The sequence below is a fragment of the Nannobrachium achirus genome (genome assembly GCF_963921795.1).
Source record: "Nannobrachium achirus genome assembly, chromosome: 7".
NCBI lineage: Eukaryota > Metazoa > Chordata > Actinopteri > Myctophiformes > Myctophidae > Nannobrachium > Nannobrachium achirus.
The window spans coordinates 43,802,158-44,010,715 of NC_137816.1; the positions used below are offsets into that span (position 1 = coordinate 43,802,158).

At 42.0% G+C, this 208,558-nt stretch overlaps 7 protein-coding genes and 1 long non-coding RNA gene across 11 annotated transcripts; 4 read left to right on the plus strand and 4 right to left on the minus strand.

The window, feature by feature from the left end:
- Positions 1–6,103: 6,103 nt before the first annotated feature.
- LOC308288776 (polypyrimidine tract-binding protein 1-like) lies at positions 6,104–7,744 on the plus strand (the record flags this gene model as incomplete). The annotated part of the gene is made up of 1 exon (XM_080730246.1): positions 6,104–7,744. The coding sequence occupies one exon, from the start codon at positions 6,104–6,106 to the stop codon at positions 7,742–7,744; it is 1,641 nt and encodes a 546-aa protein (XP_080586372.1).
- A 7,705-nt stretch (positions 7,745–15,449) lies between these two features.
- On the minus strand, positions 15,450–26,464 carry LOC308288162 (lactase-like protein; the record flags this gene model as incomplete). Its single annotated transcript, XM_080729514.1, has 13 exons — positions 15,450–15,554; positions 16,187–16,386; positions 16,854–16,980; positions 17,798–17,995; positions 18,740–18,816; positions 20,013–20,174; positions 20,412–20,466; positions 20,778–20,873; positions 21,556–21,684; positions 23,399–23,508; positions 24,204–24,291; positions 25,284–25,444; positions 26,332–26,464. The coding sequence occupies 13 exons, from the start codon at positions 26,462–26,464 to the stop codon at positions 15,450–15,452; spliced, it is 1,641 nt and encodes a 546-aa protein (XP_080585640.1).
- A 6,974-nt stretch (positions 26,465–33,438) lies between these two features.
- crybgx (crystallin beta gamma X) lies at positions 33,439–41,104 on the plus strand (the record flags this gene model as incomplete). Its single annotated transcript, XM_080729655.1, has 6 exons — positions 33,439–33,482; positions 36,529–36,577; positions 37,510–37,631; positions 38,571–38,706; positions 39,761–39,900; positions 40,972–41,104. 6 exons carry the CDS (start codon positions 33,439–33,441, stop codon positions 41,102–41,104), a joined length of 624 nt encoding a protein of 207 aa, XP_080585781.1.
- Positions 41,105–42,552: 1,448 nt separating this feature from the next.
- LOC308287897 (cysteine--tRNA ligase, cytoplasmic-like) lies at positions 42,553–79,719 on the minus strand. 2 transcript variants are annotated; one of them, XM_080729226.1, is made up of 23 exons: positions 79,659–79,691; positions 74,939–75,166; positions 72,769–72,860; positions 71,911–71,999; positions 70,745–70,841; positions 68,822–68,920; positions 67,902–68,051; positions 66,854–66,994; positions 65,669–65,757; positions 65,255–65,376; positions 62,280–62,392; positions 60,981–61,109; positions 60,129–60,258; positions 59,533–59,636; positions 57,866–57,963; positions 56,599–56,788; positions 54,298–54,366; positions 53,163–53,244; positions 52,363–52,443; positions 46,826–46,893; positions 46,360–46,419; positions 45,527–45,610; positions 42,553–44,961 (listed from the first exon to the last, which is right to left on the minus strand). In XM_080729226.1, the coding sequence occupies exons 1-23, from the start codon at positions 79,678–79,680 to the stop codon at positions 44,833–44,835; spliced, it is 2,466 nt and encodes an 821-aa protein (XP_080585352.1). In that variant the 5' UTR covers positions 79,681–79,691; the 3' UTR covers positions 42,553–44,832. The 2 variants fall into 2 exon arrangements, with proteins under 2 accessions (XP_080585352.1, XP_080585353.1); XM_080729227.1 differs by lacking the exon at positions 74,939–75,166 and having other exon boundaries at positions 79,659–79,719.
- Positions 45,183–208,078, minus strand: whamm (WASP homolog associated with actin, golgi membranes and microtubules). 2 transcript variants are annotated; one of them, XR_013962163.1, is made up of 14 exons: positions 207,607–208,078; positions 206,890–207,110; positions 204,752–204,925; positions 203,066–203,216; positions 201,216–201,385; positions 197,110–197,317; positions 191,994–192,181; positions 190,658–190,744; positions 189,385–189,480; positions 187,969–188,344; positions 185,234–185,376; positions 182,508–184,495; positions 181,293–182,189; positions 45,183–45,225 (listed from the first exon to the last, which is right to left on the minus strand). XR_013962163.1 is itself a non-coding variant. In XM_080729228.1 (12 exons), the coding sequence occupies exons 1-12, from the start codon at positions 208,007–208,009 to the stop codon at positions 184,343–184,345; spliced, it is 2,370 nt and encodes a 789-aa protein (XP_080585354.1). In that variant the 5' UTR covers positions 208,010–208,078; the 3' UTR covers positions 182,455–184,342. The 2 variants fall into 2 exon arrangements, 1 of the variants encoding a protein (XP_080585354.1); XM_080729228.1 differs by lacking the exons at positions 45,183–45,225; positions 181,293–182,189 and having other exon boundaries at positions 182,455–184,495.
- LOC308289021 (BTB/POZ domain-containing protein 1-like) lies at positions 101,800–109,919 on the plus strand. 2 transcript variants are annotated; one of them, XM_080730530.1, is made up of 9 exons: positions 101,800–102,217; positions 103,523–103,758; positions 105,013–105,169; positions 106,500–106,605; positions 106,705–106,902; positions 107,125–107,317; positions 107,678–107,765; positions 107,855–108,001; positions 108,923–109,919. In XM_080730530.1, the coding sequence occupies exons 1-9, from the start codon at positions 101,981–101,983 to the stop codon at positions 109,079–109,081; spliced, it is 1,521 nt and encodes a 506-aa protein (XP_080586656.1). In that variant the 5' UTR covers positions 101,800–101,980; the 3' UTR covers positions 109,082–109,919. The 2 variants fall into 2 exon arrangements, with proteins under 2 accessions (XP_080586656.1, XP_080586657.1); XM_080730531.1 differs by having other exon boundaries at positions 107,188–107,317.
- LOC308288266 lies at positions 116,198–118,508 on the minus strand. Its single transcript, XR_013962181.1, has 3 exons — positions 118,419–118,508; positions 118,025–118,183; positions 116,198–116,249 (listed from the first exon to the last, which is right to left on the minus strand). It is a non-coding gene; the product is annotated as an uncharacterized lncRNA (long non-coding RNA).
- Positions 142,438–174,748, plus strand: homer2 (homer scaffold protein 2; the record flags this gene model as incomplete). The annotated part of the gene is made up of 8 exons (XM_080729451.1): positions 142,438–142,590; positions 154,224–154,355; positions 155,522–155,614; positions 159,421–159,560; positions 161,175–161,331; positions 163,825–163,935; positions 171,108–171,188; positions 174,560–174,748. The coding sequence occupies exons 2-8, from the start codon at positions 154,254–154,256 to the stop codon at positions 174,746–174,748; spliced, it is 873 nt and encodes a 290-aa protein (XP_080585577.1). The 5' UTR covers positions 142,438–142,590; positions 154,224–154,253.
- Positions 208,079–208,558: the final 480 nt, after the last annotated feature.

The following is a 208,558-nucleotide window of genomic DNA, read 5'->3' on the forward strand; positions in this document are numbered from 1 at the left end:
AGTCCAGTCAATACAATTGAAATGTAGTGTACAAGTACAGTTAAACACCCTGCCTAAAAGGAACATCCCAAATAAGACCTTTTACGGTCTTTTTTATGTTGAAAGCCCTCTGTATTTAATTCATGGACATAATAATAAATAGCAAGCAAAGAAAACATAATAATATCGCAATTATAAAAACACTGTAGGCCTATGTACAGGATGATCGGGGACAAGGGGTGCTCACTTCTATGTCTATGGGAGAAGCAATAACTCAGCACCTGGTTTAGTTTAGTTTTAGTTTTATCCAATCTTATTTTTATTTATGAATTTATTGCACACATGAATTTATACACACACTTTTAGTGTACCATCACGTGCATGCATACTCAAAATGGCATTGTATGAGTGCTCCAGAGTCCAGCTAAGTGTCTTCAATGCAGGGACGTGCTGGCCATTGGGAAAAGCGGGACAACTCCTGAACGGCCGGTTCATTCCCGGCCGGTCCAGGCCGGCCATTAGGAAAAAATTAAAAATAAAATGTCGGCCTTCGTTCCATTTTGGAGGCTGGGCGGCCAACAAAGTAAATCGTCACTGTCGGGCAGAAACCTTGTATCTCCAAGTTTCAAATTTGTAGACCTACATTTTTTCGCAAAGCAAAGCCCTGCTTCATCATACAAGGCCGTCACACAAAAGTAGTGAAAACAGCAGATCTACAAGCACAACGCCTGCTTGTAGATCGGCTGTTTTCACTAGTTTAAATCATTTTTAAAATGATAAATACAAAACAAACGGTTTTGGACCCGACAAGGTTTCCACCCGACAACAACAAAATATAACTCACGTAATTGGCCCACTGGCTTGTCACTTGTCATGATCTGAAATGGCAAATCTTTGAGTAGCAGCAGCGCTATAGAGAGATCTCTCTCTCTATAGCGCGCAATGAGGGCCTCTCCAACTCTTTTTCCCGGGCTAAATCAGGGGCCCAGCATTTATTCATTCATTTTTAAACAGGCCTAATGTTGAGCAACATTAATACTTTAAACACTTAATTGACCTATTAAATAAATACTGTGTGTGTGTGTTTAGCTATAACTAACAATACTATCTGCTTTAAACTATTTTCATAATACAAGTCCAGGATTATGATTATTTGTAATATTAGTATGCAGTCTCATAAGTGCATCTCTGACGTTTATAACAAAGCAAAACATTTGAGAATCGGTCAAGAATCTAGCATATGGTTATTTAAATACTACATGCACCATAGACCAGAGGTCTTCAACAGGGAGTCCACGACCCCTAGAGGGTCCGCGGAGGTACTGCAGGGGGTCCTTGAAATTATTGCTTGATTAATAAAAAAAAAAAGAATATAAAAATGTTCTCTTTTTTTCCCCAAAATGTCCATTTGTCTTTGTCTTTAAATATTTTTAAAAACATTTCCACTTTTATGTTAAAAATAAATCATGGTTCTGTCCATTTTGAATAGCTTGCATGATGATACTGTGAAATTGACATATTGATAATATTGACATTGGTCCTCTCAGTTAGTATGTTTAGAAATGGCAGTGGTACAGCCACCCTACTCGGTACCTTGTTTGAAATAAAAGTTTGAATATATAAAACACAATTTTATACATCAATACAATATTATGTTGTAGCTGGCCCACCCTACCCTATGAGGTGGTAGGGGGTCCGCTCCATGCCCCCATTATTGAGGGTCCCTGGCCTGAAAACATTGAAGACCCCTGTTCTAGACATTTCATTGTTCCTATCCCATTAGTCAGAATCTGGTGAATGTTAACCTGGTGAAAATACTATGCCTAAACCTAAACCTAACCCTAACCTCAGTAAAACTATGCCTAAACCTAACCCAAACCCTAACCCTAACCTCAGTAAAACTATTCCTAAACCTAACCCTAACCAGATGAGATGTAGCAGCTGTTTGCATTTCTTACTAAAGTATTCAATCAAAAATACTCATCAAACCAACATTCAGTGACCCCTTGTGTCCTGTAGAGGGGAATATTGTCATCCTGGAAGGAAGAGACCATGCACTTCCATCAGGAGATGGAAATGTGTAAAGGCAGTGGTTCTCAACCTTTTCAGGCTGTGAACCCAAAAATAATCATATTTTAACTGGGGACCCCCCACCCTGAAGAGCAATAAGAGTTGAAGAATTACAATTTGTATAACACAGTTCTATTGTGAAAATAGCAGATCTACACGCTCACAACGCCTCATGAGCATGTAGATTTCACAATTTCTGTCTCTAATATTTGTCATTTTAGAAGTATTAAAAAGCTCTTAAATTGTCACTTTAGAAAAATGCATAAACCCCTCTATACACTTAAACTTTGTTGGTTTGCTTACTGTTGAGTGAGAAAACAATGTTGCACAGTCATTAAGTTAATCATCTGGGGACCCCCCCAAAATAATGTGGGGACCCCCCTGGGGATCCCGACCCACAGGTTGAAAACCACTGGTGATCACGGTCTCCCATAAGTAGACTTGATTTGCCCTCTGAATGCACCTTGAGTGAGAGACCAACTCCTCATTTTGAATTCCACTGACACTGCACTACTTCTACCCTCCCTGCCAGACAGTCCAGATGCTTGTGTTCCTTGGTTGGTTGAGCCTAATTAAGTGTGCCTGCTATGCAATAGCAGAACACTTATTGTAATCCGCCATACTTAAGTCGGTAATGTTCTTGCAAATTTCGGCACGTAATAAGTGCCGCACGATTTACGCCACCGCCGCAATATATACATCAAAACGTGCGGCTCGGCCGGGAATGGTGTGCTATTACTTTTCTAAGAGAAAAGTTGTATCGTTTAATTGATATTAATTTATTAGTGAATTAATTTTACCCATTGACTTATAATGGGAATCGCAAAAACTCACATTCAATATTTTTTTCTCGCAAACCATAGGGGCTACAGTTTCAAAACTTGGAGAGGAGATTTATAATGATATCAAGGATTAAATAAAAAATAATTTCGTCAGTTGGCCTCATGGTGGCGCTATAACAGTCCACTTTACCTTTCGGCCTGTAACTCTTGAACCGTGGGTCGGAAAATAAAATCAAACCTTGGTTCGAAGTGGAGCCGTGAAATTGAGCACTTCCAGATCTATGTTTTTGATTCTATGTGTTCCCCCCTGTGTGTGTGTGTGCGTGTGTGTGCCTGGCCTGAAAACAGCGCCCCTCCCTTAACTCATACAGTGCCAGGCGACTTTTAGAGCAACTTTCTCACTATGGGCTTCCCTGCCAAGCGACTTTGGGCGACTTTTACTTAGAAAAAAAACAAAAAAAAATTGTTTTAAAAAAAAAATTTTTTTTCAAAAAAAATGTTTGGACCCCAAAAAATGTAGTAGGGATGATAGAAATCGCGAAATTGCATGTTTAACCACCATAGCAACCCCATCTATCAAACATGGCAGCCATCTTTGTTTACATCTTAGGAAAACATAATGGCTATTATCTCAAGAATGCCTGAACGGATTTCCAATCTTTTTTTTTGTTTGAAAGCTGTGAACAGCCTGCACAAACATGGTGCATGATCTGTGCATGGGTGTGCATGATCTGTGCACTACAAATTACATGGAAGTCTATGGAGAGGGCTGGCACTAATGCCACTCGAGGGCATTTTTAATTGGCAGTAAGTGAGTTAACATGTGTGGTCATAAAAGGTACTGTTCGAACTCAACGGGACAGTTCTCACTGGTGAGACAGGACACACATTGCCACTCAGAGGGAGACCATGGGCTCCGCCCACGGCTCCAAAAAATCCTTTTTCCCTGGATTCCTTGGGTCATGACGCATCTCCTCATATAGGCCACGCCCATTTGCGTCAGGATAGATTTTCAGCCATTTTGAATTTTCTTCAAAACACACTTTTTGCTCCTTTTCCTACATATTTTCTCCAAATGTCACAAAAATCGATACACACGATCTATGGACTCATGCGATAAACATATTTAAACGATATTTTGATAGTCCATACCGTTCTTCCGTAACAGGGTTCCAAAGTTAGCGGGAGGAGCCCGTTTTGTAAGAAGTAGCCATAAATCACAAACGAAACATCCAGTCAACACCAAATTTTAACCACAAGTGGGGGGGGGGCTATACTGAACATATACCCAAAAGCATTTCCACTTCAACCCATAGGGGGAACCACAAACGCGCAAAACGTAACCGCTAATGCTAATGCGAACAAATGCTAATGCTAACAAATGCTAATGCTAACACATGCTAATGCTAACAAATGCTAACAAATATGCTAATGTTAACACATACAAGGTTGCACACACTTAGCGAGCTGCAGGCACACTTATTACCCTAACGCTTAAAAATAAATGAAAAAAGTTATCGAAAAAGCACGGCCTGCTCACGTATTAGGAGGGTATTATGAGTCACCAGAAAAAATAATGGGCGATTTTAATGAATCTATCATGGTTAAAATAGAGTTTGAAGTTACAATGGTTGTGTATAGCCCGTATCCGTCTAGACCGGTTCAGGTCGACCAATCAGTGAACGGGGTGTAGAGCCTGTCTGTCTGATAGTAAAAACAGAGAGATGTGTTGGGACTCGAGGTGAAAAGCTCTCCACCGCGAGGAATGATGTAACGTTGTATAGTTTCATGACTCAAAAAGACTCGAAAAGACTACACCGCGGTGTAAAGCCTTCCACCGCGGACCCGACTATGATACGGGCTTTAGGGGAGAGGCCCTGGGCCTGGAGGGCCTGATAACATTTACATCAAATATCTAAATATTGATTCAAGCAACTTAAAAACTGTTCAGGGTGTACATAAAAGCCTGATTAGACGATAAAATGACCAAAAGTTTTTTTGAAAGTGAAATATCCCTTTAATATTCCTTATTTATCCCATCTGTGACTATTGTGGCCTATTTGAGTGATGGGGTACTACTGGCGACTGGGGAGAGTGCCGATAAACGATGCCCCCCAGAGTGAGTCTGATTTTTTTGGCCCTCACCATCTACAAAGTTGCCCATCCCTGTCATAACATGATAATGTAATATTGACATATTTTACATACATATTGCCATAACAGATGGCATTGAACATGAACTTGGATTTTAGACCAGCGATGCTTCCGAGAGGTCCATAGCCTAAAGGGAGTAACAACGGAACACTATGAATGAAATGCTGCAGCAGATGTAAATTGTTGGAAAAACAGCCCATAACACTCGTCATTTGCCCTGTAATTATTACATCTCAAATTACAGGCATGGTCGATTCGCACAGGATTAAAAAAACAGACATCCTCCGTGATTATTACAAATCACTCCAAGGTCCCTACATCATTTAATCCCAAGCGAATCGGGCTTTAGTCTTTTGAATAACACACCATTTAGCTTTAGTCCTATTTTAGTCATCTGAAATTGTTTAGTAGTCTAGTTTTAGTCGACTAAATATCCAAATCTTAGTCTTTCAGACTTTTAGTCTTAGTCTTAGTCATGTACAATAGCTGGTAGGTCTATAGCAGATCTATTGGAGACTTGCGTCATTGCAGGGACAGAAAATTTGGTTCATGCAACTCGAGTCCAGTGCATTCTTCCTGTTCGGTGCTTTGTCACTATTCGGCAATATAAGTCGTATGTACTGTAGAAGACCTGGCCTGATGAAGTGAACTCTGCACAACTGCACAGGACGTCATCAATATGACATCAGTCTTTTCCTATTATGGAGTCGTGTCCATATTTTGGCAAATATTTGGTGGACATGAATTATAAATGCAGGTGAAATTCCCGAAATACCATACATACGGATAAACGCTGTCGGTCAAAGTTTGAAGGCTCTTTTTGTAGTTTAGCGTCATAGACCTCTGGATCTATAATTCTGGACGCAGTACGTTTTTGTCCAACAAACTCCTGTACTCAGCTACCAAGCTACCAAAGCACAGTTATTGCGTAGGTGAGGCTGCTCAATACTTGCACTGCAACTCTGCACCATACAATCGCTGGATACAAGGCATTATTTCAGTTGTCTTATACAAATACAAGTCTGGAGACCTGCAGTTTGCATTGTGCAATGGACGGCAGCCTAGACGCTGATCCATACTCACTGGGCCCAGGCCATATGCCGACATCCCAAGATGGGATGTCGGTGTCAGCTGGCACCAAGAGGGGATCGCCCTACATCGCAAGCCCGGCCGGCGGCAGCGGAAGCAAGAAATTCAGGCGAAACTCGGGCGATGTCCGGAGCCCCTCCCGTGTTCCGTCGCGCGTCGTCCACATCCGCAGGCTGCCCGCCGACACCCACGAGTCTGAGGTCGTTGGGCTCGGCCTGCCCTTCGGCAAGGTCACCAACCTGCTGATGCTGAGGGGGAAGAACCAGGCCTTCCTGGAGCTGAGCAGCGAGGATTGTGCGCGGACCATGGTGAGCTACTTCTCCTCCGTCGCCCCCGTCATCCGGAACCAGCCTGTCTACGTGCAGCACTCCATTAACCACCGGCGGCTCCGGACTGACGACCACTCGCCTGGTCAGGCACGAGCCCAGGCGGCACTGCAGGCGGCCGACGCGCTGCAGGGCGGGGTTGGAGTGGGGGGAGTGGTTCCGGGGGAGTGGGGAGGCACGACGGCGTGGGGAGGCGGCTCAGGTGGCTCAGGTGGCTCAGGCGGCCAGAGCCCCGTGCTGAGAGTCGTGGTGGAGAACCTCCTCTACCCTGTCACCCTGGATGCACTGCATCAGATCCTGTCCCGGTTCGGCGCCGTGCTGAAGATCATCACCTTCACCAAGAACGGCCAGTTCCAGGTTCTGGTGCAGTACACCGACAGGACCACGGCCCAGAGCGCCAAGCTGTCCCTAGACGGCCAGAGCCTCTACAACGCCTGCTGCACCCTGAGGGTCAGCTTCTCCAAGCTCACCAGCCTCCACGTCAAGGACAACAACGACAAGAGCAGGGACTACACCAGGCCGGACCTGCCCACGCTGGAGTCCTCCCTGGACCACCACCACCAGGCCATGGCAGCTGCCGCCGCCTTTGCTTCTCCGGGGATCTTCTCTCTTCCCTCTCCTTACGGTGGCGCTCATGCCTTTCCCCCGAACTTCACCTTCCAGCAGGCGGCGGGTCTGCCCATGCCTTGCATGCCCAGCGCCTTGGTGTCGTCTCTGGCCGTCAGCCACGGCGGCATGGCCGGCGCCGGGGGTCACAACGTGCTGCTGGTCAGAAACCTAAACCCCGAGCATGTTACGCCACACTGCCTCTTCGTTCTGTTCGGCGTGTACGGCGACGTGACGAGGGTCAAGATCCTGTTCGGCAAAAAGGAGAACGCTCTGATCCAGATGTCCGATGACACGCAGGCTCAACTAGCTATGAGTCACCTGAACGCGCAGCCGCTCCACGGCAGGGCCATGCGTGTGACCTTGTCCAAGCACACCGCGGTTCAGCTGCCCAGGGAGGGCCACGATTACCAGGGCCTCACCAAGGACTACGGCAACTCGCCGTTGCACCGCTTCAAGAAGCCAGACTCCAAGAATTTCGCTAACATCTTCCCTCCCTCCGCCACTCTCCACCTCTCCAACATCCCGCCGTCAGTGGCTGAAGACGAACTCAGAGCGCTGTTCGCTAGCTCGGGAGCCACAGTCAGGGCCTTCAGGTTCTTCCCGAAGGACCGCAGGATGGCCCTGGTCCAGATGGGCTCGGTGGAGGAGGCCATCATGTCGCTGATCGAGTTTCACAACCACGACCTGGGAGAGAACCACTGCCTCCGAGTGTCCTTCTCCAAGTCCATCATTTAGTGGCCGTCCTCCAAAGCAGCAGCCCACAAAACAGGATGAAATTCAGCCTGGGTCTCCTTCCTTGCCCTCACTGAGACCTGGATTACCCCAGATACCACCTACTACTGCTGCGGCTGGACCTTAACCCATACTAGGCAGAGTTGGTTACTTATATCCCCAAAAGTAGTTTCTGTGTTTCTAATCTTTTTATCTTCTACTTCCACATTTGATTTAAATGCTCACGATTACACAACATATCCCTCTTTCCATCATTGTGCTAAATCGTCCACATGGGTAATTCTTGGGAGAGCTAGATTCTCTTGTCAGCTTCTTTCCGGAAGATGGCACCCGACGCATTCCACTGGATGACTTCAACCAACATGCAGAGACATGTCTCATGTCTTCATTCGACTTCTCCCTATCTCCTTCTGCTCCCAGAGCTGGCAATGTGTTGGACCTAGTGTTATCTAGGGCCTGCTCTCGGTTGGCCATGTTTGGCCCCTACACATCTCAGATTACCACTTAATATAACATTCACCTCCACCACTCTCGCACCTAAATCTGACAAACTTCAAACGGTCACCACTCAACGAAACCTGAGGTCGCTAAACCCCTCCTCTAAGTATCCTCTTCTCACTGAACCCCCTCATGTCTGCCAGTCCTTGCTTATCTGAAACCCTCTCAGAGCTGAGTGATCGGATGACCTCACTCCTCTCTCTGCCTTCTCCCTCTCATCCACTGCTGATCATTCCACTGCCTCCATGATTGCTCATTCATTACACCTTATCCTCCCTTCTTACCCCCCCCCCCAACTGCTGAGGCTTTCATCCCGTACTTTGATAAGGTTGACGTCATCAGAAGCTCTTTCTCATCTTCCCTTCTAATTTGTTGTCTAATAACTCACCCACTGCTAACCCTGATATGTCATACCTGCCTTTGTCCTCTCCTCTCTCTCGAGCTCAAGTGGGGCCCACACCAAGCTTGAAGAAGTTCTGAGTGAGCCCTCGCATTCCTCAGGCTCTTTTACAACTGCTCCATCAAAAGTGTCCTGTCAGGCTGTGTCACCACCTGGTACGGAAACTGCACTTCATTCAAATGGGGAAAAAACAAGCGAAGAACAGTGGGTGGTTTGCGAACGGTCCAGCGGATCGTGGGAACTGATGCTTCCCTGCCTCCGGGAATTGCACGGGGTGGGGTGGTGAAGGACATTCACCACAATCTGCTAACAACCGCTACTTCTACCACGGCCAGGCAAGCTCTGCCTCCTTTTAAAGAGCCAGACCACCAAAGCTACCACCGGGCTACCGTCAGACGTGAACATCGCCTATGTCCAGTCCTGCCAAATTGGACCACTTTAACTTATGTTGGATACCTTTCTTTTTGTGGACTTTTTTTTTACCTCATGGACGAAAATACTTATTTTTCTTGCAGGGAGGGCGGAGGCCTTACTGTTCTAATGCTGCACCTTAGATTGTTTTTTGTTTTACCTCACCTTATGTCTCACCTTGTAAATTCTATGTACAGTATACGTATGTACATATTGTAGCGTTTCGCACACCAGGCTGGAATTGACTACAGGGTCGCTACAATATTGTTTTCTGAAAACTAAGAACAATGAACTTTAGATCACCAACTGTGAGGTGACTGTTCTGATGAGGTCCTAAAACTGGTGACATCCACTAGACAGTGGTTTCCCAAACAGTGGGTCGGGACCCATTTGTGGACAGATTTGTATGGGTCCTTTACATTTTTTTGTTACCTACATTTAGTTTTTAAATTTTACCGCCAAACAAACACTTTTTTTGTTTTCATGCCGCTGTGCCTAGCATTCGTTCTTTCCCCGGCAGAGACTGTCTGAGCAGATATGGGGTGGCGCAGGTGTCTGCAGTAGCAGCAGCTCCAGTAACGCTAGTCTCAAATCCGGAGCACACTTAAACAACAATGGATCACTTTTCTGGTCGTTTTCTATGTCTACAACTGGTGCAACCGAGTCAAATTTCAGCCTCGTTCATTGGAACGGCGGCCCGGTCAATTTCTCTTTTTCTTTTCACAACTTTATGAGAAATACGCCTGTCTTTTGCAAAAGATTGCGGTTGGAAATATCGATGGATATTTTTATTTATAAAATCGCAAAGTTAAGCTACTTTGATAGCAGTATAAGACATCCTTAAATCCTTAATTAGGCAGTAAAAGAGTTAATATTCAAAATATTAAAAAAAAGAAAAGAAAGAAATCAAAGAAATTCCCAAATTAGAACACAAATTAAAGCAGTGAAGTGAAAACTAAGGTAGTGAAAATATCCAATCTACAACAGAGCCCTGCACGGGTCCAATTTTGACAACCCGCGCCCGCCCGTCCCGTCATTAATCAGATCCGTGGACCGCCCGCTACCCGTCACTATTAAAAAATCAAAACCAGACCCGTCCCGCCCGTCAAAAAATGGACCCGTCGCCCGCCCCGTTACCCGTGATTACATGCATTAAAGTAAATAGCCTACAGCCGTGCGTGCGTTCTTTCAATGGCATCGCACTCCATTTTCACTCCATAGTTGATCCCCCTGCAAGCCGTCGGAAAATGCTGTTATTAAGCCTATTATTAATAGGTCTATTATTATTTGGATAAAGTAGAACAACCTTTAAAACCAATCATACTAATTTAAAATTGTATCATGATCTGACACTGTCGTGACAGCTTGTTGCTGCTGCTGCTTTCTGCCTCCGCTGCTTTGTGCAGTTGTATTTGTCATACGACGGTGTCGCGCATTGAAAATATCAGAGCTAGAAGCTCACAACATGTCGGAACTTGCAGCTTTGTGAGCTTGCATGTCTGCTATGCTCGACACGCACCGTCATACGGCGAAGCACATATCCAGCTTTTCACAGCTGAAGGGAACGCCACTCGCTGTCTGTCTGTCTTGGTTCTCTCATGATAAACAGCCCGAGGTAATCTAAACCAAACCGGACCAATGATGTGACGATAATAAAGGAACTCCTAATAGTCGTGGAATCACGTGGATATTATACAATCATGGACCTTTCAACTACATCGCGCGCTAGGCAAGCAGATCACTCGCGGCCACTTTATTCAGTTGTGTGTCGGTGTCCTCCTCACTGTGAGTGTGTGCGCTCCAGCCGGCTGCCGCCGCTCCATGTGTGTGACTTGACGTTTAGGTGGAAACAGTGCTGTATGCATGCCGTGGTTCTGTCGTCCTGCTGCTCACTGCATGTGTGCGCTCTTGTGACGTTGTTTTAGGCAGAAACAGTTGTCTGATTTTCACAGTAAAATGTCATCCGCCCGTTACCCGCCCGTGTTTAGTCGCGCACCGCCCGTCCCCGTACCCGCACATTTATAGTTGAATATATTCCGCCCGTACCCGCCCGTCAAACACGGGTACCCGTCGGGTACCCACGGGTACCCCACGGGTACCCCACCCGTTGCAGGGCTCTGATCTACAAGCTCACAAAGCGGTGTGAGCTTTGTGACGCTCTGTGGTACAACCTTCCCTAAAAACGTCAGACAAATTGATGTGCTTTCCTCCTGTTTCCCGTCTTTAAACCTAGTCAATCTTTTTGCACTACACACTCCCTCAGCAAACTCCACAAATGCCTCTGGCTTCACGCGCAGAGGCACTCCACTTACTACTCCCTTACAGTATTGTCTGATTCCAAGCCGAAAGACCTCCACTGGGCACTCCCCAAACCCAAGGCTTTCTCCAACTGGGCGGCATGTGTACATTCAAATATAACTAGCCCGGTCCTGGTAACCCTCAATGACTTTATGCGTCCTACTTTCTTCACAAGGAACTTTCCTACTGCATGTTGGTCGCTGAAAATACCGTCAGCTTTAGCCTCTGCTTTCATTCCAAAGATGTACTTCTCTTCCTGCTCATCACTTTCAGAACTTGTTCTGTTTCCTTCTTTCTTCCTTTTCTTTTGATTTTTTGATCTATCCCCTTCACAATCTTCTTCTGCCGACTCCATCTCAGTCCCAAACATTTCGCCTTGGCTCGCTCGAAAACCGCGCACTCCGCTCATCTCCTGGTCTTGGTCCCGTTTTCTCTTTGTTTCTTTGTCCGAGAAAAGATACGACACGGAACGGCACCGAAGCATAGCACGGTGACGGAAGCCTTTCTCTGTTACTTCCTGTCTGTGGATTCCGTGTTATTGAGGTGAATAAAATATAGCCTACATTAAAAAGTTGTAAACATTAAAACCCTACAAAATACAATTTGACAATGCAGGCCTAATGAATAAATAAAATAGCAACAGCACAAGAATGAAAAAAAAATACATTTTCATTGGAATTGAATCAATATTATTACCGAAGCCATCTTGTTTTGTTTGAAACAGTAAATAACACCAATATAATAATATTGGCATAATAATGGCAATTTCTTTTTTTTACAAAAGTGCTGTACAATGAGAGAGAGAGAGAGAGAGAGAGAGAGAGAGAGAGAGAGAGAGAGAGACGAGACGAGACGAGACGAGACGAGATGAGAGAATTTCCTCAAGCTTATAAGCATGAGGAAATTCTCTCATCTCATCTCGTCTTGTTATTTTTTGTATGCGGAAGTATTCCAACGTTCTGTAGTTCTGAAGGCGGGAGCATTCCGACGAGGAAACGCAAGTCTCGGAGAAGTTTGAGTAAACATTAATTTATTAGAAACATCCCACTAAGCACGCCTTCTAAAAGTGGTCTAATAGTGGTATAGATTTGAAAGTTTTTTTGTCGTCTAAACTTAGACTAGACGACTAATAGACGTCTAATAGTCGTCTAAATATAGACGGTCTGCATTTAGATGACTATTAGACGTCTATTAGTCGTCTAGTTTAAGTTTAGACAACAAAAAAAAACGTTCAAATCTATACCACTATTAGACCACTTTTAGACGGCGTGCTTAGTGGGATATGGACTAACACATGCCAACGAGTGGGCTCATCGGTAGATATAAAGCTGTTTCGACGATGCGGTGAGCAACTTATTGATTTGTACATGTTTTGAGCCGAATATGGACGTTGGAGCTCAACCAGCGAGAGCCATATGACTCTGCCTTATAACTCCAAGGAGAGACGTAACGTCCGAATATTAGCGAGCTCTCCTGGTGTTATGATTTATGGCTAGTTTAAGGGATGCTGTCAGGGCATTCAGGCCTAGAATTATTGACTGCTTTAACTATTGAAAAATAGCAGATATACAAGATCTGCTATTTTTGAAAAATCGTGAAAATGTGTGCACATCTTTCAATATATATTTTTCTTTTTATAATTTTTCTCCCACAATTTTTTCACCCAGTGCTAATTGCCTATGTAATCCTGGGCTCTGCTCTCCCTCTGCCGCGCCTGGGAAGACAACGGACTGACCTCATGCTTCCTTCTATGCACGAGGAGTCCAAGTTGCTTCTTTTCACCTGACAGTGGAGATTTCCCTGGTTTGGACGTAGCGCGTGGAAGGAACACGTTATTCCAACCAGTTCCTTTCCCCTCCATCAGGCGCCCCGGCTGGCCAGGGGGAGGCATTATTGAGACCAGGATTACGTTCATGTTTTTGTGAGGGTATCAACCCTAGGAGACACGGGGAGAACATGCAAACTCCACACAGAAAGGCCCTATCGCCAACCCCACCTAGGGTGTGGGCGCTGATGACGCGGAGGAGGAACACGCCGCCAGCGCCCACAGCGTCCCCCGGCGGGAATCGAACCCAGGACCTTCTAGCTGTGAGGCGAAGCGCTAACCACTGTGCCACCGTGCCCCCTAATATATATTTTTCAAAGCAAACTTTTGTGACAAATCTCTGCTTCTGGGGGGTCTCTGGAACAACATATTTTGAGATGGGGGTCCGCGGCCAAATAAATGTAATTTTGGGGGTCCTTGACATGAAAAAGTTTGAGAACCACTGAGTTAGAGCATAAAATAATGGGTGGCTGGATAGACAGTGTGTTGACCAATCTGACCCCATGACATTACACACCATGGTAATGGATAAAGTTTTGGCAAGACGTTCAACCTTTTGCGTTATATGATGAAGTATAGACACAGCAGAAACACACTCACATTTATAACCTTTTTAAAATCTTTATTATATTGTTGTAACAACATACAGTAATATAGCAGCCCTTTATTGTCTGTACTCCTCTCTGTCATTCTTCGGCATATAAAAGTCGTGGGTGCTATTTTATTATCAAATATTTACTACTTATCAAAAAGCAAAGACAAAAAACGCCTGTTTAAAATCTCTCTACAAGTTGTCTGAAACCAAAGGCTGGATCGTTTCAAATCAAACGTCCCGCTTGAATTCGTACGTGAGGAAGAGCAGCGCTTTCTCCCAATGAAGACAGCAGGACATTGAAACTAACAAATGCCTTTCTGACATTTCTGACACTCTTTTGCAAGAAATAACTTTCTCCCTCTGGAGGTTTTGTGTGAGTGCTGCGCGCATGTGTGTATGCATGCACGCGTATGCGCGCACACCTCGCATCGCGAGGCGTTGTGTGCTTGTAGATCTACTATTTTCACTCGTTTTGTGCGACAGTCTTGTATGATGAAGCAGGGCTTTACGGAAAAACACATGTTTGAAACTCGGAGATACAAGGTTTCTGCCCAACAGTGACAACAATGTGCATGTATGTGTGCGTGTAAGTCTGCATGTCACAGTGGAATGACCGCGTTTGCCGACAGATAATAACAGACTACGTTTCTTCGCTAAAAAGACTAGCAGTGTCTTCGGCGTCTTGTGAGCTTGTAGATCTGCTGTTTCCCTCCCGAACAGGGAGGCTAAGCGGGGTGGAGGTGGGTCTTCAGAATCGCGCACGCAGCAGGAACATGAGGAAGACGGCACTGAGCAGGATGCAGAGTGTGCACACGGTGGGGACCACGATCTCTGACACCATCTCCATGTGGCTTATCAACGGATCTGAAAACACACAAACACACGCGCGCACGCATACATACATACACGCACACACGCACAGAGGGGAGGAAGATGTACAGATGTGCTGTTGTGTCAACTCTTCATTTTTTGCTGCTAATGCATTTGTTCCACAGGTTTCTTCCCCTGTTTTACCTTTCTAATTTCTATGGAGAATGGAGCGTATTTTTGCAGAAACTCGCAAATGGCAAGAAACCACCCCATTCCATTTCATAGGCAGATTTAAACTCAGAGAAAAATAGCTGATCTACAAGCTCAATGTTCTGCAAATCCCCTGAAAAGAAAATCCACTGTCTTGCAATGGCAGGACGTGTGAAGTTTTGAAATGGCACATCTGTACCTACAGAGATTGTTTATACTTCATTAACCCGCCCCCCCCCCCCCCCGGGTTGGATCGCCATACCAACCCATTCTTTCAAACATGGCAGCCATGTTTGTTTACATCTGAAGAAAACATAATGGCTGCTATATCATGAATGCCTGAACGGATTTCCAAGCAGATTTTTTTTAAAGCTGTGAACAGCGTGCACACACCTGGTGCATGATCTAGGCATGGGCGTGCACGATCCGTGCACTATGAATTACATGGAAGTCTATGGAGACCATGGCATCTTGGACCTTCAAAGACATTTAATTGATTGTGTGTACTTGTAAATATAGTGTATATTTGGTTTCCAATACTTTTGTACGTATTCTGATTTCCAGACTTTTGCTTGCAACGGAGTATTACTGCATTGCATTGTGATTGATACTTTTACTTTAGGTAAAGTATGTGAGTACTTTTTACACCACCTAAACCATGTCAGAGAACCATGATTGTAGCAGCAGTGTGTGCGCACTGACCTGCAGCTAGCAGCTGGTTGCTGGACGAACACAGCTCTCCTGCTTTCCTCTTCCAACTCTCCACCTGTGAACAGCACATACACTCTCAAAGCCATGCTTGGTGCACGCTTATACACAGATGAAGGCGTGCCATTTGATTCTGAAGGTGATATATATATATATATATATATATATATATAAGCAGGGCTAAATGGGTGGAGTTAGCTGCTTTAGTAGACATTTTCGGGATCCAATGGAGTAGCTGGTTTTGTCACTCAGAAGCGCTCCTATACAGTACATCCGGCTTTTCTGTTTGTCCCGTGTCTGTCCGGACTGTCATTGGTCAATTAGTGTCTGGCTGACTTAATGAAACTAGAAAAAGCAGTTCCTACACAAACTGCGTGGGCTTGCTGAAAACATGCACACATCCCTCTCCAACGGACTTTCGATTCAGCTCAAGCTGAAGCTAACCAGCACACAGACAGTAAAGGGTGTTGAATATCTGAGTTATGAACAAAAATCTAAAACCTGAAAAAATTGAGTTAGCTGGTTTCTGCCGGACAGCGACGAATATATTTAAATATATTATATACATATACATACGTATCTCTATTAAAGTTAGGGTAAGTGAAGGCGGCTGCCTGTCACCTACATAAAAACTGAAACTCAAGTGAAATCACTTACCCTACCTTTAAGTGCTATGACAAGACTCTATACCTCTCTCTGGTTGGGAAATCCATTGGAGCTGATGATGCGTTTGTAGTACTGGACCGATGCTTTTGGGTAACGCGGTTTGTTTTTGCTCATGAAGTCCACGTAGTACAGGCCGAACCTCTCCGAGTAGCCTTCGTCCCACTCAAACTTGTCGAGGAGGGACCAGGCCGTGTAGCCCTTCACGTTAACTCCGTCCTTTATCGCTGCAATGTGCACATAGGACACTGGACATTTTAAACCACATTACGCACCAGGTGGAAAAAGTACTCAAATGTTTTACTTAAGCAAAAGTATAAATTCTGCAATATAGAAGTGAAAGTCCGGAATTCAAAATGGGCGGGAGGGACTAGAGATCCAGTAGAAGTCATTTTGCTGTGAAAATAGCACTGCGAGCTTGTAGATCGGCTATTTTCAGAGCGCAGTACGTGTAATATTATATGCCATTATGACGCCATCAAGGCCTTCTAAAATACATATTTGTGACACAGAATCAACTGTAGATTTAGTCAACTAAAATGACTAGACCAAAACTAAAATTTTTCAGATGACAAAAAATAAGACAAAAACAAAATGGAATTTTATTCAAAAGACTGTGACTGAAATTAAATCTAAATGCTCCATCAAAGTGGACACTGGCGCACTGTAACGAAGTCATGTGTTCTTTCCTCACCCTTGAGCATCTCATTGATGTAGTCTCGGAAATAGAGCATCCTCCAGTCATCACAGAGGTCTGTGCACGTCATCTTCTCTGACACACCGTTCTCCGTCACATAGATCATGGGATTTCCATACTGGGTCTGTCAAGGATACATGAAGTATATGTAAGGGATAACGTCTGCCTCAGCGGTCATTATCGAGTGATAAGATCCCGACAGGCTGATATGGCACTGACGCGATATATATATGTCACGTTTTTTTGAGTTTCAGTGAAATTGAGAACAGGAGCACTCGTCGTGCGGCGTGGGGCCGAACAAGCGGTCACTTTAATCCACAACAAAGACAACGACATCGTAGCATCGGCAGGAATGATAGCGCCTCACCCTACGGAGGTTAGGGTTAGGGTTAGGGTTAGGCATAGTTTTACTGTGGTTAAGGTTAGGGTTAGGGTTAGAGTTAGGCATAGTAAGCTAATGGCTAAACACAGCCGAGCTAGGCTAGTAGAATAAACAACAAAAGAGATGTCGCAAACGAGTGACGTCAGCTCCTACACTAGTGATTGGCTGTTGTCGCCATCTCATGGTAAATACGCAGAACTACACAGGTGCGCTGATAAGAGACTATCAAAATGAATTGATCCAGGTGTTGCACATGGCAGATATAACACAAAATATAAAAAATAAATTAAAAAGAAATGACTGACATATTTGCCAACGTTATACTTAAAAACATTGATTGATAGTGGAAATCTATAAGCTAACAATGTGTTGCATCGCTATTTCCACTATTATATGAAAATGTTTCAACGCGTAAATGATTATGACAAAATAATTGCGATCAGGTCAAATAATTGCGATTAGACGATTATGTAATAATTGTGACAGGCCTAGTGATGCAAACCTGTGTGTGCGTGCGTGTGTGTGTGTGTGTGTGTGTGTGTGTGGCGTGCGCACCTACCTTGATAAAGTTCAGCAAGCGACGGAATCCCCACGGCACAGAGTAGAGCCATTCAGAGCCAGGGTCGGGCCAGCGCGGGTCGACCAGCTCCACCAGGTCCCTGTCCATGAAGTAGCTGCTCCCTCGGCCTGATGGGTAATTCTTCTGGGTGATGTACCGCGTGGTGAAGTGACCGATCCCCAGGAAGTCACAGGTGCCCTTAAAGGAGTAGTTCACCCAAGTTTCACATCATTGAATTCATGGATTACTTTTAAAATGTCCACATTCCTGAGCCAATAATTTGATGACCGGCTGTATTTCCGGACACAAAGAGTCTACTTTGTGTCTCCTAGCTCCTAGGTCTTCAACGTTTTCAGGCCAAGGACCCCTTAGTTGAGATACAGATGAAGCAGGGACCCCCACACCCTTGTCATAGATTCCATATAGTTTCATTGTTTGACAGCACAATTATCAGTGTATTTTGGATTCATGTTAATTTGTGTTTTCAGATATTTAACCACTTGAACAGATATTTAACAACTTGAACAGTCATTAGTTAATAAACCTGACCGTTCACGCTATACTTAGTCTGCTCTTTTTCCCCTCCACACTAAACCTCTTTGCCAAAAATAGAAGATCTACAAGCTCACATGTGAGCTTGTAGATCTTCTATTTTTGGCTACATTTCTCAGAATATCGACACTATGGTTCAAGTGGTTAATATAAAAAATATATATCACTCAAAAATTTGGAGGACCTCCTGTATAGTGACTCTGGAGACCCCCTAGGGGTCCCGGACCCCATGTTGAAGGCCCCTGTCCTACCAGATACATTAGCTGAGAGTGTTCGGAAATCCATTTTAGGTTGCCAATTCTGTCCAATCAGGGTGGGAGCCGATACATTTTTAGCACATAGCACACCTTGTGAATGGTATAAAGCTGCATATTACTGTATCACGGATACCTTGACGTAGCTCTTCTCCTGAGGTGAGAAGACAGGCAGCCGTGAAGCTCCCAGGCCCTGCTGGGCACTCTTCCTTCCTATTGAAAGAAATTGTACGCACATTACACATAATGTATAATAAGTAAGTAAGTAAGTAAGTAAGTACATTTTATTTATAAAGCACCTTTCGAAACAAAGTTACAAAGTGCTGTACAGTGGACAAAAGTATACACAATCAAGTTAAAATAAGGCATATAGGAGTAATAACATAACATAACATAATGTCATATAATGTGATGGTCGCTTCTCTCCCGATTAGGGAGTCTTACTGGTGTTATAGAAGGTGCAGAAGGTGTGTGGCAGTTTCTGGCGTCGCAGCCGAGAGTGATCTACAAGCTGACAACCGTTGCATTTGCGACACGATGTGAGCTTGTATGTGGCGGTTTAAAAAAATGTCAAGGTGACTTGCTCTTAATTGCTCCCTTTGAACTTCAAAGGGGTTGTAAACCGCAGTAATTGATTGAGCCATACAAGTGTCAATAGCTCGTTAGTGTTGATTGGCTAACCCTTTCTGGTGGCTGGTGGAAATGGATTCTCAATTGTGAGGCTCCAGACCACACTACACCACAGGGTGGTGTTGTGCGGTCTGGTTTATTAACCAGGCTAGCAGCAAATCATAACGGGCATAAACGGGCATACTGTATGTCTGAAAATCTTGTTGATTGGTGAGGCTCACATGACATTTTCAACCAACCAGACTATTATTTGTCAAGTTTCACATGCTATAATATAGTACTATAAAACGGGTGAAGTGAGCGCAAACCTCCATCCGTCTGAGTAACGGGTAAGGAAATAGTAGACCTCCAAGCTCACAGTGTGTCGCGCTATGACGCGTTGTGAGCTTGGAGACGCGTTGTGAGCTTGGAGGTCGGCTATTCTCGATGCTTGATACCACACATGAACTAAGCATAATCAAGTCAATACTGGAGATGTGGCGTAGAGTTTGGAAAAGGCAATTCTCTTGAATGCTGCCTTCAGGTATGGCATGGAAAGAGGGCATTTGCATTTCTTTCACCATAGTAAAAACTGCATTCGTGGTCTGGAGAGGGCTTTTTACAGACGGATAAAAGGGCAGGTGCTCAAGCCCCCTTTGATGTCTATGTGTGCACGTGCCTGTATGTAAGTAGGCTGCATTCATTTGTGAAAAGAACTGGAGAAAATGTATGTATAGAAAATATGGAGATAAAGGACAGTGACGTTCTACTCCATTTCGATTGCGGGTCGGGTCACTCACCGACATAATCTTTCATAACTTGAGGATAGTCTCCGTTGAAGATGGGCGTAGCAAACCATCCCATGTAGAACTGCACGTATCTCTCTGCTGCTTCTATGTCTCTTTGGTTGCTGATGTCCACCGGCTCCCCCCAGTCCGCTGACACTGAGATCCCCACAAACCCTGCACGCACACGCACGCACGCACACACACACACACACACACACACAAGGGCCACAAGGGCCACAAGGGAAACAAGTCCCCAGGACTTGTTTTGTGTCTTCCTTTTAGCCTAAATGTCTAACTGTACCACGTGCTAACTTGGTTAGCACGTGGTTAGCACATTTTAAAGTAAAAACTCTTGTAGGAGCAATGCATGTGGTGCAGACATTTATAATTTGGTCGTGTCATTTCTCCCACCTCTTTGTTTACTTCTCCACTGGGTGTCATACGTGTGCCAAACCTTAGCATGTGCCTGTCACAAAGGAAGGGTGGGAAGAAAAAAAAACATTACTATATTGCTGTGAAAACAAACACATATTTACTTAATTCTTATGCTCTGTACTATGACCAAAAATAGTAGATCTATAATATCACACGCGTCTCAGAGCTTTCTCAGAGTACCTAAAAGCAGATCCAATTAATTGCCAAATCATAATAAATAAATAGCTATTGAATATTTTATATTCAATACAAATATATTATCCTTAGTTATCATAAGTTGTCCTTTATCCATTCATGCGTCGTCCTGGCAGAACTGATATTTCCCCCAAATGGGACTTTCACCTTGATGATGTGGTGTGCAGCTTTGTAAGCACCCGTTCCTCTCATCTTCAGTCCAGGTGCGTGTTCTCCTGTCTCGTAACCTTCTACAGCTACAGACTATAAAGTATAAAAAGTTATGAAAGTATAAAAAGCGGGCATTGTTTTATGTAAAAAGAAGGGGAAAAAAACATTAAAATGAAACATAGAGATTATGGTTTCTGGCATCCTTGCTCTTCCTTGATTCTTGCAAGACACATTGCTCCTACAGATTTTGCCCTAAAATCACCCAAAGCGGTACACAGTATCTCTAAAGTCATGTCATCAACATGGATCTGTCCCATTTCCCATATTCCCTAATGATTGGTCAACATTGCCTTCTAAGGTTTGTGTATGCGACCTGATGGTCACTTATCTCCTGATTAGGGAGATTTACTGGTATCTAACCTTTATATTTTTTAACCATCACTTATTGCATTTCTATAATACATTATGATATTTGGTAGTATATTTCATTATTGGCCAGTTGTTGTGACTGTGAGTTAACCATTCATTAATGTGCAATACGTGTTAAATGGCTTTATATTAGGAATAGTACTGTAATAATGTCTTGATCGCCTCTTGTCCTGATTGTTTAAACATGATGTCATGGGACGCTATGCTCGATAAACAGGCTTGATAAGCCCAAAGCTTATTGATATCGGGTAGTCAATACATTTGTTATCGAGTATGTAACAGGCTTGTGTTTTGAGCTCCATCCCTACTCATGACTGATCCAGACGTGCACGACAAGGTGACGTACCCATGGGTTGTTGAACGTGATCCAGTACTTCACTCTGTTTCCGAATCTCTCGAAGCACAAGTTGGCATAGTCATTGAAATAGTTGACCATGCTGCTGTTCTGCCAGCCGCCGTATCTCTCCTCCAACAGCTGCACGGGGGGGGGGACAATCACACACAAACAGGTGGTGTAACAGTTAAATAGGTGGTGCCATAGTTTTTGTACTTCTGTTTTTTAATGTTCTAATTTTTCATCCCATGATTTTTCACCCAGTGCCAATTGCCTGTAATCCTGGGCTCTGCTCATTCTGCCAACCTGGGGAGAGCCCCGAACTGAGCTCATGCTTCCTTCAGTGCATGAGGAGTGAGCACGTCACTTCTTACCACCTGACAGGGGGGGAGCTTCCCTTGTTGGACGTAGCGCATGGAAGGAACACGTTATTCCAACCAGGGGGAGGCATTATAGAGAGACCAGGATTACTGCATGTTTTTGTGAGGGTATCTATCCTAGGAGACACGGGGAGAACATGCAAATTCCACACAGAAAGGCCCGTTCCCCAACCCCACCTAGGGTGTGGGCACAGATGACGGTGGAGATGGTGGTGGAGAGAACACGAGGTGGAGAGAACACTCCCTGCAGAGCCCACAGCGCCCCCCTGTGGGAATCGAATCCAGGACCTTCTAGCTGTGAGGAGACAATGCTACCGACTGCACCACCGCGCCCCCTTACTTTTTCGTACTTTTTCTGTTTTGTATGTGTCTTTGGAGTTAACATAACTATGATAGACCCCCAGGTGTGGTTATCCTATAAAACATGTCTTCACATAATTGGTCCTCACTCATAATGCCAAAAGATACACCTACACGATACACATATACCTTCCCGATTGGAGCCTCTAGAGGCGAAATCGTACACAAATCCTACCAATAGCCTCCTAACTTAAGTGGGTGCCGGCGTCTGATAGCAAATCACTCGAACATCCTAAGTTTACTGGTGCTAGATCCCACGAAGGTTTGTTGCTGGGACAGAGAAAGGTCGATAAGTAAGGGATAACGACTGGCTCAGTGGTGGTTCTCCATAAATAACAATCCCGACAGCCTGATTACTAAAGTTTATTATTACCCGGCTACTAAATAAAATGTATAATTTAACTTAAATGAATAATTTGATTTAAAAACTAACAACAAAACAAAGTATTTCCGCTGACGGCTGAAATTATTCCACAAGTGTTGCGCTTGGCGTCCCCCCCATCGCAACACGGTCGCATTGGAAAACAAGGAAGTGCTGATTAGATAAGAATACATTTTCTGATATGTCGTCTATTTCTCGCTTACAATATTTTAAAAAACATTCTTGAGAGTGACGTTTAGTTCTAAATGTCGCTGTGTGTTTGTTTACATGGCTGACATGTCGGTTACAGCACAAGATTCACACAGTGCAGCCTCAGTGCAGCAGGTGTTCTGAGCCTTTGATTGGGCAGCAGTCTGTTATAGAGCGGAGCGCTCTCTTATCCAGAAATATCAGACCTCTTCAGCGACTGACCAATCAGAATCAAGCATTCAAAGAAGCCGGGTACAGTACATTTCATCCTGATTTGTCTCTCTGAAGTATGAAAGTAGTATGTAGTAGTATGAAAATCTTGGGAATAGCCCACAAGCCAAACAGAAATGTAATTGTCAACAACAAAAACACAATGAAATCGTTAATCGCAATTATTTGAGTAACAATTAATCGTCATGTAAAATATGTCCTAATCGTGGTAGCCTAACCCCTGGGGGTCCCGACCCACAGGTTGAGAAGCACTGGCCTAGACAGAAATATAATGATTATTTGATTAGTTGTAATTATAAGCAGCACATCTCACCTGAGGCAGGTCCCAGTGGTAAAGAGTAACTATGGGTGTGATCTTATTTTCCAGCAGCACGTTAATGAGCTCATCGTAGTATTGCATTCCTTTCTCGTTGATGTGTTCGCCTGAAAAACAAATCACAACATGAGCATTGTGCTTCACTCCTTCGGTTACACCCCGCCACTCCGACATGTCTCCTTTCTGACATGTCTCCATTCCGACACTAACCCTATCTCTAACCCTAACCCTAAACCTCTATGGAAGTGTCGCCACTCCGACAATAAGAAGTACATTTCGGAGTGGCGACATGTCGGAATGGAGAGCGACACCCCACTCCTTCAATCACAACCACAGCAAACACAGTGGTGTTTCAATTGCATCTTTCTAGTTTTATTTATTTGTAATAATTATTTTGGAAAATGAAAAACACTTAATACATTTGCGTTTATAAAACACACGTTTGTAAATCGGCTATATTTGAAAGTGGTTCATTGATAATAATAGCCTATTTTCGTGAGTCCCTTCATAGAAATGTAGATTACTCTCTTTGAAATGTAGCGGAGTGAAAGTCATGTGCTTTTGCCCCACCCTAAGGGCGAATTTATTTCGGTTCGGCTCTATATATATATATATATATGATGTCATTCAGAGGTTTGGGGGGCGGGTTAGCTGTCATTAATTCGGCTGTTCGGTGGTGCTGAAATTTTGTGACTCCCTGAACCGAAACGAAATAAATTCGGCTCTAAAAGTGGAGTATAACCTTGACCTCAAAACCACGCCCTCTGAGGCAAAAGACCGGAAAATGAAAGAGTCTGCTTACTTTTTAGTCCAGTGGGTAGAATCCTTGGCCAGGAGATTGAGAAACGATAGTGATTCAGCTTCATGTCCTTCATCAGGTTGACGTCATCCTAAAAGTAGAGGCAAGTGTAGCAGAGTGATTCACTGCCTCAGCCTGATGGCCTCAAAAGTCTAGTATCTCCCTTGGTCCATAAAGTTAACCCTTTGGATCAATGGTTAAGCTATTGGACTTTCACGCGGGAGACCCGAGTTCGAATTCTGGGCATTACACAACGAAACATAGGTCATTATGCACTATGGGATGCGACAGTTAACCAAACTAGTCGATGTCAGATATGATCAAAAGGCATGAACTTAGTCGGTCACTGAGATCCCCTGGCACTGAACGATTTGACGTTCCAACTGTCAATGGTAAGAGACGTGGCGAGGAAGCTTTTAGTTTTTATTTTATGCCCCCCCACACACTCGAACTCCCTGCTATTCAATCTGAGAAAGGCAAAAATAAATCTCCCTTTTGAGAACAGTGAGAAAGCACAACTTTTTGTTGACTTTCTAACTGCGATTCATGATTAATTTGCATCTGGAGGATTTCCTTGGTAACACTATGAACTGTGTGTAATTCCTTTGCCAAAGGGTACAAATGTACAAACTTACGGAAAGTCAACAAAAAGCGGCGGTTCCGCACTCTCACTGATTTACCGATTTACATTGGAACAACCCTCAAGCCCTTAAGCCCCAACGTGAACGCGCACATTGACTTTGGCTAAATCAGTGAGTGTTAGTTGAGTTCAAGTCAATGGACTGGAATTGGGCCTAGGTCAGGTTTGTTAGTTGAGTTCATTTCCTGTTTTGGTGCACTTTATTTTCATTTAGAGTTATGTTTTGTTGACCTCTTAAAGGGCCCTATAACTTGCCTGTTCAAATCTTTTGTTAATTATTTGTTTGTTATTTTTTAGTTTGAAAACCTGTGTTCCTTTTGCATTTACTGTCCCTCACACTCTGAATTTGTAATCTGTAAAGCGCCTTGGATAAAGGCGCTATATAAATGTACCATTTACCACTACTCTAGTGTAGGCAGTTTGAATGTAGGATTGTACGTCACCTTGAATTTGTGGTATCCGTCGCAGGAGGAGTCACCGGTGTCGTTCAGGTAGATTTTGCCCTTGGTGTGGGCGAAGGCATCCCAGATACTCAGGCCTTTGCCATCCACGTTCCAAGCTCCTTCTGTTTGATACGCCGAGCTCCCAGCTCCCCAGGAGAAGCCTGCCATTTAGAGCAAGTCATTAGGAGATGTCAGTAGTTAAAGAGGTGGTGCCATAGACAGTTTTGTACTTTTTCTGTGTCGATGTGTCTATCTATGGAGTTAACATTACTCTAATAGACCCTCAGGTGTGGTGGTGTGGTTATAATATGTTTTGTATGTGTCTATGGAGTTAACATTTCTCTAATAGACCCCCAGGTGTGGTTATGATATGTTTTGTATGTGTCTATGGAGTTAACATTTCTCTAATAGACCCCCAGGTGTGGTTATAATATGTTTTGTATGTGTCTATGGAGTTAACATTTCTCTAATAGACCCCCAGGTTTGGTTATAATATGCAAATATGTCTCCATCCATCCATCCATCTTCAACCGCTTATCCGGAATTGGGTCGCGGGGATAACAGTTCCAACTGAGACTTCCAGAGTTCCTTATGCTGAGCAACTTCCTCCACTCCCTCTGTATACCGAGGCTTTCCCAGGCCATTTTGGAGATATAATCCTTCCATCTGTTCTTTGGTCTGCCACTGGGTCTCCTCCCAGTGGGAAGTGCATCGAGGACCTTCAAGGCGCTCGGGAGGAATCCGCACTAGATGCCCGAACCACCTAAGCTGCGCCTACACTTTACAAGTGTAGGCGCAGCGGTTCTACTCCAAGTCTCTCTCGGGTGACTGAACTTCTCACCCTATCTCTAAGGGAGATACCAGCCACCCGTCTGAGAAAACTCATTTCGGCCGATTGTACCCCGCGAACTTATACTTTCGGTCATGACCCACATGGCATAGGTGAGAGTACAGGATAGAATTGTGACAAAATATTATCCAACGATAACACAATATTCTAAAAGAATTGTTGAAAACCCCTCGCGCCCCCAGTCGCACATCACAGTACCTGTGGGAAAGGTTCCATAATGGAAGGAGACGCCCTCGTCCTTGGTCCAGTGGAAGTCCTCGTCACTGGCTGACACACACAGCACCAACACAAGCACATGAACCTGAACCCGCCTCGCAATGCACTGCAACATGCTGCTGATCGCCGTCTGTGATTACACCCACACACACACACACAGACAGACAGACACACACACACACACACACACAGACAGACAGACAGACAGACACACACAAACACACACACACATGCAGAGAATGTTGAGAGGCAGAGGTTGAAACTTCTAAAAGGGCCTTTTGGTGAAAATATTAAAAATAGCCGACCTCCAAGCTTACGCGACGTGTTGTGAGCTTGGAGGTCGGCTATTTTCGGTGCTTGATACCACACTGAACTAAGCATAATCAAGTGAATACTGGAGATGTGACGTACGGTATGGATTTCTACGCAGAGAGGGCAATTCTTTCAACATACAGTAAGATGCTACATTCAAGTTCAGGAGAGAATTCCGTTGAATGCTGCCTTCAGGTATGGCATGAAAAGAGGGCATTTTCATTTCTTTAACCATAGTAAAAACAGCATTCATGGTCTGGAGAGGGCACTTTTTATAGACGGATAAAAGGGCAGGGGCCCAAGCCCCCTTTGATGTCCATGTGTGTGTGCACACACACACACACACACACACACACAAATAATAGTATGCTAAAATTGAATTACACATCTTCTCTACTGTTTAATAAAAAGCCATTTTCCTGGATTTCTTTCGATATACTTTCAACTATTCGACCCCATCGGTTGGGAGTTGAAGGCACTGCATTAAAATAAATAACAATCCCGACAGCCTGATTACTAAAGTTTATTATTACCCGGCTACTAAATAAAATTTATAATTTCACTTAAATGAATAATTTGATTTAATAAAAAGCCATTTTCCTGGATTTCTTTCGATATACTTTCAACTATTCGACCCCATCGGTTGGGAGTTGAAGGCACTGCATTAAAACTTTTAATTTGTCTCCTAGGGTTGATACCCTCACAAAAACATGCACGTAATCCTGGTCTCAATAATGCCTCCCCCTGGCCAGCCGGGGCGCCTGATGGAGGGGAAAGGAACTGGTTGGAATAACGTGTTCCTTCCACGCGCTACGTCCAAACCAGGGAAATCTCCACTGTCAGGTGAAAAGAAGCAACTTGGACTCCTCATGCATAGAAGGAAGCATGAGGTCAGTCCGTTGTCTCCCCAGGCGCGGCAGAGGGAGAGCAGAGCCCAGGATTACATAGGCAATTAGCACTGGGTGAAAAAATGGGTTACAAAATTGTGGGATAAAAAAAAAAAAAAAAAAACTTTTAATTTTGTTTAGAAAATGGTGACCGATCAGATTAAAATGCTTCTTATTAAACAATACGGAAGATGCAGGTAATTCAGCTTGAGCGTACCATAGTGTGACACCTCCAGTAAGCACTTTATTCTTTAAATCTGAATGTTTGTGTAGACGCATGTGGCAATTGGCTAAATAAACTGCTCCACCAGGTCGAGGTCGATCCATGACGGTTGTGAAGTAAAAGCATCAACACCCAATTTTAGAAACATTCTGTTGCAAGTGCACGTTCCGGTATTCAAAATGTACTTGCATAAGTACATTTTACAAACATGTTGGCATCAATGTACTTAAAGGAGTAGTTCACCCACAAAATGACATATAGACCTAATTACACACCCCATCATTTGATTGCCATCAGAGTCTCAATGCTCAATGGAGACTCTGTGAGTCTCCTCCAGTCATCAAATTATTGGCTTAGCAATGCAAACTAAATAAATGTGTGTGTTGGAACAAGTAGGGCTGTCACGATGATGATATTTTGCATGACGATTAATTGTCACTCAAATAAGTGCGATTAACGATTTAATTGTGTTTTTACATTTCTGTTTGGCTTAAAGGCTTTGAAGTTGCACATGGCAGATATGGCACATAACCTAAATATAGAAAGAAAAGACTGACACATTTGACAACTTTATATACTTAAATAAGAACACTGATATAGTGGAAATAGCCAATCTACAAGCTCACAACGCGTCACATCGCAACGCGCTGAAACATGGAAGCGATTATGACGATTATGACACAACCCAGACAGCACAGCGACATAACGCCGATGCCTTCTCTCCCTCTGTAACAATGTAGGCGCTATGTAGCGTCGGGAGCGTTTGCTCATTGGGAAGATGCATTTGCGACGTCGCTGCGGCTGCGCGAACGAGGAGCTAAATTGGCAAGCAACGTCACAAATGCATCTTCCCAATGAGCAAACGCTCCCGACGCTACATAGCGCCTACATTTTTACAGAGGGGGCTACTAGGTCGCTGTGCTGTTAGGGAATAGTTGAGATGTCAAATAATTGTGATTAGACGATTATGTCATAATTTTGACAGGCCTAGCAACAAGCTTGGTAACCAACAAGGCCCAGTCTCTGATCCCTCTCACATCAGATCAGATGCATTCTTTTCCAGGTGAGAGATCAGTCACACAAATACAACATAGAGAAAGGCAGATATATTTGAAAGATTCTGCAACTTACACAAAGGCGTTAACTCTCCACTGGTGTTGAGCAAAACCATTCTAGTGCAAAAAAAAATGCTACATCTCAAATATCACGCGTCAAATCTCGGTTGCAAACACACTCTGCGTCATACTGAGGCCCGGCAGGTTTTTAAAAGGAACACACTTTCATTTCACCCAGCCGTACGAGACGCTGACACAAAAAGCGACGAGAGAGAGGAAATATGCCAGCTTGTCCAGCACGGTCAGAATGAGCGACATTGCAAGCTGCTAGTGGGTACGGTACGCTATGTTTAAGATAGACGTGGAAAAAAAACCTAGAAGTATATCTGTCCCTCAAACAAGTGACCAAATTGTAACAATCCTCCCACAAGTTCACGCTTTGCAAAAAAAAAAGTCCCGCTCCGTCTCTCTCTCTCTCTGTCTCTCTACCCCCACGGTGTCTGTCCTGTCCCTCTGGGGACCCGTCTGTCTCGCTCTGAGCGTTGCACAACCACCTACCCTCCGTGTCACGCGTCCCGCATTTGTCCCCCCGCTGGAAACCACTCCAAAATGCAGGAAACGTCCCCAAGCTTCTCCTTGCACCTGGGGGGGGGTTCAATTCTCCCAAATTCTCACTTAGTGGCGTTCAATACCGATTGCTGGAGGAGAAAACAAACAACAACAAAAAAGAAAACATTGGGGGAATCGTCCAGTAAATGTTGGTGCTATTCAGTGTTCCCATGTACAGAGGAAACAGAGCGGCGCGCCCCACAACCCCCCCCCACACCATTTGAAGTCAGTGGAGTGTGAACATAATGTGCTGCTGCAAACAGATCTTTTAGAGAAAGGAGGGATTTTGATGTTGTAAGCAGAGTTAATGTTAGTGAGCCCCATTTCGTTTCACAGCTTGGCCTAGTGTGACGTTTGTTTAAGGTCAAAGCCTTAAACAAATGCCACACGAACGCCAGTGGTGGGGGGAAAAAGTAGTGTAGAGACACAAGGCAAGAGCAGTTTAAACCAATAAGCATTTATTGGGGGGATAATTTAACACTTGGAGGGAGGGGGGAAATGGCAATAAATAATAGTGCTTTTCACAAATAAAGTTTAATGTAAATTCATCCCGAGCGGGGTTCCGCTCCGTCTCTGTTGTCTTCTTTCCTTCCCATTTGCTAGGTACCGCTCAAATATTACCACCCACGTTATGTGGAGGCTGTTCGTCAAGATCGCTTTAAGTTACCGTTTACAGGTAGGTCAAGGTGAGTATTGTTCTTTTCTTTTCACAGGTTCCTGGTAAGTATTCGTTTTAGGGCATTTCTCTTCCTTCCACAGGTCCCATTTAGGTGAGTACCGTCCTCTCTAGGTAAGGTAAGTGTAGTTCGTATTTGCCTAAAAGCGGAGCAGATACAGATAGTTACTATCGAGTTCAATGTCACATAAATGTACGGGGGGTTAGTAATAGTGGCATCACTTACTGTCCTTGCCCGCACACCCAGCACCCTGGAGGTCCTAGCACTGAATTGGCATTTGTGTGCCATGTATTAAACAATATTCCGCTATAGCCTACTGTATACTGGAATGTGAAGAAATGCCCAACCACTGCTATTAAAACACACTCTGGAATACATTTTGGAATACATGCCTTACCAAGACATTTCTTCACAATTTGTCTGTAATGGAGGACACTAAGCTGACTGTATTGGACACTTTGTTTGTTTCTACCTCCGTTACTGTCACTCTGTATTGTTGATAGCCTACTTCTTGTTTTCCTTTTTGCCTTGTATTGCTGTACAGTACACAACTGTATTTCTTTATTTTTCTTACTCTTTAGTCTTTTGCTTTGCTCTATTGATCAACACACGTCAAACAAGGTTGAAATTCAACACCCCTGGAGGAGAGCTGTTGAGAGTTGGGGTACCCGCAGGAAAGTCTAAAATGTTTTATTATGCTATAAGGGAGCGTGCAGCGTTATTACGACGTTCGATAGTTCAACATCACATTTGTCCGACGCTGGTGAATATGCCTAAAACTAACCCTAACAAATGTAGGACTGACGAGATGTCAGACTTGTGCAATGTCAGACTCCTGGGCAGTCCCCGAATGCTAACCTGGTGAAATGCTAACCTGCCGATGCCGGTGAATGCTGTGACTGTTAACCTGGTAAATGCTACTATGCCTAAGCCTAACCCTATACCCTAACCCTAACCCTAAAACCTAACCCTAACCCTTAGTCGGACTAATGGGACGTCAAAATATTGAGATTTCAACCTGCAATATGTAGCTAATAATACATATTACTGGGCACATGTAAATTGAAGCCTCCCTATGTACCCTTGAATTTGTGGTATCCGTAGCAGGAGGTGTCGTTCAGGTAGATTTTGCCCTTGGTGTGGGCAAAGGCATCCCAGATACTCAGTCCTTTGCCATCCACGTTCCAAGCTCCTTCTGTTCGATACGCCGAGCTCAGGAGAAGCCTGCCATTGAAGAGCAAGTCATTAGGAGAAGTTCATCATTTTCTCTAAAAGTACAATATAACTCTGAGGTCTATTTGATTGATTGATTGATTGATTGATTGATTGATTGATTGATTGATTGATTGGTTGGTTGATTGGTTGATTGATTGAAGAATTTATTAGAAGTGTGCATAAGAAAAGGTACAGTTTCATGACAGTACAGTTCACTGGTACAAGGTCAATTATAAAAGATACGCTCAGGAAAGGGTTAGGCGCTTGAAGGAGCAAAGCTTCTGTCCTGACAGTAGATATGTTGAGGACTGATCCCCTCTTGCTATGGGCGTGTTTTTTTCCATACTGCCATTCGCAGCAGGGTTGCTTATTTACATTGAGATCCTTTTTTAACTCATATAACATTGAATGACAGACAGAAAAAATAAGAAAAACACACAATGCAAAAAACAAATGGTATTTACAATAGAAGGGTCAGGGGGAGGTAAGGTTAGGCTAAATTGACTGTTAACAGTTTCGAGTAACAGCCTGTAAGTGGCTTTTCAAAGCGGTTTTAAAGGAAGGTCGGGATTAAGTGAAAGTTTTGAAATAATCCAACAAAGTAAAGAAAATACCTCAAAATGTTACTATGGCACGCAAGTAAAATATGCAAAGTTCATGATGAGTTCACAGTGTATTTTATTGAAAACGTACTATAGTTACTTTGTAGATGTATATTATTAAGCTCCTATACTCCTTGATAGATAACCTAAATAAATATGGATCTATAAATCCATAACCAAAATAAAAGACTCAGAGGCAGCCAAAAAAGGACAATATCTTAAATTGTTGTATTTTGAAGAGAGCAGACAAGGAGACAAACAGTGAGCATACCATAGTGGCAGCTTGCTAATTCTCTCTTTCTCAAATGGAGGTTGACTTACACTATAAGGGAGTACAGTATATGACAGTTAGATCGTGGGACTCATTGATTCGTTCCCATATCATAACAAGAATACAGAGACACGTAGTGTTGGTAACTTTCCACTAGCCAGGACTTACAGTACAACAGGGTAACAATGAAGTATACTGTAAGTTCAGACAGTAGTTCACAGAATGTAACCTTTATGGTCATATGAGCCTCATACACAAGTCATACATTTATGTATCATAAAAATATCCATCACTCCTATATTCTGGGCTGGCTAATTGAAAATAGACGATCTACAAGCTCACAGCGTTGTGATCCGTGACCAACAATTGGGTCCTTCCTGACCCACTGTTTGGGAAACAGTGGGCATAGCAGAGCTATACTGGTTCTATTCAGAGCCACACACGGAACAAAGCATCAATGCACTCCACATGGAAGGCAAGGCTTTGTTGCGAAAATGCTGAATTGTTCAAAAGCCAAAACTGTTGGCACTGCACTCCATTCACACTTAGCCCACGTACGTGCACGTGTGCACACAAGCGCAAATCCACAAACACTGTCATGACTCTAATGTTTGTGTGCACACGTCTTTTGAATGTGCTGTGTGTAAGCGAGCGTGTGCGTGTGTGTGAATGTGTGAATGTGTGTGTGCACGTGTACGGATATGAACTATTATGTAAGCAGGGGTCGCGTTTGTGGTGCATGTGCAGACATTTATGCACACATATCGTCGTTGTCGGTTGGAAACCTTGTATCTCCAAATTTCAAATTTGTACGTTCTTTTTCGCAAAGTAAAGCCCCGCTTCATTGTACAAGGCCGTCGCACAAAAGTAGTGAAAACAGCAGATCTACAAGCACACAACGCCTCGCACCGCGAGGCGTTGTGTGCTTGTAGATCGTCTGTTTTCACTAGTTCAAATCATTTTTAAAAGGAAAAATGCTAAACGAAAGGTTTTGGACATACAAGGTTTTCACCCGACAACGACGATATGTTGCATGTGTCTGCTTGTCCCTGCATCTGTGTGTGTGCACATGCACGCGCGTGTGTAGGCATTTGTGTTGTTGTGTGTCTGTGTTTAGCATATGAATGCCTGCTGTCCGTGGAGTGTTTTGGAAGCCTCTCTGAGGGTTCCAGCAGGTGACAGGGCCAACTGAAACAGGCTGTATTTAAGGCCTGTTGTTCTGGCCTCGCCAAGCTGACATGAACATCTTTACTAAGGTCTCAGGATTAGCCCAACAAACAAGGTATGTGTTGAAGAGTGCTTGTTGCGAGCCGGCTGTGGCCAACCGTAGAGCAGTGATTCTCAAACTTTTTGAGGCCGTGACCTCAAATTCTGGGCCCTGCACGGGTACAAGGATTCACTTCAATTATTTTGTGCTTTAACTATTGAAAAACAAAGTAGCTGCGAGCTTGTAGATCTGCTATTTCTTTTATTTTTTTATCGTAAACATTTTGTGCAAGTCTTTGAATGTTTCAAATCCTTCTCAGGTTTTTTTGAAAGAACCTACGTTTCTATGTCAGTGGTGCTAAAACTGTTTCATGTGAAGGATCCCCAAAATTATATGTATTTGGCCACGGACCCCCATCTCAAAATATTTAGTTCCAGGGAGCAAAATTTGAGTTACAAATGTTCGCTGAAAAAATAGATATATTCAAAGATTTCGCACACTTTCACTACTTTTCAAAAATAGCAGATCTACAAGCTCGCAGCACGGCACTCGGTGCTGCTCTGTGAGCTTGTATATCTGCTATTTTTCAATAGCTAAAGTATAAAATAATAAAGGCCCCATAAAGGCCCTAGTAACTCAGTCCCACTTTTTCCCCCCTTGTGACGCCCCTGGTGGTTAGTCTGCTCTTTTTCCCCTCTACACCAAAGCTCTTTGCCGAAAATAGCTGATCTACAAGCTCACAATGCCTCGAGGCGTTGTGAGCTTGAAGATCTGCTATTTTTGTCTAAAGTTCTCAGAATAAGGACACTAGGGTTCAAGTGGTTAATATAAAAAAAGAAGAAAAAAAGTTTATATCACACAAAGATTTGGAGGACCCCCTGTAGTAACTTTGAGGACCCCCTAGGGGTCCCGGACCCCCTGTTGAAGACCCCTGCCACAGATACATATTGTGACAATAGCAGATTTACAAGCTCACAACGGCTCACTGTGAACTTGTAGATCGGTTATTATCACAATATTTGCCTCTTTATTGTACATTATTTGACAATTTGGCCAATACCGTTTGTTGATACTTTTGATGCAGTAATGGTCTCACCCTCCATTTCTTTAGGTATTCAAATCAAATGTCTTAAAAGTCCTTAAATTGTCACTTTACTGTCACCTGAGACCCACCCAACATCATGCGGGGAACTCCCTGGGACTCCTGACCCTCAAAATAACCATATTTTAACTGTGGAGCCCCGCACCCTGACGAGCACAAAGAGTCGAGGCAGTACATTTTGTATAGCATGGTTCTATTGTGAAAATAGCAGATCTACATGCTCAAAACGCCTCACAGTTATTTGGAGGGGTCCCCAGATGATAAACTGAATGTGCAACATTGTTTTCTCACTCAACAGTAAACAAACCAACACATACGTTTTACGTGTATAGAGGGTCTCTGCACATTACTAAAGTGACAATTTAAGGACTTTTTAATACCTCTAAAATGACAAATTAAACCTTGGCCAAATTGTCAAATATTAGAGGCAGAAATTGTGAAAATCTACGGTGCCATCATAGTATTGGTCCGAAATCTCATTATTGTTCCTACATCCCATTAGTCAGAATCTGGTGATGTTAACTGAAAAATACTATGCCTGAACCCAAATCCAAACCTAACCATAACCTCAGTAAAACTATGGCTAAACCTAACCCAAACCCTAACCCTAACCTCAGTAAAACTATGCCTAAACCCAACCCTAAAACCTAACCCTAACTAAATTCGGACTAATGAGATGCCAAAATCTACACCCACCCACACACACACACACAACATCTTGCGTTGTGAGCATGTAGATCGTCTATTTTCACAATAGAACCGTGTTATTCACAATGTAATTTCTCAACCCTAGTGCTCGTCAGGGTGGGGGGTCCCCACCCCAGTTAAAATATGATTATTTTGGGCCACAGCCTGAAAAGTTTGAGAACCACTGCCATAGAGCACCCGTTAAAGGCAGTGATACCTCCTTACTGAAATGTTTTGCTGAAACCATTAATAAACACCTGAGGCCAGTTTTAAAAGTGCCTTCTATAAATCAGCAGTTTTCACACTTTTTTTTTCGTGCCAAGAATTGTATGTATTGGATTGCATGTACAGTATTTAGCCGCAGACCCCCATCTGAAAATGTTTTGTGCCAGGACCCCCAGAAGAGAAGATTTTATAAAAAATAAAATAAAATGTAGTTGCTCGCAGCGCTGTTGAGCTTGTTTTCTAAAAAAAGCTTTTGCTTTATTTATTAACAGGTTAAGTAAAAATATCAATACCACAATGTAAGCAACTTTTTTTTTTACCTTCCATGTAAAAGTCCAGTGATCAAAGTTTACGTCATTGAAGGTAGGCTTCAAAGGTATAACCAAAAGTAAAAGTGCTCATTATGCCATAATTTCCTGTTTCACAAGTTTTCAAAATGTATAAAATGTACATCTACAAGATTGTTTATTTTCAAATGGCCGAAATATATACTGTAGACAGTGATGGGCAAGCTTAAAACAAACTGGAAACAAGCCCTCTGTCTGGCTTTACATTATTCTATAGATTTTTCACTACTGTGAAGGGTAAGCTACTTGTAGAGTAACTTCTACATTACTATTGCCTGGTTAAGAAACCAGACCGAACAAAACAACATCCCCTGGCGGTAGTGGTGTTGTAGTACATTGCACCGATCCATTGAGATTCTATTTCCTCAACCAGCTTCAAGGGTTGGCCAATCAGGGTTGTATGCTTGGGGCACGTGGTTTATTTAGGCTTGGGGCACGTGGTTTGGGGCAAACCCCAGATATGAAAACTCTTCCTGAAATCCCAGACTCTCTTCCCAAAACGAAGTGTTTGATAGAGGCTGGCAACGCCAGGCAGACATTACTAGTTACTCTTGATTAAATATAGTTCAACTACACTACAAGCTATCCCCAGAGAAATGTAGCAAGTTTCCGTTACTTAGAAAGGTATTTAAGCTATGTAGCTAAGCTACTTGCAGATAGCTACTGCCCATCACTGACTGTAGATATGGTTATAGAGTGAGTGTTGGAGTTTCAACATAGATTGCAGACTTACTGTTGCTTTCCGTCCTTGTCTCCACAGCAAGCTGGGGTCTGTGCTCCAACGTGCCTTCTATGGGTCCAGTGGGAGGGTGAGTCACCTGTTCCAGTCAGACTGGCAACCATGGAAATATATAGGCTCTATGCACAGCCTGTCAAAACTATTACATAATAATCGTCTAATCGCAATTATTTGACATATTCACAATTATTTGACATAATCACAATTATTTTGTCATAATCGTTTCCATGTTGAAAAAAAAAATCGTATATTTTCAAACATTTTCTAAAATATTGGAAATCGCCGATTGACAAGCTCGCGTGTCACGATGCGACGCGTTGCAAGCTTGTAAATCGGCTATGTCCACTATCAATGTTATTTTTTTAAGTATAAAGTTGTCAAATATGACAGTAATTTCTTGCATAGAAGGTGTAGTTCCAGAGTCTATATAGCATTCAGAGCTTGTGGAATAGTTGTCTGGCTACGCAAGACAACATTCTGGTCAAACAGAGTAAGGGTGCTGGTATTGTGCATGTTGGCTCACTTTCAAGGTTGTTTGGCACTCGGCTTCGTCTCGTGCCACAACCCTGAAACAGAGGTAAATCAGCCCACTCCCTCTCATGGTAAATGGCCTACTTATTTTACATAATCGCAATTATTTTTTATTATGAAAACATAATCATTTTCATGTTGAAATATCTTCACATATGTTCAAAGATTTTCAAATATAGTGGAAATAGCCGATCTAATAAGCTCACATGTTGCAACGCTGTTCTTTTTTAAGTATAACATTGTCAAATATTTCAGTAATTTCTTTGTATATGTAGGTTAAGTGTCATATCTGCCATGTGCAACTTCAAAGCCTAAAAGCCAAACAGAAATGTAACTGCCAAAGACAAAAACACAATTAAATCATTAATCACAATTCTTTGAGAGACAATTAATCGTCATGTAAAATAAATGTCCTAATCGTGACAGCCCTAATCAGGGTAGGAAATATTCCTAACGAGTCACTGTTCTCAGGTGACCCTTTTCGAGCAGCGGAACTTCGCCGGCAGGCGACTGGACCTCAGTTCCGACTGTCAGAAACTCAGTGAGAAGAACTTCCCAGAGCGATGCAACTCCGTGCAGGTGGAGAGTGGAGCGTAAGTTCACCACAGTGCCGCCTTTCTGCAAAACACTGCAAAGCGCATCACTTAGGCCTACCTTACCTTTGATTCAGTGCAGTGGTTCTCAACCAGTGGTCCGGGGACCACCAGTGGTCCTTTAGGGGGTTCCAGGTGGTCTCCAGCTAAATGATGAAGTGTTGGTAAATAAATGGATCCTTATAGATCTTTAACTCTTGAAAGTGTCAAATTAAACCAAATGGACCCTTACGGGTTACCCTTATGACCCTTACGGGTCCATTTGGTTTCATTTTACGCTCTCAAGTAAAATTATTGATAAACATCTGCATGACTTTACAAGAAGTCCACACAATTAGAGAATGTAGAAGAATTGTTATACCAACGTTTGCCTGTTATCTCTCCTATGGAATCACACCAGTACAGCATAGAATTGTGGACAAAGGTTTTGGGTCTGAGAGGCAGAATCTCAATGAGTACCTGACACGAATAACAGTCCATATTTTTTTTAATATAGATATTTTTTGTTTTGATTTACCAGACTGTAAACCACAAACTAGTCATTTTTAATCTGTTAAATTGTTAATTCACTCCCCCCTCATTTTGTTCAATTGTCTGTTTTAATGTTATCTGCTCCCTTTGTCTGCTGACTATTGCTTGTATGGACTTATACTGTTGTTCCACAAACTGTTGGAGATATACTGTTTTTCCACTTTCCATAAATGGGGGGGTGCATTAAGAATTTAACAGATTAAAAACTTCTAATTTGTGGTTTACAGTCTGGTAAATCAAAAGAATGTCTATATTCAAAATGTTGGACTTGGACTGTTTTTAGTCTCAGGTAGGCTACTCTTAATGGTGGTCCGTGGCTCAAATAACAAATATAAAATGGACCTTGACATGAAAAGGATTGATTGATTGATTGATTGATTGATTGATGGCTTGTTTTTTTTTTTGCAGATGGGTGGGCTATGAACATGAGAACTTCCGGGGGCGTCAGTACCTGTGGGACATGTCTGAGCGGGGAGAGTACAACTGCTATGACAAGTGGTGTGCTCAGGTGGATCATATCTCCTCTGTCCGTGCTGTCAAGCAGGTGAGCCGTCACTAGGCCTGTCAAAATTATTGCATAACGTCACCTTATTTTTATTTTTTTAAATTTTTACCCCACGATTTCGTAACCCATTTTTCACCCAGGGTCAATTTCACCCGGGGGTCGCGGCCTGAAAAATTGCCTACTTTTGAATGTGAATCCTGAAAGGTTTCCATCCGACAGAAGTTAAAAAATATTGATATAGTAATGAAAGAAAAAAAAAGAAACGTACATATACATACAATGTCATACATAAGTATGTATGTGCAGTATATATATATATATATATATATATATATATATATATATATATATATATCGTGCAATAGAGCCTTGGTTTAAGCCAACATAAAGTGCATTACAGTAGCCGAGGCATGTGGAAATAAAAGCATGAATAACTCGCTCAAAGCCATGAAACAAAAGCACAGGCTTGATTTGAGCAAGCAGCCTCAGGTGGTAAAAAATGGATTCTGACCACAGAATTTATCTGTTTGTCCAGTTTGAGATCATTGTCCAATTTGATTTGGAAACAAGTGTTTTAACATAAGGCTGCATGAGAACCTACTGTAGGTCAACAGGTACAACAACACCAGGGCCATTGGGTCCAAACACTATGACCTCTGTTTTGCTCTCATTTATGCTTAACTAAGAAAATAAAAGCCATCCACACTTTTATGTCATTTAGAAAATCAAGAAGAGGAGTTTCAGGGGCATGTATATTTGAGTTGTCAGCATAAAGGTGATAGGAGATGCTATGTTTCTTAAATATTTGTCCCAAAGGGAGAAGGTACAGGGAGAACAGTATTGGCCCAATTGTCTCCACTACAATTATTTTAAAACTTTAGTTAGTTGCTTTGTAGATATTATTACAAAACATACATTATCCATTGCCTTCTACAATGTATCTAGCCAATCTACAAGCTCACAATGTGACGCGCTGAGACGCATTGTGAGCTTGTAGATCTTCTATTTTCAAAGCTTTTCCTATATTTGAAATCTGAGCACTTGATACTTTTACTTTAGTAAAACATGTGAGCACTTTCCTCCACCCCTGCAGGACAACAGCCCTGCCAAAGCCATGCTGTTTGAGAGAGCTGGATTCTCTGGCAAGAAGACAGAGATCCAGGACGACGTCCCCAACCTGATGAGCCGCCACAGCCTGAACAGAGCTGCATCCATCCGCGTCCAAGGGGGAGCGTGAGTCCACCAAGACACAATCTGTCACATTTCTCCTGTTCCATTCCATTCCAATTGGCTCACGATTGGCTTGATTGAACTTTATAGATAGATAGATACCTTTATTATCCCAAGGGGGAAAAACTTTGTGGGGCTGACCGCTTTGCTCAAAATGCCAGACTTCATGAACGCAACGGCCGATTGCTGGGAAACTTTGCACATTAATATTTATTTATTCATGAACACTTTTCAAAACATGAGTTTTTTCAAGCTGTGACGCATTGTGATCTTGTAGATCGGCTATTTCCACAATCAATGTTCTTTTTTAAGTATTGTCAAACATATCAGTAATTTCTTTGTATATTTAGGTAATATCTGCCATGTGCAACTTCAAAAAGCCTGCAAGCCATACAGAAATGTAATTGTCAGTGCACAAAAACACAATTAAATCGTCAATCACAATCGTTTGAGTGACAATGAATTGTCATGCAAAATGTCATAATCGTGACAGCCCTAGCATGCACTGCCTGCTGAACGAGAAGGTGATCTTTTTGTGTTTTGTGACGTGCTTGTTCAGGGGCTTCGCGCCAAATTCTGGGTCCTGGATTCACTTCATTTATTTTGTGCTTTAACTATTGAAAAATAGCAGATATACAAGCTCACAGCTTGCCGCGCTGCGAGCTTGTAGATCTGCTATTTTTGAACAATCATGAAAATTTGTCTTTGAATATTTCAAATCTTTTTTTTTTTTTTTAAACCTATGTTTCTATGTCAGTGGTGCTCAAACTTTTTCATGTGAAAGACCCCCTAAATGATATGTATTTGGCCATGGACCCCCATCTCAAAATATTTAGTTCCAGGGACCCCACAGAAGCAAAATTTGAGTTACAAATGTTCGCATAAAAAAATATATAGGCTACAGTATATATTCAAAGTTTGCACACATTTTCACGACTTTTCAAAAATGGCAGATCTACGAGTGCCACGCTGTGAGCTTGTAGATCTGCTAAAATATAAAATAATTCCAGGCCCCTCCACCTTGGGCCCTAGTAACTCAGTCCCCCCCCCCCCCCCCCCCCCTGTTCTTGTTAGATGGGTGATCTACCAGGAGCCCAACTACAGAGGTCATCATTACGTCCTGGAGAAACGCGACTACAACAACTCCTCTGACTGGGGCGGTCAGAGCAGCACGGTGGGCTCCATGCGCAGGGTCCGCTTCAGCTGAGAAACCCCTGCCACTTCCATCTGCCCATGGACTTCAACCAGCTATTCAGCCCAACACATTACACAACACGTCAACTTCACACACCAGAAGCCTATTTTTTATTAATAAACAGACTGAAAAGGGATGTGTATTTTGTCGTTTTAATGTGGGAGTGAAGTCTAAATAAAAAAGTGTTGGATGCATGGAGGTGGTACTATTTAGGGGGATGCATATACTGTTGACCGGTTGAAAGAGATGGTCCAATGCATTATTACCTTAACCATTATTTTATGCTTTAACTATGAAAAAAATATAGCAGCGCTGTGAGCTTGTGGATCTGCATTGTTTTAATCATTTGTGAACATTTTAGAACCCAAGAAGAAAAGGCTAAGGTATGGCAACATGACTGGTGTCTTCACCAGTCATGTTGCCATACCTTAGCAACAGGCATGATACATTTATTTTAAGAAGTAAATTTTTATTTTTTCCCCCGTTTCTGCGGTTTCTTGGGCAGGATATGAAGCCTGGAATGGTTGTTCAAGTGCAGCTAAACTTGGCATGTTAGTAAACGTGTCACAATTAACAATAATGCATTGCACCCGTGCAGCTGATCTGCGGAACCTGGGAATACAGGCTACCATTTTGTCTAGATGGGGAGAATATAATTATAATACCTTGTTAAAGTGACCATTTTGTTAAATTTTGCATTTGTAGTTATTTTACTGTAATTTAACAACATAATAACCAGCACAGATAGACAAAGAGACATTCATGGATTTATATTTAAAAGTAACTTTTATTTTCCCCTCCTGGACCCAGGGTATGGCAGCTGCATACCCCTGCCATACCCAATTGACGCACCTGGCAAGGACGCCAGAAGTCGGGGGCAGACACGCTGGCTAGTGGCTACAGCTACAGCCGATACCAGGGCAGGAATTCCATCAAGTTTGGTTTGATCATACTACAGTGTCACACAATCATATGAAAGAATAGCAGCTCCACAACCTCTAGCAAAGTGTAACCCTTTGCATCACTGGTTCTCAACCTGTTCAGGCTGAGACCCCCACAATAATCATATTTTAACTGGGGATATATATTTTTTAACCCCCAACCTTACGAGCACTAAGAGTTGAGACATTACATTTTGTATAACACGGTTTTAGTGTGTAGATCGTCTATTTTCACAATTTCTGCCTCTAATGTTTGACAATTTGGCCAATGTTTAATTTGTCATTTTAGAGATATTCAAAATTCCTTAAATTGTCACTTTAGAAATGTCCATTATGCCCTGTACACATTTAACTTTGTTGGTTTGTTTACTGTTTAGTGAGAACACATTATTACACATTAAATTAAGCTAATAATCTGGGGACCCCCCTAACTCATTTGGAGACCCCCTGGGGGTCCCGACCCACACTACAGTGTCACACAAACATATGAAAAAATAGCAGCTCCACAACCTCTACCAACGTGTTCTAACCCTTTACATTGGCATACTGTGCAGATCACTGCCTGTAGTGATGTGCAACATCCAGTTGACTTTTCAGTGAATGACATTGACATTACAATCACATAACAACAAATAGTTAACTGGTGCCTTTATTTGGACCCCCCTCTCCGTAAATCATACAATTGATAATTTAGCACAGCTTTCAGTACAACGTTCGCAATGATAACACTTTTCACTCAGTGGAACTAGTGTAAAGGAAACTTCTATGTACAGTACTTGCATACTATTGGGGTTGAATCATTATGCAATAAAGATCTATACAAAACCCACACACATCTCAACACATTGTTCTCCCTCGCTTGGTGAATGACCCTGACCCCCCACCTGCTAGTCAGTGGAAGCATGTGAGCCTGTGCTGTGGAGCAGCCTGGGAGCAGCTCATGAATAAACACCATTTCTGAACAATTGAAGGGCCATTTATAGTTACGTATGGTTGATTTTGTGTACGTATTGGGTGAGAAACTACGTACGGTAAATCCGTCGCCATGCATAGTAGACATGAACGTTATTTATGTGCCGACCCGCTCTCCGCTCCAATTCTGCTCCCGTTGGGGCCGCGCGCCACATGAAGGTGGTTCTCACACGTGTAAAAACCGAAGTATTTAGCCAAAATATGTAGAACCACAGATTTTGACCCGCCGTGATGTTTGGTATAAATACGTGGTAACAGTCTGGACTGGTTCTGCTGCCTGTCGGCAACATTATCGCGGTAAATGCAACTCCGCGAGGGTACACATTTAACCACATGGATGCGGACCCGGAGTAATTATAACAAAACACACGTACACACCCGCTCATATATTGAACATAATTCCCAAGTAATAAATTAACCGCATCATCACCTCTTCTTGTGACTTGTGCGCCTCGCTGTCTGTGCTGATGACTGTTGATGCGGTGAGTGAGTGAGTGTGAGTGTGTGTGTGTGTGTGTGTGTGTGTGTGTGTGTGTGTGTGTGTGTGTGTGTGTGTGTGTGTGTGTGTGTGAGAGAGAGTGAGGAGTCGAGGCGTCCTCTTCAAGTGGTTGTGTAACGACCTTTTTTCCGTTTCTTGATAAAATATATTTATTATTGGGACACACAGTTTGAGAACCGCTGTTAGAGCAGAGTTAAAGTAATTTTCATCACTACTGCGCCTATGTTTTATAACGGTGGCCGTGGGTACTTCTTGCTACGGATACATCTTGTACGTTGAGTCCGTCCAGTTGGGTGCTGTCCGTAAGGGTCCGTATACGGATCTAAATCATCCGGAGTACGGAGGCTTGGGATACAGACCGGATAAACCGGACGAAACTTCTCTCACCCTCCGTTGCTTATGTATTCCTGCGGTTCTTATGTACTACTATGCATGGTACTTGAGATCTTTATAACATACTCGGCTCAGGAAAATAAAAGAAGGCATGTCACACATCTTTTTCTGCGGTGTTGATTTTCGATGTGTGTCATTTTATAGCAGTATCTAATTAAAGAGCACGAAGTATGTTTCTAAACGTGCCAAGTATCGCAAGAGTATCCACCGTTTCCTGTCTGGGAACTAAATCTCACGATACTTCGGAGACAGAAACAATTATTATTTACTGTTATCATTATTATTATTTCATTATGTACTGTGCACATCGAAAAGCAAGTGATTGTAAAAATACCTGTGATACATTTTCTTTTTCCTGAACAGATTATATGACCAAGGTCTCAGTCGTTCATAAATAGTGTTTCTTCCAGGTTTGTTGAGCTGATCTAGCCGGCTCCATTCACTGTCACATATTTCATCGCACTTCCGGTGCGAGTTTTGGAACCCATGGGGAGCGTCATGGCCGGTCCCGGCGGTCATGTGGTTTCCCTTCCTTCTATTTTAACTTCATTGACTGGTCCTAAAGCAACTGGCCTTATTTTAGAGAAAACACAGCTGAATTCAGTTTTGTATTTTTTATTTACCATGTATTGTCAACTGGATAGAAATGTGTGTGATCCCTGGAAAATACAGAAATAAACAGAATTAGAATTAACAATCAACTTTACATGTGTCCAAACACATTTCTAACAATAACCATTAAAACCCACTAGGTGGCAGTGCAGGCTCAAAAAGAAAAGAAATCACAGGTGATTAAAAGCAGTCACACATACACTACAAAATCAGGAGTGTTGGTTCAACTGCAGAGTGATAAAATGCACCCGCGCTGGCCGCACAGGTCCACGTCGACACTCGCACGAGACAAACCAACAGGCAGGATTTTGCAGTGTACTCACTCAGCTGCCATTCTGGAGCGTGTGAAGGTAATCGTTGTGTAGTTTCTCTTGCGTGTCGTAGAGTTTTCGTAGCTTCTTGGCCTGCCCTTTGCTGATCTCCTTTCCTTCAACGTCATGAGTGGGAAGACCCTGGAAACGGTGACGACAACAAATAAATAGCCACACAAAGCCCTGGAAACAATCGCCCGTTTCCCCATTAACTTCCTATCCTCACTAAACCTCATTTTGACCCATTTAGACCGGTGGTTCTCAACCTGTTCAGGTGTTGCACTCAGAAAACAACTACAAGCGCTGTGAGCGGTGCCATGGCATTGGTCTGAAATCTCATTGTTCCTACATCCCATTAGTCAGAATCTGGTGATGTTAACCTGGTGATAAATACTATGCCCAAACCTAAACCTAACCCTAACCTCAGTAAAACTATGCCTAAACCTAACCCAAACCTTAGTAAAACTATGCCTTTAAACCTAACCCTAACTAAATTCTGACTAATGAGATGTAGGACTAATGAGATTTCAGACTTATGGGCAGTCCCCCTGTGAGCTTGACTAAAATCGTACACAAATTCCCCGTCAAAATCAACACTGGCTCAGACAATTACACAATAAAGCTCATCCTATAAATATAATTTAGAGACGATCTTGATAAACATTGAGTTTCACTTAAACCAAATACAGTAAAAAGGTGGGTTTACCATTTCGTCAAATTGTGAATATTTGTCGGTATCACCCCGGAACATTTCAGAGGGAGGGATCTTCATTTTTGCAAGTTTAGCCGTCTGAAAGACATGGAAACAATGAGTGAAAATGCAGCAAAAAACTATGACACCCTGAATAGCGTTGCTGTCAGGCAGAAACCTTGTATCTCCATGTATCAACATTTTATGTATGTTTTGTTTTGTGTAAATGAATTACCTACTTAGGTGGTTCTCAACCTTTTCAGGCCGTGACCCCAACATAATCATATTTTAACTGGGGACCCTCCACACCCTGACGAGCACTAAGAGTTAAATTTTGTATGACATGGTTCTATTGTGAAAATAGCAGATCTACATGTTCACAACGGCTAGCGTTGCAAGCCGTTGTGAGCATGTAGATCGGCTATTTTCACAATTTCTGCCTCTAATATTTGACAATTTGGCCAATGTTTAATTTGTCATTTTAGAGGTATTAAAAGTCCTTAAATTGTCACTTTAGAAATGTGCATACTGTATACCCTCTTTACACTTAAACGACATGTTGGTTTGTTTACTGTTGAGAGAGAAACTTAAACGTTATGTTGGTTTGTTTACTGTTGAGAGAAAACAATGTTGCACATTAAGTTAATCCCTGGGGGTCCCCCAAAAACCATTTGGGGACCCCCCAAATGGTTAAATGTGACTCACAATGTCTCGCAATGACAGCTTGAAGATCGTCTATTTTCACTATTTTAAAAGGTTTTGCAATAATATTTGTTGTTGAAAAGTGAGGGTTCTGGTAGCACACGCAGTTAGAGTTGATATATTGGTTTAGAACAGTAAGTCCTGACCTCTTGCTCCAGTTTCTTTTTGGCAGCTTCTTCTTTCTTCCTCTTCTTCTCTTCTTCCATCTGTCAAACAGGAAGTTGACGACACGTTTTAATGAGATTTTGGAAATAGCAGATGTACAAGATTGTATACATGCTATTTTTTTATAGCTAATGCATACATTGTATGCATACAAAATGATGTTTTTGTTTTGTTTTTGTTTTTTAGTTTTTTAGTTTTTTCCTTCAGAAATCAGCATCAGGTATGAATGGGTCAAATATGAGAGCGTGAAAATGCGATTTGTACGGATTTCTCTCAGATCCGCAATGCCTCACCCACAACAATCAAGCACAATAATAAGTCTGTGCCTTCTCAAATGTTGTGGCGCACCATGCCCATAAACAGGTATGTATGCATTTACATAAAATGATCTTTACATCTCAACTATGGATAGTGTGTTGCGAGTGGGACAGTGAGTCATTCTCCTACCTTTTTCTTTTCATCTCTTTCTCTCAGCAGCGTCTCCTTGTCCACTAGTTTCACCACCGTAGGAAGACCTGCAACAACACAGAAGAATCATTTCCATTGATGCACAACTCGTCTTACATATTTGGCTATGTTCACTGTTTATGTGCACCGCCATTGTACAAGTATAACACAGGGTTAAGTCTTGGTTAATCAGACTAAACCAATTTAATCGATAATATAAATAAACTTAAAGGGGAGAACCACCTATTTTCAACATTGAACTGTCATTAACACAGTCCCTGACAAAAATAACCCTCTCTATGTAGCTCCCTGCCAGGCCCGATAAATCAGAGAATTGAATAAGCTTTAATTGTGGGCTCGCCTATAAGGCGAGCACACTCTAGATATTGTCATTAAGTGTGCCTATGCATAGCATGGGCAACTTATTGTTATCGCTCATACTTATGTCAGACAGGCAGGAGGACAGACGAAAACTTTGGCACGCTACTCCTCCCACAGTTTTTGCACCACACACTCGCGCCATATGTCAAATCGACCGGCTTACTCGGGAATCGTGTGCTATTAACTTTCTAAGAGAAAGGTTCTATAGTTTAATTGATATTAATTTATTAGTGAATTAATTTTCCCCATTGACTTATAATGGGAATCGCATTCAATTATTTTTCTCTCGCAAACCATAGGGGCTACAGTTTCAAGACTTGGAGAGGAGGTTCATAATGATTTCAAGGATTAAATAAAAAATAATAGTGTAATTTGGCCTCATGGTGGCGCTATAACAGCCCACTTTACGTTTTGGCCTGTAACTCTTGAACCGTAGATCGGAAAATTAAAATTCTTTTTTCCCTGGATTCCTTGGGTCATGACGCATCTCCCCATATAGGCCCCGCCCATTTGCGTAGGGATAGATTTTCCGCCATCTTGAATTTTCTGCAAAACACACTTTTTGCTCCTTTTCCTACATATTTTCTTCAAATTGCACAAAAAACGGTACACATGATCTATGAACCCATGCAATGAACATACTCAAGGGATATTGCGATAGTCCATTACGTTCGTTCGTAACGTGCTTCCAAAGTTAGCGGGAGGGGCCCGTTTTGCAAACAATAGCCATAAATCACAAACAAAAGGTCCAGTCAACACTGAATTTCAACCACAGGTCGGGGGTGGCATACTCAACGAATCCCCAAAGCATTTCCACTTGGCCACATGGTGGCGCTATAACGGACCACTTGCCTCGTAACTCTTGAACCGTAGGTCGGAGAATTAAAATTCTTTTTTCCCTGGATTCCTTGGGTCACGACGCATCTCTCCATATAGGACACGCCAATTTGCACATGGGAAGATTTTTCACCATTTCGAATTTTCTCCAAAACACACTTTTTGCTCCTTTTCCTACATATTTTCTTCAAATCACACAAAAAGCGGTACACACGATCTAAGACCCCATGCGATGAACATAGTCAAGGGATATTTCGATTGTCCATATCGTTCGTTCGTAACGGGCTACCAAATTTAGCGGGAGGGGCCCCTTTGGCAAAAAACAGCCATAAATCACAAACAAAAGGTCGAGTCAACACTGAATTTTAACCACAGGTCGCGGGTGGCATACTCAACAGATCCCCCAAAGCATTTCCACTTCGACCCGTAGGGGGCGTCACAAACGCGCGAAACGTAACCGTTTCGTGCCAGAAGGCGTTTTTCAGGGGGAACGACCCTCTCAAAGCGAAACGCAGACGACTTGGCGGATGGTCTCACAGTCCAAACCGCTGCACATGATCGCGCATTTAGCGAGCTGCAGGCACACTTGTCAAAATTGACTCTGTCAATTCTAGTTATTTATCTATCAGACAACCAGAACATATCAAGTTCTCCTCAATACTTTGTCCGCTTTCAACTCCTACATACTTAGTGAGAAAATGAAAATAAAAACATCAATGTGTTCAGCTTACTGTGGCGACGTGTGCTATTACTTTTTACAGCAATCGGCCAAATGGTGGCGCTGTAGGAAGCCTTCGAAAGTGCGAACTTTGAACAGGTATAGCTCATGCTGTGTTTGAGGTCCAGCCATGAAACCTGTATACACGTATGCGTCTCCTCATGCCGAACAACTTTTACCCTCTGACTTTTGACCTCTGACCTTTAGATCCCCCAGAATTTGGAATTATATGAAAAACAGTAAAAATCTATCTCCTCCTGGGATTCTTGCATTACGCGCACGAAACTTTTTTTCACATGAACTTTGGACCAATACGGTCAGATTGATCAACCAGATTTTTTTTAAAGTGAAATATAATTTTTTAATAATTCAATCAATATTGCGGTTTTATGCAAATTATTCTTCGGCCTCTAAATCATACATGCAAAGTTACACGTTCATGGCATTTGGCAAAGATGTAGAGGGTTAGTCAAAGTATCACTGAAACCAATTTTATTCCAATCGGCCAAAGGGGGGCGCTATACGAAGCGTTTGAAAATTCAAACTTCAAACGGGCATAAGTCATGACTCGTTTCGTTTTAAGACATGCAACTTGCTTACACGCGTGCTTTGACTCGAGCGGAAGACATCTGTGTCTTTGTTAAGTAAGCTCCGCCCTTAGATTTTCCGCCATTTTGAGCAGTTTGTAAAACGCTTAAACCCGCTTTTATTCTGGAATTTTCGCGTCACGTCCACAAAACATTTTTTTACATGAACTTTGGACCAATATCTAAAGATCTGTCAGATCGGATTAAAAAAAATGAAAAACATGCTTTTTTTAATAATTCAATGAATATTGCAGTTTTATGCAAATTATTCTTCTGCCTCTAAATCATACATGCAAAGTAACATGTTCATGGCATTTGGCAAAGATGTAGAGTGTTAGTCCAAATATCACTAAAACCAATCTTACTCCAATTGGCCAAAGGGGGGCGCTATATCATTTTGAGCAGTTTGTGAAACGCTTAAACCCGTTAGGATTTTTTTAGCAATTTGCATGAAACATTCGACACACAATCTAAGGACCTTTATGTAATATGCCTATGAAGTGCACACACACAAAAAAATAAAAATAATAAATATAGCGCTGCAAGCAGCGATAAAGTGGCCAAAGCCAAAAACACCTCAAATCATGAACACAGCCTGCAATGTGCGTGAAATCTTGCAAGCACATTCCCAATAGGTCAAGGAGCAGATACCACCCTTCTTACATTGGCCTGTTATAGCGCCACCAGCGGGTCAACTTTTGCACAACACATTTTTGGAGCAAAATGGACCAATCTTTGACGTCAGTAACGTCAAAGAGAGCACTGCCTGCGATCTTGACATTTTGTACATTTATAGCCATTGTTTTCTGGCTTGAAGCGAGCCCACAATTGTTTCGAAGGAACAATATTTTCTAGTTCAAGTATATTGTTTTAATCGAAAACCGGAACTAAAAAAGCGTAACTAAACCTCTCGGAACGGTTTATTCACGGACCCATTTGATCGCTGCACTACAGTAGTACCATGGCAACCAGCAACCGGAAGCAGGTTTCGTCCGAGCCATGGGATGGTTCCATTCACTATTTATTTTGAAGCTGTGGACAACATAAACATGCACGATGCATGGTTGGGGTCTGATCGTGCACGATGGATATTCGCGCGACCACGTAAAAAGGTAAGAGAAGAAAGGCAGTGAGCTACGGAAGGACTTTCTCTGGACTATTGGACTTGCAGACAATGAGTTTAATATACCTTACAGTTGTTAAATGGAAAGTACACCACGATGATGTAATCTTTAAGAAATTAGAATTTCTTATTTGTTGATACTGCATACAAGAAAAAAAGGGGGGAAAACTCTTGATTAACACTCAATGAACCTACTGTACATGAGCTAAAATGCGTTGGGTTACTAGTGCTACACACATCGATACTTTTGGAAACTGTCCAGCCCTACCTACTTTTAAAGAACGATTTCACCTATTCATTTGTTTTTTGTCTACATGGTCTGAAAGTTTTGGACAGTTCAGACATCCGTGTACCACCAGTGTAGTCATCGTTAGGCCTAGCCTGGTTCCAGCCCATAGACCCCGCCCACTCTCAGAGTGGACTGTTTCTCTGGTCTGGAGTTGAGAAAATGAATTGTCCGTTTCCCGATCCAAAATTGCGGCTCCTCCAATGAGCGCGGGGGGTGGGGGTGGGACTAACGAATATCCAATCCGCGCAGCAGTTGAAACGATTACATGCCAGGAAGTTCACACACCAGGCAGGCACACACATGCGTGTGTGCGCACACTGATTTCACTAAGCTGTTAATGTTGATTACATGTTTCTGGTCGCAGTTCTGTGTGGAAGCAGTCACTGTCCCTCCCCCAGAAATCATTCAGACAGGGCACAATGTCAGACTCAATCGTCAGCTGAGTCTCAAATCAGGCTACGTTATGGCCGGTTTGGACGTTTTAAACAAGATTCCACATGTTTTTATTTCATTATTTTAGTACTGTGAGAACAATGGCTTCTCTTATAGCGTGCTAACCGTCCAGGGATAGGCCGTCTGTCCGCATGCTGACATCACTGATACTAAACAGTGTCGCCACCATGGTAACAGCCACATGCTATAACAATGGCTTTGACATCACTGACTGACATCACAGAACACCATGTATGGGCATAAACGGGTGAAACAGTCTGCAGGCTGACATCACTGATATTAAACAGTGTCGCCACCATGGTAACAGAAGAATGCTGAAACAATGCCCAAATATTGTCTGTCTGACATGATGAAACAATTGCCCAAATTTGGAGATGACATCACAGACTGGCCTGGACACAGAACACCATATATGGGCATAAAAGAGAGCCAGACAGACGGATACAAAGGGTATTGCACAACTGGACGTCAACGGTGACTATTCTGCCCGGTCTGGGTTCTCCAACATTACTTTTGAGACTCCTAAGGGACTCCTCAATCCATCATATACAGTGCTCTCATATACTGTGAACAACCCCGGGCACAGGACTAGTATTAACCATTGATATATATCGGACCAGTTACCCATATATGGAGATCCATGTACTGTATATAGTACATCCCTTTTATGCCCATACATGGAGATCCCCGACTGAACCAGCCAGACAGATATGGCTGTCTTCCTCCATATATGGGCATTCCCATACGAAGTCCTGTTAGATATGGGCTTAATATTGATGACATCAGGGATCTCCATATATGGGCATAAAAGTAAATCTGTTCCTATGTGGTTCCTATGACATCACAATATACAATATATTTTATGCCCATATATGGAGATCCCTATCTGAACCAGCCACACAGATATGGGCCATGTCTTGGCCATCTGGCCAGTGATATATATCAATGACATCAGGGATCTTCATATGGGCATAAAAGGGATTCTGGGGAATATCCGTGTATGGACTTTTACATAGGTGATACATAGGTACAAGGGAAACAACCCATAGACTGTAAAAAATGTGTACACACACGTCTACACGCGGACAAGCTGTGAATTTCTCATAGTAAACTGTGACCTTCGGTCGCAATAATAATTGATTCAGGTACCTTCATGGTCTTCCAGTCGCACTCCCAGTTCAGGTAAGACGTCATCACGAATCTTATCACACAGCGTTAGCAACTTTGTCTCTAAAACACAAGATTTACAAATCCCATTTAACAACACATGGATTCACTGGATTTATAAATCAGATAAATCAAGCACATGGGTTAGTGTATCCATGTGTTGTAACATTTGTGCAAGTCATTGAATATATTGACCTGATTCTATACTGTAAATGTCTTCCAAATCCTTCTAAGGTTTTTGAAAAAATGGTCCTCAAACTTCTTGTGGGGCGGCATAGCTCAGAGGTAGAGAAACCGTTATTAGAGCACGAAGGGTTCCCAGTTCGAATCCGGGCTCCCCCTGAGTTAATGTCGAAGGGTCCTTGGGCAAGACTCTGAACCCCACATTGCTCCCGGTGAGCTGGTTGGTGCCTTGCATGGTTTCCTCCACCACCGGTGTATGAATGTGTGCGTGAATGGGTGAATGTAATGAACAATCTCTGTAAAGCGCTTTGGATAAAAGCGCTATATAAATGCACAATTTTTTTTCTTTTTTTTCTCTTCATGTCAAGGAATTATATGTATTTGGCCACCGACCCTCATCTCAAAATATAATGTATCAGGGACCCCCCATAAGCAAATATTTGAGTTACAAATGTTCACTTTAACAAAGATATATTCAAAGATTTGCACAGATTTTCAAGACTTTTTAAAAAAAATCTTGAAAATGAATAGCAGATCTACAAGCTGTGAGCTTGTAGATCTGCTATTTTTCAATAGGGTTAAAAACAGAAACTCCTTACCCTTCAGGTCTATGGCAATCTTCCGGACATCATGTCTGAAATCTGACAACACTGTCAGGTATGGCATCACCGTGCTCTCCAGCTAGAGACAACATTGACAATATTCAAGTTAAAATCATGTCATCTCTTACAACATTTGCATTGCAAAAAGCACCCAGCTTGTGGCTGATAGAAGGTGCACTTCACCTCTTTTCACCCCATCTTCATATGACAGGCTCTATTGGAAATACATTGGGCCTCTTCCTTACTTCCGTCACAGGCAGGGACGTGCAGAGAATGTTAAAGAGGCAGGGGCTGACATTTCTAAAAAGGGCCTTTTGGTGAAAATATTGAAAATAGCAGACCTCCAAGCTCACAACGCGTTGCACTGCGACACGTTGGGAGCTTGGAGGTCGGCTATTTTCATACTTCATAACACACAAAACTAAGCATAAAAAAAGGCAATACTGGATATGTGGTGTGGAATTCTGGACAGTGAGGGCAATTCACCCTTTGTCAGACTTCTGATTGGTCCCTGACTGGCCAACCAGAAAAATAATTAACTTTTGCTACCTGGGGCGGAGTTATGCAGTGGGACAAAGTCCTTCCATTCTTCACCGCGGTGCGGTGATGCGTGACACGGCCGTGGCGCAGTACGGCGCTGCGCGGTCATAGCGATTTCGATAATTATAAGCTTCAACAAACTAGTTCACATGAACGATATCGATGTAACTAAGATATTCGATTGGGTGCATATATTTTAAATGGGCAGAATTACAATTAAAATCTATTTTATGTTGAGAGCGAGGCTATAGTTCCTCTATTTCCTGGTCAGTGCGAGTCACCCAAGATGCACTGCGCTCTCTCTTCTCTGCCCTCTGCCTCTTTCAGAGGATTAAACTAATTAAAACATGTATTTTCGGGGGAAAACCCCTGTTTTGCAATGTAACTACTGTACTTTTTAGTTCCTTTTTTATTAATATCACGTAGATGTTTTTCTTTTGGTTCTTTAAAAAGCAATAATGAGGCAATGAAAAATCTTGTTTTTATAATGGGAGTGAATGGAAAAAAAAGTAAATAACATGTCCGATAAAAGGAAAGAATGGTTCAAAAATACGTGCGTGAAAAGGCTCCATCCATGCTCCTCCATACTTACGTCTGCGCCTTGGTCTTTCCCTCCCACTGGAAATCCTATGGGTTCTGCTCCTTCAATGGCACCGAATGTCTAGCAGGCAGGGACAGTGATAGGGAGTGTTGTCACCCCAAAAAAAAGGGACAAAAAATTAAAACGTTAATCGCAATTATTTGAGTGACAATTAATCGGCATGTAAAATGTCATAATCGTGACAGCCCTAGTCCCAACTCTTTACACACATTGTGAGCTTGTTGATCGGCTATTTTCAGCATGCAACCAAGTGTAAAAAAGTGCCATCAAGGACTGCTAAAATACATTTGTGTCGACAAGATCATGTGTATATCTAGTCCACTAAATCTAGACTAAAATGAAAACTTTTCAGATTACTAAAATAGGACTAAAACTCAATTTAATTTGGTCAAAAGGGACTGGTTTTTACCAGGGCTTTTTGACTAGGTAGCACTTGTGCTCCCAAATGAACATTTAGTTGCAAAACAAATGTAGCACCCTCCAGAAATATGTATTTATTCCAATATGTGATGTTTTATACATATTTGGAATAAAACACGAGAGGAGGTCACTCTACATTGATTCACATCACATTTTCAACTGTGGTATTTATTTGTTCAACTTGGATATGATTATTATAGTAGCATGGTGTGTGAGGGTGTTACAGTACACACTGTATATGTAATTCCACTGGCCACAGTGTGCACATCAAAAATCTTTTTCCCAGTGGTGTAAAAAGTACTCAAATGTTTTACTTGAGTAAAAATATCAATACTGTAATGTAGAAATACTCTGTTACAAGTACAAGTCAAAAATTCAAAATGTACTTAAAGTTATACCATGTAACTTTTTTTATAAAACAAATCTTAAAATTGTCCTAACTGTTAAATCGCTAAAGTTTTAGAACCCCCACTCTGTTATTTTCAGCTTCTGAAGCCTTCTCTTTATATGTTTTCTATGAGTTGTGAGGGGGGGAGAATTTCCCGGCAAAATGATGTCATCTCCCACATGATACACTACCGGCCAATCACAGCGCCGATCATACACCACCGGCCAATCACAGCGAGTCTTGCTGTGTCTAAAGGAAGTAGCTTCCCTCAGCAACTGTGTTTACATTGGTGAAGGAATCTTGCCTGCTACTCCCTCAATCCTGGTCTAAAAATGATGGGAGACGGCTCTACGGAATCGTATCGGCGAGGCGGAGGTGCTCGCGACGGCCGCGGGGGTCCGCGGACCCCCGTTCCGGTGGTCCGCGGCGACTCCGGCCGAAAAAAGCAATACCGCTACTGACCACTAGTTGAGCAGCTTCCACAGTACAGCTTTAAAGCATCAAAAGTAAAAGTACAAAATGTCTGAAAATAGCAGATCTACAAGCTCACAACACGTCACGATGCAATGCGTTGTGAGCTTATTTTCAAATAGCCTAGTAGGTATAAAATAGGGTTAAAGTGGATGACTGTATGTTTTCTGAATAAGGTGAAAATAACGCCAAGGAGGCAGAGATCTGCTCTTTTTCACCGCTACATTGGACCGTGATGGTCAGCCGCGGTTAGGATTTTAGTTTCGCGACCGTTTGTAAACAAACTAAACTACTTCCTAAAATCGTCAGAGTACAGACACGTGCACACGCACAAAGCTTCCGGGGCTCTTCAAAATAAAGCGTAAGTGAATGGTTGCACTGAATATCCAAATAATTTGAGTTAGATGGCGTCCAATGTGTTAACCCATTTAGGCCTAGGAATTATTGACTGCTTTAACTATTGAAAAATAGCAGATATACAAGCTCACTGCGAGCTTGTAGATCTGCTATTTTTGAAAAAGTCGTGAAAATGTGTGCAAATCTTTGAATATGTATTTTCAAAGCGAACGTTTGTAACTCAAATTTTGCTTCTGGGTGGTCCCTGGAACTAGATATTTTGAGATGGGGTCCGTGGCCAAATAAATATCATTTTGGGGGTCCTTCACATGAAAAGGTTTGAGAACCACTGACATAGTAGTCTCTCAAGAACAGACTAACTGAGCTCCAGTTAAGTGAAAAGGACCTTTTCTTTGACGATGGCCGGCCAGATTGCTGACATAGAAACATAGGTTTTTCCCAAAAATCTTAGGATTCAAAAGACACTTATAGAATCGGGTCAAAATTCAAATTTTCATGATTTTACAAAAATAGCACATCTACAAGCTTGCAGCGCGGCACTCGGTGCCGTGCTGTGAGCTTGTATATCTGCTATTTCTTTTATATTTAAAGCATAAAATATTGCGTCATAATGTGTTCAGGCCTAAATGGGTCGACCATCGCCTTTGTTGGCTCACCTTCAGCATAGATGTGAGATAGACAGCGATGCTTTGCACTAGCAGGCGGTTGGGCGTCAGCCGGGCGCTCTTCCTGCAGGCCATGTAGCTGTTGGTGAGGCCCACCAGGGACCTCATCTCCTCCATGGCACAGCGGGTGTCCATGTTGTCACACAGGGCCTCGTGGACCGCACGCTTCTTCTCACAGAAACTGAAGGGGAGCAGAAGAAAGGGAAAAAAATCAAACAAAGTTTGAAGTGAGCGGTGGTGCGTGTGTGTGCGTGGCCATGTGTGTGTGTGTAGCAGTTCATTTCAGGGTAGCACGTGTGTGTGTGTGTGTGTGTGTGTGTGTGTGTGTCTGTGTGTGTGACATAACAGCGCCACTTGGTCACCAGCGGTGTTGCAGGTCGTGCTACGGACATACAGTAGTATCATCGATAGTAACGTAGTAACATATGGACAAAGTCACTCTTAGAAGACGGTGTGACCACCGCTCAAAAATAAAGTCTCTACTCTGTTTCTGATGCCAATTTATTTACAGTGGTTTTGGGTTAAAGGACAACTTATTTTTGATTCATATTTTAGATTGTAATTAGAGAAAAAAAATGTTTTCATTCACTGCTTTAGCCATTTTAGCAATTTAGAAGTGGCTAAATATGTCTGTTTAGACACAATAAGCCGTCAATGTCTTTATTACTATTTATAGTAACACTAACAGTAAGATGTCTTGGCCATCTGTCCAAAGGGATTTGGTTCCCCTGGCATCACAGGGATATCCATATATGGCAATAAAAGTGATTTGGTTCCCCTGACATCACAGTGATTATCAGGAATCTCCATATATGGGCATAAAATGGATTTGGTTCCCCTGGAATCCCAGGGATCTCTCCATATATGGGCATAAAAGGGATTTGGTTCCCCTGGCATCACAGGGATCTCCATATACAGTATGACAATAAAAGGGATTTGGTTCCCATGACATCACAGTGATGTCAGAGTGTGAGAGTCAATCAACAAAAAAGACAAGCGTTACTCATACAGACTCGGACAAGATGTGACCGTTCTCATAGTAAACTGCAACCTATGGTCGCAACTAGCCACTGCCCATGAAACATTGCGATTGTGTCTAAAAAGACAGGCAGGCCCGCACGCACGCACGCACACACACACATCAAAAGGTTAAACTATGCATACCAAGCGCAAAAGTCTGCATTACAGTTCGCACCCTTAACTGAATGAGTTTTTGACCTTTCTTTCCCAAAGACATTGTCGTTTTTGTTTTTCTTACCTATTGTTCAGGTCCATCTCTGCTGCCTCCCACTTCTCAAACTGACCCGTGAGGTCAGTGGGGGAACGCAGCACATCCTTCACGTTGAGGAAGAACTCCTGCGGGGACACAGTGTGGTCCAGGGTAGGGATGGGAGGATTATCCTTTATTATCATTTATCGTGATTAAATTTTATCTTTTTGGAGCTGTGTGAAGCACAGGCTCCCTATACGTGGCCGTGTGGGTCTGTCTGTGTGTCTGTCTGTCTGTCTGTCTGTGTGTGTGTGTGTCTGTATGTAGCCTGAACTTCCTAAACTTCGGCACGCCACTAGTCCCACAGTTTTGCCACCACACACTCGCGCCATATGTCAAATCGAACGGCTTACTCGGGAATCGTGGGCTATTACTTTTCTAAGAGAAAGGTTCTATAGTTTAATTGATATTAATTTATTAGTGAATTAATTTTCCCCATTGACTTATAATGGGAATCGCAAAAACTCACATTCAATTATTTGTCTCTCGCAAACCATAGGGGCTAGAGTTTCAAGACTTGGAGAGGAGGTTCATAATGATTTCAAGGATTAAATAAAAAATAATTGTGTCATTTGGCCGCATGGTGGCGCCATAACACCCCACTTTACGTTTTGGCCTGTAACTCTTGAACCGTAGGTCGGAAAATTAAAAATATTTTTTCCCTGGATTCCTTGGGTCATGACGCATCTCCCCATATAGGCCACGCCCATTTGCGCCATGATAGATTTTCCGCCATCTTGAATTTTCTCCAAAACACACTTTTTGCTCCTTTTCCTACATATTTTCTTCAAATGTCACAAAAATCGGTACACATGATCCACACACACACACACACACACACACACACACACACACACACACACACACACACACACACACACACACACACACACACACACACACACACACACACACACACACACACACACACACACACACACACACACACACACACACACACACACACAGCTCCACTTCACACGGGTGTGATTTTTTAAAACACTCATGATAATCGTATCTTGGAAATTTTAATTATCGTGAAATTATTCCCCGTCATGCACTGGGGTCAATTCACCTTTTATTTGCCGAGCTGCATATCCAGACCTGGAAACAATGTACTTGATACAGACTTGTTTTCACTCTCTACCAAATCTCTTTGCCAAAGAATAGCCTTGTGAGCTTGTAGATCAGCATTTTTTTGGCATATCTTCCGCCCCAGGATAATGGATGTTGGGGATATTTGGATTATCGCGATAATGTGGTAAATTTCTTTGGTCACAATAATGGTGACATGAAATGTTCATATCTTCCCTGGTTCCTTCAGATGTGTACCTGAGAGTGTACACATGAAACCAAATGGACCCAGCATTTGTACACTCACAGAGTTGTGGTGGACCTTGAGATAATGGGAGAGGTTCTCATAATATGGGATGGGGGCCTATGGGTGGGCCATGAGGGGGTTTCATTTTGATTGACCTCTTAAAGGAGTAGTTCAACCCAAAAACTATTGATTAGTCACACCATGGAGACTTGAGTTCAATAATGTTTTTTTTTGTATTTGTCACATGACAGAAAATGTATTATTGTAAAAATCTTATTTTTACAACTAATATACAGACAAATAAATGAGATGATCTTGCGTCACATGTACTTACGCTCATGAACTTTTCATACTGGACGGCAGACTCCATGGTGTTGGGGGAATAATCCAGAGTGTCCTTCCAGGAGTGCATTAAGAAAGCCAGTCGCAGTTGGCGAGCTAAAGGGAGTAAAAAAAAACACATTTAACACTTTGAGCTGTGTATATTCACCAGATTTTCGATGGCTTTCGATGGCGTGCACGCGGCCGCTCCCGTTCACGGCTGTCCAAAGTATTTTCTTTCACGTGGAGAAGAAAAAATACAGACGCGATGATCTGTGTGTAAGCTATGGTCCATAGAAAACAGGCCGTTTTGACCAAACAAGCCATATGGGAAAAGAAGAGGAGCTATATCCATGTTTGTATACTGTACAATGCAATGGGAACAAGAAGTCAGCGGGACACTATTTCCTCTAGGAAACGGATAGTCCCCGCAGCTATCGGTTACCATAGAGTTAATTATGTAGATCTGCTATTTTTTGGCAAATGTTCCGCCCCAGGATAATGGAGGTTGGGGATATTCTTTGATTATCGCGATAATATGATAAAATCGCAATTTCTTTGGTCACAATAATCGGGACATGAAATGTTCATATTGAGACAGTGACTCACCTGTGTTCTTTTCCAGGGCATCCTTGATGGTGATGAAGTTCTTGAGAGATTTGGACATCTTGCAGCCTGCGATTGTCAGGTGGCCAGTGTGCAGGAAGTAACGGACCCAGCAGTCATTCTCAAAGAAAGCCTGTGAAGGAAGCATCATAGTTGTCATATTTAAGCAATTTTGTCTGTGTTCCGGAAAACCCTGATGTCAGACATCAGCTCCGCATACGGAGAATCCGAACCTTTCGCGCCGGTTCCGGAAAATCGCGTATCAGGTCGAGGCCGGGCACTGCACTACCTGCTGCAGCGGGGAACGTGTGTGCCGAATTTGAAGCCGGTGCGACAAACGGTTCTCGAGATACGCGGATTACATACATACATACATACATACACACACACTCACAGAGATTTGTTGTTGACTCATGTGGTGTACGTGATGTCAGAGCCTTTTATGAAGTCATGTCACAATGAGTCAGCGCTTGCGCCGATTCCTCCGGAACAGCCTGATGTCAACAATCAGCTCCGCATACGGAGATTCCGAACGTTTCGCGCCCGTTCCGCAATCTGAAGCCGGTGGGACGAACGGTTCTCGAGATACGCGGATTACATACTGTACATACATAAATACATACACACACGCAGAGACTTCTTGCATTTATTGTAAGATAGTCAAAATGACTGACATTTATTTTCCCCCCATACCTTTATGAGAGTAATGTTCCAAATTCCAATACCAAGTACTAGTGAATAGCTGATCCACAAGCACAAAACGCCACCTACCGCAAGGTGCTGTGTGCTTGCAGATCTGCTATTTTCAATATACTGTTCACCACTTCAAATGTTATGTACAAGTGAAGCCGTCACCTCTGACTGAGCCAACTCGTTGTCATGATGGGGGAATCGGAGATCGAAGCCTCCTCCGTGGATGTCCATGGACTCTCCCAAGATGGAGCCAGCCATGGCTGAACATTCAATATGCCATCCTGGTCTCCCCTGTTCAGTGCATGAGAACTTGTTCAGTACACAAATACAGTCCCAATCGCAATTTGTGGAGATGATCACAATGATTTATTTTTGCATTATCGTCATAATCGTCACAAATTCATTTCCATGTCGGGATGGGACGATAATCGATAATTTATCGATTCACATTTATCGTTGAATAATCCTCTGTCATGCGCTGGAATCAATTCACCTTTTATTTGCAGAGCTGCATATCTGGTAGGCTACCACTTAAATTGATACTTGATACTAAGGCTGGGCACTATATAAAAAATGTATCCATATCGAGGTATCAACATGCGAGGTAAACATATTGACGAAGATGGCTTGAAATGAGGTATTGGTGTATGTGTCAAATTAATTAACAGACACACTATGCATGCATGTAGCACAAGCAAAAAAGCAGTCCTGTACCCAGGTGTGGTTATTTCAATAAAACCTACCCAACCCTTCTACAAGGATGTGCTATTCATTATCTGGGTTAGGCAGGCAGTGGACATAAAGCAGAAAAACATTAAAAACTATAAAATACATTTTTTTTTTACTAATATCGTGAGTAATATCGATATCGAGCTATTACAAATGATCGAATATCGATGGTTTTCCTAATATCGCCCAGCCTTACTTGATACTGTCTTTTTTTTCACTTTCTACCAAATCTCTTTGCCAATGTGTTGCGACGCATTGTGAGCTTGTAGATCTGCTATTTTTTGGCAAATGTTCCGCCCTAGCATAATGGGTGTTTTTAGCCCAAGGAAGGTTTTTCGTGCAAAACAAATGCTTCCAATGGATTCAGAATCATGAAAAAAACATTTTTTCCCCCTGTATAGTAAAGTTAATGGGACACCAACTCTAGCACCAATTTAGCTGTGTCTCAGAAAGGGTTATCATACCAAAATATAATCTACAGATATAGAGCTTTTCAAAAATGCATGGTAACCTTTGCCACTTATTGGATACCGACATGGACCATCGTATGGCCCATGGACTATAATGGGTGTTGGGGACATTTTGATTATCGCGATAAGATTGTAAATCTCAATTTATTTGGTCACAGTAATCGTGACATTATCGTCCCATGCCTATTTCCATGTTGAGACGATCAAATAAAAAAGTAAAAAAATGTTGGTACATTTTCAAAAATAGCGGACATAGCCATACCTTGCCCCAGGGAGAGTCCCATGACGGCTCTCCAGGCTTGGAGGCTTTCCACAAAGCAAAGTCATTCTGGGAGCGTTTCTCGCTTAGCCTGTCTGCAGAGATGCTCAGGTCTCCTAAAAGGACACACACACAAGCAAGGGTGTCACACCAAATCCTGGGCCCTGGGTAGAAGGATTCACTCACATTTTGTGCTTTCACTATTGAAAAATAGCAGCTATACAAGCTCACAGCGCGGCACTCGGTGCCGTGCTGCGAGCTTGTGGCTGCTATTTTTGAAAAAAAATTGAAAAGTTGTGCAAGTCTTTGAATATTTCAAATCCTTCTATGGTTTTAGGAAGAACCTATGTTTCTATGTCAGTGGTGCTCAAACCTTTTCATGTGAAGGACCCCCAAAATATTTAGTTCCAGGGACCCCCCTGTGAGCTTGTATATCTGCAATGTTTTCAAAAGCTAAAGTATAAAATAAGTAAGGCCCCTCCACCTTGGGCCCTAGTAACTCAGTCCCACTGCCAATTGATTCCTCCCCACACACATTTCTGTATGCCGTCACTTGCCGTCGGATCCAGTGAAATCTCGATATTTCAAGGTCCCATTAGTCCGACTATGGTTTAGGGTTAGGTTTAGGCATAGTTTTACTGAGGTTAGGGTCAGGGATAGGGTTAGGTTCAGGCATAGTAGCATTCACCAGGTTAACATTCACCAGCGTCGGACGAATGTCATGTTAAACTATCAATAACGCTACGCCCCCCTCATATCCTAACGATTAACCTGCCAGTGAGGAGCCCCACCGGGAGGACAGAGAGCCTTTGTCCTACTCATCTCGCCCAACATTCCCCGCTGACAGGTGCCGCCCCAAGCCCGAAGGAGTATGTACAATGACCAACATCACCCTCCCCAAACAACAGGCCAAATGTGTTTGTGTAGACACTCTTCAAAGATGGTTGCACCACGGTGGATTCGAATCCACAACCTCCGTGGTGGTGGGCAGGTACTTAACCACTGCGCCACCCGAGTGAGTTCCTCTTCTACCCCGGTTTTGAACCCGATTCTCTGCACCTGTGCTGACATTTTCTACCATTGAGCTAATAGAACCCGTCTGCTTGCTCGGGGTATACATTTCATCTTGACCATCAGCCGGTCAAAAAGTATGTCATTTCCGCAAATGATGACATTCTCAACATAGGTTGAAAGTGATACAATAATTGTTGTTGGTCAAACATAAACACATCATCACTGTCGGGAGGAAACTGTATCCTATATTAACTCACTTACTGCCAATTTAAAATGCCCCTCGAGTGGCACTAGTGCCAGAAGCCTCCATAGACTCCCATGTAATTTATAGTGCACAGATCATGCACGCCCATGCACAGATCATGCACCATGTTTGTGCAGGCTGTTCACAGCTTTCAAACAAAAAAAAAAGATTGGAAATCCGTTCAGGCATTCATGATTTATCAGCCATAATGTTTTCTTCAGATGTAAACAAAAATGGCTGCCATGTTTGAAAGATGGGGTTGTATGGGGGGTGGAACATGCAAAATCGCGATTGAAATCATGTTTACTAGATTTAATTGGGTCCAAAAAACAAAAAGTAAAAGTCGCCCAAAGTCGCTTGGCAGGGAACTCCATAGTGAGAAAGTTGCTCTAAAAGTCGCCTGGCACTGTATGAGTTAACACCTGGGGAGCCAAACTCGTTCAGGGACGAGTTATGGCCACTAGGTGTCCCCCTGCCACAGGAAGTTATATCGTCCACAGACGAGGCAACAAACAGTTAACTTTTTGAGACTGCAGCTGCCCTTTGCATGACCTGAGTCCATTACGTCACCCAGTCAGTGAAGGCAGCCCCTCTGGGCAAGACATCACGGAAGGATTTATCATGCTTTACATTCTACTTTGAAACATAAGAACGGCTTTATCTCAGAATGACATGAAAACAGCCCCATGGAAGCAGAGAGCTGATTGTTTTCACGGCGACACTTTACCGTGATTTTACCGCGATTTTTGGATTTTAGTTTCGCGAGCGTTTGTAAACAAATGGATTATCCTCCTCAATCTTCTCTGGACACGCACGTGCACACGCACGAAGCTTGCGAGGCACGTCAAAACAAAGCGTAAGTCAATGGTGGCAGCAGCAACAGCTATAAATGTTATAAACCTTAGCAGCCCATGTGTTAATACTATTAGTGCCAGGATATAATTCGTTATTTAGATACAGTGTGCCGCTGCAGACTGCACTTTATTTTGAAGACCACCGGAAGCCACGATCGTGTCCATGTTGTGTAGATTCACAATATTATAATGAAGATCAGGATGTTACACACGGAAAAGAAAAATCGCCACCGCGGCCTACAGTCACTTTTGTTGTTGAAAAAAAAGAAAAAGTTTCTTTGCAGAGCAATGCATTGGAGCCTAGTGAGATTATGATGACGTTTATGATGACGTTTCTGGAAATATTATCATGTCCTGTGCAAAAATGTCCACCACAAGCCAGCATGGTGGTGACGCCTGTAGGGGTCTGTCATCACAATAGCCAAACCAGGGACCACGTGTGGGGCCCAGGGGCCCCGTTTGAAAAAAATAATTACAATATAGGGATGGGACGATATGAAGATTTCATATCACGATTATTGTAACCAAAGAAATCACGATTTGCGATATTATCGTGATAATCAAAATATCCCTAACATCCATTATCCTAGGGTGGAACATTTGCCAAAAAATAGCAGATCTACAAGCTCACAGCGTTGTGAGCTTGTAGATCGGCTATTTTTTGGCAAAGAGATTTGATATAGAGTGGGAAAAAAAGGTGAATTGATCCCAGTGCATGGCGGAGAACAATATCATGATAAATTAAATTTCCACAATACGATTATCGTGAGTGATTTTTTTTATCACGATAAACGATAATATCGCTTATCGTCCCATCCCTACTACAATATGGAGACCAAGGTTTCTGAACATAATCAGAATCTCACCCTCTCCTTCTTGTAGAGCCTTCTGGTCACCGACGGCTTCCGGCACCAGCTTGCCATACGAGTGCTGCTCGGTAGAATCGAATTTCATGGTGTCAAAGTAAACCGAGCCGTTGGACACATACCTACAAGAAAGACATGAAACTCTCACTGAAAACCTGTGGTTCCTTACTGGTCTGTAACCAGGCACGTGCACACATAGACATGAAAGGGGGCTTGAGCCCCTTCCCATTTATCCGTCTGTTAAAAAAGTGCCCTCTCCAGACCATGAATGCAGTTTTACTATGGTGACAAATATGATGATGATGAGGGTCCATTTGTACACTCTCAAGAGTTATGGGGGGTCCTGGGTAATTAAAAGGTAGCATGCTAGAGAGATGCAGTGTTGTTGAACTTATGAGCAGTAAACTTTCTTACCCGTATCCATTTGAGACGATCTTCTTCACAAAGTCTACGATCTCTGGCACGTACTCACTGACCCGGGTCAACACATCTGGAGGAAGCACCTGGTGGGCACAAAGAAAGCTTTAGAAGAAGGCAAAAGGGCCTTTCTGTGTGGAGTTTGCATGTTCTCCCCATGTCTCCTAGGGTAGGTACCCTCACAAAAAAAACACTTCTACAACACTGCCAACCAGGTGTGGAATTCCTTAAAACATGTAGCTCGCTGGCCTCCTTCAAAACTGCCCCGAAAACTCACTTTTCAGGAGGCCAGAGGCGGAGGTAGTTATCACTTCCTCCATAGACAGGCGAGAAGTGAGCACCCACCCCCCTTACCGAAGCCCACCCTCCTTGTTTCTCAACTGCGATGATATTTGAATGTCTTTTATTTTATTTTTTTTGCTTGCTATTTGCCATGTCCATGAATTGAATACCAAGGACGTCTGACGTAAACAAGACCGTAAAAGGACTTATTTGGGATGTTCCTTTTAGGCAGGGTGTTTAATGACTTTTGAAAAATTGTAAAATAATTTTCGTCCATCGATGGTGTACAAAGGTGCACACTGATGTCATAGAATCAGATTTTGTTTTTTTAAATCTCCAGTTTGGATAATCCCATGTAAAGTTATATCATGTTGATTCAGCCTGCTCCAGGCAAGGCAATCGTCTACTCTGCCTATTGGCCGGGCCGAGGATCCGACTCTCATTGGCTTGGTTCTGCCTAAACCAGAGAAACTTTAGCGTCATATGACAACACCAGACCAAGGGAACCAGTCCGCTCAGAGAGTGGGCGGGTCTATGGGCTGGAGCCAGGCAAGTCTTCCATGTTTGAGTGGTACTGTGCCTCCCAGTATTTAGGACAGACAGACAGACAGACAGACAGACAGACAGACAGACAGACGTGTGGTACCTACATTCAGGTTTTCCATGTCTGAGTGGTACTGTGCCTCCCAGTATTTAGGACAGACAGACAGACAGACAGACAGACAGACAGACAGATGTGTGGTACGTACATTCAGGTTTTCCATGTCTGAGTGGTACTCTGCCTCCCAGTATTTAGGACAGATAGACAGACAGACAGACAGACAGACAGACAGACAGACAGACAGACAGACAGACAGACAGACAGACAGACAGACAGACAGACAGACGTGTGGTACCTACATTCAGGTTTTCCATGTCTGAGTGGTAATCTGCCTCCCAGTATTTAGGAAGAGTGGAGAAGATGGAGTTCTCAGTGACTTGGCTTCCAGACTTGGCGTCCAACCAGTCTGCCAGCAGGTCCTTGGCAGCCTCCAGTAACACCTGGAGGGACATGGTCGACACGCATTAGAGTTTAGCATTCTTTCTTCTTTCTTCTCATCTGTGTTGATTTCGTCGACTAAATCTATGACGAAAAATGTTCGTTAACTACCTTTTTCACTGACGAAAACGAAATAAAAAATAAACCAGTAAGACGCCTAAGGGCAAAAAGCGACCTCGCACAGGACAGAATTAATTTGAAAGTGTGTTTGTGTGAAAGTGTGTTATATTGTTTAAGTTGGACAAAATGTGGACAAAATATTTTTTTTATGGATATGACTGGCATCTGACATCATAGATGTCTTATGTTATAGAACACACGAGAGTCACACAATATGTCCATATATGGGCATTCCAAGCTATGGGCTTAATATTTATGACATCAGGGATCTCCATAGATGGCCGGCATACAAGGGTCAAGGACAGAATGTGATGTCACAATGTGATGCCACAACAATGTGATGTCATAGATCAGCTATAGACATCGAGGCGATACCCGGCGTTACCCTTTGACGTTACTGACAAGATGTGACGGTTTTCATAGTTAACTGCGACCTGTGGTCGCAATAAAAACTAAGCTATGATGACTAAAGAAAATAGCAGATCTACAAGCTCACAACGCATCACACTGCGACGCGTTGTGAGCTTCTAGATCGTCTATTTCCAGCATGCAACCAAGTGTAAAAATCAGGCATTATGACGCCATCGAGGCCCGCCAAAATACATTTTGGTCGTCAAAATCAACCGCAGATTTAGTCGACTCAAATCTTATGATATGTAGTCGACTAAAACTAGACTAAAAGTAAACAAAAGCTTTTTTCTGATGACTAAAATATGGAATTTTATTCAGAAGACTGTGACTAAAACTAAATCCAAATTTGCTGCCAAAATCAGGACGGTGGTCTTTCACCTGGGCCTGAGACTGCAGGCTAGCGGCAGCAGTGCCGCTCTCCAGCGCCTCCTGCAGGGGCTTGAGAGCAGTGGTGACCACAGCATCCAAACGCTCCAGCATCTGTCTCTTATCCGGGTCCGTCGTCTCTGCCAGTTTGGCCTGAAAGGGCTTAGAGTGAGAGTTCACGTACGTGCGTACGTATATTAGTTATCACGCCATCAAGACCGGGAACACATTATTACTTTAACCATTATTTTATGCTTTAACTATTGAAAAATAGCAGATATACAAGCTCACAGCGCGGCTATTTAAAAAAAAATCTTTTTATCTTTTTTTTTAATCTTCAAGGTGCTGGAAGTGGTATTGTTTTGTTAATTTAAGTGTTATATCGCTCCTTATTGTGACAGTAACCAATAAATATAGACTAGAGTGTCAGTTCAGTAACAGTAACTATCTCCTTGATAGTTAATATTCCGCATTAAAACAATAAATTAAATTAAATAAAATTACCAGTTATCAAGCAAAAAAAAATGTTGTTCTGATAATCAAGTCAAATCCTTCATGAAAGTTTCATAGTTTCAAATAATCAAACAAGTACAGGAAATAGCAGATCTACAAGCTCACAACGCATCATATGGTCGCATATGCAACAACAAAAACACGATTATTTTTCATAAAGCAATTTACATGTTGAAAACGTTTCATATATATTTTTTAAGTAAAAAAATAGAAGATCTACAAGCTCACAAAGTGTCGCGTCGCGACGCATTGTGAGCTTGTAGATCTGCTATTTCCACTATCAATGGCTAACAGAAATGTAATTGTCAAGGACAAAAGCACAATTAAATCGTTAATCGCAATTATTTGAGTGACAATTAATGGTCATGTAAAATGTCCTAATCATGACAGCCCTAGCGTCCATGCTGCTTCTTTCTCACCCCTCTGGCAGTAAGTACGTCCTGTAGGATCTGCTGGACTCCAGGCTGCTGGTCCTTGTACTGCTCCAGCAGGTAGTTCTGCCTGGCCCTCCGGATGATCTGACAGACACAGTAAAACATTGGTTCATTTGTACTTATTTAACCCATTAAGGCCGGGAATGCATTATTACTTATTAATTGTGACAGAATGTCGCAGTTTACTATGAGAAACGTCACTGCTTGTCCGTGTCCGTGTAGACGTGTACACATTTTTACGGTCTATGGGTTTGCCGCTCTGGTGACATCATGCTCTGATGTCACTGTGATGTCAGGGGAACCACTCTACCAGAATGGGTTTGCCGCTCTGACATCTTGCTCTGGCTTCACTGTGATGTCACACTAACAGAATCCCTTTTATGCCCATATATTGAGTTCCCTGATGTCTAGGACTGTCGCGGTTAGGAATTTCTGGAGACGATTAATCGCCATACAAAATAATCACGATTGACGAATATATCGTCTTTTTTCCCCCTTCATTTTATGCCACTATGATAGTAGTAGTTCAGTGGTGTTAGTAAGGGGAACATAAGAAAATCTGCAAAGTAAATCGTTACCAAGACATTTCTTCACCAATGTGTTTCTAAAGGTGTGTAATAAGATGTACTAAAAGGTTGAAATTCAACTCCCGGGGGAAACCTCATAAAAAATGATTTGTGTTTGTGTCCCATTAACTTTACTATACAGGGAAAAAATACAAAAAATAAATATGCTTTAAGTAGCATGTGAGGGGTCAAACTATGGTTTTTTCATGATTCTGAATCCATTGCAAGCATTTGTTTTGCACGAAAAACATTCCGTGGGCTACAAATGGCCCCTACAAAACGGTGAAAAGTGATGATTCATCACTAAACCATTGTTTTGTGGGTCCGTTTTTAGCCCAAGGAATGTTTTTCATGCAAAACAAATGCTTGCAATGGATTCAGCATCATGAAAAACCCTTAGTTTGACCCCTCACATGCTACTTAAAGCATATTTCTTTTTTGTATTTTTTTTTTCCTGTATAGTAAATTAATGGGACACAAACACAAATCAGTTTTTTATGAGGTTTCCCCCGGGAGTTGAATTTCAACCTTTTAGTACATATTATTACACACCTTTAGAAACACATTGGTGAAGAAATTTCTTGGTAACGATTTACTCCACAGATTGGTCAAATATCTTATAAAATCCCCTTACTATGTAAAGTAACTATTAAGTACATTTACTTGCAAACTTTAGCCCTATTTTATACAGTGGCTATTTGAAAATAGATGCGTTGTGAAAATAGCCAATCTACAAGCCCACAGCGCGTCACGATGCGTTGTGAAAATAGCCAACAACTGAAAATAGCAACAATAACCGATAATGTTTATCACGATCCAACATCTCTAGTCTAGTCACCGTCTGTGTGTGATCATCATCATCATCATCCCGCTCCAGAGCAGAGTAGCAGCGCTAAGCTAAAGCTGCAGTAAAGACATCGACTCCAGTCCTCTGTGTTGAAACGAAAGTGAAAGCCATTTTCTGTATCGTATCAAAAGGAATATAGTCCCGGGATGTGTATGGTAAATGTGTCTGTAGTTCTGAGCTTGTATCGGTTGAAAAACTCTTTAAGCATGTTTAGTTAGCCAGCCAGCCTGCGAGTCCGTTGACTCTTGACTGACTGAGGAGTCGAGGACGAGCATTGAGCGTTCTGCGTTCACAGGGACGTTCAACAAGGAGGCGCATTCAAGAATGCAAGTGTTGACGTGAGGACGAGGTTTAAGAATGGTTTTATTGTCAAAACCCACTACTTTTTTATTTAAATTGGATAATTGGCTATAATCGCGAACATAAAAAATATTCGTGAATATGAAAAATTATCGCGAATAGACAATTATGTATTAATCGCGACTGCCTACTAACCTTGTCATCTATGTCTGTGATGTTCATGCAGTACAGGACATCATATCTGAAGTAGTCTTTTAGTATCCGTCGCAGAATATCAAAAGATATGTAAGACCTGTTGAGAAAAGCAAAGTCAGAACGGACAAAACTCAATGCACTCGTGCCAAAGGGTAGCTGGCATTCACCATGGATCAGAACAGGCGTTCTCCAACTGCGGTCCGGGGAATAGCTGTGGGCTAATTTGGTTAGAGAGGCGGTGCCATAGTTTTGTACTTTTTTCTGGTTTTCATGTGTCTAGGAGGTTGACAGTACTTCATTAGACCCCCTGGTGTGGTTGTTATGAGCAATTATGTATTCCCTTTTTATTTGGGGTTTCTTCCTGGAGGCTGACACCTTGTGGGTCAAAAGTGCCGATCCAAAAACACAGATAGAGTGACATCATATAATCATCCCCTCCCCTTTTACCATTCACCCAACACTGTGTGGCCAACTTCAGCTGGGTTACCACCCACCTGACAACCAGGCATACTTAATGAACTGGTGGGTGTGGCCACATAAAAACCTAATTTTAACTTTCTGTACACTTTTTTTTTGGAAAAGAATCTTCCTCCTAGTATAATCATAATACCTGATAATCATGTTTTGGGAAAACAGCTTCCCATGTAGGGATGGGACGATAAGCAATATTATCGTTTATCGTGATAACAAAAAAAAACATTTAATGTAATGTTTGATTAAGGTAATGATTTAATTTATTGTGATATCGTCCTCCGTCATTTCCACTATTTTCAAAAATAGCGGAAATAGCAGATCTACAAGCTCACATGGGAGCTTGTAGATCGGCTATTTCCACTATCAATGTTATTTTTTTAAAGTATAAAGTTGTTAAACATGACAGTAATTTCTATGTATATTTAGGTTATGTCATATCTGCCATGTGCTACTTCCAACGCCTTAAAAGCCCAACAGATGTAATTGTCAACGACAAAAACACAATTAAATCCCTCATCGCAATTATTTGAGTGACAATTAACTCAGTTACTGCCAATTAAATGGCACTGTATGAGTTAATCGTCATGTAAAATATCATAATCGTGACGGCCCTAGCCACGGACACGTTTTTCGTGACTCATGACATATTGATGAGCCCTGGTTGCCATTGTTTCTGATAATGGTGTGCTCACCTGGCGTGTCCCATGTGCGAGGCGTCGTAAACCGTAGGGCCACAGCAGTACCACAGCACTTTGTTCCCATTCTGGGGCACGAACAGCTCCTGAAACATTCAAATCACTGACGTAAATCAAGGGCAGTGGTGGAAAAAAAAGGATTCAATTTTTTTTACTTGAGTATAAGGTATCAATACTGCAATGCAGAAATGCTCCGTTCTAAGTTAAAGTCCAGAATTCAAAATGTGAGTAAAAGTACAAACGTATTGGCATCAAAATATACTTAAAGTATCAAAAGTAAAAGCACAAAATATTTGAAAATAGCCGATCTACAAGTTTGCAATGCGACTCGTTGTGAGCCATTTTGAAATAGCCAAGGTATAAAATAGGTCTAAAGTGTATCATAATTTATATCTTCAAAGTAGCTAGTAACTAAAGTTTTCAAATAAATGTATTGGAGTAAAACAATATTTCAATAATACAATATTTGGATCTGAGATGTAGAGGAGTAGAAGTAAAATGATTGGAAATTACAAGCTACTGTACATAGCACGACATGAAGTGACGCCATATGAGCTTGTATATCTGCTTTTTTAATAGCCAACCAACGTGATATCTGTGTGTGTGTGTGTGTGTGTGTGTGTGTGTGTGTGTGTGTGTGTGTGTGTGTTACAGTTAGTTTGGGTAACTCAGTTAGACTCTAATGAGCAAGATCCGTACCAGAATTACCCTAATTAAAGTAAAAATCGATTTGACGATTTCTTCTTTTTTTTTATCTTACAAACTATTTTGATTAAAAATTGATTAATCGTCCAGCCCTAACTACCAGCAAAACCAAGACCTAAATTTGATGTCCAAATCAACACTGGTTTGTACCTTAGTCCGTGTCAGGCTGTTGTACAGACGGAGTTGAGGGACAGGGGTCCCTGCCGGCGCAGACCATGGAGGCTGTACCCGCTTTCCTTTCACTGAAAAAAGAACAGACATTGTAATTACTGTTAGAGATGACATGCACAATATTAGTTTTAGAGAACCCTACTCCAGGCAGTCTTGCACGGAAGGTCATCCAAAGAGGCCATTAACTGAGTTAGGATTAGGACCAAAATCTCACTGTCAGAGGACATTGAATAATTGCATTCACCAAACATGCCCAAAACACACAAATGCACCCTGTCAATATGGGCCTATTTACCGCACGCACGCACGTACATACAATAAATAAATGGTGATTATCTGCCCATTAAGTCCGACATCTCATTATTCCGGCTACGTGGCTATATGAGTGCGGTTAGGGTTAGTAAAATGGGTCGGAGAAATGCGCTGTCGGAACAATAACATGCTACCCTGCCAAGTGCCAACCATGTTAAGAAGTCACAGACTGAGGCTTGAGCCTTTGGTTTCATACAAAAGTATGACATATCCTTCGCGACTATTATGCTTTATGGAAAATGCTTCTGAACATATTGCAAGTTTGCCCACACCACGGGGGGGAAAAAAGGCTTAAAATGATAACCGAAAACAGCCTATCTACAATTGAGAGCTTGCATTGTTTTCGCTGTGCAACATGCTTCCACAGAAGACATGCTGGCTTCTATGGCAGTGGTTCCCAAACCTTTTAGATTGTGACCCAAAAAAATTAAAACATTGGCCTGGGACACAAACTAGTGAAAATAGCAGATCTGCAAGCTCACAACGAGGTGCGAAGCGATTGACGCATTGTAGATCGGCTATTTTCACTAGTTTGTGTCAACATTTTGTTTTCCAATTTATTAAATTTCTTCAATTTTTCTTGTATTTCTTCATGAAATTACTGAAAAAAAATTGTTTAAGTAGTTTTATCGCTTCACAAAAAAAGAAATGCTTTTTGGGGTAATGTTTATTGAAAATGTTTTGAAATAATAATAATAATTAAAAACAAAATGTAAAAAATAATGGACCCATGAAATGTGTCCACGACCCACAGATGGGTCCCGACCCAGTGTTTGGGAACCAGTGTTCTATGGAATCCAAAAATGACTGAAAGCAGTCATGGCGGCAGAGAGTAATGTGCACAGTGGTGTCAGTTCTGGGCAAAAAACAAACAACAACAACATGCCACTTAATGGGAACTGTTCCAGCTGTTAATAGCTTTGTTAGGGCAATGATAAGCCAAGGCTCTTTATCACTCAGCCCAAGTCTTGAACAAATAACAGCACCAGAGATACAAAGAAAGCTTTCCAGGCACTGTAGCCGCCCTCTATGACAGTGGTTCTCAACCTTTTCAGGCCACGACCCCCAAAATAATCATATTTGAACTGGGGACCCCCTTCACCCTGACGAGCAGTCAGAGTTGAGGCATTACATTTTTTATTAACACGGTTCTATTGTGAAAATAGCAGATCTACATGCTCACTCACAACGCCTCGCATTGCGAGGCGAGGCGTTGTGAGCATGGAGATCTTCTATTTTCACAATTTCTGCCTCTAATATTTGACAATTTGGCCAATGTTTAATTTGCCATTTTAGTGGTATTAAATTGACAAGAAATGTGCAGATACCCTATACACTTAAATGTTATACTGGTTTGTTTACTGTTTGTTGAGTGAGGAAAACAATCTTGAACATTAAGTTAATCATCTGAGGACCCCACAAAATTATTTGGGGACTCCCTGGGGGTCCCTCCCAAACCAAAGGTCGAGAACCACTGCTCTATGCCACAGCACTGTACAAATAGTGAAAGCCAAAATAGTGAAAGCCAAGGCGACGTGAATTCACAGGCCCAGAGATAAACTTGTTAGGATGTGAGGAGCAGGTTATTAGGGAACTGAGGTTTATTTTAGCAGCAAATTCGTGCCTTAAGAACCTCATGTTGTCTCTAGACGGATGATTCTCAACTTTTTGTGGTACTCTTAATATGCTACGGACCCCAATTTGATACCATTTCTATCGCTGGGACCCCAACCCAAACAGTTCAAATATGATTATTTTGGGGGTCGCGGAAACCTGAAAAGGTTGAGAACCACTGGTCTATTAGAAGATACGGGGACACAGTGGACCGTCGACTCACGGCTGCTCTCTGGGCTGGGTTGGAGCTCCAGGGCTGCTATGTGTCTATGCCAGCGCAGAGCGTGGGTGTGTTGTGGAGCTGGGGGCCCTTGGAGATGTGAAAACACTGTCTGATCCACCTGGGACGGGCTGAACCCTGCCAGATAGCTGCGGGAGGCCAGGTATTCATTCAGGGCCCCTGCCAAGGTGGCCTCCTCGTGTATGTGCAGCAAGAAGCCATACTCAAAGGCTGCAGAGACAAGAGGGCACATCATTATCCAACTGCTAGGGGTGTCGCACCAAATTCTGGGCCCTGGGTACAAGGATTCACTGCGGGGCCCCCATGAATGTTCTTCATAGGGGGAGGGGGTTTAAACCCATTTAGACTAGGAACGCATTATTACACGTTATTTTGTGCTTTAACTATTGAAAAACAGCAGATATACAAGCTCACAGTGTGGCGAGCTTGTAGATCTACAATTTTTATTTTAAATGGTGAAAAAGTCTTTGAATATTTCAAATCCTTCTAAGGTTTTTTGAGGAACCTATGTTTCTATGTCAGTGGTGCTCAAAATGTTTCATGTGAAAGACCCCCAAAATGATATGTATTTGGCCACGGACCCCCATCTCAAAATATTTAGTTCCAGGGACCCCCGAAAATCAAAATTTGAGTTACAAAAGTTTGCTTAGAAAATACATACATTCAAAGATTTGTACACATTTTCACGACTTTTCAAAAGTAGCAGATCCACATGCTCGCAGTGCGGCTGTGAGAACCACTGGTCTATTAGCAGATACGGGGACACAGTGGACCGTCGACTCACGGCCCTGGAGCTCCACCCCTCCCCCTTGTGACGCCCCTGATCCAACTGCTAGGGGCTGTCGCGATCGTGACAGTGTCGGCGATTGATTGTCACACAGATTGCGATCGACAATTTCATTGTGGGTTTTTTTGGTATTGGAATGTAATTTTGAAATGACATTGCCGTTTGGCTTTCAGACTTAGAATGCTATGCAAAGGTTGTACAGGGCAGATATGGCAAACACCTTGTATAATGAAATGAATGACATTTAAAACTTTCAAAACTGCTTAAAAAGTAGTGAAAATAGCCGATCTACAAGCAGCATATTGTGTAGATCTGTTATTTCCCAAAATAATTTGAAAATTTTAGTAGCAATTTTCAACATGGAAACAATTATGATAATTATCTCAAATAATTGCGATCAGGCGATTAAGTGACAGGCCTGTCACTAACTAGACTGTATTAGAAGCCCCAGAGAACACACGCTAATAACGCTGCACCATCATGTAATCAGTGTCAGTCATGTCATGACTTTCCCCGCTAATAAAAAGCACAATAATCACTTCAGTTGGATTTTTGTAAGTGGGGCGAAGATACCAAAGCAACCGTTCGCGCTGCGCCGTTCGGCTCGTTCACGCCACGCCCGGTTGCGCGTCGTCTCGTCTTTGTATGCAATCGCACCGCTCGAACTATCCAGGTTTGAAGTGAAAGCAGCATTACAGATGTGTGTGGTAATTATCCACGTTCTGCAAGCATACAACAAGTTAGACATGGGGGGTACAAAGCAACTTGAAGTCAAATCCTGATACACATTCACCACTCTATAAGGCATAGCTCTCCGACTGCACGTTAAAGGAGTAGTTCACTCCCAAAATGACTTTTCTCTATTGATTACTCACCGCATGGAGACTTGAGTTCAATTGTCTTAGGAATGCGACAAATACAAAAAAAATAGACATGAATTCAAGTCTCTATGGGGTGAGTAATCAATCGAAAAAAGTAATTTTGGGGGTGAACTACTCCTTTAACCCATTAAAACCGGGATATAAATATATATAGCAACATACCGTTTTTTCAGAAAACTCTTAGGATTATAACAGTGGTTTAGAAAGGTGGGAAAAATTGCACATGTTCATATATTTTTTTAAATTTGAAAAGTATTCATTTATTTTTTATTATTGTTATTATTATACACAAATCTTCTTCTGGGGGTCCTTGACACAAAACATTCAGAGAACCACTGATTATTAGAAGGCATTTTCAGAAACACATTTCTAATCAGCCAAGAATATGGCAGCATTGCATTTTATGTCTGTACATATGTTCAAGACAATCAGCCGCAAATCAGCTAAAACGAAGCCTCAGAATTCTGAATAAATAAATTTTGTTTACTTTGAACGTGGCATGTTGGTCGTTGGTGCCAAGTGGGCCGATTCCAAGCATTTCAGAAAACGTCTGATTTACTGGATTTTCTTTTTTCTTTTTCTTTTTACACAAAACTGAACTTATTGGGGCTGGTGCAGAAAAGCAGTTCTGTGTCCAGTGGAGAATGGCCAAACAACAGCAGGTCAAATAACCACTCCTTATAACCGAGGTATGCAGAGGACACGTCCTACCTTCAGGCAGATGGGCTTGAACCCCAAAAGAGTCTACATGGATATAAATGCATAACAAGTCAGCTATGACTACCAAAAACCCAAGGGCCCCAGAGAGCCTGAGAGCCAAGGGCCCCTGGCAACGGCCCCACCGGCCCAATGGTTAATACAGCCCTGTTCTGAACCCGAATTCAAGAAAGAGGATCGCTGTCATTTGAAATGATCACATATCTACGATTTCGGATCTTATAAGATATCGCCCTCGCCTGAGAGTGTCCTTAGGCCGCAATCACACATAAGCGTGAGACATCTTCTCCGTATCGTTTGAGAATGAGGGGAGAGGGGGCTCCAATTCCATTCTCTATGTAAGTCACGTGGTTTCATGTCTCTTCCAAGTCGCTTGGCTTAAATCCAAGAGGGCGATAGCAAGAGGGTGCAAAAGACCTGTACTTCCCGTTTCTGTGTGACGTAGGTAGATACCTTTTTAGGAGGCGGAAGCATGTTTGGAGTCTCTTCATTTACAATGGGAGAGCTAACGTGAACACAGAGCAAAATAATAGTTCAGAAGCTATAGTCACTGAACTAAATAGTGGACCCGATCATCACAAGCCACATAATATTAACAAAATTGTCATACTAAAGTGGCTTTTTTCAGCGACACAACTGAGAAAATCAACTTTATTATTGCTCTTTAGCTGTCCCAGCAACACACTCTCGCGGGATCTATAGCACCAGTAAACAGGACGTGCGCGAGATTTGCCATCAGAGCCGCCCACTTAGGAGTCTATTTGTAGGATTTGTGTACCATGTCGCACTCTAGTGGATCTAATGAGGATGAGCTATCTTCATTAATTAAATATCTTTGCTTGAATCTTCTTGTCTCTTGGCCAAAAGGCTTGGAAAAGACATGAAACCACCGAACCACGTGACTTACATAGAAAATGAATTGGCCACGTGACTAAGGGGGCTGTTACATGAAAATGAATTGGATCCCCCATCCCACCCCCCCTCATTCTCAAACGATACGGAGAAGATGTCTCACTCGGATGTGTGTACGGAGCCTTAGAAACCAGAGCCAACACACGTCATCTAGAAACCTGGTGAAACGAAACCGTCTTAAATCTAGCTCAATTACAGTTATTATTAACGATAAATGCATAACGATACCAAGTCAAACAGGCATCGCTTTCGCAGAGACAGTGAACGCAGAATGGATTAGTGGTATTTCGATATAGAATAAGAATAATAATGAGTGGTCCAGCACTGACCGCACTGCTTCCTAGTATATTACGGGTCCATTTGGTTTCATTTTATGCTCTCAAGAGTTACATTATTGTTAAACATCTGCATTAAATAATGTATATTTTGGGCAAAGTTGTCCTGTTATCACTTCTCCAGTCACATCAACACAGCTTGGAATTGTGGCCAAAATCTTATCCAAGGATAACTATATAATATAGGCTTCAAAGTTGTGGGTCTGAGAGGCTAAATCTCATCAAATCAAATGCAGGTCAGTGGCTGAAATGTTGAATAGGCCTATATAATGGACCTTAACATGAAAAAAGGTGGAAAACCACTATCTATTGATCCAAGGCTATACTGGTAGCTGGGATTAGCTTAGCCCTGAATACATCACGGTCATATACATGACTGTCATGTTTCCACCTCAACCTGGCTTCTCGTTAAGTAGACATTAGACAAAGAGCAACGGTTTGAGCTACAAACATCAGATTTCAAAAATAGAGTGCTTACCCAAGTCTCATTTCGGTCAGAAATTATGCCGTTCAACCAGAATTACATGCCGCTCCCGCATTGTTTAATAAAAAGCATTTTTATCTCGTTTCCCTTGTATTTCCTGGTTTTCCCCCTCTAGTGGAGAGTCCTGTCATCTCGGTCATCTCCGTTCAGAGATGACGCGACTCTCCACTAGAGGGCTCTGGGAAAACCAGCAAATAGAATGGAAAGCAAAAATGTGTCTGATAAAAATGCCTTTTATTAAACAATCCGGGAGCGGCATGTAATTCTGGTTGAACTGCATCATTTCTGACCGAAATGAGACTTGGGTATAAAGCACTTTATTTTTTACATCTGACGTTTGTAGCTCAAACCGCTGCTTTTTGTCCACCTCACGAGAAGCCAGGGTGAGGTGGAAACATGACGGGCTCTAGGATTAGTTTAGCTGATGTCATCACCATCCATAACAAAACGAAACAAAACCAAAACACAGCCGTTCTAAAAAACATCGCCAGCCCGCTGTGATCACAGAACCCTCCAAAGACACGTTGACGTGAATGAGGACAGAAGGAGAGTGTGTCAGACGTGGTCTAAATAGAACATACTGCACCTTGTTCTGCAGAGCTGGACATTGTGTGATGTGTTACTGTCACACTGACGCGTTATTTCATTGACTGCTGCTGATGCAACAACAACGTGTCCGGAAGTAGATAGATGGACGCAGGGAGTTTTCTCTTTTAACTTTGCAAGTTGCTGATCCGATGTGCTGGGTCTATGCCGGATACAGAAACCTTTCTTGCATGTATGTGTTCGTGTAAATAACCGGATACAGTAGGCGGGCTCTAAACCGGATCACACTGGTTCATTCACAATAGAAACCAGGCTTCCCACGGGTGCTGCGGAAAGCCTGGTGGTTAAAATAAAAATAAAATAAATATAGCCTATAAAAAAAAGTAGCTCATGGTGTTTGTTATCAACTTTGAAAGACTGAAACAATTGGCCATCATTGAGTTGTCTTTTCTTTCTTTTATTATTATTTTATACGTGCAAATGAAACGGTAAACATATGTCAATTTTCAGTTAGATTGAGAACAGGAGCGCTCGTTTTTGGGCACAAGGTGGAGAGCAGGTGGTGCCTCCTTTAAGGAACTGAGGTTAGGGTTAGGGTTAGGTTTAGGCATAGTTTTACTGAGGTTAGGGTTAGGGTTAAGTTTAGGCATAGTAACATTCACCAGGTTAGCATTCACCAGCATGGGACAAATGCGGGCTTGTCCGAGTTGGGCGGTTTCCCAGTTGGGCGAACAGACTGTAAAGCAAGCGATCTTCATCCCATTCATGCGTTTATCGTGCGCTTGCCCAGGCCTTATGGCCTGGGCATAAATATAACGATTGCATTCACCACGGCTTCGTAACTCGCGCGGCCGGCCCTGGCCCGCTCTTCGCGGGCACTCGCGCCTGCGGCGCTCGGGCGCGAAGAGCAGGACCAAGGTCCGCTGGCCTTCGCGCCGCTTGCAATGTCGTGGACAATAATTACAGTCTGTTCGCCCAACTGGGACACTGCCCAACTGGGATTTTCCCACAAATGCATGGGTTCCTTCCACATCCAGGTGAACTTCTTCCACATCCAGGTGAACTAAAACAAGCGCTCCTTTCCCAATCTGGTTTCTCAAACTAACTAACATATTCAAATCTCTGGAAGATAACTATTTTGCACAGCTTTTGCCGTGTTGCCACTCTGTAAATTAGGCCTATTGTTTGGCGGTGTGGCCTCAATTTGTAAAATAAATAATAATAACATAACATGATGGCTGTTGTCGAACAACACATCTTCGTTCTCCGTCCCAAGCTGCAAGTAGGCTACAGCCATTCCTAGGAATGCGACAAAAAACTAAAAATATTATTGCACTCTACTCTCCATGGCAAGAGTAATCAATAGAGAAAAAAAAGTCATTTTGGGGGTGAACTACTCCTTTAATGAAAAGTGAAAAACGTTACAATTGAGGCGGCTCTCCCCTATTTCAGGTGTTTACATGAAATCTGCTTTAGGGAAGGATAGATTAAACTATAGAGGGTATGCCTTGTTTTAATCTGATACCTGATTTAGAGTGTTTATTTGATCTGTTATTGTCTGATGTTGCTTTAATCAGTTTTTACCAGGTCACCAATTCGCTGTTGCACTAATATGAACTCTGTATTTCCCTGTATTTAACTAACCTGTAACCCTGTTTAATTTATTTTAAATTGTATTTATTTATTTATGTATTATTTGATACCCAGAGAGATAGAGAGGGGGGAGAGGTTGTGATAGAGAGAGAAAGAAGAAAGCAAGAGAAAGAAAGCATTTTCTATTCATTATATTAATACTTGTGTACTGGATTGTTTTGCCATGTGTGGCCAGTCTGCAGCAGGTTTTCACCTAAATGACATGACCAAATATAGTATATCAGCCTATAAATAATTCATTTTGTTTTGAGCACTGGTGTCATTCTGTTGCTATCATTTGAAAGGGAACACCTTGATGCTTCTTGATGTATCGAGTTATTGAAATTAACCTCTGTTTGTATAAATGTTTGAAGCATTTAAAAGTGAGTTGTGAGCCCTTCTGTGATCTAAGATACTGAAGTTCAATCATGGAACAAACATTATAAAAAAAAAAATTTACCACAATAAACGTATAATATATCAAACCATAAACATAATAAACCTATTTGAAACATTGTTGTTATAAACTAATATAGAAAGTCAGACATCATTTGGACTGCTGGTGTGCTGCCGCCATGCACGTCCCCTGGTAGCCTATGGTTTACTGTCACAGTTCATGATCCTTGTCTGCACCCCATCCAGAGTCACTTTACCCTGGCCTCAGTGGCCTGGATGAGGCTAGTCCACATTTTTTGGGGAGTCCAGAATTTTCAATTATATTGGAGGTTTGTGAACCCAGTAGCCTAGGCATAGATGTATATGTATGTATATGTATGTATATGTATTATGTATATGTATGTTACAGTATGTTTGGGTAACTCAGGACGTTCATTGTAAGAGCGCTTGTTTTGTCGTTCACCACACACTAATCACCACCAGATGGCGACGACAGCCATTCACTAGTGCAGGCGCTGACGTCACTCGTTTGCGACTCTCTTTCTTTATTTACTAGCCTAGCTCGGCGGTGTTTAGCCATTAGCTTAGCCATTAGCTTAGCCATTAGCTTACTATGAGCGTTTATCGTGGGCTTGCCCAGGCCTTACGGCCTGGGCATAAATATAACGATTGCATTCACCGCGGCTTCGTAACTCGCGCGGCGCTCCGCCGGCCGCGCGGCCCTGGCCCGCTCTTCGCGGCCACTCGCGCCTGCGGCGCTCGGGGGCGAAGAGCAGGACCAAGGTCCGCTGGCCTTCGCGCCGCTTGCAATGTCGTGGACAATCGAGCGGCTCCGCCTGGAGGACGTTGTTGTGGCGACCGCTTGTTCCGCCCCGTGCCGCACCACGAGTGCTCCGTTTCTCGACCGTACTGTTTCTCTAACAAACCGTGACATGTATATGTATATGTATATGTATATGTATATGTATAATAGCCTATTTAATTATATGATACCATATTTAATAAATACCCTTTGTGTAGCGATTTTCTGTTTTTTATTTTCACAGAATCAAAGGTGTCATGGTCATGATTCACCAGGATCCTGGATTGATTCCAGTAGGAGCGAGATCATTTAGCGACCTACAACCGGGTCGCGACGTGGTCGGTAGTTTTCAGCGACCGGGTCGCTAAACTACCGACCACGTCGCGACCCGGTTGTAGGTCGCTAAATGATCTCGCCCTCTCTCATTGATTCTAAACTTAATAATTGAATATATATATATATATATATATATATATATATATAATATACATCTATCTATAAATGCGAGAAGTCTCTGCGTGTGTGTGTGTCTGTAATCCGCGTATCTCGAGAACCGTTCGTCCCACCGGCTTCAGATTCGGCACGCGCGTTCCCCGCCGCGGCACGGAGTGCAGTGCCGGGTCTCGACCCGACCCGACGCGCGGTTTTCCCGAACCGGCGCGAAACGTTCGGAATCTCCTTATGCGGGGTTGATTGTTGACATCAGGCTGTTTCTGAGGAAATCGGCGAAAGCTCTGACTCATTGTGACATCACTTCATAAAAGGCTCTGACATCACGTACGCCACATGAGTCAACAAAAAATCTCTGTGAGTGTGTATGTATGTAGGTAATCCGCGTATCTCGAGAACCGTTCGTCCCACGGGCACGCGCGTTCTCCATATATGGGCATAAAATGAATGCCCCCATATGAGAACCGTTCGTCCCACGGGCACGCGCGTTCTCCATATATGGGCATAAAATGAATGCCCCCATATATGGGCATAAAATGGATAAAGGGACACAGACAGAGATCTCCATATATGGGCGTGAAATGGACGCAAATAGACAGATATCTCCATATATGGGCATATATGGGCATAAAATGGACCCAGAACTATATGGACGCAAATGGCATATATGGGCATAAAATTTACGCAGAATCACAAAGATCTCCATATACGGGCATAAAGGGACACAGACAGACACACAGACAGACGGATACAGAGATCTCCATAAATGGGCATAAAATGGACGCAAATGGCATATATGGGCATAAAATTTACGCAGAATCACAAAGATCTCCATATACGGGCATAAAGGGACACAGACAGACAGATTCAGAGATCTCCATATATGGGCGTGAAATGGACGCAAATAGACAGATATCTCCATATATGGGCATATATGGGCATAAAATGGACCCAGAACTATATCTGCAGTGATCTCCATATATGGACATAAAATGGACGCTGACAGACAGACAGATAACAGATATCTCCATATATGGGCATAAATGGACACAGGCAAACAGATGGTCAAAACGGGTCCTATGACAACAGGTATAATGGGGTTTGCATTAAAGGGCGGGGCATTCATTCCCTATTTACATTGTTCCGAGTTGGCCAGGTCGCCGACTAGACGCTGGGCCGCCCAGCTTCTAGTATATATAATACATAATGATTCACTCAAATAAAAATAAAAATAAATTAAAAAAGCTATTCTTGTATAGTGATGACCAGTGGAGAAGTGGGGGTTTGTCACAGGGTTAATGGCTATTGCTCAAATTCTCTGGTACGCGGCCGGTTATCCGGCTGCTATAGAAACATGACCTCAGATCAGATGAGTCACACGTCTGTATTTTCTTTCCGATCGCCAAAATAAAAGCATGGGTTTCCGAGGCTACACCATCTGAAATCTGGCTAACCATCGTCAAATAAAAGGGAACCCCGTCTCTGTTTTGTTGCATAGCATCAGAGAGTCTGTTCTTGAGGGATTACACCATCTGTGACTCACACAAAGAGTCACAAACTCACGGGAAACTGACGTCTGTGACTGACTGTCACGGTCAGACTCATGGGATTCCCTAGGGGACACTAACTGTCACAGACTCGTGGGAGAAGCTTTGACACTGCATTCTCATTCTCAAGAATATGTCTGCTGACGAATATGTTCTCAAATTTCAATTTACCTCCTTCTCCCCAATTTTGTCATGTGCCAATGAATTCCTCCCCACACACATTTCTGCATTGTCACTGCACGCTGTTGCATCCTACTGACTCGCCAGTGAGGAGCCCCCACCGGGAGGACGTACAGTAGGCCCTTTGTCCTACTCCTCCCACCAACACTCCCTGTTGATAGGTGCGCCCCAGCCCGTAGGTTTTCATGCAATAACCAATACTCCCCCGAACACGGGCCATTCCAATTGTGTTCGCATAGGCGCTCGACAAAGTCGAATGTGCCATATTTTCTTGTGACAGTCACGGCCCGAGTCGTCACATAGACTCATGGGACTCGATCATGGGACACAGGGACACTGTGACTCGATGTGACTGTCAGCAGATTCACGGTGTCTGGGTAACTCAGTTTGCTGGACACTCACCTTTGGAACACAAGGTTTTGGGTTTGATCAGAACCTGAAGTGGGAGCTGATGATAGGTGTTGTAGGGCCTAGGGGACTAGCGCATTGAAACTGGCTCCTATTACCGGTGTATGTTCTTGACTTATACCAACAATAAACCTCTACTTTTTTCTGTCATGGTCAGTCACACAATATCACTTGCATTCAGTGTTGGAGGAAGTGGCCTAAAAGTGCATTTTTTACTTAAAGGAGAACCTTATCTTCATATCCTCAATAATAATGCTCATTATAAGATGGCACCAGTTCTGTCTGCTCGCTCTGTGTCTCAGAGTTGGGCTGTGGACAGTTCCTCTGGGTCCAACAGGCCCATGTCCATGAATTAAATACTGAGGGCTTTCAACGTCAAAAAGACCGTAAAAGGTATTATTTGGGATGTTCCTTTTAGGCAGGGTGTTTAACTGTACTACATTTCAATTGTATTGACTATACTTGTACTGTTCTCCATTTTATGTCAATAAAATAATCAATCAATCAATCCAGTGTGCCAGTCCAACTTGGGAGATCCCCTGCAGCCTACACAGCATCATCGTAAACCACCAACAATTTCCAGAGGAAGTTGGTAGTTTATGAGGCTATCGCTACACAGCATGCCTTACATGGAAGTTAGCACCAGAGCATGACATAGTGACCACACAGGAACTCATGATGACTGATCAGATGAGGTCATGATGCTAAAATAGACCCTCCCAGTTGTCATAAAAGACAATGCTGGTGATTTACGACTTCTGTTCTGCTACTGTGACGTGAATGTCACCATGATGAATATCAAAGTCCTAATTGTCCTGCTTGTTTCATTGAAAGGTAAGATAACATTAAGTTATATATGTACACACACACTATTTTTTCCTTCTATACATTTTATTTTATTGCTTAAATAATTGTTTCATATTGTATCACAAACTGTGGGACAAGCCCAACAACATTCCACTGCTTGTCCCTGTATAGGTCAGTGACAAATAGCCTAAAACTTCTAAAATCTTGAAGCCAATCAAAAAAAATGATTTATAATGCAGAAATGTCGATCTTCTGAAAAAGTGAATTTATGCACTCAATACTTAATCCTCCAGGCTTTTGTTAGACAAATTACTGCATCAATGTGCCTTGGCCTAACAGATATGTTCGGTTGCTTTGATAGCGGCCTTCAGCTTGTCTGTATTGGGTCTGGTCTCAGGTGTCTCTCACCTTCCTCTTGTCTCTTGATAATAATACCCAATAGATTCTGTATGGGGTTCAGGCCAGGAGAATTGGCTGGTCAATTGAACACAGTAATACCATGGTCAGCAGATAATAGTAATAGTTTTGGTACTGTGTGCAGGTGCCAAGTCCTGCTGGAAGGAAATCAGCATTTCCATAAAGCTTGTCAACATACACAGGGGGGGGGGGGGGGGGGAGTGGGACTGAGTTACTAGAGCCCAAGGTGGAGGGGCCTTAATTATTTTATACTTTAGTTATTGAAAAATAGCAAACTCACTGCGAGCTTGTAGATCTGCTATTTTTGAGTCGTGAAAATGTGTGCAAATCTTTGAATATATATATATATTTTTTTAAGCAAACATTTGTAACTCAAATTTCGCTTCTGGAGGGCGGGGGGGGGGGGGTCCCTGGAACTAAATATTTTGAGATGGGGGTCGCTGTGGCCAAATAGATATCATTTTGGGGGTCCTTCACATGAAAAGGTTAGAGCACCACTGACATAGAAAGAGGGTTTTCTTTAGAAACAGAAACAGCAATGTTAGGCCTATTACTGTGCTTGATTGGCCAGCAATAGTTTTCTTATGCCTTGTATTACTTTGTGTTGTTATATCTGAATCATTGTCACCAAGTCCTGTTTGTGTACTCATTGTGAATACATTGGTTCTGATGCCAAATCAAACTAATTTGTCTTTAAATTATAGCTGCAGATGCCTGGCAGACCAGCACAACATGGAATGTGAAAGAGGGTGAGATGATGGTGCTTAAGTGCCCTTTACGTGCAGACCATGATGCTAAACTGAAGTGGATTTATCCCACTGCCCAGGATGGGATGGAGCAGACCAAGATCCAGCCTCTAACTGGAAACGGCCAAATGGATGTGTTGACTCGTGGGAAGTACCTGATTGTTCTGAATGCTTCCACTTTTCATCAGGGGATCTACTCATGTTCACTGGGGTACGACTGTCATATCATTTTGTGTTGTTTTCTGGTGTTATATGAATAAATGCAATAACTTTCAGTTTCACTTGAGTATCCTGTATATGTGTTTTTCCTTCCACAATGGAAACAGGCCCTCTATGGCAATTGTTAGATCTGAATATTATCTGATAGATCATCTGAATATAGATCTCTTTAACACTTTCTTTGACAACACATATTACTTTCTGCACCTTTAATGACTTGTCTTTCTTTATAACAGGAATGTCTCCATCCATACCTGGCGTTTGACAGTATGCTCAGCACTATTACAGACTTCCCATTGTCTAGAGGAAACCCATTACACTCAAACCTGTTATCAAGGATCATCCTGCAAATTGACATGCCCAGCTCATTTAAAAATCACCGGACTAACCAGGAACATCACTACTTGGCACAAGGTATTTTGTATAAGAAGCTCCAGTGAAACAAAATTGACAGCGTCCAATACACAAGTCTCTGCATTTTATTATATTTTATGAATATGCTTTAATACTCGGTTTTATTCTGTTTCTTGTAGGGAACTGTGTCACTGCAATCTACAGCTTACAGTTACTTCTTTAGTGAAGTTGATAAGAAGGACCATGGTCTCTATACCTGCACCAGGTCTTACCTGTATGATGGTCAGCTGTATAACCAGACCCACACAACTGATCTGACAGTCGATATTAACGGTAAGAATTACATTATTATTATTATTATTATTATTACAGTAAATGCCCAGAAAGAAAATAAACTAAAAGCTTTCCTTAAAACATGTTTTCTCTATTTTCCGTGTTGCACAGAAATATCAGGACCTCCTGCAATTAACTCCCCTCAAACCGGACATATTGATGCTCATGTTGGTAAGCCTCAGCATGTCCTTTAAGACATTTGATGTATGTACAGTGTGTGTGTGTGTGTGTGTGTGTGTGTGTGTGTGTGTGTGTGTGTGTGCGTGCGTGCGTGCGTGCGTGCGTGCGTGCGTGCGTGCGTGCGTGCGTGCGTGCGTGCGTGCGTGCGTGCGTGCGTGCGTGTATGTATGTATATATGTATACAGTATATATATATATATATATATATATATATATATATAAACCGCTTTCTCTAGACTCGAAGCTGGTGATTGATTGCAATGCTACCCTGGACTCAGAGTTTGATGAGGTATACTGGATACATGGAGACTCATTTGTAGATGATAACACCAAGCTAACAGTGTACTCCAAATCTACAAGGTAAGCTCCTCGCGCTCACGCTCACACACGCATGCACGCACGCACACGCAAACAGACACAAACACAATAATTAATTCATTTTCCTCTCCTCTCATTTCCTCTCCTCTTCTCTGCAGAGAGACAGATGGTGTGACGTTAAAAATGACAGCGTCTCTAATCTTTGTGAAAGTGTCAGAGGAGCACCTGTCAACCCCTTACACCTGTAAACTGGACTCAACTGCTGGCTTGTACAACGTCACCATCTCACTGCAGAGACATATAACCAAAGAGTAGACGTGTGTACACATTTTTACAGTCTATGGGTTGGTTCCCTTGACACATCACTGCGACATCACAGGTGATATCACAGGTGACATCACCTATGTAAAAGTCCATATATGGGTATTCCCCAGAATCCCTTTTATGCCCATATATGAAGATCCCTGATGTAATTTTACCGCCCCATTTCCATTCTTAGTTCCATATCCAAAGTCATGGAAAAATTGTCTACTAACAGATTGCAAGATATCTCGATGAGAAAAATCTGATTTATGAGTTCCAATCTGGATTCAGAAAATCCCATTCCACTGACACATGCCTTCTCTATTTGACTAACCAAATCAAACGTGAAGCGGATTTGGGCAAATATATAGCGACATGGTCATGATGGACCTCCAGAAGGTATTTGACACCGTAAATCACTCTATTCTGATTGAGAAACTAAAAGCTATTGGTTGACAGCGCAGCAGTGAGTTGTCTTACCTGGTGGGGAGGGAACAGGTGGTGGAGGTGAACAGTACCCTGCCCCCCCTCATCCCAGTAAGCTGTGGTGTTCCTCAAGGTAGCATACTGGGGCCTCTGTTGTTCCTAATATATGTAAACGACATGGCATCTGCCTGCGACTGCAACCTGTTCCTGTACGCGGATGACTCTGCTCTCCTAGTCTCGGGCAAGGACCACTTGCAGGTTGAAAAGACCCTTAACTCTGAACTAAGTAAGATCTGCACATGGCTTAACGACAACAAATTATCAATTCACCTGAGCAAAACTGGATCCATACTCTTTGGATCAAATCATAACCTAAAAAAGGTCGATAACTTCACAATCAAAGTGGGTGACAAGGTTATAACATGAAAAAACTAAATTTCCTACTTAGGATGTATCCTTGAAGCTAATCTTTCCGGCGAAAAGGTGACTTCAAGGGTAATAAACAAAATCAACCAACAAACTCATTTCCTGCAGGATCGCCCCGCTGGTCAATTTCAACACACTGAAGACCATAGCTGGTGCAATAGTTCAGCCCCCCTTTGACTATGGAGTCCACGTATGGTATCGTGACGCCCCAAAAGCCCTGAACACCAAGCTCCAAACAGCCCAAAACAAACTAATTGAAGTCCTGCTTAACCTTCCCTATCAGACTCACCTCACCGCTACTCACCAGTTATAAAGTGCGGTATGCTATGTCCAAAAAACAGCTCCCGTAGGAATTTTGTGCTAAAATTGATTTTTTTGCAGATCTTGGTTCTATAGGGTCCAAACTATCAGAAAATGACGGGGGTCAAATTTTCAGACCCCTCCCTCATTTCCTGGGGGCGGGTCACTTCAGTTTTAGCCCTATTCGGCTATGTATCCCCAATTTTCCATAGGTTTTTGGAGCTGTGTGGAACACAAGCTCCCTATACGTGGCCGTGTGTGTGGCCGTGTCTGTGTGTCTGTCTGTCTGTCTGTCTGTAGCCTACAGGACCTTTTGTGACCACACGAGGGCGCTGTTGTTCAGGCCAGGCCAGACACCCACACACACACACACACACACACACACACACACACACACACACACACACACACACACACACACACACACACACACACACACACACACACACACAGCTCCACTTCGAACAGAGGTTCGATTTTTTTTTGCTAATATTGATTTGTTTGCTGTTTTGGCTTCTTTAGGGACCAAACTATGAGAAAATGTTGGGGTTAAAATTTTCAGACCCCTCCCTCATTTCCTGGGGGCGCTTCAGTTTTGGCCCTATTTGGCTATGTATCCCCAATTTTCCATAGGTGTTTTTGCTAATATTGATTTGTTTGCTGTTTTGGCTTCTTTAGGGACCAAACTATCAGAAAATAACAGGGTTAACATTTTCAGACCCCTCCCTCGTTTCCTGGGGGCGGGTCACTTCTGTTTTGGCCCTATTTGGCTATGTATTCCCAATTTCCCCATAGGATCTTTTTGCTAAAATTGATTTGTTTGCTGTTTTGGCTTCTATAGGGACAATTCACAATAAAGAGGACAACATACAGGTATAGACACATTGCCTAGTGGAAACAGCAACTCTCAGTCTGAATTTTCAAACGCCAAGGAGTACACAGTCGTTTTCAGACATGTTTTATTTGGCCTACAGGCAGGGTTTGAGATGCTCTAACATGGGGTGGGAGCTCGTTCTACAGTTTGGGCGGAAAACAATCTATCTATTCCTTCTCTCCTCCTTAATTGTTTAGGTTTGTTTTTGGGGTTTGCTTTGTTTTTGGGGGGTTTTCTTTGTCACAAATCCATATATATGCTATACACAAATCACTTAGCCTACTGACTGTTGGAAAAGTTTGGTTAATATTATTAATATAATATTAATAAAATATTTTGTACCAATTTTGTCTAAAGGTCAAACTACTGTACATAACAGATCATCTATTAATTGTGCTGTTTGCCACTGTGTTCCAAAACAAACCCTGTTATTCTAACATTGTTATTCAAACAGCCTTGACACTGGACAAGTGTCTGATATTTCACTGGTAAACCATCTTTAAGTAAACAATCTTAATCCTTATGGGGTGACGGCAGGAGCCGTCAACAACAAGATTGCACCATCATTTCAACAACTCTGTTGTGTTCTGTCCACTGATGAAGGTCATCTCAGTCCATGAGGTGACCACTTGTCACGATATTACATCATCATGATAGGACCCATCCTACTGTCTTAACTATATAAAATCATGTCAACTGTCTATGAGGGCAGGAAGCAATTATGTGTGCAGGAAGCAATTATATACTGCTGAATTGCTGTACTATTGAACTATTCTGTTAATACAATTATTTCAAACTGACTTATTGTTGTGCTGCCTCTTCTTTGACTCTGACTCTGACTGTGGTTTTACTCTGTGGGTGGAAGCTGAGTCTTCTGGAAATGAACTACTTTCTAAAGGAATTCAAATACCCATCACTGACTGTACATTTTATTTTGCTTATGTCAAATTCATTTATATAAAAATGTTTAATTATTTCTAAACAATAAAATAAAAAATAAACTGAACTGTATTCCTAACTCTACAAAGGTGGGTGAATGTTTTAAGTTGTTTATTGTGCAGATTGTCTGCTTTGAACAGGACAGTGTTACTTGAGGACATGATGAGATCCAGTTGAACCAGATCAAGGATGTAGGTTTCTGTCTTGGAAGTTGGAACATTACTGTGGGTTGCACAGATGCCAAGGAATTATAAAACCTGAGAGTCAAAACAGATGATGAGTGATTAGGTAATGGAATGGCATGACATGACATGACAGGATTTAAAGGAATGTAGTGTCATAAATAATCATGTCACAAGTTTCATGCTACGATGTTGATAATTGAAATGGTAAATGGTGCATTTATATAGCCAGCACTTTTTATCCAAAGCGCATTGCATAGATTGTGAATTACATTCACCCATTCACAAACATTCGTAGACCGATGGCGGCGGAAACCATGCAAGACACCATCCTGCGGGAGCAATTAGGGGTTCAGAGTCTTGCTCAAAAACACTTCGACACTAACTCTGGGGGAGCCCGGGATCAAACTGGGAACATCCGGCCGCTCTACCCCTGAGCCACTGCCACCCAGTACTGTATAAACAGTACTGTATGTGTATCCCCCATCGCTACTGTCCTTTTCCAACTTCAAAAAGTTCCGAAGAAATGACGCACGCACACACACACACACACACACACACACACACACACACACACACACACACACACACACACACACACACACACACACACACACACACACACACACACAGACACACACACACACACAGTCTCACACACACACACACACACACACACACACACACACACACACACACACACACACACACAGTCACACACACACACACACACACACACACACACACACACACACACACACACACACACACACACACACACTGTGTATATCAGTGATCCAGACATCCAATCTGGGAACCCATTCGATAAAAAAGGGAAAGAAATCTTGTGGACCATTCTGTCTCTCACTGTGTTAATGACTTTTTTTTGCCATAGATGAGTGAATTGTTGTCTTTACTTTGAAAGGGAGATAACAGGTTTTTACAGTATCATGTCTGTAAGTATTTTGTGACCCAGACCTACTGTACATTCAGAATGGTAAGCAGGACGGAGGTGTACAGCAAGGCAGATATGGTTTCAAAGTTGTGCCAACACCAGGAACAAATATTTCACTCAGAGGCTACAACATAACCCCACGCTGGCAGATACAAAAAACAAAAAACCTGACCATTTCCCCCACCTGGTACATATAACCCCCCCAGACTTTGCCATCACCTCCATTAATACAGGGTACTACACCCTTCAAGAACAACACCTACAGACCAGGGACGTACTGGGCCCCTGTTTCAGCCTGGGAAAAAGAGTTGGAGAGGCCCTCATTGCGTGCTGGCATCGGACTTGCCGCGAGGCCTCAAATACTAACCGATGAACGGTTATTATGATTTTAGGTCTCATTGTCTTTCTGGTATAAAGAGAGTCTAATGATGTGTTGTATGTAGACAATCCAGGAGTAGTCAAGGAAGCTAGGTAGTGGGCCAGTATTCAGATGATATGCAAGCAAGTGGGGCCAATGTGATGGCTCTGTGGGCTGCTGCTACTCAGCGCTATAGCTCTCTCTCTATAGCGCTGCTGCTACTCAAAGATTGGCCAATTCAGATCATGAGAGACAAACCAGTGGACCAATTACATGAGTTATATTTACTTTGTGGGCCGGCAATTATTTTTTAGTGGCCGGCCTGGACCGGCCGGGAATGGACCGGCCTTTCGGGAGTTGTCCCGCTTTTCCTAATGGCCAGCACGTCCCTGCTACAGACATTGAATTATCCATTACAAATACAATGCCAAATTTGCCAATATATGGTCAAAACATGTCTAATCAACTAAAGAAATACCAAATAAGAACCAAACCAAGAGAACCCTCCTACTCCACCCCTCTCTCTGCAGTGGTCCTTTGGTACAGCCTCCCATCAGCTGGGTCTTGAAACTGGGGACTTGCTCTTTCCCAGGTGTCTCGCCTTGTTTGCATCTATGTGTGTAAACTGTGTATATGTCTGTCTTTCACCTTAGGGAGGGGGATGCACTTCAGCTCCCTCACACCATCTATATTTCATTTCTTAATAAGGTTTCCAGGCAATCATGCTCCTCACTGTATTTATTCATCATGGCCTTGAACAAATAGCACAGGGTTTTCTACTTAAGTATAGCCTAGGCATGACAGAATTGAGTTGATATAAAACAAATCTCTTCCTCCATCATTCTACTGTGAAGCCGAGCATGTTTAACCTGTGTAATGACGATTATGATTGTGTTCTCTAACATTACAGATGACTTTCAACACGCCCCATAAATACTTACACGAACAGGCACTAAACTGGTACAGGTCAGATTCCAGCAAATCTCTCACAAGGAACTCTTGCCACAAGAGCAGAAGAAAATGACTCACTGTAAGTACTTTAATGATTACTTAAATACTGTATACATACTTTAAATTGGGAATGTCTATAGTTTCTATGTATGTACAGTATGGGTAAATCACATTGAAGGTAGTAGCCTCATTGATCAAAGACTATTCTATGAAGTTAATATATGTGGTAATATAGTAATATTATTACAGAAAACACTGCTAATTTAATATTTTGAAAACCATTGAGCACAGAAAATAAGATTGCTTTCTTGAGAAGCTCTAAAAAGGTCAGTTTCAAACGTCATCCTGTAGAAAGATCCCAAAGAAATCTATGAAAACGTCATTTAATGAATGGCATCTTTTGTATTTTCACCCGCCTAACATGACCGTGGATGTGACAGAGGTTAATAATTCAACAGATGGGGAAATTAAATAGCTAGACTAACACAGGGATTAATTCATTGTTGCGCAGTCTTATCTAGATATGACAACACTTCTCTTGATGTTACACTGACTGAAGGCTATTCTCATCTGCCCACCAGCAAGGGGTAAAGGAGAAAAGCGGATCATTTTGGATAATTGAATTGTCTTTGGATGCCTACATTATTGTCTCTGCATTTCATGCTTTATTCTTTAGATGGGAGTGTAGAGACACTGGAAGCCAGCGGCAGAGAGAAGAGAGACAGCGAGGTGGAGGAACAATACGACCAAACGTCAGTGCACTAAGTAGCAGAGCCATAAGTTATACACAGTCTTATTGTGTCAATAAGAAATTGTCCTTGTCCAGGGGTCATCAATATGTCCATACACGGACAAATGTGTCCGTGGCAAAGACTTGGCCTTGTCCATGGCACATTTTAGATTTCCTGTTTTACACATTATAACAGGGGTCTTCAACAGGGGGTCCGGGACCCATAGGGGGTCCTCAGAGTTACTACAGGGGGTCCTCCAAATCTTTGTGTGATAGAAACCTTTTTTTCTCCTTTTTCATATTAACCACTTGAACCCTATAGCATTCGGAGAACTTTTGCCAAAAATAGCCAAACTACAAGCTCACAACGCCTCGCGCTGCGAGGCGTTGTGAGCTTGTAGATCGGCTATTTTTGGTGTAGAGGGGGAAAGAGTAGACTAAGTACAGAGTGAAAGGTCAATTTTATTATGTATTGACGGTTCAAGTGGTTAAATATCTGAAAACACAAATTGACATGAATCCAAAATACAATGATGATTGCGCAGCCTGTCAAACGATGAAACTATTTATGGAATCTACTGTATGAAAAGATTGTGGGGGTCCCTGCTTCATCTCTTTCTCAACTAAGGGGTCCTTGGCTGGAAAACGTTGAAGGCCCCTGCATTAGAATGTTCATATTTTGATCATAAGACCCAATTACTGACCGTCAAGTCTCCAGGTTTTTTTTTCTTCATTTTTGTCATCGCCAACATGGCGATGACCCCTGTTCTTTTCTGATAAACATTTTAGTTTGTGCCTTTTTATTTTAGGGATCGCCGTCAAAGGCCTGAACCTCAGTCTGGTCTATGGTATTATTGGAACGTCATCAGGAACTTCTTTGCAAATACATTACATTCTTTTGTAATGAATTTGCATATGGGAGAAGACGATCTAGAGTCTGACTCAGGAGTGACAGGTATGTCCTAATATATTCATCGTTATTTGTTTGCATGCTAAACAGTTGCCTAGACTTATGAGTTATCAACACTGGCGTCAATCTGCAGCCGTGCCTGCTGTTGGACAACATAGACAATGCTGGGCATTAATTCTCTCATGACATATTTACTTGTTTTTATGTATAACTATTAGCCGGGGACCCGGTCATCAGAGGGGACCTGTGATTTTCTGCCGTACTTTTTATTTCTGTTTTATCTATTAGTTTGGTCATTAAGGTCCACAGCATGAGAGGCCTGCTCTACCGGAAACATTGTGTAAAAAGGTTATGGCCATTTGTATATTCACTGTCCCATTGACTCCACTAGACATATTTAAAAAAAGAAAAAAAGTCTGCTTTAAGTAGCATGTGAGGGGTCAAACTAGGGGTTCTTCATGATTCTGAATCCATTGCAAGCATTTGTTTTGCACGAAAAACATTCCTTGGGCTAGATTTCGGCCACCCAAAGCTGTATGTGAAAAATGATGAGTCATCACTTTTTTTCCACTTTTCACAGTTTTGGGCTGCCGAAGGTTAACCCAAGGAATGTTTTTCATGCAAAACAAATGCTTGCAATGGATTCAGAATCATGAAGAACCCCTAGTTTGACCCCTCACATGCTACTAAAAGCAGATCTTTCTTATATATATATATATATATATATATATATATATATTTCTAGTGGAGTCAATGGGACAGTGAATATACAAATGGCCATAACCTTTTTTCGCGATGTTTCCGGCAGAGCAGGCCTCTCATTATGTGGACCTTAATAACCAAACTAATAGATAAAACAGAAATAAAAAGTACGGCAGAAAATCACAGGTCCTACCCTATTCCTTGAGCTTTTGGGCTTGTGGGTCCCCGGCTATATATTTCACAAAAATATGTACACACACACACACACACACACACACACACACACACAGACACACCGATACACCGATACACCTCAGGTGGATATCCTTGGTCAATGATGAATGATGAATCAGTGATCATATTTATCTTTCCCTTTCTTAAATTCCAACACAGGAGATGGCATCAACATTGTTCTGCTGGGACAGACGGGCACTGGAAAGAGTGCTTGTGCAAATACAACCCTGGGAAAGAAACATTTTGAATCCAGAGTCAGCTCAGTGCCAGTTACCAGAGAGTGTCAGAAGGAGAATTGTACTGTAGGTAGTACATGTTTTACTGTCATTGATACGCCAGACTTCTTTGATGAAAACATGAAAACTAGAAGCAAACAAGAAATGCAGAAGTGCAAAAATCTCTATCAGTCGGGATCTTGTGTTTACTTGCTGGTGATGCAAGTTGGCAGATTCACAGACGGCGAGAGAGACATACTGAACAATTTGAAGAAAGCTTTTGGCCAGAGAATGAGAGAAAAAACTATTATTCTCTTTACTCGCGGGGAAAACCTACAATTTGAAGACATTGATCTGGGAGCATTTGTGAAGGGCTCAGACACACACCTGCAGAGCATAGTTAAGCAGTGTAGTGCGGTATGCTATGTCCAAAAAACAGCTCCCTAGGAATTTTGTGCTAAAAATGATTTTTTTTGCAGATCTTGGTTCTATAGGGTCCAAACTATCAGAAAATGACGGGGGTCAAATTTTCAGATCCCTCCCTCATTTCCTGGGGGCGGGTCACTTCAGTTTTGGCCCTATTCGGCTATGTATCCCCAATTTTCCATAGGTTTTTTTGCTAATTTTCTGATAGTTTGGTCCCTATAGAAGCCAAAACAGCAAACAAATCAATTTTAGCAAAAAGATCCTATGGGGAAATTGGGAATACATAGCCAAATAGGGCCAAAACAGAAGTGACCCGCCCCCAGGAAACGAGGGAGGCGTCTGAAAATTTTAACCCTGTTATTGCCAGACCCATGAAATGGGTAGGCCTACATAAGCAAATGTCGGTCTGTCTGTCCGGGTTTTCTATATAAAGGGTATATATGATGATGACATGATGGTGACATGCCTACAAAAGGCATGATGTCATAAATGATGATGACAGACAGGGGGTCTGGCACAACCAGGTTGACCTGGTCTAGTTTTCTGATAGAGGAGGGTAAGTTCCAGTCAGGTGTCTTGCCCTACCTGTTATAAAGGTAGTACTTGAGCTCATCAAATGTGTCTGCAAAGCAGGTTGCAAGGGACAGTGCGGCTGCTCAAACAATCACCTGTCTTGCACTCCTCTCTGCAAGTGCTATGGCACTAGAGACTGTGTGTGCCAGTATAAGGGAGGGCATAGAAACAGTGATGATGAATAGATCCTCTATTTGACAAGATATAGTGACGTCTGGTCACCCTAACCAAGGCAAACGTAACGCCTCATTTTCCACCGCTAAATGAGTGAAAGACGTGCTGTTATCAGAGATTGAGATGTGACTATTTAGTAGAGACTGTGTGCCAACAGTATAAGGGAGGGCATAGAAACAGTGATGATGAATAGATCCTGTATTTGACTAGATTAAAAACAGGCCAGAGGTAAATGCTACCCCATGCCCATCCATCCAGGATATGGGTCTGAAAATTTGAACCCCGTCATTTTCTGATAGTTTAGTCCCTAAAGAAGCCAAAAGAAATCAATTTGAGCAAAATAATCCTATGGGGATACATAGCTGGATATGGCCAAAACCCCAGGAAATGATGGAGGGGTCTGAACATTTGAACCCCATCATTTTGTGATAGTTTGTTCCCAATAGAAGCCAAAACAGAATTGTAGCCATTAGCCAAATAAAATCCTATAGGGATACATATCAAATAGGGCCAAAACTGAAGTGACCCCCCAAGAAATGGGAGAGGGCTCTGAAAATTTGAACCCTGTCATTTTCTGATAGTTTGGTCCCCATAGAAGCCAAAACATTAAAAAAATATATATTTTAGCAAAAAGATCCTATGGGAATACATAGCCGAATAGGGCCAAAACTGAAGTGACCCGCCCCCAGGAAATGAGGGTTCTGAACATTTGAACCCCATTATTTTCTGATAGTTTGGTCCCTATAGAAGCAAAAACAGCAAACAAATAAATTTTAGCAAAAAGATCCTATGGGGAAATTGGGAATGCATAGCCAAATAGGGCAAAAACTGAAGTGACCCGCCCCCAGGATATGAGGGAGGGGTCTGAAAATTTGAACCCTGTTATTTTCTGATAGTTTGGCTCCTATAGAAGCCAAAACAGCAAACAAATCAATTTTAGCAAAAAAATCCTAAGGGGAAATTGGGAATACATAGCCGAATAGGGCCAAAACTGAAGTGACCCCCAGGAAATGAGGGAGGGGTCTGAAAATTTGAACCCCAACATTTTCTCATAGTTTGGTCCCTAAAGAAGCTAAAACAGCAAACAAATCAATATTAGCAAAAAAAAACTATGGAAAATTGGGGATACATAGCCGAATAGGGCCAAAACTGAAGTGACCCGCCCCCAGGAAATGAGGGAGGGGTCTGAAAATTTGACCCTCGTCAAAAATCCAACGGGAATACATAGCATACCGCACTATTAAGAGTGGGGTGGCTCAGAGTAGATGACAGAGTACAGCATCTTGCAATGGGCCTGGTGTACAAGATACACTACACCACTAAGATACCCATGTACCTGTCAAAATACTTTAAAAACTTTAAGGATGTCCACAATTACAACACCAGAGGCAGCGCCACAGATCACGTTCAATCAAAGGATCAAACTCGTTCTCCTGCTATACCACCAAAATGTGGAAGGCCTTACCGAAAATAAAAACAAACCTATAGCCCAGCCTTACCCTCCCACTGCCCCTTCTTTGTAATTATCTACTGTATATATTTTTTGCACTTTTATTTTATTTTCCTTTTTTTCTGACTGCATAGTACTGTGTTCTATCCATCTGTCATTCAATGTTATATGAGATACTTTAATGGTTTCCTGTGCAAATAAGCCAAGTGCTTTCTAGGATCTCCTTTTAGTCAACCTTATACCAGTGAACTGTACCGTCATGAAACTTTTGTACCTTTTCCTATGCAAACTTCTAATAAAGTCTTCAATCAATCAATCAATCAATCAATCAATCAATCAATCAATCAATCAATCAAAATATATCACTGGCCAGATGGCCAAGACATGGCCCATATCTTTGAGGCTGGTTCAGATAGGGATATCCATGTATGGGCATAAAAGATATTGTGTTTGTATTGTGTATTGTGTGATGTCATGGGAACCACTCTAACAGAATCACTTTTATGCCAATATATGGAGATCCCTGATGTCATCAATAGTAAGCCCATATCTAACAGGACTATGCCCATATATGGAGGAAGACAGCCTATATCTGCATACAAGGGATGTACTATATACAATACATGGATCTCCATATATGGGTAACTGTTCCGATATACATCACTGGCCAGATAAGGGCGATGTCGCATGTCGGCCTGAGGCGTCTTACTAATAAATAAATAAATACATACATTCCTCTATTGTCCTTTATGTTGTGTTATATTATGCCATGTGGCCCCTGGGAGTGAGTGTGGAAGTTTAGATCCAGACAGACAGACACAGACAGACAGACAGACAGACAGACACCTCCGGGCAGACAGAAGAAACAGACAAAAAGGGGCAAAAACATAATCTTTACTCCTTGCTTTGGCTTGGTGGAGACGAAAACATGCATTATAAATTCCCAGGGACATCCCCCAGGATCTAATACCAGGGGTCTTCCACAGGGGGTTTGGGACCACTAAGGGGTCCTCAGAGTTACTACAGGGCCAAATCTTTGTGGCATAGGAACTTTTTTTCATTTACCACTGTAAACTGGTAAAACTGGTCACTTCAGTTTTGGCCCTATTCTTGCAACCATTTCTGCGATTTGCTAACTGTTTTGAAAATATTGGAAACTGACTGTGTAGGCCTAGCCTATGTTTTTATGTATCCTGGGTTTATTTATTGTACTTTGATGGTTTATTAGTAGTCTCAGTGTTATTTCCAACAGTTATGCTGACAGGTGTTATATATAGGAAGGAATTGCAAGAATGAATGTATTGCAACTTCTCACTTTGGGCATGCAGAATGACATGTCAATTTATTGCACACTGCACTCACTCACACTGAAAACACAACACACACCTCTTCGTTATTGTCACCCCAAACTGCACCCTACAGTGGTTTACAGTGTAAAAAAAGTTACTATCCCACAAATATTTGCGGGCCCCCTGTGGAGGACCACTGGTATTAGCTACAAAAACCTTTATGCTTCAATTATGATCTAATTTGACAGGCAGGAGCAGAGCGAGGAATGTAATGAGTAGCCTACTAAGATAGGCAAAAGGGTCAGTGAGCCTGGGGGGGGGGGGGGGGGGGGGGTCACAGGTGAGGAAGGACCCCAACCAAAAGTCAGAAAGGTTATTCTGTCTACTTTAAAGTGTAATAAATCAACTCTGAATGTTTTAAAACCTACAGTCAGAACAACTCGAAAATTATGAAAAACACTGTTCTGGGGGGACTGCCCATAAGTCTGACATCTCATTAGTCTGACATAGTCCTACATTGGTTAGGGTTAGGTTTATAGGCATAGTTTACTGAGGTTGGGGTTAGGTTTATGCCTACTTAGCATTCTGTGGGAGGTCTCAAAATAGATGACCCCCAGAAAGGGGATGTGGGTCCAGAAAATGTGACCCCCATCACTTTCAGATAGTTTGAACCAAGATTTGCTATTGATTGATTGATTGAAGAATGTATTAGAAGTTTGCATAGGAAAAAGTAGACTATAGTTTCATGACAGTACAAATCACTGGTACAAGGTAAACAAAAAAGAATAAGAAGAATCAATAATCAATTGAGAATCAATAAAATAATCAATTTTAGCACAAAAAAACAGCTACGAGCCAACAAGCGGCAGCAAAAGCTTAAACATCGCCTCGCTGACACGGAGCAGAGCAGAAGAAGTCCGTGCAGGAAGCTAAGTTGCGGAAGTGCACACACGTCATTTCTGTCCCCAGCTAGCAAGTAAACAATAAACATCCAACAACACCACGCACACATATATACACACGACGGCCCTCTTCATGACGAAGCCTCCCAAAGGACCGTAAAACATGGATCCGTTAAGTTTGCACTCATTTCTCTAGTCTCGTTCTCTGCAGCTACAAGAGCCGAGTGAGTGAGTGTGGAAGTGTGGAGGATAGGATGGCGTCAGGTGGCGGCGGTGGCCGATCAGTGGCGTCGAATCTGGAAGGACAACAACCAGCAGCCTCCAACCTGGCCGGGTCTGGAGCTGCGGGTCGGAACGCTGCTGCTGCTGCTGCAGCGGTGCCCAGCAACAACAACCTGCCGCCCGGCTCCGCGGCTCCTGCTGCCCCGCAGTCCAACTCCCCTCCGCCGCTGATGCCCGGCCTCCACCGGGAGCCCATGTACAACTGGCAGGTAGGCATGATGGCATGGGACGATAATCGTTAATATTGTTTATTATCGCAGAGGTCTTCAACAGACCCTAGGGGGTCCTCAGAGTTAATACAGGGGGTCCGCCATCTTTCTTCAAAGATGTGTAAATAAGCCAAGTGCTTTTCTAGGATCTCCTTTTAGTTGACCGTGTACCAGTGAACTGTACCTTCATGAAACTGTACCTTTTTCTTGCAAACTTCTAATAAAATCTTCAATCAATCAATGATCATGTTTGATCACTTGAACCCTAGCATCCCTGTTCTTAGTGAAACATTAGCCAAAAGAATAGCTGATCTACGTGAGCTTGTAGATCGGCTATTTTTGGCTATTGAGCTTTGGGGTAGAGTGAAAAGAAGAGCAGACTAGTAGGTATTGGCAGTTCAAGTGGTTAAATATATGAAAATACACATGAATCCAACCTACACAGATGATAGTGCGTTATGTACATTTTGCATCTGCAACACAATGTTATACGATATGTATTGGGGGTCCCTGCTTCATCTCTCTCTCTCAACTAAGGGGTCCTTGGCCTGAAAACGTTGAAGACCCCTGGTTTATCGTGATAAAAAAACACTTATCATGAATTTATCGTGGAATGATCCTCCATCATGCACTGGGATCAATTCACTTTTTATTTGCCGAGCTGCATATCCGGTACCATTACAACTCTAATGCAGTGTTTCTTATACTTTCAAATTTCAAGGTTTCCCCTTAACTCTGACAGTGTACAAATGGAACCAAATGGACCCGTTTGGTTCCATTTGTATGCTGTTAGAGTTACAGACTTGTATGGGTCAATATTGACCCCCCATAAAGGAACCCACAGAGTCCCTGCTCTAATGTGTCTAATTGGTAAAACGGACCTTGATTGAATGAATACTTATTCTAAGTTTGCATAGGAAAAGGTACAGTTTCATGACAGTACAGTTCACTGGTACGAGCTCAAGTATAAGCTCAAGTAAGCACATGACTTATTTAAATTGAGATCCTTTTTTAAAACTTCTATAACATGGAATGACAGACTGGAAATAACTACTTGATACAGGTTTTTTCACTTTCTCTATCAAATCTCTTTGCCAAAAAATAACCGAACTACAAGCTCACTGCAATGCGTTTTGAGCTTGTAGATTGCTATTTTTTGGCAGATGTCTCGCCCCAGGATAATGGATGGTTGGGGATACCGGTATATTGATTATCGCGATAATAATCGTAAATCGCAATTTCTTTGGTCACAGTAATCGTGACATGAAATTAATGTTCATATGATCGTCCCATCCCTACTGGCAGGCCACCAAGAGCTCCCTGAAGGAGCGTTTCGCCTTCCTGTTCAACAACGAGCTCCTCAGCGACGTCCGGTTCATCGTGGGAAAAGGCCGGCAGGCTCAGAGGATACCGGCCCACAGGTTCGTCCTGGCCGCAGGGAGCGCCGTGTTCGATGCCATGTTCAATGGGGGGATGGCCACCACCTCGGCCGAGATCGAACTGCCCGACGTGGAGCCGGCTGCGTTCCTTGCCTTGCTCAGGTATGATTTAAACCAGGGGTCTTCAACGTTTTCAGGGCAAGGACCCCTTAGTTGAGAGAGAGACGAAGCAGGGACCCCCACAACCTTTTCATAGATTCCATATAGTTTCATCATTTGACAGCACAATCATCAGTGTATTTTGAGTTCATGTCAGTTTGTGTTTTTAGATATTTGACCACTTGAGCCGTCATTACCTAATAAACGTGACATTTCACTCTGTACTTCTGTCTGCTCTTTCCCCCTATAACGGCCGGACTACACCAAAACTGTCCGTGAAGACGCTCGCGTATGCGTAAACGCTCCAGGCTACACCAAGGAGGGAGTATATGTGAGGAAGACCAGATAGTCTGTGTACAAAACGCATACGCGTGCTTAAAAAATAGAACCGATCCTATTTTTAGGGAATGCGTATCCGTGGTTCGCGCTATCCGTACGCCTGGTGTAGCCGGCTGAATTGATATACATTGGATCTATCCAAAACGCGCATAGGCGCGCACGCACACTGACACGCGCAAAACGGCTTGGTGTAGCCCGGCCGTAATACACCAAACCTCTTTGCCAAAAATAGCCGATCTACTAACCTATTGTGCAACAAGTTAATTGATACACACACAGGACAAGACATACAGTACTGTAAGTAACAGTCATCCCCACACACACATTATTGTAGATGATGTTACGAGCCAGAAGAGCAGATTGCTGTCATGATGGGGCTCTCTTGTGTGGGGATGTGTGCAACTTGATGTACAACAGATGTGTACTGTGTGTCACCTCGCTAGCTCTGAGTCCAATTAGTTTTTGATTCAGGCCAGGTGGGACTGCATCGTCATAGGGTTGTCATTTTTCTTGATTGTCACACAAATTATTGTGATAACGATTTTAATTGTGTTTTTGGCATTGAACATTTGAAAAATGAAAATTACAGATTTCTGTTTGGCTTTTAGGCTTCGTAAACAAAAGTTGGCAGATATTAGTATTACACATAACTTAAAATATACAAAAGAACGATTGACATTTAAGGTTGTTACACTGCTGCGTTTTTTTGGGACGAATATAGGAGCGAATTTCGGAGCACGTAAATAAAGAAATCAACCTCACGTTATGTCAATCACGTTTGCACACTGCCACAATAATTATATATCAAATAATGTCATATCTCAAATAATTGCAATCAGGGATTATGTCACAATTGTGACAGGTCTAGCATCCACCCACCCCACACTGTATGTCCATTCTTTATCTTTTTCGCCCCAGGTTTCTGTATTCTGATGAGATCCACATAGGTCCAGAGACTGTGATGACAACTCTGTACACGGCTAAGAAATATGCGGTACCTGCACTGGAGGGCCACTGTGTAGAATTCCTCACTAAGCATCTCAGAGCTGACAATGCATTCATGCTCCTAACTCAGGTAAACTTCTTTCACACCTTCTAGACCAGGGTTGGGTGATCTTTTCGGGCATGCAAGTTACTTGGCCGCTTTCCAAGGCTGGCGAGCTCTGCCACAGTGTTTACATCTTGTGAATGAGAATAATAATCCTAACAGTTTAATATAGCATATAAATTACATTTCGCCTACTATTCTTTTTTAAAGTCACCAAAACAAGCTTGCTCTGCAGTAGTCATTTCGCCACTCAACCATGAAGAGTTGGGTTCAACATGAAGAAAGAAAACAGTTTCTCAGATATCAAGATGTTTATTTGACAACACAACACCAAAGAGTCTTCAAGGTGGTCACTTGTCACAGTGGTGATCACTACTTTGATTTGAAATCCTTCATTAACACATACTTGCGTGAATGGAACTCAACCTACCTGAGAACATCCATCACATACATGTTCAGTATTTTCCTGCACAGTGCTTGCTGGTGAATAATGTAGTGATAGTGGAGAAATCTTTTGGGGTATATTTCCCATCATGGTTGGGGCGCTGTCAGTCATAGAATCAAGTTTGAACAGAAGTTCAGTTTTGGTTACAAAGTCCATGAATGACAAAAAAGAAGGAAAAAAAATCTATCCTTCCAGAGGCAAAATGGTGATCAACTCCTCATGTACACATAATAAAAGACTGACTGACTGACTGACTGACTGACTGACTGACTGACTGACAGGGCTCTGGTCAAACTGCAGGATAATCATCTAATAGAAGGCTGTCTGACAAATGCTTTGTGAAAACAGACTGTGGGGTTGCTGAGATTTCAGATCCTTAACCTTTCTTTTTCTCAGGTCAGTGTTTGCTGGAAAGGACTTATACATCATTAGTTTCTTTGTCAGAAAGTTCACATTCAAACTGACAACAAGCCAGGGTGTGATTGGATGGCAAACTATGAATAGATCATTTTCTCAGGGTTTTCATGATGCCGCTCCACAGTCGACAGAAAGTTCCTTGGGATGGAACGGTGGATCTTAGACATGGTTGCCCATCCATGTACTAATTGATGCTGGCTTTTAGCTTTGAAAAAGCTACAGTATTTTAAACCTAGCATTGAAACACACTGTGCTGAAACTAAATTACAATTACAAATAAAAAATCTCAAATTTGTCTTGTATCTGCTGTTGAAGAGAGCAAGAAACCAAGGATTTAACTCTATTCATAGATTACATAGGCATCTTTCTTCAAAAACACTTTATTTTTTATTTTGGACTTCATCTTAAACATAAAGTGGACTGTTTTACAAAAATCAAGCACAGTATTTGTCATGTTGTTCTAACATTTCTTCCCCGTTTGTATCGTTTCTACAGGCCCGGCTATTTGATGAACCTCAGCTTGCCAGCCTCTGCTTGGATACGATAGACAAAAGCACCGCTGATGCCATAAACGCAGAGGGCTTTACTGATATTGACCTAGGTATGTAAAAGGCTATCACCAGACGTTTGCCTTGTTGAAAAAAGTACACCCACGTTCTTAATTGATCCAAAATCTTTGTCTGTTGGTTTGCGTGTGCAGACACCTTGTGTGCGGTGCTGGAAAGAGACACCCTGGGCATTCGAGAGAACCGTCTGTTTGGGGCGGTGGTGCGCTGGGCAGATGCTGAGTGTTTCAGGCAACAGCTTCCCCTGACCTCAGAGAACAAACAGAAGGTTCTCGGAAAAGCACTCAAACTCATCCGCTTTCCGCTCATGACTGTAGAGGAGTTTGCTGCAGGTAAAATGTAAAACTCAAGTGAAAAACCTATTCTATGTCACTTACTTTCTTTATTGAAACGTATACAAGTCTTTCCCTCGCCAAATATCTACTTTGACATTAATTAAAGTATTCCTGTGCCTTTTTGTTATTTTGTCATGTGTCTGATTTGTCCAAAAGAGAAAAAGAAAAAAAAAGACTTTGAGGAAAACAATCAGTTTGACATTTTTTCTTGTGCAACAGGGCCTGCCCAGTCTGGAATATTGCTTGATCGGGAGGTGGTAAATCTGTTTTTACACTTTACAGTAAACCCCAAACCGCGCGTAGACTACAATGACCGACCTCGCTGCTGCCTCAGGGGAAAGGAATGCAGTATAAATAGGTTCCAGCAGGTTGAGAGTCGCTGGGGGTACAGCGGGACCAGTGACAGGATCAGGTGAGACACATCGCCCTCGCATGGTTGGCTCATTTCAACGCAGTGCTTCACTTCAAGGACTTAATTGATATGCATCACACCATGGATAGGATGCAATTTGCTCTGGGATCTCCAATCTACACTGTAAAATCCTCCGTGTGTACAAATGGAACCAAATGGACCATTTGTACACACTCAGAGTTAAACAAACACTGACAAGTTTACAGTACAGTTTGGAGGTCAGAGTTAGTTTCAGACCCGTAAATAGTCCATTTGGACGCCTGATGGTCCCCGGGCCTAATGTTGTGAACCAGTGCTTTGATGTCATTGACTGGCTAACATGCAGTAGCGCTGACAGTCCCTTCTACTTTGTCTCCGCAGGTTCAATGTAAATAGAAGAATATCAATAGTGGGATTTGGCCTCTATGGTTCAATACATGGGCCCACCGACTATCAGGTCAACATACAGGTACATTTAAATGTTGAGGTGTTTTGAAGATTCATGATTATGCATCTTTTGTTTATCCATTCAGTCATTTTTCTTTTCTTTTTTTGTAGATCATAGAGAGCGACAAAAGCCTAACACTTGGACAGAATGACACAGGCTTCAGTTGCGACGGCACGGCAAATACATTCCGAGTCATGTTTAAAGAACCTGTGGAGATCTTGCCCAATGTCAGCTACACGGCTTGTGCCACTTTAAAGGTTAGTTTTACTGTAAGTATTTACTGTAGTGGTCTCTAGGGAGAAGTGCCATGGATGAGGAGGATGCATGGTTTCATTCAAGCCCCAATGCTACACCGGGTGATTTCACTGATTGGCTTACATTCAACAAGAGAGAGGTTAGACCTTATTAATCAAACAACCTACTGCAGAGATTACATTTCAAAGACAAACATTGTACTTTTGACTCCACTAATATAAACTCAGCACAAAAAGAAAGGAAACTTGACTTCGGTCCATTATATCTCCCCTTTAATAATACCAATTTGTATTGTGTTTTATATCATTTTTATTGTTGATTCGTCACCTTTACAATGAGGTACAGTTTGTAAGCATCGGGCATTCGTGGAATGAGCACTACAGCCAAACGTGTGGGTAGCGCCCCTCCAAAAATGGTCAAAATGGCCTGGCAGGCCTGCATTACTGTTCTTTTGGTGTTCACCTTTGTTGCTTGGAGCATTGAATGATTGCACTCTCCCACAGTAATAAGGAAAAGAAAAATACAACACATATTGGCCATTTTTGCACTTTGTTAGTTAAGCTCAGTGTCAGGGAAGCCCAAAACGAGAGTAAATGCCAACAGAACAGTATTGCAAGCCATTTTGGCAAAATTTGGGTCGGCGCTACCTACACGTTTGGCTGTGTAGCTCATGTCTCGAATGCCCGATGCTTACAAGCTGTACCTGGTTGTAAAGGTGACAAATCAACAATAAAAATTATACAACACAATAAAATTTGGTATTATTATAGGGGAGATGTAATGGACCAAAGTCAAGTTTCCTTTCTTTTTGTGCTGAGTTTAGTATCTACAATTTGACTCAAGTAGTGGGGTTAGGTACTTTTCACTGTCCACTTGTCCTCCACTAACCAAGCACAATGCATGTTCCTTGTGCTTTCACCCAGGGCCCCGACTCCCATTATGGCACCAAAGGGTTGAAGAAAGTGAGCCAGGAGTCGGCAACGGGGACCAAGACCACATTTTTCTTCTTCAGCTCACCTGGGAATAACAATGGTACTTCGGTGGAAGATGGGCAGATACCAGAGATCATATACTATACATAGGCCTACCTAAACATAAAATGGTGTCGGCCAGGTACACTGTACAGGACGACCTCAGACTGCTGGAAAGACTCGAGTACTGGAGAGACTGTGCCTCGTGTTCGTGTAGAGTAAAGAATGTGTGAGCGTGTATGTATCTTTGTGTGCATGTGTTTGCGGGGCTGGAATCTGGCAATGCCTGAGTTTGAGGGAAATCGAATTTCTTTTGTTTAGAAAAAAAGCTTTTGGGGCACATTTTAAATTGGTTGTAAATGATCAAAATACAGGTATTCTGTCGAGAGTACCATGTCACTATATAGTGCAAGAGTCTCAATATGTAAAACCAGGCATAGGCATCCACTCACTTTTGATTGGTCATTTCATCCCATGTTTGCTAGTGTGATAACAGAAACTATAGTTTCCATATTTTATTACACACTACTATTTCATTTAATCAGCAGGTGTCTTGAAGTATTTTTGTTTTGTTTTGTTTCATAACTGATGAGAATCACTGTGTACCAGTGTGAGTTGCCAGTAGTAAATTACATGCTGTAATTCTCTCTTAATGTGTTGTTTGCTTAGCACTTCATTAAAGTACAAGAAAAACAACATTAAAAAACTAATGCCTAATTCATAGTTTTCATATATTATGCCAAAAGGTTTTTCCAGCTAAAATAAATGCATTGCATTTAAAATAAAGCCATTTTCAGCCAGTGACACCGTTGCAAAACAAAGAATTAATTAGGCTATCGTTGTTAGTGTATATTTGTAGCTTTCGGCAATAAAATGTCTTAGGGCCAATGTGGGATTGGTTTCTTGGAAACACTTCTGGGGTAATTTTAGCATCTACTCAGGCTTTTGTTTGCACCCTAAGCAGTTTTAATATATGTAATATGTAGATATTTACTATTCAGTTTGTCAGCCCTTCTATAAACACATTGAACTTAATTTTAACCATGTTAGACTCATTGAAAACGTAACCTAACTCTGAACACGTGCAGTTAGTATATTTTATTAAAGATTTGTCAACAATATTGCCAACGCAACATTACTGGTAAATACTAGCCTACTTTTTCTCCAGACCAAATGGCATTTTTATTTAAAAGGTTGTCCCTCCATTATTAGTGTAAGTCAAGACATGCAATGTGCTACATTTCTGGTGTGAAATTTTGTTAACATAACTGTAAAGGTCCCTCCCAAAAAGGCACGTGGGACCCCCCAAAATATATGCTGTTTTGTGCGAGAAAACAGCAAAATTTGCACCGCGGGCGCTGCGGCCGCCGCATGGGCACTTTGTACTCAAAAGTACTCAAAGGAATTCCCCAGGGTTGGCAGGTCTGATCTTTTTAATTGGTTTTATTTTCAAATATATAAACAAATATTAGTCACCAAGGATGTGTTCTTTGTCTTAACATGCGCGTGTCTGACAAAATGAATATTAATCTAAATATTGACTCAAGCAACTGTTCTTTTCATTATTTCTGCTTTAATTCAGATAGTGAGAGAGCATGAAATGCAAAGAGACATACAAATGCAAGGCACCCCGGCTCACCTGGTAGAAGCTACCAGGTGATCCCACTGTCTGTCATCTTCAGAATGGTCAGACAGAGACTACAATGCTGAAGAGGTACGGGTACTACAGTATACTGTAAGACATCTGCTGCTGGATACAAATTAATTGAATCATTCTTCATGTACTACCTTTTCTGTGCACTAGAGGGTAGCAAATAGGCTCTAATATATCGTGTACTGGTTATAAAACTGGTTGCTGATCAAAATGAATCAGGAGTAGATGAGTTTTTTTTTTTTTTTTGTCAAATTTGACAAGGATATTTTTTTAAAGATAACCCTGTTTCAAATAGACATTTCAAACAGACATTGATGAGACAAATGAAATATGGTGACTGAAAAATCAATTTGATACAATACAGCATATAGTGGGTGGTCCCTAACCCAAGGACCCCCAAATGTATTTGGCTACAGCCTACGAACACCAATCTGAGAATGTTTTGTGCCAGGGAGCCCCAGAAGGGAGGATTTATGTTAAAACATTTCAAAAAGTATTCAAAACCTTCCAAACATAGCAGATCTGCATAGCCAACATATAGATAAAGTGATTTATCTGGAACCCCCCCAACTAAGGACCCCACTTTGAGAACCAATGCATTAACAGACCACCTCATGTCTGAATATATGTCTCCGTCTTGTCTCGAATGTCTCTCCCCTCTCTGTCCTTGGTAGCATACAATGACCAAAATAAATATTATAAAAATAAAAGATCACGTGATCGTGTGTGACTTCAAGCACTATAGTGATGGATGGGTGCCGCGGCCGCCACGTCACGTGAGTCACCAGGTTCTGCTGACCGCCCAGGCGCCCACACAAACACTTCACAGTGGAAGGGACTTGGAAAATCGTGACTGAGGGTTTCCACCAGTACACATGCTCTTATATGCCAGGTGCACAGTCACTGTCAGTGATAAACCTCTTCATTTGATATTTTGTAAAGTCCTTGTAAATAATCTCAAGCCCCCTCAAGAGAATAAAATGCCTCTAATCAGTGTGCTCCTGAATGGGGTTAGCTATCACTTTATTATAATTATATTATCTCTTAGGTTTAAAGTATTGCAACCTTCCAGAGTGTAGGCCTACACAGAGGAAGAGAGAGACAGTTTGTAACTGCATCAGACAGCGTAACCAGTAACTAACTACTGTATATTAATGGGACATGCCTCATGTCACATATATGCCAATGTCTAGTACAGATGATACAATACAGCACAGCATCCCTGCAAATCAATCAATGTCACATGCCTATTACACAGCCCTGGGTAGACCAGTTGGCCTGGCAGGGACATGGATGGATTATGGGCCAGTGCCCAGGGGCCAATTGACAATTATCTTTTTAATAGGTTAATGCTCAAATTATGTAGGACCCTCAGCCTATACACTAGGAGTCTAGGACTAACTAGCAGAAGTATTTTTTATGTCAATAAATATAATCAAGTTTCAAGTTTATTTTTCGCCATTTGCATTAACATTTACATTAAAATGCATTGGAATTTCTTGTTCACAAGCCACACGCAGAAAATAAAATAAAACATAACACGACAGTACAGAGTAAGACAATCAACATAACGGCTCAGTGCATCAGTTGTAAAAAAGGAATAAAAAGTATGCAACACCAGTTTCAACAATACTCTTAAGACTCTTAAATGATAGACTGTAAGTCCAGTATGATCAAATGTCTAGGTCATGGGTCTTCAACAGGGGGTCCAGGACCCCTAGGGGTTCTCAGAGTTACTACAAAAGGTCCTCCAAATCTTTGAGTGATAGAAACCTTTTTCTCCTTTTTTATATTAATAGATTAAAAGGGATTTGCACTATGAGGTCTGCCCCTTTCTTGTTAATTAGCATTAATAAACATCTGGAGCAGATGGAAGCAAGCTGTGTGTCCTACTGTGTCCAGTTGGTGTTTGTAGGAGTTCTAATGATGACTTTGTTTAATTACCATGCATATTGCATAGGGCTCTGTGAGCCTCACCCCAGGGCTCCTGAATCACTGGGTGCTGAACAAATGCTTTTTCATTACAAAATACAAATAGAAAATGGACAATTTAGAAATTCTTTCAGGTAGCTTGCTCTGAAAGCAGTCTGAGCAATCGGCAACGTTCAGAGCATTTTATATTGCTGCTAAATGAAAGAAATGACACAGAGACCCCATTATGAAAATAGCTCATTGACTCACCACACTGAGCAAATGCTCTTGAATCTGGTCATGTTTTCTTGAATATTCAGCAATGTAAATAGTAGGCACTGATTATTACAGATTTTCATCTGTGCAGGGACTGTATGACTATCATCATAGCTTGCAGCCTTGTCGTATACAGAGAGCAAACTGCTGGATTTTGAAACTGAAATTTGGATCTTAAATGATCAAAGAAGCATTTACAATAATTGAAGAATCAAAAATATATTGCAGTTTTGAACATTTAACCTAAAACATAAGATCACATGATTTCATTTCAGCATCAGAAACAGATGACAGGCCAGCACAAGCCTGCGGCTGAGCATTGCTTAAATAGTGGAAGATAGACTAAAGATCAGACACCACCACATCTCAAAGAAATCAGCTTATCTTATCTGCAAATATTAATGGTTGTTTTTTAAATGCATAATAGTCTATAATATAATGCGAGTATAGTATGTGCGTGCGCTTGCAGTATGTTGGTGTGTGGGCACGTGTGCTCATGTGAGGCTATGTATTTGTACAGTTGCATGCCCCTTACAATTAAAGCCAAGGGCGTTCAGATTCTATAGAAAATGCAGTGCCTGAGCACTGCTTACATCACTCGTCATGTCACATCCTACATTAACTGTCTGCTGGCCTGGGCCAACCCCAGTGACTGCACTCCCTGACACCACATGTAGGTCGTTGAGTGCTGCAGGGCTTGGGGGATGTGGTCTGTATGTGTGCTTGCGTGCGTGCGTGTGTGCGTGCTTGAGGTGGTGGTGGGGGCTAATGCTTGCATTCAAGCGCATGTGTGCACTGCATGCACTTAGATGGGCGATATGGAGCCCTGATTGTAGAAGATGAGTTCATCATTGAGGACATGCCTGCCAGCGCACTGTCACGTTGCATCGCCACAAACGCACAACATGAGCACTGACAGGCCGGCAGACCCAGCCGAGGGGACACTCACTTCCCTCGCCATAGTGTTTATGGGTCCATTTTTACACTGATTTAAATTAACACGCTAGATATTGTAGCTCTTGTCTTTTATCTCTCTACAGCTGCACATATATCAGTTTTGCTGATTAAAAGCAATAACAGCAAACACATGCCCTGACACCATCCCTGGCTTGAAAGGCCCCGAAAGTCCATCTTTCATGAGGCCAAAAGGGGAGGTAAACTCTCTTTCCCCATAGATTCACCCCCCCCTACTTTGTACATTTAGGCATTGGTTGGTGATATTGTATTTTGGTGTTATTTTTAAGTTGATGAATTGAATACATAGGACCACAATGGAAACAACTAGTCCCTAGGACTTGACCGTAAGAGACAATATACATAAGCTGCATGTAGACGATACATAATAATTCCTAGGCTGATCCCATTAAGCTTCTACCAGGATATGGGCACATGAACTGATCCAGAGTTGTGGGACCAACATTTAAATTGAAGCTAATTTGAGCGAACACGCATTTGTCATATCTCAAATACAAGGTCTATGACCCACAAGTGTCATATGACAGTCAAACATTTAAGTCGTTTTGCTTTGATTTACAGCTTAGACAAAGTTGTATTGGCTTAACTATTCATGATCGTTGGCACAATAGAACATCTGATTTAGACTGGATTTTTGTATGTATAAGTATGTCCACCGGTCACCCATAAAGACCTAACAATAGCATGAGAAAGATTATTCAACATACATGGTTGTCAGATACTGTACCAGAATACAATACATAGAACCCTCCTCGAGGGTAGAAAGCAGATGTTATCAAGTAACTTCAATTTGATTCGCTGCTGTAAATAGTGCAGATCCGAATAAGGAGGTTGCACCAGCATAAAACAATACTGTATCATCTAAGGCTGTGGTCTGAACTCTTTTCTAGACTAATTAACATACAATATATACAGTAGTTGACAAGCCCTGAGGTCCTTTTGTGCTAAATATACTCAATAATATCACAAAATGAAAATAAGTTATAAAACAGTTTTTAATCTTTTGGAAGATGACCACAAAAGTGTACAACTTTGTGACTTAAGAAAATACAGTTTGCTCATTATACATTTTCTGTGGTAATTCAGATTCAACAAGTACAAACATCCAGACCTGCTGAATATCTCAAACACTGAAAAACGCATGTAAATGCACAATTTCCAACTTTATATAAAATGTGTTAAAACAAAAAAGAAAACATATAGCTCCAAAAGATATGAGATAATTCAGCCATGCTTTACTTTCACTTGTTTCTTGCATGTGGTATCCATGGACAAAATTATGACCGCTTTCTGGTCAAATAACGAGGCAAACAATTCTGTTTTCTGTGTTCACAAGCAACAAAAATACATTCAAGGATTAGAATAAACCAATCATTTAAAGCTACAATCCACGATTTATATGAATGAATAAAACTAATCTGGTAAATCTGGTATGTTAGAGTATGTTGCTGCACATCTGCAGTAGTTTTTTGTCAACATTCAGTGGGTTGGCTAAAGTCGGGGAAATGAAGATTTACGATTCTGGCCCACTGGTTTACAACTTGTAGCGGTGTTGAGTCGGCTCATGCCACCTTCGCAACACGTGACACGACTCACTCGCTAGCGCTCATTCGGAGGTGTCTCATGTGGTTCAAGGTCGCCTGAGACGGCGCGCCTCCGTCATGGTCAATAACTATACTTTATACAGCGGAGCTACTGAGCCCCGTCGGTAGGTCATTTGTCTCCCAATAAATGGTGTAATTAACCTGCCCGGTAGCTCAGTACCTCAGCTAGTACTGCATCATTCAATGACAATTCAAAAATACATGACAAATTCCCATTCAGTGCGTTGATATCATTCGAATGGGGTGAGGTTTGGACATTGGATGTGCTGTCAGATATCGTTGCAATTAACACTTTACGTCTGGAGAGCCAGCTGACATAAATCTTATGGATTGTAGCTTTAAGAAGTTGTAAGGAACTCTAGTTGTCAAATATTATGACAGTAACACTGAAAAAGGTTGTGAACCTTCATTAATCTGTGCCCTTTACAATAATCTTCCTTCCTTTGTATCATTACAGATTTATACACAAATTACTGAATCAACAAATTATATCTGTTAAACACTTTAGTCATGAGAGACAAGTGAATAGGAAATACATGTACAAGTTATGGTGCTGTATAGACTGTAAATACTAAAAATAGTTCAATGGATACTGTATGGAGGATATCAGTAGTGGCCCTGAGAATATCTCTGGTTGTAGCCCTGAGGCCTTGAATTATATCCACCCTGAGATCCTCCTGATGCATACCCACTACCATGCCCATGCCTGTCTTGCTGTCCACCATAACCCCTGTCTCCACCCCCTCCACCCCAACCCCTGTCTCCACCACCACCACCTCCACCCCCTCCCCAACCTCCACCACCACCACCTCGTCCCCCTCCCCACCCACGGCCTCGGTGTCCACGCTGGTCCTGGAACCTAGAAGTTAGAAACAGAAGTACAGAATAAACAACAGACTTTCTCAATGTATCGTCAACAGTGGTGTACAGATTCTTTTAACTACTGGAGTGCTACAGTACGTCATGTACAGTACACACACGTGCATACCAGTGATAAATGATTGAAATGATACAATTATAGGTAGGTCCATGTTAATTCATGTTGTTTAAACTTTACACTTGGCTTTTGTAAGAGCTGTGAATAATGGATGGTTGTTTTTGATCAATACGCGAGGTAGACGCTCTCTCGCGGGTACACAAGTACATGTCCATGAATGTGCGGGCGGCGGGTGCTCCGCAACTAGTACTCCAGTACACCCCTGATCGTCGATATGATGATATGATAGATATGCCTGGATTGTGTTAATATTGTGTGTCATTGTCACTGCAGCCACCTGGTGACAACCACCCATCACGGCAACACTGGATCAAGAGCGAGTGCTGCTTCAACTAACACCAAATCACCTGGCTGCTACTAGGCCTACAGTGAGGACAGATGAGCCTGGAGTGGAGGTAACTCTAGCACTAGAAATCAGACCCTGAGGCTCACTGACCTGGAGAAAAAATAAGCGGCCCATCTCATCCCATCCTGCCATACGAGTAGGCCTATACCAAAACCTTTTTTTCCTTTCATCCGACTACTTCAAAACCTACTTCTTCATAGAACATAAGCAGATGTGTTCTTCTGTGTTCCTTTGCAGGCACTTTCAGTGCTGCAGCGGCACTGGCTAAATGCCACTTTTGTAACTAATGGTGTGGACTGGAAAAAAACGTTTTGCTAAAGTTGCAGAGACATGACGCACGATGCATGAATTCAGCGAAGGCTACCCTGGGCAGCTGTTTGTTGTGTGTAGCGGGTTTGCGTGGTCTTGCACCGCAATGACTGCATGCCACATTTTACTTTTTTTTGTAAAGCACTGAAACAGAGTGGAGTTTGAACACGTCTTAGCCTACTGTGTTTTCATGAATGCAATTATTCAGATACAGTAGTGAAAATGCTCTATTAACAAATGTCTTCTTTGATTTGGAAACAACAATTGTGTTATTTACCCTTTCCTAGCCCATTCGGAAGGTTAAGTGAGTATATTTTTATTTCATGAAGGTCAGTCACTTCATCATCTGGTGCTATACTAATAGTTGGTTAAATTTAGCCTTCCAAAACCTCTGAATCACCCGCCACCAATATGTCGATTTCAATGACATGTCCTCGTAATACACCTGTTTGGAACCACATCCCCTGTTTAAATAGTAGCCCTCCCTGTATTGCATTCTGCGATCACACTTAAGCCTGTCACAGTTATTAGTTATCACATAATTGTCTAATAGCAATTATTTTTGCATTATCGTCATACTTATTTCCATGTTGAAAAATGTTCATACATTTGAAAAAAAAAAAAAAAAAAATCAGATCTACATCTACAAGCTTACAATGTGTCAGCGTCACGTGTTGTAATCTTGTAGATCTGCTATTTTTAAATCTTTAATATGTCAATAATGTATTTGTAAATTTTAAATTGTTTGTCATGTCAGCCCTGTGATTTTTTATAAAGAAAACTAAAGGGCAAGCATAAATTATATTTTTGTTCATATGTTCCGAATAAATGCCAAACGGGTTTATTCGTTATTCTCAATAATTTGAGTGACAATTAATTAACAAATTTGTAATCGTGACAGTTGTAATCACACTGTGTGTTAGTGTTAATGTTTATTTTGAAATAGGTAATTCAGAAGCATAATAAATGTGCAGTCACCTACCTATCTCTGCCTCTTCCACGCACCCAGTCCTCAACAATAGGCGGGCTGTCTGCTGGCCTGGTAAAATACTGTTGGTAGTCCTGGTCTTCGGTGGTAAATCTATTGGCAAACTTCTCCTCGTAGGCACGTAGTGTTTCTGTTTCTGCGGCGTCGGCCATTCTACAGAGATACAACAACGATGTGCATCATTAATAATGATGCTGCAAGCTGCATGCATGGCATAATGATTCATTATGCCATGCATGCAGCTAGGCTAACATAACTAGCACATACTATGGTAAATTCCCCGATATACAAAGAAGTCATGATTATTCAATGACTCAACTAAAACCACACGTACTTTTCATAACATGAGAACATAATTTAGAACAAAAAAAGCAACATTTAACCGTACCTGGTCCTAAATGATTCTGTTTAGTTGGAAGAAAATATTGCAGGAGGAAAAAGGAAGAGCATCGTCTGCCAAAATGTCAACAACAGTAGGCTACGTCAGCGAAGGACCTCCGCCGGAAACACGAAATAATATCAATGGTTCCGGGTGCGCACTGATCTTTCTGCCCCCCTGCTGGCCTGAAGCCTGAAAATAGCAGACCTACAAACTCACAACGCGTCGCTTCTGTGACGGGTTGTGAGCTTGTAGGTCTGCTATTTCCGACGCCAGACACCGAGGAGCACACCTGTAAAATATTGATAGGCCTCCTCCTCATCCTCATCCTCACCTGACCAGAGCAGACGCTGTGTGGCTTGTTTATCGTGCAGTAGTTGTCCAAATTAATATCTGTGTTTAAAGCTCATTGCAACATTGGTATTGCAGCATTGTTGGTGCGTTTCCAAATGCAAGGGATCCATATGGCTTCTTATTTCGGCTTTCCGGTCTGGTTATTTAATATATAATTTTATAATTTGACTTAACTTGGAACTTTCACCATCTTGCTGAGAAGAACCATCATCTGCACCCAGAAAACATGTAAGTACACCTGAATTCATTAAAGGTATTTATGATTTCCTTTGATTAAATAGTTCTACATTCTGATAGTAGGCCTACTCGTTTTTAATAAACAGAAAATACATTTTCAGGTCGGGATACAATTTCTATCCAATCAGGGTAGAGTCAAGTCAAGTCACCTTTATTTGTATAGGCCTTGTACATTTAAAAACAACAGTTGACCCAACGTGCTTTCCATTAAAAAATAACACAATAAACAACATAGTAAAAGTCAAAAGAAAAAAAGCAATACCTCATACAAATACCACTAAATTAAAAGAACATGAAGGCAATACAGTTCAACAGAGTCAGAGAGGTCAACTTACATGTAATGTCCAGACCTGAAGGCAATGGAGAAGAGATGTTTTTTTTAGGGAGGATTTAAACCTTTCAATGGTGGAGCTGGACTTAAAGGGGAATTTCACCCCTAAGAATTTGCAGTCACTCAATGGTAGTAGTATTTGTAGTAGATAACAGTAGGAAGATTTGAAATTTGAACCCTATGGAGAGTCATGTAGTCATGAAATGAAATGAGGAAGTGCTAAGATGATGCAAAATGCATCATTAGAGCATGCTGAAATATTAAAATATAAAAAAAAAAAAAAAACAGATTGAACACAAAAAAAGCACTCAGGATTGTGTTGATTGTGTCCCAAACAACAATAAAATAAGATCTGGTTGTCCCAGAGGTGAAATGGCCCTAACCCTAACCCTAACCCTAGATTTACAGTCAATAAAGGCATTATAGGACTTTTGTTGTCTAATGGGGCTTCTTCAACCTATGGAGCCTGAGGACACCAAGTAGGCCTAATAGGACAACAGAAAAGAACAGGGCGGCAGAGTGCATTGAGTTTGGAGAAGTGGCACCATGTTTTATTGTTTTTATATGCATTTTTATAAATTGTCATTGAGCCTCGTGGTGTGGTAGTCAAGGACCCCATTGATTGATTGAAGAATTTATTAGAAGTTTGCAATAGAAAAAAGTACAGTTTCATGACAGTACAAATCAGTGGTACAAGGTCAACTAAAAGGAGATCCTAGAAAGCCGAGGCTTATTTCCACAGGAACCACACTTTAAGTATCTCATATAACATTGAAAGACAGACGGATAGAACATAGTACTTTATCTAGGATAATATCAGTTTCAAAAGCATAACTTCAAATACAAAGGCAGAAAAAAGAATAATAAAAGGGGGGGGGGGGCATGGGGGCTTAGTCTATTTACAAGTCACGGGTAGCAGCTGTCTGAAGGTGACTTTTCATACCAATTTTGAAGGAGGCTAGGGATTTGCTCTCCTTTAGGGCTTGAGGAAGGGCGTTCCACATGTTGATGGTGTAGCAGGAGAACGAGTTAGAGCCTTGTTTAGTGTTAAATCTACGTTGATGATGATTAGTGGAGCTGCCTCTGGTGTTGTGGTCGTGAACATCCTTGACCTTTAAGAAGTAGTTTGTCAGGTACATGGGAATCTTGGAGGTGTAGTGTATCTTGTACACCAGGCCCATTGCAAGATGCTGTACTCTGTCAGCTACTTTGAGCCATCCCACGCTTTCGTGGTGATGATCGGTAAGGTGGGTCAGAGGAGGGAGACCAAGCACAACCCTAATTAGTTTGTTTTGGGCTGTTTGAAGCTTTAACTTTAAGGCGACTGGGGCGTCGCGATACCAGACAAGGACTCCGTAATCAATGAGGGGCCCAATACGAGCTCCTCCTAGAGTCTTTCGGGATTTAGTATTGATCAGCGGGGCAACCCTTTGCAACCCCAGGACACTAGCTGGCCCAGGGGGCCTATAACTCCATGCACAGGAGAGACCACATTTCTGCTACAGTTTCTGCTACAATTTTTCAAAGAAGGCATCCCTGCTGCTTGGGACAGATGAGATATTGCACATATTACGCTATAGCTTTAGGCAGTAGAGTTGTCAGCCTATAGTTCCTATCCAACACCAGGAGGAAGAGTAGGGCGGGGCTAGTCCGCTCACAAACTCACATAGATTTGCTAATTTCTTCTTTTTGGACATGAAAGCACCACAAATCTTCTCTTGGGGAGCTGGCACAAACATGGATTAACCCCCGCGAGGGCCCCTGGACGATAATTTTTTAGGCCCCCCCCCACCCTCCACCATAACCCCCCCTCCCTCCCGACGACGTGCACTACCCAGCTCGGATTTTAAGCCATGATGATCATCTGTGGGCCAAGAAAGCACCTGTAGACAACAGAGGAGGGGCCCACATAGTATACATATACTTTTAGTAAATTGTCAATGACCACGCTGCCCAGTTCCCCTATGGGCCCCTGAGAGCCAAGGGCCCCTGGCAACGGCCAAAGCTTTATTGTGGTCTTTATCCTTTTAGTTGACCTTGTTTCAGTGAACTGTACTGTCATGTAGGCTTACACTTTCCTATGCAAACCAAAGTATTCAATCAATCAATATAATCAATAAGCCTACATCAAATATAGGGGCATCAATTTGACACGCTGAAAAATGTTTGAGAACCACTGTATAGGCAGTGGTGTAAAGTAACTAAGTACTTTTACTTAAGTACTGTACTTAAGTACAATGTTGAGGTATTTGTACTTTACTTGAGTATTTCCGAGTGGCAATACATTTACTTCTGCTCCACTACATTTCGGTTTTGGATCAAAATATTGTACTTTTACTCCATTACATTTAATTGGAAACTTTAGTTACTATTTACTTTGCAAGTATAAATTACTATTACAAAACATAGGTCTAAGATCGACATGTTGTGAGCTTGTAGATCTGCTAGTTTCAAACATTTAGTAGGCCTACTTTTACTTTTGGTACTTTGATGCCAACACTTTCATACTTTTACTCAAGTACATTTTGAATTACGGAATTGTAACAGATTAAGTAAAATATGTGAGTACTTTTTTACACCACTGACTATGTGTCCAGGAAAATAGTTGAACAACCAGCCTCACTAGCAGCTTTACATGGTTTGCATGGTTTTCAGTGCTATGGAGCAGCAGTGTGTGGGTGGCAGTTAGTAGAAATATGAACAGGTGAAAGCAGCAGCCTGTCAGTGGCGCTGCTGCTCCCAGCGCACATCATTAAACCACAACTCCCCACAGAGACACGCAACGCAAGCAGGGAACCGCAAACACACTAACTTAATTTATACGCACGGCGTTGGAAGAGAGAGAGAGAGAGAGAGAGAGAGAGAGAGAGAGAGAGAGAGAGAGAGAGAGAGAGAGAGAGAGAGAGAGAGAGAGAATATTATTGCATTGCGGGACTGTACTTGGCTAAATAATTAAAAAGGGTTGGGGAAAAAACTTGATGAAATGGAGGGAGGCTTCATGGAAGCTTGACAACCCGGCGAATCGAGTTTACGAAGTGTTCTTCTCGTGTTTCAAGCCCTCTCGTTTTTTAAAGGACTTGTTCGAAGCTGGTGGTGGAGAAATGAACTCTTTGAACCGCTAAATCAACGCTGGATTTGTATTCATCATCCCATTTTTTTTTTTAATTTATTTTATTTTTTATTATACGTTTTATTTTTTTGTAATTAATCAAAGTCTAAATAGAAGGAGTTCCTGAAGTCTGTGGCAATGGGGTAAGTAATCCACAACGCTATATCCATGTTTATTATGACACCTGCACTGGCCGAAGTGTTCTATTTACAGTGGAAACATCTTGACTGTTGCTTGCTTGTTGTGGCAATTAAGAAATCATGTATTTAGCCTACTGTTGTCCACGATCGTGCGTGTATGAAGTGTGTAGCTATAGACCTAAAAAGATGCAAGCTGAGGAGATCACCGCTGTCCAGTGCAGTCTCTGGCAGGCGGCAGCCTAATATTATGTTTAATTGAGTCCAGTCCAGTCAGGACTCCACGCCCCCCCACCCCAATTATTACAATCAATTAATAAAACGACACCAATGTAGGGATCAATCTATCCATTTGTGTCTAGTAGTGGGTAGAGTGTTCGTTACTTTGTCATTATATGATAATGAACCGTTTTACATTGGCAACATGTGGAGAAATCATAATGAAGTGGAATTGACAGCTATCAGCTCCTTGAAAACATGCCCACTCCACTCCCATTCGCGACTGTCCTTGGCACTGTGTGTGTGTGTGTGTGTGTGTGTGTGTGTGTGTGTGTGTGAGTGTGAGTGTGTGTGTGTGTGTGTGTGTGTGTGTGTGAATATAGCTCTAGTGGGGCGGGTGTGTGTGTGTCAGTCAACACTGCCCACCGCGCAGGCATAGCTACAAGGCACTAGCGATGGGAAGAGAAGAGAGGTGTTGGTGGGTGGTGGTGGTTGAAGCCTACATGTGCCCAGGGGCGTCACACGGGGGGGGGGGGGGGAGTGGGACTGAGTTACTAGGGCCCAAGGTGGAGGGGGCCCTAATTATGTTATATACTTTATTGAAAAATAGCAGATTTGCTGTTTTTGAAAAGTCGTGAAAATTTTGAAATGGCAAATCTTATATATGTATTTTTAAGCGAACATCTGTAACTCAAATTTTGCTTCTGGGGGGGGGTACATAGACCTACATATTATTTTGGGGGTCCTTGACATATTATTTGGGGGTCCTTGACAAGTTACCACTGACAACAAACAACCTTAGTAGGATTTGAAATATTCAAAGACTTGCACACGTTTTCACGATTTTAAAAAAATAGCACATCTACAAGCTCGCAACGCGCTGTGAGCTTCAATAGTTAAAGCACAAAATGTGAGTGAAACCTTGTACCCAGGGCCCAGAATTTGGTGCGACACCCCTGAGCCTACATGTGCCTGTGGTTCAAAGAGTATCAAAGCCCCTCCCACAACTGTACAGTGAACATAATTCAGATAGTGGTGCTAAAAGTACTCACATCTCTTACTTAGAAGGTTTCAATATAGTAAAATGTACAAAATTAGTAAAAGGAGTAAAAGTATAATATTTGGATCCGAGATGTTGTGGAGTAGAAGTAAAGGTATTGGAAATTGGAAAGTGTTACAAATATCTCAAAATTGTAACTAAGTACAGTACTTGAGTAAATGTACTTAGTTACTTCACACCACTGTGGTTCAAAGAGTATCAAAGCCCCTCCCACAACTGCACAGTGAACATAATTCAGATTTATTATAGCCTGTAGTAGTCCATACTGTACATTCCCTGTTATGGTATAGGCTTGAATTGCTGTATTTCACGCCACAATTACTTTAGCCTCCTCTGGCTTGGCTGTTTAATGTCATGTCCAATAACAGAGCTTTATTTTTATTTATTGCTTAAATCAAATAACTGTACAGTGTAGTTTTCTTTACCAGATCAGACCAGTCAAATGTTCGCCTTCATAAATACAATATGAAACCTTGTGCTATGTTTAACACGAAGAAGTTACGTCTAATTCCATTAACTGCATAATAATTTAATGACTAATAATTATGATAAGGATACATTATTAATCGAGCACAGTCCTTGCCACTGTGCTTGAATGTTTCCAATACATTTTTGTAGGAAACCAGTTCAACAACCCTGGCTGCTTCAACGTTTGCCAGACTTACTTAGCAGGTTTTGAAAGGAAAAGAATCAATGCAGTATTATCTAGGGATGGGACGATAAGTGATATTATCGTTTATCGTGATAAAAAAAAAAACACTCATGATAATCGTATTGTGGAGATTTAATTTATCGTGATATTGTCCTCCGTCATGCACTGGGATCAATTCACTTTTTATTTTGCCGAGCTGCATATCCGGTACCATTTAAACCCTCTATAATTGGTAAAAGGTTCTTATAATATACGTACTTAATACAGTCTTTTTTCACTCTCTATCAAATGTCTTTGCCAAAAAATTGCCGATCTACAAGCTCACAACGCGTTTGTGAGCTTTTGGCAAATGTTCCGGCCCAGGATAATGGATTTTGATTATCACGATAATATCGTAAATCGCGATTTCTTTTGTCACAATAATCGTGATATGAAATGTTCATATCGTCCCATCCCTAGTATTATCTCAAGAGTGTCAGGAAACTGCCCCACTGGACCCAAGCAGCGGGCAACACCCACAAACACACTTCTCTCTGCACTCACACGCTGCAATCTTTCCTCAAGCTCAAGTTTCACTTGGTTGTGGTTGTTGTTGTTGTGTTTTGGGGGTTGTTTTAATTTGATCTTAGAAGGTATTTGAAAATGGAGTACCATGACGATCTCCAATAATAAATAATTGAAACAAAAACTTTGTGCGCGTGCGCTTAACGGCACAACACATTTTAATTGCATTTGGTGATTATGCAATCTGTCTGGCAGTGAATGTTTGGCCGACATTGATGAAGCAATGTGCTGTGTATAGGGAGGAGTATTGGTATTCTGTCATGTATTTTTTTCCTGCATTTACTCATGGCCTGAATAGGGTTATGGATTAACTATGCCATTCACCCACCACCACCACAATTCCCAGTTTCACTCTCACGCTTGCTTACTCTCTAGTGTATCTCACGCTCTTTCACTCACTGTCCATCAGGAAGGTTCCATTATGGTCTCTTCTTGTCACACATTGACAGTCACCATACATGCCACCTATCAGTAACCTCTCCCTGACCCCACTAGTTTGGCCATTAGCGGTCCTATCTGACACTCAGTTCATTTACATAGATAACTCTCACCTCTGACATTAACAAAGAATGACAACTGATACACTACTGTATATTGCTCCAAACCTAGCAATATGACAGAGGCATAAGATTTTCTATTTTTTACCAGTAACATCAACTACCTAAATTAGAGGCAGATTTATTTAAAAATTGACCACTTACGCATTAGGAGAGGCTCTCAGACTAGAGCGACTTACATAGGCTAGATGCTGAAGAAAAAGTGCTGGTATTTGTATTAGCCTAGTTAAATATTGCATGTCTTTCCCTTCTGTGATCATCCAAAATGATCCCCCCCCCCCCCCCCCCCCCCTCCCGGTCGGACAGCAACACAATCCAGCGTAGCGCTATTTACAGTAAGTTGTGCTGACAGGGCCAGGCAGCCTGACACAGGGGATAGGTGTTAATCTCTTGGCTGGCCTGTGCATGACAACTAAAGGCTTACGCTCATTGATTAGGCGATGTAATGCGACGTAGCGATGGGTGTTATCTTGGCTGCCCAGAGCGCTGTAGGTAGGCTACAGAGCTGAGGGGATTGTAACGCTAAAGTGCCGAGTTTGTTCTGTGTTTGTGTTAATAACACATAGGAGGGGACGGTGTGAGTGCTGGTGCTCAGAGCAGAGCTGCAGCACTTACTGTAGAAACGGGTGAATGAGAGGGGACAGACCGATGGGGATTGGACATCACCAGATGGTTTAGCTTCTGGGAGACCATCTGCTGTGTGACGCTTTGCTTCTGAGGAGACCTCCCCTCTTTCTCCTTGAGGATAAGAATACTGTGTTTTCTGGTGGATCAGCGGAGCTGGAGTCCCTGTCACTGTCACTCAGTACGAGGGTGTTAAGTTAGAATCCAGTTTGTGGCCTTTTGACACATCGTTTCCCTTTGGCCTCCTGGCATCGGTAGTAATGGCAGTCTATTGCATAAAAGTCCAGGTGGTGTTGGTATTAGAGAGAAATCCTCACGCGGACGCTGCTCATTTAGACAAACGGAACGCAGCTCTCACTAATGAGACAGCTTTGAGCGCCAGCAGGCTTCTCGGATAAAATGATGGAGAGTCTTAACTCTCTCCATCTGACAGATGAGCTTGTTTAAACTGGCCAATTAGGAGTAATTAAATTTACTTTCTTGGGTTTAATAATAATGATAATAAAAGAACATTGCCTAGAACAGTTAAGACGAAGTTGTTCTAAATGATCTAATCTTAGACAGTGCAACCTATATTTAAGCAGTGCTTTTGCTTTTCTATGAGATTTGGCAGAAAAGATCCCCTCTTATTACTCAGTCAGTCAGTCCTGTAGATGAGTCCTTTTGAATGCTGTCACACCACATTTATCAACACAGCCAGAGAACAAGAGAAACGAGCACCGCATAGTACAGGTGCAAAATACACACGTCAGCTTAGCTATGGTAACAAATCAATTACTTTGAGTTTTGGTCAAACTCATTCAACTTTCCGAACTCATTCAACTTTTACAAGGTGGAATTACAGACTCTGTAGTTACTATTCAAAGCTTGTGGAAGTGTTTTATGGTTTGAGACACTACTGACACACTGATCACAATGTAATACAAAGCTTATGTGTTTGCCTAGCATTCAACCCTATCCTTGCATGTGCTATCCTGTTACTCAGTGTAAATCTGTGCTTTGTAATGACACATACTGTAGTTATCGGTTAATCATGAATACTGATCTATCCACTATCCCCGAAAAAAGTTCAAAAGCTATATTTCGTTATTTCCCCTCAAATGATAATACATTGTGATAACATTCCACAGTCTTTATGTTTTTGTGAAACAATGTGACATTTTCAATGTGATAGTCATCCAATACTTTATTACCAGGCAGGCATAGCATAAAGTTGGATAATAACCTAATAGAATACAAGCAATTTGTCTCTGTCTCGGATTTCAAGTAATTTTCTTGAGCACAATGCATTATATTGTTATTGTAAGGTTACCCCCAGCTGTGTGTGTGTGTGTGTGTGTGTGTGTGTGTGTGTGTGTGTGTGTGTGTGTGTGTGTGTGTGTGTGTGTGTGTGTGTGTGTGTGTGTGTGTGTGTGTGTGTGTGTGTGTGTGTGTGTGTGTGTGTGTGTGTGTGTGTGTGTGTGTGAGACTTGGGGTGCTGGAGCAGGTAAAGTAACATTCCTTTGGTGTTTCTTGGTAGGAACTCAAAGAATGTTCCTGCTCATCTGAGGTAGCTACAGTAGGACTGTTGTTTCCTGTCTATTAGCAGACTTTATGCCCAGTGGTTACTGGTTTCATTCATTGAACTGCTTAAAATAGAGCCCAACCCATTCCAGATGTGTCAGTCCGATCCCAGTGTCAGTCCGATATTTAGTTTTTTCTAATCAAAGCGAAACACCTTTTATTTAGTGACTTTAACGCTAGAATTAGCAAAAATAGTTGATCTTCAAGCTCACAAAGCATCACTGTGTGACGCGTTGTGAGCTTTTTGGCTTTTTTCTTTAATGTTGCTTATAATGATATGACATAACATAGCCAAAATTGGGATGGATGCTGATTTCAAAGTCGTTAAAAATTTGGACACATCAGTTGCACAATTGCAGACAGTGATGTCCTGAAAAAAGTTAAATAATGACAAATATATTATCAGCCAAATCGATATTTATATCCGACTCTAGTTCAAAGAGATGCTCAGCTGGGGTAAAGTACCTGTCCACCGCCATGGTTCAAGGGGTTCAAATCCACTTTGGTGCATCTAGCTTGGCTGAGCGTTTATACCAGGGGCAGGCAACCTTAGGCACGGGTGCCAACATTGGCACAAGGGAGGGTGATCACTGGCATACGTGTGAGAGAGAGGATTTTCTATTTAAAATTACATATTTTAAAACATGTAGTCAATTAAATTAAGTCCCCTCACATCTGTATAGAAATTAATTCAAACTCCTAACTCCGACTGAGGAGGGAGTTTGGGAGATATACAGTAGATAGGTTATTGCTCTGAGTATGATCATTGTCCTGATGTGAAAGAAAATATTTCCAAAGAAGAGGAAAAAAAAGTTGTTATATTTATTGGAGGAGTAGGACGGAGGCACTATGTCCTCCCAGTGGGGGCTCCTCACTGGTAGTGGCAAAACAGAAATGTGTGGGGAGGGTTAATTCTTGGCATAACGGCTACTTTGTTTGGAAAAAAGTGGTAAAAAATAATTGGCATTCTAAATAAGATTATAACATAAATAAATCATGCATAATAAGAACAGTTTATAGAGCCTCTATCACAATTTTCAACATTGTCTATCTCTATATTTGTTGTATGGCAAAGTTTTCATTCGTGGCCATAAAACTGAGCTTACTTTTTGTTTCTGCTGAGATATGCTGACAAGCGAAAAAATCCAGCAATGTAAAAACTACAACCCTTCCTGGATTTTAGCCACTAAGCTTGGTGGACATGACATTGTCCTTTTCCACTGTGTTTAGATTCAGTGCTCAAGAGGGCTTTAATTGTCACTCATACAGTACAGGTACAGCAGAAGCATTGAAATGTTGGTGGTGTGTGGCACATTCTGCAAGATGGTGCGAAGTCTGCTAACCACAACAATGCAATATAACAATATAATACTGATAATACAACAAGATAACAATGATAATAAAGGATGAGAAAATAAAAAGAGAGAAGAAAACTTAAATGTTCCCATTGGAGCACAGGTATCCGCCAGGGCAGGTAAACTATTATTCCGATGCTGAGTTCATGATTTGAGGCATTCTGTTCAAAACGGGCCACTCCTGCAAACCTTTGGAAGCCAATCTTATTCAGGATGGAATATGAACAATTTGACAGATCTGTTTTATTTAATTTTATCCCACAATTTTGCAACCCATTTTTCACCCAGTGCCAATTATAATCCTGGGCGCTACACTCCCTCTGCCAACCTGGGGAGACAACGGATTGACCTCATGCTTCCTACAGTGCATGAGGAGTCCAAGGAAGGAAGGAACACGTTATTCCAACCAGTTCCTTTCCCCTCCATCAGGTGCCCAGGCTGGCCAGGGGAGGCAGTGTAGAGACGAGGATTACTGCATGTTTTTGTGAGGGTACCTAACCTAGGGGACACCGGGAGAACATGCAAACTCCACACAGAAAGGCCCTTTCGCCAACCCCACCTAGGGTGTGGGATCCGTTTTCAATAGTACTGGTTAAACCACTTTAGCAGAAAAAGGAAATGGCAACATATGGATCTTGACTTTGGAAAATGTGACTCAGGTTGATGTAATGAAGAATATAGAGCGTATGGGTGTGACCAGGCAGGTGCTTGTTGATGGAATGCATCATGGAAACTGTTGGAACGCGGAGAAAGGCCAAAACAGACCGACAGGGGAAATGTTCTCAGTCTAGTCGCTAACCCTTCAAGACCTGAGGCTGAGACTGATTCTAAAAGTTTCTTCTAAATCCTATAGCCGGGGACCCACAAGCCCAAAAGCTCAAGGAATAGGGTAGGACCTGTGATTTTCTGCCGTACTTTTTATTTCAGTTTTATCTATTAGTTTGGTCATTAAGGTACACAGAATGAGAGATCTGCTCTGCCGGAAACATCGCGAAAAAAGGTTATGGCCATTTGTATATTCACTGTCCCATTGACTCCACTAGAAATATATAATAAAAAAAAAATCTACTTTAATTAGCATGTGAGGGGTCAACCTAGGGGTTCTTCATGATTCTGAATCCATTGCAAGCATTTGTTTTGCATGAAAAACATTCCTTGGGTTAACTTTCGGCAGACCAAAACTGTGAAAAGTGGAAAAAAAAGTGATGACTCATCACTTTTCACAGTTTTGGGGGGCCGAAATCTAGCCCAAAGAATGTTTTTCATGCAAAACAAATGCTTGCAATGGATTCAGAATCATGAAGAACCCCTTTATTTCTTTTTTTAAATATTTCTAGTGGAGTCACTGGGACAGTGAATATACAAATGGCCATAACTTTTTTTCACGATGTTTCCAGCAGAGCAGGCCTCTCATTCTGTGGACCTTAATGACCAAACTAATAGATAAAATAGAAATAAAAAGTACGGCAGAAAATCACAGGTCCCCTCCCATTTTGGTGACTGGGTCCCCGGCTACTAACAGTTTACTGAAAAACCTGTGTCTATTTCAGTGGTGAGTGTTCATGTCAAGGACCCCCAAAAATGATTGAAGTATTTGGCCGCGGACCCCATCCCTATGTTGTTCCAGGGACAAAGGGCAAAGATTTGAGTTAAAAATGTTCGCTTTAAAAGTATTTTCAAATATATATTAAAAAAAAAGCAAATTTACAAAAATAGCAGATCTACAAGCTCATAGCGCGGCACTCAGTGCTACGCTATGAGCTTGTAGATCTGCTATTTTTGAATAGCCAAAGTATAAAATAATGGTTAAAATGTAAAATGACACAGATACGTTCCAGGTCTACTGAAAAGCTCATACAAATATAGTATTATTATCGGCTAGCTGTGACTACACAGCAGCATTCTGGACCAGCTTTAGTTGGGGCAGCTAGTGTCCTGTGTAGGAAGATATTGTGTTTTTGTCATGTAATTAAAGGAAGTTTGTGGGCATGTTTTCCCCAGCCAAATTATTTGATATAGCATCAAAATCAGTTTAACCACATTAATCCTATATATACACATCAGCTATTTGGAAAATTGACGATCTACATGCTTACAACTTGCCGCATCACAACGTGTTGTGAGCTTGTAGTTTTAATTACTTTTATCTTTAAAAAATTGGGAATATTTTTGAAACATTTTAAAAACATTTTGTATGGGGGTCCCAGGCACAAAATATTGTCATATCGGGTCAGCAGCCAAATACATGTTAATTTAGGGATCCTTTTTAAAAAGAAGTAAAAGAAAGTTGCACAATCTGGCTACACATGCAGTAATTTAATTGACATTTCGGCCCCTAGGCCTTCCTCAGAATCAACAAAATGTGGGGGTCCGCGACATGAAAAGGTTTGAGAACCACTGACTAGCCTACAGTTGACATCCAGCTCTAGCAATGAATGACGCAGTGCTAGATTACTTTCATGAATGAAGTCAGCCTGCATGGAATCTGGACTGGGCTGATTTCACGCTTGATAACCTAAGTGGGAAAGTGTGTCTCAATATAAATACAGGTACTGCGTAAAACATAATATAATTGACTGCAACACGTCACATAAAATTTACATCCAGACTTGTCGCAAAATGGGATTCACTCTCACACTGATGCACACTAGACGTTTGCCCGGGACCCAAACTAGTGAAAACATCAGATCTAGAATCTCTCAACGCATCGCTTTTGTGTTTTGGAGTGTTTTTTTTAAAATGTTTTGAAATAATAATTTAAAACAAAATGTAGGAAAGAAATAATTATGGGACCCATAAAAATGTGCCCGCGACCCACAAATGAGTGAGTTAGTCTAATGTCAGCAGAATTAACAAACCATCTACTCAAGTAGCTAACAAATATTTTTGCTTGTCGGGTAGGCAATGTCATGTATTTCCCAACTAGAATATTTAAAGGTTTTAGAGAGGAAGACCCAGGCAGCATAAATGTTATTCCGTTTTAAGTTCTTGTAAACGCAGACCTGCTTTTCCTGTTTCCCAGTACATTTCATTCAACTTGAGTAATCATGTTCATACTGTTGTTGGTGCACACAGACAAATAAAGGTGCCAACTGGAACGGTAACTGGTTCTTCAGAGTGATGCCATAGCATAGAAGAAGACATTTTGGTTCCAGAAAGAACCTTTCCGATAATGGTTCTATAAAGACCCCATAACCAACGTATTACTTCATCAGCCGGTGTCTCTCAGGGTTCTGTACTTACATGCAGAGATGTAAAAGAGTCTTTGATCTCGAGTCAAGTCCGAGTCACGAGTCTTTGATCTCGAGTCACAAGTCGAGTCTTTAGTGGGTCAGCCCGAGTCGAGTCACGAGTCTTTCATCACGAGTCACGAGTCGAGTCACGACTCACGAGTCACATAAATACCAAGTTAGCTGAAGTAAAATAGCTGATGATGAGCTAAACGTGTGTTTTATTTCGCCGTTTTAATATTTAAATCTTACGATGAAAGGTCCATGCAGACGGCTGTGTCTGTGGCACCAGAGAGGAAAGAAGAAAGGCCAATATTTGTCGGGCTTGTCATGCATTATAGTGCTTAAAATAAAGATTGTTCACAAGTCTTATGAGCTCGAGTCGAGTCTCGAGTCTTTGAGGGGCGAGTCCGAGTCGAGTCTCGAGTCTTTGAGGGGCGAGTCCGAGTCGAGTGACGAGTCTCCAAAAACGCGACTCGAGTTGACTCGAGTCGCGAGTCTTTAACTCGAGTCCCCATCTCTGCTTACATGCTCCTTTTTTCCCCTCCACACCGAATCTTATTTGGCAGAAATATCTGATGTAAGCTCACAACACGTCGCGACACTACAGTATTTATGCATACATTAGTGATGACAGTATAATGTACACTAGTAAGACGCCTCAGGGTGACAAGCTGGCCAGTGATGTATATCGGACCAGTTACCATATAGTGTGTGCCAACGGTGACGCAATTGTAGTCCTTAGCGGACATATTTTGGGTCAAAACACAGGTGTTTCAATTGTTTGATTGCATAGAACTAATGCTCTACTCCAATCAGAACACCTGTGTAAGGCTGTGTTGACCCAAGAAATGGCTGCTCTAGAACTACATATTGGCACACCCTATGTGGAGACCCCTGGTAACCATATATGGAGATCCATGTACTGTATGGAGATATGCTGTGAGAGCCCAAACATGCTTACTCAATCCTATGACGACTATTACATCTGACATGCATACAATCCCTTTTATAGGCATTCCCATTTGAAGTCCTGTTAGATATGGGCTTAATATTGATGACAGCAGAGATCTCCATATATGGGCATAAAAGGGATTCTGTTAGAGTGGTTACCATGACATCACAGTTATGTGGTCAAAGCGTGATGTCAGAGCTGCAAACCCATAGACCAACCCTTAAGGCCACTTTTAACCGCACAGATTCGGCGACGATTCGGCGGCGGAAAGCGTCTGTTGCCGAACGGGAGCTCATCGTCAGGTTTTCGGCAGCGGGTCGGGAACCTTATCGACCGAAAACTGGAAAACTGGACTTGCTCAGTTTTGTTCAGTCGCCCCTCGCCGTCGGTAAGATTGAGGGAGTTGTAGAATAGTTTACTACTGCTCCAAAACCAAGCCAAAACAAGCCAGAGACATTTTCCCGTCGCATATTTTTACTAAATACCATATTCTCAATCTCAACTCTCAATTCCTATTCCAATCGGATCCAAAGCAAAGCTAGTAGTAGGCTAGTAATAGTCCATCAAGTGCCCGTGTTGTTGTTTTCTTTTTTTCCCTCCTCTGCACGGAGAACAGAGCTGCCTCCGGCCGGGTTAGGGTTGCCAGATTCTGTGAGTGAAATACTCGACCAGGTCTATGAAAATAAGCCCAAAAGCGCGACCAGTTTCACCTCTGAACTCTATTACATTAGTTATTTTATAAAATAATGTTGAAAGCAAGGCCAAATAAGCAACTACACTTCAGAAACAAGCCCAAACAAAAGCAACCCACATCTAGCAACATTATAGGAAAACAGGATCAACGTTGCTTATAAGGAGCAGACCTGGCACCACTGCCATACAGTAACTACAGTCGGCGTCGTCTGAACAAAAATAAAATAAAAAATAAGTGCTTAGTTTTTTGCAGTTCTTTGCAGTCTGTGTACAGTCAGAAGGAGTCTCCTGTAGGCTGTTTGGTGTGTAGACACCTTTACACATCACTGTGACATCACATGTCACAGTGATGTGTCAGGGGAACCACAGTGTCAAGCGTATACGGACAAGCTGTGACGGTTCTGATAGTAAACTGTGACCTACGGTCGCAATTATACCTGTGCATATTTATTTATTTATCTAATTACTTACCTATAACTAAATGCTTGTAACTATTATACTTGATCCATATATTACGGTTGATATACAGTATGTACATGGATATTATTACTGTTGGGTGGAAACCTTTGTCCAAAATCTACTTCTACTTTTCAGGAAATGAAAAAATAACCCATGTTCCAATGGACAGTAATTATCCCATTATAGACACATTTGTGTTTTACAGTACATGTACAGTATGTAGTACAGTAATTTTTGAAAAAATATTTAAGTTTATCTGAAATGTTTCTATGAAAGCCAAAGGTGTAAGCTATCAAAACATCTTTCTAGCTGCTACAGAGGCTGGCTGGGTGATATGTTTTCCAGAAAAACTGTGGGTAATTTTCAAATCGGACTTAGGCCTAAATGGGGTTATTTAGTCACTGATGGACATGGACAGAACAATGCAATCAAAACTGTACAGTTAAGAGAGCAGTGTAAATATACGTATAAGGACTTATCAAGAATGCTTCCATCCTCAGTCCTTGATATACAATAACAAAACAAAATGCCACAGAACATAAAACAATATGTTAAGACAGAAATATAAAACAAGTGAAGGAAAGTGCAATGTATACATACATAAATTACACACAACTTTAATAGGACAGACACAAATATATTAGCGTTTAGTCGGGTTCATGAGCTCCGGCACCTAATCATTTACAAATTAAGCATTGCTTTCTACTTATTCTGTACTTGTTTAGCATTACCTGTATCTTTGTTTCATCCTCCTAACTATGACGACTGAATATCCCTCTCAGGTTCAATAATGGTCAAACAGGTCTATCTGTCTAAAGCGCTCTGCTCAGTATTGATGTGTCAAATGCAGGATCCCCCAGGATCTTTTTTGGCTTTTTGTAGACTGACAGGAAATGGGGAGTGAGAGATGGGGAGTGACACGCAGCAAAGTCGTCAGAATCGGAGGTTGAACCTGCAAAAGTCAGGCTGCAGCCTAGGTGGCTAGACTTTCTATTGACGGGTCATTATGTTGAGGGAGCATGCCATACCATTGAGTTGAAAATAGCTGACCTACAAGCTCCCAACGAGTTGCATCCGTAATGCATTGTGAGCTTGTAGGTCTATTTTCGATATGTGGACGGCGCACATTTAGCTTTACAGAGCGTTCTGGGTGTCTGTCTCACCATCAACTGCGTTTTAAACAAAACAACTTGAGCCTAATCAACGTGGAAGAGTGGACTGACTCAGAACTCCTTCCCTTGAGAGGAGCATGCACACCCACACGCACATGTCAATTATTCAGTGCACCAGATGATGGGTGGACAGAGACATGAGGACAAAATTGACAAATTATTCAGTGGTCTTCAAAAAGTAGTTGAAGTATAGTTTCTGCCTAAATCAACGGCTAACTTAAAGTGTGTGTGTGTGTGTGTGTGTGTGTGTGTGTGTGTGTGTGTGTGTGTGTGTGTGTGTGTGTGTGTGTGTGTGTGTGTGTGTGTGTGTGTGTGTGTGTGTGTGTGTGTGTGTGTGTGTGTGTGTGTGTGTGTGTGTGTGTGTGTGTGTGTGTGTGTGTGTGTGTGTGTGTGCGCACGGGTTACATGTGTTAAGTAGGCTCATTCTGAAATACTAAAATATCTAAAAACACAGATTGAACACAAAAAACAATAAACAACAATAAAATAAGATCTGGTTGTCCCAGAGGTGAACTGGGCCTTTAAGTGAAAGTATCATTAAGGCAATGTAGAAATACTCTGTTACAAGTAAAAGTCTGGAATTCATTATTTACTGGAGTAAAAGTACAGAAGTATTGGTATCATAAATGTACTTAAACTACCAAAAGTAAAAGTACTTAGGCAGAGTGTCGTATTTCAAGTCTTCAAATGTATAAAAAATGTTTTGAAAAGCAGATCTACAAGTTCACAATGCATCGCAATAGCTTGTAGATGTTTTGCGATAATAATCAAAATCTACAAAGTAACTAGTAACTAAAGTTTTCAAATAAATGTAGTGCAAAGTATTGGAAATACTCAAGTAAAGTACAAATACCTCAAAATTGTACTTGGGTACAGTACTTAAGAAAATATACTTAGTTACTTTCCACCACTGGGGGTCATGTGTCTTGCTCAGAGACGCCTCGACACATTGCCAAGCCTGGGAATCGAACCTGGGACTTTCTGCTTCTCTCTCTCTAAAGCCCCGTTTTCACTGAGCAAAACTTCTGGAAGTCTTGTCAAAAATGACGGCAATTTTGAAATTCACGCCATGTGAAAACGGCCACTTATTTTGTGTCCCGGGAGTTTTGGAGGCCGAAATTTGACGGCAAAATACCTAGTATTTTTTGCAGAAAGTACCGTGAGAATACAAATTTCCCTTCTGTGAAAACGCATACCGTTATTTTTGACGGTTTTTTGACAAGCAGGTGCGTAAGGAGCCAATGATAACAGTTAAAGCATTGTATTTGGGATTGAAAACGATCTGAATGTGAATGGGATATACAGTAGAAATATAATACAGCTTCACCTTGCATTAGGGATATAATTATTTAGGCTATAGAGTCCTTGCATTAGGGATATAATTATTTAGGCTATAGAAGAGTAGAGTCGCATTGTGACCATGGTGGCTGGCTGCCTGCAAAAGTTCAATGAATTCTTATAACGGCAGCTCCTCTTCCTCCGCTATCTGCGGAGGGACTGGAGAGGTTCCGAAAGAAAGAAGCTGTTCTCAACAAAAGTTGCATCATTAGTTTATCGTCGTCGTTCTCGTGTGATGATTAGCCTAAAGGTCTTTTGAGCAGCGAGCGAGTCCACAGACTACAGCTAATCTAAAGCCCACAGGTGCAACACGTTGCATTAGATGAGATCCTTTCTGAACGGACCTTATGTGTTGTTGTTGCTGAGCATGAAGAATATTTTGTTTTAGTAAATCCATTTGTAGCGTTCACTTCAGAGTGAGAGAGAGAAGAGACGGGACAGGCACCGATGCCACTGCAGTGAACGCAACGAACGGGTGAGAGTGTTTTTTCTTTTTTTTTCTTCAGGTCTTTCAGTCCAAGTGTTGCCATGTCTGCTAATTATAAGCGACTCTTGGCTTCATTTCCGTAAAGTTGCTTGTATATGATAGTTGCTGGTTTCGTTTTATTTGTTGTGAGCTTGTAGATCGGTAATTTTCAATTAGCTGATGTGACGATGCGTGTAGTTTTAAAGTGCTCGTGTGGCCTAGATAATATCACTTTTTGGGGATTATTTTCGTACACCTGGTTGCTTAGTTCTCTCGCAAAGTCTGGCAACACGGACTTTCCTACCGCGAAATTTCTTTAGTGAAAACGAGGAATTTTATGGCTATGCCAGCATTTTTACTTATGTGAAAACACCCAAAAAACTAAACTCCCGGCAAATTGAAAATCATTATGCTAATTATTTTGCAGGAAAAATTCCGGAACTGTAGTGAAAACATGCCTTAAGTCTACCCATTCAGCTATGCCTGCCCTCCATGTGTGTGTTTGGCGGTGTGTGTGTGTGGCAGCGGTGATTTGAAATAATGGGGTTGAGATTAGGATTAAACTGGACAAGTTAATTTATTTGGCTTTAATTTTTACGAGGATTATAATCCCAATGAAAGCAAAAGCTTTTATTAGCCTGTAGTCAGACACACTGAAGCACTATATGACTTCAAATCAATATCACGATTATTTCAAACTTTTTGCCTTGATTACAATTGATAAACAATTATAAAGAAAAGTGAAAATTACAAGCTTTTATTAAGATTGTAGATCGGCTATTTTTGCTAATACAGGGATAAGTGGTTAATCCAGTTAGTCAATAATAAAAATCACACCCAGTGTGAAGTGAGTGGTGCCTTTGAGTAGTTCATTCCATTAAGCTATATATATGAATTATTGTATTGTCCATTCATTTCAAGGCTGCTCAACAGCGCCACTCGGTCACCCCGCGGTATTGCAGCTGTTGAGGCCGTCCCCATACATATACCGTCCGCATACATACACACAGGACATACACACTCGGTCAAGTGTTGGATGCTTTTCTGTTTTTGCGGTGTCAATTTATAAATATGGGATTTCGCTTCCTTTCCCATCATAATGCCCAGAGGTATATAACAATGGCTCCTCCACTCCAATCCCTTTTACAGTTCTAAAAGTGTGTTCTGTGGATCATTTCATATCAGATGTCATTGTGTGATATGAATTGATATGCCGAACAAAAGTGTTTTATTTGAATACATTCACATTGTAGCCATTTTGCTCTTATGTCATACTCAAGAGGTCCACTCCTGAGTATGACGTGCACAAAATGGAAAGTGGTAATGAAATCCATTGTACTAGACTGAGATGTACTGTGTTCATGCATAATATGTATGGAATATTAATAATATGTATTATTCATGAATCTACAGTGTAGGATTGTATGCTTTCAACAGGGAACAGTGTCACACTAAAACTGTCAGTGTTAATTTAACACAGATTCTAAAAGTGGACTCAAATGGATCCTACTGTCCACTTACGGTACATTCTGAGTTAAATGGACACTGAGGATTTTACTGTGCAAGAAGATAATGGGAATTTTGGGCAAAAGAGAAAGATGGGTTAGGTATACTTTCACACGCCTGTCTGAGTATACAGGTACTGTATGCACGCTGAGAGAATAATTTGTCCACCTGAGATCATGAAAGTTTAACAGCCAGCATAATCTTGCTCTTTCATGTCCCAGCTGTGTGTCTGTCCTCCTTTCACCGGTGCGAGTTTGAAAGAAATGGAGCTTGGTGATAGCTCAGGTTGTCACGGCAGTCAGATATGTGTGTTCACACATATTCACCCTCCAATCTCATATCGTTCATTAATTCGATCGAGGCAAAGGTTTGAAATAATCTTGATATTGATTTGAAATCATATCCCCCACTAGGGCGGACCAATGATACAAGCCCACAACACATCACGGATGCGACGCGTTGTGAGCTTGTAGATCTGCCGGTGTGCGACATCGCAGTACAATGAATTATAAATAAGGCTTTACACGTTGTGTAAATTCAGTTGTAACTGCGAGAGATGGAGGCACCAGCAGACATGATCCAAAACTGAATACACTTGGTTACGTATGCGGATTTAAATGGTTGTCTATGTTTACAAAATTAAAATGAAAAGCCTTTTGATGATTGGTTGGGAAGAGTGTAATAGAAACATTACGGCCATAGCCAACTCGACACAAACCACTTTTTGTGTTTGGGCCATTGGGCCGTTGTAGCCAAGGAGTGTTTTTCGTGCAAAACTAATGCTGGAAATGGATTCAGAATCTTGAAAAAATCCCTAGTTTGACCCCTCACATGCTACTTGAAGCAGATTTAATTTTGTGTGTTTTTTCCTGTATAGCTTTCAGCAGCTATCACAGATTCCCCTAGGGAAACTGAATTGTGTGTTTCTGGACACCTTCACAAACACATTGGTGAATAAAATGTTTAGTAAGGAATTTATTCCAAGATTGGACATATTTCTGATTATTCCCTGACTATGCCGCAAGACACAGAACCCCCTAACCCTAACTGCTCCTGATGAGCAGGTTGGTGTATGAATGTGTGTGAGAATATGTGGATTTGAATGCACATTGTAAAGCCATTTGGATAAGAGGCACTTTAGAAACACAGAGCATTTAGCAACATGGCTGTGCCTGAGATAATTGTGCCTAATGTATTTGCACAGTAGCGTCCCTATTCTCCGCATGGTATAATAGGAGAACATTAGGCAAGATTGGCAGACATTGGAAAAGGAAATTGCAGCGTGTTGTGAGCGCTGCAATTTCTTTATATTAACCACTTGAACCCTAGCATCCATATTCTGAGAACTTTAGCCAACAATAGCAGATCTACAAGCTCACAACACCTCGCAGAAAGTTGTGTAGAGGAGAAAAAGAGCAGACTAAGTACGGAGTGAAAGGTCAAGTTTATTAAGTATTGACGGTTCAAGTGGCTAAATATCTGAAAACACGAATTGACATGAATTCAAAATACACTGATGATTGTGCCGTCAAACAATGAAACTATATGGTATCTTAGGGTTGTGGGGGTCCCTGCTTCATCTCTCTCTCGACTAAGGTGACCGTGGCCTGAAAACGTTGAAGACCCCTGGTTTAAGCGGTTAAACAATAAGCACACATAAGCACATATGCATGCTCTTACAGAAATGCATAAAGGTGTCAATGTAGCCTGGCCTGTGCTCTGAGCAAAGAGGTGCCGATGTGTTAATGCGTGTGCGTTGCCATGAGCAGGGGCGTCAGCCGCGTCACAAGGGGGGGAAAAGTGGGACTGAGTTACTAGGGCCCATGAGGGGCCCTAATTATTTTATACTTTAGCTATTGAAAAATAGCAGATCTACAAGCTCACAAGCTTGTAGATCTGCTATTTTTGAAAAGTCGTGAAAATGTGTACAAATCTTTGAATATATGTCTTTTTTTAATTTATAACATTTATAACTCAAATTTTGCTTCTGGGGGGTCCCTGGCTGGAACTAAATATTTTGAGGTGGGGGTCCGTGGCCCTGTGGCCAAATACATATCATTTTGGGGGTCCTTCAAATGAAAAAGTTTGAGCACCTCTGACATAGAAACATTGTTTTTTTCACACAAAGAAAAAACCTTAGAAGGATTTGAAATATTCAAAGACACATTTTTAAGATTTTTCAAAAATAGCAGATCTACAAGCTTGCAGCACGGCACTCGGTGCCGCGCTGTGAGCTTGTAGATCTGCTATTTTTCAATAGTTAAAGCACAAAATAATGCGTTCCACGTCTAAATGGGTTAAACCCCCTCCCCCTATGACGAACATTCATGGGGGGCCCGCACTCCCCGCAGTGAATCCTTGTACCCAGGGGCCAGAATTTGGTGCGACACCCCTGGCCATGAGGGATCAGTTTGTGTTCCAGTCACACCTGGTGTCCTGTCCCAGGAGACAGCAAGCAGCACAATGCTACTGTAGCCATGATGGGATGGAGACAGTTTAATTTTTGCATTTTCCAATTCAAGTCAATGGAGAAATTAATTAAGAATAATTCACAAATAAATGTATATATAAATTAAACAATATAACGTATCTCTTAGCAAAATGCAAGCAGACAAGTGCCGATGACGACAGTCGATTTGAAATATGACCCAAGTCTCCGTGCCACCAAACTGTGGGAGGAGTAGCGCGAAATAAAGGCAAAATAAAGTTTATCTGGAAAGATGGAAAGAAAGTCAAGAGTCGAAGTGCTATAGTCTGGTTGACCTGTTAGGGTTGTCCTACAAAAATAGTTTTCACTTTTTTTTTGCCTAACATAACCAAAATATATACTGTATATATATATTTTTTTTTCAAGCAATTATTTTGTAACTTGCATAGTTTATATTTATAGATCATTTTTTATAATTGATTAGAGTGTGTATGTGTTGTTTTTGGGGCATTGTTAGGCATTTATTGACCACGACAATGGAGAGAGACATACAAAGAGACGGAGAGAAATAATGCAGGGGGATGACATACAGCAAATGGTCTGGCAGGCTGGGAGTGGATCCAGGGACTCTTTGATCTGCTATTTTTGAAAAGTCGTGATTGCACCCATGTGGTTGGTCTAATGGTGTTTTTATAGAAGAAGAATCTGTACGGGCCCTTTTTGGTTACATTTGTACACAGGATTTTACAGTTCAATGTACTGTAGTTTGTTGATCAACAGATTGTTCTGCTGACTCATCATATTCATCTGATCTAGTCTGCTGTCATCTCATTCCCTGGACTGAGCCCTCTTTTGAGTTTTGACATTCGTTCTTAGTAATTTTGTTTTGAGCGGGTTTGCTAGTTTAGAAGACTAAAACTAAGGACATTTTCTCTGTGATTTTTCGTTTGTTTTGGTTATTTTGTTTGGTTTTAGTTATTAACTATAATTAAACCCTCTCTTTTCTGGTCTCCAGGGAGCAGCCGATCTTCACCACCAGGGCCCATGTCTTCCAGATCGACCCCACCACCAAGAAGAACTGGGTTCCTGCCAGCAAACAGGCTGTCACAGTCTCCTATTTTTACGACAGCACACGCAACAGCTACCGCATCATCAGCGTTGATGGGTCCAAGGTACGTACGTGTGTGTGTGTGTGTGTGTGTGTGAGAGAGAGAATGGAATTAAAGAGGGCCAGTCAGTAGAAGTAATGAATGCATTTGCAGTGAAGCATGGTAATGTAACATCAGGCAGTATTCAGAGGGTGATATTCCATTAGACCTCCCAATCACAAACAGTGAGTGACCGGGAGGGGGGGGGAGGGGCACAAAAATGTAGCAGAAACTAGACTGCACTCTGTCGAGGTGCCAACTTGCGCCTTGTGAACTCGTGGCCATGTATGGCCTACTTGCGCTACTTTCGGTGCTGTCTGTATGTATGTGGGTGGGCAAGTTGGCACTCTGTCGAGGTACCAACTTGTTGGCGGTTTACACAGCAAGAACGGTGCTCCCTCATTGGCTAAAGGCCCGAACTCAAAGTTTGTTGTATGCCCAGGCAGGGTTACATTGGCAAAGCTTCGTGGGATGCTTAATGACATTAACTCATAAATAGCACTGCTCACTTCACACTAGGTGGGATTTTTAATGTTGCTTATTAAAGGAATATTTCACTTTCAAACATGTTTGTAACTTTTATTTATACATTTTGTATTTAATTTAAAGTGAAATATTTGGTAGCATCTACCCTCACAAGACTAGCCAACAAGCATTTAGAAAGAAGAGGGTCTATCCGTCTAAACAATCTCTAAAACCACTGGACAAATCAGTATCATATTTGTTTGGCATGCTGCTGCCAGTAGAGGCCCAGGCATAAATCCCTCCCTGACTACTTACTTACTTACTTAGGCCTTTAAATTCCCTTAGGAACATAGGCCATCGATGAAACTCCTCCATCCCCTTTGGTCTCGTGCCCTCCGCTCCAGTTGTTGCCATGACAGTCCTTGCACCTTCATCTCCTGCTCTGTTCCTCCCTGACTAGCTTTCACATAATGTGAAAATATGTATTTTCGGAGCAGTGCAAAAAAACGCTCCTTCACTCTGTCTGTTTTAGTATGGAATGTATTAGCACGGATCTCCATGCTCATACACATACAGTAACCGAAGTAAGGACAGAACAGCCCATACAAGGAGATGGGCACGTGTGTGTGTGTTTGCAACGCTCACTTTGCACAGGTGAGATTGTATTTATATATATTGTTTTTTAGAACTAAAATGTTATACTGGAAGTAACAAAAGTTCGGTTGAAACTACCCGTATATGAAGATGACTGATGTCACAGCACTGACATCTCAGATGTCTGACGTCACAAACTCATGTTGGGGCTACATTATGCATGCATGCACTAATGCTACTTTGGTTGAAAGGTACACTGTGCTCATGTCCTCTGCCATAACCATTAGCAGCAGAAGTGTTACCATGGAGATTTGAGTCTTTTCTCAGTGGGAGGCTGGAGGGGTGAGACAGCGATCACTGTGATCTTATCATCTGTGTGGAGATGCAGAAATCACCTCCAACTTTACTATTATGGTTGTTAAACCAGCAGCGGAGGATGTCTTGACTCAAGTGCTTCCTTGTAGCAAAGCTCTTCTGAACAGCAGTGAGCGTTGGCCTGCCAGTGTAAATGTTTGCTTAAATTATTATTCAGCTGAAACGCTTATGTGTGCAGTCTTCACACTTAATTAAAAATGAAATATATATATATATATATATATATATATATATATATATATATATATATATTTATATCACAAACACACTTTTTTGCCTGCCTATATTGATAGTCAGTGAGAGAGAGAGACAGGAAACTGTGAGAGAGAAAGGGAGTAGAACCGAGGACTCTATGCATTTGATGTATTGATGTTGATGTATTGTATTACCTTGCTATTGTCTGGATTTAGAGTGTCTGCTAAATTCCCTAATTGTAAATTGACTCGCTGTCAGGCATGTGGTTTGCCTCTATTAGGTGCACTTTGAAGTTGTATGTGTTATGTATTGCATTAATCTTTAGTTCTCTAGACTTATATAACAGAGCTCAAAGCGCTGTTATAATTTCATCAAGCAAGTGGTACCAAAATAAGATGCAATGAACCTCTCTATTGATACTCTCTGGGGCCTTTTCCACCAAAAGAACCTTGGTTCCAGAACCAGTGCCGGTTCAACTTTCTTGGAACCTTGGTTCGTTCTTGCGAACCGGCTTGCCTTTCCACCAGATGGAACCAGAGCCAGGGATTTAGCTCTGGAACCACAAAAACCAAGGATTTTGTGGTTCTGGTTCCGAACCAACTTTTACGGTTCGGAACCAACTCGGTTCTCGGTGGAAAAGCACACCTCTGGTTCATCCCATAGGCAGGAGAAAGAACCCGAACCGGTTCTTTGCCGGGGGAAAAGGCCCCAGAGGGAGATTCAGGTTGTCATAGCAGCAACATCTGTAAGAGGGTGAAACAGGAGACTTGATTGGCTGAGTGCTCCTCATCCTCTCTAACCTCATGTCATCTGGGTTGTCCACCTCGGAGGAAAGCCTGCTTTTCCTTCTAAACCGGCCTGTGTGATCCGGTCTAGGCGTGGCCTAAACCGGAAAGGAAAAGGGGCGGATCCCAACCGGATCAGAAACCCCAAAATGCTACTGATCCCAGGCTACTCCTCTCCAGCCCAGGGGTTTTCAAACTGTTTTGACAGTAAATAACCTTTTCATCCACGGCACCCCTGAATTACACTGTAGATTATTTTAATCGTACATCATATTACACAACGTAAATATGCACATCTTTCCACCTGAGATACGGTTCAATGTCACAGAGAAATATCCATTGCCATCAGAACTGACTGAAAATTACTTTATTCTTGACATTTAACCACTTGAACCCCAGCATCCCTAATCTGGGGGGAAGGTTCACCAAAAATAAGACGATCTGCGAGCTTGTAGATCTGCTATATTTTTGTTGAAGAGAGTTGGCCGTAGATGGAAAAAGAACTCTTTAAGTATACAGTGCAAATCAGGTCTGTTTTACTAAGCATAGTGAAGTGATATTGAGTTAGTGATATTGATGAATTCCAAATGTTATCAAAGTATTCTGCGGCACCCCTGGACTGTCATCACGGTAGCCTGGCTTGGCCAGACTATATACTAATGCAGCTGACTAACTGCAGTATAGTACATCCCCACCTTGTTTTAACATGGGTGGATTGTTTAGCTGTGCTAGGCTAGCATCACGGCACCCTAGGGAAACCCTTTTCTAGCCCACAGGAAGTGTGTTTGGTGTTTACTGTTACAGTCATGTCTGTATCAAAACAGATCATGTTGCTGTGTAAATGTTTCATAGCTCTCTGAATGGACATGTACTTATATACATGTATATGGCATTTCCTGGATAAGATGTCTTTATTAACACTAAAAGAAATCAATTTAATTCCCCTTGTATTTCTCCTCCAGCCTGTATGATATTTGAGGCAGAGGTATGAATTATAATCTAAGTATAGACCCAAGCTGTGTCAAGAGCTGTGTCAAGTAGAAGTTGTTCTATTCAGGAAATCAAAGGCTGATTAAGTTAAGTGGAGCTTTGACTCCTTTTAAATTCAAGTAATGCAGGTATGATATCACTTTTAGAACAAGAAATATTGAACCATATGAGACGGGGGAACCAACGTTTTTAAAAGTTTGCCGATGCTCGGTTGGTTGACTTTGCAAGAACAGAAATAATACATTAAAATAAAATACAAAAATAATAGAAACATACCTGCCTGGTAAATGAAGCTAGTTTCAATGCTAGCTTTGGAGAAGAGGTCTGTCTATTCGTAGAATAGTCTTGTGCTACATACATTGTGACAGACTGTCACCTTATATTTGCCTGTCCCTAGCTAGGGCAACTTACATGATATGGCAAGTATCAGCAAATGCCCATCTCACTCTAACTCAACTTGAATCCCTGATGTAAGGTCATGCCACTGCAGCATTTCTAGGTCGACTTTTTCTTGCTGCACAGCATGGATTATCTGCTTGTATAACCCTGATCAGATAGTTCTTTATAAGCCAAGAAATATCACATAAGAACTGCAGAATGTTCTTTGTGAGAGTTTAGTAAGTAACTCTTGTGTTGTGTGACTCTGAGAGGGGGAAAATGAACCCTATTCTTTCAACCCTGGCATCCCTATTCCGGGGGCAACATTTAGCCAACAACAACAGCTCTACAAGCTCACAACGCTTGTGAGCTTGTAGATCAGCAATCTTTGGCAAAGAGTTTGGTGTAGATGGAAAAAAGTCCAGTGGCAAGTTGCAACTCAGGTCTGCTTTACTAAGAATAGTGGTTAAATCCGTTGTGGACCGGGTCAGATTTCACACTGTCAAGCCTGGTTCAAACCTGAAGCTATTTCTTCTATTGTAGTCGCTTCTATCGCTTCACTTTGGTCGCGCAGGTCCACGTTGGTGAAAAATCATGTCCCATTGGAATCAAGGCAAAACACCCGGAAAAAAGGGAGTCCCAACACCAAACATCAAAAACATGTCTGTGTCTCTGCTGGACAACATCAACGCTGATTGGCTGTCAGGACGCGATGGGTGGAGTGGGGGTGAAGCGAAGGTCGCTTTGTATGAAACCGCGCCGCTCGAACCATCCAGGTTTGGACGCAGCTTCAAAGTTCAATTAACACATTGGATTTTGCCGTGTGCCTACTAGAATCAGAATCTAAATGTTATTATCACATCACTGGTTTACATGTGTAAAGAAGTGAGTGAAATCACGTTTTTGTGAACCATGCTCTTTAAAAGAAAAAGGGCTTGCACATGCACTAAAAAACCAGGTGCAGGACAAGCTGATCAAGGCGACAATAAAATGGAGCCAGTTTAGTAAACCTTTGACAAGGTACTCTGCAGTGTGCAGACTCTTATTTATTTTTATCTACCAGTTTCTGTATTGGTTTTAGCTCTGCTCTGACTATATGCTAATTCTCTCTGCAGACACACAATAATCCCAAGTGAGAGCAGAGGTGTCACATAACTGCTCAACTGACCCTCAAGCTAGTTCCCTGCAGCCAAGCCTCGCTCTGCACCTCCCTGCCAGTTGATACACGTCCAGTGGTGTAAAGTAACTGAATACAATTAGTTCAATTATGAGGTACTATTTGTACTTTACTTGAGTATTTCCCAATTTCCAATACTTTTACTTCTACAGTACTTCACTACTTCATCTCAGAGGCAAATATTACGCTGCGCTGGTGTTGCACTGATAGCTATTTTCGGTATGCAACACTGGCTCCTCGTAACCAAGTATAATAAATCAGCCTTTACATCTGCCCCTGTCAATCTCTCTCTCTCTCTCTCTCTCTCTCTCTCTCTCTCTCTCTCCCTCCCTCCCTCCCCTGAGTCCCATAGTAATCTATTATATACACAACAGTGCTGTAATAACATAATCAGGGGGCATCAGGTGGCATTTACTTGTTGAAACCACATTTGAATCCTCTCATGCAGCACTGTCTGTCTACTCACCTTTCTACAGATGTTCAATGTTTTTACATAGACCACAGTACCTAGTGGCTGTAGAGTCCATAGCAGGTTCCTGTTTAGTATTGCATTAAGGTCACATTGCAAAAAGCTAGAAATTATTAGCCTAGCACAGCTAGACTCTATTAGTCCATGGGCCATACGAGATGTCGGTATCCAAAAGGTGGCAAAGGTTACCATGCATTTTTGAAAAGCTCTATATCTGTAGATTATATTTTGGTATGATAGCCCTTCCTGAGACAACTCTAGTGGCTGTTAACATCAATTTAGCTGTGTCTCAGAAAGGGTTATCATACCAAAATATAATCTACAGATATAGAGCTTCTCAAAAATGCATGGTAACCTTTGCCACCTTTCGGAAACCGACATCTTGTATGTCCCATGGACTATATCTGCCATTGCTCACACAAGGCATAGTGTTTGGCTATGCGAGGCTAAGAAATTATAATAGCCAAAAAAGGGGACAAAATAATCACATTTTAACTGGGGACCCCCCACCCTGACGAGCACTTGAGTTGAGTTGAGGCATTACATTTTATATAACACGGTTCTATTCACGTGAGGCGTTGTAAGCATCTAGATCGTCTATTTTCACAATTTCTGCCTCTAGATGTATTAAAAAGTCCTTGAATTGTCACTTTAGAAATGTGCAGATACCCTCAATACACCTCAATACCCTGTGGGTTGGGACCCCCAGGGGTCCCAACCCACAGGTTGAGAACCACTGCTCTAAGCCTATGGTTTTCTACAAGCCTGGGCCCTAACTAATAACTGTAAACCTTTTTAAGCCTACTCTTAATAAGGTACGATGAGCTCCCTAATATATGATGGTGCTGGACACTCTGGACCAGCTAGAGAGTCTTTAGAGACAGCCAAGTGTTCTGTGTAGGAAAATATTGTTTTTGTTATGTAATTAAAGGAGTTTGTGGGCACTTTTTTAATGAGGAACGGATTAGTGTATGGTTAAACCGGAACCTGCAAATTATGCTATTTTTCAGAGAGCGTTATTATGGATCCCACCGGAGTTCTGGGCAGTGGCCGCTAAGCCAGTGGTTCTCAAAGAGGGGTCTGAGGACCTCCAGGGGTCTTTGAGGGGGTTCCAGGGGGTGCCCACAGCTAAATTATTGAATATAGCGTTTGATAGCTTTATTATTATTCTCTAGTAAATACAGGCCCATATGTATCTGTCAGTATATGAATTAATTACAATAAATCAATAAAGTTCAAAATTCATATTTGGGTTTATTCCAGAGAAGAGATCTTACAAGTGTCGGCAATGCTTAGAGCGAGGTTCCAGATATGTTCTTCTGCAGAGTTTTATACACCCAGCGTGGGTTTACACCTTCTGTCATGTCAGCTTTTGTCTGTGGCCCCATCTTGCTTCGTTTCCTTGGCAACTAGGTTCACGGCGACCTCAATACTTTAAACAATCCCGAGGTTAACTTAATATCTTAATGTTGTTGACTTAGGAGCCATCAAACACAAACAACGTTGTAGCGCATACAAATAAAACACATTTACTAAATCAGATCTATCAGCATTGAAATCAGTTTAACCACTTTTACCCTATATATGTCGGCTATTTGAAAATGGATCTACAAACTTACAACATGTCGAGCTTACAACGAGCTTTTATGCCTTTATTGAGGTAGACAGACAGGAAATGGGGAGAGAGATGGGGAGTGACACTCAGCAAATGTAGTCGGGATCGGGATTCGGGACTTGAACCAGTCAGGCTACACTGAGCCTAGAATGTGGTATGCGCCTGGACCGGTAGACCAGCAGGCGCCCCATTCCTTTTATATTTTTGATAAATCTTCTCTTATGGCGGTATGGGTGGCACAAAATATTTTCAGGTAGAGGTCTGCAGCCAAATCAATATGGGGGTCCTTGACATGGACATGTGTGAGAAGCACTGCACTAAGCATTGTGGTGAATGCTCAGTGTACTCAACAGTGCTGTGCTCATTAACAAGCTCTCCTGAGAGTTCCTCTGGGGCCAGACAGACACAGAGCTGCTAGTGAGCTGGGTGTTAGTCAGAGGAGCAGAGCAGGACACTGCTGTCACTGTGCGCTGGTGTCGGGTGGCTTCGGTGGTGTAAAGTGGATTATGTTCCACTCGGGTCTTTATCCAATTACACACCACATTACCGAGTGGGCAAAATGACTATCTGTGTCCTCCTATAGTTTACAGTCTTTACACTATCTGTTTCAGACAAAGTCTGTCTGTCTGGGTGAGAAAGAAATTGTCCCTCTATCGCTTTTGTCTCACCCCCAGGTTGAAGCTCATTACCACTTGCATTTCACTTACACTTCACTACACGACATACTCAAGAATAATGAAGCCATTCGTTATTGTGTTCCCAGAGTACTCGAGTAGTCGATAAAATTCTCTCTCTCTTGAAACGCTTGCATTTCGTCTATGTCTCCATGATCCTGATATCCATGGGATCTTGTTTGTATCTGGTTAAAACAAAAATATTCCCACTGAGACGATGTCACAGAGCTAACCTTGCCTTAAGGTGGACTGACATAAGGTGGAACAGTTATCATTTAGTGACTTAATCTCAGCTGCCCCTCCTAGATAGATGGCACACATTAGCTGCTCAGGCTCTCCAAAGTTCAATGAAACAAAATCAAGGACATCTCTCGTAATACTTTCTTTTTGCTGTATCGAACCGTGACACCAAAATATATTTGATGTTAAATCCCAGGAAATGGCGTGGGCACTTGCTCGCCTATCCACTCGCTCGCCTATCAATATGAGCTTTTCCCCCTCCCTCCGAGCCATCCATCCAACACTAACCGTCTGGGAGCATTCTGACAGACTGCTCTGTGGGTGGGTGTCTGTATGCTCTTCCTACATTCCCTGTTTGCTGGGAAATATCCTATTTGCCTACATTTACTGTGACACACACACACACACACACACACACACACACACACACACACACACACACACCATTTAAATCACCTCTCTTCCTCATTCTGTTGCTCCGTTTGAACTGCAGCAGATCACACAATGCAATGTAAATACACCAGATTTAGCAAGGATACACATTTCCATCCGTAGCCTGAACTGCAATGATCACATTGACAATAGTATTCTTATGGCTGATTTTGTCGACTATGTTGTTAGCTGAATATACATTTTTAACTGGAAAACGTTTTCTTTTTTTTGGGCGAATGATACTGTCATATGAGTATGACAGTATATAAGTATATAGGGCTTTAGTGGTTCTGCCTTGACTGATGTGCCGAGATGAGCCTTAGGTTAGACTATAACCCATTGGAATTTGATTGGGTTGGATTTGAACCAACAAACTGTTTGCATTGATTGCAAACGTGTGTTTGTTAATTTCTGTTTGGCTAAGCTCCACACATTCCGAGGCTCTGCTCTCAAAAGGGGTTCTGTGTAACGTGTTAAACAGTTAAGACAGCGAGGATGAGGAGAGAAACTGAGGCAGGCTGTTAGAGAAGTACAGTATTTAAACTGTTGTGTTCTAGCCAGGTTGCTATGAGACAACGGGTGCATGGTGATTAAGCTGTCTTGTGGTGTTATGTAATTATTGGGATAATTTGCATGTCCCGTCCCTGACCTCTGCTGTACCCCTATGCATGCAAGGGGGTGAAGTGAAGGGCTTTGGCTCTGGCTTCTCTGTTTCTCTGCGTTCACAAGTTGGAATGGGCAGCAGTGGCTCAGGACGTACGAGTTCCATCCCTGGCTCCTCCTGTCTTTGTGTCAAGGTGTCCTTGAGCCTCAACTGCTCCCAATGAGCTTGAATAGTTACTGTACCTCTGCCTCTGGGAAAAGACTATAGAAATGTATAATTTAGATAGGTCTGCATTTGGAGTACTGTACAAGAAAGAACATACAGTTAGGGCTGTCAATTATTTGACATAATCGCAATTATTTTGTGATAATCGTCATAATCGTTTACATGTTGAAAAATGTTTATATATTTTCAAACATTTGAAATAGCAGATCTACAAGCTCACAACATGTCGCATCTTTTTAAAGAGTGAAGTTGTCAAATATGTCCCTCATTTCTTTGTAAATGTAGGTTATGTGTCATATCTGCCATGTGCAACGTCAAAGCCTACAAGCCAAACAGAAATGTAATTGTCAACGACAAAAACACAATTAAATCGTTAATCGCAATTATTTGAGTGACAATTAATCGTCATGTAAAATGTCATAATCGTGACAGCCCTACATACAGTGACAACTTTGCCTGTGTAATTTGGAGCAGCTGTTGCCGTCAGTCAATTAAATTAATGATCAATTAACCATCCACTATTAACATTCCATTAACACTGCTGTCAAATTCACTAGAAGTAGCTTGATCATTTTATACAGCAGCAAATGTTTCCTGGCTGCTGATAGATGGCTACAGTGTACTGTAGTGGTCCAACAGCTGAGAGTGTAGTGTATCAGACATGGGTGGAATTAAATAGCTACTCAGAGGTTAGTGGATCATGGTGGGCTATATGTATGCATAGCATGTGTGTCTGTGTGTCACTGGGAGACTACAGATACAGTTCTATTTTAAAACAGTTGTAGTAGTTTGATACCGTTAGGGTGTGAGAGACTTGTCAATGAAAATCTAAAGGTGTTTCAATTACTGGCCTGAAAAAATAAATTCACTGTCAGCAAACTGAGTTTGGTTAAGGAATTTGTGATTTCCTTTTATACAAAGAATAAAGCTCAAGTCACTGGTGTGTAGCTACTGGTTGATCTCTTTTGCAAATACAGTATGTTTGAATTTGTTTGTCTTTATTATTTTAAATCTTTTTTGAAGAGGGCCGTTAAAAAACGTGTTAAATTGCAACAAATTAAGACCAAAGTAATATACAGTATAAGAGTCTATCTCTTGCAATACGGACACAAGACCATCTATGATTGTTACGTGCATGTTGCTGCTAATTCTGGGCAAACCTTTCAGTCCAAGTGTGGTAATAATGAACCTGGTGTGAAATGAGCAGCTTTGTATCAGGGATGGGACGATATGAAAATTTCATATCACGATTATTTCTTATGACAAAATAAATCGCGATTTACGATATTATCGTGATAATCAAAATACATTATCCTCGTGCGGAACATTGTGAGCTTGTAGATCTGCTATTTTTTGGCAAAGACATTTAATAGAGTGAAAAAAGACTGTATCAAGTACGTATATTAAGCACCTTTTACCAATTATAGAGGGTTTAAGTGGTACTGGATATGCAGCTCGGCAAATAAAAGCCAAAGGTGAATTGATCCCAGTGCATGACGGAGCATCATATCACAATAAATTAAATCCCCACGATACGATTATCGTGAGTGTTTTTTTTATCACGATAAACGATAATATCACTTATCGTCCCATCCCTACTTTGTATCTGTCAGACAAAGGATAAGGTAGCAGAGAGGCAGCTAGTGGCCTTCAATCTAGGGCAGAGCACTGCACATTTACTCTAATGATATGAATGGAACTAACTGGGGAACAATTGGACTATTCACCACTGATCCGCCGCTGTGAATCACCCTCTTGAATTCAGACGGTTTTGACAACACATAGAATGGTCCAAACATCAGCAGCATGTGAAGACGTGCACAGTGCACACGCCAGTGACATCACATTTGTGATTCATGTCATATAGACATAATTTATTTTATTTTTGTGAGTACCAATTGAGCTTAATGGAGTGCATTGTGCATGGGGCGGCAGTGGTTCAGGGGTAGAGTGGCCGGTAGAGCACCCAGCCAGATGGGAACCGCGGCGTGAGGTTTCCAGGTTTGATCCCGGGCTTCCCCAGAGTTGTTGTCAAAGTGTCCTTGAGCAAGACTCTGAACCCCTAAGGCCCCATTTACACTGGCAGCCACATCCAGCCTGAATCAGATCTGAGCCATATCCAGATTGGAATCTGATTTGTTTAAATGAGTCATGTGACCTATTAGACTCATTTTAACAAATTCCAATCTGGATGTGGCTCAGAACTGATTCAAGCTGGATTTGGCTGCCAGTGTAAACGGGGCCTAATTGCTCCCAATGTGCAGGTTGGTGCCTTGCATGATTTCCACCGCCATCGGTGTATGAATGTGTGTGTGAATGGGTGAATGTAATGCACAATCTATGTAAAGTGATATGGTTAAACGCACTACAGTATGTAAATGTACCATTTACCATTTGTGATTGAATGGACGTTCCTCAACGCTGTGTTTTCTGTGACAGGTGATCATCAACAGCACCATTACGCCCAACATGACGTTCACCAAGACATCGCAGAAGTTTGGCCAATGGGCGGACAGCAGAGCCAACACAGTCTTTGGCCTGGGCTTTGCTTCAGAGCAGCAGCTGGCCAAGGTCAGTAGACACAATAGGGCAGTGGTTCTCAACCTGTGGGTCAGGTCCCCAGATGATTCGCTTAATCTGCAACATTATTTTCTCACTCAACAGTAAACAAACCAGCACAAAGTTTTAAGTGTATAGGGGTATCTGCACATTTCTTAAGTAATAATTTAAGGACCTTTTAATACTTCTAAAATTACATATTGGCCAAATTGTCAAATATTAGAGTCAGAAATTGTGAAAGTAGCCGATCTACATGCTCACAATGCCTCGCTGCGAGGCGTTGTGAGCATGTAGATCTGCTACTTTCACAATAGAACTCACTGTATTATATAAGCCCCAGTTAAAATATTATTATTTTGGGGGTCGCGGCCTGAAAAGGTTGAGGACCACTGCAATAGGGAACGGTCTCCTCTAGCTGAGAACAATCAGACATACGGTATGGACTAATTTACTGGTTCTCAACCTTTGGGCCATGAGGGTATTGCACGTGTGCCCCCAAATAATTGACAAAACAGTACGATACTAATGATGATGATATAGCATTAATATGAAAAAGTGATACCAATAAATAAGAACTTCAAGTATACTATGTTACTTGTTTTGATCCAAGGGGGAACACAATCAATTGATTGATAATTAAAATAAGCTCTGAAAATACACACGGCCCACCCAGGTCCGATGTTAGGGCCCGCGAATGCTTTAAATATTTTCAATGTGGAAAATCTGATCCAGAAAAGGTTGAGAACCACTGGGCGAATGTATACTTTGAGGTACAACTGTGTCGCTCCATCTAAATAATGGATTTTCTACACGCACAAAAATGTGGCACAACAGTTGAAAATGTATTATTTAATTTTGCAACTGTTTTCTATGGAGATATGAAATGCCCTTTGTTTTCCTTTCATTTTTCATCTACAAGCCTCGTAGATCTATTCGTATTGTAGATCTGCGACACTGTCACATGACACAGTATGAAATGGGGCCTTTATTTACAAGGATGCGAGGCTCCTGCCCCACAGCAACAATATGCCTCTATTCCTTGCCTCACAATTTATCATATCTGAAGCAGTCTAATAATCTATCATCACGACTTTGTGAAATTTAGGCACTCACTTAAATTTTAACGTGTATTGTTACTAATCAAAAACCATCCATCATACATCTTGTTTTATTTTCAGTTTGCTGAGAAGTTCCAGGAAGTGAAAGAAGCTGCCAAGCTAGCAAGGGACAAATCTCAGGAGAAGATGGAGACGTCTAGTAACCACTCCCAGGTACATTCCATCTCATGATGCAGCTCTCTCTGAGCAACTCCCCAGTGTTTAACCTCTATCAACCTGGTGTTCCCTATAGGCCAAAGCTTTCAAACAATCTAAACCAGGGGTCTTCAACAGGGGGTCCGGGTCCCCTAGGGGGTCCTCAGAGTTACTACAGGGGGTCCTCCAAATCTTTGAGTGATAGAACGGGGTTTTTTTTCTCCTTTTTTCTATTAACCACTTGACCACACATATTTACATGAATCCAAAATACACTGATGATTGTGCTGTCAAACAATGAAACTATATGGAATCTATGAAAAGGTTGTGGGGGTCCCTGTTTCATCTCTCTCTCAACTAAGGGGTCCTTGGCTTGAAAACGTTGAAGACCCCTGATCTAAACAATTTACTAAACATTTGAAAAAGGTTTGCAAGTTCACAATGTGTAACGATATTCTTTGAAATATTTTGAAGAGGGATTAAAGGGATAGTTCACCCCCAAAATGACTTATTTTCAACTCAACCCATGGAGACTCGTGGAAATCTAGATTTTGTTTTTGTCACATTCCTAAGCCAATAATTTGAGGAGACTCTTTGTGTCTCCATAGGGATCCACTGCTTGTTATCAAATTATTGTCTTAGGAATGTGACAAAAATCAAAAGGAATATCCATGAATTCAAGACTCCATGGGGTGAAGTATCCCTTAAGTGGTTAACAGAGAAGCCATGGGCAGCCACTACAGAAATGTAATGCAAAATTGCCGCTACAGAGAAACCTAAACATTAGCAAAATATTATAAATGTGTCCCCTTTTCCACTCAAATACACACATGCCTCTCGTGTTGAACCTGTATTTATTGTTAGCGTTATTCAATGAATAAAATGAGGATGGACGTGGAGCCAACCAAACAAAGTGTTTCAAAATCAGTTGCAATGCTTTAAATGTGTATTTTAACTGACAACAGGCACAAAACACAGTGAATCAGGGTATGTATGTATGTTTCATGATTTATTTTATACTTTTTACAGTGAGGGTATTTTGGTCTGTAATGACTGATTTGGGTCAAAAGCCTGATGTATGGCGGCACATACTTAGCTTAGCGTAGCTTGTAGATCGCCTCATATAAATGACAAACATGAATAATCACATTCTGCAGTCAAAACTACATTAGAATAATATCAAAATAGAAACAGTCCATTTCATATGAATGATGAAGGCAAGATACATTACATTCTGACTCTCTGGGGAGAAAACAAGGGAGGGCGAGGTCCGATAGCGTCCGCGTCCCTGCTGCCGGACGGTTATGCACATGCATCAATAATGAAAAAACTAATTACGGATAATAGCAGATGATCCTTTTTCATATGTAAATCACATTTTTGGCCAGTCCTACACACAGATGGCATGAAATTACTATCATGGAAAGCACAGGTGGGCAACATCAGTAATGTCTGTTGACTCATCCAAATGGAGGCAGAAAGGCACGCAGGTTTTGATATACCTTTTTAGTTGAGGCTCCAGGTCCTCTGAACCTCCCTCACATCTCTGTGTCCAGGGGCGTCACAAGGGGGGGAAATGTGGGACTGAGTTACTAAGGCCCAAGGTGGAGGGGGCCTTAATTATTTTATACTTTAGCAATTGGGAAAATTGCAGATATACAAGCTCACAGCGCGGCACCGAGTGCCGTGCTACGAGCTTGTATTATCTACTATTTTTGAATAGTCGTGAAAATGTGTGCAAATCTTTTAATATAAGCGAACTGGAATTGTCACTCAAATTTTGCTTCTGGGGGGGTCCTGGAACGAAATATTTTGAGATGGAGGGTCCGTGGCCAAATACATATAATTTTGGGGGTCCTTCATATGAAAAGGTTTGAGCACCACTGACATAGAAACATAGGTTTTTATTTGAAGGATTTGAAATATTCAAAGACAAATTTTCACAACTTTTCAATAATTGCAGATCTACAAGTTCGCAGCGCGCGCTGTGAGCTTGTAGATCTGCTATTTTTCAATGGTTAAAGCACAACATGTGAGTGAATCCTTGTACCCAGGGCCCAGAATTTGGTGCGACACCGCTGTCTGTGTCCCTGTTCTCCTAGACAGCTTGAAGCGGACCATTATGAATGGTTGGTTTGTCTGGGCTTTCTGATTGGTCCCCAATCCAGCAAAAAGCCTGTGAAGATCGTAAATTCAACACGGATGCTCACCTGTGCTGCAGACACTGCCCAGTTTCAGGTTACAAGGCACACTCATAGCTCTGTGGGGACGACCCCACTCTTTATAGCACAGTATACAGTACATGTTTATAGTAGCCTACAATTTAAAAGCTGATATAAAGCATATTTAGAGAAGAAATCACACTAGCCTTGAGTAGGAATATGTATATTAGAAAAGTGTTTCTGTACATACAGTATTTCTAAAATGGAAGCAATATATCTACGCATATACTGTATATAAGCCTATATCTGTGGCCAGAACTATGGGTTGGGACGGGACATACGTACACACAGACAAAGCCAGATTTAGGAGCGGTTAGCACCACACAAAAAAGGTTGGGGGAAAAAAAAGAACAACAAAAACAACCTGTAAATTGTCACCTTCATGCAAACCCACTTGAGGTTCAGACCCATAGTTTGAGTTCTAGCAGGCCTCAGACTGCTTGCCAGTCCATATAACATGATGGATGGCAGCAACAGTCCCTCTCCACCTCTCCTGTGTCACAGCTGATGTGCTGTGGGTGTGACACTGTTTGGCCTCCAGGGGTGTGGCACCAAATTCTGGGCCCTGGGTACAAGATTCACTGCGGGCCCCCCATGAATGTTCTTCATAGGGGGAGGGGGTTTAACCTGTTTAGACTGGGAACGCATTATTACGCATTCTTTTGTGCTTTAACTATTGAAAAATAGCAGATATACGAGTGCCACGCTGCAAGCTTGTAGATCTGCTATTTTAGAAAATTTGTGCAAGTCTTTGAATATTTCAAGGTTTTTTGACAAACCTATGTTTCTATGTCAGTGGTGCTCAAACCTTTTCATGTCAAGGACTCCCAAAATTACATGTATTTGGCCACGGAGTGGGACCACCCAGAAGAAAATTTTGAGTTACAAATGTTCGCTTAAAAATACATAATATTCAAAGATTTGCGCAAATTTTTACGACTTTTCAAAAATAGCAGATCTACAAGCTCGCAGCGCTGCACTCGGTGCCGCGCTGTGAGCTTGTATTTTCAATAGCTAAAGCAGGGGTCTTCAACGTTTTCAGGCCAGGGACCCCCAAACTGATGGGGAGATGGAGCAGGGACCCCCTACCACCTCGTAGGGTGGGGGGGTCGGGGCTACGACATATTTTTTATTTTAAACATGTACAAGTTACAGCGAGCAGGGTGGGCCGTACCACTACCATTTCTTAACATACTACTTATTAACTGAGAACCAATGTCAATAATATCAACAATCTGTCAATTGCATAGTAATAAGCTATTCAAAATGGATAGAATCATCATTTATTTTTTAACATAAATGTAAAAGAAAAAAACATTTTTTGAAATCTTTTTTTTTTTTTTTTTTTTTTATGCAATAATTTCGCGGACCCCCTGCAGTACCTCCGCGGACCCCCTAGGGGTCGCGGACCCCCTGTTGAAGACCCCTGAGCTAAAGTATAAAATAATTAAGCCCCCTCCACCTTGGGCCCTAGTAACTCAGTCCCTCTGAAGAAGCTAGTTCTTGAAGGTCCTTGAAATTTAAAAAAGATTGAGAATCCCTAAACATAAATGACCTGGAAAAAAATAAAAAAATCTTTTCTCCCTGTCCTCCGTTTTTGAGGAGTCTGGCCGCGAAACCCCTTCATCCAATCAGGCGTCAAGCATCAACGGCACAGATGATGAGAAGATCTCCCATGTCAGTCCGGAGGCTGCACAGCTGCAGAGCGAGAACGATCGCCTCAAGACCGCTGTGGAACAGAGGTATGGTTAGTTCAGAGATCTTCAACAGGGGGTCCGCGGAGGTACTGCAGGGGGTCCGCAAAATTGTTGCTTGATTAGGAAGAAAGAAAAGTTTTTATATTTTTATCATGATTCATTATTAATATATTTTTTAAACATTTTCCAACTGTCTCATGTTTTAAATAAATCATGATTCTGTCTATTTTGAATATCTTGAATACATGATAATTGTGCAATTGACAGATTGTTAGTGATAGATTGATAATATTGACATTGGTTCTCAGTTAATATGGTATGTTTATAAATGGCAGTGTAAGCCCGTTTGGGGGTCCCTGGCCTGAAAACATTGACCCCCTTATCATTGTTTTTATACTCGAGTATTTACCTCTCCTACCAGTACACTGAACTGGACAGTGTATTCGTTGCTCTCACAACAGTCATTCAGAATTTGCGTGCCATTGGTGGAGTGCATTACAGTGATTTCATTAAATGTCAGTACACTGGCCAGTCCCTCCAGTGTACATTTTACAGTTTAGGCATTTAGCAGACACTCTTAATCCAGAGCGACTTACAATAAGCAAGGTAATACATCAATACAATAAGCAAGGTAATATATCAACATCAATACATCAATTGCATAGAAATATCAATCTAGAAAAAGAAAAGGGAAAAAAAATAAGACTGCTATCTAGCTTTCATGTATGGTCATTGAGGGTAGGCGAGTGCTATGGTAAGTGCTATACTATGGGCTTAGGTGGAGTCTGAAGAGGTGAGTTTTCAGGCCACGGCGGAAGCTAGGGAGTGAGTCAGTCCTTCTTGGGAGTGCGACTGGGAGTTTATTCCACAGTTTGGGGGCCAGGAGGGCGAATTGTCTAGGATGAGTGGATTTTTGTCCTGGGGTTTTTAGCGAGGGTTCTGTCAGCATCCCTGTGTTGGCTGATCTCAGTGAACGGGTGGGGTTGTAGGGGTTGATCAGGTTTTGGAGGTATGGAGGAGCTATACCATTGACTGCTTTGAAGGCCAGCATTAGTGTTTTGTATTCTGTGCGGGCCACAACCGGGAGCCAGTGGAGCGAGCGGAGAAGGGGGGAGACACATGTGAGAATTTTGGCTGGTTGAAGACCAGTCGTGCCGTGGCATTGTAATGCAGCATGGGTCATGTCCAGCAGCTCATTGTGTTTTCTGGACTTGTTTTGAGCTTCCAGGGCGTTGGAATCTAGTGGTGGTGGAAGTGTGCCAACGCAGCACCAGCAAGGTCTGCCCCTGCTGCTCTAGAATGCTGTAGTGCAAGTCTGTCTGCATTTGACAGCAAAGAGCACATTCACACAAATCCACGTATAGAAGGGAACAGCAGTGCAAACTAAATAAACATCCCAACCTCTGGAAATTGTTTTGCAGTGACGCAGTGTTCTACAGTGTCACAGTGCCGCATGTCAGTGTTTGCCGTGCATTAGATTCACACTGTGGAATTTGTTTTCCACAGTAAAAAAGAAAACGTTTCAAATTTCAATGCACATGTCACCTAAATAAATACTTACATTTGTTATGGTTTTGTAGCCATGTGTAACAGTGTCCTGTAGAATAATCTTTTCCTTCACCTGTTGGACCCCTTCCCCCCTCCCTTTTGATCAATCAGCAACACCAATGCAAAGAAGTGGGAGACAGAACTCCAGACTTTAAGAGAGAATAACGCCAGGCTGGTGGATGCTCTGCAGGAGTCCTCCGCCAACGTAGAGAGCTGGAAGAAACAACTCAGCGCCTGCAAGGAGGAGAGTGACACACTCAGGGAAAAGGTAAAAGAGTCAAACACGGAATAAATTTCAAAGTACTGAACGTACACCACCCACCTACCACCACCACCACCCACCTACCACCACCCACTAGCTCTCTGACCTCCTCCAACGCCACGCCCTTTCCTGCTCCTTCAGGTCTGGTAACCACAAGAAAAGCGCTATATAAATTTGACGTGGTATTATTACTAGTAAGACCCCTCAGAGCAACAAGCAACCTCGCCCTTATCTGGCCAGTGATGTATATCGGACCAGTTACCCATATATGGAGATCCATGTACTGTATATGGAGATATGCTGTGAGAGTCCAAACATGCTTTCTCAGTTATTCGTTATGTGAAAGTCCTATGAAGTCTATGACATCTGACATCATACCCTTTTATGCCCATACATGGAGTTCCCTGTCTGTAGAACCAGCCACACAGATATGGGCTTTCTTGGCCATCTGTCTTTGCCATATATGGATTGGCCCATCCATTCTGTTAGAGTGGTTCCCCTGACATCACAGTGATGTCAGAGCGGCAAACCCATAGACCGTAAAAAAGTGTACACGTCCAGGCATCCGGAGTCAGCATGTGCCCTGTGTCCCTGTCGCACTTAGAACAACGGACTCACTCGCTACCTTTCGCCGTGGACTGAAAACTCACCTTTTCAGACTCCACCTAAACCCTTAGCACTACAGTAAAATCAATGACCATACATGAAGCATTTGTTTGTTAGGTTTCTTTAGAACTTGATTATATTGTGTTTTTCTCTAGATAGATATCCATTTACATTGTTATATTGCTGTTAATGTACTGACCTATTATCTTGTTTATTATTGCGATGTTGTATCTGCTTATTGTAAGTCGCTTTGGATTAAAAGCGTCTGCTAAATGCCTAAACTGTAAACTGTAAACTGTGCCGTTTCACATACTAAACTGCGGCCTTAGGTCGCAATTCCTCTGAACCCCTCAGGGAAATGAATGAATGCACAACGCACACTCACAGGCCCAATGCCCTCGCCTGCTAAAAGATGCTTCACAAACACCATCATTAGATTTTGCAAAAAGGAACACAAAATGAAGTGGAGCCCCCGTGCCAGGGACCCCCACACAAGATTTGTGATGTTACATAACTATTTTCCAGTAGTTATGTAGCCTATATAGTGATAAGTATTTAAACTCATCTTGATGCTACATTAACTAATTTTGCAGAGGACCCCCTGGAACCCTCTGGAACCCCCTCAAAGACCCCTGGGGGTCCCTGGACCCCACTTTGAGAACCACTGCTGTAGAACTCTGCCAGGAAGCCTCGGCCATCATGGGTGTTGTTTGTTTACAGTCTACAGCACATAACAGCTAATTTAATGAAATCTCTGCTTTGAAATATTTACAGTGGGATCCATGACTAACGATGGCTATTAACTATTTATTATGGTGCTCTTTTGAAGACCTCGCTAACCCACATCAGTAATGCTCCTCCTCAGAACAGTAGAAAGTACTTTAGTTATCAGCCGCCCAGGGCCACGTACGTTGATCCACTATAAATAGAATCATCATAATCAATGTGGGCTGGTGATGCAGATACTGGCCTATTGGTGAAACAATACAGCTCTTTCTTCCTTTTTTGTTTTTTTAACACGCATCCTACAGATAAGCACTATCTCAGTTTATCACAGAGTGAATATCCACCTGATGATATCAGATTGCATGAAAATGTACATACATTTTATCTTCATCACACCACAAATCTGGAACAAACTCCTTGAAAACTGTAGGTCTGCTAAAAAACCTTCCTGTTTGTTTGCCGCTGCCTTTTATTGAGACTTCTTTACTAATTCTTCTGCACTGTAATTTTACTCTTTATTTTATTATTAAAATTTTGCTCATTTAGTTTTTTTTTTGTCCTGAATATTTATTTCCAGTAACTTCTTTCTTTATTTCTGCTGAATTAATTAAATGTCCTTTTGTGATGTTTCTTTTGCTTGATGTTTTCTGTAAGGCACATTTAATTGAATTCCATTGCTGTTGAACTGTGCAATACAAAAGTGGCCGTCATGCAGGCATGTGATGGACATTTTTGTCAAAATGCAATGTTTGCCACGGACATACAAAATGAAAAGACAATAATATTACTAGAAACACGTAAAGAGATAGCCCTGAATGACCATAACAGGCGTGTAACACTGAGAGTGTACAAATGTACATTTGTACACTGTCAGTGGGGGTCCTTGCAAATAAAACATTTTAGAACCACTAGTACCAGTGGACTCCTAATGTGCCTTATATTGTCGTAGTAAACCAGTGTCATACATATTCTGATGAAAACCTGGAGACTGACATTCAACCAGTAATTGGGCAAGTTATAATGGTGTGTAAAAAATAAAATCTAGAATTTGCCACGGACAAAACCAAGTCTTGCCCACGGACACATTTGTCAGTGTGCGGACATGTTGACGATGACCCCTGGTGTCCTTGCCTTCATGACCTTCTTCTTTCTCTTCTCTCTCTCCAGATAGCAGAGCTAGAAGTTCAGTGTAATGAAGCCAGTCAGGAGAAAGAGAGAAATGCTCAGTTGACCCTACGAGTGCAGGAGATGGAGGCCGAGCTACAGGACAAAGAGCAGGTAAGACCTGAAGTGATCCATTGTGTGTAATCTGTTTACCTGCCTCAGCGCCTGAGGAATGCAATGAGCCATATGCAAATAGAATCCAATTTCATCCCATTTGAGGGCCGTCTGTAGCGGAACAAATCCAGTCTGGCATTGCCATCGGTACAGACTAGTCACCCTTTTCACATTGGCCTGTTATAGCGCCACCGGCAGGTAGACTTTAGAAAAACATTTCAAATCATGCATGCATAGTCTGATTGCTGTGAAAAGCCCAAGATTGGCGAAGAAGACATGCCACCCTTTTCACATTGGCCTACTGTATTATAGCGCCACCAGCAGGACGCCTGGCTTGGCAGAGACCTGTGCTCAGAAAAACACTGCTTCTGGTTCTCTAATGTGACTGCATGACCCTTCAACGAAACAAAGCAAGCCAGCACATTTATTGCATGCAAGGTTTTTCTTTTCACACCTCATATTGCACTTGTTGCATCAATAGGGTCTACAGCAGGGGTCTTCAACAGGGGGTCCGGGACCCCAGAGTTACTACAGGGGGGCCGCCAAATCCTTGTGTGATACGATTTTCTTTTTTTAAATGAACAACTTGAACCTTCGCATCCCTATTCCAAGGAGAACTTTAGCCAAAAATAGCTAAAAACCCCCAACTTGGGAAGATGCTGAGCAGAAAAAAATATACTAAAGGGGGGAAAAGATAATAATAGAAATCACTCACACGCTGTTGGGCTCCATTTCAAACAATATTATTGCCCCCACTAAGTGCTGTGACATTTTGAGCTTGGGCTCTTCATCAGACTAAAGTGAAATAGAGCAGTCTTTTTCAAACTTTCAAACTACAAGGTCTTCCCTTAACTCTGACCGTGTAGGGTTCATTTGGTTCCATTTGTACATTGTCAGAGTTACAGACTTGTATGGGTCAATTTAGACCCTCATAAAGGAACCCATAGAGTCCCTGGAATCCACTTTGAGAACCATTGAAATAGAGAGACACCCTCCTTATACAAACTGACATGATGCATTGCATCTGTTGACATCAGAAGTCACTTGACCAGTGGCGTAAAGTAACTAAGTACATTTACTTAAGTACTGTACTTAAAGCTATACTGTGTAAGTTGCTCAACTAGTGGTCAGTAGCGGTATTGCTTTTTTCGGCCGTTTTTCGGCCGGAGTCGTCGCGGACCACCGCCGCGGACCACCGTAGCGGCGCCGCAAACCACCGCGACCGATAGTAATACGTGGAGGGGTAGAACGCATGGTAGAACGTAATTTTCTGGCCAGGATTTGTGGATTAAGAGGTTAAAATCCTTCACCATGGTAAACACTGTAGCCAAGCGGAGGCGCTTCCTGGAGACCAGAGCAGATAAGCTGTGATTGGCCGGTAGTGTACCATGTGTGCATGATCGGCGATGTGATTGGGCAACGTATACACAACGTATACAGATGATGCAGATTACGTCATTTTGGCGCGAAATCCCGCCCCTGTCACTGCTAAGAAGAAAACATATAAAGAGAAGGCTTCAGAAGCTGAAAATAACGGAGTGGGTGTTCTAAAACTTTAGCGATTTAACAGTTAGGACAATTTTAAGATTTGTTTTATAAAAAAAGTTACATGGTACAACTTTAAGTGCAATTCTGAGGTATTTGTACTTCACTTGAGTATTTCCAATTTCCAATACTTTTACTTCTACTCCACTACATCTCGGATCCAAATATTGTACTTTTACTCCACTACATTTATTTGAAAACTTGTGTTACTAGTTACTTTGTAGATTTAGCTAATTATTACAAAACATACATTAACCACTTCAACCCGATATACATTTTGTCCTTTTGAAAATGTGTAAATGTACTTGACCCTTGACCCTAAATTTACCCCCATTGATTCTGACTCAAATGCATTTGGGTCCCCAACCCCATCCAGGGCCTTATTGGGTCCCCATCCAGGGCCATGCATTTGGGTCCCCATCCAGAATCAAGGGGGTAAATTTACTATAATCTTTTTTTTTGTGTGAATGTGACGAATACAAAAATATATTATTGAACTCAATTTCCATGGTGTGATTAATCAGGTTGCCATTCAGAAGATTGACCTCCATTATTCTAAATGGAGGTGTCACCTAAACCTAACCCTAACCCTAACCTCAGTGGGGGTATTTCTGAATGGGGATGTTTCTAAGTGGGGGTGTTTCTGAATGGAGGTCTGCCCCCGATTAATCAATAGAAAAAACATCATTTTGGGGGTGAACTACTCCTTTAAGTAAATAAATGGAGTACTTTTTCCACCACTTACTTGACAGTTGACACATAAACCAATCAGGTCATTTGAAAGATGAAACACCAGGAGATGTAAATGACCATACTGTACAAACCCAAGATGCACATGACAGAGCTTGACAGAATGCAAACGGTGAGTTGTAAAATAAATGAGGAAACCACCACACAGCATAGTTACCAAACCAGGATTAAAAACAACACTCGATAAAGCACTCACACCATCAGGTTGGCAGGCCATCATGAAGTGTGAAGCTATATAAATAGTGCCTCTATTATTTCACAAAAGGTGCAATATAACACAGCTGTTCTCAAACATTTTCATATTTCATATTTTGTTCCATACATCAAATGTTTAGAAATGGTAATCTAGGATTGTACGGTCTTCAACAGTGGGTCCTGGACCCCTAGGCCTAGGGGGTCGTCAGAGTTACTACAGGGGGTCCTCCAAATCTTCAATCAAAATCCACTGATGATTGTGCTGTCAAACAATGAAACAATATGGGATCTATGGACAGGTTGTGGGGGTCCCTGCTTCATCTCTCTCTCAACTAAGGGGTCCTTGGCCTGAAAACGTTGAAGACCCCTGATCTAGAATCGTAGGTAAACCAAGAACCTATCATCAGTCCAACAGTAGAATAACCAAATAATTAATCAATAATATGTATGTTACAGTATGTTTGGGTAACTCAGGACGGTAAGAGTAAGAGCGCTTGTTTTGTCGTTCACCACACACTAATCACCACCAGATGGCGACGACAGCCCATAGACAGCCATTCACTAGTGCAGGCGCTGACGTCACTCGTTTGCGACTCTCTTTCTTTATTTACTAGCCTAGCTGGGCGGTGTTTAGCCATTAGCTTAGCCATTAGCTTAGCCATTAGCTTACTATGAGCGTTTATCGTGGGCTTGCCCAGGCCTTACGGCCTGGGCATAAATATAACGATTGCATTCACCACGGCTTCGTAACTCCCGCTCTTCGCGGCCACTCGCGCCTGCGGCGCTCGGGGGCGAAGAGCAGGACCAAGGTCCGCTGGCCTTCGCGGCGCTTGCAATGTCGTGGACAATCGAGCGGCTCCGCCTGGAGGACGTTGTTGTGGCGACCGCTTGCTCCGCCCCGTGCGGCACAACGAGTGCTCCGTTTCTCGACCGTCCTGTTTCTCTAACAAACCGTGACATGTACATTGAAACTATTCATGGGTGCATTTTGTAGTCCTACACCAGCCATGTTGAGGACCAACACAGGTGTTCTGATTAGCATAGAACATTAGTTCTATGCTAATCAGACACATTGAAACACCTGTGTTGGTCCTCAACATGGCCGTTTAGGACTACAAATGCAACCCATGAATACACACTATAGGATGCCATGTCAACAATGACCTGGCATCAGTCTACATAACGTGCTATCTAAATGACATTTTAGCCTTTGTAGAAACTTCCAAATCATGATGATAAAATAAATGGTGGGAGTGGTTAGTGCCACCCTTGGTGCTGACAGACACTGAAGTGAACTATAGTGATGTTAAGATCAGAGCTACAGTTAAATATGAGGACCAGGCTTTTTGTTCTTAGATTGACACAAACTCACAAAGTGCAACTTCATTATCTAGAGTCTCTTACCAGAGATAGATCTGACTTAAAAGTTGTATTTTCTTTTTGGGTTCACTCTCCGTCTCTTTAGCCTACACATTGATTTGTGCATATTTTTTCAGGATTTCACTCCTGTCCACCCCTCAGCACCTTTATATCCTCAATTTAGAGGCGTTGCTTTATCTTACCTATTTCTAGTCTTCATTGCAGCAGTGAACCTCTCTCACACTCCTTTCTAGTCTTCATTGCAGCAGTGAACCTCTCTCACACTCCTTTCCCCACTCAAACCCTCTCCTCTCCCCCAGGAGGTGATTAGACCCCAATAGAAAGCCATGGTATTGTTGTGGTATCTAGTGCTCTTTATGGATTTGGTCTTCACTTACTCAGCTAAACCCTAGAATTTATATTGGCTGTCATTTTTCTTTCTGCGAAGTAACTTTCATGGTACAGAACTCGTACTAGTGAGAGTGCGTGCGTGCGTGCGTGCGTGCGCACGCACTTCTGACATAGACAACATTTTGGCACTTCTAACATAGACAACATTTTGGCACACATTTTTGACAAACTAGTTGATTGGGTACACAATTTGTGACTCTGTGCAGATTATATTTTGTAGATTTATTCACTTTACATATTAATTTATCCAAATAGTGCCTTTAATTTGCGTTTAATGTGTCAAGGCCATTTTATGCACCCAAGCATAAAATGATGCCATGCCGGGCTGGTACAGATACCTGTGTTGCTTTCTTTCCAGAGTGCAACTGGGGACAGCAGATGGCATATTCAAGGCAGGCAGTCTGTCGTCTATCTACAGTGTAATAGTGCTTTTAAATCAGTAGAATTTGATTATAAATGTTGCTTGCATACTCTTGAGTATACAAAACATTGAAACATGTCCAATGTATTTACATAAAAAATGCCACATAATTTCATTCTCCATAATTCTTGCCACACATAAAGTACCACCTTGGTCTGTATGTGTGTGCTGCGTGTGCTTCTTTCTGTCAGTGCAGTCTATCTACCTTAAGTGACAAAAGTAGAGAGGTCATTTTCACCCTGGGCCATAGAACCAGTGGTGGAAAAAATACTCACATTCTTTAGTTAAAGGCCCGCTGACACGCCCCAAAATTACAGTATAATAGTATGATACAGTAGGTCATGTGGTCTCTCTGAAAACGGTCTGAAATAGTCTGAAACTCTTGTCACAGTGTAATCTGCCCCTCGCTCCCCAACAACAGCTGACCAGTACAGTAAGTAGTCTAAGTACAGTCAATTAATTTGATTGGCATTCTCACAATGACATCATAAAAATATTAACTCATATTTTAAGATGAAATATTTCGGGGGGTCACGTCCTGAAAAGGTTGAGAACCATTGCTTTACATCACTGCATAGAACAACTTACTGAATTGAAACCTTTACACATTTTCGGAAGGTGTATAGTAGGACAGTTTGTCATGGCCTCTCTTCAGTTTGGTAGCAATTCAAATCGTGGTTGAATAGTGACACCTGGAAACTTGCCATTGTGCTTCCATTTCTTGCAGAACAGGAACTACAGCTGAGTGATCAAGGCTAGGGGCCAGCAGAGTGAACAAGGCTAGGGACCAGCAGCGTGAAAGATTGCGACAAGCCAGTCTTATATTTGGCAGCACTTTCACATTACCAGCCATCGGTGGTGATACTCGTAATACTCACCAACAGGGGTGTCACACCAAATTCTGGGCCCTGGGTACAGGGATTCACTGTGGAGCCCTTGTTCTCTAACTATTGAAAAATAGCAGATATACAAGCTTGTAGCACTCTTGTAGATCTGCTATTTCTTTTTTTAATCTGGAAAATCTTTTAATATTTCAAATCCTTCTAAGGTTTTTTGAAAAACCTATGTTTCTATGTCAGTGGTGCTCAAACTTTTTCATGTGAAGGAACCCCAAAATGATATGTATTTGGCCACGGACCCCCATCTCAAAATATTTAGTTCCAGGGACCCCCCAAAAGCAAAATTTGAGTTACAAATGTTCACTTAAAAATACATATATTCAGATCAAGATTTGCACACTTTTTCAAGATCTTTTCAAAAATAGCAGATCTACAAGCTTGCACTGTGAGCTTGTATATCTGCTATTGTTCAACAGTTAAAGTATAAAATAATTCCAGGCCCCTCCACCTTGGGCCCTAGTAACTCAATCCCACTTCCCCCCCCTTGTGACACCCCTGCTCACCAAGGATTGTACAGAGTGTGTGCTCGCTGTTTGGCCACGCAGTGCTGCAGCCTACAGAGGCTGGAGGCGGGGAGGAAAGTGACTCAACACTGTCTAGAAAAGCACATGGCGAGCTCATCCATGTAACGTGATAATGAATTATTAAGCATTCACCAACATGGTCTCTGGACCTCGGCTCTGACCAGCCCTGAGCTCACGGAATCAAGCTGCTTCAGGCCAGCCCAAAGAGTCAACCAATTATTATGTAGCTTAATAAGAGCAGCTATGAAACTGGACTGTGCTTTTCTTTATATTTCTTCAATTCAGAAATATAAAGATGTCTGAGCATGATGAAAAATTAAACCCTGTTATTTGTATTGCATCCATGTTTATACTGTATGTAATCTGCCGTAATCTGAAGACTCACCTCTTCAGACTTCACACTCTCCCTGTACTACTACTCCTTGTCCCCTTTCTCATTCTCATTCCCTTTATTTCTTAAAAATAGTTTGTTCTCTGCCACAAATCTTAAAATGTTTAGATAGCATCTAAACAATATGCTTTAGATCAGTGGTTCTCAAACTTTGAAATGTGAAGGTCTCCCCTTACCTTTGACTGTGTGCACTGTCAAGGTTACAGACTTGCAATTTAGACCCCCATAAATGAACCTATAGAGTCCCGGAAATCCACTTTGAGAACCGCTGCTTTAGATGGTATGTTACTTAGACAGTAATCTCTCAAGACAGACTCTGATGCTACGCAAGTCAGATGAAAAGCAACAAAACAGAGAGGGCGTTCCATTTTATTTGACGATGGTTAGCCAGATTGCTTAGACAGATGCTAGGTTTGTTGTTTACTTGGTATCTGAGGGTTTCAATGAACAGAATGTTATTTAGATGGCATGTCGTTAGTTACAGACAGATGTTACAGTAGGTTCATTGTTTACCCGTTATCCTAGTTTCTGGAGGCCCTACACTGGTCTCTCTCCGCATTCTAATTATGTAATTAATTACCTTGTTATGTGGAATCTGGATACAGCGTGTGCAGCATCGTACTGCATTGTAGGTTTTTGTTAACCAGATTGTTGTTGTTCTGTTTTTTCTTTACCAGGAACTGGAGAACTTGAGGAAGCAAGCAGAGATAATTCCTCAGCTCGTGAGCGAGTGTGAGAGCATCACTGAGAAGCTGCAGGTACTGTCAAAGCACTGCTAAAACCCACAGACACATACTGTAAGCCCCACTGACTCGTATAGCAGAGGATAAAGCACCATAGATGACATTGCCATAACACCCACTCAAGCACTGAGGCACAAGTTATGCTTTTGAGATAGAGGCAAAGAAGGCTGGGAGCTGCATCCTTCATTCAGTCAGTCCCAGGCCTGGAGACACCATACCCCTGTCACATGTCACACAAACGCACACAGAGACAGTATGACAAACAATATGGCATACTGCGGGCAGGCACGCGCACGCACACGCTTGTGCCTGCCCTGCAGTATGCCATATTGTTTGTCATACCCATTATGGCCCTATACTGTGTATGAGTAACCGCAAGCGAGCCATTGCTAAAAAGGTTATTTTCTCCTGCACTTGAAAGTACTCGTTATTTTCATTTTGCATGAACTTGCCTGATTACAGAAAAGTTGATGCCGTTTGTGAGTTTTCCAAGGGCATACTGTATTAATGAGGGCAGCTTGCTTGAAAGACATAGACGTATAAGATTTCATGTTTCAAATCCATGTGCATGCTGATGTGCTGCTTGTCCAGGGTAGGATTACTATAAGTCCTACATTCCTCAACTCCCACCCAGCTATAACATTTTGTGAAATCTTTGTGAAACCTGAAGTGCCGGCAGCTACTGATGACTCTGACATGACTAATTGTGGTGCCTTTGTTTCTGACTGAATTTCATCATGCAAGCTGTACGATACTAAAACAAACATCGGCATGCCTGAAGCTCTTTTATCTAACTAAGCCAGGTCGCCAGGTTTGCTTCTGCCTCAGCCAACTGCATAAAGGACAATCACAACAGAAATGGCTGAAGCAGAAACTTATCTGGCAAACAGGCTATATTGGGGAGTGGAATAGATCCAACAATGGCATAGCTCAAATACCTCTTTCTGTCGACAAGGCTCCATGCAGCCGTCTGCCTTAGAGGTAGAAATTAATGGCTGAAATACAACCGTAAATATTCACCTGCCAACAATTTAAAGTAGTCAGTCAGTCACTGAGATTAATTTGGTAACCCATTTATAAATGTGCACCTAATCAAAAGCATGCACTGAGCGTCTCTTGGCAAAGGATTTCTTTCAGGTATGTGTGTTGTACCTCGGTGCTTGCTTGCCTCTATTTAAAGAAGACACCCCACAGAGGGATCAGGTTCTAGGAGTCAGCTGGAGAACACCATCACATTGCCATTTGCCACAACACCCATTTGGAGTTCCTATTTTAACCCCTCCCCTCAGTGGTATCTTTGGAATGAACGTGTCACTAGAGTTGCCAGGCAGTCTGAAGGACGTGTGTGTACTATAAATATATACAAACGGGTAACAAATTAAAAGAAACACACAAAGGGCTCTATTTAGATGAATCTATTGTGCTTGGTCTAAAGTGCTTATCGCAAGTGCCTTGGTGGCAATAGCAATGAAATATGGCGGCTGGCTTTAGTCAAGGTTTAGCTGGTCTTCCTAATCATCTTCTTACTTTTTTTCACTCCCCCTAAGAGCAATGCACAACAATTAGCCTGAACACCTCCGCTGGGTGCACAGATAGGCGCAATTACACAACGTGGGTGTTGGGCATGAACATAACTGTCACTGCACTGCAATGAAACTTGCACTGCACTCAGTGACGTGCTTCACCAGTTGTATATCAAGGTGTGCCATGGGATCTTTTGGCTATGAAAGGTGTGCCCTATCAGAAAAAAGGTTGGGAAACACTGCCATAGGTGTCCAAATGGGTTGGGATGTGGTGACTGTGAAGGCATAGCATATGAGTCACATCATTGCAATGCTCATCAAAGAAAGCATTCAGTGTCCCCTACTGCCCTGTGGGTGGGGGCATTGTCATCCTGGAAGAGATGGCTCTTGTCAGGGTAGAAATGTTTCATCATAGGATAAAGGTGATCGCTTGAGTCATCTGCAAATGACCCTAGTTCCCTCTAAACGAAAATGCCCCAACAGCATAACTTAGCCACTGGACACCCTCACTGTTAGGGTCAAGCATTCAAGCCTGTGCCATTCTCTTGGTATTATTTTTCTATGCAGACCAGTGCCTAGTGTTTAAACCACCTAACTCTCAGTTGTTATTTGAGAGATCAATGGTGTAAAAAACACTCTTTGTAATGTAAAATAAAGTACAATAGTATCTTCCTCTGTGTACTGTTGTTGTTGTTGTTGAGGGACTGCTCTCACTGATCGTGTCCAGCATTGACATTCTCAGTCAACTTGGGAAGAGTTGCTTGTCAGTTTTTCGCAGTAACGCACGAGCATCGCGGTTAACGAATGTGAGCTTTCGACCGCAACCTCCATTTACTGATGTCTCTCCCTTCGATCGAAATGCAAATGTCACGTTAGTCACGGCATGGCGGAAACTTCCTGTCATCCATAGTCCCAGTAATGAACCATCACAGAGCTCTTTCTCTTACCATCTTGATCCAAAGTTAAGGTTAACTGGGCCTGCGCAGCATATGTATACATGCCACTGAACATGATAGGATGATAATTTAGTATGAATACGATCACATCACGTCTCTGTGTCACGTTTCTGTGTAACGCTCTGACATCACCCTCTAACATCACTGAGATGTCAGGGGAACCACACTAACAGAATCCCTTTTATGCCCTTATATGGAGATCCCTGATGTCATCAATATTAAGCCCATATCTAACAGGACTTCATATGGGAATGCCCATATTTGGAGGCCTCATTGGCCGCATACCACACTAACATAATAATGGCCAAGACAGATGGCCAAGACAGCCCATATCTTTGTGGCTGGTTCTACAGACAGGGATCTCCATATATGGGCATAAAAGGGATTGTATGTATGATGTCAGATGTCATAGACGTCATAGGACTTTCACATAACGAATAACTGAGTAAGCATGTTTGGGCTCTCACAGCATATCTCCATATACAGTACATGGATCTCTATATATGGGTATCAGGTGTCTCCATATATGGGTAACTGGTCCGATATACATCACTGGCCAGATGGCCAAGACATGGCGCCCTTAGGCGTCTTACTGGTTACTTTACCACATACATATGGAAGCAAATGCATTTACTATGTCTCTCCACTCGGTTCAGGGTTTTCCTTGAATTTGTCCCCCGGCTTTATTCTGTGTGTTTACTGTGTATTTTATTTGCCCTCGTGTGTAGTCTTTATCATTCATAATCTTCGATTGAATGTTATTTGGGCAGACATTTTTTTGTAAACTACAATGTAACTTGTTTTTTTTTATGTCTGACCTGCCCTATATTTCCTGCCCATTGCAGTTCTGCTATAATCGAGACAACAGGGATCACATTTAATTGCTTTCTCCTCCTCTTCTGTGCAGGCTGCGGAGCTGAAGAACAAGGACCTGGAGGAGAGGATAGGGGGTCTTCAGACGGACATCGCCGACAATCAGCAGAAGCAGGGCAACATGAAGGGAGAGCTGAAGAAGTTCATGGATATCCTGGATGGAAAGATAGACGAGCTGCATGAGTTCAGGCAGGGGCTCTCCAAGCTGGGCATGGATAACTGAGAGAGAGGGTCAGACGTGATGTGTAATTACTTTGTGACCTCAGGGGCTTCAGGGGGGTACGATGTAGGCATATGAGGCACCCGCTCCCCCACAGAGAAACACTGTACTGTACTTACTAACACTACCATGTGATGGGGAAAGGTATTTTTGAGAGCAAGAGCAACAAAGGGGGGGATGAGCCTGAAGGGAATACCAGAATGCTCCACCCAACGACTCCTGTGTGTTGTTGGCTTTCTGGGGCGCTCACGGGTTATTTATGTTGTTATGTTTCTGTGGGAAGGGTGAACGGCGTTAAACACTGGTGGTGGGTTAATAAGATTCTGTCTTTTTCCGATTGGTTGCAGCAGTTCTACAGTGAGAATCTGACATTGCAGCATGACGAAGTGGGATTAAAAAAGGGCTAACACGAAGAACCTGCTAAGTTCAAACACTAAAGTAATAACTGATCTGAATTCTTCTGTCAAACTCAGAAATTTTAAAGATGCTAGTCTTTTTGAAGCAGGCCCATACTTTTGCCACAGTCAATCTCAGGTGTGTTTGAAGGCGGTTCGTATTTATGAAATAATATGCACAAATGGCCGTGACACTTAAGTGCCTAGAGGTGAGTTCACTCACACCTGGCTAGGAGAGTCGGCCAAGTGATGACCATCACCATAATAACTTTTATATTTTTGTGAGAATATGACGATATACGATTCAGTATTTAAACATAAATGAAGGTGAAAAGAGAGGAACTTACGCTCCTTTTGAGAAGAGCGCAAGAAACATGGAAGGACAGAACATGTCGTTGGCTCCAAAACTGCAGTGCTACCGAAGATTGGAGCAAATTAATTTCACAAGCGTCTTGGCGTTTTTTGAATACCGCAGTCCTCGAGATTTTAATTTAAAAGGAGGGGGAAAAGGAGGCACGCTCCCCTTCAGTAGAGGCCTGTAGCCTACTCACAGGGGGAATAAAGAATATATATATATTCATCCGAAAATGAAGGTAACATTTACAATGAGTGCAGTGTTCAAAAGGTTTGTGCATGTGTGGTGGCCGTTTTCATCCTTTGTGTGGAATAAAGGAAGGATGTGTCTTCACACCTTCAGACTTGTGGATCTGCTTCCCACACGCTAGCGTTTATTATGGTGGTGGTTATTTTCGGTGAGGGAACTTGTTGCTGCTATATTGGTGAATAATTTGAAAGTGTACTTCATTGGTTCAGATGGCATGGGCTTTGAATAAAACCTTGTGATATTTAGATTTTCCTTTTTTATTTGACACATTTACTTATTTTGGTGCCTATTTTCAATGGTTATTTCCAGAGTCTAATCGGTACAATATGTCAGCCTGCAGTTAGTCTCTTAACAAATGCATTGCACAGTATACTGTACGCACCAACTTTCTTTGCTTTAGATGTTTTAATAATGGATTATTTTGACTTGTCATATTGTTTTCCTCTTTTTTTAAAGATGTCTACCGTTTTAGAATACAGCAATATGCTGTTCTGAAATACTGTATAGTAGTTTCACAGAAATCAAAGGGATGTGTTGTGGAATATTTGTGGGCAATCGCTATCCTGTTATTAAGAGTACATTTTCTTTCACTGAATCTTGTTTTCACAAGATGGTGTTGTCTACCATGGAACGTATGATTATTGCCCTTTTGTACTGTTCCTAATAAGTCCTCTGAACTGATAAACAATAACGTACAAACTTTCCTGTCAAACAAACGCGTCTTATCCACTCATGTGAATCCTGTTCAACAATATTGTATTATAGAACAGAATTGTTAAAATATAGTTTAATTACAATGCAGTGTCTGTGTCCTCCTTTCAGTCACCTCTTTTAACCCACCGGAACCCCAGCATCCCTATTCTGGGGGGGGGGGGGGAGTCGATCTACAAGCTCACAGCAGCGGTCCAAGTTATACTATGAATAGAAGTTAAGGTTATACTGCAGTGTAGGTGGTTATAAGCAGGGGTCATCGCGAGGTTGGCTTCTTATGATGGACTTTTGTCGAAATTCCATTTTTGCCAAAGTCATAGAAAACTAGCACATACAGTAAAGCGACAGCCCTGAATGACCAGGTCCGATAATAATGTGCCATAGTGTTGTAGTAAATCAGCGTCATACATATTCTGAAGACAACCTGGAGACCTGACATTCCGTAATTAGTTCTTGTGATCAAATTAACATTATAATGTTTAAAAACTAAATATAGAATTTGCCACAGAGACATTTGTCCGTGTACGGACACGTTGATGACCCCTGTGGTTAAGACATGGAATTGAATGAGGTCTACAAGTGGTGAACTTCATGCTGCACTGCTACTACAGCACAGCAATGTTGGTTGCAGAGGAAAAGAAACACTAATAAATGTAATACATTTAACAACTTGTACTCAGCTGTAGCTGCTGGACCAGAGGCTTTGTAAGCCAAGATCATAGGTGAGGCGGATGGAACTGATCGCTCACAACTCCACAACCGCCTCCTAACAACTTAAAATAAGCCACCAAAAGACACTCTGAACTGAACGAATCTACTCCGAAGAAATGCACCAATAAGTGGTGTAAACTTGGCAGGGTTTAATCCTAATGCTACCTCTGAAGGGAGGGAGATAATATGTTTGAGGAGAAGCCTGTGTGCAGTCAGACCAGTCCCCCACAACATGCGGTGGATATCGCTGTTGCCTAGGCAACTTAATCCCACTAACTCCCTTTATTGTTGTAAATAGTGGTGTGGAAAAATGTGATTGACAGTGGGATACTCATGTCTCACCCTGCCTCCCTAATAAGTGATATTTAATTAAGCCAGAATCAGTCATCCCCAGTCAATCAGGTTGCAAGGGGAGGGTGGGGGGGACATTGTTGTGGTCTCTGGAACGTTCACACTTTCACAGATAAACTGGATGGGTTTTTATAATGATCCAGGGTGGAATTCATTCTGATGAGCTTAAAGGAGCATTATTGGACAAACATTTACATCCAGGGGTGTCGCACCAAATTCTGGGCCCTAAGTACAAGGATTCACTGCGGGGGCCCCCCATGAATGTTCTTCATTGGGGGAGGGGGTTTAACCCATTTAGACTGGGAACGCATTATTACGCATTATGTTGTGCTTTAACTATTGAAAAATAGCAGATTTCTCTGAATACCTCCAAAATGATATGTATTTGGCCACGGACCCCTATCTCAAAATATTTAGTTCCAGGGACCCCCCAGAATAAAAATTTGAGTTACAAATGTTTGCTTTAAAATATTATATTCAAAGATTTGCAAAAATTCACGATTTTTCAAAAATAGCAGATCTACAAGCTCACAGCGCGGCACTCTCAACCTGTTTTATACTTACTGTATAGAGCTCACAAGGCCATTGTGAGTTTGTAGAACGGCTATTTCTTTCATATAGGTACAATACAGCACAATATATTTTCAGATAGGGCCCAATGGGCAAATACTTTAATTTGGGGGTCATTGACATGCAAATGTTTGAGAACTACTGATTAAGAGAGATATGGTCTTCCTCTATAACTATCGTCTGCGCAGAGCTAATTTTACATCTCTTGTTCCATCCACCGTTCATTGTTCCCCCCCTCTCTCTCTCTCTCTCTCTACACCTCTATGGGCAAGAGGCTGGTTGTGTGATGAGTGGGCGAAATGGTGAAACATTAAGAGAGAATGAATGCTGCTGTTTGTGTTACACACACACACACACACCCCCCCCCCCCCCACACACACACACACACACACACACACACACACACACACACACACAGAAGATGGCACTATGGGCCACCACCACTGAGACTTTCCTGTTACCATGGTAATAGTGGCTGCCGGAATCTCATGTTGACAGTGACTCACAGGGTGATGGGGGGCTTGCCCAGAGTCTATGGCATGCTTTCACATAGCCTCACGTTAAGGTGCATCATTTCACCTGAATACGGCCAGTACACATGCACACAGTGGCGGTATATACTTGAGCAAGTACTCACATAATCGATAGTACAAAATGACAAAGTACATTTATTTTTATTAATATCAATGCATTGCTGTATAGAAATTTCTCAAAATGGTATTTTCTATTTTCTTCCAAAAAGATCTAGTGGAGTCAAAAGTAAAATATTAGTTTTTGGGATGTAGCAGAGTGAAAGTCATGAACTTAAAAAAAAAAAAAAAAAAAAAGTTAAGTACAGTACTCAAGTAAATTGTACTTAGTTACTGTGCTCCACTGCACGCATGCACGCACACAGTTAGCGGATATGCAATTAGATGTAAGGCAGGGGCATCACAAGGGGGGGAAAAGTGGGACTGAGTTACTAGGGCCCAAGCTGGAGGGGCCTTAATCATTTTATACTTTAGCTATTGAGAAATAGCAGATATACAAGCTCAAAGCGCGGCACCGAGTGCCACGCTGCGAGCTCATGAAAATGTGTGCAAATCTTTGAATACTGTATGTATCTTTTAAGCGAACATTTGCTACTCAAATTTTGCTTCTGTGGGTTAGGGTTAGGGGGGTCCTTCAGCCTGAATTGACATTTCGTTTCATTCCATTATTCAAATTTTAAAGGGGTGTGGCTAGCGATTCAGGGTCTGAACCAGGCTACCACTGACATGGAAATATTTTTTTCAAAAAACCTTAGATAGATTTGAAATATTCAAAGACTTTTCACCATTTTTCAAAAATAGCCTATCTACAAGCTCGCAGCCACGCTGTGAACTTGTATATCTGCTATTTTTCTATAGTTAAAGCACAAAAGAATGCATAATAATGTGTTCCCAGTCTAAATGGGTTAACCTCCCACCCCAAATGAAGAACATTCATGGGGGGCCCCACAGTGAACTAAATTTACTAAATTTCCCCCTTGGGATAATAAAGGTATCTATCTATCTAGTGAATCCTTGTACCCAGGGCCCAGAATTTGGTGCGACGCCCCTGATGTAAGGGGCTGGAAACAGGACGTGGCTGCCAACAGATTTGCAATTAAACAACAGGGGGTCTGGAAACAAGATGTTACTGATGAGCAGTCATTATTGTACAGAGCAGTCAGAGCTGCATGAACACAATCACACATTAACCTCTTGCTGCATGATGGATATGTCACAGCGAGGATGATGATAAAGCATATTATATTGCATTATGAGTCATGTGTGGGCTGTGCATCATCAGAAGTAGAATTTCTTTCCTTAAATACCCCTGTGGTAACACTTGCTACGCATCCCATGTCTATAATGCATTATAAACATACTTAATGCATTATAATCTGCTTATTAGACTCTAGAAAGTCTCCGCCAGGCCAGGTAGGTTAATGTGGGCCAGCAAATTTGAAAAAAAAAAAAAAAGAAATGCAATATGGTGGAAAACTTGTGAGGTGGAAATGGGCGTGGTTTATTTGGGGAGTTTGCACACGGTAATAATCCAAGGAATCCACGGGGAAAATAATTTTGATTGTATGACCTATGGCTAAAGAGCTATATTGTCAGTATCCTGGTCAACAATATCCTAGTCAGTGTCCTGGTCAATATCCTAGTCTGAAGTCAGTATCCTAGTGTCAGTATTCTGTGATACTGACTTTGGTGCCATCATGTCATTGTTCCGACGTCCCATTAGTCTGACGGTACCTAACTCTAACCTTAACCCTAACCTCAGTAAAACTATGCCTAACCCTAACCCTAACCACCGTCAGAGGCTCAAAAACAGCGGCGCAGTTCGGCCAGTGGAGACGCCCCTCTTAACACACACGCATATATATACAAAACAACTGTTAAAGCCTCGGCTGCACTTGACACTTTTGTGCTGTGCTCAAAATAAACTTGACACATACTGTGAAAGGCCTCTCATTTTATTTATCTTCTGTGCTGTGTGTTTTTTTAATGGGTTGGCATGGTTATGGTACAAAAGAGAAATTAGAATTAGTGAAAACGGCTCACAACACACTTTGAAAAGATAAAAATATACTGTCTTGTTTTGTTCACTACTAGAAAATACAGACATAACTTAGAAAATGCAGACATAACTGTTTATTTACAACAGCCAAAAATGTAATACATTTGTAAAACATGGGCTGTAGGAAACAATTAAGGAAACCATAACATGTGAATTAACGTTCATACTCAGCATTTCCTTAAAGCTTATTCGAATTCGCCTTTACTTTAACATAAACCCGAACTACTGTCATACTCAAGATAACTTGACAGCGTCCCCACCCAGGTGCCGCCACGGGCTTAGGCCAATCAGAGGCAAGCGAAACGAGAGGGGCTTCTCCACTGGCCGAACTGGCCGTTGTTTTGATACACGCCCGTCAGAGTAATGAGATGTCAGACTTATGTGCAGTCCCCCCTGGGGTGTGTATCATATTCAGAGCTTTGGTGATCCATTTATTTCAATGACTATTAATAGTTCTAATGTACGCTCATGCCCAACTAGTTGATATGGTATTTTATTGATAATTTAAAATGTTTTGGTGCCATGGCATTGGTCCGAAATCTCATTGTTCCTACATCCCATTAGTCAGAATCTGGTGATGTTAACCTGGTGAAAAATACTATGCCCAAACCTAAACCTAACCCTAACCTCAGTAAAACTATGCCTAAACGTAACCCAAACCACAGTAAAACTATGCCTAAACCTAACCCAAACCTCAGTAAAACTATGCCTAAACCTAACCAAAATGTGTCTATTCTAAATTAACTAAACCATATGGAAGTCACGTCATTGACCCTCCCTCTTTGACATAGTTAACTGCATTTAAATGCACAAAAAAATGCAGTTATGAATAAAGTACGACAGAACTAAAGTTACTGTATCTGCAAACATTTTAATTGTGGATGACATCTGAAAAGAAATCAGAATTGTCAAGGCACTTCAGCATAATCTGATTTTATACTGTAATCGTATCAGGAAAAGAGATAAAATAAAATAAAAGGATCAGTGCATCATAGTAATCCTAATTGTTAACCATCCATCCGTTAGAAATGTCCCAAGTAAATAAGTGATGTGTTGCAGGTTCAATGTTTGTTGGAGATTTAAAGAAGCACAGAAAATGGTAACGGGAAAGAAACGCATATTAATCCATTGCGATGCTAGAGTTTACCGAAGTGGTTTATGAAGGGCAAAAATATTCTGTTATTAAATAATCAACTGTTATGGCATGGTTCTCAACCTTTTCAGGCCACGATCCCCAAAATAATAATAATAAAAAAATGACATTTTAGAGGTATTAAAAAGTCCTCAAATGGTCACTTGAGAAATGTGTATATATACCCTCTATACACTTAAACTGTATGTTGGTTTTGTTTACTGTGAGTGAGAAAACAATGTTGCACATTAAGTTAATCATCTGGGGACCCTCAAAATAATTTGAGGACCCCCCCCTGGGGGTCCCGACCCACAGGTTGAGAACCACTGTGTTATGGCATCATACAGTACTATACAAGGAGAAATTACATAAGAATTGCCCCTTAAAGGAGTAGTTCACCCCCAAAATGACTTTTTTTTTCCTGTTGATTACTCAGGCCATGGAGAGTAGAGTTCAATAATATTTTTTGGTTTTTGTCACATTCCTAAGACAAAATTTTGATTCAAGTAAATTTACCCCCATTGATTCCGGATGGTGACCCGTTTCGAAACGGGTCACCATCCGGAATCAATGGGGGTAAATTTATTGTTATCACATTTTTGTCTTAGGAATGTGACAAAAACCAAAAAATATTATTGAACTCTACTCTCCATGGCCTGAGTAATCAATAGAAAAAAAGTCATTTTGGGGGTGAACTACTCCTTTAAGACATTTCCACCTCCAGAATTCAAAAACACAAATAACCCTTCAATAAAACAGTGTAAACATGTAGATTGTAATGAATACTACTACACAATAATACCTTTAATATCAACTGCTCAGATTAGTTAGCCTGGAAACAAGACAAATCTGTCAGTGTAAAATAAATAAAAACAGCCACCTGCAGATTTGGGTCCGACTTAGCCAATTTTTCCTTGCCTGGTTAATAAACCAGACCGAACACAACAACACCCCCTGGCGGTAGTGGTGTTGTAGTACGGTCTGGAACCGATCCATTGAGATTCTATTTCCTCAACCAGCTTCAAGGGTTGGCCAATCAGGGTTGTATGCTTGGGGCACGTGGTTTGGGGCTCGCGTCACTAGGCTTTAGCCCGCCCCCCAGAAATGAAAGCTCTTCCTGAAATCCCAGACTCTCTTCCCAAAACGAAGTGTGTGATAGAGGCTGGCAACGCCAGGCAACATTTTTCCAGGACCTTCCTGGACCCTTGATCAATTCCAAACCTTTTCCAGTACTGGAAAAAGATTTTTCTCATTTCAAAATATTTCCAGGAATTTCATGACCGTGGGAACCCTGTGCTTGATGTGTTGTGTGACTTTACTGAAAGTCACTAAAGCCTCTCAGTCTCTAGTCTACACAAAGTTCTGATCAATTCATCATTTTACATCAGCGGTTCCCAAAATTGTCAGGATCAGCGGTCACTCGAAATTAAAATCTCGAAAGCGTTTGCGGCCCACCCATCTGACCACTTAACACGGCAGCCGAATGCGTTTAGGTTTATTTTAATAATCAATCAATGCGTTTGATCAATGTAACTAACATAAGTGTGACTTTAAGTGCATATTTATCAGTTATCAAGCTTTTAAATAAACAATAATATGTTAATAATGTTCTGTTCCGTCAAAATAAACAAATAAAGTAAAAGTGAAGGTTGGGAATCGCCGATTTATATTACAGTGCATCATTCCTCTGTTTTAGATGTGTGTTACATTTTGATACCACAGGGACAATAACCTAATTCAGGGGTCTTCAACGTTTTCAGGCCAAGGACCCCTTAACTCAAAGGGAGATACAGCAGGGACCCCCACTACATATTGTATACAATTGTGTTTTTTCATCGATTTCATTGTCATAGATAGATTCACAGAATTGTTTGACAGCACTGTCATCAGTCCATGTTGGATTTGTGTTAATGTCTTTTTTCAGACATTTAACTACTTAAATTGTCGATACTAAGTAAACTTGACCTTTTGCTCTGTACTTGGTCTGCTCTTTTTACCTCTACACCAAACCTATTTGCCGAAAATAGCCGATCTACAAGCTCTTAACGCCTCGCAGCGCGAGGCGTTGAGAGCTTGTAGATCAGCTATTTTTGGCTAAAGTTCTCCTCAGAATAGGGATGTGAGGGTTCAAGTTGTTCATTTAAAACAATTATCCGGGCCTGGGCCACAGGGTAGTGGTCCAGGCACCTAGGCTGGTAATCCAGCCCCTGCAGCGGCGCGGGTTTGAGTCCCGATCCTGACGACCTTTGCTGCGTGTCACCCCCCCATCTCTCTCCCCGTTTCCTGTCAGCCTACTGTACACACCTATCAATAAAGGCAGAAAAGAAATTATCCTATCACATAAAGATTTGGCGGCACCTCTGTTGTAACTCTGAGGACCCCCTGTTGAAGACCCCTGACCTACAGTAATTTAATCAGATGAACTGATATTAGGGGAACTGTGTGTTTGTGTTTGTGTGTGTGTGTGTGTGTGTGTGTGTGTGTGTGTGTGTGTGTGTGTGTGTGTGTGTGTGTGTGTGTGTGCGTGTGTGTCATCAACTGTCCCACTCTCCAGAGGGTGTCTCATCGTCCTCTCTGTCCTCGTCGGAGTCGGCTGCCACCTTCTTCATCCTCTGCATGGCGGCCTTGATGCTCCGCTCCAGCTCGTTGTCTGCACTGTCCAGGACTTCTGGACGTCCTGCCACTACCTGCACGTGCAAACACATAGACATCAAAGGGGGCTTGAGCCCCTGCCCCTTTATCCATCTGTAAAAAGTGCCCTCTCCTCCAGACCATGAATGCAGTTTTTACTATGGTGAAAGAAGCAAATGGCCCTCTTTCCATGCCATACGTGAAGGCAGCATTCAGCATTGCCTTGTCCGAACTCTCCTGAACTTGAATGCAGCATCTTATGTTGAAAGAATTTTACCGTAGAAATCCATGCCTGTTACACCATATCTTCAGTATTGACTTCATGATCAGTGTGGTATCAAGCACCGAAAATAGCAGACCTACAGTATTTCCTAAATAGGTCTGCTATTTTTGATATTTCCACCAAAAGGCCCTTTGGAAATTTCAGCCCCTGCCTCTCTAACATTCTCTGCACTATTAAAGGAGTAGTTCACCCCCAAAATTACTTTTTTTCTATATCGATTACTCATTACACATGGAGGCTTGAGTTCAATTAAAAAAAAATATTTGACGCATTCCTAAGACAAAGAATTGATTATAGTAAATTTACCGCCATTGATTCCGGATGGAGACCCAAATGCATCCGGTCATTTTGGGGGTGAACTACTCCTTTAATAGATTCAGTTGGTGGCCCTTCGCTACTTGGATGACCAAAAAGTCGACCAAAAACTCTTCCAACAAATCCAGATGAAACCATGTTTAGTAAACATGTTGTCCACCGTATTCACTTCACTCCCTAGTGCCGCATGTCTCACCTTCTTCAGGGTGACCCCTTGTCGGATGGCAGACATCAGGTTGTTCCGTACGTCCCCTCCAGAGGGCGCTGTCCCGGGGGCTGGGACCTTACGAAGATGGATCTTACCGCGCTGCAAAGAGGCCAGCACTTCATCCATAGTGCCTGGACAATATATGAGAGAGAGAGAGAGAGAGAGAGAGAGACGCTGATCCTTATTCACTTCAAAGAACAGACCACCATACGCCATGCACTGATGAACATGACTCTTATTATATTATGTTTTGACTATTCTACCTTTCGTCACTGTCAGGCAGAAACCTTGTATCTCCAAGTTTCAAATGGGTATGTTTTGGTGTAAATGAAAGCCCTACTTCATCATACAAAAGGGTTGCGCACAAAACAGGTAGTGAAAATAGCATATCTACAAGCACACAACGCCTTGCAATGCGAGGCGCTGTGAGCTTGTAGATCAGTTATTTTCACTACTTTTAAATCATTCAAATAATAACGGTGCGTTCACATAGTTAAGGGATATACCTTATCAAAACCTTATCAGAACCTTATCAAAACCTATTCAAAAAAGAATACTTTCCCCACAATGCTTTGTGTGAAGTGGGCAGTGTCACTGCAGACCAGAGGCTCTGAAGCAGACTACAAGTGGGGACCCTGCCCCTTTGTCTCATCAAGGCTTCTCCCGGCAGCTTGGCTGCTCCAGGCTGATCGCCTACCTACAGCTTGCCTTGTGAAAACCTCTTCCCTTAAATCCACCCTTAAGGAAAGCTTTAAGGGAAGCTTCCATTATCAAAACACGTGACTTCTATAGGGAATGAATTGAATGGAACCTTACCCCCCGCCTCCCCCCAGGTTTTTGATAAGGGATAAAACCTAAATGTGTGTGGGGAGCCTGACAAAAAAGAAAATAGGTTTTGGACATACAAGGTTTCCACCCAACATTTTTTTGGAAAGTTTACTGTAATATTTAACATTGTCATTATTCAGTGTAATGTAACAACCTCACTGAGAAATGGACAATAGACTCCTTTTCATTTCGATGTGCCAATTATGCTGTTGTAATGCCATCATTAATGTATGCACCTTAAACCGCTTCAAATCCCTCCTTTACAGAGAGAGCACTTGGAGAACACTCCAACACACATTGATCCACACGTCATTACTCAGTGCTCCGTGTTCCAGAAATAAGCTTCTCTCAAATAACCCTCACTTCTTTTTCAGTTGTCAGTTGTGTTGCAGTATTAATTGTAGCATCACATTCATGAAAGGTTCAGCTAAATGAGACTGCACCACACTGTTCCCTGGGCTAAACGTGGCATCAACAAGGCGACGATAAAAGATGAAAGTGTGCGACAGACAACCACACACACACACACACACACACACACACACACACACACACACACACACACACACACACACACACACACACACACACACACACACACACACACACACACACACACACACACACACACACACACACACACACACACACACTCTTAACTACATTTTGATGCCAATACTTTTGTACTTTTACTCGAGTAAAGGTGAACATTTGCTTGTAACAGAGTATTTTCTACATTAAACACTTTTAAGTCAAACATTTGAGTACTTTTTTCCATCACTGCTTGGTGCTTACTCTACTCTTGGTGCAAACACACACAACCTTCCCAGGGGACAGGAGGGAGTCTCTCAGGACTAATAGTTTCACATCCTAGCTTGAACTCACACTCCAGAGACACCAGATAGCAGCGGGACATGACACGTTTTTTTTTTTTTTTACTCTGCTCCGCACTGCTTTACTGGGTTAGGACAGTGGTTCTCAACCTGTGGGTCGGGACCCCCAGGGGGGTCTCCACATGATTTGGTGTGGGGGGAGGGGGGTCCCTAGATGACAGTGAAGTGGTAATTTATGGATTTTTAACAAAACTATTATGCTACTATAAAAACTGACATTGGTCAAATTGTCAAATACACAACGCCTCGCGGAGTTGTGTAGTTTGTGGATGAGCTATTTTCACAATATTTATCTGAGGAACCGAGACAAAACGAAATGGAATGCCTCAACTCCTACTTATCTATAAGCTCACAATGTGTCGAATCACGATGCGTTGTCAGTTTGTGGATCGGCTTTGTCGATATAAGAAAGAAAGATTATCAAAAATTATCAAAAAAAAAAACAATAACCATTCTTCTCGATTCATTGGGTTATAAGTGGGTTACTGGTTCTAAATATGTGGATGTTTGGATATATTTTCTGTAAACCCATTAATTAAGACCCATTATTACTTTAACCATTATTGTATGCTTTAACTATTAAAACATAGCAGATATACAAGCTCACAGCGCGGATTTTTGAAAAATCGTGAACATTTGTCCAAGTCTTTGAATATGTTTTGACATGATTCTATAAATGTTTTTTGAAAAAGCCATGTTTCTACGTCAGTGGTTCTCAAACCTTTTCGTGTCAAGGACCCCCAAAATTACATGTATTTGGCCGCGGACCCCCATCTCAAAATATGTTGTTCCAGGGTCCCCCCAGAAGCAGAGATTTGAGTTACAAAAGTTTGCTTTGAAAAATATATATTCAAAGATTTGCACACATTTTCACGATTAGATCTACAAGCTTGCAGCGTAGATCTGCTATTTTTCAACAGCTAAAGTATAAAATAATTCCAGGTTAATGTGTTTTAATGGACCGGCCCCAGCACAAAGGGATGAGGGGCGTCATGGCCTCACCCAGGTTCTGCTTGAGGGTGCTCCTGGCCGGGAACGGAGCAGCCTGCTTCTCACTGAGCTCCTTGGGCGCGTCCTCCTGAGAGGGGGGAGAAGAGGGGAGACGTGGGGGGGGCGGGGGCAGGGTGGGTGGAGGGAGCAGGGGTGGGGGTGGGGGAGGAGGAGGAGGAGGGGGTGGAGGGGGATGTGGGGGTGCGTAGATTTGGACAGGGATGTCTCTGGGTTTGGAGGACTGCTGCTGTTTCTTGGGGGTCTTCCTGCTGCCGGACCCTCCGGACGAGGGGGAGGGGCCCAGGGACACGATGGACAGAGGCTGGGAGGGCTCAGCGGAGGACGTCCTGCAACGAGGGGTCTTCATTATGTAGTGGCCCGGTCGCTTCTGGGGGAACAAGGAGGGAGAGAGAGAGAGGTGGGTGTGTTGATGTGTAGGTAGGGTTGGGATACGTGTAAGCCATTTACCATGAGAGGGAGTGGGTTGTTGGCTGATTTACCACTGTTTCAGGGTTGTGACACGAGGCGAAGCCGAGTGCCAAACAACATGACAATTACCTGACAATTAGTTGACTTTTGGTGAAAAAGCCAGCGTATATCAGTATCAGTTAATATCAGTATCGGAAATGAAAAGTTGGACAATATCGGTTGTCGGTAAAAAAGTCAATATCGGACATCCCTATTTCAACGTGAGTCCAAAGTTCACAGCTTCACGACAATAATGGAGGCGCTGGGTTGGAATAAACAATGTTTACTGACTGGAGGCATTATCTACAGCAGACATGTAGCGAGAAAATGGACTTTCGAGCGACAAATAAGAAATAACCAGATTTCTTTCACATAAGAAAAAATAAAAAAAATAAAAACCAATCGCTCCTGTCTGAAGCCCTGGTCGAGTAGGGCAGATGCAACCAAAATGGACTATACTGCATCTTTAAAAATCTGGACCATTCTTTGGGGGGGAGCAAATAAGTAGTTTTAAAAGGTAAGATAGCCTTTATGACAGTGTAATAAACTGGTACCGGAAAACGGTTCCAAATGTTACGGAACCGATTTCCGGTTCTTCAGTGTTGGATCGGGTTCCTCCAAATCCTCCGGTTCTGGATCTCAAACCTAGTTGTAGGTTTAGAAACCAGGCATTGAAAACATCATGGCACGCGCACACACACACACACACACACACACACACACACACACACACACACACACACACACACACACACACACACACACACACACACACACACACACACACACACACACACACACACACACACACACACACACACACACACACACACACACACACACACACACACACACACACACACACACACACACACACAATGATGCTGATAAATGATGAACTGGAAGGCTGGCAGAGCAGAAGGAAGCTACAGAGAGAAAGAGAGAGAGAGAGAGACTGACCTCTCTGAAGGATCGTAACCTGCTCAGGGTCTTCTCTCGCTCCTGGTCCACCCACTCCTTCCTCCTCTGCTCCTCCTCTTTCCTCTTCTCTCGTTTCTGTGGACGGAGGGAGGGAGGGAGGGAGGCCAGCAGGCAGGGAATGAGACCAGAGACAGGTAGGGATGGGACGATATGAAAATGTCATATCACGATTATTGTGACCAAATCGCGATTTACGATACTATCGCGAAAATCAAAATCCATTATCCTGGGGCGGAACATTTACCAAAAAATAGCAGATCTATAAGCTCACAACGTGTCGACATTTGATAGAGAGTGTAAGAAAAGGCTGTATCAAGTAAGTATATTATAAGTACCTTTTACCAATTATAGAGGGTTTAAGTGGCACCGAGTGCCGCGCTGCGAGCTTGTATATCTGCTATTTTCTAATAGTTAAAGCATAACATACTGGTTAAAGTGGTTAAAATCTAAAGCTACATACTGTAGATTTGCGTTCAGCTCTAAATGGGTAAAACCCTCTCATAATCCTTAGAAACCCACCCGAGTTGCAACTGCTCTCAGTGCGCTCTCGTTTCCTTCTACACCAGTGCTTTTCAAACTTCTTCATATTAAGGTCTGTTATTTATCCAGCATTTGAGCCACGGAACCACCATTTGATGACATTCAGCCTGTCAGACCCAAAATTTCGAATATTTTTTTTTTTTATCGTTGGATAGGATTTTGTCCACACTTCCATGCTGTACAGATGTGGTACCACAGGACTGTAATTGTGTTTAACAATAGAGTGTAGAATGTACCGGTATTACATATTGTATGTATTACGCTCTCAAGAGTTACAGATCTATAAGGGTCCATTTGGTTACCAACTCTCCATCATTCGGCTGGGGACCACCTGGAACCCCCTCGAGGACCACTGGTGGTCCCCGGACCACTGGTTGAAAACCACTGTTCTACACCGAATCTCTTTCGCCATGAGCAATAGTTCCAGATACCTCCAGAAGCGAAATTTGAGTTACAAATGTTCGCTTAAAAAATACATACTGTATTTTCAAAGATTTGCACACATTTTCACAGCTTTTCAAAAATAGCAGATCCACAAGCTCGCAGAGCGGCACTCTGTGCCACGCTGTGAGCTTGTATATCTGCTATTTTTCAACAGCTAAAAGTATAAAATAATTCTAGGCCTTTAGAGGGTTAACTGAATGTCCATTCAAAGCTCTCTCTCTCCCTGGTGGGTGTTTTCCCCAGGCTGTTGCCATAGAGACGGACTCACCAGGTGGATGTGGTGATGCTGGGTGAAGGAGCTGGAGCTCTGCTGTGCTGCCCTTCCCTTCTGCTCCTGGGCGTCCACACACTGGTCCTACACACACATGCGCGCGCACACGCACGCACGCACACACACAGCAACACACACACACACACAGCAACACACACACACACACACAATTAAATTAGGTACCTGACGGATTCGATTCGATTCCCTTTCAAAGGGCTACGATGCGATTAGACTAGGCTACGATACGAATCGATTACCGACACGTCTCGATTCTAACACGTGATTTATTTCCCCCCGCACTGTGTGAAGTAGTAACGAAAAGAGATTAATTAATTTACTCCCATTATATTTTATTTATAATAATAATAAATATTTGGACTATATCTTTTTGAGCGCCTGGACAAGGATTATTTTCTGATTCTAGACTAGCACGCGTCTTTTTTTGAATGCTCCCGTGCCGCGAGCTGATCGGAGCGACACAGAATATTTTCAAAGGTATGTGAAAAACATCTCTGAATCATGGCAGGGAATGAGTTAAGAGGTTTCAGCCCGACAGCAACGATAGGTAGCCTGCGTTACATTCTTGAGTTTATCGAGTTTGAGTTTATTAGGATCCCCATATACAGTAGTATGTTGTTATGCTGGGGCATAACAACAGCTAATCCTCCTGTGGTACACACATAACATAAGAACATGACACCCATTTTCTACCTCATCTTCATATCATTGGTCCTCTATAATGCTCATTCTAACATGGCACAATTTCTATCTATTTGCTGTTGTGTCTCAAAGGAGGGCTGGGGACAGTTCAGAAATATGCCTGGCCTGACGATATCGCTTGGGAGGTTTGGTCATTTCAAACAAGATTTTTTCTTTCTTATGAATGCAAGAACAATGGCTTCTATGTCATTGGTAGGCAGGTTTCTGAACTGCCCACCAAAGACATGCAGAGTCAGTGCATAGAAATCATATAGTTATTAGACCATTAGTGAGGACAACTATACAATACAGTACTGCATGAAGATAAGGTTGACTGCCTTCAAGGGGATTTAAATCCACAGTGAAGGAAACCGAGGGGGAGAGGTGGAGATAAGCCTTCAGAAAAGGATTCAAACTGGGCAGCAAAGGCAATGTACAGTAGGACTCTCTGCATTCCAACCCAGGATTCCTTTTTAAATATATTTTGGGGCCTTTTCTGCCTTTATTAGATCGTATAGAGTAATCCGACAGGAAATGGGGAGTGATACACAGCAAAGGTTGTCAGGATCAGGAGTTGAACCCGCGACACGCTGAGGTACGCGACACCAGCCACCCGGGACGTTCTCAGGTGTACCTTCTTGTTGCGGAGGTACGCTCTCCGGGCACAGATGTTGCCTCTCTTGGTCTCCAGCGTCTGCAGGCGTCTCTTCAGCTGACGCAGGCCAGGGGAGTCTGACTGCTGCTGGAGGCCTGCGTACGCCAGGCTCTGCATCTCCTCGGGATCCTCGCACACATCATAGTAAACCACCTCCTCACGCAGCTCTGAAACAACGCAGGCAGGCAGGTGGTCACCACTGTGTGTAAAGGCAGGATATGCTTCCGTATCACAATTGATTCAATCTACAGGGTTCCCACTCATCTTTACCAATTAATTTCCAAAACTTTTCCAAAACCATTCCAGAATATTTAACCCGATTTCCAGGACTATATAACAACCAGTAAGACTCCCTAATCGGCGCTTATCTCCACAAATAGGCCAAAAGTTTGTTTTACCAATTATTACACTCTATGTGAACATTTACATCAACAAATCCCAAGTACTATGCAGAACGACCCATTTCAAGTTTTTAATGTACAACAATATTTAGAAAATAGGTCTACAAGCTGACAGTCCTCGTCCCTTATATTCCCATAGGTTATATGGAGATCTCAGTGTTTGTCAGTCCTTGTTCATTTATGCCCATATATGGACATCTCTATATCTACTGTAACAGTCCTTGTCCCTTTTATGCCCATATATGGATATTCCTGATGTCATCAGTATATGAACATATATGGGCTTTCTGATATGCCCATATATGGAGATCTCTTAACTGTAAGCCCTTGTCCCTTTTATGCCCATATATGGATATCCCTGATGTCATCCGTATATGCCCATATATGGGCTTTCTAATATGCCCATATATGGAGATCTCTGTATCTCCATATATGGGTATAAAAGGATACTTCAGGTCTGACATCAGGTTTGTTTATATTGGGTTGCTAGGTTTGACATCACAAACTCTATGGGCCATCTGACCTAGAAATCTATATTTGGGCATAGATGACTCATCGTGACCTCATCATCGTGACCGCATCGTGACCGCACGTCACACGTGCGGTCGACCGCACGTGTGACCGACGGACGGCCGGTGGAGGTTTTCATACTAAACTGCGACCTTACGGTCGCAATAATTCAGCTCAATAACGAGTCGCTTACTCCTATGCGCAATGCCCAAAGACAGGTAGTGTATGCCAGTGGTTCTCAACCTTTTCAGGCCGTGACCCCTGAAATAATCATATTTGAACTGGGGACCCCCACACCCTGACGAGCACTAAGAGTTGAGGAATTTTGTATAACACTGTTCTATTGTGAAAATAGCCGATCTACATGAGCAATGACAATTTGGCCAATGTTTAATTTGTCATTTCAGAGGTATTAACAAAATCAATAACCAAAGACAATGCATAGGTATTTTTTAGTATGTATAGTATTTATAGGTATGTTGAGTGTAATAACCATGTTATTGTCTAATTTGTGTGAAAAATCAGAATATGCAAAACAAATATTTGACTCCAGTTGATTCGTCACACAGTTTTGACTTGATATAGCAATAGATAAATATATTGCACAAGCAATAGAGGGTATGCGCGTGACATCACTGTTGCTGGAAGTGTGGGAACGCCTTACTGAGTGGCAAAAAACTAATTTCTGCTATTGACAGCCCATGCATCCAAACAGAAGAGTCCTATCTTATTGTATTAAACAAAGTTAAACTCACCAACATTGCGGCTGTACTGAAAGCTTGAATTATCCTCTTTCAATCTGCAAAGTTTTTGTTAAATAAAAATCCACCATAGGCATGTTATGTGCTATTTTCTGTCAAGACATTCTGTGCAGGTGATTATTTTCCCAAGTGTCAGAGTTTGGAAGCGCTCGTTTTCAACAACACAACATACTGCTGCCTCCTGCATTATGTGCAATTTAGAAACAGGTGGTATGCAGGACTGTTGAGTGATTTGCAACTAGCATTTCCAAACTCCAATGCTCCTTGCTGCTTAATGTTTTGCCACTCAGTCTAGATTAGGGGGGCGGGTCCCAGTGGACGTGCATACCCTCTATTGTGGGAAAATTAAGACATGTAAAAAAATCTTAATTCTGATTTTGGTTATTTGTGTTAATAGGGTAAAAAATATATTTTTCTTCAATCTGGTGTCTTGACACTCGAACCAAAATTGTTCTATAGACCATAATCTACAAATTGGAAGTGAAAAATAAACTTTAACACAAATTTGAAATGACTGAGTGTCCAGGCACCCCACTATTAGGCGTGCGCTGTAATCAGCGCAGAGCGACGCAGCCTACTTTAAACATCATGATTTTACGAGGTTTGCTACAAAGCACTGTAAATATATTTTATTTAGTTTAGTTAGCCAGCTAACACGACGGGCAACATGACAACAGCACTGGTGTCGGGTTGGTAATTTGGGCTATTGTGTTGTCTGTGAATGAGATGAAACGCTAGAATGGCCACACAATTCACACATTTATCCTAATGTGTTGCACGCGGTCTGTCGGAATGCAGTCATAGTGCATGAATGGGATAAAGGTGAGCTCACATTTCACCATAACAAAAGCAGGCTACTCTGTTATTTAGTACATAAATACATAAATACTAACATACAATATTGGGCTTCGCCATATAGGTACGCGCCTCGCCATAACGGCACGGTAGGAGACATTTCCCCTGTTCGCCATTTCGGGCTTTGCCATATCGGGACTTTACCGATCCCAGCAGGGCTATGCCTTCCTTGTGTTCTCTAGAACATTTGCTCACAGTCTGTGATAACTTTGATCCCGCCCTTCCCTTCTATATTATCACTCACTTGACTCGTGCTTTCTCAGCTTTACCCCCGCTGTGTACTTTGAATGTTCTGGTGTTATGAACGTGTCACATCCACCACGCCGTGTTAGAGAGACCTTTGTTATGTTTTATAGCAGACAGTAAAGGTCATGTTATGTAGTAGAACTGCCGTTTGATTACAACAGACGGTTGCTCAGACAAGAGGTGTTGCAAATCCCTCTATAGCCTCAGTACGTGAAACAGAACAACAGCCGTTGTGTCCCGTTACTATCACCACTGAACTACAGGTCATTAAAACGTGGCTGAAGGCTAAGCCACAGGTGCTTTTCAACCCTTTTCACATCAAGGTCCATTGTTTATTCAGCATTTGAGCCATGGAACCCCTGTTTGATGAGATTCAGCCTCTCAGACCTCAAACTTTGAATATTCTTTTGCCGTTGGGTACGATTTTGTCCACAGTTCCATGCTGTATTGATGTCGGTGCCATATGAGAGATAACAGGCAAACGCTGATCAAAAATAACAATTCTTCTACATTCTCGTCTTGTAAATTAAGTAATGCAGATGTTAAACAATCATTTTACTCTTGAGAGAGTAAAATGAAACCAAATGGACCCATAAGCCTCCATTTGGTCTCATTTTACGCTCTAATGAAGAGTTAAAGTTCGATCCCGGGCTCCCCCAGAGTTGGTGTCGAAGTGGTGTCGACTCTGAACCCCTAGTTGCTCCCGGTGAGCAGGTTGGTGCCTTGCATGGTTTCCTCTGCCATCGGTGTATGAATGTGTGAGAGAATGGGCGTCTGTAAAGTGCCTTGGATAAAGGGCAAGGCGCTATATAAAAGCAATTCAATTCAATGTGTTCTGTGTGCGGGTCCCTGCCACGGAAGTGTCTTTGTGAGAAGAGTAGTGAGTGGCAGGATGACATGGTTTCTATGTTTGTATGAATGAAAGGTCTTTATATTTCAGTCCCTGGCTGATAAAGGCACAGGATGTTATGATGTGTTTCATGAACCAATAGTTGTGAGTTAGTGCATCATGACATATGAGTCATCATGTGAAAGGCATTACGGTGTAAAAACTAATGGATGAGATGGAGAATTCTTTCTTTGATGTGTTGGACCAAAAAAAAACACTCAAAACTCAGAGGTACAGTAGCTACAAACGGAAGGAGGTGACATGTAATGGACGAACTGCATTCAAAACAAATGGTGTGTTGGGCGCCTGGTGGCCTAGTGGACCAGGCGCATTCCATATAGGCATTGCCATTTCGGCATCAATGCCTGTCGGCGTCGCCGGTTCGATTCCCGATCCGAGCGACCTTTGCCGCATATCACTCCCTGTCTCTCCCCCATTTCCTGTCAATCTACTGTCCTATCCAATAAAGGCAAAAAGCCCAAAAACAAATCTTAAAAAACAAACAAAAAAAACAAAATGCTCCCTGTTGATGTGTCACTGAAAATGTAGCAATGCAAATGTTGTCAAACTACCCTACCCTGACCAGTTAACTCATTCCCTGCCAGGCCCGATAGTCCCGAGATTATTCCAATGTCTTTCCCCGCCAGGCCCGATAGTCCCGAGAATTTAAAAAAAATAAAAATAAAAAAAAAATCAAAAAAAATTTTTTTTCAAAATTTTTTTTGACCCCAAAAAATGGAGTAGGCATGATAGCAATCGCGAAATTGCATGTTTAACCCCCATAGCAACCCCATCTTTCAAGCATGGCAGCCATTTTGGCAGCCATCTTTGTTAAACATAGTGGCTGTTATCTCATGAATGCCTGAACGGATTTCCATTCGGATTTTTTTGTTTGAAAGCTGTGAGCAATGTGGACACACGTGGTGCATTATCTAGGCATGGGTGTGCATGATCCGTGCACACCCAATTACATGGAAGTCTATGGAGACGAATGGCAGGTGGGAGTACGGAGGTATGTTAAAATGGCGGTCAATGTGTTAACCTGTCAACCATGATTGTTTTTGTCTAGTGGCCCCCGGCTTCAAGTAATTTTACAACTGTGGCCCCCTGCCTAATCTAGATGAATACCCTTGGTATAGAGGGTATCTGCACATTTCTAAAGTGACAATTTGAGGACTTTTTAATAGCTGTAAAATGACAAATTAAACATTGGACAAATTGTAAAATATTAGAGTCTGAAATTGTAAAAATAGCAGATCTACATGCCTCTCAACGTGAGCATGTAGATCTGCTATTTTCACAATCGAAACGTGTTACACAAAATGTAATGCCTCAACTCTTAGTGCCCGTCAGGGTGGGGGGGTCCCCAGTTCAAACATGATTATTTTGGGGGTCGCGGCCTGAAAAGGTTGAGAACCACTGCACTGGTGTACCTTTAATCTGTCGTCGCAGGGGGTCTATCTGAGCCAGCAGCAGCTGGTCCTCGTTCTTCAGGATCTCCAGCTTGGTGTCGTAGAGCTCCAGCTGGGCCTGGTAGAACTGCAGCTCCAGTTGGTCCACGCTCTCCTGCTGCTGCTCGCTCTCCTCCTCAGCGCTCCTCTGGGCCGGGGCTGCCGGGGCACCCGCAGACAGAGCACCCATCTAGTGCCACAAGGAAGGGGACGCAGGGACCAGGGTGCTACATCAGCAGTGGACAGTAACCAAGCACATTTACTGGAGGAGTATTGTAATAAATTAAGCCATTAACCCATTTAGGCCTAGAATTATTGATCAATGCTTTAACCAGTGAAAAATAGCAGATATACAAGCTCACAGCGCGGCACCGAGTGCCGCGCTGCGAGCTTGTAGATCTGCTATTTTTGAAAAAGTCGTGAAAATCTTTGACTATATGTATTTTCAAAGCGAACGTTTGTAACTCAAATTTTGCTTCTGGGTGGTCCCTGGAACTAAATGTTTTGAGATGCGGGTCGGTGGCCAAATAAATATCATTTTGAGGGTCCTTCACATGAAAAGGTTTGAGAACCACTGACAGTAGTCTCTCAAGAACAGTCTAGCTGAGCTCCAGTTAAGTGAAAAGGACCTTTTCTTTGACGATGGCGAGCCAGATTGCTGACATAGAAACAGATTTTTTTTTTCTTTTTAAACCTTAGAATGATTCAAAAGATACTTATAGAATCGGGTCAAAATTCTAATTTTCACAATTTTTCAAAAATAGCAGATTTACAAGCTCGCAGCGCGGCACTCGCTGCCGTGCTGTGAGCTTGTATATCTGCTATTTTTCAATAGTTAAAGCATAAAATAATGATACACAATAATGTGTACCCGTTCTAAATGGGATAAGACCTGAAAAATAAAACATTAAATCTTCTAAATCTAAATCATAATGTTTTTAACTCATGTTTCTATATCAGTGGTGCTCAACCTTTTTCATGTCTTTCACTCCACAATCTTTCAAAGAGAAATATTGTTCTTTTGACTATATTTCTAGGAAGGGGAAAAGGAATTGAATACCAAGGACTTCCGACGTAAAAAAAAAAAAAAGATTGTAAAAGGACTGCTCCTTTTAGGCATGGTGTTTAATTGTACTTGTACTGTACACATTTTTGTCTAATAAAATACTCAATCAATCAAAAAAAGGTGAAAAGTACAATATGAATTAGCCTCTTCAGCCTTATTTAACAAGCTCACAACCTGTCACGATGCAACATACTCCAGTACTTTAGCATCTAGGGGTCTTTAGCATTTAGGGGTCTTCAACGTTTTCAGGCTAAGGACCCCTTAGTTGAGAGGTAGATGAAGCAGGGACCACCTCTACATATTGTATAAATGTTGTGATGGAGATTCTCATCGATTTCATAGATAGATTCATAGACTTGTTTGACACTTAACCACTCAGAATCTTAAATCGTCGATACATAGTAAACTTGACCTTTCACTCTGTACATGGTCTGCTCTCTTTTACCTCTACACCAAACCTATTTGCCAAAAATAGCTGATCTACAAGCTATCAATGCGTTGAGAGCTTGTAGATCTATTTTTGGCTAAAGTTCTCCTCAGACTCAAGAGTATATAGGGATGCGAGGGTTAAAGTTGTTCATTTAAAATAATGATCCTATCACACAAGGATTTGGCGGCCCCCCTGTAGTAACTCTGAGGACCCCCTAGGGGTCCCGGACCGCCTGTTGAAGACCCCTGCTTTAGCTGAAGTACACATTTTGACAGAGCAACTTTCACTTCTTAGTTTGAGTAATAGTTGACTATATACTTTGACTCAAATATACTGGGCTTAGCACGTCTTCCACCACTGGTGCTACATCAGTTCCCTGAAGGTTTGGTTATGTTTGGTTGTCCATTAAAAATGCACGACCATCTGCTACGCATAATAAACGCTCTCTGCATGTGCACACGCACACGCACACACACACACACACACACACACACACACACACACACACACACACAGTAGACACACAAACACACGCACAATTGCACATGTTGTTATGCTGGCATGATGAGAAGGTTATTGTTGAACACTTTTATCCACATGTCATCGCCTCTGTCAAGCAGCAGATGTATTTGTCAAACTAATTCTATCCATTTATGTACAAGCCAACAGTAATTTGGGAAGATCAGCAAGGGGCCCTATTGTTATATATTTTATATGCACAGTAGGCACCATAATATCATACTCTTCAGCATATGCTTAATTTAAAAAGTATAACAATATAAAAGCTAAAAGCATGCGATGAAAGCCAGATAGATAGACGGATAGATGGATAGCTGTACAGACATACACATCTTTATAAGCTACAAATTAGAATATGCATTGTGATCACAAAGAAACCTACACAGCTGACACCTTTGTACAACATATGTCACATATTCTCACACCAACAAACACAAACAAAAGGGATCAGCGGCGGCATGCGTATCTGGGGGGCTTCTAGGGGTTTCTAGTCAGGCTTTATAAATAGATCAAAGCCCCGCGGCAGCCAGATACAGACCAGTCTTGATGGAACACCGAGAGAAGAGAGCGGTACAGGAGAGCACGTTGGCACTGTGCCCACTCTCTAATTCTCTCTGCTGTAGACATGCACACAGACCAAGTAAACAGACGTGATTTGGCACACAGCAGCGGTGAGATGCACCTTTGGAATCAATGAGGTTACAGTCAGACGGAGATATGTTTATGTTATGAACACCAATGGTGTGCAGTAGGGCTCACTGATATTTAGAACCAAATAACAGACTTCCAAGACTTCCAACTAATCAAGGTTTTTTTTATATCTAAATGAACGAATCAACGTGAAATTAATTGAAGAGATTTTTTAAAATAATGTGACTAAATCAATAGTAGTCTGATTAACCACTTGTGCCTTTAAAACCGGCTAATTCTACAAAATAATGCCTTCTAAATCAGTAGTTCATACACTTTCAATATTTTCCAAAAATGGCAGAAGTACAAGCGACGCGCTGTGAGCTTGTAGAACTGCTATTTTTAATAGCCGACGCAAAAATCTAAGACGACACTTTCCTGGTTTTAGTGGGTTAAGCCCTGTATTATACTTCGTTGTACAATGCTGTATTATACTTCGACGCGGAAATAGACGATCTGCAAGCTCACAGCGCCATCATGATGCTACATGTTGTGACCTTGTAGATCTACTATTCTCACTATTGTCTTTTAAAATAACCGTTCATTAAATGTAATCGAGGCAAACATTTGAAATAATGGTAAGATTCATTTGAAGTCATACCTGTATATTGCCAGACTTGGTATGCAGTGGTGGATGTTGATCAGAACATAATTTAACTAGGGGTGTAAAGATATAGTAACTGAATCGAAAAATATATATCTACAATATCCTTATGCAAAAGCAAAATATTGTACAGTTTGGCTTTGTATCGTATTGTTTTACAATGCAGATAATCGGCATCGAATCGTTTTGCAATGCAAACAATCGATTGTATGGAAACTAAGTATTTGTGCGCTTTGTATTTAGCAATTTTAAGACAGAAAATGTAAAAGAGGGGTCTAATTATAGCTGTGTGTATTCTCTAAGATCATGTCAAGGAGCGGGTTTGTCCATATGTGTTGAAATATAATGTCCATCCATGTATTTGCTAGAGAATCACAGTGTTTACTTATTTATATCCGTAATAATAATTTTTTCCCTATATACAAGCAAGCTTGTACATCTGCTATTTTTGAATAGTGTTTGAATTGTTTAAATAATTTCCTTTTTCTTTTTACACAAAACTTCCCTTCTCGGGGTCCCTGGCACAAAACATTTTCAGATGGGGGGTCCGCGAACAAAAATACATATGAATGTGGGGGTCCTTGGCCCGAAAAGGTTTTTAGAAGGACTGGTTTAGAAGGCACAGACTGGTTTAGAAGGCCTTTCTTTGTAGAAGGGCGTCAGTGAGACACACACACTGGTTTAGAAGGCCTTTCTTTGTAGAAGGGCTTCAGTGAGGCACACACACTGGTTTAGAAGGCCTTTCTTTGTAGAAGGACTTCAGTGAGACACACACACACCTTCTCCCTGATGCTGTCCTTCCTGCGGCTGAGGCACATCTCCATGGCTCTCATGTGCTGCAGGGTTTCCTTGGCCAACATGAAGCGCAGTTTCTCCAGCCTGGGAGCAGCAGACGCCCACGCAGCCGGCCCGAAGCGACTCTTATCAACCTCCATCTGCTTCACCATACCTGGACCACGTGGAAAACATATGGTCTGCTATAACAGTGGTTCTCAACCTGTGGGTCGGGACCCCCAGGGGAGGGGTCTCCAAATTATTTGTGGGGGTCCCCAGATGATTGACTTAATGTGAAACATTGTTTTTTCACTCAACAGTTGATTTGATTTGCTTTGATTTGAGCATTAAACAAACCATCATACAGTATAAGTGTATAGAGGGTATCTGCATATTTCTAAAGTGTCAATCGAAGGACTTTTTAATCAATCTAAAATGACAAATGAAACATTGGCCAAATTGTTATATATTAGAGGCAGAAATTGTGAAAATAGACGATCTACATGCTCATGAAGATCTGCTATTTTCACAATAGAACCGTGTTATACAAAATGTAATGCCTCAACTCTTCTTCAGGGTGGTGTCTATACAGTTAAAATATAATTATTTTGGGGGTCGTGGCCTGAAAAGGTTGAGAACCACTTTGCTATATACTGTAGATGTACAAAGTGGATACAGTATTTATCTTCTTTACCATACCTGGACAAGTAGACATGTCTGCTAGAACACTACAAATGCACACTGGATACAGCAGCGGTTCCCAAACTTTTTAGCTCGAGACCCAAAAGAGAAATTGGACCTTTGAACGGGACCCAAACTAGTGAAAACAGCAGATCTACAAGCTCACACAACTCAGAGTTTGTACAGTTGTATTTTCACTGCTTTTTAAACATTTGTTTTCAAATGTATGTTAGATTTTACTTTTATTTATTAATGAAATTACACAGTAAAATCATTTAATTTTTCATGAAAATCTTACCTTTTGGGGGAATGTTTTTTGAAAATGTCTTGAAATAATTAAATGTAGGAAACAAAATGTATGGGATCAACAAAAGATGTGTGCGCGACCCACAAATGAGTCCCAGTGTTTGGGAAACAGTTGTATACAGTATATATGTCATCGCTGTCGGCAGAAACCTCTCATCTCAATATTCTGTCTTTTTTGTGTTTTTCCGTAGAGTAATGCCCTACTTGGATCACCCTAGCTTCTGGAGCAAAGGCTTCCATCTTGCATGGCAGGCTCTCTTTGCAACTTCATCCTGGGGGATCCCGAGGCGTTCCCAGGCCAGAGTGGAGATGTAATCGCCCCATCTGGCCCTTGGTCTGCCCCGGGGTCTCTTCCCAGTGGGACATGCACTTTATACGTAAAAAACAATTGCTGCACACTTGCTTATTTGATTTCTAAATGACCAAGGGACATTAGCATTGCTGTATGTATATTTTCGACACAGCAGATTTGGTGAAATTTTCAGAACACCCATAATAAATTCATGAAAATAAAATAAACTTGGTGATTTTTTTTTGTGTGACAAAGGAGTATTTGCGCTAATCAACCTATCTCAGAAAAATACGAATTGGAAAAAAATGATTGGAAAGTCAAAACTGGCATGACATACATGTTCTTTGCAAGCGTATGTAAACTTTTGATGACAACTGTACATGTTTCTATTCTGTTTTTCTTTTATATCTCCTGCTCTTACTCTACCACTCTGCTCACATACTAAATAATGGAGCAAACACGGGGGGAAAAAAGAAAAAGGAATTTCAACCACATCTTTACACCTGAAACCTGTGAAGTGACGCTAATGCTGCCTGTGATACACACTCTAAAAGACTCACAGAGGGCTGTCAGTACCTGCCAGAGCCTTTGAAGTTGATACAAAGTAGCTGACGGTGATGTCCTGAATGGAGGAGACGGCATCCTCCGCTCGCCTGCTCCACTCTTCTACTTCCTTCTCCATCTCTGCAATTCTTTTAGGGCCCAGCTCCTCAAACTCCAAACATTTCTGCAAAGGAACAACAGTAAGCAGTGATGGAGGATGTACTTAAATGTTTTACTTGGTAAACGTATCAATACCTTATTGTAGAAGTACTCTGTTACAAGTACAAGTTCGGTATTCAAAATGTACTTCAGGCCTAAAATTATTGGATACTTTAGCAGATTATTATTGGATGCTTTTTAGCAGATATACAAGCTCACAGCGCGGCACCAAGTGCCGCGCTGCGAGCTTATAGATCTGCTATTTTTTAAAGTGTCTTTTGAATCCTTCTAAGGTTTTTTGAAAAACCTCTGTTTCTATGTCAGCAATCTGGCCAGCCATCGTCAAAGAAAAGGTCCTTTTCACTTAACACATTTACAGCCAGGATTCTGAGCATTTTTCACCAACCTTTGAAAAGAATTCCTGAATATATCTGCGCCGAATAGTTGAATTCCATGGGCCTAGGGCCGGGGCCAGGGCCCACATTTTGAACCCGTGCAGGGCTCAACCCAGTAATACTGGCTTTGTTTACATAGCCAGTATAAAGAGATTAAAGCCGGTAACCGGTCTACTCGCCAACAAACCTTCTCGTCCTGTTTTTTTCCACCAACCTCACGCTGACCGCTCGGTGGGACGGTTCTAGAATTCTTGTATTTGTTTTACTGAGGATTAGATATAACTTTAGGGTTAAGCATATCTTTACTGAGGTTAAGATTAGGAATAGGGTTAGGTTTTGGCACAGTTTGAATGAGATTAGGGTTAAAGATGCAGTGCCATTATTTTTTTCCACCCAAAAACATGATGATCAGGTATTATGATTATACTAGGAGGAATTTTCTTTTTCTTTTTTTTAAGTGTACAGAAAGTGTTAAAATTGTGTTTTTATGTGACCACACGCACCAGTTTATTAACGTTGTCTGGTGGCTGGTGGCCCAGATGAGGTTAGCCAACCCCACAGTGTTGGGTGAATGGTAAAAGAGTTAATCTGTGTTTTTCGACAGGGCCTTTTGAGGCCCAGTCTTTCAGCTTTCAGGAAGTAACCAAAAATACACAGGGAAGACAAATATTCACATTATAACCACACCTGTGGGTCTATTAGAGTAATGGAAAAATATTTTTCTAATTTCAAAATATTTCCAGGAATTTCATGACTGTAGTTCGGTATTCAAAATGTACTTGATTAAAAGTATGCAAGTATCGGGCCAGGCTTGGACTCACTTACATTAACACATGAGTTTATGTAGTCATTTAATCTGTGTTTTTCGACTGGGCCTTTTGAGGCCCAGTCTTTCAGCTTTCAGGAAGTAACCAAAAATACACAGGGAAGACAAATAATCACATTATAACCACACCTCTATTAGAGTAATTTCAACTCCATAGACACATGCAAAACAGAAAAAGTACAAAACTATGGCACCGTCTCTTTAAGAATAAGGTTAGGTTTAACCGTTTAGGCATAGTTTACCGGGGTTACATTTAGGAATACCAGGTGGAGCGGTATGGTAAAAGGAGGCAAGCGCCTGAGACAGGTCTGTATTATGGGGATAAAGAGTATTATGTACCAGGATCTCCATCTTGCAGAGGCAGGCCAGCTCTCTCATGTCTCTGAATGGCTGGAGCAGATAGTGGAAGAAGGTGGTAGCGGTGGTTACCAGGTCCTGATAGGCCTGGTCCTCCTCCTCGTAGATGCTGAGCAGCAGAACCATTCTGTCAGCACTGCCGTGGCTCTGGGTCAGCTGCAACACACATTTCAATCATTTATTTATGTCCACATAAGAGATACAATGCAAGGACACAAATATTACAAGGTGCTGTAAATAATGTACAGTCAGCTAATCCTGGACAAATATCCAATAACCACACACCATTCAAGGGTACAAGTAACAACGCCTTTACCATATTTGGCGACTACCGATAGTAGAAGAGATTGCACAGAACTATCAAGCCATTTAGCTGCTTTTTTTGGCATCGCAAAGTTGTTGGAAGCCTCTTACAACCAACCTATGTACAAGGCTGCCAAAGATGAACGCAAATAGATTGCACCTATAGCCTAGCTCTGTGATGGTTCATAGGAGCGGCTGGTATTTAATGACTTTGGTCATAAAGGCTTCCTCCAAGCTAGAATCAAAGGTACAGGCCACTTCAAGAATGGAAACTGATTTGTCTCCTTCACTGACAACTACACACACACACACACACACACACACACACACACACACACACACACACACACACACACACACACACACACACACACACACACACACACACACACACACACACACACACACACACACACACACACACACACACACACACACACACACACACACACGTTTCTTGGCTATTCAGAAAGGCATGTGTGCAGGGAAAGGTGTCCTGTTCTTGACATTAAAGACATCAACACTGCTGTTTTGAGGACAGCATCCATAAACTATCTATAGATTCTATAGCCTACAATGATAACCATGTGTAACATTCTGTCTAACAAAGTAAAGTCCTTTGTGCTCAGAGTTAAATTGGCTCTGTTCATAACCGTCTTCCCACGTTTAGGCCTGTCACAATTTATTACATAACTGCCTAATCGCAATTATTTGAGATAATCACAATTATTTTGCATAATTGTCATATTCGTTTCAACTAGGACAGTCATTTCTTTGTATATTTAACTAATTTGTCAAAAGCTTATCTGCACAGTGCAACTCTTGTTTACGAAGTCTAGAAGCCTATATATTTTTTTCAGATGTTAAATATATGTATGTTCCAGTGTTCTGTTCTGTTCAATGCCAAAAACACAATTGAATCGTTGATCACAATTATTGGTCTAGGCATGGAATGGAATGCTGCTCATGGGTAGAGGGAATGCTGAGGTTGGCTAGGGAGGGAGGGATGCTGCTGGGCAGGGCTCCTCATGGGTTCTGTGATGCATAGGGATGCTGGTGCCTGGGCTTGGTGGGGAATGGGGATGCTGGGCTCATGCCATGAGCCTCATGGGAAGGGATGCATAAGGATGCTGTGCTCATGGGCAGGGGGGGGAAAGTGGGACTAGGGCCCAAGTTTGAGGGGGTCTTAATTATTTTATACTTTAGATATTGAAAAATAGCAGATATACAAGCTTAAGTTGAGCTAGTATATCTGCTATTTTTCAATAGCTAAAGCACAAAATAATGTGTAATAATGCGTTCCCAGTCTAAATGGGTTAAACCCCCTCCCCATATGAAGAACATTCATGGGGGGCTCGCAGTGAATACTTTGTACCCATTGCCCAGAATTTGGTGCGACGCCCCTGCTCATGGGTATGGATGCTGGTGGGCTTGGTGGAGAGGCTGGGCTAGCTGTGCACATGGTAGGGATGCATAAGGATGCTGGGGTCATGGGTAGGGATGCATAAGGATGCTGGGTTCATGGGTAGGGATGCATAAGGATGCTGGGTTAATGGGTAGGGATGCATTAGGGTGCTGTGCTCATGGGTAGGGATGCTGGTGGGCTTGGTGGGGATGCTGGACTAGCTGGGTTCATGGGTAGGGATGCATAAGGATGCTGGGCTAGCTGGGTTCATGGGTAGGGATGCATAAGGATGCTGGACTAGCTGGGTTCATGGGTAGGGATGCATAAGGATGCTGGGCTCATGGGTAGAGATGCGGGCCTCATGGGCCGGGGTGGGCTGCCTCAGCCTGTGTGTGTAAGCTACTGGCCTCACCTTCCGCAGGCTCTCCTTGGCCCTCGCCACTTCATCCTGCATGGTCTTCTTCCTAAACTCCTGCAGATTCTCAAAATACTCCTCGACGTCGGGCTCATCCTGCGTGAACAAGAGATCCAACACGATCTTGCGTCCGCAGACGTCGATGGCCGTGCTGAGGTACTTCTCCAGTTGTCGACACGGCGTGTCAAAATCTCTCTCGTCCTCCGAACCGCCGCCACCTGACACAGTGGTGTAAAGTAACTAAGTACTGTACTTAAGTACACTTTTTAGGTATTTTTACTTTACTTGAGTATTTCCAATTTCCAATACTTTTACTTCTACTCCACTACATCTCAGATCCAAATATTGTACTTTTACTCCACTACATTTATTTGAAAACTTTAGTTACTAGCTACTTTGTAAATATAAATTATGATATTATAAAACAATACATAAACCACTGTAGTCCTATTTTATACCGTAGCAATTTGAAAATAGCAGATCTACAAGCTCACACATCACGACGCGTTGTGAGCTTGTAGATCGGCTATTTTCCAAACATATTGTACTTTTACTTTTGGTACTTTAAGTACATTTTGATGCCAACACTTTCGTACTTTTACTCAAGTACATTTTGAATTACAGACTTTTACTTGTGGAGTACTTCTACATTGCAGTATTGAGACTTTTACTCAAGTAAAGAAATCGACTATTTTTTTTCCCCCACTGACTGACCTGACAGTGAGTTCTTGTTCCGAGTGGGAAATATCAAGTCCCAGATGTTGCCCTCCTCGAAAGCGGACAGATCGGGGAAATAGGGTCTCAAGGGGTCCGCGATGCAGGACAGCTGCTGGTGGATGTTGTCCAGGTCGCTGACAGAGAACAGCCCGGCCCAGCTGCTGTCACCACCACCGCCCTGGTGGTCCGCGGTGTCCAGCTGCTGCTGGTCCCTGCGCTTCAGCCGCTGCAGCGTTCTGTTGTGACAGGTGACAGCGAACTTACACTCGATCACGTTCCACTCCACGATGAAGCCCAGCTTAAACGTCTCGTTCTCCACGAAGATGTTGCTCTTGATGGCGACCCAGCCGTCCAGGCTGTCCATGCGCTCCAACTCCACGTTGTTCATCATCATCGTCATCGCGTGTGAGATATTATATCCACACACACTTTAAACAATGTTGTTCTCCTGTGTTGTTTACACCGTCCGTCCGCCATTTGCAATGACGTAGGAGGACTCTCTGTTGAACTTCAACTTTGACCTTTGAATCACGTGGTCTGTCGGGGATTTCCACTTTGTAGCAAAGGCAAATGACACAGCTGGTTATAACTGTGTCAAAACACACACACACACACACGCACGCACGCACGCACGCACACACGCACACACACACACACACACACACACACACACACGCGCGCGCGCGCGCGCACACACACACACACACACACACACACACACACACACACACACACACACATATAGGCGAATATATATATATATATATATATATATATATATATATATATATATATATATATATATATAATCTACATTGCTTCACATTTATTCAAGTCAGGTCTGAAGTACTTATTTTCTATTATTTACTCTTATTTACCTAAGTAAAACTTCCAATACTGCAATGTAGAAATACTCTGTTACAACTTACAAGTAAAAGTCTGGAATAAA

Coding starts and splice junctions, on each gene's coding strand:
- whamm (XM_080729228.1), bottom strand. CDS start 208,009: ATGACGATGATGATGAACAACGTGGAGTTGGAGCGCATGGACAGCCTG. Junction 203,217..204,751: donor TCTGCAAGATGGAGATCCTG/GTACATAATACT, acceptor GTTCCTTTGCAG/AAATGTTTGGAGTTTGAGGA. Junction 184,496..185,233: donor AAGGGGTCACCCTGAAGAAG/GTGAGACATGCG, acceptor TTGCACGTGCAG/GTAGTGGCAGGACGTCCAGA.
- LOC308289021 (XM_080730530.1), top strand. CDS start 101,981: ATGGCGTCAGGTGGCGGCGGTGGCCGATCAGTGGCGTCGAATCTGGAA. Junction 107,318..107,677: donor GGGACCAGTGACAGGATCAG/GTGAGACACATC, acceptor TTGTCTCCGCAG/GTTCAATGTAAATAGAAGAA. Junction 108,002..108,922: donor CGGCTTGTGCCACTTTAAAG/GTTAGTTTTACT, acceptor GCTTTCACCCAG/GGCCCCGACTCCCATTATGG.
- LOC308287897 (XM_080729226.1), bottom strand. CDS start 79,680: ATGTCCAGCTCTGCAGAACAAG. Junction 59,637..60,128: donor TGCCCTGGAAAAGAACACAG/GTGAGTCACTGT, acceptor TACTCCCTTTAG/CTCGCCAACTGCGACTGGCT. Junction 44,962..45,526: donor ATTCACAATTTGACGAAATG/GTAAACCCACCT, acceptor CACCGTTTCCAG/GGTCTTCCCACTCATGACGT.